This window comes from Paroedura picta, chromosome 18, assembly GCF_049243985.1.
Source record: "Paroedura picta isolate Pp20150507F chromosome 18, Ppicta_v3.0, whole genome shotgun sequence".
Lineage (NCBI taxonomy): Eukaryota > Metazoa > Chordata > Lepidosauria > Squamata > Gekkonidae > Paroedura > Paroedura picta.
Genome location: NC_135386.1, coordinates 13686148 through 13971561, shown reverse-complemented (window position 1 = coordinate 13971561; position 285414 = coordinate 13686148). Strand labels below are relative to the sequence as shown.

The 285414-nt window shown below is 48.5% G+C and overlaps 4 protein-coding genes across 11 annotated transcripts; 3 read left to right on the top strand and 1 right to left on the bottom strand.

Annotated features, from left to right (window-relative positions):
- The first annotated feature begins 6207 nt into the window (after positions 1-6207).
- On the top strand, positions 6208-31103 carry PLEKHO2 (pleckstrin homology domain containing O2). The gene is made up of 6 exons (XM_077317529.1): positions 6208-6382; positions 13714-13866; positions 15834-15950; positions 20808-20912; positions 23351-23449; positions 24926-31103. The coding sequence occupies exons 1-6, from the start codon at positions 6374-6376 to the stop codon at positions 26102-26104; spliced, it is 1662 nt and encodes a 553-aa protein (XP_077173644.1). The 5' UTR covers positions 6208-6373; the 3' UTR covers positions 26105-31103.
- A 4636-nt stretch (positions 31104-35739) lies between these two features.
- Positions 35740-120749, top strand: LOC143827682 (A-kinase anchor protein 13-like). Its single transcript, XM_077317451.1, has 7 exons — positions 35740-35874; positions 74937-75031; positions 86988-87031; positions 98510-98660; positions 111469-111765; positions 118671-118852; positions 120560-120749. Exons 2-7 carry the CDS (start codon positions 75010-75012, stop codon positions 120572-120574), a joined length of 711 nt encoding a protein of 236 aa, XP_077173566.1. The 5' UTR covers positions 35740-35874; positions 74937-75009; the 3' UTR covers positions 120575-120749.
- A 4871-nt stretch (positions 120750-125620) lies between these two features.
- On the top strand, positions 125621-242806 carry AKAP13 (A-kinase anchoring protein 13). Of its 4 annotated transcripts, none has more exons than XM_077317443.1 (33): positions 125621-126835; positions 139098-139174; positions 170404-170485; positions 184374-184510; positions 188805-189166; positions 190208-190261; positions 192660-192722; positions 194213-194405; positions 195809-195917; positions 199731-199856; positions 201782-201833; positions 203985-204117; positions 215888-216053; positions 219856-219923; positions 222089-222149; positions 222627-222762; positions 223384-223496; positions 224236-224382; positions 224521-224771; positions 225466-225591; positions 226327-226444; positions 228676-228924; positions 229914-229990; positions 230221-230402; positions 233351-233433; positions 234103-234282; positions 235240-235401; positions 235596-235666; positions 236706-236750; positions 237372-237419; positions 237672-238115; positions 239380-239689; positions 240935-242806. In XM_077317443.1, exons 1-33 carry the CDS (start codon positions 125851-125853, stop codon positions 240982-240984), a joined length of 5460 nt encoding a protein of 1819 aa, XP_077173558.1. In that variant the 5' UTR covers positions 125621-125850; the 3' UTR covers positions 240985-242806. The 4 variants fall into 4 exon arrangements, with proteins under 4 accessions (XP_077173558.1, XP_077173556.1, XP_077173559.1 ...); XM_077317441.1 differs by having other exon boundaries at positions 237369-237419; XM_077317445.1 differs by lacking the exons at positions 125621-126835; positions 139098-139174 and adding an exon at positions 163756-164089 and having other exon boundaries at positions 237369-237419.
- Positions 242807-245543: 2737 nt separating this feature from the next.
- KLHL25 (kelch like family member 25) lies at positions 245544-278619 on the bottom strand. 5 transcript variants are annotated; one of them, XM_077317447.1, is made up of 4 exons: positions 278421-278619; positions 273097-273235; positions 248171-249984; positions 245544-246044 (listed from the first exon to the last, which is right to left on the bottom strand). In XM_077317447.1, the coding sequence occupies exon 3, from the start codon at positions 249964-249966 to the stop codon at positions 248197-248199; it is 1770 nt and encodes a 589-aa protein (XP_077173562.1). In that variant the 5' UTR covers positions 249967-249984; positions 273097-273235; positions 278421-278619; the 3' UTR covers positions 245544-246044; positions 248171-248196. The 5 variants fall into 5 exon arrangements, with proteins under 5 accessions (XP_077173562.1, XP_077173563.1, XP_077173561.1 ...); XM_077317448.1 differs by lacking the exon at positions 273097-273235 and having other exon boundaries at positions 248171-249980; XM_077317446.1 differs by lacking the exon at positions 273097-273235 and having other exon boundaries at positions 278421-278618.
- Between the last annotated feature and the right edge of the window lie 6795 nt (positions 278620-285414).

Sequence of the window (285414 nt, the reverse complement as noted above, 5' to 3'; positions counted from 1 at the left end):
GGGGATTTGGTGATCTCAGCTCACCGAGCTCCAGGGCTCTTGACCGGGACTCCCTGTTCTGGGGTTTCAGCCTAAAGTTCTTTCACATCAGGCACGGCCTGATCCTTTGTAACTGGAGGTATCAGGAATCGAACCTGGAGCTTCCTGCATGCCAAGCCACTGCTTCACCACCAAGCCATGGCCTCTCTCTTTGCTGCATTCCCTGTCTGTCTCCGAGGCGGGGACCCAAAATAGCTGACGGCAGTTTCCTCTTGTCCGTTTAGAACAACAACAACAACAACAACCCTATAAGAGGCTAGGCTGAGAGTCATCCTGGGTCATGCAGTGAAGAAGAAGAGTTGTTCTTATATGCCGCTTTTCTCTACTCGAAGGAGTCTCAAAGTGGCTTACAGTCGCCTTCCCTTTCCTCTCCCCACAACAGACACAGCTGTGCTGGGTGCGAGTCCATGCACAAATGTGATGGAAGTTGAGTAAAAATCTCATTTTACTGATTTCATCACCATCTCATAGGTCTTCATAAGTGACCCATAAGCAGAAGAAGAGTTGGTTCTTATATGTCGCTTTTTTCTACCCGAAGGAGTCTCAAAGCGGCTTACGGTCACCTTCCCTTTCCTCTCCCCACAACAGACACCCTGTGAGGTGGTGAGACTGAGAGAGCCCTGATATCACTGCCCGGTCACTGCTTTATCAGTGCTGTGGTGAGCCCAAGGTCACCCAGCTGGTTGCATGTGGAGGAGTGCAGAATCGAACCCGGCTTGCCAGATTAGAAGTCCACACTTCTAACCACCACACCAAACCGACTTTTGTGGCAAATCAAACCTCAGGCTCCCGGATGACTGCACCACCTTGGCTGTGTGTGTGTGTGTGTGTGGGGGGGGTCCGTATTTTTTCTTTACATGTGATTGTAAGTAGTCATGTATAGCTTATGCCAGTACAACTCACCTGTTCAGTGTTTGTAGGGCACACTCATGTGGTTTTCTGCTTTGCTGCATGACCTTTGGATATCTACACAAAGTAGGCGTGTGGGGGGAGGGGGGGAAGCTGGGAGGCTGACAGCATTAATACCGGAGGGTTATGGACATGCTAACAAAGTACAGCTTTTTGCATGATGGGAGGGTTTCGGCTACACAAACGCACTGCCTTCGACGAGAAACTTCAGAGCACCCTGCAAAATAACTCAATGCTGAAAAACCACTGATGTAGATAAAGTCACCGGCTTCCTTAGGGGGCGCAGGAAAATACAACTCGTAACTTTGTGGACCAAAATAGACCGCCGTGTTTGTTTGTTTTTTAAGAGGGGGGGAGGGGTTGCACATCGTCTGCATGTTTTCCTCACGGATCCCCCCCAGAATGAGGCCTTGAAATATCGCAGCTGCATCTTCGTCGTATTTGTTATTACTCTGGACAGATCAAGGAAGTCATGTGAGGGATGAGCCACGGAGCACTTCCTCAAATGGAAACTGGCTTGGATTCTGTTTCCGTAAATAAAGTCATGAAAAATTATAAGCGGGGAAAGTGTCTATTCCACCCAACCCAGCTTGGCGTCAGAAGCGTCTCCTCTCACCTGGGGCAGGTTGGGAATCAGTTGGGCGATCCACAGAAAGGTGTCCTCGGTTCACAGGAGGGAGCGGAAGGCCGGGAGGAATGGAGGTTGGTGGGCCAAAAAGAATCTGAGGGTAAAAGTTGGCGGGCGGAGCAGAGGTTGTAAGATGGCCGTGTCAGCAATTCACTAAGGTTGCCAACTCTGGATGGGAGATTTGGGGGGTGGAACCCCAGGGAAGGAGAAGACCCTCGGAGGGGTATAAAGCCATAGAATCCACCCTACAAAGCCGCCATTTTCTTCCGAAGAACCATGCTCCGTGGTCTGGAGATCACAGTTGTAATCCTTGGAGAGCTTTCCACGGTAACTATCCATGCTTTGCCACCATTTGGGGCAACACCGGGCAGAGTATACATGACAGCTCTGGAGTCCCCTCCCCACCCTGTGGGGGGCGTCACACCATCACATGGGTGTTGTGGGTTGTCCCCTATTCCTGTGTGAGCCCCATTGGAATCAGAAGGATCATGATACGCATGGACAAGGGGCTTACCCGCGTACATTTTACTCACTTGAAATAGTCCTGGGGTGTCACTGTTTCGGGAAACACATTGGTCGGTACCATGGCACCTCTTAGACTTGTGTTTGAGCTCACTGACATAATGCCTCAACTTCATGATTTCTTAATAATACCTTCATAATACCTCAAGTTTATTACTTCTTGCAGCTCAGATGGCAGCTGGGGCCATTTCATGAAGCCTTTTGGAAAATCCCTGTAGTTTTTCTTACTGTTAGCTGTGGTAGACAGCTTGGCACAGTGGTGGCCTCTTACCTGGAAAGTCAAGTTTGATTCCCCGCTCTTCCTCCACACGTAGCCACCTGGGTGACCTTGGAGTTTCTGTCAGAGCTCTCTCAGCCCCACCTACCTCGCAGGTTGTCTGTTGTGGGGAGAGGAAGGGAAAGTGACTGGAAGCCACTTTGAGACTCCTTTGGGTAGAGAAAAGTGGCATATAAGAACCAACTCTTCTTCTTCAGTAATCTCAGGGCTCTCTCAACCTCACCCACCTCACAGGGTGTCTGTTGTGGGGAGAGGAAAGGGAAGGGGATTGGAAGCCACTTTGAGATTCCCTCTGGTAAAGTGGCATGTAAGAACCAACTCTTCTTCTTCTAGACAAATGAGGCCATCATGTTAAGAGCTGTGCCAGTGACAAAAGGCAGCAGGCGATTCTTGCAGTGTTTGTCAGCCTCTCAGAGAGACTTTATTTCGACATAAATAATTCCGGCTAGCCCCTGCCGACAAATGAGGAGACGAGGGCCTGGCTTGCATGCATCAGGCCTCCTCCCTCATTCTTCTGAGGAAACAACACGTCACCCTGTGCAGCGGCCCAACACCATCAGAACCATTTCTCAGTTCCGTTCACACCAAATAGAGGGAAGCTGCATGCTTAACACTGGGGTGACGTGTTACCCTCGGCTGTTGCACGTTGGCTAAAAATATTCTCAGCATTAGAACTGATTAATATTTTCCAGGAACGACAATTCTATCAGCCCACACCCTGCCTTTCGTGAGACTTCTGCATTATTTCCTCCAGCTGTGTTGGCTTTTTGAACGGCAGGATTGTGTGTCTGAAATGCTGGGCATGGAGTTTTCACTCGCAGGGAAGGAGCAAGGCGAAGCAATAGCTCAGGCTGGCCCCACCTCATTAGAACTTGGAAGCTAAGCAGCATTGGCCTCGGTTAGGATTTAGAGGAGAGACCACCAAGAAAGACCAGACTCTTGACACAATGCGTGATTAAATTATGGAATGCACCCTCAGAGGAGGCAGCAATGACTCTGAGAATGGTTCGCTTCAACGGGGAGCGCTGCACAAACCCACAGAGAGATCCCTCCCTGGCTTCTAGCCATGTTGACTACATATAACCTCCACATTCAGAGGTGGTTTATCTGAATACCAGTGTTAGGAGGAAATGCTGGGAGAATGCCTCTAAGCCCTCTTTGTAGGTCCTTCAGGGTTAGTTGGTTGGGCATGGTTTGAGACAGGATGCTGGACTAGATGGACCCCTGGTCTGATCCAGCAGGGCTCTTCTTATGTTCTTCTCAGAGGAACTCCTCAGCCTCCTGTTGGCCACTTTGTGAGACAGGATGCTAGACAAGATGGGCCATTGGTCTGATCCAGCAGGGCTCTTTTGATGTTCTTCTGAAGGCCTCAGCCTCTCTGCCCTGTTTGCCCTCCAGAGGAATTGGTTGGCTGCTGTGAGACAGGATGCTGGACTAGATGGACCACTGGTCTGATCCAGCAGGGCTGTTGTCATGTGTGTCCCCCTCCCCCCTGGGCTGGGTTGCCTCTTTGGAAGTTTTAGGAGCAGGAGAAATATTTCAAGAAGGAACCAACTGCCGTGGCAAGGACTATACTCTGTAGGGAACGTGTCATCTGAGGACAGCCCCAACTCTTGGTCTAAAAAGGAGATCGCTATAAGTTAGTGCCTTCTGAGGAATGACCCATCTGGCCTGCATCCCGTTTCCTGCAATGGCCAGGGAACCTCACAAGCAAGGTCTGTTGGCGACAGCCCTTCCTTGCAGGCTGCTCAGTGTCCGGCCATCAAGAGACTATGAACACAAAGGTCCCATTCAGATCCCTGACCTGAAGGGCCCAGGCCAGCCCAATCCCATCGGATCTTAGAAGCTAAGCAGGATCAACCCTGGTTAGTCCTTGTATGGGAGACCACCATGAAAGTCCAGGGTGGCTACACAGGGGAAGGCAAACCACCTCTCTCTGTCGCTACCCTGACGTGGTGGCCCAGGCTAGCTTGACCTCATCCGCTCTTGGAAGCTAAGCCAGGGCTGATGATGTTTAGTGCCTGGATGGGAGACCACCAAGGAGGCCCCCCCTCAGAACCACCCTGCCTTGACAAGCCTGCAGGGTCAACATACACTGGCTGCAACCCGGCAGTACTTTACGGACACCGAAGTCAACGAGACCCACAAGCTGTGGGAAGCAGTGCTTCCTTGGGTCTGCCTTGAATCCGCTGCTCACCTTTATCACAGGGTGACCTTCGGGTTCAACCAGGATGGGAGAGACAGAGAACAGTACAGCTCCATCCACGTTCCCCTGCATGGCGCATCATGTGCGCGCACCCAAACAAAAATGTCCTGGTCTTGCAGGAGAGGCCAAGGGCTCCAGCCCCGTGACAGTTTTTGGTCCCCCCCCCATCATGGGACTGGAGAGCCTTCCCTTGGCCAGACAAACATCTCAAAATCCTCTTATTGTATCAAGCTTCTGGGTCAGCCAGCCAGCCAGCCAGCCTCTCCCCCCCCACCTCCCCAAGAGCCTTTGCACATTGAACTGAGCAGTAGGTGCAATGAGTACATGTCACCTGGAGCATGCAGAGCCCATGTGATGGGGTGGTTAGTGTGCCGTGTGCTGAACGAGGAGCTCACAACAGGTGTGGCTCTCTCCCAGGTGCGGCTGAATAGGTGGGACCAGTCCAAAATCACCCAGAGAGCTTCCATGACCAGATGGAGATTCGAACCTCAGTCTCCTAAATCCTGGTCTGACACTCTAATCCAGCCTTTTCCAACCTTTGGACCACAGAGGAGGCCCAGAAGTGATGTCAGTGGGCCACGCCCCCTGCCAGGGCCATGTCCCTGGAAGTGACATCACCACTTGCATTAACATGTAGGTTTTGAGGAGGGCTGGGGGGGGGGGAAGAAGACAGAAGGCGGTTTAACATGGAGTAGGTGTGCAGGCGCCACCCCCTCCCAGGTGCAGAAACCAGGACAAGGCATTCATGTTCAGAAGAAGGGGAGGGGGAGCAATGGCCAATTCCGTAGCTTGTGGCCGAGTCCATTAAGCAGGAGGGGAAAGGCAGTGGACCACTTTGAAGCCCTCCCCCCCTCTCCCGTGAACCCCTAATGGGGAATCCGTGCTTGAATCGCCGCTCCATTCTTTATGTGTGCCCCTCTGGAACTAGCAGCTGTGCGTACACGGACAATGGAAGCATGCCCACTGGGAGTCTGCCCACTGTGCTATTAATTCCTGCAACAAAGTACCTTATTTGTATGGAGTGCCCTTCAATCATGCCTCAAGAGCTCCTTCCTCCTTCCCTTTCTCTTCACAACAGCCCTGTGAGGTAGGCCAATCCTAGAGCGAGAAAAAGCGACCGGTTTGAGTTAGGGGCAAGCCACCAACTTTCTTGGCTCATCCCCCTTTTCCATTTCACTCCCCTCACAGTCTTGCCCAGGTAGCCTGCAGCACAAGGACAGGCCAGAAAAATATGCCCGCCTCCCAATTAGGTGCCCTCTTTCCCCTTCCATTTTATTCTCACAACAACCCTGCAAGGTCGGGGAGACCAGCGAAAAGGAGCGGCGGTCCAGATCCTCCAGGGCGCTTCAGGCCGTCCCCCTCCCTCTCTTGAACCCCCCGCTGCAGCCTTGAAACGTCCCCCAAACCACCTGGCGCGGCCCCTGTGTGTGTGTTTCGGTGGGTCTGCGTGCTTGTGTGTCTTTGTGTTTGTGTCTGTGTGTGTTTTGTGCCTCCGTCCCTGCGCGAAGCGGTCGCCGGGGCCAAGTTGCGCCGCCTTGGCCGAGCATCCCCGTTGGCGAGGCGGCATCCCGGGCCAGCCCCTGCCGGCCGGCCGCGGGAGGAGAGGAGAGGAGAGGAGAGGGCGGAGCGCAGGCAGGCAGGCAGGCAGGCGGCCGCCCGGAGGCGCTTGACACGGCGAGGGAGGAAGGGAGAAGGGAGGAAGGAAGGAAGGGGGCCAGCCCGCCCGCCCGGCAGCGCCCAAGCCCGCAGCCCCAGACGCAGGGAGCCGGCCGGAGGGGCGCGCCGCCCCGCCATGGAAGAGGTGAGTCTGGGGGCGGCCCAGGAGGGAGCGGCGACCCCAGGGGGACGGAGACCCGCGCCCTCCTCCTCCTCCTCCTCCTCCTCCTCCTCCTGCTGCTGCTGCTGCTGCGAGGCCAGAAAGTTGGCGGAAGAAAGTTGCAAGCGGCGCTTTCCCCGGGAGGGATCGGGGTTTTTTGGGGGGAGGGGGGCAGTTTTGGAAGTCGCCCCCCCCTTCCCTGCCAGGATTGCGCTGCAGTTGCGCAGCGACCCCGCTCCGAAGGGGCCTGGCCCGGAGACCCTCTCGCACGCACACCCCACCCGCTTTAGCTTTGCTGTTTTTGGGGGCAGCCGATGGCATCCGGGGGGAGGGGGAGGGAAGGGGAGCATCGTCTTGGTCGGTTGCCGAAAGGTGAGAGTGGAGAATTTGGTTCAGAGAGAGCCCTTTACTGGGAGTGATTTGTAAGTTTGTCGATTTTAGCTCCCCCCACCCCCCCCAAAAAAAAAGATACCCATCCCATCTCTGGTCCTGCTCCTGAGCCTTTCCCTCCGCAGGTATTCTTGCAGGTAAACCTTTTTGACAGGGCAACTAAGTGCTGGGGGAGAGAAAAGTTCAACTCCCGGACTATCCTGGGGGCAGATCAGGGACCATTTCCCCCAAAAGTGGGCAATGCTGGGAATGACCCGAAAGGCCCCCCTGTGGGCACAGAGAAGGAATTGAGGCTGGCTCTCAGGAGCTTTAGGTTTTATCCTGAATTTTGGCTCTAAAGAGAGAGAGAGAGAGGCAGTTTTGGCAGGATGCAAATAAGGAAGGATTAGCTTGATGTGAACAGAAAGGGGAACCAAGAAAGAGCAGCTGCCTACCTGAAATAGGGTCTCGAACTAACATACGAGGGAGGACGGCACAAGATCTGCAGTTCTGTGCCCTTTCTGGGTCTCAGTGACCCACCTTTAAATTTTCAGGTGGGTAGCCATGCTGCTCTGTAGGAGAAGACGGAGATTCGACTCCAGCACTCCCCTAGAGACAAACAAGGTTTCCAGAGGATAAGATTGGCAAGTCAAAATGGTACTTAACAAAGGGAACTTTGAATCCCGAAAGGTTATATTCTGGACATCTTGTTGATCTGCACCCAGCTAGAGGTCTGATGCTCCTGCAAGCTCAGGGGCCTTGATGTGTTATCCTTCTAAGAAAACCCAAATAATTCAACCTTGGAGGTCAATCTTATAAGTATATTTTCCCCTGCCCTACTACTTAGAGGTGCCTGCTGTTCATTTGTGGGCAAGAACAAAACATCCCATCTAACCTTAAAAAGAAAAGAACAAAGTTTGAATCCAGTGGATCACAGTGGATGAGCGATAGGGTTGTGATCATCCTGCATAATGCAGGGGGTTGGACTAGATGACCCAGGAGGTCCCTTCCAACTCTATGATTCTATGATCACCATTAAGACGGACAAAGTTTAACTTTGGCCTCCCTCTGATGTGGATTCCAGACACTGGCATTCACAGGTTGACTGCCTCTGACTATGGAGGTTCCCTCTACTTGCCTCGGCTAGTAGCCATTGATGGGTCTTTCTTTTGCATCCATAACAGCTTGTCTGTCTTGCGTTATAATGCTGAGGACTCCAGGTTTTCTCAGAGGGACCTGCTTTTCCAGCAGAGGGGCTCTGTAGCCCCTCTGCCGGCAAAAGATTTATCGCAAGCTGTTTCTTACAAGGGTTAAAGTGGTTTCCTTTTAAACAATGCGCTGTGTCGTAACTTGTTAGCATGGCCGTCTATTCTTCTCAGGAAAAGGGTAAATAGCGTTCAATCCGCAGCCCACCCAGACTTCAACCCTGTCCCTGGTTTTTTAAATAGATCTGTCACAACCAGTCTCCTCCAGTGGATGGTGGGAGGGTTGGTTTGCTTGTCTCCACCAAAAGCCTGGTGCAAAAGCTCCTTTTTGCAGGCCCTGCGGAACTGTTTTACCTCCGGCAGGGCCCTGATCTCTTCTGGGCGCTCATTCCACCAGGTGGAGACCAGGACAGCCACTTTGAGCCTCTTCTGGGTAGAGAAAAGCCAGGCCTACAACCCAACTCTTTTTCTTCTAAGTCTGCAAACTCCAGTGGACTTAGAAGCGTGTGATTCCATCTAAGATTGCGCTGGCCTAGCCTGTATATGTTAGTAGGCAGTGATGCCCTTCTACTTAATTCAGATAATTTTGGAGGGTCCCTTTAGCTGGGCTCTCAAGGATGAAGCAAGGAGATATTGTGCAATTGAAGGAGGGCGGTGGTGAATGAGTCTGGATTCTGCAAACTGATCTCTGCTACCAGAGCTGGGTTGACCTCATCGTCTCCTTTAGAAAGCAAGGAATGGAACTGTCACCTCGCTGCTAGCTCAGTTTTCATCAGGGGCTGCAGAGATGCCTCAGGAAGGTGGGAGACCTGGCCTGTTGCAGTTCCCATCACCCGGGATCCAGAGATAAGCTGCTCCTGAATAAGGAGTTTCCATTGATTTGTTTAGAACATGCCCATGCTCTCTCTCCAGAGTTCTTGCTCTAAGCAGCATGCAAAATAGACATAAGCCTACAGGGCTGCTGTAAGTCATCTGTGAACTGAAAAACCTTTTTACCGCCAAGGTGTAAAATCAGTGAGCTGGTTAAAAAGAACCTTGAGACACCTTTTCGCAAAAGCAGATTTTAAAATATAGCGTTGAAAAGTTCAGCTAACTAAAAACCTGGGTTAAAAAGAGCTCTTTTGGTCTGGTATCTTAAAGAGGCGCCAGCCAAGCCTCAAGGGGAAGGGTGTTCCATAGGAGAGGAGCCCCCACCAAAAAGGCCCTGTATCTGCTTAACCACTTTGTTTACCTCTTTCAGTGGGGTGGGATGACATCTTAAATAGTGAGCTGGACAATATGGGACAATAAATCCACCTTTTTAAACCATCTAGGGGTTCCGTCTGGATTTATTTTAGACATAAGTATTTTTCAAATGCAGCGGTATCAAGGGAATTAATGGCATGTGGAAAACTTACCTCTTTTTCTAACTGGAAGAATCAAACTCCCAAATGGCTTTTACTTTTTGGAGGGAAATGTACAGCTGTTGTTATTTGCTCATAATTTAGAAGCTGCTTTTCCTGGTGTGAAAACAGTGGGGGAAGAAAGGGTTAAATGTTTCCTCCTCTCCTTGATAAAGCAATCTTGGTTGACTGCCTTTCCAAAAGAGGAGAAGAGAATTGGGAAATCCTCCTCACTGTGGCTGACCTCTTAGCAAGCAGCCATCCCTGCTTCTTATTTACCTGTCCTCTTACTGTCCCTCTTTCTTGCCTGCACCTTTAGCTCAACTGGTGGCACTTCTTGCTAAATTTAGTTTAATGTATATTGATGTAAATTCACTAGGCTCAGACTTCTGGGATGGAAAGTACAGAATATACCACGTTTCTGCCACGTACCAAAAAGCTAGGATTGAGAACAGAACATAGGCATGCATACATGCAAACTGGATTTATATTCCCCATGGCCTCTGTCACAGAGTTGGAAAAGCAAGCATCCTCAAAATGAATACATTTTAACACTGAAAGGAAGTATACATATATAAATAAAGCTGTCCTCTACCTCTCACTTGCATGTAAGTATAAAGGTAATCCAAATGGATAATTCAACACCTGAAAAGGATATGATCCTAAAATCATTAAATGTTCTATCTCACAAGGTAACAGAATGCTCCTTAATCTTATACATATCTTACCTCTATTAAATAGTTTAAAGCATACACCAGCCTTTGGCTCTGCACTGTAGGGATGCCAGTAATCCAACTGCTCCCAACCACACCCTAATACTCTCATTGTTAACACCTGCCTGGATGTGCCTACAGTTCCTGTTAAAGTGACAGTGAATAATATGCACTTACAAATCTTGCTGAAAGTAGCATATAAGGGAGTGAGCTGAGTTTTGCGAGTTTTGAAGGGAGTTCTTGAGCAGCCCACAATGCTATCCTGTATTTGACTTTTTTGGCTACCCACACATTTTGCAGCATGCATGTGCCAGGTCTCCGGCAGCAGCGTATCCACAGAGGGTGTCAGCCGCAATTTCTGCCATGTAGAGAATGGAGCAGAGTTGTTCTCTCTTGCCCAGGAGGGACGGACCAGAATCGATGGGATGAAATTAATTCAAAAGAAATGCCGTCTAAACATCCAGAAAAAGTTCCTGACAGTGGAACAGGCTTCCTCGGGAGGTGGTGGGTTCTCCATCTTTGGAGATTTTTAAACAGAGGCTGGAGAGCCGTCTGACGGAGAGGCTGATTCTGTGAAGGTTCAAGGGGGTGGCAGGTGACAGTGGATGAGCGAGAGGGTTGTGAGTGTCCAGCATAGTGCAGGGGGTTGGACTAGATCAGTGGTCCCTAACCCGCGGGCCGTGGCTCCTTCTTCCCTCCCCCCCCCCCCCCGAAGCGAGAAGCTCACCAGGCCGCGAGCAAATCGGCCGCCAAAGCGGCCGATTAGCTTGCGGCCCGGCAAGCTTCTTATTTCGGGAGAGGAGGGAAGAGAAGCTTGCCGAGCCGCAAGCTAATTGGCCGCTTTAGCGGCCGCTTTGCTGGAGGCCGGGAGGGGCCGGGAGGGGGAGCCGCGGCCGCCAGCATGGCAGCGGCGCAAACGCACATGCGCGGACTGCCGCGCACATGCGTTTGCGCCCCTGCCGGGCCACCCTCTCCCCCCACTACGCCGCAGCGGTCCGCAGCAGGTGAAAGCTTGCGGACCGCTGGACTAGATGACCCAGGACCCAGCTCTATTATTCTATGATTCTATGATTCTATTCTATGACTAATCCTCTGTGTGCATTTGCACATCTACCGTGCCACCTATAATCAGCATCTGCTGTGGCTGGGAATTCAGAGAGCCTAGTAGATTGTGGCTAGAGATTGTTGTGACCCTATTGAGCTATAGCTCAATTATCGATTTTTAAAAAGCCATCCCAAAAAGCCTTGAGTGGAGCAGAGGGGAAAGTGGCAGCCATGAGGGGGTCATGGGAGGGAAACGATATTGAAACGCACATCGAGATGCAGTTGAAAATGCACACCTTTCCATCCAGGTGGCCTGTTTGTTTACAAAAAGATCATACCAAATCAGGTTTGGGGGGTGGGGGTGGGATTTTTTCATGACTTTGATGGTGAATATTTGGACAGCACCGCAGTAACTGTTTTTAAAAATTCCTGCATGCCATGAAATTCCTTTCAGGTAGCAACCTTGCTGAACCAGATGGGCATGGCTTTCTCCCTGGTGTCCTAGTTTGACTACATGCAGAGAGCTAGTACAAATTTTTACAAACAATCCAGAAATGAAATTCTCCCACATGCAAACCAACAAAGACCTGTCTAGAATTTTATCACCTTGTCCTGTTTGATGCATAATGTGAATTCCTTAATATACATTCCTTAATATGAACGTGCTCTAGTTAGCATGGATATGAAAGGGATGGAGTTAATTTTTCATGTAGATAAAGGTGGGAGAGGTAGATTATCTGTTTTGCTCAGTGGTAGATTATCTGTTTTGCATGCAAAGTACAACCCTTGGCATCTCCAGTTAAAAAGAACCAGGTAGTCACCTTCTGCTTGAGGCTCTGGCCAGTCTGTGTGTTCAATATTGACCTTGAGGTCCTGATTCGGCAACAGGCAGTTTCATGTGCTCATGCAGTGCCCTGACAAAGGGCGTTTACTTAAACTGTGTCGGAGCCTCAGCTTCTAGACCACAGCCCTGCTTCCAGGGTTATCACGCTTTCTCCCAGACCCTCAAACTGTGGTAGCCTTCTGCTAAGAGAGGATCTGGGGTGAACAGGATGACTGATTTCAACAACTCAAAGTATTTTATTTTTGACTAGATTGAAAGCCTGTTGTACGTTTAAATACAACGGGCGCTAGAAAGTGTAGATTTGAGAGTCCTGTTGGTGGCTGGGTGTTTGTGCAAGTGGTATTGTAGGTTATTTTTGATGGTTACACACTCTGTAAATAGCCATTCAGAAATGGGTTGCCTTGTTGGGGAAGAACATGCAGCAGTAGAACGCAAAGCTGTTCTTCTCAGAATTCCGACTGAAGGAAGGTCAGGTTAGAGGGGACGCTTGGGGTCCCAATGCATGTGAGACTCCATTCAGATGTAGTGTGTGGTGGGGTGTGGCTTAACTCCTTCCCCCTGGCATCTCTGAGTTGGGACAGGCCCACAGAGCCGGCCCTGCAAAGAAGCAAGCAGTGTTCAGAAACCCCAGGGGCCACGGGATTGACCCCTGTGCGAAAGAGGTCACAGCTCGATTTATGAAAGATGCACCAGCCAAGCTCCGACTGACTGCGGCCTACAGTCCTCCAAGAGCTGAGCTCTACAGGAAGTGCCCAATTTAGCAAGCCCCCGCTTCCTGGTATCTTCAGAAGACTGCTTTAGGTTTTATTTTTAAGCTGATGAAGAACTCCTCACATCCGTCCCAGAAACGATTTGAATGGACGGAAGCCTAAACCGTGAACTTTTTCAACTCCGCTGAGATGTGGTCGAAGACAGGGGGGGTGGCTTCCTGCAAGTCGCATAAAGACGGCATTTGGAAGGCTGGATTAATGCACCAGGATTTTGTAGCCAGAACAGCCTGAAAGCATTGAAAACTCAGAAGCTAAGGAAGATCAGTCCCGGCTAGTCCTTGCATGGGTTCCTATACTAGGGTTGGGCGCTTCGGCTGCTGAAACGCCCAACCCTAGTTCCTACACAGAAGCAGGCCATGGCGAACCATTTTGGCTCATTCATCTCATGCTGGCATCACTATCAAGGAAGGCCCCTCAAAGCCTGAACAATTATTTCAGGGGCTCCTCCATGGTCCAGAAGGTTGAGAAAGGCCGCTGTAACCACTGTACTTTGAGGTACACTGGCCCTGACATACAGCCATCAAGTGGTTGCTTCTTAAGAGCCTAGGCCAGGGGTAGTCAAACTGCGGCCCACCAGATGTCCATGGACTACAATTCCCAGAAGCCCCCTGCCAGCGAATTGTAGTCCATGGACATCTGGAGGGGCCACAGTTTGACTACCCCTGGCCTAGGGTCCCAAGCAGAGATCCTTCTTGAGAGCTAGATGCTTGCTTGGGCTGCTGGATTTGATATGAACACGTGAAGCTGCCTTTTACCAAATCACATTCTTGGTCTATCAAAGTTGGTATTGTCCCCTCAGACTGCCAGGGTCTCAGGCAGAGCTCCAGGCTGTGCATGTCTGATTTTTCATGGTCCTCCTTGAAGTAGTTCCAGAAGGCTGTGGCCAGCCTAATTCTATTGTCTTTGTGCCGGGCAAAATAAGGCCGGTTTTGTGTCCTGGGCCACCAATGACTAATTTCCGGCTGTCGTTCCTCTTGGCGCTGCTCTAGGGTGCTAAGGAGGAGCTGCCGGAGAAGCCAAAATGCGCTCTGACTGCAGACAAAGTGGGCTGGATCAAAAAGAGCACAGGAGGCATCTTGGGGCTCTGGAAAGAGCGATACATCCTGCTTTGCAAAAGTCAGCTCCTGATGTATGAAGATGAGGTAAGGCAGGGGGGCCAGAGGCTGGGTAATTCCGAGGGAAATGTTATGTTCCCCTTCTCTTTCCCTTGAAATTAGAGGTTTGGGTGAGATCAATTTGAAGGGCGTAGACTGGAGAATCCCTTTTGCTCCCGGACTGTTCTTGACCCGAAAGGAAGACTCATTTATGTCTTCAGTTCTTGAACAGGGAGGCCCAGGTTTGACCCTCTGCTTGGGGGTGAAAGGTTGCTGGATACCCATGGGCCTGTCTGATCCTTCTCTCCTCCTTTGCATCCCAAGGGCCCTGTGAAATAGGCAGGGGCTTGAAAGCCATCTGCGCTTGTGGCCATCCCTGTGTCCCCCTGGCAATGAATTCAACAACTGAGTCATTTTGTTGAGTAACAAAATATTTCCTTTCCTCTGTCTTGAATCTACTGCCCATCAGCTTCATTGGGTGGCCTTGAATTCTAGTATTTTGGGAAAGGGAGAAAAAGCTCTCTCTGCCCACTCTCGACACTATGCTTATTTTACAAGTCTCTGACATCTTTTTGGGTTGCCAACTTCCAGGTGGGGCCTGGAGCTCTCCCAGAGTTGCAACTATTCTCCAGGCTACAAAGATCAGTTCCCAGGGAAGATGTGGCTGTTCCAGAGGCTGGACTCGATGTCACCATTCCCAACTGATGTCCCTCCCCCTCCCAAACTCTCCCTGCATAAAGCTCCACCCCTATATCCCCTTAAGGTACAAAAGACCAAGGTGTAAAAAACCCTACTTTTTCTTTTTCTTCCCCACTGAAAAGCTGCCTTGTCCTCACCCTTTTATCCAGGGAAAGATGCTCCAGACTCTTGAGTTTCCTTGCTGTCCCTTTCCGCACACCCCCTCCTCCCCTGTTCAGCTTTACAATAAGATACTGCAGCCAGTACTGTGTCATCCTATAGCAGGGGTAGTCAAACTGCGGCGCTCCAGATGTCCATGGACTACAATTCCCAGAAGCCCCTGCCAGCGAATGCTGGCAGGGGCTCCTGGGAATTGTAGTCCACGGACATCTGGAGGGCCGCAGTTTGACTACCCCTGTCCTATAGTATTGTAGGAATGGATCTCCAGCTGTTCTTTTTTTTTAATTGCAAATGAACAGCCATGCATCCCACCCCCTTTGAGAAGCAGGACCTCAAAAGACCTCGTAAGGGTTTAGCTCTGTTTAGGATTGCCCTGTGTAGTAGTAAGTTCCGTTTTTATCCTCTCAGCATACTTGTGCATGTGCCGTAATTCCGAGGAGGTGCCAAAAGTTTGTAGAGTGTGGCACTGTATGGAGAACTTGGATTCTTGAAACCTTTGTGTTCATTGTTTAAAAAGAAAAAAATGTTTCTAGTCCTTAAGGCTTCAAACATCGGTAAGAGGCTGGCAATTATACCTTAGGGGGATAATTTGGGGGTGGAGCCTACGAATGGTGGGCTTTGAGGAAGAGTGAGACCTCTGCAAGGTATAATGCCATGCAGTCTACCTTTCAAAGTGGCTATATCTCCAGGGGAACTGATGCCTGGAGACCAGTTGTAATCCAGGAAATCTTCAGGTACCGTCTGGAGGTTGGCAACCGTAATTGGTGACTTCATGGAAACTCAATAGGTCACCCAAAGTTCAGGGGGATGGCTTTCAGTGTCCAGCTGTGCTCTGCCCTCCATACAATGAATGCGTCCTAAACAGCTTTGCCAACTCCAGGCTGGGAAATTCCTGGAGGTTTGCTGATGTAGGCTGGGGAAGGGAGAGACCTCAGTGGGTGGGGGGCTGATGGTTATAATGCCGTAGAGACCAGCCTCGCGAGCAGTGATTTCCTCCAGGGGAACCGATCTCTGTAGCCTGCCAGTTAATTAAAATTCTGGGTGGTCTCCAGGCCCCACCAGGAGGTTGGCAACCCTAAACTTCCACAGACATTCACTCCCGCTGTTCTGCATCGGACAACCAGGTGTGCGTTTCCCCCACCCCCTTGCCCTTGTAGGATGAACAGAGATGCCTGGAAACGGTGGAGCTGGAAAACTACGAGAAATGCCAAGACCTGCGAGCTCTCCTGAACCGGAAGCATCGCTTCATTTTGATTCGCTCCCCGGGTTACAAGGTAAGGGGCGCTCTCTCCTTGTCTGGAACTCCGTCGTCATCCCTGGTTATAAATGGATTTCTTAGCACTGAGTCTCTGTCACAGTCATGAATTGGAAATAAGCTGTGAGGCATGTGTGAGCTTCTTTGCTGATATACTCCGCCATGACCTTCCCCCAACCTTAGACACAGAAAGGCAATGGGAGGCCCCTTGGCCACCTTCTGTTGACTCTCGCTGACCGAGGTGGATCGGGTGCTGAGTGCAGTGAGGCTGACCACATGCCCCCTAGACTCCTGCCCTCCGTGGGATGGATAGGAGGAGAGGAGTCCCCCTCCCGGAGATAATCTCTCCCTCTCGACCGGAGGATTCCTGGAGGGTCTGAAGGAGGGAGTGGTATCTCCACTCCTGTCTCGGATATAGCACTTCTCAGGAAGGTGGTAGAAAGGACAGGCACGGACCAGCTATCAGGATTCCTGAATGAAGCTTCGGTCCTGGATCAGCCCAGTTGGCAACAAACTCATGACCGACCACAACCAGGGCTTTCACTGTCCCGTCTCCCACTTGGGGGAACGAGCTCCCAGATGAGATCAGGGCCCTGCAGGAATGGAAACAGTTCCGCAGGGCCTGCAAAAGGGAGCTCTTCCACCAAGCTGTTGGTTGAGGCTGGCGGAACAACACCGACCCAAAAGCCCCTCCCAATCAGCCGCTTTGCTCAGCAGAGACAACAGGGCAAAAAACACCTGACCGGCCACTGAACTTTGCCCACTGCTAAGGTGCGGCTGATTTCGGAACTGCTCTAAGCCAAAACTGTTGATTTTCTTCTGTATTGTTATGTTCCAAGTGCTGCAAATTCAAACGGTTATTGTGCTCTTGTGTTTTGCTTCTACATACCATGAGCTGCAAACTATAACTCTGCAAGTGACAAATGTTTATTGTAAACCACTCTGAGCCATAAGGGAGGGTGGTATAGAAATGGAGCAAACAAACAAACAAATAATAAAATAAAATACTTGGACCATGAACTGTTCACTGCTGCTCAGCCTGACCTACCTAACAAGGCTCTTGTGAGGGTAGAGGGGTGGATGGGGACAGGTGCAGGCTGCCCTGTGCTCCTTGGAGGAATGGTAGGAGAATATTGCACTGTGATGAGCCAGTGGGGTGTCGTGGTTAGTGTCAGACTAGATTCAGATCTCCGCTCTGCCATGGAAGCTTGCTGGATAATTGGGTTAGTCTCTGTCATCTTAAACCAGGGATTCTCAACCAGGGGTCTGTGTCTGCAGGAGTTCCAGAAGGGGGTCCATGGCTTTTCCTCTCCCAGCTTAATGGATTTGGCCACAAGCCAGGGAACCAGCTGCTTGAGTAAATTCTTTTGAGGTTTCTGCACCTGGAAGGGGGCAGAGCCTTCATGCCGACGCCCACCCTAAACCACCGCCCATCTCCCTCCCCCCAGTCATTCTCAGAAGGTCAGAAGGTTGAAAAAGGCTGGCCTAAGCACTTTCTCAGGGTAAGGAAAAAAACAGAGAAGAGAATGATGTAAGCCATGTTGGGTCCCTGTTATGGAAGGAAGTAGGGTATAACACATGTTACCATGTGTTAATTGTATCCTCCCTGTTTTCTGTAAACCGCCCTGAGCCCTCGGGGAGGACAGTATATAAATATAATAAATAAAATAAATAAATAAGTGAAGTAATTATTATGTCAGATCACTGGTGGTGTTCTCTGTTCTGACCGATTGTGATGTTCCAAGATTTCAAACCGAGACAGTTTTTCATAAGACCTGCCCCAAACATCTTTTAACTGGCGATGCCGGGGATTGAACCGAGGCCTTGCTGCCTGCAATCCTCCAAGTCCTACTGGTAGGCTGGAGCCTTGAGAAGGAAATAAGAGCACTGGCTGGATCTGTTTTCTCCAGGGGAACCAAATTTTCTAATTCAGGGAGTTAGTGCAATCTGAACCTTGTGGGGCCTTGGTTTAAGGTAGGGGTAATCAAACTGCATCCCTCCAGATGTCCATGGACTACAATTCCCATGAGCCCCTGCCAGCAAACGGGCATCTGGAGGGACGCAGTTTGACTACCCCTGCTTTAAGGTGACCAGGTTCAATTGAATGCAAATATCCTCCCCTAGCAGTAATATGTGATATGCACAGGCCCAGGGCATATCGTATCCAAATTCCAACCAATGGTGTGAAATCTCTCAGGCACCAGAATGCTTACTCATGTGCACATGCACACCCGTGATTGAAAGGGGATTAGAAGGTAGAGTTTCCACATCTTACTTTAACCCTCCGGCCCAGGGATCCCCAAACTTTGTGAGCCTGCAGGCCCTTTCGGAATTCTGACACAGGTTGGTGGGCGTGGTCAGAAAATGGCTGCCTGAGGAGGTGGAGCCTCACACACACACCGAGGAAGTGTAAAAGCAGGGGAGAAGAAGGATCATTTTTTTCAACACCCTGGAGAGAGTTGTGAAAGAGAAAAACCAGCAACACCGACATGGGAGATGATGTTTTGGGGGAAGCCCCGTGGAATACGCAGAATGCTGAGCACCTGAAATTTTATTTTAAAGAAATGTGTAGTCCGTACGATGCTGGAGAAAAATTTTTCCAGAGTGGTCTTATTCATTTGCTCATCCCGTGGAAATTTTGCGGGGCGTCAAACCGCTGGGGAAATAATTGGACTACAAGACGGAAAGATGGCTGAAGAGCTTGTTAGCTTGTGTTAAGGCTGCTGGGTCTGGGTGCCAGGCGATATCAGCTCACCCCGATTTGGGCTGACCTCACACGGGATGGCCAATAAGTATGGGTCCGTTCCCATTAAAGACCTTACAGCTACTTGAAGGGCTTGACAGTACTGTCCGCGCCCCCCTACACCCTCCCCAGTTGATTCCCTTTTGTGAAAATGTCCGGCTCTTCCTCCTTTTCAGGCCCTCCTGCCTTTTCAGGCCCGTGATTTGGGAGCTTTCTTTGCAGCAGTCTCTTGGCCGTTGCTGTTCTGCTGTCCTCCTCCCACCTCATTAAGGGACGGAAGGGGAGGGGGCAGCCGAAGGAGCCAAGGGGGGGGGGTGGGAAGGGGGGGAGGGACACTCCTTTGGCTGCAAAGTTGTATGTTCCTCGTGTTCTCCTGTCCCTTTCCTCCGGACATCTGGCGGGCCTGTGGGAAAGCAGATGTTGACAGATGTTCCAACAGGCCTCCATGAGCTGGCCGGGGTACACAACCGTGGCTCCTTTTTGGGCTATTTGAAAATTGCAGTTTGTGGCAGGCGATGTGGGCAAATGTGGGTTTTCCTTTTGTGCTGAATGGGCTGTACCGTGTTCTTCTTCCTTATGCAGCTTTGTGGCTATTTGCCCTGTTTTCTCATGTTTCTAATCCTAGCCCTGGGGCGTTTCTCGCAGCCTCTTGGATTGAATCGTTTTCTGAGTCTTAGCGAGGAAAACGGGCCACAAATGAAATGAATCCATGCAAAGTGAGACCCTTGAACTGAACCCTGTGCATACTTGAGAGTAGCGGAGACTCTTTCTCGAGACACATCCTTAGGGTGAGGTCCCTGTGGGCCAACCTGGCAGGGTGCGTGGGGGAGGGACATTTCTGCGGGGCTGGAGCACCTGTTAAAAGTCCTCACGGGCTCTTGTGTTAGCAGGTTGGGCGTCTGCTTTATTGTTTTAAAAATTAGGTTGCTAATTGCTGGAGCACGAGGGAGGACTGTATTGCGGCTCACGGTGAACGGAGTCCCGGGGAGAGCAGGAAAGGCGCCTGAATTAGCCACGTTCACCACCCCTTCAAATAATGCCCCCTCCCAAGTGGTGTTTCTCCCTGACAATCACAAGGATGAAAGACTCTGTTTGTAATAAAGATTATATCAGAGCAGGGGTAGTCAAACTGCGGCCCTCCAGATGTCCATGGACTACAATTCCCAGGAGCCCCTGCCAGCGTTCGCTGGCAGGGGCTCCTGGGAATTGTAGTCCATGGACATCTGGAGGGCCGCAGTTTGACTACCCCTGTGTCAGAGGGTGGGGAGGACATTGGCTGTGGGAGTCACAGAATACCCACCGGACTACTTATCTGTCTGTTAAATTGTTCTGCTTCTTCTCAGGAAAATGGTTCTCCTCTGTCCTGTTTTAGTTTCACAGCAGCCCTGTGAGGCTAGATTGCAGGGGCTGTTCAGACGGCAAGCAGGGCCCTGCCCCAGATGGTGCAACCCCGCTTGTCCTGAGCGCCTGAGAGCCAGTCGTCTAAGGGTGGGGGCTGACGATCAAAGGCATCCATGCCGTCATCCGCCTGGGTCGCCGGCAAGGACAGGCTGGGGGGCTGGTGGACAAGAGGAGGCCACGGGCGGCCGGGTCGCATCCACTCCTGGCTGCACGGAGGGAGGGTGAGGCTGCATGGAGGAATCGTGTCGGCAGCCTGGGAACGCACCCAAAGGGATCTCTCCTCCTCGCCCCAAAAGCCCAGTGCGGGAGTCCTGGGGGCAGCTCTGGAGGCCTCCCTTCAACAAGGACGTGGACAAAACTGAGAGGCTCTAACTTCTGTGCGCCTGGAGAGCCATTGAGTTTCTGTTGGCAGGCGGGAAGGAAGCAAGCTCCTAGTCCTCAAGGTGAGCTATGGAAGAACATGGTTCAGGCCAGGGGTGGCCAAAATGTGTCTCTCTAGGTGTCCATGGTCTACAGGTGAGGCCAGTCAGTTTGGTCACCCCCTGCTTTAGCCTAACAGTGCAGTATTTACGGAGCAGTAAAAAGGTCTTCTGGTTTGAAATGCAGGGCAATGTGAGGCATTGTTTTTTGAATTCAAAGAGAAAACAAGCTGATTGTGTGAGGCCAAATTGTTTTCCTTGAGATAAAGCACATCCCTCCCTCCTTCCCCCCTTCTTTTCTCTCCCCTCCCAGGTGCAAGATATCAAATTTCAGGCGGGCCGTAAGGAAGAAAAGGAGTCATGGATGAAAGCCCTCAACGAAGGCATCAACCGAGGCAAAAACCGGGTCTTTGATGAGGTAAAAATGTAGAGCTGGTGAGCTCCAGCATTATGTTTAGGATCTCCTCTTGCTGTAAGAACTTTGATGCGGGACCCTCCTCATAACATGGACTGAGCTAGAGGCGGAAGTGATGCCAAGGCGGGAGACGGTCCTAAGGATGCTGGGACACTTCTAGGGATGTGGGCAGGGATGTGGAGGAGTTACATGTGAGTCTGGTTGAGGCCCTCAGCTGGCCTGCTGCACTGGGTTTCAAAGCCCAAGCAAGGCGTGGAGATCTGGAATTATAATTGACCTCCAAGACTACAGATTAGTGGGGAGGAAAACGTCATGACGTTATGCCCTGCTGAAGGAGCTCCCTTCTCTAAATTTCACCCTCCCCATGTCCCGTCCCCAAATCTCCACGAATTTCCCAACCTGGAGGTGATGCGGGGGGGCCTTCCACTGGCTCTGTTGAATTCTTCCCAGGCTGTGCTAGATTTCCCTTTATTTACCAATCGATGCTCTGCTCTCCCACCAGTCAATGGCTCACAAATGCATTGCTTTATTTAGACTCTTTCGACGGGGCTTCCTCTGAGAACTCTGCTGGAGGCGGAAATACACGTGTTCGGTTTAAGTGCGTAGCAGTAGGCTGGGGAGCGCTGAGAGGAAAGAACATATTTTGGCCGGAGTCTGGAATGGAAAAATCCCCTGGCCCTCAGTAGGGCCTGCATCCATAAGTGGAATGTAAACTCTGAATGAACTTCTTGAGTCTGCTCCTCTCTCTCTCTCTCTCTCCCTCCTGCTGAAGCCAAAAAGAGATTTGGGGAAGCAGCGTGGGGCCGGGATATGTACCGCAAAAGGAAGCCGTTTCATAAGCAACTCGAGGGGGTGGGGGTCTTTCCCAACAGCGGACACAGGAAGAGGCGTGGCTTTGCACACACAACACACGCACACACCGTGAAATCAAACTGTTTTTGAATGTCAGATTATTACTCTCCCCCCCCCTCCACCCCATGCAACTCAGCTATGCAAGAGAACAGCAGACCAATTAGTTTGCCTTGCGAATCCAAGCAGGAGGGAGAAGGGGAGGCGGCATTCAAGCCGTTCCCCTCTTCTGTCTCTCAGGCAGAAGAATTTGGGGATGTGATGTCATTCGGGGCAGCCATGGCTGGATCTACGAAGCCCGCGCCAAGAGCAGCTGTGCGTGCCCAGAGCTGGCACGCTGCAAAGGCCGGGCATATTGTTTTTCTCCGGCTGGGCGAGCGAATGTAATGAACTCCATCTGCCCCACACGGACGGGCATCCAGGAGGGACTGCTGCCCAAGCTGAAGAGGGTTGTGAAGCTTTTAACGGGCTTTAAAAAGCACAACACCGCTGCCCGGGAAAAGAACCCGAAAGGGTAGAGGGGGAAACGTCAGGCCAGACTTTCCCTTTTTGGCAAGCTCAGCTTAGCGTTGTGGTTAATTGACCCCAAGAGATCCCTTTGGCCAATGGTTTCATGTTACACCGAACTCGATTTCTGTCCTGGGGGAAAGAGGGTGTTGTAATCTTTGTAATCTCTGCCAAAGGGTGTGCCATTGCAAGGATCGGCCTGTCCATCCATCCTCTGTGCAACGGGACCGTTTCTTGTCTTCTTACGCCAGATGAGGCTCCAGTTAACGTTGGGGCCAAGGGGAGGCAAACCCTCTCACCCACAGACGAGTCCGGCATTGAAAGTGGGGGCCTGACGGTAGGCTTGCCCATCTCCACGTAGGGGCCCTCAGAGCTCCTGGGATGGTCTTCAGATGACCGAGATTAGCCACCCAGGAGAGAATGGCTGCTTTGGGGGGTTGGTAGATAGCTCTTTAAAAGAAAGTAGATGAGTAAGAGGTCAGTGCCCCTCCTCCTCCTCCTCCTTCAAAGGCTGATAACAGGGGAGGGCGATTTCACTTGTTTGGAGAGGGAAGGGGTGAGCCAAGCTTCCCTTCAGTCATATTTTTATCCTGCTCTTCCTCCAGAGACCTCAGGGCCTAGAATCATAGAATCCTAGAGTTGGAAGGGCCCTCTTGGGTCATCTAGTCCAACCTCCTGCACTATGCGGGACACTCACATCCCAATCACTCACCCACTGTCACCTGCCACCCCCTTGAGCCTTCACAGAATCAGCCTCTCTGTCAGATGGCTACCCAGCCTCTGTTTAAACATTTCCAAAGATGGAGAACCCACCACCTCCCGAGGAAACCAAGATGCAGGTGACGTGTGGCAAGCCGTCATTTCAAGCCAAGAGGTGATCAGACATAGTGTTCCCTGCCTAATGGTTGTGACCCTGGGCTTCTTGGGCGGTCTCCCATCCACCCAGGGCCAACCACGCTTAGACAAGACCGGGCTCCCCTGGGCTGTTCTGCAAGTAAACTTTGCAGGTTGAAAAGCCTTGGACCTTCCGTGATCACTGAGCAAAGAAAGTGATCCCCCCCCTTTCTTTTCTCTTCCGCTTAAAGGTGAAAGTAGACAAAAGCCTGTGTTTGGAGCACAAGACCCGGGACAGAGCCAAAATGGGGCAAGGCCGCCGCCCCCCGACCAGAAGCCATCTAAAAGAGGTAATGGTTATAGCCCGGAAACCAGAAGCGCTTTTTGTGTGTGATGCTGCAGCAATCTGGAATAAATGCATGAGAAATATCTATATTTTGCCTTGACTGGCACCTTATTGCTGAGAGGGCACGGAGAGGATGCCTTGCAAAGTAACACAGCTTCTCACGCCATTCTGGCCCCTCCCCAGTGGGTGAAAAAGAAGTAAACTTCTGAGTCACGTGACGTTCATCGAAATGGTGCCTATGCATTTGGCTGCTCTTGGAAGACCCCTGGTCTGATTCAATGGGAGGCAGCTTCATTTATTAGCTTAAAATATTTTTGTCCTGCCATGCCATTCAATAAGGAGCCACCAAGGTGGCAAGCAGACACCATTACAAAAAGAACTTTAAAACCAATAGAGCCCTGTGGGTCGCCGTGTTGGTCTGAAGGAGCACGGCAAAATTGGAGTCCCCTTTAAGACCAGCTAAGAAGTCTTCAAGGCGGGAGCTTCCCTGTGCGGGCGCGCTTCCTCAGACGGTGGGTCGCAAGAGTACAGACATAAGGAGAACGTAAATCAGTAGCAAATTAGCTAATAGCATCGTAAGGCCAAATATTCTTTGCTAGAAAGCTCCCACCTTGAATAAATCTTTGTTGGTCTTAAGGGTGCAATTGGACTCAAATTTTGTTTAAAGATAACACAAATTGTTGTTGTTGTTGTTGTCAGCATTGGGGCCAAGGCTGTCTCTTGTCGTTCAGCACTCTCTGCTGGGACTGAGGGTTTAAGGAAGCAGAATTAAGCCAGCAGTCGGTCTATAATGCTGCTCAACCGTTCAGATTTCCTTATTTTAGTCCCGTAGCTCGTTGGTTCCATGAGCTTTGTTGGTGTTCAGCAATTTCTAGACAGGAGCGAGACTCAAACCACATCTTAAAGTGGGCTTTCTCAGCCAGGGTTTCATGAAACCCTGCTTTGTTTGTTTTTTGACAGACCTGGAACGGTTTCCCGAATGGATGGGACTTGATTAACTTTTTAAATTTGTTAGACATGCGTCTCATGATATGACCTGATATGGTCATGTAGATACGGTCCCCCTCCCCAGATGGCCAACTATTGGCCCAGAGGGGGTGGGAAGGGGAGGGGTCCCAGGTGGGCGTGTCCACCACGATGCTCCCTCACCATATTCTGCAGAATTGCTTCCCTTCTGAGGTTTCTTTAAACCTGAAGAATATTTCAGGGGTTTCTCAAGGGTACAAATGTTGAGACAGTTCGTGGCAGAGAATGGGGCTTTTGTCGCATCACCTCCCCCTTCTTCAGAACATCCCATATCTGAAGGAGTGAGCAGTGACTCACAAAAGCTCCTCGCCTGCCACAAATTGTGTTAGTTTTTAAGGTGCTCCTGGGATTTTGCTCTTTTCTACAAACCGACTAACAAGGCTGCTTCTAGGCTGCTAGTTTGTCATTTGATGGTTCATAGGACTAATGCGACCATCTGTCTCTTTCTGCCTAGGCTGCCGAAACCACCTCTGATGGAATCCTGAGGCTGGACTTGGACGTCCCAGACAGTGGGCCTCCGAACACCACCTTGGTCACAAGTGATGCTGCTAATGCGTCCCCTCCCAAGGAGCCGGTCAAGCCGCCCATGCCCCCGGCTAAACCGCCCACTGAGAAGCCGAATCCAGATTCGACATCCGAGGATCCGGAAGCCAAGAGCCCCCCGATGCCTCCTGCTGAGAACGAGAAAGAAACAGAAGCACCCAGGGACCCTTTGAGCTCTGCAGAGGGTGACGTTCAAGTTGAACACACCGAAGAAACCGAAGTTGGCTCATCTGGGGAGCATTTGGTGGAAGCCACGGAAGATCCTCCCGCAGATCCTGCCCCTCCCCCAAAGCTCCTATTGGCTAAGATGAAGGTATCGTGGGATGATCCAGCCTCTGAATCGCCGGCGCTCAATAACGGGAGCCTGCCTGCCGCCGAGAGCAAAGAGAACCTCCGTGAAGATGCCAAGGAGGAGGTCAGGCCTCCAACGCCTCCCCCTAAAATTCTGTCCAAGAAGTTGAGAGCCAGCATGGATTCCAGTCGGGGCAGCTCCGAGATCGACACTCCCGAAGATGACCCTGGCTCAAATTCCCCGGTGAATGGAATGAACGGGGGAAGAGTGCCTGACCCACCTCCCGAGGAGCCGGTCTTAGAACCCGGGACAAAGGAGCTCCCCTTCCAAGAGCAGCAAGAAAACTCCTCAGCGCAAGGAGCCACGAAAGAGAGCTCAAGCTTTCCAGCTAAGGATCCGGCGCTGTTGTTGGAGTCTGTGGGAAGCCCGTCCTCTCCTAAGACGCGGTCATCTTCTGTGGGGGACCTGCTGACGGAGCCAAGGGGCAAGGCCCCCCTGGGGCAGGGTCTCCAGCGGGGAGGGGCCCTCCACATCGCCCAGATGGAAAAGAAAGTTGCGTATGAGCGAGAGAGAACAGAACGGCTGCTGCAGGAGGTACTAAGGGAGCAGCCCCCCGCGGGCAACGGACCACCGATGAACAGGGAGGCCCTGCTTAGTGAGGCGGTGGAACGGCTCCGGCAAGCCACGCAGGTCTTGCAGGAGAGCAAAGGCTCGGAAGAGCGGAGAAAGGAACCCGGGGGGAAGCCCAAAGGCCTGCCCAAGGACCTCGCGACGCTGTATAGGAGAAGTGCGCCCTGAGCGGGGAAGAGGTTCTCCTCCGGATGGACCTGCACGGTCGCCGCCTAAGACTGTTCCTCTCAGCCCGGGTTCTTACAAAAGGGGGTGGGGGTAGGGAAGGGGGCGCTTTGGTGCATGGCCCCAGTGGAAAGTTACTGCTTGATTTTGCATTGCCCACCGTAGGAGCTTGGCTCGTCGGCCGGGGACCAGATAACCCCAATGGGCTCCACTGCTGGGCGATGCAGAGTGCAGTATTTGTGTGTGTCCACACGGAGGTGTTTTCCCACTCTGGTGCAGACTGCAATGCCCTTTTTCTTGGGAAGAGATGGGGTTGTGCCCAGACTGGGCGCACACCTCCTCCGGGGCCCTTGATGCTGAGAGGTGGTGTAGCTCAGGGGCTAAAACAACAGGCTTCAGGTCAAGCAGTCTCCGGCCTGAATCGCATTTCTGCTATGGGTTCACGGAGTTGTCTCAGAAAAGCCCCTCCTTTCTCGCCAGCCCTGCCTGGTGGTGATAGTGATAGCCAACCTTAAAGGGTTGCTGTGAGGATTGCTAGGCCGTATCTGGGAAGTCCTTTGAGCTACTGAAAGTGTTATACCTCCGCTAAGTATTAACGTTCATTTATCCCGACTTACAGGCTGTCAGAAGCTGCCTTTGCCAAATAAGCCAATGAATTGGATTGGGGGAGTCCTGGGGTGCAGCCTGAGTTTAGGAGGAGAGAGCCTGCTGGGTTTGAAATGCCGGGAAAGCAGCTTCCTGGCCCTGGCCAGATCTGGATGCCTGGTTGCCTGTTCGTATCTGTGGGAACCGAGACCTGCTCCTGAATGTCGAGTTAAGGGACCTGCGCATGTGCCGAAGGGGGGTGGAAGAGCACGAGGCCATGTTGCTAGAATGTGAATGGCCCGTTCAACCTCTGGGATGATGGTTTGCTGTAGCCTTCCTGACTGGTTCCCATCCACGTTCTGACCCTTCCAAGTTCCAACCCTGCTTAGGTTCCAAGAGTGGGGTACACCATGGTGCCTTCCCACCTGTTCCACCTTAGGCCAGTTTGTGTGCTCCTCCTGCAGCCGCAGCTGTTTGAGAATTTCAAAGCTCTGGACTGTTCACGCGGGACCCGCTTTAGAAGCAGCGTGGGTGAGAGGCATGCCCCTCTGTGGCCCCAACACATGCACTGCTGGTTAGCCGTAGGTTAAGCACTGAGCTTGTGGTTCTTCTTGGTTATTGAAGACCGCTCTTCCTAAACTCATGGACGCTGGCACTCCCTCTGTCTTTTTTTTGCCTGGATCTCTCAAGGGCAGAATTATCTACGCAGACGGGCAGCAGCTCTTCAGAGTCTCAAACAGAAGTCTGTCACATTGGAGATTTGAACCTGGGACCTTCTGCATGCCAAGCAGATGCTCCACCCCTGAGCCATGGCCCCTTCCCTGTGATTTTGTACCTGTGGAATGGATGTCCTCTGCTCCCAGGATTCTTAACACTAGAATAGTTCTCTCTCCCCAATCTGATCCCCCTTGGGCAGGCTTTGATTCTGGGGGGGGGGGCAGCCGTGTTGGTCTGAAGCTTGACTCCAGGGGCACCTTGAAGACCCACCAAGTTTAATTCTGGCAAATAAGATTTCGTTCTTTAAATAGCTTGGCCTCTGCTCTTAGCCACCACACCAAGAGTCGCATTCAGTTGGTTTGGTGGGGTAACTGGTCTTCTGGCCCAAGGCCCTCGGGTTGGGGGAGTTGTGTCTCACCTCCTAGAATCATAGAATAATAGAGTTGGAAGGGGCCTCATGGGTCATCTAGTCCAACCCCCTGCACTATCCTCTTCTAGCTTGCTTTGCACAAAGAGTGGAGCACTGTTTAATGCAACCTGCTCTGACAATGGTATGAACGCCAGGCAGAACCTTGAAAACGGCCCCTCTCCTGGTCACCTACGGCAAGTAGGTCTGCAGGCGCTCAAGGAAGGAAGTTTTGTGAAGGGGGAAAAGAGTTAATTCTCCTCCCCGCGTCCATTTGAAGGTGTCAGCATGCTGTGAATGTCTCGTTCAGGTATGTGTATGTAGGTGAGCCGGTCGATGTTCTTATGGGTTCATAATCTTTATGGCCGGGGTGGCCAAACTGTGGCTCTCCAGATGTCCATGGACTATAATTGTAGTCCATGGACATCTGGAGAGCCACAGTGGGGCCAACCATGCTTTATGGATTTATTTTATACAGACTATGGCTTCTTAGATAAGAATTCCTGGTCTTCTGGAGGTCTCAGGGCTTAATACGTGTGAGAAATGTTAGGGAAAGGCAGTGCACTCTCCATAGGTTTCCTGAGGGAGAGATGAACTGTTTTCCTCTTGCGGCCTTCCTGAAGCCCACGTCCTCCTCCATTTCTGCAAACAACCTTGTCCTCCAGGTTGATTCACACATGCCTGTTTTCCACTTCACCCAGGAGCGATTTGTGTATAAACTTGCCATTTGCCTGGTGGTGACAATGTATCCCCTCCCTCCTCTTCTGCCCCCTCAGTGATTTGAGGAGTGGGAGATTAAATTGGGTGGAATGGTGTTAACTGTGAGGCTCTGTGATATCACACCCACCATGCTGCTCTAAGGAATTTCCCCACTCTCTATGGTAGAGAGCATAGAGATGGATGAAATTCCTAGAGCACCACCTGGAAGTGACATCACATTTCCACCCCACACCAATTCTGTCCTACCCCAAATCTCCCAGGGCTTTGTGGCACAGACACCCCATTTGCACAGGTGGACAAGCCAGAAGAGATTACCCCCCCACCCCCATTTGAGCTTTTCTAGTCTTGCACGTTCCCTTCAAGGCCATGTTGTTCAGTTAGCTTGGGCTGCCCATTGCACAGAGCATCCAGGGACAATTTGGTGAGTGCGATGCAGGGGGAGATCCCAGCCTCCAGCTAGAGGAGGACCACTGTTTCCCTGGGGAAATACAGTAGGAATGGTTTTGTGTAAGATAGAATTTGTTCTTGCTGGATGCTCTCTGGCCTGAATGTTTGCTCCATGGTGACTCTTGCGGACCCAATCCAAAACTTTATTTACAGTCATTTCGACTAGTACAATAAATGCTGGGAAGTCATCCTGCGGACCCTGATCTTTTTGCCTTTATCTTTTTCTAAACACTGAATAATCCCTTCCTATCTTCTCAGGTTCCTACCCCCCCTCCCCCAGTTTTGTAAGCATCTGGCATGGTGGGTCACTCTCAGCCATGCTGTTCTGACTGCCAGAGTCGTTGTCAAAGAGTAGATTACCCCTGCCGCTCTCCACACCTGGAGAACGGCTCAATCCAAGTAAGGCTTTTTTCTCATACACATGTGACTTGTTTTGCGCTTGCTGCATAACTAATAGGCATTGATTTTTAGGGTCGCTGCTTATATTCATGGTTTAAAGGTGGATCTCTAAGGTGGATCATGCAGACATTTAAAAAAAAACGCAAGAGAGTGAGAAGGCGCCAAAACTGGGTGTGCAAAAAGGGGGGCAGGTTCACACACGTGTGTCCACTTGCTAAGGCCTGCAGAATCAAGTGGGGACCTGCCTGTATTTAGAGAGCGTGGCAGACCTGAGCATCCCAAACAGAAATCACCCGACAGGCAAAGTTTTATTAGTGGCCTTGAATTTGTACATTCTGCTGCCGGTCATGAAGAATAGAGACACCCAGTCAACACTCCCCTTTTTGTCACCATGTTCAGTGTTAGTGGGCTGCTATTTCCCATCACATCCCCCCCCATTGTACCCCTGGATATCAAAAATGCTGTTGTACTGTAGAGCAAGAAAGAAATGATATATTTGTAAGTTAATTTCTCTTCATTTCTGTCCCAAAGTGACTGACAACATTCTCTCTTCACAACAACCCTGTGAGGTAGTTTAAGCTACCGAGAACACGGGACTGGCCCAAGGCCACCCGGGGCAGAAGAGGTTATTTGAACGTGGCTCACCCCAATGCTAGTCTGACATGGTAACTGTGGTACCACAGTGGCGCTACGATGTCCAATTTCCTTGGAGTTCCCAGCTTTCTTCTGGACAAAGCGAGACTAGCCGTTTTCATTGCAGAGATGCCTAGCGGCATGTTGGGGAGAGGAGCCATGGCGAGGGGTGGACCGAAAGAAAATGGTCCCAGTGCGGGTCAGGCCTTAGAACTGTGCATCTTCCTATCCAGATGGTTTGCTGATGTGCTTGTGCTGTCATTTTTTTCCTGTAAAGTAAAAGAGGGAGAACACAGAAGTCTCCTAGGAAAGACAAAGGTCTTCTTGGAAAGTAGAGGATTATAAGACAACGTCGTTGTATGAATGTTTCCCCAACTCCTGCTGCAGTTTGGAAGCCCAGGCTGGGAGAGAGGGAGCCTGTGGATGAAGGCCAAGTTTTGCATGTGAAAGAGTGAACCCAAAATGTGCAGGCTGGTTTGTGAAAGTCCAATATAGGACAGCTGCCACATCATCCGTGAACTGGCCCTTAGGTGGATTCAAATGGGTAGCCATGTTGGTCTGAAGCAGCACAATAAAATCAGAGTCCAGTAGCACCTTTAAGACCAACAAAGATCAGGCCTTGAATAAATCTTTGTTGGCCTTAAAGGTGCTACTGGACCCTGATTTTTATTGTGGCCCTTAGGTATTTAGCAAAGTGCAGGAGAAAATATCCACCCACATTGCTCTTGGCTTCAATTCGTGTTGTTATTACATTGGTCAGCCCCCTTTCTCTAACCGCTTGCTATAGGAGCCCTAGCAAGGAAGTCCAAGTTGGACATTTCATTGCCGATTTTCAGCTAGAGCTCTCTCTCTCTCTCTCTAATATAACCTAGAGTGCCAGTAACTTAAATATCTTTTCTACTGTGTGTTGTAAAAGAAAAAAAACTTCGTATTTTCCAGCGAGAGCTGGTGAGTCAAGTCACCAGGTGCCAAAGAGTCTGGATTGTTCGTTCGGACAGCTTTGTAAAACCTCTGAGGTTGTTGGCAGAAATGATGCAAATGTGTAGCCCCAGTCCTTAAAATCCTGAGAAACTTTAAAGATTATTTTTAACAAGACCTTCTGTGTGGCTTTCTTCTTTGGCGTGACATTAGAACTTCTGTTTGTCTTTTTTCAAATGACTCCCTTGGGATCCCATGTTCCTGGGCTACGGGTACCCAATGTGACATCCATGGGTACCCTAGAGCCTGTTGACTACTTTCCTGGTGGCCCTCAAATGTTTTTGGAAACCCTGATCTGCAGCCACCTGGGTGACCAACCGATCTTTAGGAGTAAGTTTGTGAGTGGGGTTAAGTGGCTGTGGTTCCCCACTGAGGTTTCTGTCCCCCAAATCTCCAGTCTCCCCCAACCTGCGTCTAGCAACATGATCACCCCATCCCGAACTGGTAGCTGGGGGCAGCCGGGCAGTTCTCCCTGCACAATGCCAGGCTCTGCAGTCCCTGCAGGCTTCACCTGGAGGTTGGCAACTCTGATGTATCTTGCAGGGCCTTCCTCCATTCCCCTCAACTTTGCAAGGCTGCAGACGTCAAACTGCAGGTCTGCTTGGGTCAAAACAGAAATTGAGGCAAGGAAGTGTTACACCTGTCACAAGGGGATTATTATGCCTTTTCAGTGGGGTTCTTTGGACCTCTTCAGCCACTGTAGTCTTGCGGGGGGGGGGGGAGAGACTGTTGTCGACTGTGAGAGTTTTGGTCCTCTGTAGCTTCTTGCTCTCTCCCCCCCTCCCAGTCCCTTTTTTCTCCCTCCCTCCCTCCCTCTCAGTTTCTTTTCCTGAATCATAGAATCATAGAGTTGGAAGGGGCCATACAGGCCATCTAGTCCAACCCCCTGCTCAATGCAGGATCAGCCCTAAGCATCCTGCCCTCCTTCTGTCCTTTCCTCCTTCCTTTGTTTCATTCTTCCTCCTTTCTTTCCGTCTTGTCATGGCCTTGCTCTCCAGATTTAAGTATCCACTAATCTGGCAATGTTAAGAATTAGCTATTTTGTTCTCGAGGTAAGCTGTATCTGCCTCACAGTCCTAAAATGGCAGCTTTCAAATGGGAAGCAAAAGTGTTTGTCTTTCTACCCACCTCCATCACCTCAACGGCTGCAGAACTTCTGGACTCATACTGAAAATTTGCAAGAGGAAGTGAAAACTGACATATGAAAAAGTATTTACAGCACATCTTGTAGACAGCGAGCTTCACGATCCCCTGACTTCCTGTGAGTTTTGTTCTAAAAGAGTTTCCTCTCCCAGTTTTTGCATTTGATAAGAATCGCTCTAAACCGCTCTAAAAAGTGTAAACAGACCCCTCTGGGACAGGAGACCAGGCAGCCAAAGCCCAGGGAGGTCTCAAATCCCCCTCCCACCCTCTGTTGTTATTAAAATAACTTAAAAGCCCATGAATGTGATCCTTCCACTTTGGGTGAGCCTGCCGAGAAACGCTTTCATAGAGGCAGGAAGTGGGTTGTGTATGCACTGCTGTGGAGCACAAATAAAGGCAGATGTGCGTCGGGTCAGCCCAGGATGTGCACATTCATGCCTCCCAGAAATATACGGTAAACAGACAACTGAATTTGCCACCGGCTTCCTCTTCTCTTCCAAAAGTTATTTAAAATGTGAGAAAGACTTGCGGAGGGGATGTCCCCTTTGCAAGTTAAGCAATTTTCTTGGTCCGTACCCATCTGGGATTCCTTGGCCTACAGCGGGCGGAGACCAGGAAGAGGTCTGCCTGTTGGTATAGGGCTGCCAATTGAGAAATCCTGGGAGATTTTCAGGGTGGAGACTGGGGAGTGACATCTGCAGGGTGTAATGTGTTTAGAGTCCCCCCTCCAAAGCAGCCATTTTCTCCTGGGACATGGATCTCTGTCATCTGGAGAGGAACTGGAGAGATCTCCAAGCCCCACCTGGAATTTGGCAATCCTACCTATGCATTTTTGTGGTACACCTGACTGCAACATCCAGTGCTGACTTGCATGTCTGACCAATCCCATAGGGCAAATATGGCCTGGAAATCAGCTCTCCCAGCTGCTTTGGAAGGTGACCATTTATTCATTCATTCATTCATTCATTCATTCATTCATTCATTCATTCATTCATTCATTCATTCAGTTTATACACTGCCCCTCACTGAGTCCCCTCAGTCTGTGGCCTTATATTCTGCTGGGGTCTGCCCTGCTCTCATCAGGACCAGTAATTTTCCATATTTCACCTACCATTTGCAAGGGCACCATTTGCAAGGCCCATACACCTTGGGAGTCCCATGGGAGCTTTTCCAGCAGCAACCTCAACTGGGCTAGGAGCAACGGAAAACAACTCCCTACGACAGCCCTTCAAGTATTTGAAGATGGTTATCATGTCACCTCTTTGTTGCCTTCTCTCCAGGCCTTTGAGCTCCCCCAACCCTTCCTCATTTGACTTGGTCTCCAAACCCCTCACCATCTTCGTAGCCCTCCTCTGGACACGCTCCAGTTTCTCTGCATCTGATCCTTGAGATACCAGGAAAACGAAGCAGATGTTCTATCTAGCCCCCTAGCATTTTCTCCAGGTCAGCTGGACAGCTGCGGTCACAGTGGCCTTCAGACCAAAGAGCCATACTGAAACTGCCTTACACCGAAGGAGACCATTGGTCCATGAAGATCAGTATTCTCTGCCTAGGCTGACGGCAGCTCTCCGGGGTCCCAAGCTGAGATCTTTCATCTCACACTCTACCTGCTCCTTTGAAGGGGAGATGTTCTGCATCCCAAGTGGATGCTCTACCCCTGAGGCACGGCCCCTGGCCCTCCCCTGGCATCATATCTCAACCTGCCTGTGGGAACGGGTGGCCTAGAAATTAAATAATACTAATATTAATAATATCCCTGGCATGTCTAGACAATCAGGCTACCCCTGATTAATGGCCCTCTGAGGTGCAGTTGGGGGTTTGTTGAGCTGATGGGAGGGAAGTGGGTTTGGAGTTTGTTATTTCATTCTCTGGGGGACCTGGGGGGATTGTAAGGGTGAGTTTTAATTGGATATTTGATTTGATAACTGTCTTCAAGTATTTAAAAGGCTGCCATATGGAGGATGGAGCAGAGTTGTTCTTTCTTGTCCTGGAGGGGCAGACCAGAACCAATGGGATGAAATTAATTCCAAAGAAATTCCGTCTCAACATCTGGAAGAAGTTCCTGACAGTCAGAGTGGTTCCTCAGTGGAACAGGCTTCCTCGGGAGGTGGTGGGTTCTCCATCTTTGGAGATTTTTAAACAGAGGCTGGAGAGCCATCTATTGGAGAGGCTGATTCTGTGAAGGTTCAAGGGGGTGGCAGGTGACAGTGGATGAGCGATTGGGATGTGAGTGTCCTACACAGTGCAGGGGGTTGGACTAGATGACCCAGGAGGTCCCCCCAACTCTATTATTCTATGATTCTATAATTGGGATTTTTATGGTGGAGATTTTATCTTGTAACCCGCCACGAGCCAGCTAGCCTAGGAGTGGCAGGAAACACATCAGATCACATTAATCAATCAAATCCATGCGCCCCTCAGTGTAGCATTACCCCCCAATTTCCAAGGCAGCCTCCTGAACCTTAGGGAGTCCGATAACTGAGGCCTGATTTGTGTGGGTGTTTTGCTGACTGATAAAAGATTTTCACTGTCTGCATGCAACATTATTCTGGGCCACGAGAGGGAGATGTGCTGTTGCACAGTGCCCAGAGGACCCAAAGGAGAAGGCAAGAGCAGCCTTGCAGCACCGGTTCTTCTCCCCCTCTGTCCCCGACCTTGGGGGAGAGATTGCAGCCCTTAAAGGGCCTCACCTTGAACCCCCCTATTGGCTAGGCTTTGGGTTAATAACCCCTGGTCAGCCCTGTCGAATGTGCCCTTAGATCTATTGACAGCAGCACTGACCTCCTAGATCCAGCTGCCTCTGGAGACCGTGGCTGGGTCGGAAGCCAGACTGCAATGGATCAACAGCTGAAATTTCCTCCAGAAAACACTTCTGAGAGGCCATTTCACCCCAGTTTGCAAACGGCTGTTGATTCTCTGAACAAAATCAAAGCAATGGGTTGCTAGTGGTGTGGGAAGCTGGAGGCCCCTCCGTCCCTTCACAGGGTGCTGCTGAATTTACAGTGGGTGCCTTGGCTGGGCTCTGCGTGGCTTCTGAAGAAGAAGGAAGAAGAAAGAAGGAAGAAGAAGAGTTGGTTCTTATATGCCACTTTCCTCTACTCAAAGGAGTCTCAAAGTGGCTTACAATCACCTTCTCTTTTCTCTCCCCACAACAGACACCCTGTGAGGTGGGTGAAGCTGAGAGAGCCTTGAGATTCCTGCTCGGTCAGAACAGCTTTCTCAGGGCTGTGGGGAGTCCAAGGTCACCCAGCTGGCTGCAAGTGGAGGAATGGGCACTCAAATTTTTATATATTTCTTTCCTTCACGGTGTTTTCCCCTGGGATTAAACCCAAACCCATGATAGTCTTATAAACTAAGCTTGCTATTCTTGTGTGGTCCTTAAAGGGAAGTGGCCGTCTCCCTGGAGGGCAGGTGGGGAGAGGCCTTAAGCTGCTCCACCGCCCTCCTCCTGCGGTCCAGCAGCCTGCAGGGTGGCCCCGGGCGCCAGACCCGCGTTTCCCCCGCGCGGCCAGCAGGTGGCGACGGAAGACCCGCCCCCCCAGCGAAGCAGCCGGCATCTCTCTCTCTCTCTCTCCCTCCCTCCCCCCCCCGGTGGCTCGACGCAGGCGCACTGGGCCGGAGCGGAGCGCGGCTCGGTCGGTCCCGGAGGGAGGGAGAGAGCCCAGCCCGCCCCAGCCCGCCCCAGTCCCAGCCCAGTCAGCCCAGTCCCAGCGAGCGCGGCGCCGCGGCCATCCCCGCCCGGGAGGTAAGAAGAACTTTGGCCAAGTTTGGGGAAGTTTTCTTTGGGGGGGGGGGGAAGGGGGATCACTTCCAAGGAAACTTTGGCGGATGCACCGGGGTGGGGGCGGGGGCGGGGGCGGGGGCGGGGGCGGGGGCGGGGGCGGGGGAGAGTCGAGAGTGGCGGAAGGCTCTGCTGGTGCGGGAAGGAGTTCGGGGGGGGGGCTACTCACGAGTAAGCGCGGCGAGGCAGGGCGCGACCCCCTCCCCCAAATGCACGGGGGGAGGGAAGCAGGCTCCAGTCCGGGGGGCTCGGGGCAAGGGGGCCTGTTCGCGACTGAGCCGGAGCCGGGCCGTCGGCGCGGGAGGGATCGGGCTCGGCTTCCTCGTGAGTCAGCTGGGACTGGCGCGACTGTCTCCTTCCACGGGATTGACGACTCCAGTTTTTTTTTTGGGGGGGGCTGCCTCTTGGAAAGGCCTCCCTGGGCCTCTCCCTCCCTCCATCCCATCTCGGGGGGGGGGGGGAGCTGCAACGCAGGCTGCTTTTTTTTGGGGGGGTACAAGGCCCCTTTTATGGGAGAAAAGGTGTTGTCAGTGGGGAAGGGGTGCATCCCCCCAAAAAGCGTCCCCTCCCCCCGTGCAGATTCGTGGCCACTGCCTTGCCTTATCCCCGCCGCCCTCCGCTGTAACATCTGGCCCGCAACATTGTTACGGCCGCAGCACAAATGCGGATGGGCTTATGGGGTGGGGGGGGGGGGGGAGGAAAGAAGCACTTTTCACCGTCCTCGACTTTCTTCGTGCAGAGGGATTCGGGGGGAGGTCCTGCCGCCCCCCTCTCTCCCCTCCTTAACATGAGCCATGTAGGGCCAGAGGAGTGGGAGGGGGGTTGCACCTTTCTTTCCTCCCTCCCCCCAGCTTTGTTTCAGGCTGTGGGCATTGGGCAGGTTTCCTTCACCTGCAGTTTCTGACCCAGGTCCTCCTGGGCTTCTTTAACAGGGAGAACCCGCAGACTTTTAATTGGGACTTACAGTGGATTTTGGAGGAGAGAGGCCTTTGAGAAACAAACAAGCAGCATTCCCTGAACAATGTAGGCTTTTTGCAAATCTGTCTAGCAGAAAGTGCGCCTTCCTGGGGGGGGGGGCTTGGGGGTGGGATGAGCACAGTTACCAATATTGGGAGCCAGCCTCTTTTGGGCTTTTCAAAAGTCTTGTTGTTTTGGTTTGCAGCAAACTCTTAAGATCAGTGAACCAGAGCAGGACCCAGCACATGGAGTTCATTGGTGCTGTGGTTTTCTTGGGGTATGTGTGTGTGTCCGTCCCTAGTTGTTAGGAACCCTTTTGTTTCTTCCTTCCTTCTTTGTTGGTTTGCCTCAAGTATATCTCTGTTTTACATTTGTTTGGGATTTAAATTTTTAGAAGCGCATGAATCGCATTTCTGTTTTTAAAAAGCCAGACTTCCACTAAAATTAAAAATGTACTCAGTTGGTGTAGCTCTGTTTGTTTCAGTAGGACTTGCATGTCTGTGACAGTTTGGATAATGGTATATAGCAGGGGTAGTCAAACTGTGGCCCTCCAGATGTCTATGGACTACAATTCCCATGAGCCCCTGCCAGCATTTGCTGGCAGGGGCTCATGGGAATTATAGTCCATGGACATCTGCAGGGCCTCATTTTGACTACCTCTGCTATATAGGGCTGTGGAAGACCAATCTGGTGTTGTGTGGATGGTGAATGTTGTGCCCCATTACCTCTGAAGGATCCTTCCAGAGAGCCAAGAAAGGAATTTGGGTGACCTTGGCAAGAGCTTTCCCATCCCTGTCACTTAGGAGTCTTCCAAGATGATATCTTTCGCATTGTCTCCAAATATTGTATTGATTCCACTGGATTTTTGTATCTCATATTTTCAGGCATACCCAAATGCTGACTTGCTAAACAAGTTTGTGCCACTACGGTGTGAACAATCCTACGCGGAAGTGTATTGTCTGCTTGTAATCCAAGCATAGATTTAAAAAATATTTTTGGGCTTAAGTAATGGAAAGATTTGAAGTTTGTGGTTAATAAATTGTGCCTAGACACTCTTCTCTTTAATTGCTTGGTTGTCTGATGTGCTGGATTTAGAGGTAGTCCTAACTTCCAGAAACCATGATGAATGCGTGGTTACTATTTATGGCTTGTTCTTAGAATGGAAACTGTTCCCTTCACCCGGGGCTTTTAATTTAAGCCTTGTTTAGCCTGGGATATTTGTTTTGTTGTTTACATGAGTCTAGATCCACAGTCAGTAACTAATTTTCCTGGCAGTCCATTTCCCCCCCCAAAAAGTAGTAAATGGTGATTCTTCAACTGTCTTGAAAGCTTCCTTTTCATTTGCTGTACATGCAAGGTTTTTTATGTCTTTTGCCTTTAAATTGGGGAAAAGCAGGCCAGAACCTTTTTCATCGTGGCTCCCACTCTGTAGAATGTGTTTCCTGAAGAGATCATGGAAACAATCTCATTGGAAATCTTCAAGAGATGCCCAAAGCCTCATTTGGATTGCCAGGGCTTTCGAAGGCGGTGAATGGCAGCCATGTGTAAGCATGTGTGTTTTTCTTAATTTTTTAATGATTCCATTGTTACTTGTAAGCCACCTTGAGCCAAGAATTAAGGTGAGAGATAAATATTTCAATAAGTATATAGATCATTACATAAATATTCTGAAAGACTGTAGTCTAAGCGCATTTGTGCGTAGTGTGGGCAAAGAATGTCCACAGTTTTGCAGATCCTGTGTACATCAGTACCATTTTTGTTGCCTAGGTCCTCCTTGACTGCATGGAGACTTTCCCACATTAAAAAAATCAATAATTGTCATAATTAACATAAAAAGGTAAAGGTAAAGGTATCCCCTGTGCAAGCACCGAGTCATGTCTGACCCTTGGGGTGACGCCCTCCAGCGTTTTCATGGCAGACTCAATACGGGGTGGTTTGCCAGTGCCTTCCCCAGTCATTACCATAATTAACATATCACTATACTATTAAGCTATGGCAATGTTGGTATTTGACAAAAGGAGCTTGGGTCTTTGAATCTAGTCATAATGTGTCAATTACCTATCTTAAAGTGCTCCTGACATTTCAGTTACCAAATGTAATTGATTTAAAGGCAGTCATATGGCCTGGAGGGTAGCTGTGGCTTTCAGATTTTTGGTACTTTTGTTTACTGGCTTTTCCTCTTCCCTATATAAAAATGGCTGCTTGTTTTATTCCTTGACCATTCATCTCTGCTGGTTTGGCTGTGTTTGTCATTTGTTGCTTAGGATATAGATATAGATATAGATATAGATATAGATATAGATATAGATATAGATATAGATATAGATATAGATATAGATATAGATATAGATATAGATATAGATATAGATATAGATATAGATATAGATATATATTTTGCTGTCTCGAGAAGCTTCTACTTGTGTGGCAGGCAAACAAGGTCATTTCATAATTCCTGAGCCAGGGCCAGCCGAATGCTTGTACGTTTTGGAATGCTGTCTTAATTTCTCAGTAGTTTATTTGTTTTGTTACCCCCCGGGTGATGCTTGGGGCAGCTGCTTGATCCTGTTTCTTCTTCATCATCTTCAGCAGCATCATGATCATATGGCATGTGTGTAGTATAGCCAGGAAGTTCTAGGATTGTCTGGCAGCCAGGCAAGAGATGTTAGGAGCTGCTTTGCCATTGCCTGCCTCCCCATCATGGCCCTAGGCTTCCTTGGAGATCTCCCATCCAGATTCTAGCCAGGGTTTAGCTTCTGAGATCTGATGATTAGTACTTGGATGGGAGATCACGAAGGAAGTCCGGGGTTACCACCCAGAGGCAGATGACCCCAAAAGTGTTGCCATAAATCAGATGGACCTTGTTGGCTCTTTCAGCCCCCAATGGGATTAGGATGTGTCTTTCGTCTCCCTGGCACCCATACCATCTTCTGGAATTCTCCAAAGGGGCTAATTTTGACAAGGGTGGCAAGCCATTGAGTGGACTCATGGCTCATACAGCTGTGGTAGCCCAAGGTTCTTGCTTGCTGTGCTTAAATAAGTTCACTTCGCCAATATATTTCCTGGCACCAACTTGCCAGGGGTCTTGGAGATAAAACCCAAAAAGTCATAAATGGAACAGTGAAAAAATGGTTACTGGCTTACAGACTGGTGAAGGGCTGAGCTTCTTCTGGATGGGTGTCCTGCCCCCTTGGCCTGGCTGTGCCCACAGACTACATTAAGTCCTGGGACTTTGAAAGTCCTGTGGGCCCTGGAGTAAACGCTCCCCCACTTCAGAACTGAAACTGGGCAGTGTCACCCTGAGTGGAGATCTAGCCTTTCCAATATCTCCTTGGAACAGAACAGAAATTCATTATGGGAAGTTTGTTCGGCTTGAAGCCTTTCAATGTTTTGTGAAACATTCCGACATTTTGTGATTGGCCGTGCCCCTTTGCCAGCCATTTTGTGGCAGTCTCTGCTGCCCTTTCTTGAACTCCCCACAGCACCAGCAGGTTCTTAGTGAGCCATCTATGGCTGTGCCACACGACTGACTTCCATGCTCTGTTCACAGGCAAGGTTTTATTGTGGCTGGGGAAGGAGGACAGTGGTTCACTCCTGGAGAGAATCTGTGTTGACTCTGAAGGGATGTGAACCTGCCAGCCGTTCCGGCATTTCCCTCCTCCGCCTCTGACCTCCTCTGACACCCCCGTTGCTTAGCAGCGTCCTGCTGGAGGGGGGCTTCTCTGAACCAGGTGGGAACAGCTGTCCCAGCTCCTAAGCACCTCTTCCTGTGGCTCTCCGGTCAAGCAGGATTGGAAAGAAAAAGTCACTTACTGCATGGCGTTTATGCTGCCAAAATGCGTTGAGAAAGCAGTGGCATTTCAAGGGCTCAGAAGGTATCTTCTTGTGCTTCTGGGTCTTGGTCTAATTTGGGGGTTGGGGAAAAAACCATGTGGCTCAATAAATCCTGGAAGACTTGTATCCGAGGTTGAAACTAGTTTTGTGGGTCTTCCTCAGTGGTGTGCTAGTTGCTTGTGACCAAAGTAAATTCAGACAGAGCTCAAAGTCTCTTGGGGAACAACAAGAAGTTTAAGGAAATAGATATGTCCCTAGGGTGCCAGTCTTTTATGATTTATTGAGCACTTCTCAATATGTCCTGTGTGCATTTCTACCCCTCCCGTGTGTATTTCCACCTTGCTATCTTGGTTTTCAAGTGTACAGCAGCTCTCTGCAGTGTACAGCAGCTCTCTCTGTGTGTGCAAGCACAACTTTATTTGGGGTGTGTTTGTGTGTGTTGACATCAGGTCTACCCTGTGGGTCTGGGAGTGCGTGGGCCTGCAAAACTAGCGTGGGAACAATCAGGTTTGTACAGGTGGAACCTCCTGCAGATAAATTTATTTTTAACACACCTGCAGTCATGTTTCAACCAGGCTTAAGTTCACAGAAATCATTTAGGTAATAAGTTGGCTGAAACTTAGCAGCAATTCCCGCCAACAAAGCTTTTTATTAGCTTGCCTTCCTGGATGTTTCTGTATCAGTTCTTTGGTGCCTAAAAGGAGGAGGTTTGTGGGCAAGTAGAAAATAATAGTGCAGGGGTAGTCAAACTGCGGCCCTCCAGATGTCCATGGACTACAATTCCCAGGAGCCCCTGCCAGCGAATGCTGGCAGGGGCTCATGGGAATTGTAGTCCATGGACATCTGGAGGGCTGCAGTTTGACTACCCCTGTAATAGAGCTTCTACAGAGCTGAGGTGGTGTAGTGGTTAAAAGCATCTGGACTCTAATCTGGAGAGCCGGGTTTGATTCCCTACTCCTCTTCCTCGTGCAGCAGGTGACCCTGGCCTAATCGCAGTCCTGTTAGAGCTGTTCTTGCAGAGCAGTTCTGTCAGTGATTTCTCAGCCCCACCTACCTCACAGGGCGTCTTTGCAGGGAGTGAAGGGGAAGGTGATTGTAAGCCACATCGAGACTCTTTTGGGCAGTGAAAAGTGGGATATAAAAGCCAATCCTCCTTGTTTGATGCCTTGCCCTGTCATGTGGATATGGCTCTTGCCACTTTTAAAAAGAAATCTACCTATTTCCGACACACAACGGAGGACCAGGGTGGTTTGCGGTACCATCCTCTCCTCACCCAGTGAACTGGTATCACTGGTTGGAGAACTCTCATGCATTAGCCCTAAATTCTCTCCTACACCAGGCTTACCCAACGAATCCCGGATCATTCACTGGTCTGTTGATCTTTCTTCGTTCCGTGTATGAAAGAGTGGCATGCTAATGGTTTCTCAGCTGTAACATTTGGAATTGTGTTTAAAGGACTTGGCGGCAGGTGGGATGTCGAATTTTCAGTTTGGCTTTTGAGGCAGAACACATTTTGCTCCTTTAACATGGAATTCCTTATAAAATAGAACCGGCCAAGGATTACATTCCTCAAGGGATGTAATTTCGTGGTTAGTTTTTTTTCCTGCCCCCTCTCCCTTTTCCTTTTAAGAAAAAGGAAAACCCAGTTGTAATGCTTTAGGTAACACAGGTTGTATAACTAGAAAAACTGGTAACCTCGCTTGGAATTCCCAGTTGCAAGCAGGTGGGGAAAGCCCAGCTGTGGAACAGAGTAAATAGATCAGTGTCAAAAAATCCAGAATAAAATGGGGAGGGGGGGAAATAAGATGGTTTCCTTTACTTTTGCCAACTCCCGTTCCTCAGGCCCCTCGAGGAATTCAAGGAACCCCAGTGGAAAAGTGGAATTTCCCCGTTGTTATGGTATAATATCCCTGATTATTTTCTTCCTCCCAATTTAATGGTTATGCTTTAGCTGATGCTAGCTTTCAGTGTTCAACACCCAGTGGCCGGGGTCACTGTGAGTCAGTTGAAACTCATCTAATCCAGGGAAGATGTCTGCACATTGCTTGGTCTTCAATTCCCAATCTGCTGTAGGATCCCAGCAGATTGGAAAGGATTCTTGTCAGGTTTCCCCAGAGAGCAGGAGGTCTTTTCCTGCTTGTGTTGAGATCTGTCCCTCCAGACTACTGCAGGTGGAGGCTCACATGCTGGAATGTTGCTTGTTTTGAAAAAAAAAAATACTGTACATGTGCCTTTGGGCACGCCCCAATGGAATCCCTCGTGACCAGTCGCTTTGTCCCTAAAACCTCTCCTCCCGAAAGCGAAGAGACAGTTATGGCTTTGTTCTGCCTCAGTGGTAGGAGGTCCTTCGGGAATCACATCCTCTTTGGGTCAGCAGACACCTTGTTCAGAAATGTGTGTCTGTGTCATAAAAGGACATCAACACATGAAGCTGTGTTATGAGGTCTTTCCCATCACTTACTGCCTGATCCGTTGTAACTGGGGGGTGCCGGGGATTGAACCTGGGGCCTTCTTCCGACAGAGCAGAGACTCTGCCACAGAACTCCAGCTCTTCCATTCTGACATGGGACCTTTTCACATTTTTGGCCCAGACTCTTAGGCAGCTGTTTTGTGGGGCTGCTGACCTCTCACCCTTTAAAATTCCCTGAAGCGCTGGTGTGAGGGACTCCTGACTTGGAGTACAGGGGTCTGCTGGAAACCTAAATATACATGCATGATCAAGCCAGTTTTGAGAGAATCCCAGACGATATCGGATTTCCCACTCAACTGTTCTTTCCTCTGGTGGGCAGAAGTCAAACTGTGCCCACTTCTTTAATTTTAGTCCGTACTTTTTGTCCCTAGCAGGAAAAAGCCTCCTTAACAGCCTCTCTGAACTTCAACCTCCGCTCTTTTAAGCAGGACAACGTTAATAAAGTTAATACCTTTTTCACTCTTGGCCGTGCTGCTCCCCTGTGGTTAACCTTTATGTCGCTTTATGGGGCTGTAAAGATCTCACCGGCGTTCCTTAAGTTAGCCATAAGAACGACCCAGGCAGAGTTCCCATGCAAGCGAGTTTGTTAAGGAAAAAGCTAGAGTGGCCTGGGGGACGGAGCTCGCCGCTAAAAACCCGCCCCTCTGAACACCTTTGCTGCATCGGGCAAAACTGAAGCACTGGATCCCTTTGCCAAGCAAACGGTAATAGGAACGGGAACTGCATGAGAAACTGTGTTCATTTTGCCAAGAGCTTCTGGCTAAAGGGCTACATTTACATGAAAGGGAGATGTAAGACATTTTCTCTTTTAAAAAGTTATTCTTGAAAAATTCCCCTCCCACCAATTATTTTACATATGTCTAACTTGTATACAGATTTAAGATACCCCAGTTTTGGGCTGTGTGTATCCTTGCAGGGAACTTTTGAGGGTCTAGTAACCATCTTGGTCCATTCTGCCACGTTGTTAGAGTGTTGGACTAGGATCTGGGGGACCCAGGTTCAAATCCCCCCCCCTTTGTTGTGGAAGGATGCTCTTGAGCTACTCATGTTCCCTTATCCTGACCTACATCACAGGGTTGCTGTGAGGAGAGGAGAACAAAGTTAAGCTCCTTTGGGTCCCCTTTTGGGAAGAAATGAAGTCAATAAATAAATAATAAACAGTTTAACGCTTGCTTCTTTCTCTGACCTCGTTTGTTGGGCTTATCGTCTCTTTCCTCTCTAAATATTTGTGTTTCAAACTGTTTTTGAAATGGTCTGGTGTGACCTGCAGCGGGGTGGGCATTGAACCCCCCCCCAGCTGGGGACCTCTGGTCTGTGCTGAGAAGGAAGAATTCTGCGAGTTGGCCGTGCAAATTCTGCATTCCAGGCAATGGAACCCTGGGACCTGGATTGAAAATGCAGTTGAAAAAGCAGCGAGGCAAGCTCGATCACCTTGTATAAATGCATCTTGCAATATTTATTTATTGTTTGCTATGGAGAAGGGCAGGAGCTATGGCAGGCACTTGACGCATGAGAGCACGAGAGCTGTTATCCGGCAACTCCCCTGGCTCCTGGGGTTTACCAGGCAACACCTGCCTTCATGAGAGCAGGACATTTACTTGATTGTTCAGGAAGCTGGATTCTGCACCCAGGACGTATTTCCCCGGAGTGTCTTTGCAGAGCTGCAATCTCTTTTGGTATTGGTTGTTGTTGGTGAAGGTAAGACAAGCCCTGCCGGATAAGGCCAGCTGTCCATCTGTCCATCTGCTCCAGCATCCTGCCCACGTAGCAGCCGGTGAACAAACTGGGCTGCAACTTGAAGCCACTGTCTCCTATTAGAAGAAGAAGAAGAAGAGTTGGTTCTTATATGCCGCTTTTCCCTACCCGAAGGAGGCTCAAAGCGGCTTACAGTCGCTTTCCCATTCCTCTCCCCACAACAGACACCCTGTGGGGTGGGTGAGGCTGAGAGAGCCCTGATATCACTGCTCGGTCAGAACAGCTTTATCAGTGCTGTGGCGAGCCCAAGGTCACCCAGCTGGTTGCATGTGGGGGAGTGCAGAATCGAACCCGGCATGCCAGATTAGAAGTCTGCACTCCTAACCACTGCACCATACAGACATTATTTATTTATTATTATTATTTCCTGCATTGTGTGTGTGTGGGGGGGGGGTTGGACTAGATGACCCAGGAGGTCCCTTCCAACTCTATGATTCTTTTATTATATTTATATATTATATATATCACTTTCCCTCATGGCTCAGGGTGGTTTATGCTGGAACGATCATGAAAACAGTACAATATAATAGACATCTTATTTTGAATTTGTACCACTTTTGACAATAAGAGCTTGAGTCAGTTTCATTGTCTTCCTGCCCATAGATTAGTCTTTCTCTACGTGGTTTGTTGTTAACATTTTTCTCTATATGCTTTTCCCCCTGAATGGGTTGGCTCTGATCATCTTTTTTGACATCTCCGACTTGTTTAACTTCCTGATTTGGGTGGGTGGAGGAGGTTTCGGTATGTTTGCTATGTATGTAAGCTCGGCTGACTCTTTCTTGGCTGGAGGAACCTTTCATTTATTTGTTTCCTTCTTATATTATTAGTTTTATAGGCCGCTGCTCCCAGGCCAGCTGGGTCGCAGCAGCTTCCATCAAAAGCCCAACGGTAAAGCAGACTAATAACCAATAAAATAGCTGTCCCAATCCCTAACCCCAACCATGCCACAAACCTCACAACTGCTGTGCCTGGAAGATGGCAACGTTGCCCAAGAGTGGGGAGAGAAAGCCCCCTTCCCTACCTGGCCTCACCCAAACTGCTGATTCAGCTCCTGCGGCACCCTCAGCTCTTCCGGGAGCTCATTCCTGCAGGCTGGGGCCAGGACTGAAAAGGCCCTGACCCTGATCGACGCCCTGTGAACCGAATACGGGCCAGGGACCTCCTGGGTTAATAAGGTTTTTCCCCTCCTTGAAGTGGATCCAGGGTTTCTTTTTGTTCTCAAAATGCCTTTCTTCTGATGATGTTGGAAGCCACCAGGTGACTCATTCGGCCCCCCTCTACGCACGCCCAGGTGCCCTTTGCCAAGGTTTTGAGAACAAGCGCCTAGCAACCACCCTTACCTGGGTTAATGTTTACATGAGTTTTCCAGCTGAAGTGGAATCGGCTTGAATGTTGAGAGGCTGTTTCCTCAAGGTCAAAGGACCAAACCTGTTGACATTTGTTCTTGGCCTTTTAATTTACTTTTTTGGTATGTATTTCTTTCTCAAATTTACACCTCACCCTTCCCTGGGGGCTCAGGGACCGTGTACAACAGTTGCGTCTTACAATAGATTACAATCCTGACATTTAAATTTCTAGTTTACATTCAAAACAGTCTAAAATGCAAGATTTGCTGCCATTTCTCCATTCAGAGGGGGAAGAAAATAAAGTGTTTTGGTAGTACATTGAATGAATGCTTGATTGTCTCTAGTTTTATCTGGGTGTTCTTCATTTCTTGTAAGGAGGCCAGCTCATTGGTGGTCCATGTTTAGGCCTCAACCGTAGACCTGGTGGAACAGCTCTGTTTTAGGTCCTGCAGGGTCCTGGTCTTGCCCAGGAGAGTGTTCCATGTGGCCGGGGCCAGGGCAGAGAAGGCCCTGGTTGAGGCCCATTCTATTTTATGTGAGGAGAACCCTGCTGCGTTAAGCCAGGGGTTGACCTTGTCCCTTGAGGCTGCCTTAACCGGAATCCGACTCTTGGTCTGTCCTGGCCAGTATTGTCCGCTCAGGCTGGCAGCGGCTCTCCAGGGTCTCCGTTCCAAGGTCTTGTTACAAGGCTACCTTAAAAGCAGCGAGACCTGGGCTTTGTTCTGTGCATTTCTCAGTTCCTCCATTTTGCATGCGCCTGCATCGTTGGCACCCAGCTCATCTCACACGCACCACGTCTCTGAGCATTTCCCAAACCTGCTGAGTCTTTCTCCCAGCTCCAGTGGCTGCCTCTGCGTTGGAGGTGCAGCTTCTCTTCCAGAACTCCCGGGAGGCAAGAGGCACTGCTGCGGGATGCCAGCTTGTGGGGGGCAAGGCTGGCGGGCCGGCTGGTGGATCAGGCATTGGCATTTCTGTAAATCTGAGGGCATGGGGGCCCTCCCTTTGCTATTTTGTGCTGCTGGTAAGTCACAGACAGGCTAAAACTACTAGGTGTGGGCCGGTGAGAGAGTTTCTCAGCCCCTGCCTTTCACTGGTTTGTGTGTCTGCCTGTGATGCCAGCTGTGGCGAGGCAAAGGCCCTTTAACTTACTGGGAGAGTTCTCAGCAGGCTGTTGCTTACAGCTGTGATGATGATGATGATGATGATGATGATGATAATGATAATAATAATTCTTATATCCCACCCTTCCCTAGTCGGATCAGGGTCATCAGATTTACAACATCAGGTTTAAAACAATAAGTACAAAAATAAAGTTCATCTAGAACAAAATACATTTAAAATTAATTGACAAATTACCTTGTCTCCCAGTTTAAAACTTCACCCAGGGGGGGGCTGGTCAGGGTTGGATGGATGGTTCTCAGGCAGGGAGGCCAGCATCTTCAGAGTGTTATTATAACACTGGCCTACCTTGTTAGATTGTTGTGTAATCGTGTCTTGGAACAGCATGGATCGGAACTGTTTAAAGTGTCGCTTGTTTTTGCTGGCAGGGGCTCATGGGAATTGTAGTCCACGGACATCTGGAGGGCCAGTTTGCCCACCCCAGGTTTAGGGCAACATAAGGGATACTCAAATACTTTGGCCACCTCATGAGAAGGAAGGACTCCCTGGAGAAGAGCCTAATGCTGGGAGCGATCGAGGGCAAAAGAAGAAGGGGACGACAGAGAATGAGGTGGCTGGATGGAGTCACTGAAGCAGTCGGTGCAAACTTAAATGGACTCCGGGGAATGGTAGAGGACAGGAAGGCCTGGAGGATCATTGTCCATGGGGTCGCGATGGGTCGGACACGACTTCGCACATAACAACAACAAGTGATACAAATTATATCTGCTTTCTTTATTATTTATTTGTTTGCTTGTTTGCTCCATTTCTATCCTTCCCTCCCTTACGGCTCAGGGTGGTTTACAACAGACCTTGTTTGCAAAGTTATGGTTTGCAGCTCCCAAAGTTATGGTTTGCAGCAAAGTTATGGTTTGCAGCAGAAAGGAAGCACAAGAGCACAATAACCCTTTGGATTTGTAACACTTTGAACATAACGGCACAGAAGAAAATCAACAGTTTTGGCTTAGAGCAGTTCCGAAATCAACTGCACCAACAGTTGTCAAAGTTCAGTGGCCGGTCAGCCGTTTTTTGCCCGGTTGTCTCTGTTGAGCGTAGCGGCTGATTGGGAGGGGGCTTCTTGGTGGTGGTGTTAATGTATAAATATGTTTAATTATCACTGTGGTTGCTGCAGATAGTCTCATAGGAAAGTCCTTTCTTCAAAACACCTGAGTTTTCTTTCAGCTGGAACTTTTTTATGGGGGGGGGGGACCGGTTGCAAACAAGAACCAGGAAAGCCCTCCAAAGTGCAGGGCATCGTGCGAGAAGGATGCATAATTAAAGCCCACAATGAGAGCAAATCCAGCAGTTGCTAAGTCAGCCAGAGAGAGCCCCAATCGAGCTCTGCGCACTTGCTGTTGAGCGATGCAACCCCCCCCCCCTCCAAGTTGTCAAGGAGTCCTGACTGAAACACGAACACCCCGGCCCTGGCTTATCTGATCTCAAGAGCTGAATGGGTTCAGGGTATGCTTTTGTGGCTGGGTCCCTCTGAGGCAGAAGAGCAGGAGGATGGTGTGGCTGACGGCCCTTCCTGACGCTTGGCCTGCCCACGAAGCGCCTGCCCATGGGTCTGCGTGGAAGCTGTACAGCAGAGCTAGTCAACCTGTGGTCCTCCAGATGTCCATGGACTACAATTCCCATGAGCCCCTGCCAGCAAATGCTGGCAGGGGGCTCCTGGGAATTGTAGTCCATGGACATCTGGAGGACCACAGGTTAACTACCCCTGCTGTACAGGGCCCCACTTCAGACTGACTGCCGGTTTTGCTCACGAATGGGTGTCGTTTCTAATAGGTGCGGCATGTTGTCAGGAGAGCACATGAGTCTGCCTTTTACTGAGTCAGACCATTAAAGTCGATCCTGCTTAGGCAGATGTCTTCCTCCTCACCTGCCACCTGATCCTTTTCAGTGGAGATGCCGGGGATTGAACCTGGAACCTTCTGCACACCAGGCAGAGGCTCTGCCGCTGGACCATGGACTTTTGTGTTCATCTGCGGATTGATACCAATCGGGGCAGCCCCTAGCTTTGTTTTGGAACCTGGGCATTCCACTTCAAAACAATATTACCCTGGCCTCAACCCCCCCCCTCGGGTTCCCAAAGCAGCTTGCCTCTGCTTTGTCCCCACAACAACCCTGTGAGGTAGGTAAGGTGAAGTGTGTTGGACAGGCCTAAAGTTACCCAGCAAGCTTCCACAGCTGATGGGGGATTTGAACCCGCGTCTCTCAGAGCATAGCCACTGTACAGTGTTGTGAGCAACACTTCTGTGCAATAAAATAGCTCTTTGCCGGGGTGTTGGGGGGATGCCAGGGGAGCTGTTCTTTCCTTCTCTTCCAGATCCTAGGCATGGCTACCATTTGGTGTCCCGTTATGACAAACCGTCTGCAAGAGCCAGAGGTGACCCTTGAGTTTCGCTGCTTCCTGTTTGGGATTGCTGGCTGTTACGAGGCATCCCGGTGACCCCCCCCCCTTCCCTGAGTCATCCCTCCTGTTCCCAAATGAATAAGCAGTGTCCTTTTCCTTGAGGCTCCGACTCTGCATTTCCTTCCTGGGAATAAAGACATTTTACCCACCAGTGGATGCGTAATGACTCGGCCTCATGACTACTTTCGATGTAGGGTGTAAATTGTCTGGACTGCGGATTGTAGGGAGTGGAACACCCCCGTGCAAATCACTTGGCTCCTGTCTTTTAAATATCGTGTTTCTGAAGCTGCCTGATACCAAAAAGATAAAACTTCTTGGGCTGTTTTCCTGCTTGAGGCTGGTGGTGGAAAATCCGTGGGACGACAATTGAAGAACGTGCCCTATGTGTGTTTGTGTGTTTGTGTGTGTGTTTGTGGGGGGGTACTGATTTTGAGAAGGAAATGGACCCAGGAGGGGAGGGGAGGGGAAAGGAATTAACTCTGGGCAGGGTGACTCTATGTGGGGCCACAGCGGAGCAGTGCAGCTACCTGCCCACTGGGGTAGTCAACGTGTGGTCCTCCAGATGTTCATGGACTACAATTCCCAAGTACCCCTGCCACCGTTTGATGGCAGGGGATCATGGGAATTGTAGTCCATGAACATCTGGAGGACCACAAGTTGACTACCCCTGGTGTAAGTGATCCAGGGGGATTTGTACATGGCCATTTGACCCGGACGAAGGAGGATGCTGAAGGTCAAGGAAGAGCATGTTCTATAAGCATCAATAATTAGTTTTTGGTAACCAAACTCAATTAGCCTTTTTTTGATACAAGAGAAGACTTCCCTGAAGAGGGGATTTGCAGCTGGGATCTCAGAGGATCCGAATCCACCTGTCTAGCCACTAGGCCACGTCGTCTGTTGATACTTTTATCTCATGTAATCTTGGAAGGCACCCATTAAGTTGATTTGCTGGATCAGACCAGGGGCTGCCCCGTCTGGCTTCCTGTTTCACGTAGCAGCCAACCCATTGCTTTGGAGGGCCACCAAAGAGGCCATGTAGCTTGCTTGCCCTGGGAACCAGAGTTTGGGGCTCTCTGATAAACAGAGGTGCTCCGTTAGATGGTTAAAACTTTTGCCCGGGAGGTTCCAAGAGGCAATCAGGACTAAGCAGAGGGGGAAAGCTTGCCCTGTAAAAAGAAACAGCCATCATTGATTAAGAATAGCAGTCATAACAAACAGATTAACCTTCAGGTAAAGGCAGGTGGATAATCCCTGTAGTGTGCCGATGAGCCATAGGGAAGGGCGGTATAGAAATCTAAAGAAATAATTAATACATTAATCAGCCTCTTTATTGAGGCAGGCAGAAGCTTGGGACAGATTCCTCCCTCCCCTACCCCTGGCAGGAGTATGAATCTGGGCCTCTCAGAAGGATGGATCCTGCCATGTGTTGTGCTCCATGTTGGCTGATTCCTGCCCTACCAGTGGGCTTTTTTGTCTGTGTAAGTCCCATGATTCCCAGCACGGCCTCTTCCATGCTTGAGGGGGGCCCTGTCTCCTCTTTCACCTGGGGGGGGGTCTCCTCTTTCACCCCCAGGGCCTTACTGGCCATTTGAGTTGATGTCCAGATTGTGCAACAGTGGACATTCGAACCCAGGTCTCCCAGTTCATAGGCCAACACTCTGTCATAGCTCCCTTGTTCTCTCTCTGTGTGTTTGAGATCCTCTGTTTTGTTTTTGGAGCCAGTTTTCTGCTGCAATACAAATGGAAACATGATGAATGATCTCTCCCCCCTTCGGTTTTGTGATTGGGTGCTACCAAAGAAAGTCACGCTAGGCTGGCTTGGCCATTTAAAAAGTTAATATTAAAGATCAGTTCACAATGTGGGCCGCATGTGAGCCAGCGCCTTGCTTTGTGCACACGCATGTCCGAGGAACCACCTTATCAGCTCCAGGCTTGATCTGCTTTTAATTAACACAATCGCTAAGTCGCTGAGAGAGTTCTATTTTTCCCACACCTCGGATGAACTCCAGCCTGGCTCAGGTTTTCCCTGTGCCGGTATTCCTGCCACAGAAAACAGAATTCCCTTATCAGCTTGTTATTACCCTGGCTTCTTCGACAGGCAAGGGGTGTGTCGATTGGGATTTGAGTTCCAATTCTGCCACAAATTTGTCAGGTGCCTTCTGAAAACACACACACAAAGGTCTTCATGAAATTATATTTCCAAACAGCATAAATTTGGCTGGCATTCTTTTTCCACACCTGAGTTTTACTTTGTGGCACGCCTTCTGTAAAAGGGCATTTATTTCAGGGCGCCTTCCTGCGTGTTTTGTGCTTTCTTTGGAAAGGGTTTGTGTGGTTGTGTCATCATATACTTTGTCAGCGACAGACTGTGCAGTTTTTGGGCATGTGCAATAACGTCATCGCATCATAACACTGTAACATCACATGGGAAGAGTGTGGATCCTCCTTCATCACCAACCATGAAAATGGCTGGCAATTAGTAAAGTGGATAAACCAATTCAGTAATTATACTTTATCAGCGATGAAACCTCCTTGTTTGGGTTTTTTTTTTTTGCATATTCAGTGATAGCGATGTTATAGCATTGTAACACAGCAAAAAGAAGGTTGGCTGTCATTTCAAAGGTTCTCTGTTTTTTTCTGGCGATCCTGGAACTGGATACATCAATTCAGTAATTATTTAGTCTGGCCTGGCTAAATGTGTCCTGATCAGCTCTGGAACCTCCTTTTTTTTTTTTTTGCAAATGCAGTAATGTTATAACATTGTAGAAAGAAAAGAAAAGAAAACGCACTGGGAGCGATAGGGGCAGAGAAGGGAGAATGAAGAAACAATAGAAGCACAGGGCATCACAACCTGCCCACCAAAAGACAAAAGAAAGGAAAGGAACTTCGTGGATGGGGATTGCACATGAAAAGTCGCTGCCCATTTTGTCCGCATGTTACAACCAGCTTGGTATAGCAGTTAGGAGTGTGGATTTCTAATCTGGTGAACCGGTTTGATTCTCCGCTCCTCCATATGCAACCAGCTGGGTGACCTTGGGCTAGTCACCCCGAGCAGGAATATCAGGGCTCTCTCAGCCTCACCCACCTCACAGGGTATCTGTTGTAGGAAGAGGAAAGGGAGGGCGATTGGAAGCCACTTTGCAACTCCTTCGGGGAGTGAAAATGACATATAAGAACCAACTCTTCTTCCAACTGCAAGATTTATTGAGCCACACTCCCCCCGCCCCACTGCATACATCCTCCCACATTTATTCCCACCCGGAGGACTTCCTTTCTCTCCTTCATAGTTGTTGCTTTTCATAAATAAAATTATTCTATTAATCTTGATGGTGTTCTGCTCATCTTTGTATATTCACACTCTGCCAGCATAGCACTCCTAGCTGTACAAGACCTAAGTGTGGGTACTTGGCTTGTAACCACGCTGTTCTGGTTAGGTCTGGCCGCCGGGGCAAGTGTGGATCAAGGTTGCCTGCTCCAAGTTGGGAAGCCCCTGGAGTGCTTTGGAGCCTGGGCAGGACAGGGACCTTGGTGGGGTCCAATGCCATAGAGTTCTCCCTCCAAAACATCCATTTCCTTCAGGGGAACTGGGGATGAGCTATAAGTTTGGGAAGTCCCCAGGTCCCTCCTGGAGGCTGGCACCCCGAGTTGTGATTGAGATGGTCCAGTGAATGTTGATGTGTGCACCCTGTCTTACCAGCCACCGAGAACAGTTCCCCCCACCATTTAATCCCCACAACAACCCCCCTGTGAGGTGGGCCAGGTTGAGAGAGATTGGGAGAGTCAACTGCTGTATAAAAGGTGTAGATTAAGATGGCTCTGCCTGCAATGCTTGGCATCCAGGCAACACCCAATGGGGTGTTTGTGTGCGTTTCTGTTGAGCCTAGAATACATCCATGCCCACACCCAGAGGGAGGGAGCGGCTATGCTGTGCGTCAGCCCCCTTGTAAACGGTGTCACACAGGCATGGATATTGGAGGCAGCCGGCTGGCTTGCATTGTAATTTGACACACACATGCACACCCCGCCACTGTGCACACCTTGGGAAAAGCCCCATGTTGCTTTTGTTATGGCGCCGATTTCCTGAAAATGCTGAGGAATGGGCAGGTGTGTTTCTGGATCATGCCTTAGTGAGGATCCTGGCAGCTCACTGAGACTCCCGTGTACAGGCTGGACTGGCAGGTGCTTGGAAACCAGGTTGGTCCTCAGGAGGGTGAGCTAATTGCTTTGCTATGTCCCCTGCATGCCTGCTAGTACGTAATAGTTTACTTAATCAGCAGGGGCCAACATGGGTTAATATGTGGGAGTGTAATTGAGGGCTGTGCGGTGCAGGAGTTGGATTGGGATGCAGGCAATCCAGATTCGAAGCCCTTGCTCTGCCCTGAAAGTTTGATGGATGTCCTTGGGCCAGTCCCATACTCTCAGCTTTTCCAACCTCACAGGGTTGTTGTGAGGATGAGCTGGAGGACAGAAGAATGATGCCACAGAATCATAAAGGTAGAAGGGACCTCCAAGGCCATCTAGTCCAACCCTCTGCAGTATGCTGGAAACTCACAACTAAGCAGGGAAGAAATGAAATACATAAGCACTCTTTAAAGTCTCACCCTCGTTGGTTCAGAATCCGGCTGGGATTTATTGTCCTGACGTTTGAGAGAGCTTGACAGATGAGAAGCTCTGGTTACGCCATTTCTGATCAGCCTGCCCCATGGGATACAGGAGCACAGCCTATTTTTATGGGAGCAAATGTATTTAAAAATATTTGTGCTTCCTCCATTTAGGATGGACTCCGGAGTCATTTCTGGACACGAAATAAATCCAGGAGGCCTAGAACGTTTTACAGTGAAAGGGGTCTGATGAAATTTGCAGCTGGTTCGGAATTGGGCAGCTTTCTTGCGGCCTCGTGGGAGGGATGTGTGTGTGTGCTTGTGTGCCCCTATCCACAAATGTGCCCATGCAGCCCTGGCTGGGGCTGGCTCTTTGTGTGCAGCACCAAAGCATTTGTTGTGGTTGTCTTCTTGGGCCGACTGTTAAAAGGGCACTTGTGCGCAGTTGTCTTTTTGCTTCAACCCAGCATCAGGGGGTTGGGTGGAGCCAAAGTCGTGTCTGGAGTGGAGCGCCTGGTGTCTTAGTGCTACAGTTCTTTTTCTCAGTTATGAGGAAATCCTGTTTCCTTCGCCTTCTAACCCTCCCCAGTCTCCTTCCCCATTCTAAACCCCCCGAATCCTTTATGTCTTAAACTCCTGTAACACTCCCTAGCAGTTTTAGATGGAGGTGTTTGGGTGTTTTGGTTTCTCATTTATAATAAATATAATAATAATGTGGAGTTAAAACACCCCAAGTCCATCTGGCTGTACTCAGTTGGAGAGGAGGGGCTTTTCACAGCCCTCCCCTTTTAAAGTGAGTTTCCAGATGGCCAGAGGCATTTCATGTCCCTCCAAAGCTGACAAGTGTTTCCCCAGGCATGTGGTGGGGGATTGCGCATGTGTCCCCTGTAAAATTCCGTTGCCTCAGTTAGTTTGTGAGACTGTGGACAGTAATGCCCGTGAGGCAGCTGATGTGTGCGCTTCTCCGTTCAAAGATGGTATCTGGATTGCTCTGAAATCATCAGCGCTGAATCAGCTTTCAGCCCTGGGACTGCCAGGGTTCTTGCTGTAGCGGGAGGCTTCCTGCCGATTGTTGTCATTGCTCCTCTGAGTGGCCATGGGAGGAATCTGGAGGTGCAATCTGAAAGTGACTGTGGGTAGCTCTAGGAATCCCTTGAAACTTCATGGTGTTACCATAGAGTTTCTGCCGATTCCTAGAGCTACACATTGTCACTTCAGGGTTAGGCCTGGAAGCGACATACTGATGTTGATGATTTCAGCCTCCCATACATCCTCCCCTGTTAACTCTCCTGCTAGTCACAACATATCCTCTTGCATATCCCGAGCCTGGGAACCCCAGGTGCCACTGAGGTCTCAGACAGAATATGGGGAACCCCTTTGGCATTTGATTTTAAGCTAAAACGAACAGCAGTTTTCATGGGAAAGAAGACCCAACTTCTTCAGAAGCAGCAGGGGGACACTCGCTGTGTGCTGGGGTGTTTGAAACAAACAGGGAGGGTCCACCGACACTCTGAAGGGAGTTGATTGAGCCAGTTGGGTTGGAGTCAGGTGCCCTGTGACCCTTTTGTATGATGACCAAAGCCCTACAGAAGTGCATCCCATATGTGCATCCAGATGTCCATGGACTACAATTACCATGAGCCACTGCCAACGTGAAAAACATGCAAGGGATTTCTTGATGTACATTACTTCCTGGCAAGGATGCGTATTGCTGAGGTGTTGTTCCCATGAAATTACATGTTACTGAACCTCGCATGTAGGGTCGTACCCAAAGTGCCTTTGAGCTATGGTAAAAAACAAGTCATGTCATTAGATGCTCAGACAACTGAGAGCACGTGGAGAGAGCTACTGGGGAGAGTTGCTGCTGACCAGGTGAGGCTATTGTGCTGCCTGGGTGAGGTGATTGCTGGGTAATTGTTGGGAGGATTAAAAAGGGCTGCTGCTCGCCAGAGGTGAGAGACAAAGGGCTCTTGGCCTGTGACTCTTAGCCTGGGGTTTTTGGCCGAGCAATTAGAATCAGTAGATTATATCAGTAGATTATATTTCCCTAGTACTTGCACTGCCTAGACATTACAGTGGACCTCCAGGACACTCATCCCATCATCTGCAGTGAGTGTGACATGATTGCTTTCCTCCCAGAAGACAAGATGGACTACAGCTGCCCCAAGTGTAAGCTGGTAAGACTTTTGGAGGAAAAGATTAGGGGATTAAAAAACAGAATTATTACTCTGACCCAAAGTAAGAAAGGGGAGGAGTTCATAGACCAGAGCCCTGCAACTCGGAATAAAGAGAATATAGCCTGTCCTGAAGAGGATAAGGAGATTGACCACAATAGGGAGCCTCTGCAGACAGTTCGGAAAAAGACTCAACGACGAAGAGCGAGACAGTTCTCGGGGCCCTTGCAGAGGAGGTGCAAGGGTCAACAAGGGAAGAGGTCCCAAAACAAAGTCCAAGACAAAGGGAAGAGGCCAAGGGGACAGAAGGAAATGGAGTTGAGAAGAAAAAAAAAGGAGAGTACTGGTAATTGGAGACTCCCTGCTAAGAGGAATGGATCGCCATGTGGCTGGGCCCGACCCCCTAACCCGAGAGGTATGTTGCTTGCCAGGGGTGAAAATTAAAGATGTTTCAGAATGGCTGCCCAAACGCCTCAAATCTACGGATCGCTGCCCATTTGTGATGGTCCATGTGGGAACGAATGACATGCCCCTGAATACCATCGCTCCTGTTAAAAAAGACTATCAAGATCTGGGGAGGAAGCTCAAGCAAATGGGGGCACAAGTGGTATTCTCTTCAATCTTGCCTGTCAAGGGAAGAGGAATGCGTCGGGAGAGGAAGATAATGGAGGTGAATCACTGGCTGCGTAGTTGGTGCCGGCAGGAGAGATTTGGTTTCTGGGACCATGGGATAGGCTTTCTTGAGGAAGGCCTACTAGCACCTGATGGACTGCACTTATCGAAACTGGGGAAGAATGTGTTCGGCAGGAACCTGGGGAGATTCATCAGGAGAGCTTTAAACTAAAGCCACTAGGGGAAGGAGACGATCAACATAGGGAGTGTATGGAAGGAAAACGATCGGACACCTGTTTGTTGCATGTAAGCCGTAGTGGCCTGTGGTTTAGGATGGAGTTCTTTTTCAGGCCTGGTTGAGCAGCACCCTAACACCGTAGACATAATGTTGTTGATCTGGCTTTAAGTGAGGCAGCTTCTTACACCTTTTCAGCAAGAATTTCTCAACAATGTGATGCCCTTGGAGGGCCGTCCACTGTGTCTCTGCATGATATACTGCTCTGTCCTAGTCTCCTTTTCCGCCTGAATACTTCTGTTATGCCCTGGATGTGCTTGGTTCCTTCCCAGAGTGAAAGCAGAAATAGCCATCCTTAGAGGAGGCTGCCCGTTGGATCTCTGTGTGAGCACTAACCTGTGGCCTGTTGCTTTCAAATCGAGAGGCGTGTTTGGTATCTGGGCTTGTCGCAAAAGGAAGAGGTGGTGGAGGTAGTGAATGAGGAGGGCAGAGGTGTTTTGTTCTCATGAAGTCTAAAAAGCATTTTTTGCAGACTAAGAGAAATGTGCTTCTGATTCTAATTTGGACAGAGAGAGCCTTTTGGATCTCGAATGTGGACAAAAACGCTCTTCCCTATCCAGCAAATTCACAGGCCGTTTAGCTTGCAATTGTGGCCAGCTCCGGGAAAGGCCGCTAAGAACCCCACATCTGCCATTCTCATTCCAGCCCTCCTGGCACAGATGCAGGGGCTCTACAAGAAAACGTTTGGTCCCTTATCTCCTGCTTTATTTTTCTAGCTGTAAGGATTCGGTGCAGCCGTCCCTTCCTGCTGAATCCGCCTTAAGGACTTTATCTGCTCTATCGGAAAGCCTTCCTGTGGTCTGAGCAGCCTCGGGGAGGGGAGGGGAGGTCAGTCTCAAAAAGGCCTTTCACTGCCGAAGAGGAAGCAGCGTCAATAGCAGGAGCTTCTGAAAATAGACCCTCTGTGCCAAAAAGAGGCAAAGGGGAGGGTTTGGCCCTGGGGAGGGAGGGGGCCAAAATTGTCTCTGTGAAATGGACTGCCAGAGCGGCTGCAGGCACCCAATGCTCCCGACTGGCCAATGACAAGGAATCTTCCTTCTTGGCCAGCGGATTTCTGGTGAGCTAACTTGATGACACAATAAAGGGTTGCTTAATTTGGAGGGTGTGGTGGTGCTTAAATCTGAAAGGTTTCCGTATCCGTTCCCAAGACATAAATCGAGCGCAGGCACACCCCGTCCCTTCAGATGTATCTCTCGGATGTGCCCACATATTATCACATATGGCGATTTCCAAAGTCTATCCGCGACCGGTGGGTTTTGAATAGAACGCTTAGTGTGCTGTAAGGGGGGAGAAAATCATATAATCATAGAGTTGGAAGGGACCTCCTGGGTCATCTAGTCCAGCCCCCTGAACTATGCAGGACACTCCCAACCCTCTCGCTCCTCCATTGTCACCTGCCACCTTCCTGAACCTTCACAGAATCAGCCTCTCCATCATATGGCTATCCAGCCTCTGTTTAAAAATCTCCAAAGATGGAGAACCCACCACCTCAAGTAAAGGGTGGGTGTATGTACTCATTTGCAAAAGAAAATGACCGTTGTCTCTCTGCATGAGTAAGTACTTTGACTTCGCTTTTGATCCCCTCCACGTTCACACACACAGTGTGGGGGAGCTCTAAGTTGCATTGGGGGTATTTTGAATAATTTACTTTTCCTTTATGCAAAGTAACGGAGGAAACTCCCATCCCTGCCTGTTGTGTCTCTGTGTGAAGCCCTGTACCTTTTACATTCAAGGAGCAGAATGAGAACAAGTACCTGTGTCAGTCAACCACTGGTCTCCTTTTTACTCTTTCACATTTCCAGAACGAACGTTTTCCAGCTCTAGAATTAGGAATGTTTCCAGGCTTCATTCAGGAAAGCACCCAGCGGGTGCTGGTAATTGGGGATTCCCTACTGGGAGGGGTGGAGGCCGAAGTGTGTCGACCGGACCTGTTGTCTCGAGAGGTCTGCGGTCTACCTGGCACGAGAATCAAGAGAGTGGAAAGGCTCATAAAGCCCACGGGTCCTCCTTATCCCTTCCTCCTCATTCATGTGGGAACAAAGGATACCTCCCAGGGCAGCGTGGAGCATGTTAAAAGAGGGAAAAGGTGAAGGGCCTGGGAAGGCAGGTTTGTTTTTGTCAGTTCTTCCTGTTAATGGCCCGGGCTTAGAAAGGGAAATAAAAATAATGCAGATAAATGACTGGCTATGTTGTTGGTGTTATTGTGAAAGGTTTGGCTTACCGCTATCAGGATGAGGGTTTTGTCTCGGGAGATAGTTTGCACTTCACAAAGGCAGGGGAAAACGTGTTTGCAAAGAGTCTTGCAGACCTGGTGAGGAGGGGCTTTAAACTAAATCCAGCGGGAGAGCGAGACATAAATTCAAAACCTAGTTTGATGACAATAACTGTGGATTTACAGAGAACGGCACACAAACAGGGAACCATTAACTTTGAAGTAAATTCAGAAAGCCCTGGGACACCCGAATGAAGATGACAATGTCTCTACACTAATGCACGGAGTATGGGAAACAAGCAGGAAGTACTAGAAGTCCTAATAGAGGAAGGGAGCTATGACCTAATAGGCATTACAGAAACTTGGTGGGATAACACTCACAGTTGGAATATTAGGAATGTGAGACGATATTACCGCTTTACTCTGCTCTGGTTCGGCCTCACTTGGAGTCCTGTGTTCAGTTTTGGGCACCCCAGTTGAAGAGGGATGTCGACAAACCGGAGCGTGTCCCAAGGAGGGCTACGAAGATGGTGAGGGGTTTGAAGACCAAGACGTATGAGGAACGGTTGAGGGAGCTTGGTCTATTTAGCCTAGAGGATGGAGCAGAGTTGTTTTCTGTTGGCAACCCTCAGATGTTACGAGATCTCTCTGGATAGCCATCGGCTTGCTGCTTTGAGCTCTTGCAGTTCCGTGATTAGAAATCTGAGCGGAAGTTCCTCTCATTCAGTTCAGCTCACACCTTGGCCACAAACTCATTGTTTTGAACTGGCAAGCTTTTCCATTTCTTGTACCGATTTGGTAATATGTGCATTAGTGTCGCTGCTTAGACACTGGAGCAAGCTGTGGTTTATAAACTGTAGCTTTACAGTCGTGACCCTCAAATCCAGGTAGCTCAGCCAGCCAGAGGGAGCAACAAAGTGGGGCACAGAAATGTCCATGGGGAAAAAAATTACTTCATTTGCTTCACCTTTCTGCTTATTGAGGACCTAAAGCGGGGTGCATTTTTCTCCTCCCAACAACCCTGTGAGGTAGCTTAGGCTGAGAGTACGTGACCCAGGGTCACCTGGGGCAGAGTGGGGATTAGAACCTGCATTCCCCAGACCCTGGTAGGGGAGCAGTGTTTGCATCCATAACGGTTGAAGGAAATGTCCCTGTGTCTCAGAGTGCTTTCATTGGTTAGGGAAGATGCTATTTGAGCTAACCCACTGCAGAAAAACCAGCTCAGCCCTGCTTTGCCTTTTACGTACACTGGGCGGGGTGTACATCATTAGTACATGTTTGCTCATATTGGATGGAGCTTGATTGTGACATAATGTCCCCTAGGAATCCCCCCAGGAGTGTCCCCTAGGATCTTCTGTTGCATATATGGAACAGTCTTTAGAACATATGTGTTACTTTCTGGTTTTTCCAAGTTCAAAGACTCCAATAAAGACTCCAATAAAAATTGCAGTTCTAGAAGAGAAAGTTCTGAAGGATGTTTTTGGGGAAGTCTCTCTGTGAGCATTTCTTGCGCTTTTGTTTGTGTATGACATACATTTCTTTGCATTTGGGGGAGGCAAAGCAGCTTGTGACATTGTTGTGACATCTTTGATCCACTGTGCCTGATATAGCAGCCGCTCTTGAGAGCTGGGCCCCCTCACTGTTTGGTAGAAGAAGTAATCACCAGCTGATGGCCCTTGGGTGACAGCTGGACCCTTGAAGGATATCATGCTTGGTTTGGAGGCCAAGATGTGTGAGGAAAGGTTGGGGGAGCTTGGTCTGTTTAGCCTGGAGAGGAGATGACTGAGAGGGGATCTGAGAACCATCTTCAAATACTCAAAGGGCTGTCATAGAGAAGATGGAGCAGAGTTGTTTTCTGTTGCCCCAGAAGGTCAGCTCAGAACCAGTGGGTTGAAATTAATTCAAAAGAATTTTCAGCTAGACATCCGAAAGAAGTCCCTGACAGTTAGAGTGGTTCCTCAGTGAAACAGGCTTCCTCGGGAGGTGGTGGGTTCTCCATCTTTGGAGATTTCTAAACAGAGGCCAGATGGCCACCTCACAGAAATGCTGATTTTTATGAACTTGGGCAGATTCTGAGTGGGTGGGCAGAAGGGATGATGTCCATATTTGGCTCTTGTGGCCCTTTCTTGCATGCCCAGGGAAGTGCCAATCGCCACTTTGGGCTAGGCAGGCGAATTTCCTCCAGGTCAGACTGGCCAGGAAGTCTGGTGTTTTTTGGGATGGGGGCATCATCTGTCTATGGAATTGGGGTTACTGTGGGTGGGCAGGTAGTGGTGAATTTCCTGCATTCTGCAGTGGGTTGGACTAGATGACCCCGGAGGTCCCTTCTAGCTCTGTGATTCTATGAGGTTTTCCACCTTAAAGGAAAAGGCCCGGATGGGCAGAGACATGGGCCATGCTTGCGTGCTTTGTGGGGAGGTGGCCCTCCAGTGCGTCTCCCTTCTGCCCTCTCCTGAAATTGTCTTCACACAAAGTGTGTTCCCCAGGGCAAAGGTGTGATGAGACCCAACTCTAGTAGTGACCGTGTGCAGCTGCAGGATACTGAATCGGGCTGAGGAATGAACCTAGGGCCTTTCTGCACTTCCCCACTGAGTCATGCCCCTTTGTTGTAATTTAGCAAGGCTTTGCAGGGCCTCTCCAAACAGGACGGCAGCCGTAGCATCATGTATGCTTTCATAAGAAAGCTCTGGAAAGACTTCTGCTTCCTCTGGAGCCGTTTTTGCTTTGGAAACCTGGAATTTCCCTGCACTTGTTGAGTTCTCGTTGGTCCTCAGCAGTGGCTTGAGTTCTGTCTGTTTGCAGAGCGTGCGTGCACCAGCCTCTCCTCCTTGCACAGGGTAAATATTTTCGAGTCTTCGCTCTGTTATCTCTTCCTTCTTGATACAAAGAGTGTTTGAACTGGTTTCTCACGACAAACGTAAGGAAGGGCATGGAAGTCATGTGAATTGCCAGCATTCGGAAATGGTGTTTGCAAACAATTTATGCTCAAAGATGGAAGGGCCAAAACAGACCGTCAACTGAAGACTGGCTGCTCAAAATCATCTCGTTTATGGGAATGGATACATTATCCACTTGAACGCAAGAACAAGTTCTTTGGTTGTTTGTTTCTAATATGATTTAGGTGGGAGTTGGAAGTTCTTTTTTGTTAGCAGATTACAACATAGGATCAACGGGTCGTTTTTAAACATTGTAACCTAATGAATGCTCTTGTTAATGTATTGTGTTCATATTTGCCCTGCACTCCTCAGCAGAGTTATGCCATTCCAAGTCTGTGGACTTCAGTGGGTTGAGAAGTTTGGAACTCTATTTAGGTTTTAGATCATGTAAGAAGATCATAGTCTGACGAAGGGTGCTTGCACTCGAATGCTCACGCCTTGAATAAATCTTTGTTGGTCTTAAAGATGCTCCTGGACTCTGATTTTATTAGGATTGCACTGTTGACGTTTGAGCAAAGCCTATAAGTACAATGCATACCAAATAGCAATATTAATGAGAAAATCCAATGTGGAGTTTAGCCATTCCCGCTCCACCCCTTCTTTGTATCTATCCGTGCTTTGCTTGCAGTTCAGACCATGGCCTGAACCTTCCCCTTCCTTGACGGGTAACAGGATACGGAAAGTTGAACCGCTTTCAAAGCCAGCAGGGCTGGAGAGAGGCCGCCTTCCCTTTCAGTGCTCATTCATTGGGTTCGCCATCTGTTCTGGCACAGGAGAGTGCCGAGACGTTTCCTCCGTCTGACCCACTTGGCAAAAGAGCTTGAAACAATGCAGGGCCCTCTCGCAGCTTGACGGGGAAAAGCCCCATGGAACATTTTACAAGCTTGCCTGTCTGCAACTACCTGTGAATTATTTTGTGGCACAGGGGGAGCTCTGTGTGTGTGTGTGTGTGTGTGTGTGTGCGTGATCAATCTTCTTTTTTGCCCTTTTCTTGTTTCCTGGTCACCTGGAGGCGGTATGCAAGGGTGGCCAAACTGTGGCTCTCCAGAGGTCCATGGACTACAATTCCCATGAGCCCCTGCTTTGAGACTCCTTTGGGTCGTAAAAAACGGGACACCAAAAGCCAGCTTTCCTCCTCTGGTACAAGGTACAGAAGAACGACTTTCTTCCAGGGGACAAATTTCCACTGCAGGTGCTTCTTGCTTCAGACTCTTAGTTGAGCCCAGCCGCAAAGCAGGTCAAAGGATCATATAATTCCACTGATTCTCTGCTGAGCCTTTCGTTCAGGCATGGCGAGCGTGGGGAATGTGAGCAGGCTGCTCCTGTCAGCCGTGCTTTGAACTCACTGTAATGGGATATGGTCTGGCTTACTGCTTGGCCCAGCTTGCGGAGGGACAAAGAGGGTCTGCTCGGGGTCACAGCCTCTGAGTTATTTATTTATTTATTACATTTGTATGCCACCCTCCCTTGAGGCTCTGAGCGGTTCACGGGGAACGTAAACAAGAACAGTGCATCAAACTCAGTGATTATAACGAATGAAACGGCAAGGGCAGTAATAAGAGCCAGCTTGGTGTCGGGGTCAGGAGTGCGGACTTCCAATCTGGCATGCCGGGTTCGATTCTGTGCTCCGCCACATGCAGCCAGCTGGGTGACCTTGGGCTCATCACAGCACTGATAAAGCTGTTCTGACCGAGCAGGAATATTAGGGCTCTCTCAGCCTCACCCACCCCACAGGGTGTCTGTTGTGGGGAGAGGAAAGGGAAGGCGAATGGAAGCCGCTTTGAGCCTCCTTCGGTTAGGGAAAAGCGGCATATAAGAACCAACTCTTCTTCTTCTTCTTCTAAGAGCCAGCTTGGTGTCGTGGTCAGGAGTGCGGACTTCTAATCTGGCATGCCAGGTTCGATTCTGCGCTCCCCCACATGCAGCCCGCTGGGTGACCTTGGGCTCGCCACGGCACTGATAAAGCTGTTCTGACCAAGCAGTGATATCAGGGCTCTCTCACCCTCACCCACCCCACAGAGTGTCTGTTGTGGGGAGAGGAAAGGGGATGAGATTGTAAGCCGCTTTGAGACTCCTTCGGGTAGAGAAAAGCAGCATAGAAGAATCAACTCTTCTTCTACCTATCACGAAACAGAGACGGTAACATCCTAGCAGAAGATAACAATTCTAGAACTGGGAGTGCTACTGGCAGTCAGAGTAGACAAGGGTGATCCTCAAAAGTCAGCGCTCACCTCATTAAAACACCTACAGGGGTCATTAGGAAACCAGGAGCAACTTGGAATAATTGCAGAATGGATTATCACAAGCTGCGAGATGGTGAAAGGGGGAATCGAAGGTTGCTGCTCCCTGGGAGAATCATCTCAGGATGAATCTGACCTTGCCCCAGCCGACCGGGTGAACGTCAGTGAGACCATGGCCTTGCAAAGTTGGCAGAGCACATTGCAAGAAGCTGCCCCTCTGGGAGCCAAAATAGAAGGCCTACCAGGTTGGAGTGAGTCGAGGGCTGTGGCAACAGATAGGTGAGACTGCATGAGAGAGTGTGCATGTGTGCTTTTCCTGGATTCCTGTGACCTCTCCCAGCCAGCACTCTTTCCCTGGAGCCTTTTGCTCATGCTCAGCGCCTGGCTTGCGTTGGCTCCGCTGGCATTTGGCTGGAACGAGCTGTGCACATCGAGGAATGTGAGGCTCACAGTCCTGCAACAAAGACCAACCAAAGGCTCATCTCCTTGCGACGGACTCCTTTAGAAAGAGGGCTTCCAAAGCTGTTTCTTATTTGGGGTTAGTCCACTGGGTTTTCTTACATTCCTGTAGGGCAGGGGTAGTCAAACTGCGGCCCTCCAGATGTCCATGGACTACAATTCCCAGGAGCCCCTGCCAGCGAATGCTGGCAGGGGCTCCTGGGAATTGTGGTCCATGGACATCTGGAGGGCCACAGTTTGACTACCCCTGCTGTAGGGCCTTGTACTTTTTGGCATTCAAAGATAATCTTCCTAAAAGCTGCTGAGCTCCTTGTCGTAGTCTTGGCTCTTTCTGCTTGTGTGGTTGTGTGTCTAGGCATGTGTGATTCTTGGTCTCAAAGGAAGCAACAGATACCCAGAGCTCATTCACACCCCCCTGCTCTGGCTTGAGAAGGGGGCCTTCCAATCCTTTAGTCAGGCAGAACGACATCCAAGTGATGAGCCAGGCTAACCAGAAAGGGGAGGCAGTCGCAGAACAATAAAACCATTTCTGGACATCATTTATACCCCACTTTCCCCCCTAATGAGGACTAGATCTTTAACTCAGTGTTCTCCCCACATCCAGTCTTATGTACACAATAACCCTGTGAGGTAGGTTAGGCTGAGAGGGAGTGCCTAGCCCAAGGGCATCCAAGAAGCTGCCAAAGCAAGGTGGGGAGTGGAGACAGAATTTTCCAGATCTTAGCTTGACTCTCTGGCCACTTGTCTCCTCTCCCTAATGCTGAAATCCTAGAGTTGGAAGGGATCTCCAGGGTCATCTAGTCCGACCCCCTGCAGAATGCAGGACATTCACAACTCTCTGCCCACCCACAGTGACCCCAATTCCATGCCCAGAGGATACCAGCCCCCCTCAAACCAGAATCCCAGGCCAGCCAATAAATAGTCATTCACGGGGTGTTTTTCAGCACGGACCCTCCGCAGCCTGTCTCTGCTCTGCCAAGCGGGAGGACTTTCCTTACCAGGAGCGTGGGAGCGGAGGCAGCCGTGTGCAGGCAGGTAATTCGGGAGGCAGCCGAGGGCTTCCCCGGCGAACCCTGCGGTTAGGAGGCAACGCTCCCTGGGCTTGTCTTGACACGAGCTCCCGAGTGGCGCTTCCATTTCTGCTCTCTTGTGAGCTCCAGGCGAGGCAGAGCGGTTCAGTGCCGTGGGGAAGAGGGGCCGTGATCTCTCCCAGAAGGTCTTGCCCATTTCTTCCCAGCCCGGCGGTTGCACCTGTTCTGTGGCTTTAACCCAGCGAGCGTTTTGTCCTGACCTGGCTGTGTTGCATAAGCTTGGATCGTGTGTTCTTTCGTCTTGTGGGTTCCACCGTTTAACAGCGGCAGATTTTTCCTTTTCACGTTCTTGTTCATTGCTCCGCCCTTGGTGGCCCTCATTCGGCTGCCTTCTTTCACCCAGTCTGCGCAAATGTGTGTTGGAATGCACACACCCCTTGCTTTTCTCCCCCGCTGTAGCAAGAGGGCTTGCTACATCGCTTTCCTCTGTTCCTTTCCTTGCAGCAACAACCTTGTGAGGTAGGTTAGGCTGAGAGAGAGAGAGAGAGGTGTGTGTGTGGGTTCAGGACCACCCAGAGAAATGCAAGGTGTGTGTATTGAGTGCTGTCAAATCCCTTCTGATTAATGGCAGTCCTGAACAGCCTCACTCTTCTTTCCCACTGAGGACCCTCATGGCTTCCGTGGTCACCCAAGGTCACCCAGCTGGCTGCATGTGGAGGAGCAGGGAATCTGCCAGTGGCACACAGGCCAGGGGTTGCCCCCTCTTTTTTCAAGAGGAGGTTCCTCTCGGAGGGTCTAGCGGCCAGACATATACTAGGAGAAGCTCCCAGCTTTTTTAAAGCCACTCAACAGATGAGTGAGGACCAGATTTTGCAGGAGGAGATGGAAAGTTAATCCCCACCCTACCCCAGTGATACGTCCCTGGAAACCTGTCGTTTGGGGATGTGAAACCAGGATCCGTAATAGCTCTGGGGGCCAATGATAGCTCTAAGGGACCCTTTTAGTTTGAGAATTGGTGCAGGAAGGAAAGTTTTTCACCCTTGTCCAGCATTTCCATCCAGCTATAAGGGGGACTGTGATGGATGTCCTGGGGGCAAGCTGCCATCGCAAAGAGGGATTTCTCCTCACTCATCACAGCTTCAGTTTCTTGCCTAACTCCGTGAACTGGGATTCCCGGCAGGAAATCAAAACGCCTATAAACTGGGTCTGAGGGCAAGGGCCTGGGCCTGGATGTAAATCCACCCAAGTCTGAAACAATTCCTGAGGTAAAACTGACAGCCCCAATACGGCTTCTGTGTAAAATGTAAAGAATAACGTTTTATTTTTTAAACACCCAAACTGAGGGGAATATTAAGTTTGAATCAGGAGATGTATGTTGTTAGGTTTTACTTTGTATTTGCCTCAGGGGAATGCTCTTCCAGGTTGGTTTGCATCATTTCTCTGTAGTACATTGCCCCCACTAAGGGCCAAAGACCCTGCAGTTCTGGGGACCTTTCTGCATTTAAAGAGTGAGTTTCCACCCAGGAAGCCTCAAAACTGCACACTTAAGAGCTCCATTTAAATTGTTATCGTAGTGCAGGAGGAATAAGGAATTCTTCCTTTCCTCACCAATTTTCCAGTCCGAAACAGTGCCAGGGGACCTGTGGACAAATAACTCCTGGGTCTGAAAAAAGATCGCACTTGTTCTCCTTTTGACACTGTGGAGGTCTCCACCAGAATTGGGCCTCTGTGGCACAGCTTAGAGAAGTTCAAGGGAAGGAACTCTTTAAAATGGTCCCTGTCCCCCCTTCTCCCCTCCTGGTGAACTCAGGAATGACTGTCTAATCTAGTTTAGCCCTTAGTGGTCAACAATGGAGACCCAGCAAAATTCTAGAAATCTGCAATGCTTCAGTATTCTTAGTTCCCTTGTCAAGGAAACTCAGCCATAGGTCTGATATCTCCACAGGCTTCTGTTAGAAGATCCAGCCCTCTCAATTCCTGGCAAATAGATGGGGAAGAAATGGAGATAGTGACAGATTTTATTTTCCTGGGCTCCAAGATCACTGCAGATGGGGAATGCAGCAAAGAAATTAAGACGCTTGCTCCTGGGGAGGAAAGCTATGGCAAATCTAGACAGCATCCTAAAAAGCAGAGACATCACCCTGCCAACAAAAGTGCGTTCGGTCAAGTATTCCCAGTTGCAATGTATGGCTGCGAAAGTTGGACCATAAGGAAGGCCGAGCGTCAAAGAATTGAGGCTTTTGAACTCTGATGCTGGAGAAGACTCTTGCGAGTCCCTTGGACTGCAAGGCGAACAAACCGGTCAGTCCTAGAGGAGATCAGCCCAGACTGCTCCTTAGAAGACCAGATCCTGAAGATGAAACTCAAATACTTTGGCCACCTCAGGAGAAGGAAGGACTCCCTGGAGAAGAGCCTAATGCTGGGAGCGATTGAGGGCAAAAGAAGAAGGGGACGACAGAGAATGAGGTGGCTGGATGGAGTCACTGAAGCAGTTGGTGCGATCTTAAATGGCCTCTGGGGAGTGGCAGAGGACAGGAAGGCCTAGAGGATCATTGTCCATGGGGTCGCGATGGGTCGGACACAACTTCGCACTTAACAACAACAACAGGTTAACTGTCCAACCTGAATGCTGTCTCTGGCTGAAAAACTAACCGTTCCTGGTGTTGCTGCTAGTGGTGGGACCTGAGTATAGCTTTGTTCGGGAGCTGGCTGTGGTGCCCATGCGTGCGCACTCTCCGTCACAAGGTGACAGCTCCATTACAGCTCCGGTTCAGAGATAACAAGATTGACTTGCCTGGGAGGGTGGCTGTGAACACTGTGGACATACACGAGTCTGCCCTGAACTTCTCGGAGGAGAGCAGAGATTTAAAAAAATTGCGATGAGTACACTAAAATAATTCAGTGTTCTCTTGCTGTGTGACCTGGTTCAGCCTTCAGGTAATGCCTCAGCAGAGATAAGTGGAAAGAAATGCCTTTTCCCGAAAGAGCATGACTCAATGCAAGCATCAGGTCAGCAGGTATTTGTGAATTCTGGAGGAATGGTTCCAGTGGGAATCTAAAGTGTTTGTGTGTGTGTGTGTCTGTGTTGTGATACTCCTTCCAACAGGGTGGGTTTTACAGCTGATGCCCTGTTATATCTCCAGAAGGGATTTTTTTGGAGTACTGAAAAGACGATAAGGTGGGGGTGGGGATAACATTCCAACCTCTGGTTGCATTTTAAAAATATTTCATGCTGAAGAATGTCTGCCTTTATGACCAGGCCTCAGACTGGCACTAAATAAGCCACTGAAACAATAGTAATGTCCTGTTCGAATCAGTCGCTTGGGCCGTTGCCAGGGGAGGATGGTGGGAGAGGACTGAGCCGGAGGGCTGGGGCTTTGAGCTGGCCAAGGCCAAGGGGAGAATCACAGAATCATAGAGTTGGAAGGGGCCACACAGGCCATCTAGTCCAACCCCCTGCTCAACGCAGGATCAGCCCAAAGCTTCCTAAAGCAGAGCATCATGATCTCTCCCCCTTTCAGTGTGCATGAACCAAACAAGGGCTTAATAATAATAAAAATAGCTATTTATTTTTTAAACTTCAGTTGTACCTCACCTCTCTCTCCCAAGGGGATCCAAAGTGGCTTTGTCAACACAGCAGCCCTGTGAGGTAGGTTAGCTGATGGACTTCTGATAGTGAGCTGCCACTGCCTGTGAGACCTCTCTTCAGAAACTTTTGTTGGGGCCTCTTTCTGCCTCGCTTTAAAACTAGTTTAGGGAAGGTCTAGGTGAAGCGTGCGGATGTGCCCACAGGGTGTATTTTCCCTTCCCTGCATTGTCTTGATCATTCAAATCAAAGACCCCCGTTTTTCCGTTCCAGTGCCAGAAAATTGACCGTGATAAATCTACAGAGAAAGGAATCATAGAAAATTGCAAACCCGTGCAGAATTATTCTAATCTAAGTTCATTAATAAGTAATATCTTAGACATGATTTATTTTCTCTCCCACCTAATTATGATCTTTTATAAAACATTAGGAAGAAGAAGAGTTGGGTTCGATATCTGGCTTTTCACAACCAAAGGAGACTCAAAGTGGCTTACAGTTGCCTTCCCTTTCCTCTCCCCACAACACACACCATGGGAGGTAGCTGGGGCTGAGAGAGCTCTGACAGATCTGCTCTATGAGAACAGCTTCTGTCAGGACTGTGACTGGCTCAAAGTCACCCAGCAGGCTGCCTGTGGAGGAGCGAGGAATCAAACCCGGCTCACAGGATTAGAAGCCACCACTCTTAACCGCTACACCAAGCAAGTTTTGATCAGGACCTCAAAACTTTCTCCTTTATCCTCCCTCCTGTCCACAGTGTCAACATTGTTAGAATCACAATGACAATGGGAAACAGACCAAAATTATTGCAGTGCAGGTGCAGGCTTACTTGGCTCAGCAAACACGGGTTCTTATAACTCCTTTATTCATTTGTGCTCTACTTTCCCCCCTCAATGAAGACCTAAACGGCTTATGTCGTTGCTTTCCTCCTGAGAGGTACGTTAGCCCCAAATCATCTCATGACAAGTGGGGATTCGAACCTGGGATTTCTTAGGGTCCACAGATCCAGGTTGGGAAAATCCTGGAGGTTTGGAAAGAGAGCCTGGGGAGGAAAGGGACCTCAATGAGATGCAATGCCTCCCAAGCAGCCCTTTTCTCCAGGGGAACTGATCTCTGTAGTCTGGAGATAAGCTATAATTCCAGGGAATGGCCAGGCCCCACCGGCTGTCTCGTGCAAAATTCTGTGCTATTTATTAATTTATTAATCCTGAAAACAGTCCTGTGTAAGGCAGTACCATATTGACAACATACTACATTGGTTGGGGGGCCAAGTGGAGGGCAGAACCCAGACCCCAAAGCTGTTCTTGGGGGGGTTTCAAAGGGTGTTTCAAATGGAAAGGAAAAGAAAAGGGGGCAAGGGGAAGCACAGGCCAATCTGAGCTGTGATTTCCTGACTCTTGTCGGCTTAAGGCCTGACTCTATTCGTTTCAAAGGGTTTTGTGTTTCCGTTTCCCGTAGTTTGAGGAACAAGTGGTTGTTGTGAAGAAGTCTTGTTGTTCCCATTAGAAATGTGCTTGCTGTCCAAGTGGGGGTTGGTTTGCAAGTTTAGGGCATGTCCGCCTTCCAGCCCCACACAATGTAGAATTGCATGCTGACTTCAGAATAAGAAAGAGGCTGGCTTGCATGGATCAAAAAGAGGGTTCCTTTGAGCAAGATGGTGGATTCTGTTGTGGTGTGTGTGTGGGCAGGAGCATTTTGTGAAACCATTACAGGGAGAACTGATCTGGACTCACACAATAAAATCAGAGACCAATAGCACCTTTAAGACCAACAAAGATTTATTCAAGGCGTGAGCTTTCGAGTGCAAGCTTGGGAGTGTCTCCTCCCACTTTCTGTAAAAATTTCCACCTTGAATGAAACTTTGTTGTTCTGAACGGTGACGCTGGACTCAAACTCTGCATCAGACCAACATGGCTCCCTCCCTGCATCATTGCAGAATGAGGACAGATGGGCATCAAATCTTTTAATCCTACCTACTCAAGTTTGTTTTTGATTCTGTTGATGTCATAGCCTTAGTTTCTCCCCTTTTCAGTTTCCGGGGGAATTCATGCTCCTGAGTCTCCAGGGAAGGGCAGGGTATAAATGCAAGAATAAATAAATGCCAGTTTCTACACCTCGATCTTGGCAGAAATCCTAAGAGCCGTCCCTTGGCAACAGGTTTGCAGGCACCAAATTGTGTTTGAGGATGGATGCTGAGAATCTAAACAGAAAGGGTGTGTGTATGTGTGTGTTTGGTGACCATGTTTGTTTCTCCTGGCCTCGGAAATCTGTTAGTTGAAACATTCCTTTTTTTAAAAGCTCCTTTCCCTTTTACCCCTCAATAGAAAGCTTGCCTTCCCTCCGCTGTTCCTTTGTGCTTTTTCAGGACTTTCTTCTAATTGTGCAGGACATTTACATGAAAACAGGATCCTTGTTGCTTAGGACTTAATCTTCTCCCGCTGCTTGTTCTCCCTCTGAACTTCCCAAGAGATCGGTTACTTAGGTAGCAGGGACCCATAAAATGGGGGGGGGGGAGTGGCTCACGTGGTGGGTTTGCCCTTTCAGCTGGCTTTGTGTATGTGTGTGTTTGTGTTTGTTCATCTACCTGTTTCTGGACTAATAGGGAGAAAGCATCCGGATCCCTTGTGCCTTTCTGTTGGGTGAGTCGGTGCTCCTTCCCTTTCCAGCAGCAAACAAGGGAAGAAAACGCTCATGATTTTTTAGATTTATTTCTTAACGACATTAAAAAAAAAATCATTGGGAGCTTTAAATACCTCCATGAGCAAACAACGGAAGAAAACGCTCGTAATATTTAAAATCTATTTCTTAACTGTATTAAAAAAAATCATTGGGAGCTTTAAATGCCACCAAGAGCAAACAGTGGAAGAAAAACCTTGTAATTTTTACAATTGATTTCTTAACCTTAAATCTTTAAATGACAATCTGCTGCCTGCAGGATGGGCCCTTTCTTAACACTTGGCTTATGAACCATCTGCTTTGATAAGAAGATGCAGAAAATAGAAAGGTGGGATCCATATATAGGGGTGATGCTGGGTGATATGGATGCTAAAATCTTAATGTGTGGGGGACGTTGGAAAAAGGGCTTCCAGCTGACTCGTAGCCGTTTCCGTCCGCAAAGATGCATGCCATGTGTTTCTTTTTCTCCCCTGTGGTAAGAGGTGCTGTATTGGTCTTTATTTCAACATAGTCCAATCCCTACTGTGATGGAATGTAGGAATGGCCTTTAGAAAAAGAACAGTTGGGTTTTATATGCCGCTTTTCTCTACCTGAAGGAGTCTCAAAGAGGCTTACATTCGCCTTCCCTTTCCTCTCCCCACAACCGACACCCTGTGAGGTGGGTGAGGCTGAGAGAGCCCTGATATTCCTGCTCATTCAGAACAGCTTTATCAGGGCTGTGGCAAGCCCAAGGTCACCCAGCTGGCTGCATGTGGGGGAGGAGTGGGGAATCAAATCCAGCTCACCAGATTAGAAGCCACTGCTCCTAACCACCACACTAACCAGGCTCTATCTTTAGCTTTCAGGAAGCAAAGGCCTCCTTGATAGGGACCCATCTGGGAGATGTGTTGGATGTTGGTAGGACTTGGTAGGCCAGGGATGGGACTGGGAGAGGCAGGGATCACCTTGACCCAGTAGGCGGGCTCAGATGAGGACTTTGTGCCCTTATTAGGGATATGCCCAGGTATTATTCAGGTTTGGCTATATAGAACTTGAATTTGGAGTTTTCTGTTTTGCATTCTGAAGTGTAATGGGATGTGAAGAGATTGGCTTGTCTGTTTGTGTGCAAACGTTTGGCTCTTGTAGAAGGGTAATTAGTTACCCCTGCTACAGGACTGATTCTGTATGGGGCTGTGTGGTGCTGCTGATTCATGGAGGGGCATCAACACAGTGAAGCAGATCTGTTGGTGGTTCCTGGCCTGCAAGAAGTGCAGCTGGCCCCGACCTGGTGGAATGAGCTCCCGGAAGAGCTGAGGGCCCTGATGGAATTTGAGCAGTTCTCTGGGGCCTGCCAGATGGAGCTCTTCCGCCAGGCATTCGGTTTAGGACAGGGCAGAGAAGGTCTGTGGGCCAGGCCATCAGGCTAACACTTATTAACATCCCCCCCCCCCCATGCATTGTGGGCTGTTGAGCTGATGGGAGAGGAGGGGGTCTTAGTTGTTTTCGCTGCTGGGGGACTGTAAGGGTGGGTTTTAATTGCGGTTTTATTGTGGGATTTTTTACTATGCAACCCACCACAAGCCAGCAAGTCAGGGAGAGGCAGGAAACAAATCAAACGATCTATCTATCCATCTGTCCATCCATCCATCTCTCTATCTCTATAGATCTCTATCATAGAACTCTATCATCTATCATCTCTATCTACATAAATATTTGGATATTTACATCCTGCTGTTCTCCCTAGTGGGCGTCAAAGTGGCTTCCTCCTCCCATTTTATCCTCAGGGGTGTGAGGCCCAGCATCTCCTGGTGAACTTTCATGGCAGAGTGGGGATTTCAATCTGGGTTTCCATCTAAGGCTTTAACCCTTTTTCTTTCCTCACTCCATTTCTCTGTTTGGACCTTACTCTTATGCAAACTTAAATGGACTTCGAGGAATGGTAGAGGACAGGAAGGCCTGGAGGATCATTGTCCATGAGGTCGCGATGGGTTGGACACTACTTCACACCTAACAACGACAACTTATGCTCTGCTGGTAACATTTTAAAGGAGACATGGTTCGGTGGAGCTGGTTTCATGGGGGGAGGGAGAAAGCAAGTGGAAGTGACGGGGTTAAGCCCCCTCTGTTTCCGGCGTGGCCTGAGCTAAATTGAGGCTGCCAAAAGCTGCAGTTTGCATTTGATGGATAAACCCTAAAACTTCACCTGGACAGTTTTTTAATCTACCTCCTTGCCCTTGTTTTTTCTTTTTCTCTTTTTCATATGACCGGAATATCTGTCCTTTTATTCCCTCCTAGGTCCAGCAGCAGATACTTATGGTCAGTCTCCATTCCTGATTTCTCAGGATTCTCCTGAAGTTTCTGAGTTTGGATGCTGCTTCATGCACTTACAAGTAAGCTTTTAAGGAAATGTCACAGTCTGGAGGCAGAAAACCCTCCCTATTTGGAGGGGCAGCTTTATTCTTTGAATGGGGTGGGCTTCCAAAGGGGGCCTGCATTGGAATATATCTGATGGGAAAACGGTGAGAAAATGAGAAAATGGTGTCCTTAGTGCTGTTTATTTCTTTGACACGGAGGACCCTGGACAGCTTTGGAAAAATCCTTTTTTTGTCTCAAAAGCAGTTTACTTTGTGATATTGGAATGAAAGATTCCAAACTCAAGAATATATGGAACCGCTGACGTGACCCTTGCCTTATCAAGGCCAGCCCTGTCTCTTCCGAATGGCAGAAACTCTCCAGGGTCTTGGGTTTAAAGAACAGTCTCCTAAACATTGGCCTGGGTTTCCAGGACTGCGCTGGAGATGTGAGGTGGATTTTTTGATGGGCGTTAGGTTTTTTTTTAAATTGCTGCTGTATTTTCCTAGTTCAGTTGTTTGCATTGGAATTCTGCGTGTGTGGCATTTTTATGAGTTGTCTAGGGCGCAGTTAAGAGGTGAAGCACAATTTTTTTCAACAACATGTTAAAATTTAAGCATGTGCAATCCCCACCCCCTCCAATCGTCTGATCTGTGTGTCGTTGCCAATTTTGGTGCAGACGCCTGTTAGTCCGGAAGGGAGACGAGCCTTCAGTATTTTCATTTGATTTCCTTTACAATTGAAATAGGAAACAGAAAAGGGGGGGGGGGAAGAGGGCATGAGTTTGGCCATTTATAGAAATTTGGGGTGGGAAATAAAATCCTTGCTGAAACTAATTTTAAATGAAAGATGTCCTGCTGATGGATCCGTATAAAGACCTGAACAATCTGCTTTTTTGAGAAAAAGGAAGCACTCCCCCCCCCACATAAACATACCAGGCCAACTACTTAATTTTGTTGGATAAATGAAAATATAATTCTTCTGAAAGATGCAACTGTAGGTTTATGATGCAAGGCTGCTTTTCTTTAGAATGCACATTGATGTGGAAATATACCTAAATATCATTTACTTTTCCTCCCCCCTCTCTGGAAAGCCAAAGGGCTCAGTATAGGACAGTTGAGGGTTTGGGGGGTCCCCATCTTGTGCAACAGTCAAAAGTGAGTTTGGGTTTTGATCAGTCCCCTCTTCCATGACCTTGCCACAGTGGGGATTCAAATCTTGGTCTCCCAAGTCCATTTGTGCAATCTACAACACCTGTTATTTCTAAAACTTCCTTATTGACCAAGACATTGGGGTATATCTGACTCCTACCCTACTACTTCATTGAGAAAGGTTTGAGCCTTCCTCTAACTTTAGGACCTCCTGCAGAAGTTGGGGGAAGGTGCTTTGGAGGGTGACTTGGTGGGATGGAGTATTCTGGGCTGGGACACATCCTGCTTCTGGGAGTTTTGCTGGAACGCCCTGCTGCCGTATGTGACTGTCCTTGTTAGCTGATGTGCAAGCGGCTTCCAGCTATTGGTGACTTCAAAACATCCCTTCTGGGGGATGTTTCAGCTCAGTTTGGCCGCCTCGGCAATCATCGAAGCCTGAAGCAGCAGGTAGGAGGCTGCTGCCACCCCTCCTCTCCACCCTGCAGTGCTGGCCACCTCAGGCCGAGGCAGCTGAGCCGAAGTGCACACCCCTAATCCCATCCAAGTGCTAACCACGGCTGACCCTGCTTAGCTTCCAGCTTCTGATAAGATGAGGCTATAAATGCTTTATAATCATGAGGCTGGATCCTATGACTTCCATCCTCTCAGTCAGTTCTTGTGACTTATGTGACAGAGAAAGAATTCTTTCAGAGGAGAATGGCCTTTTCTTTGTTTTTGTTTTTTTCTAAGAACAGATCTGTACATGTTTCTAACAGCTGTTCTGTTGGAAAAAAAGATGTCAGTCCAAGATATAGATATTTTAAGATGGCCGCCAGGCAGTCAAGCTAGGCCGACGGCCCTGACTGAAGCACGACAACCACCACAGCTTAGCTTAGCTTAGTCCCAACATCCGCTAAATTTGGAAGAGAGTCAGAAAGGAAGGAGAAAAACAAAGAGAGGAGTGGTAAGAAAGAGACAGGACCGAGGAGGGAAGGGAAGACAACTTACTTGGGATACAAAAAATCCTAGGTCTAGTTCCCATTGCAGCCAGCCCAACGCTCATCCTCCCTTTCCCTGGTCATGGGGTGGAGATGGCTATGGGGGCCTTCACAGATGACCTCCTGAGACAGTTGGATCTAGGTAGGTTAGCACTGATGTTCCTGCTAGAGTTGACAGCAGCGTTCAACACAGTTGACCATGGGGTACTAGCCCGACACCTAGCCAACATGGGGGATTCAAGGATAAAGTATCTTAAATGCGGCCAGTGCGGGATGGCTAAACTGTGGCTCTCCAGATGTCCGTGGACCACATTACAGTATCTTCATAGACCAGCTGTTTCCCAGTGCCTGCAGTCCACTTCTTCCCAAACTAGAAGGCAGTTCCGTCACAACAGAATTGAACCGTGAGAATCTCAAAGGCAATTCCTTAGCATAGTTATCCCGTGTTTCCACTGTACAATTCATGAAACAATTATTATTACTTCTATAAAACATAGATCATTTTGTTCTCTGTAAAATAAACAACAACCCAGCTTCTTAAAAGTATCTGCATATAGAATTGCACTAGAGGTAAAACTGGGTTCTACGCCATTTACCCATGAGGCTAAATGTTTGAGTCTAGTTGTGGCAAAATTCCCGAACCAACATCTCTTGGTTTCCTCCGGGCATCCCACCAAGCCAGGCTGAGTTTGTTCTTTTGTCAATAAAGGTAGTAAACTCTGACATTCAATAAGTTTCTTCCTTCTGATATTTGGATATTTTGAAACAAATGTCATTGATTTTGTCTGAGATGGGTAATTTTAAAGCTTCCAAAGTGGATATTTTTTAATAACTGGTATAAAAGGAACATTAAATGGAGTATGACTAGTGAAATCCCAATCCTAATCCCATTGTATTTAACCATGGTATCTGAGCTAGATGTTGCATTTAACTAATATCTAAATTGTTAAAATCTGCATTTAGGAACAACTGCTCAGTTTTATGTACATTTAGTTTGTAACCTTTGAATTATCAGTTATTAGTTAATTTCAACTCCTTACAAGGTGAATCTGTCAGAGTTCTAAACCTATGTCATCTCCAAATAAAGCTTATATTCATGTGAATCTATCTTAATTTGTCTTTAAAACAATTGCCAGATGTTGTAGTGGAAAGGCAGAACAATCCTTTTTATTGCTGAAAATACAGGTCAAATCCATAAGCCTTTAGTCAAGCTAAAAGAAATCAGCTTTCCAGCCTGGCAAAGTCTTTTTCAACTCTCCCCCCCCCCCAAAAAAAAATCAAAAGCATTTTAGGAATAGGCAGTATAGAAATTGAATTATCAATAGATAAATGATCAATACGCGTTATTGTCTTTGATTAAATTGAAATTAAATTTCTAATAGTTGCCGAAGCTTTATGACCATTAATAAATCTTTCTTGATCACAATGAATTATACCTAGCAGTAGTTAGTATTTTATAAGTTCTGTGTAAATGCCCAGAGCCTTATGGAAGGGGCAGCATAAAAATCTAAATAAATAAATAAATAAATAAATAAATAAATAAATAAATAAATAAATAAATAAATAAAAGTAACATAGTTGTGTAGTTTCTACTTTTCTATGGGCAAGAATAATCTTACCTCTAAAATAATCTTGTTTATTGTATTACCTAAAGAAACAATCAGTTTCTCTGAAAACATTTTATCACGTCTAGCTACAAAACATTGTCCTGTCCCGTTACCTTCTTTAATTTAAGCATCATAATTCCTTTGGCTGCTTCTCTTTTTCTAATAGGATCATCTAATTTAAACATACCTTTGGGCTCTATTCATGGGAAATGAATTTTTGGTAAGTAAGATTCGGTCTACAGAGTCCGAGTTACACTAATCGCTCACATTTTTTACAAATTCTTGCAATATTTTGTCAGTAGAAGCAGTTAAGGGAGCGTTCTCTTTTGCTCACATGAAATATTTCCTTTTGTTTCCCCCTGGTTGATTCTAGCTTCCAGAAACATCTCTCTGTGTCCCCCAAGGTCAAAATATTTTTTTCTTAATGAACAACATGGTGTGTGTTTTTTTTTAAAATCCTTTAATTATCTACTTGTAGCCTAGCCTATTTTCGTTGATTTATTATATCTTAGTTAAATTTAATCTGCTAGTCAATCCAAAAATCTGATTTTTGCTTTATGTTTAGTTCTGAGTTGGCCTTCCCTCCCCCATACGCAGCTTCACTTCTAAATATTTACTAGCTTCCCAAACTGATAACGGATCATTTGTTTTAAAGAATTCCTCTAAAACTTGCTTGATCATTACTGTTAGTTTCGTATCATGCAGTGAATTGTTGACCAGCCTCCATAGTAGGAACTTCAGCGAGCAGTAATAACAGTATGTTCTCCCCCAGAGGCGTAAGACATCTTTGTAGGTGATTGCTTTAGGGAGGCAATTCTTTCCCCTTCCTCTTTTCTGTAGTGGGCATCTCCAAATCCCCGAGTTTGGGTACTCCAGTAGCTGAAACAATTCCTGCAAACCAACTAAAGAAATCAAAAATAGCTGGTCAACAGGCAAGTCTTAAATCTCAACAAACCAGAGGACAAAGGGAAGAGGAAAAACAAAGTTATACAAGCTGTGTATGTGCACACGAAAGCTCACGCCTTGAATAAATCTTCGTTGGTCGTAACGGTGCCATTGGACTTCAGCGCCATGGCTATCCACTTGACGAAAACGTAGGTGCTATAGGTGGACTTAAAGGCTGCATAGAGGCCTAGATTCAGAACAGGCTACCAGCTGTTATGGCTGTGAACATTATGGATGTGTCCCAGCAGTGTAGGGTGTGGGTTTTTCAGCTTAGGTGATCTTGCAGGGGCTGCAACAGTCTTGGGGTGGGTGTTTCAGAGTCCGAGGAAGAAGGGAGGACAGTTTCCCAAGGGGAAAGAGATGACATAGCGAAAGGGTTCCTGGATGCAGTAGTGTACCTAGTCTGTTTGGCACCCAGGATGGGTGGACAGGGCTTGGTGATGCAGGAGTGGGCAAACCCCACTGAGATCTCCTCCCAATCCCAGGGATGAGTCTCAGAGGAAGCCTACCACCCCACCCTCAGCCGTGCTCTAGTGCAGTGGTCCCCAACCTTTTTATCACCGGGGACCACTCAACGCTTGACAATTTTACTGAGGCTCTGTGGGGGGGGGGGGGTAGTTTACTCCTCTACTCTCAACCACTGCCCTAAAGCTCTCTGATCGCTATGGTAATGTTTAAACATCCCTTCAAAATAAGATACAGACATGCCACAGCGATGAACATAAGGAACATTTTATTTTCATGGAAATTTTAACTCATGACAATGACAAATCAATGGGAACCCTGTTTCTCTGCAACGAGATAGTCCCATCTGGGAGTGATGGGAGACAATGACACCCAAAGTGTGTTGTAAAGGGCCGGGGGGGGGGGGAATGAAGTAAAGGGCTAGGGGGGGGGAGAAGGCGTCCTTGGCGGCCCACCTCCAATTAGTCGAAGGACCACATGTGGTCTGCGGCCCACAGGTTGGGGATTGCTACTCTAGTGGTTTTCTTTGTGGTCCAGGCCTTGTCCCCTCTAGCTGGCACTGAGCGGCAACTTGTCCTGCCCCCCAATTTCATGCTGTTGCGCCGGGGTTGCAGGAGGAAGGGCTGGGTTTGGAGCAACGGCTTCTGACCTGGCAAGCTGGGTTTGATTCCCTGCTCCTCCATATGCAGCCAGCTGGGTGACCTGGGGCTCTCCACAGCCTGATAAACCTTTTATGACTGAGCAGTGATATCAGGGCTCTCTCAGCCTCAATTCCCTCACAGGGAGAGGAAAGGGAAGGGGATTATAAGCTGCTTTGAGACTCCTTCGGGTAGAGAAAAGCGGCCTATAAGAACCAACTCTTCTTCTACATTTGCTGGGTGCTGGAGCTGTGCCATGTAAGCTGCAGAGTCAGGCCAGCAGGGCATGCGCACTGCTCCATCTTCGCCACTCCCTGCCTGCTGCCCTCTTTCTCTCCACCTTCTCCATATGCCATGCCCTTCACAGGGCTCTTTCCCCTCACTGGCTGGGAGGTGCCTGCTTCCTCTGCCCCTCAGGCCTGTCGCCAGACTCGCTTGGCTCCACGGGGAGAAGCAGAGGCTGTCTGACTCACCCTCGACTGGCAAAGTGGCTTGACCAGGGGGATGGCAGGCAGCCCTCTGCCAGGGAGGGGGAGGCCGGCCAGCCAGCCAGTTGCTTGCCTCCCAGGGCTGGTCAAGCTCTCAATGCAGTGGGCTGCCGGGCTGGGCGTGCTCCCTTTCCTCTCTCTCTCTCTAGCCCTGACCTTCGGGCAGAGAGCTGCAGTGGGTGGGGAAGTTTGCGAGCAGTGGCACCCCATCAGGTGGCACCCGGGGCATGATGCCTTGGTTGCCCCCTGGCTAGGACGCGCCACTGCCCGGAGGTCCCCTGGACAACCTCTGAATCGTCTGCTTCTTTGCTTGCCGAGGAGCTGTCGGTGCTCTCTGCAGCCCATCTTGACTGGCCATCACTGTTACAGGAGATTCACAGGCACACGAGTGTGCAGCAGCCTACAGCATCATGACTGGTCTGCTGTATTTAAAGCAGGGAGGATTCCCCACCCCCACCCCCCAAAACCCCCCCGCAGGAAACCTAAAAATAGACATTGAATTGTACTACTGTCGGTAGGGAGCCCCTCTCTGGACAAAATGAGTCATGTTGACGGGGCCTTTGTACATGCCTCCGTTCAGCTCCCTCTGCACATGGCTTTCGTGGCAGAGCGGCCCACACGGCGTTGCTGATTCCGGACCAGGAAAAGAGGCTTATGACGAGGCCGGGATCAGCCTGTATTATTAGAGCCAGCCGAATAATCTTTTTTTTATGCACCTGTTCCCACCTCACCAATACTCCCATTAATACTCCCATTTAGTCGGCACCGAGCACAGCTGGCCGAGGGTGAGCGCTTCGTGGCTCTTGCGTGGCTGGCTGTGGGTTTTTTAAAAGTGTGGGTTTTTGGGGGAGAAGGGGCAGCGGGAGATGGGGGGTCGGTGGGTGGGTGAGGTGAGGATGAGAACAGCCAGAAACCTGGATTGAAGAGGAGGGAGGTTTTGACCATGGTCCATTCCTCCAGTGTGTGTCTGTGTCTTTGTGTGGGTGTGGGTGTGGGTGTGGGTGTGGGTGTGTGTGTGTGGGGAGAAGATGGCATTTCACAACCCCGGTGGCTGTTCTGTCTGCCTCTGGGAGTTTGGTTGAGGACAGCTTAGACCAGGGGTAGTCAAACTGCGGCCCTCCAGATATCCATGAACTACAATTCCCATGAGCCCCTGCCAGCAACCTCTGGCAGGGGCTCATGGGAATTGTAGTCCATGGACATCTGGAGGGCCGCAGTTTGACTATCCCTGGCTTAGGCTGAGGCTCCGTTGCTAACGATTCTGAGAGGGGAAAACGTCAGGAAGAATTCCCGCATTTCTTCCCATAACGACTGGCAAGAACATGACTTGCCCCTGTCCTTGTCGTGGGCTTCTGTGTTGGAGAGAGGGGTGTGTCTGCGTGTGAAGCCGGTTATCTGGTTAAAGTAGGGTGGCCATTCAAGTGGGGCTGAGAGGTCTCCAGGAATCACAGCCAATGGATCTCCAGATAAGAGACAAAAGGACAGCTTGGGAAGGTGGGCTCTGTGGTCTCTTCTCTCTCTGAGGTCCCTCTTCCTCCCCAGATTCTACCCCCCCAAAATCTCCAGGGATTTCCCAATGCAGAGTTGGCAACTCTAGATAAAAGCTATCTTGGTCTACCATTCTGGGGGAAGGAGGGATCTTGGCTCCCATTGTTTATTCATGCCTGTATGTACCTCGCTTTTATTCTTTCTCGTCACAGCTTTTAGATCATTCTCCTCACAACAGTCATGCGAGGTAGGCTAAAGGCAAAGTGTGTGGTTGGCCCAGGGTCATCCAGTGAGTTTCCATGGCACCGAGTGGATTCAAACCTCTCTCTTTCCGTTCCTAGTTCTGACTCTCTCACGCCTTCACGACGCTGGCTAATGTGGTATAGTCCTCTCCCCTGGAATAATCTGGGGACATCAAAGGTGGAAAATTAGCCTCCGTGTGTGTGTGTGCTGTGCTGAATTTTCCCACTGACAAGGAATTATCAACCTGTGGGAATTGTGAGAGGTGTAATCCCTGCACTGCGGTCAAGAGGGGTAAAGTCCCTTCTGCTGCCTTTTCCCATTGCATGTCACGTTGATGATTAATTTCATGTTTTGTCGGTTTTGAAATAATACATTGGCAGAGCAGTTAGTCAAAACATTGACTGGTGTTTTCAAAACTTCCATTTCAAAAGGATCCTTACCTATGTTCCTGCCCTGCCAGCTGGATCTCTTCAGATCTTGGAATCTAAGAAGGGTCAGGCTGGGTCAGTTCTTGGACGGGAGGTCATCAGGGCAGCCTGGTGTTGCTGCACAGGGGCTGCAAGAGCAAACCCCCTCTGCGGGTCCCTTTCTTTGGGTTTGCCATAAGTCAGCTGCCTCATGATAGCCCTTCCTGTACCTCCTGCGAAATGTTCCCTCAAGTTCAAGTGAACCTTGTTTGTAGTTAGAGGCATCCCTAGAGAAACTTGGAGTTCAGATAATAATCTTTCTTTTTGCCCAGGCAATTTCCCTTTGTGCCCATGTCAGTGGGAGCAGAGCGTGGGCTGGAGAGGTAGGGCCCTACCCCAGGCATCTGTCTTTGATATAAATAAAAATAAAGTCTAAATACGAATCAAGCCACGCCCGGCCTGAAGGAGTCCCTCCGAGAGCTGCTGTGCTGCTCATGCCCTTGGGGCGGCACGTGGTTCCCTCTGCCTCAGACAGGATGTAGCTGGGAAGCAAATCTCGGTGCTGTGCCGGAAGCCCTTTCCTACCCGGCCTGTCACACAGAAAGCTGGCAAGCAGAAGCAGAGCTTGCCTCCTGAAAGGCACAGACCAGGCCTTGGTGTGCTTGCAGGGCTGCCGATTTTCTAAAAGCTTGCCCCCTCTGAATTCTATCCTGTTTTAGTTGCTTTATTTATTACTAGTTTCAAAGCCCACCCACCCCCTCCCTCTCCCAGAGCCCCCCCCCCGAAAAGCGGCGCCGCGGTCCTCCTTCCAAAGGCGAGACAGAACCCCAGGTACACTCACCGGCTTCACGCTGGTCCTGGGTGTTAACGGCGTGGGCGTGGCCGAGGAGGCTGGGCAGCATGGAGGAGATGCGGGCAGGACAGGCGCCTGCTGGCCAGCCCCCACCCCGAGGCTTGTCTGCAGCTGTTGGCTGGCTCGGGGGGCGTTGCTGCTGCTGCTGCTGCTCGTGGGTCCGGCTGCGGGAAGGCAGCTCGGACTCCGTCGCTGGGGTCCGCTCGGTGCGCCGTGGGTGGAGGCAGAGGACCGTGGGCGAGGAGGCCGGGCATGACAGAGGAGACACGGCCCCGGAGAGGCGCCTGCTGGGCAGCACCTTCCCCGACGCTTCTCTGCTGGTTTTCTTCCGCAATGGCCTGCCTTGGGGGACGCGGCTGCTGCTGGGGCTCGGGGGCTCGGGCATCCTGCTGCGGGAAGGGCGCGAGGCACTTCCTGTTTCGTGAGTCTCCGTCGGGCGGCGGGGCCTTCCCCGGGCAGCAGTTCTTTTTCGGCGGCTCTGTGAGGCGGTGGCCTGATGCGGTGAGAGGCGCTTTGCGCCTCTCGCCACATCAGGCTGCCAGGCAGGGAGCCCCTGGCAGCCGCGCTCCGTGTGGCTGCAGGGGGCTCCCTTGCAGGCAGCCTGACGCATCGGAGGCGCTTTGCGCCTCCGACGCGTGAGGCCAGCGGCAAAGGAGCAACCACAGTGGAGGACCACAGTTTGACTACCCCTGGCCAGTAGGGTGGGAGTTTGGCTGACCCCCTTTGGCAGGCCTTCCCATAAGAATGGAGAGGGCAGGTGGATGGATGGGCCAGGTGCTGATTTCACCCATCTCCAGGTTGGCACCCACAGAAGCCCCAGCCGACGTAAATGAAATTGAGTTTCATTTAAACTGCCCTTTCCACTACCTTTCCCAGAAATGCCAGATGTGAAACTGGGCGGTAGCTGGCAGGGTCCTGTGTTGGCGAGAGGCCGCATGAACATACGAGAGGGCCTCCTAGATGCAGCCACTTGTCCATCTGCTGTCTGGGGCCATCCCAAGAACTGCATTTCCTTAGGAGAGCAAATGAGGAACAAACCGGTTCAAATTGGTGCTGCAGGTTTGCTGTTCAGTAGGGCTGTCAACCTCCAGGTGGCATCTGGAGATCTGCCACTATTACAGTCAATCTCCAGGTGACTAAGATCAGTTCCCCTGGAGGAAACAGGTGCTCTGGAGGTTGGCAACCTCACTGTTTGACTAGAAAGAGGGCCTGTTTCCCTTATTTTCCGCCCTTCGGCTTGAAAGGGGAAACCAATGGGCATGGCCATGTAACCTTTTCTAAAAATACCCTTTAAGACACTTGATGGAATGCTTTTTAGAATTCTCACTGCCCTGTCGCTTCGCCGAAATCTGTGTATCTTGTTTCTGTAGAAAAAGATGTTGTCTTGGGAGTAAAGAATTTGTCTTGTTAAACGGACCAGGAGCCCATTGCCTGCGGAGACTCTCTGGCAGAGGGAAACGAGAGAATCGTATCGTAAGCAACCGTATAACTCAGGAATACGAATGCCATACATGGACAAGTTCAATCAGATTTTGAAAACATTCAAAGAACAGTTAATAATGGAGTTCTCACAAACTGGGAACCAAGTACGGCTGTGCTGTCAAACTTTAAGGCGTCTCTGTGGCGGGCAGACTTTTAAGGTATCAACTAAGTTTAGCATTAGTCGTATCAAAAGCGTGACCGGTTTTTGATGCCACACGTTGCATTTTTTCTTTTCAACCATTAGCAGGAAGTAAGAACAAATAACTCAACCAGGGGAGTCCAAAATAAAGTTTAGAAACAAACAGACACCATCTTGCCAGTTGAACCAAATAAAACCACACAACATCCCTACAAGAAAGTTTAGGCTAAGAGGCTTCCGGTTTGGTGTAGCGGTTAGGAGTGCAGACTTCTAATCTGGCGAGCTGGGTTTGAATTTGCACTCCCCCACATGCAATCAGCTGGGTGACCTTGGGCTCGCCACGGCACTGATAAAACTGCTCTGACCGAGCAGGGATATCTGGGCTCTCTCAGCCTCACCCACCTCACAGGGTGTCTGTTGTGGGGAGAGGAAAGGGAAGGCGACTGTAAGCCATTCTGAGATTCCTTTGGGCAGAGAAAAGTGGCATATAAGAGCCAACTCTTCTTCTTCTTCTTCTTCTTCTTCTTCTTCATCATCATCATCATCATCATCATCTCTAGTTCAAAGGACCAGCTAGTGGGTGATGGAAAAGACCTCTGTCTTGGTGGGAGAGCCGCTGCTTGGTATGGAGAAGATCTCAAATTCAGTCTCTGGCATCTACAACTAAAAATATAAGCATAAAAAAAAAGATTCAGTCTGAGACCTTGGAGAGCTGCTGACAGCCTGAGTAGACAATAGTCACCTTGATGGAGCAGGAGTCTGATTCAATAGAAGGCAATGTCGTGTATTCATGTTGGGTTCATCTCTTGAAACTTCAGCGCTTTGCAAACAATGACATTTTGGGGGAGAAGTTTTGTTGACTTGCTGCAGTGTGTTTTGGTGTCGCAGAACAGAATAAATAACGCTTATTTCAAAGGCTCAGTGCACAACCATGAATGATGCTGTGGATACTTATGAATGTTGTCCCCCACCCCTCTGTGAAAAGTAAATTGCTTGTTCTGCTTTGTATATTGGACAGTGCTCCAATGATAATTAGACAACTCCCCCCCAGTGTAGTTAACATGGTGTCCAAAGCAACCCATTCTAACGATAACTTTCTTTTCTGTTCCAGCATTCTGGGTCATGAAACTAAATCCCCAGCAAGCTCCGTTGTATGTGAGTAAAATCATTTTTCCCATTTCCCCCCAAAAGGTGTGCTTTTAAAAAACTAAATTTTGAGTTCTTAGAAATAACACATTATTACTATTACTATTACTATTACTATTACCAGTCAGTCAGTAACCTTTTATTGGCATAAAATATGTATAAGACATATAAAAATAGGGTTTAAAATTTCAACAAAATAATGAAATAGGCCATTACTATTACTATTACTATTACTATTACTATTACTATTACTATTACTATTACTATTACTATTACTATTACTATTACTATTACTATTACTATTACTATTACTATTACTATTACTATTACTATTACTATTACCACCAATATGCTCTGGACCTGTTTGTATTGTTGCACTGTTGTATTGTTTATATTGTTATACTGTTACATTGTTATATGGTTACAACTATTAGTTATTATTGTAAGGTTATTAAAGTTTATAGACTGTTTTATGTATTGTTCTTTGTTCTTATGTAAACTGCCCTGAGCTTCCAGGGAGGGCGGTATATAAATATAATAAATAAACAAACATTACTATTACTATTACTATTACTATTACTATTACTATTACTATTACTATTACTATTACTATTACTATTACTATTACTATTACTATTACTATTACTATTGTCTTCATTAATAACAACAACAACAACAACAACAATAATAATACAACAGCCATAGTTTTATAGACCTGCCTTCCCCTCAAGCAGGGCCGGGGCGGTTCACATTGCCTAGCATATGTACTGTTGAAATTACTGTTAAAACATGGTAGTGCTCCGATTTTCCCTTTGAGTTTATCTTTCCGTTTGTGTGGGGGGGGGTACCCTGGAGAGGAATGGAGGGGGGCCTGTAGATTTTATTGTCTATATTGGCTTGCTCTGGGAAAGTGACATTTTACAGGGCCTGTGGCATCACTACTCACATTTCATTTGGCAGCTTGTTCTCCTGGGCTGGGGCCATGGCTGTAAAAGCCAGGCAAACGTCTTCCAGGCCAGGAACTGCCGACATGTTGGTATTTGAAGATCTTAAGGTTCTTCTGGGGAGAGGCAGTGAGTTCAGTAACATATAGCCAATGATTGAATAATTAAGCTGTTAGCATTAGTTTGACATCTTGGTCAGCAGCATCTGATTCAGAGCTGCAAGCCATGTGAAGTCTCTGTCCTTGTGCCGTGGGTCTGTCCTTGCATTGCGGATCCACTGAACGTAAGAATACAGAACAGGAATAGTTCTGCAGTTCCCCAAAACAGAGGACTCAAATGTGTACCATAAAATGATCAGTGTACATAGACATTACAGAGAGCTGAACTTCAAATCAGATGCTGTGGTTGCTAATAAGTTCTGACCAAGAGATTCTTCTTTTAAATAATTGAGATGTAAAGTTAATCTTCTACAGGTAGTTGGAGGACTGTAGACAGGGATATTTGGGGAGAGGTGGAATAACACTGGCTGTAATGTCAGGACACTGACAATGAAAGCAGAAAGTTGCTCTAGGAATCATTGGAAAACTCTCTGGTTTTACCATAGAATTTCTGGTGAATCCTAGAATTACCATACGTCACTTGTGGTTTTTTTCTGTTTTTTACCAGATGTGATATGATAATGCAGCCATAGCTTGGTTTTATTTTTCAAATTTTCTCCTGCCCTTGGAGTGGGATCAGGCTGCTGGCGTATTCCAGTCCCTGAAATTAAAACCGACTTTGTATTTTAGAAAAAAAGTTGAGCAGGTTTGAGCCCAGATTCTGTGTTCAGCCACACAACTAACTTATCGAATGACCTTGTACCAGCCTTACTCACTTGTCCTAGCCTACCTTACAGGATTGTTGTGAGGATTCGGCAGAGGAGAGCCCCTTCCCTGCTCCCACCAGTCTCTCAGGTCGTCTCTAGGAAAGAATTCCCTGAGCCTATATTGTTGTTTTGTTGTATGTGCCCTTGCATTCATAGTACTTTATTAAAGGGATCCTTCAGCTAGGGCAGGGGTAGTCAACCTGTGGTCCTCCAGATGTTCATGGACTACAATTCCCATGAGCCCCTGCCAGAAAATGCTGACTGGGGCTCATGGGAATTGTAGTCCATGAACATCTGGAGGACCACAGGTCGACTACCCCTGAGCTAGGGTGTTCTTTTATATGGGATTGTCCTTGTGGTGAGGCAGAAGCCTGTGGTCATCTCGGTTCAGAGCAGATTGCCTTTTCATGTGGTCCTAGTATTGAAATGTGGTTGGGGAACATGTTTACACACCCGTCCCTGGATGCTGTCCCAGAGTTCCCCAGGCAGCCTCACGCTTTTCACTCTGTACTTTGATCCAGGTATTTGCAGCCCTTTTACATTGAAAGAGACCTGTTTTTAAAAAGAGGTGTGATAAATTGTTCGTAGTGTGCTGGGCAGAAACCAGCAAACAAAAAGAGCTGTTGGGATTACGTTACTGGTCAAACAAGCTTATTTTTGGGGGGGGTGCCTGCCAGCTCACAGCTTTTGTGCAAACCATTTGGAGAGATTAGTCTGAGTCGGATGGCGGGGGGGGGGGGGGAGAATGTGGGCAGGAACAGAAGAGAAGAGGAAAAGGATTTCGGGATGGATCTGCATCACCTAGAACAGGGGGAGTCAAACTGCGGCCCTCCAGATGTCCATGGACTACAATTCCCATGAGCCCCTGCCAGCGAAGGGTGCTTGCACTTGAAAGCTCACACCTTGAATAAATCTTTGTTGGTCTTAAAGGTGCTACTAGACTCTGATTCTATACAAATGACTTCAGTATCTATACCCAGATACTGCGGGGGAGGGACATTCTGGGGTAGAGAAGAAGGCAGAAGATGGGAAGGTGGAGGGAAGCATGGGGGTTTCGGGGGGGGGGCTGGAGAAAATATCCAAGTGGTGAGTTGAGTGGCAAACTGGGAATGAAAGAGGAGACATGAGGTTAGACACGAGGGAAGGGAGGGCTCCTGTGTTTCCTATGTGGGTTCTTACAGGTCTCCAGCTTGTTCGTAATATTCATTTTTGCTGTACAGGGAAATATGGGGGCCCCTGTGGGGCACAATTGATCGGTGCAGCATTGTGGTGAGAACCGGCAGGGTACAAAAGGAAGCATGCAGCCTGCCGCTTTCTCCGGGTCCCTTTCTGGAGGTCAGCATTGGGGAGAGATCCCAAAGTTAAAAAACTTGACAACCAAGCGGTGAAAGTACCGAGGCGAGGCCACTGAAGGACCCCCCTCCCCCTGCGCCTTCTTCCCGCGTGGTTAACATGGCGTCCCAAAGCAACCTGTTCTGAAAGCCGGCTGTGTGTCCCCTTCGTGTTCCTTCTTCTCTTTGTACGGCCCCTATCCGGAAGCCAGGTTTTGCTGGGCAGCCTGGTGCCACCTGGTGGCTGCACTTGAGCCTACAACTCATCTTCCGATGATTTTCCTCTCCCTCTGAAAAGGGGAGTCTTTTTCCTTCTTTGCGTGGGCAAACATTTCTTGCAAGAAACAAAACATGCGTGTTGCTTTTGACGAGGCGACATCATAACATAGCAAATATGAGCTCCGCACCGTTCTCATGTAGCCGCAGTTGCCACTGCTTCCGGAATGACAGGCTGGGAATAAACTATGGGATGGCAGGTTTCTCCCTGCCGCCTCTAGTTTCCTTCAATGCAGGTATAAAGAGAAACCTGCGGATGAGCAAGATTTGAATGTGGTAGCACCTTAAAGAGTACGGACTTTCCAGAATCAAGGCCCCCTCCACGCATTTGTCACACTGCGCATGGTTTGTGCCACATTCATTGAAACTTACAGGACTTAATGAGAGAAAGACATGCCACAAGAACAATAAACAGGCGAAATAAAAACAGTTTACAAGACTGGAGACCAGTACAGTGAAGCATTTTATTATACCCTGTACAATCCTTGGTACTGTGCATGCTTGATTCTTCTTTATATGCCACTGGAGCAGCAGAAGAAGAAGATTTGGTTCTTATATGCCGCTTTTCTCTACCCAAAGGAGTCTCAAAGGGGCTGACATTCACCCTCCCTTTCCTCTCCCCACAACAGACACCCTGTGGGGTGGGTGAGGCTGAGAGAGCCCTGATATCACTGCTCGGTCAGAACAGTTTTATCAGTGCCATGGCGAGCCCAAGGTCACCCAGCTGGCTGCATGTGGGGGAATGGGGAATCAAACCCAGCTTGCCAGATTAGAAGTCTGCACCCCTAACCACAACACCATGCTGGCCGTTAACACATTTAAACCTTAGCCTCCCATTTTAGCCAGGTACTTGTCCCGGGGTCATTTGTCAAGTGAACGTGCATTGCTTGTTCCTCTCAAACACGTATCAGCCATGTGTCCAGGCAGGGTCTACATATGTTCACTATAACTTGTGAACAGGGCTGCTAATAAAGTGAGTCAACAAAATTATGGGACAATGCGCAAAAAAAAAAGGCGCAATGTACACTAACTTGTGTTCCGCACACACTAATGATAACCCTGATTACTTTATTAAAAGGCACAGTATTCATGCTCGTGGTATCAGCCAGAAAACTCTTCATGGTTCTGTCCCAGATTCCCACTTAGTGTCTCAGAGTACTTCAGCCAAACCCCTTTTCCCACCGAATAAACCAGAATGCTTGTTGTATTCACACATAACGTTTACTGGAGAATACTTAAAAAACAAAACAAAATGGTCTCTGGAATTACCAGTGGGTGAACAATATAGGTAAACAATATAACTTGTGTATGTGTGTGCATACATGCACACACACACACACACACACACACAAATGCACAAGCAGACATGTATTAAACTTTGGGAAAGGTTGGCAGCTGATTCCCAATTGTACAGCTGACCACCTGTTAGATTTCTGTCTCCCATTCTAAATAGCTCTGTGAGCTGGAATGATGATGGGAAAAAATAATGCAGCTGTTATCAAATAATGATAAATGTCTATAACTTATTGCCTCCGTTTTGCTGCAACGGCAAAGGAAATTAGATCTCCGCTCCTCCAGGAAGCTGTTGGTGGTAGCTTAAATATAGGCAGGCTGGAGTCCCCTTGTCTGTTTGTTAAACCATTTATATAAACTAATTTTATGACTCTTGTAATGACCGGTAAAATCCTGTTCTTGTGCTCTGGCGTATTTGTGCCAACGTACTTGAACAAATAAACTTGATGGATAGAAAATTGGACAGTAAAAACTATTCCCCCGCTGTATGCCACAGAAAGGCTTTTAGTGGCCTGGATCCTACCCCTCTGTGCAGGGAATGCCTCCCTCCCTGTTCCTGCAGCTCTTTTCAGTCTTCTGGACGCAGAATTTTCAGTCTCTTGGGACCCTTGTGGAGGAATATCTCTATGGGTGGGGATCAGTAGAGCTGCAGGGAGGTAGGAGAAGGGGTTTTATAATCATAGAGGCCATCTAGTCCAACCTCCCGCAGGATCAGCCTGAAGAATCCATGCCAAGTAGCTTTCCAGCCTGTTAAAGACCACCAATGAGGGGGAGCCCACTGCTTCCTCAGGCAGCTGATTCCACTGCTGAAATGCTCAGGCTGTGAAATTTCCCCCCTGATATGTAGCCAGTACATTCTGCGTGTTGTTTAAACCCATGACTATGGGTCCTCTCCTCTGCTGCCCACAGGAACCTTTCCCTTCCCTCCTCTAAGTGAAAACCTTTCAAATACCTAAAGAGAGCAATCCTGTCTCCTCTCAACCTCCTCTTCTCCAGGCTGAACATTCCTGAGTCCCTCAGCCTTTCCTCATTGGGCTTCGTCCCCAGGCCCTGGATCATCCTCATCGCTCTCCTCTGACCCCTCTCCATTTTGTCCACGTCTTTTTTGAAGTGAGGCTTCCAGAACTGCAGACAGGACTCCAGGTGGGGTCTGACCAATCTGGTACGCAGCAGAACTGTGACATCTTGTGATTTTGATGTGATGCCTCTGTTGATACACCCAAAGATTGCATTTGCCTTCTTTACTTTCGTATCACACTGTCTACTATTTAGCTTACAGTCCCCAAGTACCCCAAGATCTTGTTCATACACACACTGCTCCCCAAAAGCAGATCTCCCATCCGGTATGCCTGCTTCTCATTATTGTGACCCAGATGTAGAACTTTGCACTTCTCCTTACTAAATTGCATCTGGTTCTCATTTGCCACTTTTCCCGGGTATTCCGATCTCAGTGAACTCTGTCTCTGTCTTCTGCGGTGTTTGCTACCCCACCCAGTTTGGTGTCATCCACAGATTTAATGAGTCCCTCCACCCCCTCATCCAGATCAATGATAAAAATGTTGAAAAGTACCAGACCCAGCAATGGGCACCCCACTGCTCACCTCCCTCCACTCTGTTGAAATAACGTTGGCCACCACTCCTTGGGTGCCGTTCTCCAGCCAATTCCTTATCCACCAAACCCCCTGAAATTCCAGGCTGCAGTCCCCCAGTTCACCTGTAAGAACTTCAAGGGGAACCTCCGTGAAATCTTCCACCATGGCCACTCTGCTTAGGAAAAGAGTTGCTTCATCTCATTGTCCTTTCCCCCTCCAGGCAATCTATCAGCTCTTCTGTTATGGATCCCGCCACCCTGTAAGTTATTTTTGGTTGGAAGAGGTGAAGGAGCAGAGAGCAACACTGGATTACGCTGCGTGCAGTAGCACCCCCTGAGGTGGGGCAGCTGCCATGGCCCAGGGCTTCTAGCATAGCTCACTGATACCCCCCTACATATTTGCTGGTGCTCCACCATGTTCACAGCTATATGCATTGCCCAGTGCCCCTAAGGAAAGGGCTACGGGTGGTGGTGAGTGTAGGTTGGGGAAAGACTTAGGTAAGGCAGCTGGGAGGCATGCTAGAGGGTGGGAGGGAAAGAGGGCATGCGCAGGGGCCTGGTGGGGGAAGGGGGGGAGACGGGGGACTCTGCCAAGTGCCCCTTTAAACCTGAAACCCGTCCTGTCTTCTGCACCCAGTGTTCAGAATGTTCTGGAAGCTGGCATGATCTCTTGGCCCTACGGGATGAAAAACAGCCCCCTCCTCCCTCCCCTTTCTCCTTCCCCTTAAACATGACATTTTCCATCACCACTTATTTCTGAAATGTTTTCGCTCAGAGGCATTATCTGTAGAAAGCTGTAACACAGCCAGCAAATGACATGGGTCTTTCTCCCCTGCGTGCCTGACCCAGGTCACTGCTTGTTACAGGGGCCTGCTTTTTAGGTTTTTTTTCATTGCACACACCGGTGGTATCTCTGACGCTTCAGAGCACACTGTGTAACATGAGCGCACCTTATTGGAATGAGTACTTCTTGGCCAGAGTATTTTTTGATACATTAGTGGTTTGTTTTGCCGGAGTTGCTTGCTGGCCAGGGATGGAAGACAAGCCTTGTTGCACCTGGCAAAGCACCTCAGGAACATGACCAGATCCCTGGTCCATCTAGTCCGGCATCCTCTCTCACACAGTGGCCAACCAGCTCCTCTGGAGGCGCAGAGGATCCAAGCTACCCGCAACCCCATCAACATCATCTAAAAGGATAAAATAAACTTTGGATATGCATGTAATGCAATCATTGAATGTGAGCCCAAAGCCATCCATGTGAGCTTTGCAATAGAATCAGGAGTCGATTTCCTTGTGTCTGAGAAGAATAGCCATTTTTTCCTCCCCTTATTCAAGTGGTTAAGTATATAGAGAACTTTTCAAAATTGCTCGCAGCTGTATTTATTTACTTCATTTATACCCTGCTGTTCTCTCCAGTGGTGACCCGAAGCTGCTTACAACATCCTCCTCTCCATCCTCACAGCAGCCTGGTGAGGTAGTTTAGAAGCTTCTTGTGGCAAACTGGAGACTTGCACCTGGGTCTCCCACCTCAGCACTCAGCACCTGGGTCTCCCACCCCAGCCTTTCTCCACTTTTTTACTCTTGAGAAACCCCTGAAACATTCTTCAGGCTTCGAGAAACCCCAGAAGCGGCGAGATTGAGCAGATTATGGTTGGGAAGCAGAGCTGTTGACCCACCTACCTGTGGCCCCTCCCCTTCCCACCCCTCCAGGTCCATCATTGGCCATTCTAGGAGGGGAGGGCGGGTCAGCATGCCCATATATGGTCCTATCACCTGACAAATGCTTAAGACATTTAATGCTTAAGACATACATACAAATTAACTCCCCCTCCATTCAGGAAACCCTCCTAGGGCCATCAGGAAACCCCAGGGATTCACGCCATCCTGGTTTAGAAAACCTGCTCTAACCACTGCACTGTTCTGCCTCCAAGGGGCAGGTAAAATAATTGCAAATTGACCCTGGAGCCATGTTTTGCCACGTTGCTCCGTTTGCTGCAAAGAGCCAGACCCGTTAATGGGGCGCATTTTTCTCGCTCACCTAATCTACGGGGCATTTTAATAAAGTGGCGAGTGCTTTTCCCTTTGCAACATAACGCGACGAAAGGCCTTTTCAGCTCTCAGTCTCTTGGGGAAATCATCGCTGGCCATCTGTGGCTGTGGTTTTGTGCTCCATCCTGCCCTATAAGACTCGATGCAAACTGTCACCAGATGCCGTTTGGGCCCTCCGTGGAGCTAATCTTGTGCTAGCACACTGAAGGGACGTGTTATTAGCACGTGTTGACGGGGCCCGGTTCCATTTGGCATTTGTTCTGCTTTTAATAAGAGCACTGCCCTTCAGTTCTGCTCTGTTGGGGGGGAGGGGGATCCTATTGTGTTTGACCTCAGGCGGCTCCTTCGCTCGAGGCAGAGCTTCAGAGTGGCGCAAGCTCTGAGCTGTGTGGCTCTCCAAAAAGGCTTGTAGTGTGGGGGTGCTGCTTTTCGGGAAAGGTGATGGGAGAGAGACAACTTTCTCCCCTGAAAAAGGTCACGTTCAGCATATCGGGCTGCTTCCCCATTGACTTTTTGCTCCAGTTTTGTCTCTCTGACCCATTCTGCACCGGCGGGGCTGGTGTTTGGGCTGGAGCAGATTGCCCCACCTCTTCCTGCGTCCAGATGGAGGAGCATTTTCCCAGCTGCACCCGGTCCGTCCTAGAATTTTGCCTCCAGATGAGGTAGCTGGGGTGGCGGGGGCCTGTTTTTTGTTTGTTTGAAGAACGTGGCATTGTGTAACCACACAATACCATGTTCTCCAAACAAACAAAATGCCCCAGACGGCTCCGGGATGCCGTAGCTGTGGCCGCTGGTGGGGAGGAGCCGGACCAGGGTGGCCCGACTCTTCCCTTCCCGATGGCCCAGGACCGACATAGGCCCCGTCGTCTCCTGGGGCAAACAAGTGCCTGAGTCAGGACTGGCCCAGCCACACTGTCATGTGGAACTGGGAATTTACCCTGCTGCCGGACAAGCGGTTTGGGGACGATTCCCAGTGCAGAAAAGATCTCAGTTGGCTCCCCCACCCCTCCGGTGCACCTGTTTCTGCTCTTAGCTAACTGGAGGCGTTTTTTTGAGCTTTGAGCAGAAAAAAAGACCCATTAGCTCTAAGGTGGCCAAACTATGGCTCTCCTGATGTCCATGGACTACAATTCCCATGAAACCCTGCCATAAGCTGGCAGGGTTTCATGGAATTGTAGTCCATGGACATCTGGAGAGCCACTGTTTGGCCATCCCTGCATTATGTTAAAATTGGTAATAGAACAATTATTGCAGCCTAACGCTAGACTGATACCAGTTGCTGTTTTTACGACACGGCCTGCAAAAGCCCTTCTGTGATCGGCAGCCCTGAGAAGATGACTGTGGGGGGAACTCCAAGGCTGCCCTCCACATCTCTAGGGAAGCAATAGAAAGCACACAGGAAACCACTGGCGTACGGGCACGGCTTAAGAGGAGGAGCTGCCCTCCTTCCGAGTAACTTACCCAGTATGCGTCTTCACAAATTCCCAGTCTCGGAAGAAAAAGAAGAGCTGTTTTTTTGTCCCCTGCTTTTCACTGCCCGAAGGAATCTCAAAGCGGTTGCCCTTCCTCTCCCTACGACTGTGAGGTTAGTGGGGTTGAGAGAGCTGTGAGGTTAAGATCCCCATCCTGTCCCTGAAACTCAGTGGTCATCCTGGACAATCCCACGCTTTCAGCCAAACCTACAGCCCACAGGAATAAAGTTGGAGGCCAGTGGCACCTTTAACCAGAACCAACGGTTTATTCCAGGTTTATTCCAGGTGTAAGCTTTTGTGTGAGAGCACCTTTGTTGGTCTTAAAGACACTCAGACTTTGCTGGGTTGCTTCAGACCAACATAGCCACCCACCTGAATCTACCTCACAGGGCTGTTGTGAACAGAGGAGGGGAGAATGTTGTAAGCTCCCCTGCTCTGGGGAAGAGTGGGGGCTGACCTTGGTTGTGTAGCCCGGAGGCATTCAGCACCCCTCTGAGAGGTTCGTCACTTGAAAGTAAAGGTGACTCTTTTTTCGTTTTGTCCCGAACGAAGGGAAATGGCATGCTTTCACTGGCAGCAGGGCTGGCAGCCAAGTAAGCATGGCTCAGTCCCAGCTAGGCACGAAATTAAGCCATCCTGCATTTGCCTGCTCGTCCCAGGTCAGGGCTTTGATCTTGCGTGGCTCTCCCTGTACGGGCCATTGGGCTTTCCATTTCTGCACTGCTTAAAGCGAAGGGGGTTATAATAAGCGCCCTGGGTGGTGGTGATCTCAAACAGATGACAGTATTTAGGCAATAATACGCGGCGAAAGGTAAACACACTTGGATTAAAACGTCTCTCCAGGAGGACGGAGAGCCGGCAAGGAGGCTGCTGGGAAGGCCTCGCTGTCCTAGGATTCAGGGACTCGTTTGTGTTAATTCTGGGATTGTTTAAAGACGAGCCACAATTGTGAATATAGATTACAGGCAGGGTTTATTTTGTGTGGGTGAATTGAATGAAAGGCTTGAATGCTGTATCTACTTAGGCCCCCCCGCAGGGCTCTCCGATCTGTGGGTAGGAATCTGCTGGTTGTCCTGGGCCTCCGGGAAGTGCACCTGGCCTCGACCAGGGCCAGGGCTTTTTTGGCCCTGGCCCTGACCTGATGGAATGAGCTCCTGTAAGAGCCAAGGGCCCTGTGGGTTCCCAGGGCCTGCAAGATGGAGCTCTTCTGCCAGGCATTCGGATGAGGCCGGGATGGGGAGACTGAGGAGTAAGATTGGGTGCCTCCCTTCCTCTCTTCCCTGCCTCCCTGCCTCCCTCCCTGCCTCCCTGCCTCCCTCTGTCCCCTCCCTCCCTCCCTCTGTCCCCTCCTTCCCTCCCTCCGTCCTCTTCCTCCTTCCTTTCCTCCCTCCCTCCCTCAGTCTCCTTCCTTCCTCCCTCCCTCCCTCCCTCCCTCCCTCCCTCCCTCCCTCCCTCCCTCCCTCCCTCCATCTCCTTCCTTCCTTCCTTCCTTCCTTCCTTCCTTCCTTCCTTCCTTCCGGCTAACATCGGCAGGTTCATCCAGGAGGACACAACGACTGTGAAGGGGTCTGGGGGTCAGGGGTCTGCAGGGCAGTTAGTTGACTGTCGCTGCCATCAGTTGTATTGTTTCAAGTGTACTGAAGTCATCTGCTGTCTTCTCTTCTAGGGAGACTGCTTGATCTCTGTATTGCTGACCCAAGACGACAACGTGGAAGGCGAGGATGTAGTTTTTTATCTCGTGTTTACTGGGTCTGCTGTCCAGCACTGCACAAGCACCAGGAAGGTCACTTCAGGGACATTAGAGACAATTGCTCCTGGTAAGTATGTTTGTCCTCACCACTGAGCATTTGGCTATAAGCCAGGAGCATGCACATTTTTGTTAGCTCACCTGGTTCCTCTCCCAAGACAGACAGGTGGGCTCCTATCAGTCCTGCTCCCTGTGTTTTGAAGCCAAGCTGCACACCTCTGTTTTGCAGTGCAATGGCTAAAGCTCCCCTCTTCCTGCCCAAGTGTTGGAGATGCTCTCAAAGTAGAAAGAAGTGCCTCTGTTCTTGTTGGCTTGCTGAGGTTGAGTGATCTTTTGCCAAAGTTCTACCCATGTGTGGAACCCCTGCGGTAAACTTGATATAGGAGCCAGGTGCTACCATTTCCTTCCGTCATTTTATTCTGTGCTGTGGGTTCTGATTTGTTTTATGCCCGCCTCAATTTCCGCAGGCAGTGATGGATGCGGAATATGTATGAAGTGGCTTGGGAAGGGGGCAGCTGGCCAGGTTTGTGAGGATCGACAGTGGACTGCCTGATGCTACCCAGATGGACCAGATGAGTGTTCAGAGTCCAGCTCCGGGCTCTGTCCATGCCTAATACAGGGGGCTGTACATCTTCCGTGGGACTCTCTTGGACTCTCCAGTCATGGTCTGCTGAGGATGCCTTTCAATGCCTGAATTGAGGCTCATCTTTCTCACAGCTGCATCCAATTTCCTGCTTGAAAGAAGTTGATAAAGTTGCCAATTCCAGGTTTGGAAATTCCTGGAGATTTGAGTGTCGAGGCTATAATGCTTAGAAATCCACTCTTCAAAGCTGCCATTTTCTTGAGGGCGACTCAACTTTGTCATCTGGAGATTACTTGGAGTTCCTGGAGGTTGGCAACCCTGGCTGTTGAGGGCTTTCCCCCTCCCACCCCTACTAGTTCCATGGGAACGAACGTCTTAGATTCTGGTTTTGTAGCTGTGTCGAACCTGGTTTCCTCTTCATAATAGTGCTCATATAAAAATGTTAAGCCCTATTCTGATAAAGAAGACGGGATTCTCTGGTCTTCATAAGGTTTCCTTCCTTTTGAATCGTACCAATTCTGAAACAATAGAAAGTGTGTCTAAATTATTGCAAGGTGACATGAAGTTGCATCAGGATAATTGTGAGGGACAACTTGGTGTATGCTGATTACTTTGGGTTCTCGATTCCAGGGGTAGTCAACCTGTGGTCCTCCAGATGTCCATGGACTACAATTCCCATGAGCCCCTGCCAGCGAATGCTGGCAGGGGCTCATGGGAATTGTAGTCCATGGACATCTGGAGGACCACAGGTTGACTACCCCTGCTCTATTCTGTCATTTTATCCAATTTTCTCTTTGGTGTCTATTTACCCTAATTTTTATTCTGGTACGGTTTTATATGCCTGTGGAAGGATTTCTGATGCTTAATAGTGTTGTGGTTTTGCAATGTGTAGGCAACTCTGTTAGAAATATTCCGACTGTGATCTGCTCGGTAGATTCCAGTTTCGTAGAGTGTAGCTGTCCAATTATATCAAATGCAATGCTTGCCTGGATGTTGTTCCATTTTTAGGCTGTTTCCTTTGCTTCTGGTTCGGGTTGTGCTTGGATGTCTGGTGTTTCCTCTTCCTCTCCCCTTTTAAAATATTGTTTCCATTGTGATAGATTGCATTGGTGTGTCTTTTTTTTATATACCATCTCAAGATTCCTCTATTTGTGAGGTGGTGCCAACATGATTTAAACAAATAAATGGAGAAACATTCCGTTGTAGGGCCATAGGTATATGTGGGCGTAGAGAAAATCTCAATCCTGCTGCCAGTTTGGTGTAGCGGTTAGGAGTGTGGACTTCTAATCTGGCATGCCGGGTTCGATTCTGCACTCCCCCACATGTAGCCAGCTGGGTGACCTTGGGCTCGCCATGGCACTGATAAAACTGTTCTGACCGAGCAGTGATATCAGGGCTCTCTCAGCCTCATCCGCCTCACAGGGTATCTGTTGTGGGGAGAGGAAAGGAAAGGTGACTGTAAACCACTTTGAGACTCCTTTGGGTAGAGAAAAGTGGCATATAAGAACCAACTCTTCTTCTTCTTCTTCTTCTTCTTCTTCTTCTTCTTCTTCTTCTTCTTCTTCTTCTTCTTCTTCTTCTTCTTTAGTATGCATTCTGCTGGTCTGGTTTCTGAGACTTAATCATTCTATACTCTTATCTGTGGATCCTTAAGGACTAGAAACTTGTCTCTTCAAAACCCAAACAAACAAAAAGGTTGAGATTTTTCTAGAGTTGAGTTCTGCAGCCATGTTCTGGTTGGAGTCTGCTACAGTGTTTCATGGTGGGAAAGATTTCAGCTTGCAGAACTCAGCATTTTAACTTCCGCAGACCATTCTAGCCCCAGATGCTCCCTAAAGTGCTGTTCATGGGGACCGGGAACCCTGTTTGGGCTGCAGCAGGAGGGTTGCGGGACATACAGGTCTGAATTGTGCCTCAACAGGGCTATGAACGTGAAGTGTTATTGCTAGGACGGTGGTGGTGAAGGTGCTAGTTCTAGATTGCGGCTCTGAATAGTCCTGGACGCGGCTGTTCTCAAAACACAGCAGGAAAACACTTTTCTTTCGGCCGGCCCTGGGAGACTCTTGCATAAGAACAGCTGTGCATCTTGGCTTTTCTGTCACAAGCAACCGCTGGAAGCAGTTCTCTGAAGAAAGGGAACTTGGGTGGGGTCGCAGGCAAGGGATTGCCTCATGAAATACATGAATTACTGTTGGCCTGCTCTCCCGGGGGTGTCCTGTCCTGTCTAAAATGGTTATCTGTAAGGCTTGTCTGCTTGGGACGGCTCATTCTCCCCTATGGACGAGGGGTTCTCGGACCATAACGCATTGGTTCTTTTGACCGTGTTTCTTGCAATAGACGTGGTGTCTAGGCAGTATTAATAGTTGGGCCTAGATCCAGGAATGCATTCTGTCGGCCCCCCCTACCCAATTTCCAGTGCATGCTTTATTTAAACCAGGGGTAGTCAAAGTGCGGCCCTCCAGATGTCCATGGACTACAATTCCCATGAGCTCAAAACGGCAGGCAGACAGCTATCCAGAGAGATCTCGTAACATCTGAGGGTTGCCAACAGAAAACAACTCTGCTCCATCCTCTACTTTAGGGGTAGTCAAACTGTGGCCCTCCAGATGTCCATGGATTACAATTCCCATGAGCCCCTGCCAGCAAATGCGTTCGCTGGCAGGGGCTCATGGGAATTGTAGTCCATGGACATCTGGAGGGCCGCAGTTTGACTGCCCCCGATTTAAACCATTTGTACCCCAGAATTCTCTATCAAAATTAGCTTTTAGAGCATTAAAAAAAACAGCCCTAAAACATTTATATTTGATTGGTTTAACTCCAGAATACATGAAGCTGCCTTATATACTATCTGACCCCTCAGAGGGGAAGTGGCTGTCCAGGGTCTCAGGCTGAGGTCTTTCCCATCACCTTGGAATGGTACCACCTGAAACATCTCTCTCTCTCTCTCTCTCTCTCTCTCTCTCTCTCTCTCTCTCTCTCTCTCTCTCTCTCTCTCTCTCTCTCTCTCTCTCTCTCTCTCTGTCTGTCTGTCTGTCTGTCTGTCTGTCTGTCTGTCTGTCTGTCTGTCTGTCTGTCTGTCTATCTATCTATCTATTCAGATTTATTGAATTCTCTCCAGGTCAGGCTGAATTCTGGAGATTTTTTGGTGGGAAGGGGGGTCACTGTGGGTGCACAGGTAGTTGTGAGTTCCTGCCTTGTGCTGGCGGTTGGCCTAGATGACCCTGGAGGTCCCTTCCAACTGTGTGATTCTGTGATTCTATGCTTTTATTTTACTGATGATCCTGCCATTTAACCTTTCAAAGGAGGCTTCAGCCATGTTGCTTTGCAGAAGATCAGTTAGATTCAAGTTAGAAGCCAACCTTTCATGATACCCCGAAATTCTTGTTGGTCTTTAAGATTCTCCTGTACTCAAATCTAACTTCCTAAGGCAGCAAACACCCCCTTGCAGAAGTCTGCTTCCTTTTTGCTCTGCTTTTGCCACGCAGAGAACACTTGTATGCCCCTTGGATACAGCAAGCCTGTGTCCTGTAAATAAAGGCTTGGTTGCCGGTTAAAGGCTGTGTCTTCTCCTCCCCTTGTTCTGGCTTTATCTCCGTTGGCCCGGCTCTGTCCTCTTGGGCTCTCGCTCTGCGCCATGTACATTAATTGTGTGTTTAAGTTGTATACTGAACCAGTTTCCTTGGAAATAATGACAGTGACTCAGAGGCAATGTTATTTGACGGCTGCAGGATTAATAATGGGCAAGAGACAGGCTGGAACAGAGGCCGGGAGTCAGGGGGAGAACCAAAAAGTGTGCAGGGAGGGGGAGGAAATGAAAGGGAGTGGTTCTCTGCTAGGATCTTAGTCCTGTTGTGGCTCTCTCCACTGTACCATCTGTTCCCGTGCACATTTGTGGCCTTGGCCAGTTCCAGAATATTTATTTATTCACTCGATTAACAGCCCACCTTTCCCATTGAGATCCAAGGTGGATTACAGTGCAAAGCAATCCAGTCCCATAGCATGACAGGTCTAGGGCTGCTGGGCCTCCCACTCTTGTGGAAACTCAGTGGTCTTGCTTTGGTTTCCTGCAGTTCCTAGAGCCACCCTATATCACTTCTGGGTTGCCCTGTCTGATGCTCTTAACTCCTACATCACTTTGGGGCCAACAGGGTGCTTCACGTATGGCTTGACTGGCAGAAATTCATGCCCCAGAGGCAATGGGTCCAGGAAGCGTTTTATCTGTGGTGTCGAGAGCAGAGTGGTGCAGTGGTCCTCCCAACCTAGCCTATCTCGCAGGATCGTTGTGGCAATCAAAGTGGAGGAGGGGAGAATGCTGTAAACCAGTGGTCCCCAACCTTTTTTAGGCTGGGGACCGGCAGGGCATCGGGCCGCGCCCGCAGGGACCGCACCCGCGCGGGCCACGCCCACGCTTCGGGCCGCGCCCGCCGGCCGCGCCCGGCCGCGCCCGCCGGCCGCACCCGGCCGCGCCCGCCGGCCGCACCCGCGAGCCGCGCCCGGCCGCGCCCGCCGGCCGCACCCGCGAGCCGCGCCCGGCCGCACCCGCGGCCGCACCCGCGAGCCGCGCCCGGCCGCGCCCGCAGATCGGGCCGCACCCGTGGGCCGCGCCCGCGGATCGGGCCGAGCCGGCGCGGCCTGCACGGGCGCGGCCCGGCCCTGATTCCTTCTCCCCGCAATCCCACAGTAAGTAGCTTCCCGGGCCGCAAGCTTGCGGCCTGGGAAGTTTTTTACTGCGGGGGGGGGGGCGGGGAGAGGGAGCCGCGGCCCGGCGCCATGGCCTTCACGGCCCGGCACCGGGCCGCGGCCCGCAGGTTGGGGACCACTGCTGTAAACGGTTCTGGATTCCTATTGAACAGGGGTAGTCAAACTGCGGCCCTCCAGATGTCCATGGACTACAATTCCCAGGAGCCCCCTGCCAGCGAATGCTGGCAGGGGCTTCTGGGAATTGTAGTCCATGGACATCTGGAGGACCGCAGTTTGACTACCCCTGCTATTGAGGATAAAGGCAAGGAATAGTCCGTCTGTTAGTCTAGCACTGTGCCCCATCTCTGGATAATTTATATGCTGCTAGTTTGCTTTTTGCAGGGTCTTTCCCCTGCTCTTATGTTCCAGCTCAGCCTGCCCCCTTCCCGGTTAGTCTCCCAGCAAATACAGATCTGCTGAAAATGTTCATCTTTTTTGCTCTTTGCCTGGTATGTAAATAGATATTTTTTTGGCTTTGTGGTTGTTTTGCCGTTCATGTTGTACAGCCCACCACAGTTCCCTCAAATTTACTTTCTGGTGAGCTTGTGGGGCTTGGGATATAAAGGGCAATTTTTCCCCCATTTGTGAAAATATTCTTTGCCCAGGAAGTCCAGAAGAATAAACAAGTTGTGTAAGAAGTGATCATATGGGTTTGTTTTTAAACTAGACTGGATTAGGATGATTATGAAACAGCCCCCCTCCTACCCCAAATAGTACCCTAAAGCAGGGGTAGTCAACCTGTGGTCCTCCAGATGTTCATGGACTACAATTCCCATGAGCCCCTGCCAGCATTTGCTGGCAGGGGCTCATGGGAATTGTAGTCCATGAACATCTGGAGGACCACAGGTTGACTACCCCTGCCCTAAAGGAGTATTCTAAAGCTGTGATCCTCCACTTGCTTTCTGCAGGGAAATCTGAGATGAGGGATTGTGGGAGGCCGCCAGCATCACCTTAAAAGACACCACTCACCTTGCTAGAGGATTAAAATAACTTGCAGTTTCGCTGGGGATTCAGTAAGGAAGTCTTCAGGGGCCTGTTTTTCTCAAGGAACTGCTTTTCTTTAAAGATCCTTAATCTGTTTTATCCTTGCGATAACCCAGTGGAGTGGGCTAATGGAAAAAATACCTACCCCCTTTACATGGATCCTTCTTTTATGAACCCAGACATTTTAACCCTGGGTTATTATTTTTAACAAGGACAACTGGCAATGAAGTGCTGGTGAGAGTGTATTCATTCATTCATTCATTCATTCATTCATTCATTCATTCATTCATTCATTCATTCATTCATTCATTCATTCATTCATTCAATCGGCTCAGGGCAGTTTACATTAGAACTTTCATAGTACAATGCAATACACTAAACACCTTGGCTTAGGTAATATAATCACACCTTTAACAACAGGAATGTGTATCGAACAGCACAATATGTAATTTAATATTTAAGATTAAAATTGCAAATATGTGTTCACTGAGACATTCTGGCCAGATTTTGGTGGGAACATACATGCTCTCCGAAAAGTTACGGAATCTGATGTAGTGATGTCGTTATCAACTTCCACCGGAATTATTTAAAAAAATAACACAAATCGGAAAGAACAGATGACTTCAGTGGAAGTTCTTGTTAGGTACATTAAATATATTAGCTGTGCTGTGAAATCCTATGCCCAGGATGCTTTTAAGAATTCCCCTCTGCTATTTGCACATATAAAATGCTTTGCATAAAGCCACTGTAGTCGGCTCTGCCCGTTTTTGAAACGTACTTGGCAGGTACCAAGAAAGAAATTAGCGGGCACCATGGTCCCCACAGTGCTTGAAGGATACTAGGATCTCTTGGTAGGATACTTAAAGTTCAGCTGTTGCATCTTTTGCCCTCTTGCTTTTGGGTAAGCAAGTCTACCTTCCGGAAACCTGTGTCGGCACTCCTGGACGTTGGTCTACCCTCCATCCCGGTGAACTGAGGGCCAGAATTCATACAATTATTCTCAGCCAGCTGCATGGGGCCGTGGTGGAGATGGCGGCAGTGGTGGTTCTCTGGAGACTTAAAATAGCTGTTGACGCTGGCCTTCTATTGTCTGCTGCACGAGAACCCGAATTCCCCAAACAGGCCGCTCAGACAGGGTTGGCTGCCATTCCTGCTTGGACAGGATATTAAGTCATGTGTGAGTGAGGCTTCCAGCGGGCTTGTTTAGCTGCAACCCTGTTTGGCCTCTGTGTGCCCCCGCCCAGCGATCAGGAGCCAGCCTCTCTGGCTTGTCCTCACCTGTTTTGCCCACAGCTGGGGGAGATAGGAGCTGCGGGCTGCAGGTTTTATTTGCTGCTTTAGAGTTTATGATAACTTCTCTCAAGGACAGGCCAGGGTGTTCCGGCGGCTGCCCTCGGACGGAGCTGGTGGGTGGGGAAGTCTTGGGTTCAAGCAGCTGATAAGCCGTGAAAGCGGAGTGCGTTTCACCTGCAAGCAGGGGTGTGTCCCTGAGGCACAGGTAGAACATGACTGAAGGCACAGGTGTTTGTGGCACAGCTGGACAGCAGAGAGAAATGGGCGCTGTGCCAAGGCGAAACGAAAAGGAAACAAATGGGGGCTGTATAAAGTTGTTTTCGTTTTCGTCATCCTTCCAGCCTGGTTGTCCTCCCCCCCCCCCAGTTGGCAGACAGTAGAACAAGTGAAATAATGCAGGGCAGGGTCCCCAACAGGGTTGCCCCTTATTGGCTGGCATCCAGTGGGATGAGGTGTGGACATGGGGCGTGGCGTGGTGCAAACAGTGCAATGTCACCTCCAGCCAGCAGCAGGAGTGGTTTAAGGATTTGTGGGGCCCGAAGCACCAGTTTAAAGATTTGCAGGGCTCTAGCCGAGTCCAATGGTGGCGGGAGTAGCCAGAGGAGCCTCCCACAATGGAAAGAGTTGCCCCTCCAAGTGCTCTGAAGGAGGAAAAGAGGGGGGAGCAAAGAGGCTACGGCCCTGATCCATGGGGGGAGGCATCTTTTGAGGTCCCTGGTCAAAGCTCTAAGGCAGGGGTAGTCAAACTGCGGCCCTCCAGATGTCCATGGACTACAATTCCCATGAGCCCCTGCCAGCAAATGCTTGACCTCAACCAGGGCTAGAGCTTTCTCCATTCTGGCCCCTACCTGGTGGAACAAGCAAATGCTGGCAGGGGCTCATGGGAATTGTAGTCCATGGACATCTGGAGGGCCGCAGTTTGACTACCCCTGCTCTAAGGCGAAATGGGGAGTTATGTCCAAATCCTAGAGTGTTGCCAATGTAACATCACGGCTGGATTTTTGCTGGGAATGACATTGCACTGCTGGCCTTATGTCGGCTTTCCTGGGTTCCCCCTTCCTCTCTGAGTGGGGGCAGGCAAGAAAGAGGGAGGCGGAGAGGTCTCCCACCTCTGTGTGAGGCCTGGCCTTCCTGGGTCCAGATGTTGTGCGATCTGGGTGAGCCTGGCTTGAGGACGTCTCGGTGTCCGGCTTGCCCTTGGGGATGCACAGACAAGCATGTGGGGCGCATAATAGATTTTGCCAGGCTTTTATGCTGTTAACGTCCCGTGCCTCTTGAAACCCTTTCTTCTAATGAATTAGATTTTTTTTTTAAAGAGCAGAGTCTGTGTGCCATGTGTGGCCGATGTGTGGCTTGTGTGCCATGTGTGACTTGTGAGTTGTTGCGCTGTCCTTTTAAAACAAAACAGGCTTAAAAAGCTCGTTATGCTTCTAGCTTTATTTCCTGACACCTGGGAAATTCTAAGCAGCTCCAAGAGGCTGCCATCGGCCAATGTTCAAGGCCTGACATATCAAAAGCACCAACTGGGGCTGGGCGGGGTGGGGGGAGTTGAGTAATTTAAGTCTCTGCCATGCTCATTACTGAACAGCTTGCTTTGCTTTTGATCTAATTGCCAAAGTCAAAATTTTGTCTGCTCCGTTCAGATTTTTTTGCCAGTTCCAAGGGATGGAGAACACCAGAAGCTTATGAAAACCAGGGAATGCGTTGCCCTGGAGGAACAACCTGCACCCTCTTGCTTCAACTGGACATTTGATTTAAATCTAAATTGTTGCTCTTTAATTCCTGGATCTCCTCTACGATTTCATGAATGGGAACTGGAGCATTTGTTACGAGACAAGTATCTCGGCTTGCGTTAATCTATTTTGTTATATAAGAACCAACTCTTCTTCTTCTTCTTCTTCTTCTTCTCCTCCTCCTCCTCCTCCTCCTCCAGATATTTACATTCTTGTTTTCTCCACAGTGGGGGTGCAAAATGGCTTACACCATCATTCTCATCTTCTGCATTTCTCCTCGCAACAACTATCCTGTTAGATAGATTTGGGCCAAATTCCAGCAGAGGAGTAGGGATGTGAATGGGGGTCTCCTAGATTCTCTGGTTGGGAAATGCTTGCTTAATAGCAGCTGACTTATGGTGACCCTGTAAGGATTTCAAGGCAGTAAGGGAGCAGAGGTGTTTTGCCTTTGACCACCTCTGCAGAGCAACCCTGAACTGTTTTGGTGGTCTTTTATCTGTGTACTAACCAGGGCTGACCCAACTTCTGAGATCAGATGCGATCTGGCTAGCTACTAGCCTAACCCCCATGCAGACTTTCCCTCTCATATTACAGAGGTTGCTTTTCTGACGTTCTGTAAGGGGTGATATAATAGCTGTGTTAAATTAAGTGAAAGGTTGAAGAGGGGCCAACTTGTTACTGCAACTTTAGAGACAAGGACTGGGAGCCATGGGTTCAAATTGTGAATATGAATCAAATTGTAGTTGTGAATTTCCTGTAGTCTGCAGGGGGTTGGACTAGATGACCCTCGAGTTCACCTCTAACTCTATGATTCTGTGAAATTATGGGAAAGGGGGTTCCACTTAAATATTGGAATGCATTTCATAGAATCATAGAATCACAGGCCATCTAGTCCAAGAATCACAGGCCATCTAGTCCAACCCCCTGCTCAACGCAGGATTAGCCCTTTCCTGATGGCGAAAGCTGTTGTCTCGGAGGGTGGTGGACTTTCCTTCATTGGAAGTTTTTAGGAGGAGATTGGATGAGTACCTGTCAGGAATATGTGTCCTCTTCCAACTCTATGGTTCTATGCTTCCAGTTTTAATCCCCAAGAAGGTGGGGGGCTGGACTGGATGGTCCTTTGTGGTCTCTTCCTGCTTTTCTGATTCTGAATTCTGACTGCTGTGCTGTTCATGAGCACTGAACCAGTTAGTTTTGCACAGATTTTAAAAGTAGCCCTAGCCAAAGAATTTCGTTCTTTAAAATGATTACCCTCTTCCATCAAATTTCAGGAATTGACCAAGATGGGCTTCCGTTATTTTCTGAAGTTTCATTTTTATCTGTATTTGGGTACATGTGCCACAGAATGTGACAACTTGGGACCAAAGAAGTTGCTTAGCATTTTATTAAATAAAATATATATGGGCAGTGCTGCTCTAATTCCATTGCCCCAACTGGTTTTATGTGCCGAGGTCTGAAATTTTATTTTTTTTTCTCCTCTTTGGGTGGTTTCTACACTGTTGGAAAAGGACTTCCATGCTTCCCACTTACCAGAGAATACTTGGAAGTTTTCGAGCCTGTCTGCTTGGTAGGGGAAAGAAAAGAATCCCTTTACACGAGAAAAGTCAATTAAAAGAGAGAGGGCGAGGGTTGATTCATGCAGAATGAGGTAATGGGCAGAACAGCAGTTTCCAGTAATTAGTGAATAGCCTGTGCCGTGACATCACTGCAGCCATGAGACACGCGCGGGAAAGGCATAGAGAGAACTTGAAACGCCAACCTGATTATTAAAGGAGCTCGGTTTGGGAATTGCAAAACAATGCCCAGGCTGGAAGGACGCAAACTCCCACCTCTGAAATTGTCCCTGGAGTTCATTTTCTGGGCCTGGTGATGGTCACGCATTGCTTGGTCCTGCAAAGCAAAATATATGTAGCTGCAAAAAATTGGCTTAAGTCTGGCTACTGGGATTTTAAATAAATCTATGGCCCAAAGATTTTGCCTGGACTTGGTACCCCACCCAAAATTGTATCTCCACTGTGGAATCTTGCCCAACTGGAGTCAAGGCTTATTGCTTCTCGGGGCTTCTAAACGGATCTCCCTGTTTTTTTGGAGGCTGGGGATTCATCTTGAACTTTGTCCTGAGTGCTACTGGACTGGTTTTTTTGTCTCGAGCAATGGAGCATTCGGAAGGAACACAATAAGACTTTTCAGGGCTTTTCAAGTGCTCTCCGAATCTAGCATGAGATCAGAGGGACCATTATGTCTATCTCTTGCAGATAGCTTTATTTATTCATTATATTTCTATACCACCCTCCCCTGAGGCTCAGAGTGGTTTACACAAAACATTTCATAACATCCTAACCTCAGACACAATGATAACAGCGGATACCAGAACTGAAGACAAGAATGACTACATTTCACAATAACAACATTAACTTCTATTGCTGTGTATTGTTGTTTATTGTTGTGTTGTTGGGGGGTATGTTGTATTTTATCGTATTGTATTGTACTCTTTTGTTCTTTTACTGTAAACTGTCTCGAGCTGGACTGGTTACGGGAGTGGTGGGGATAAATCTAAATAAATACAAATTAATAAACATGATCCGTAGGATAGATGATGGATGGATGGATGGATGGATGGATGGATGGATGGATGGATGGATGGATGGATGGATGGATGGATGGATGGATGGATGGATGGATGGGTGGGTGGTTGGATGGTTGGATGGTTGGATGGTTTGATGGTTTGATGGGTGGATGGATGCTGAGGGTAATTGAGACCCTGACATTTCACTCCATCTGTCTCCTCTCAGTCATGTAGGCAACCTTACAGCATCTTCTTCTTTGAAGCTAAGTGAACGGCTATGTAGAATTATCTCCCCTGTCTCCAGACCAGAGACATACATTCCAAGCTACCATTCCAAATCACATTACATTCTACTATTCATTATGTTACATTACAATCAACTATTCAAATCTATCTATTAAAAATAAAATAAAATGGTCATAGGGCTCTTCTGGAGTGTTGTTAAGAATGCAAATGTAAAGACTGAATGAGGTTAGCATATGTAGTGAGATAAGAAACCAATATTCCCATTAGGTCCCGGGGGTTCCATTGTTTTGAGCTTTGTAATAACCTGCAACTCGGCAATTACCCTTTCCAGTCTGTTCTTGAAGTTGCCTTGTAATAAAAGTACTACTTTGAAGTTACCTCTTGAATGTCATGAAAAGTGGTTCTGCTGCTTCAGAGCAACACGATGATCCACCTGAGCCATTCACTGGGTGAAATAGAAAAGAGGATACGAATTCAAAATCCTCTGTCAGTCTTGATTTCTAAATGTATGAATGCAGCTACCTCAATGCAAAGAAGTCTCGATATCAGGAAAACATTTTTTAACAGAGTAGTTCAGCAGTGGAATCGGCTGCCTAAGAGATCGTGAGCTTCCCTCACTTGCGGTCTACAAGCAGCGGCTGGTTTAAGTGGTCATGGTTATAGAACAAAGGTGTTACAGATCTGTGCAAATACACCCCCTCAATTGCTTCCCTGTCTATTCTTGTTTTCGCAGGCCACGATTGCTGTGAGACCGTGAAAGTCTCCCTGTGTGCTGCCAAACAAGGCTTCCCTGTTCTGGTGGTGGCCGAAGGCAGCTTCCAGTTTGTTCAGGATGAAGCCTACGATGCTGCTCAGTTCTTAGCCACCTGTGCGGGCAACCAGCAAGCACTGAACTTCACAAGGTTCCTGGACCGGTCCAGGCCCCCCGCTGGAGATGTAGAATTCCTCGACAAGAAGGTGGCGTTGGCTTTCCGTCACCTGAAGCTGCCGACGGGATGGAATGTCCTGGGGGCAGATCATAAGCTAAATGGTAAGAATCATAGAATCATAGAGTTGGAAGGGGCCATACAGGCCATCTAGTCCAGCCCCCTGCTCAACGCAAGATTTGGTTGCTAGGCCAGTGTCTATTGATCATTGTTGTTGTTAGGTGCGAAGTCGTGTCCGACCCATCGCGACCCCATGGACAATGATCCTCCAGGCCTTCCTGTCCTCTACCATTCCCCGGAGTCCATTTAAGTTTGCACTGACTGCTTCAGGGACTCCATCCATCCACCTCATTCTCTGTCGTTCCCTTCTTCTTTTGCCCTCAATCGCTCCCAGCATTTGGCTTTTCTCCAGGGAGTCCTTCCTTCTCCTGAGGTGGCCAAAGTATTTGAGTTTCATCTTCAGGATCTGGCCTTCTAAGGAGCAGTCAGGGATGATCTCCTCTAGGACTGACCGGTTTGTTCACCTTGCAGTCCAAGGGACTCGCAAGAGTCTTCTCCAGCACCAGAGTTCAAAAGCCTCAATTCTTTGACGCTCGGCCTTCCTTATGGTCCAACTTTCACAGCCATACATTGCAACACCATAGCCTTGACTAGACGCACTTTTGTTGGCAGGGTGATGTCTCTGCTTTTTAGGATGCTGTCTAGATTTGCCATAGCTTTCCTCCCCAGGAGCAAGCGTCTTTTAATTTCTTTGCTGATCATAGTAGATGCTATTTAGCCTCATGTTTTATGGAGAGGGTAGCTTAATCAGTCTGGTGTAGCGGTAGAAAAGAGTGTGAATCCAGTAGCACCTTAAAGACTTACAAAATTGGGGGAAGGGTAAGAGATTTTGTATGTCACCTTGTTACAAAATGTGTTAGTCTTTAAGGGGCTACTGGACTCTCCCTCTTTTCTATTGCTGCAGACATCTTGGATCAGTCTTGTACATTAACCTTAAAAACTAGTAATATGTTTTACCATAACCTTTTGTGAACGAGCACTGTCATGCTCAGGGACTTGGATGCCCTCGTTCACGATTGGTGTCAGCAAGACTCACCCTTTATGGATATTGGTGTGTTCTACTTATTGTTTCTCCCGCTGCTTCTTCACGGATGTAGATCTGATTGTATGTTTACCCTGTCCTTTCCACCTCTGTACTTTGAACAGCGTGCAGTTCTCTTTGATGGGCTGTTGCTTATAGCTGACCTCTTTTTGTAAGCTGTTCCACCGTTTCTGTTGCTTATACCTTTAAGTTTGACGATTTCTTCCGTGGATGTCCACTCAGTGCATCTGCTGAAACGGGCTCTGACTGTTCAAAACTGAGGCTGGGAAGCCTTAAAGGTTCTCCTACGCTTCTTAGTTACGCTTCTTAGATGAACTTCCTACTGGTGTTGGAGTTTTTTGAAACCTTCCGTTGCTCTTAGTTATTTTCCATGGGATTAATGTGGCCTTATAGTTGTGTTTGTGTGGGACATTTCAAGACACTTTTAAAGATTTTGGATCGAATAAATTTGCTTTTTTTGGGCACTGCAAAAGTCTTAACCCAGATGAATATTTTGAGCTTCTGGCTCACAGGCTGTTGGGTAACACACACACACCACCCCCCACCATGTATTCCTTCTGTAAACAAGGAAATTGGGAAGCATCTTTTTTACTGAGTGGTCACAATACTGTGTGCATTTGGCAGTTTTGCGAACTGTGCTCTCATTGTCTGGCTTGTGCAAACTTTGTGGCTCCCAGAAAACTCCCAGTTGCTCCATCTGCCCAAGATGCACATGTGTCATGGGACCTCTGTGATCTGCAGAGCAGTGGTCCCCAACCTGCGGGCCGCGGCCCGGCGCCGGGCCGCAAAGGCCATGGCGCCGGGCCGCGGCTCCCTCTCCCCGCCCCCCCCCCCCGCAATAAAAAACTTCCCAGGCCGCAAGCTTGCGGCCCGGGAAGCTACTTACTGCGGGAGGGCGGGGAGAGGGAATCAGGGCCAGGCCGCGCCCGCGCGGCCCGCAGGTGCGGCCCGATCCACGGGTGCGGCCTGCGGGCGCGGCCGAGCGCGGCCGGGCGCGGCTCGCGGGCGCGGCCCGATCCGCGGGTGCGGCCCGCGGGCGCGGCCCGATTCGCGGGTGCGGCCCGTGGGCGCGGCCGGGCGCGGCCTGATCCGCGGGCGCGGCCGGGCGCGGCTCGTGGGCGTGGCCCGCGCGGTCCCTGTGGGCGCGGCCCGATGCCCTGCCGGTCCCCAGCCTAATAAAGGTTGGGGACCACTGCTGCAGAGGACTCTGGCATATGTCCTAGGGCAGTGGTCCCCAACCCACGGGCCGCGGCCCGGTGCCGGGCTGCGAAGGCCTTGGCGCCGGGCCGCAGCTCCCTCTTCCCGCCCCCCCCCCCCCGAAGTGAGAAGCTCGCCAGGCCGCAAGCAAATCAGCCGCCGAAGCAGCCGATTAGCTCGCGGCCTGGCAAGCTTCTTGTTTTGGGAGGGGGGTGAAGAGAAGCTTGCCGAGCCGCAAGCTAATTGGCCGCTTTGGCGGCCAATTTGCTGGCAGCCCGGAGGGGCCGGGAGAGGGAGCCGCAGCCGCCGACATGGCGGCGGCGCAAACGCGCGTGCGCAGCAGTCCGTGCATGCGCATTTGCGCTGGGGCTGCCGTGCGTGTGCAGGGCCCCGGGCCGCCCTCTCCCCTCACTCTGGAGCAGTGGTCCGTGGCAGCCAGAAGGTTGCGGACCACTGTCCTAGGGCAAACGGTGGCTCTCCAGATGTCCATGGACTACAATTACCATGATCTCCTGGGGCTCTTGGTAATTGTAGTCCATAGTCATCTGGAAGGCCACAATTTGGCCACCCCTGCTCTAGGGGAACATATTCAGTTCAGGTGAGGCACAGCCAGGCTTCTGGGGTCAATTATATGTACCCAGCCATCTGCAAGCAGAAATCTTCCCACATTCTACTTCATTCTTGCGGCCCCTTCCAGCTCCCAGAAAGGTTATTCCTGGGGTTGTAAAAGGCAATGCAGTGTGTCATCTGCTTGGGCTGGAGTAAGGAGGGATGGGGGATTAATAATTATTTTCTCAGCAGAGCTACCTTTGCAGAAGTAGGAGGAACAATTTCACCTCCTTGTTCCTCACTACAGCCCCCAACCAACATGGTCTTTCCTCCATGCAGGTCCTCCTTTAGTAGTATAGTATATTGTCTCCAAGAAAGGTAATTAGATCTTCATTAGCCGAAAGTGGACAAATGGTTTAATCTCTGACTCCTTTAGTTACAAATTACCATAGAAGTAATTATAGTAGTGCAGGAGGAATATCTTTCCCCCTGCAAGAAAGGACACAACTGATCATGGAAGAAATTTGCTTGTAATGACCCCCTTCTGTCTTCAGTGATCCTAGTCCTGCCTGCTTCTTGGAATCATTCCATTCTCTGTATCTTCCCTGATTACTGATGTTCAAATTAACATTACTGATGGTGTTGGAGAAGGCTTCCGCAGGTTCTGTGGACAGCAAAAGTCACAAACAAGGAAATCCTACAGCGCGTGAAGTCTGATCTATCACTGGTAGGGAAAATCACGAAACTCCGGCTCGCTTACTTAGACCGTATCATGCGATCCGACTCAATTGTGCTAGGATTAGTCAGCGGTAAAAGGAAACCAGGCTGACAAAGAACGGGGTGGTTAGACACGATCAAGGTGGACGCTGGCCAGAACACTGGCGGTGCGGAATTGGGGTTCATGACGACAGCTGAGCCATGGGATCGCCAAGAGTTGGCCTCGACTGAATGGTCAACAACAACAACCATGTTCAAATAATGTTCAAACAGATAAAAAAAATGTGATTCGAAATGTTCCCAGTTGTGACTCAGGCTTCTTTTTCACTGATAAGCATGTATTTGGGCCACACTATAGCCAGAAAAATCACATGCCTATTTACTTTAGATATTTATAGCTCAATTTCTCACAATAGGGACCTAAAGTGGCTTACAACGTAACTCTCCGCTCTTCCATTTTCTTCTCACAATTGTCATCCTGCGAGGGAGAGTGACTAGCTCAGGTCTTCCTGGTGCCCCATAACAGAGTGGGGATTTGAACCTGGGTCACCCAGATCCTAGTCCTAGACTTTAATCTCTTTTTTGCGGGGGGTTTTATGGGTATTGTTGTTTTATCATTTTACTGTAAACCGCCGCGAGTCTTTGAGAGCAGCGGTATATAAATTAAATAATAAATAAAATTGCACGCACAACTCTTAAAACATTATCAGGGCACAGTCCTTACAAGAGGTTGACTGTCGCGGCCCTGGGAGTGCAGTCCAAGGATTCCCTCAGAACCAACACACAGGAGACCCGGCCACTGGGCTGAAACGGAAGTCAGTCCTCATTGAAGGAAAGTAGGAGGCATCCCAAAGGGGAGCGTAGGAGGACAATCCTGTTGAAGACAATATTTCCCAGGAAGACCAGAGTGATTATTTATTTATTGTATTTATATACCACCTACCCCGGGTGGCTTACATGAAACAAGAAACAGTACAGGTAACTCCATTTGTAACTCCATAACGAGATGATAACAACAATAACATTAAAGAACGGTGGATACTGCAAAGAGCATCAGCTCAACTCATACTGAGGCCCAGTGGCTTGGGGGCCAGTGGGAAGCGATGGTTTAGGTTGACCTCAACCAAATGCCTGGCAGAGGAGCTCCCTTGTGCAGGCCCTGCAGAACTGTTCAAGTTCCGTCAGGGTCCTGATCACCTCTGGGAGCTTGTTCCATCAGGTGAGGGCCAAAATCAAGGTCTACCTTCGTACCCCATGCCTCCCCAATCACCATAATTTGGGCCAGAGTATTATTCCATCTATTAGATCGGTAACAGTGTAAAAAACAAGAGACGGTGTGTCTGAGCAACATGCAGGCATTGAAGCCGTGCAGAGGTTGTGTTTGCATTCTAGCCAGGAACACAGAGATAAGGCATTGGCATAACAGAAATCATCCCTAGCTGAAATCAAATGCACTTCAGAGGGCCAGAGAATAGCCAGAGACACTCGGAAGGGAGGGCCACCATCCAGGAGTACAACTCAAGCCCGGGAGAAAACAACCCAATTGGCCAGGCATGGCACATGACACTGATGAAGACTGCTAACTGTTGAGATGCAGGCCTTGGGAAGGATGACTCACTCCCTTGGAGTCTGCAGTCCTTGGGAAGTGGCCAAAGGACACATGGAGTAAGGGCCAAGTTAACATCAAGGGCCAGGCGTTAAGCTTGATGGCTTTGGAAAAGCTTCAGGAGGTGATTGGCTCTTAACTTATCAAGAAAATGAAGAAAATGGCCAGGATTATGTTGGAATGTACCACAGAGGCGGAGAAAGGACTGTAGAAAAGGATCTGTTATGGCTCCTGAGATTTAGAAAGGATTTCAGAAGTTAATCTGGAATTGAATGTCACCAGGAAGCAGATTCTTTCCCTGCAGAGTTCTTGCAATCCTGTAATCTAAAGCAGTGGTAGTCAACCTGTGGTCCTCCAGATGTCCATGGTGTTTGCTGGCAGGGGCTCATGGGAATTGTAGTCCATGAACATCTGGAGGACCACAGGTTGACTACCCCTGAAAGGGCCCACATGCATGTGGAAAGGTGTCCTTCCTGGTTTCAGTGGGTAAAATAAACCCAGGTCTGCTGATAGAGCATGAGGCATGATATGGCAGAGAAGAATGGCGATCTAGCAGCTTGCATTTTTCAAGCAAGGCTCTCCTTTCTCCCTCCCATGGGGATCTGCAGTACGTTTCCAGTATTCAAATGCTGAATGCAAGAAACAGGCCCGTTGATGAATGGGCTTCATTTGATTTCAGCTAGGGATGATTTTGGAATGTGATGCTGAATCCACAAAGTGAAACATAGGCTCATAGAGTTGGAAGGGGCCAGACAGGCCATTTAGTCCAACCTAAAGCATCAATATTCTGAGAGCTAAAGGGTCTTCACTGCCAGGGTGCCACAGAAATCTAGCAGTAGGGTTGCCATGCTACAGCTGGCAATCCCCAGGATAAATGGGGTGTGTGGCTCAGTGCACTGACATTGCTTTTGTTAAAAACAGGAAGTGACATCTTTGGACACTCCGGCATTTACAAAAACTGAGATCGTTTTACCATAGAGATGTTGGTAGATGCTAGAGCATCCACTATGTCAATTTTTTTGGTTTTGTTTTTGTTTTTAAATACTAGAAATGGTGTGCATTGACACACATACTCCACCTCTCCTCCCCCCAAAAAGAAAAGAGAACTGGTATGTCAGGAGGTTCCCCATTATAGCAGGAGGCCTGGCTTCCCTGGCCATCAGCCAGCCTCCAAAATCTAACAGACTTTTGGAAAGAGCCAATGCTGCCGGGCACTTTGATCTGTGTCCAGCTTTCTGGCCATTTCTGCTTTTACACTTTGTCAGTTCAGAATTTTAAAGCTCTCTCGCCAATAAAATCATTATTTATGGGCACTATTTATTTATTTTTGATATTATCATATTATTATCCCCCCCCCCCCCCGGCAAAGATGTCTTTACGTGGAAATCTGCTTGGTTCCATAAACTACTCCCACCCTCAACATGCTATCAGAAATAGCTACAGTCCAGACTTGGGGTCAGGATCTAGGTGTGAAGTTCATAGAATCATAGAATCATAGAGTTGGAAGGGACCTCATGGGTCATCTAGTCCAACCCCCCCATGTAGGCTTTTGAGCATTGATTAGCTAGCTTCCAGGGTGTGTGTTTGAGGATCTCCCAGAATTCCAGCTGATCTCCAAGTGACAGAGACCAAACCTGGATCTTGCAACCCTCCATAAAGAACAAGAGTGACAGGTATACTTTCTGAGGCTGAACTACCATGTGCTGGTTATGCATTCTTATTTTCTGGCAGGGGTCGTCTTGGTTCTTGGCTTTTGACACACCAGGTGTGTGACCAAGGAAGTTCCTAGCTATCATATTGGCCTCGACCTGAGGTTCTTACCTTTTTTCTTCCCAGAGAACGTTCCCCGGGAGACGTTGATGCATTTCGCAGTGAGGCTGGGCCTTCTGCATTTGACGTGGTTCCTCTTGCAGCAGCCTGGCGGGAGAGGAGCTGTCAGTGTCCCCAACAGCGAAGGAGTCACCCCTGTCAGCCTGGCCTTGGAGAGGGGCTACCACAAGCTACATCAGCTGCTGACACAGTAAGGATGGGCTGGGTATACGGATGGGGCTGTTCACGCCTGAATTCACTCTGACCTTTGGCTTTAGCTGCAGTTAAGGGTGATTCTGCATTGAACCTAACCTGAGCTTCTTAAGGGGAGATGCTGAGGACTGAACCTGGAGCCTTCCGCATGCCAAACATGGAGGGTCCGCTGAGCCACAGCCTGTTGCTAAAGGAAGCTGCTTTCTAAAGACCACCATCAAAGCCAGCATGGTGTATAGTGGTTATAGCAGGGAATAGGGAGAACAGTAGGGTATAAATGAAAATAAGCAATAATAAATTCAGAATTGATCTATTTCTGTATTTATTTGCATATTTCTATATCACCACTATAAAAAAAGTCTCACGGCCGTTTACAACAATCCAATACAACCATAACCCCCCCTAAAAACACCCCTTAATACATTAGTCAGATGGCGGTGGATAAGAGTCCCAGCCTCTCACCCCCCCCCACCCCCCGTTCAGCCCATGGGTCAAAAGCTCACTCTCACTGGGAGTGAGGGTCCTGATCTAACCACACATGGAGGGATCCTCCAGGGGCAACACCAAGACCCCTCCCTGGCCTCAGCCATATGCCTGGCGGAAGAGCTCTGTCTTGCAGGCCCTGTGGAAAGCAGGCAACTCCGGCAGGGCCAGGCCCCGTGGCCAGGACAGCAGCCCAGCTGATATGGATCGGATGTCAGGAGCTGGTCCACGCAGCCCTTTCAATTAACTTTCCCAGAAACACATGATGCAAGACTGGGCTGTAGCTGGCCAAGTCCCGTGGATCCAGTGATGTCTTTTCATTAGGGGATGAACCACGGCCCCCTTCAACACCTCTGGGAACCGCCCCAGAGACAGGGGGAGGGAGACAGGGCTGCAGCCCAGCCATAAGTAAGCCCCTGGGAGCATCCCTTACCTCCCAGGCAAGCAACACGCTTCCTTCGCCTCTCTCTCTGTTGTGCCGGAAAATTAGCCTGCCAAATACTGTCTCCGTAAGCTGCTTACACTGCTTAGTTTAAGTGCTTGTAATCTCTTTGCATCTAATCTTGACCCTAGCAGCTTTAGGGAAATGCTCTGGGATAAATGGGTCCGTAAGGAATACTTTCTCCCCCACTTTATCTCCCCCCCCCCGCCCCCCTGTCTCCATATTCAAGAGCTATAGATCAGCTCACGGCAGGGCAAGTTCCAGCCGTGTGTTGTGTGAGAGACAGAACATGGCTGCCAAGCTCATCCAGTAAACAAAAGAGGAAAATTTCGATTCCATTAGACCCGTGGTGGTCTGGCAGTGGGATGGATTCTCTGGCTGTCAGCCACTGTCAGTATTGCCTGGTCTTCAGCATGTTCTTCTCTACAAGTGTGTGTTTGTGTGTGTGTGTGTGTGTGTGTGTGTGTGAAGCCACAAAACGCCCTGCATGCGGAAATCTAGCAGGTCACGATGCCACGCCAAGCCATTTCCCTTACATGCTGTTTTTCTGCTTGCATGTTTTGTTTTCTCACTTCTTACCCCATGGGGAAAAAACCACACCCACCCACCCTGCAGTCGCTTCAAGATTTCCAAAAACCGTACATTCTTTCTCCCCGCCCCTGGCCTGGTTCCAACCCCGCATGCATTTATAAACATTTCAGAGAAGGCACTTGTGAGACGTGAGCCCAGAGAGTTGAAACACACTTCAGACCTGTGATTCCCTCCCCCCTCTTCTTTCAGAGAAGGAGCCAGTGAGCCGGATTCTTGGAGCACCTTATCTCACACAGTGCATTCTGGGGAGTACTCCGTGAAGTACCACCGGGGCCTGAACGTTTACACCCTGACAGCCGAAGCAAAAGGTGGACCTGAGTCTGGCATGGAGAGCAACATTACCTGTCTCCAGAACTTTATCCAGAGCTGCCAACACACGGTGAGGGAAGAGGTTGTCTCCATGTGCCGTTTGCCTGTGATTGTTTGTTTCTCCCAACACACCTTGACTTTTTTTTTTTTTGCAGCAGGGTGGGTTTGAGACTAGAGGCCGTGAAGGATGTGGTGAGCCCAGTGAACACTTAGAACGTGGACTCTGCGGTTGGACCCAGGGTGGGATATGTTGGTGGACCAAGAGGGGGCAAGCCCAGTCTTGAATCTCAGTGGCGTCATTAATGTCAATGGGAATTTTCCTGTCCTCTTTGACACCTACGGAGGGGGAGGGTTGAGTTAGAGGCTCTAAACTTTTGGTGTAGCTCCAGGAACCTCTTCTCTAAAGACACCTCCCCCCCCCCAAGTTTCAAGAAGATTGGACCAGGGAGAGCTCCGAAATGATTCGGTCAGCCCCGAATCCAAAACAGCTGTTTCGGATGAGTTTTAAACAGTCTGAAATGGGGTCCCTCCTGACCCTGAAACAGCCTGAATTTTTTTTGGGGGGGGGTACACATGCATAGTGCAGGGGGTTGGACTAGATGACCCCGGAGGGACCTTCCAACTATGAATCAATGATTCTGTTGATTTGGGTTGCTTGAGGGGCCCTATAAAAATACTCCAAAAGCAGAGAGGACCTGTATATGTGGAGGTGGAAAATTGGAGACCATCAGGCATGTCCTTTTCAGATTTTGACTTTATGTGGACATTCAAAATAAAATCATCAACCCCCCCTTCTTTGTCCCAGACTCCCGGTGACCCTGAGGAAGGGAAAATTGAGAGCCTCCTTCCTGGGTCACCAAACAAATATCCAAATGCTGTGTCATGGCATGCAAAGTACGACAAAACTGTGTTTACTGGAAGTTTGCCATAGGTAATTGTGACACGTCTTTATAGTTTTATAATGTTTTAAGTGTTTTTATTGTTGGACAATTTTCGTACATTGCCATGATTAGCTGGATTATGGTTTTGTAAGTCGTGTGGATTTTGAAGCTGGTTTGGAGCCATATTTCAATAAATCTAATCTATCTATTGACCCTCAGTCCATCAAGGTTCATATTGTCAGACTGGTGGTAGCTCTCCGAAGTCTTGGACAGAGGGCTTTCCCAGTCGTTTCAGCTGGAGATGGCGGGGATTGAACCGGGGACCTTCTGCATGCCAAGCAGCTGCTCTACCACTGAGCCCCAGGCCCTCCTCCAGACATTTAAATTCACCCCCATCCTTAGGGTGGAATCGGATGTCGCTCTAGTGAGGACGTATGGATGCAGATAGACAATCTATCTACATTGCCCTCGTAGACCACTTGTGTTTGTGCGTGAATGGGATTAAAATATGGGTGACTAGAAACTGGAAGATCAGCAGATCAGCTTGTGCTTTGGTGTGCCCCCCCCCCTTCAGCATCCCTCACCCTTGCCCTCAAAGTGGCTCCTATTTCAGCAGGTGCTTGGGTCCCACTTCCTAAAGCAGCGTCAGAGATATCGATGGGTGTGCATTTAATTATTTCAATCCATTTGCAAAAATCGCTTGGCACTCCAACCGGCTGTCAGTTGTTGGTAAAACATGGTCTCTCTCTCTCTCTTTCTCTCTCTCTGCAGCCCTTGTTATTGATAGCACAAACCCCGAACGGGTACAGCGAAAGTGCTCTGTTCAGATGACCCTCACTGGAGGCCTGGTTTGCTTCACATCTAATCAGATTTGAATGTGGACCCTGGCCTTGCAATTACTTTAATTTCAGTTCATATAGGGTCAGTGAAGAGGCTGTCGGCTTCCTCTGGAAGGGGGCCTGTTCTTTGGAGCCTCTGGCTGCCAAGAGTCTTCACCGAAAGGGTGGAGAGAGGTCCATTCTCTCTCTCTCTCTCTCTCTCTCTCTCTCTCTCTGCTGTTGTCTCCCCCCCTCCCCATTTCTGAAACACTTGCTTGTTCCAGAACAAGTGTCCCTTCTGTCTGCGTCTGCTTTCCCTGCTGGCTGGGAGCCAGCCCAAGTCTCTCTCTGTCTCTGTGCTCTTTGCTGCTCCGTTATCAGGCAGCTGGGGCTCCATTGGAATGGGCCCACTTGTGCAAGTATTTGAGGAAAGACACAACTCATCCCTGAAAAGAAGCCAGGACAGATTTTCAAAGTCATAGAATCATAGACATGGAAGAGACCTCCGGGGTCATCTAGTCCAACCCCCTGCACTATGCAGGACACTCACATCCCTGTCGCTCATCCACTGTAACCTGCCACCCCCTTGAACCTCCACAGAATCAGCCTCTCTGTCAGATGGCTATCTAGCCTCTGCTTAAAAATCTCCAAAGATGGAGAACCCACCACCTCCTGAGGAAGCCTGTTCCACTGAGAAGCCGCTCTTACTGTCAGGAACTTCTTCCAGATGTTAGAGTCAGTGGTCTCTGTGGGAGCATGCCAAGTGTACCTCAAACACAGGATGGAGGAGCTGAATGTAAATTCAGCATCCTGAGAATCATGGAATCATAGAATTATCAGAGTTGGAAGGGAACTCCACGGCCATCTAGTCCACCCCCCCCTGCAGAATGCAGGAAATTCACAACTACTTGCCCAATTCCCCTGGGGAATGCTGCAAGCAAGGTGCTAAGGGACCTGCCCTCTTCTGCAAGGTGCTAAGGGACCTGCCCTCTTCTGATAGCCCTCCGTAGGTGCTGAACCTTCAGAGTCACGCTGCCCCTGGAGATGGACTTTTCTGCTTAGCTACCGAGGCGAGCATTTGTTGGTGGACCTAGAAGTCTTTCCCCATTTATAGCATTCCAAAGATTAAATAAGGAAAGTGCATTTCGATATCCATTAAACGATCATTCCCCTGATATTACGGCCTGGATTCCTGAATTTTTAGTTGAAGTACTTCTAGCCCCAAGTCAGGTCTTTGAGTGTATTGCTGTTTTATCGGTTTTGCTGTTGTCAATCTATATTTTTCCTTGCTCAGGCTGTTTGCCGTGGCCCTTCCTGCACACGCACTGCCTAGTGGCCTCGGGGGTCAGGCAGGGGGACTTCTCCTGCCCTAGGTGTTGAGGGCATCCTGAGTATGGATTCAAGATCTTTCACAGCCTGGCCTCAACCAAATGTCTTGCTGGATGAATAAAACCAGACTGCTTTTAAGAAACCAGTTGCTGTTGGCCCACCTCGTTGCCTAGCCTACCTCACAGGGTTGTTGTGAAAAATGGAATGTTGTGAGCCATTCTGGGTCCATTAGGGAATAAACTGGGAAGTGTGTGTGGATTATCTTAAACAATATCCAGCCTTTTATTGCTGGTTGGCTTTTTCTGTCTCTTGACCTAAGTATTGTAGGATTTTTTTTAAGCATTATCTGCAAACGTGTGTGCCTGCAGAGTGTGACACATCGCAAAATAAACTTAACCTCTCTCTACCTTTTGCTTCTTCCAGTGTGCGAGCGGACACCCACATCCTCTGCCAAAGGGCGTTTTCAAAGGCTGCTGTTCAAACACCAAGTCAGGAGGCCCCGAAGCCGCTCCAAACCAGGAGACCGAAGACGGAAACAGGGCAGGCCCATCTGCCTTGCCGAATCTCGATGCGATGCCAACCTTGCTCCCTGCCTGCCCCCGAGAGGAGGGCTGTGGGGAACCGGAGGAGCACCTGAGCACGCTGCAAGGTTTGGGCAGCCCGCTGTGTGCAGAAGAACCGGAATCTCTTCCCCACAATCAAAACAAAGCCGGCTTGCTTCAGAAAGAGGAAGAGGAGGAGCCCTCCTGTGCTGTAAATACTGGAGTAATACCGGATACCAGTGACAGCGAGCTCGGCTCAGGGGCCAGGCTCGAGGGTACTGTGGATCTCCCGTGTGCCGGAGAGGAGCAAAAGGGAACTGGGATGAACTCCCCTGATCCGGGGCTGGGCAAAGGCGACCTGGGTGAAGAGAGTCATTTTCGCCAGGAAGTAGAAGCGGTCGAAGGAAGAACCATTGGACGGAGCTGTGAGCTGCCCACTTCCTGTGATGCAGGTATGGGGCAAACTGAATGCAAGAGCTGCACGGGGACTACGGACAGCTCTGCCGCGATCCAGCAGGGTGTGGAGGACAGAGAGAGGGACAGGAATCCCTGTGAATCGCAAGCTGCGGACGTAGCCACAGCCATGCGGACGGACCTCGCTGCAGCCTGCCATGCCGATGTCTGCAGAGATGGGGAGGATGTACTGGAGCAGCCAGGGGCCCCTCAAAACGACGGGGACTCAGGAATGGACACAAACGCTGGCCCCATTGGGTCTGGACGTTGCGGGCCAGTGGCTGCAGGCCTTCAGACCGATGGCCCAGCATTTCTGGAGGCTCCCAAGCTCCCAGCGGAGGAAGCGCAGAACTCGGCTCCAAGTCCGGAAACAGAAGCCGTGGCAATGAACGTCGCCCCCAAATGCGGCCGTCTTTTGGAGACAGATGCCAAGGAGCAGCCAGCGGCGATTAGGGATGCTGGGATGGCCGTCGCGGATTTGAGGACCGGTGTGCAGAACGAGAATCCGAGTGCCGATGTGGATGCCAGCAGGAATGACGGGGAGGCTGGTTGTGCCAGCAGCAATAGGGCAGAAGAGTCTCAGGGTAGCTGGCAAGGCGAGCAGATAACCTTCAAGAGAGCAGCTGCAGGAAGCGAAACTCCCGGCCGTGGCTCTGGAGGAAGTGCTGATCTGGCCAGCCTCCATCAGCACACACACAAAAAAGAGGAATCCGGTCGGTCTTTTGAATTGATGACCAGCCCTGCATTTGTACGTGAGCTAGTTCCAACCCGTCCGAGCCCCGCAGCGTCTTCCCCTCCCAAAGAAGAGCCCCCTAAAAGCCTAGAGCTCGAGCGGGACGGGCCTAGCCAAAGCCCGGACGCAATCCTGGCCGTGGCCTCTGCCTTGCTGGAGGAGGTGATCCTACAAGCTCAGCGGATCGTCGCTCAGGTTGTTGATGCCACAGCGGCCCCTGCTGGCCAGGAGGCATCTCCACGCCCAGAGGCCCCGGCCCTACCTTTGTGCAGCGAGGGCACGGAGCGTGTGCAGGATAATTTCATGGGCACACCCTCTGCTATTCATCATGAAGAACCTAAACAAAACCAGGAAGTTGCCGCAGAGGCAGCCACGCAGCTGACGGCAGACGCCGAACAGGGGAGCCCTCTGCCTGATGAGCTGCCAGCAGGGACGTGCCTGCCTGCGGACCCCCCCGGGAAAGGACAAGGACGACGGCTCTTCCTCGCAGCCGACTTCTAGCAAACTGGGGCAGGAGCTGCCTGGCGAGGAGGAGTGTTTTCCCCAGGCCCCGGCATTGGAGGCTCTTGCACAATCTCCTCCCCGTGATCCGAGCGAGGAGCTCCGACCGAGCCCTGGTAACACCGAGCCTGGATTAGAGGGGGGAACCTGCGGCCCGGAGGCGGATGAGAATGTAAAAGCGGGTGCCGCCGCGGGTGGCTTGCAAGGGCCTGCACTGCTGGAGGGCACCTCTGCGGGTGCCGATGGGGCTCCTTGTCCTCCTGTCCCCATGCTGAGCCAAGAGCCAGATCCCGGCCCCGACCTGAAGGCCAGCTCTCCACTTGGTGGAAGTTCCTTCTTCATAGACACCCCTCTGGTCATCGGTGAGCTCTCTCCACCGGCTGAGTTTCCTCGCACCGGGGAAGAGGTGGGGAATGTGTCCCCCAGGCTGTTGCTTCAGCCAATCGCCGAAGAGCCCCAGGGGGACTGTGACTCCGGCCCCGAAGGGGTCTTTGGGGCCTGCGAGGAGGTTCTTTGGCCTGAAACTGCCCCGCTAGAAGGGACGGCTCAGCCCATCGAGAGCAAAAAGGAGGCTGAGCAGGAATCCCACCTTCCGCCACTGTCAGCTTCGACCCCCGTGGAAAAAGCAGGGGCGAAAGACTCTGTCCAGGCTGGGAATGTTGCCTTTCTTGGCAAGATGGCAGGAAGCCCCAGTCAAGTGACGTTGCCACAGGATTCCTTGGGACCTGGAACTGGAAAGCCCATAGGAACTCCCCTTCTTGTGGAATCCGGGTCTGGTGAGCAGCACACAACGGATGCTGACCCCCTCTCTCATGGGGAAATGGATTTAAGTTCACACGCTGGTGGATTGATGGAGAAGACTGCAGACCTGGAGGAAGCAAGACCCTCTCCTGGTAGGGGTAAGTAAACGAGTTCTGTGCCAGACAGGCCTGCCTGCCTTCCTTCCTTCCTTCCTTCCTTCCTTCCTTCCTTCCTTCCTTCCTTCCTTCCTTCCTTCCTTCCTTCCTTCCTTCCTTCCTTCCTTCCTTCCCTCCCTCCCTTCCCCCTCCCTCCCTCCCTCCCTCCCTCCCTCCCTCCCTCCCTCCCTCTCTCTCTCTCTTTCTTTCTTTCTTTCTTTCTTTCTTTCTTTCTTTCTTTCTTTCTTTCTTTCTTTCTTTCTTTCTTTCTTTCTTTCTTTCTTTCTTTCTTTCTTTCTTTCTTTCTTTCTTTCTTTCTTTCTTTGGTTTTCTGGACCAATCAAGGGGGTATATGCTTTGCTTTGCTTCCCTAAGCAAATTCATGCAGGGTAAGTGTGCCAAGGGCCAAAACAAGGCCTCTTTGCCCAAGTGACAATTTGGGGACGTGTGGGATGTGTTGGGGAGACAGGAGCTTGCTTGTTGACCCCAGGCCAGGCTGAATTCTGGAGATTTTTGGTGGGGGTGGGATCACTTGGGGATGAAATTGGGGTCACTGTGAGTGGCAGGTAGTTGTGAGTGTCCTGCATAGTGCAGGGGTTTGGACTAGATGACCCCATAGTTCCCTTCCAGCTCTACGATTCTATGATTCTGGGCCTTGTTTATGGGCATTAGGCTGGCTCAGCGTGGTCGGCTCCAGCAGCCGCATATGTGAGACCGGCTCCTTGGAGAGGCTGACGCCATTTCCTTTTTAAAGCTGCATTCCCTCCCCCTTCCCCAACCGTGTCCATTCATTGGCCTCTTTGGAGGACGCTGAGCCAAGGGACATTGTAAACTCAGCGCTGTGGAAGAGGCTTAAGTTTCTAGAACGCTTGTTTTTGGTGGCTTTTGTCCTGCAACAGGTGCTCGGACCAGCTCATGAGTCAGCCGGGCTGCTTTCTCGGCCGCTCGCTTGGGACGGTGGAGAACACAGCCGGGCAGTGTCTAAACCTCCCCCCTACCCCCTCCCACCCGCACGCATCAGCTGCCCAAGTTCTAAAAGCGTCCTTCCAAAATGAGCCAGCCCGGTTCCAAAGCCGTGCTTTTAGGTCATTCACATGGAGAACGAGAAGGGGAGAGCTCTTCCCCCACCCGCCCCCTGTTTGCATTTCCAAAGTCCTAACGCTGAGCAGAGGGGCAACTTTCTCCGGAAAGAACTCAAAGCGCTTGCTGAGATCTGGGCCTTCCTCTCTGACTTGGCAAAACCGAGGGGTGGGGAGACGGGATTTCGGCTGCGGAGCTGAGCTGATGGGAGAGGACTTGACAGCATCAGGACGGACCGGTTGGACGCCTTTATTAAACCATTTTTTGCACCTCCTTCTGCCGGAGGTTGTCGAACGCATTATGATTACCTTTTAACATTATTATTTGAAAGGTTATGAGTGGGGGGGGGGGCGAAGGAGAGAGAGGAGGTTTCTTTCCAATCTAGCTGACCCTTAATGGTAGCTTGAGGCCGGCTTTGTACACTTTGTACGGGCCCCACCTGTTCAGACTGGCTATTAAAATGTAAACAGCAAATCTCAATCCCTTTCTCTCTCTCCCCTGCTGCTATTAAGTCTTTGGACCTCAGAGACATCGATGGTGTGGCAGGTTCTCCTCCCTTCCCCCATAATCTCGGGACAGCCCCTCTCCCTCTGCACACACCAGACTGGCAGCAAAATTTAAAACTTCGGGATGCTTTTTATGCGTGTGTGCACAAAAACCTGAGAGTCCCTCGTCCCACCCCCCCGCTGCCTGAACAGGGGAAAGAGGCAAGGGGGCTGACTTGTCTGAGTAATTGCTTGGGGTCTGACGGCCTTGTTTGCCTCTGTCCAGGCGCAGGATTGGAAAGGGCTCCACTCAGCCCGGACAGCTTGCTTGGCTGCGGTGGCTGGACTCGCCTCGAAATGAATCAGCATTTAACGAACTCCATTTTAGCTTTGTGCTATATTGTGGTTTGATATTTCAGTAGCCTGGGAGTGGCTGTCGGGCCTGTTGGTCCCCCACTGCTTCGCTGTGCTTTCTTTTAAAGATCAAGACTTCCACCCCACCCCACCCATTTCCCTGTGGGGGGTGGAGGAAGGTGCCACAGATGAACAGCAGCTGGTGACGGAAAGAAATGACGTCCCAGGGCTTTGGATGTAATTAAAATCTGGCTTGTCAGGCTGTGTGCAGAGATCAGTGAGAGGGTCACAGTGTCCCGGGTTTTGAAGCTCTGGCTCCTTTGAGGGACCCACGGATTGGGGGCTTTACCCACGTGGTAGGGCTGTATTGGAAGCAGAACAGAGAGGAAGAATTTCGGCGCAAAAGGACAGCTTCTTTGTGGGACGGTCGGTTACAAAGTGCAGGAAGCCGTGAGCGAAAACAGCCCGGCACAGAACCTGTAATTAGATGTACTTCCTGGAGAGTACCTGCCATACGTTTGATGCTGGAGCTAAAAACAGGGGGACGTTTTGAATCAGGTTTGGTTCCTTTGAATTGTGGGCTGCAAACCACAGGTGACTTTTGGGCTGCTACCGGTCAGAACACAGATGAGGCATGTTCGTTGCTAGAAAGGTCAGTTCGTGGGCGGGGGGACATGGGAGGTGGTCAGTAGCAGGTGTCCCTGGGGGGGGGGAGCAAGTGTGGTTTGCAGGCAAAAGACACCTGGAATGGAGGCAAAAGACAGCTGGAATGGAGACAGCTTTGCATTTATACATCGCTTTCCCTACTTGGAACGTTGCACGAGGGATATCTAGCCTGTATCGTTGTACTTGTAGTTTAAACCCATTACTGCGTGTCCTCTCCTCTGCAGCCAACGGAAACAGCATCCTGCCCTCCTCCAAGTGACAACCTTTCAAATACTTAAAGAGGCCTATCATGTCCCCTCTCAACCTCCTTTTCTCCAGGCTGAACATTCCCAAGTCCCTCAACCTATCTTCATAGGGCTTGGTCCTTTGGCCCCAGATCATCTTCGTCGCTCTCCTCTGTACCCTTTCAATTTTATCTACGTCCTTCTTGAAGTGAGGCCTCCAGAACTGCACACAGTACTCCAGGTGTGGTCTGACCAGTGCCGTATACAATGGGACTATGACATCTTGTGATTTTGATGTGATGCCCCTGTTGATACAGCTTAAAATGGCCTTTGAGAATATAATGTGGGAGATCTTCCACAACTACTTGACCACAAATACAATATCGTTGGTCCTTCGGTGTCTGGTTATACCAGCCTAACTGAACTGTCCTTTAGCAGGGTTGAGCAACTGCGGCCCTCCAGATGTTCATGAACTACAATTCCCATGAGCCCCTGCCAGCTTGCCTTGGGCTTGCCACAGCACTGATACAGCTGTTCTGACCGAGCAGTAATCTCAGGGCTCTCTCAGTCTCCCCTCCCTCACAGGGTGTCTGTTGTGGGGAGAGGAAGGGAAGGCAATTGGAAGCCGCTTTGAGACTCCTTCGGGTAGAGAAAAGCGGCATATAAGAACCAAGTCCTCCTCCTCCTCAGTTCTTTTTTCTTTTTTCGTCCTAGGAAAGGTGCTCTGTCCTCTTGATCACACCTGTTTCAATATAAATGGCAGGGCCTTTTGTAAAGGTGGAATAAATGGCATTTCCCCATCTTTTCCCACCTTTTGAAGTTTTGCTCATACCCCCCCCCCCCCCGGAAAAAAAACAAACCTGGTATGAGATCCGTGTGGCTTCTGTGTGTGTCTTTGTGGTCAGCACCTCTTGCCAAGCACGTTTGGGTTGTTTGTTCTGAGCTAGAGCCGAGGGTGTCCTTGTATGCCAAGGCATGCTTTGTGCCTCCCCCCCCCCCCCAAGTTTTGTGTCTGCAAAGGAGCAACCGCTGGGCGGCAAAAACAAACACAGAACCCTCTTCTGGCAGCTCTTTTGCCACACGAGAGAGGATTTGTGGTCACCTCCAGTCCTTCTGTGAAGCCTTTGCAACTGTTGCTTTGCCTGACAACATTTTGGGCGGTGCAATGGGAAACAGGCTTCTTGGGGTTACCAACCTCCAGGTGTGGTCTGCGATCTCACTGTGCCTAGTAACCTGCCGATGCTCTTCTTTAGAGGTCTGTCCTTCTCTCCATTTCTTGAACATTTCCTTTTTCTTCCTTAACTCCTCCTGAAGTTCTCTGTTTATCCAAATAGGCTTCTTGGATCCCTTACCATGTTTGCGTCTTGCTGGAATAGTCATGGCTTGACCGTGCAATAGCTCTTGTTTAAGGAGAGACTTGCTCCTTTCACTTCCAGCATTCTGGTCCAAGGGATGACTCCCATCATGTCTCTGAGTTTATTAAAGTCCCCGCTACAAATGTTTAACATGTACATCTGGCTATGAACTTCCTTGGACCCCCATCTCAAAAGGAATGCTAGGAGGACATGGTCATTTCCCCTGGTCTTTCACCCCATCCAACACGTCCTACCTGTTGGTCAACCTGTTGGTGAGCCGGGTTTGATTCCCCACTCCTCCACATACAGCCAGCTGAGTGACCTTGGGCTCGTCACAGTCCTGATAAAGCTATTTTGACCAAGCAATAATATCAGGGCTCTCTCAGCCTCAGGGAAGGTGACTGTAAGCCACTTTGAGACTCCTTCAGGTAGAGAAAAGTGGCATGTAAGAACCAACTCTTCTTCTTCTTCAGTAATCTCATGGCTCTCTCAGCCTCGCCCACCTCACAGGGTGTCTGTTGTGGGGAGAGGAAAGGGAAGGTGACTGTAAGCCACTTTGAGACTCCTTCAGGTAGAGAAAAGTGGCATGTAAGAACCAACTCTTCTTCTTCAGTAATATTAGGGCTCTCTCAGCCTCACCCACCTCACAGGGTATCCATTGTGGGGAGAGGAAAGGGAAGGCAACTGTAAGCCGCTTTGAGACTCCTTTGGGTACAGAAAAGTGGCATCTAAGAACCAACTCTTCTTCTTCTTCAGTAATCTCATGGTTCTCTCAGCCTCACCCACCTCACAGGGTGTCTGTTGTGGGGAGAGGAAAGGGAAGGTGACTGAAAGCCACTTTGAAGCTCCTTCAGGTAGAGAAAAGCGGCATGTAAGAACCAACTCTTCTTCTTCTTCAGTAATCTCATGGCTCTCTCAGCCTCACCCACCTCACAGGGTGTCTGTTGTGGGGAGAGGAAAGGGAAGGTGACTGTAAGCCACTTTGAGACTCCTTCAGGTAGAGAAAAGCGGCATGTAAGAACCAACTCTTCTTCTTCTACTATGAAGTAATTAAATCAGAGGTATTAGTGTTCTTGGTTAAAACAATTCTCCATGTAAAATTCATGTTGAGGGTCATAAAAGGCACAGTAAAAGGTCATGTGAACTAAGGACTCGCTAAACCCCCATGGAGATAGTCTACCTTCAGGGGTCATCCCTTGAAATCTTCCTTCCAGGAGTACAGATGGCATTACATTAAACTTTGCTGGTGGAATGACTCTACAGAGATTTGGGTTAGTTAGGATGCTGATGTACGGGGCCATTTAGCTCGGATGGGGGAGGATGCCGAAGGTCAAAGGAGAGCATGTTTTATAAGCATCAATAATTTGTGGTATTCTGGGGACAATTTTTGGAACCTAATTAAGCATGTATACTCAAAGCAAGAGGCAAGAATCTTGGTTAATGGAATGTTAACTAAAGACCCTATCCAAATTGGGAAGGGAACCAGACAAGGATGTCCGCTATCCCCCCTACTATTTAACCTGGTATTGGAGTCACTAGCTAGTAAAATTTGAGCAAACGCAAAGCTCTCGGGACTTACGATTGCGGGAGAAGAATTTAAATTTAAAAGCTATGCTGATGATGTTGTTTGTGTATTAACTAATCCAAGCACCACCTTAGAATTGTTGTTCGAAGAGATAAACACTTTTGGGAAACACTCTGGATACAAGATAAATCTCTCTAAAACCAAGGTTATGCTACTTGGCATGTCAGACTTGAATATAGAGATAATCAAAAGGGCACTAAGGTGTGAGATTAACCCTAAAAAGGTCAAATATCTAGGAGTCCAAATTGGAAATCGCTCTGATACCTTGTTTGCTAACAACTACGGGGAGCTCTGGTCACAAATCCAACAGGACATTAAGAAGTGGAACAGCTTGAACCTTTCGTGGTCAGCAAGAATGGCCAAAGTAAAAATGTCAATATTACCAAAATTTAACTTCCTCTTTCAAACTCTGCCAATAGATATTAACGACTCTGTGGTAAATAAATGGCAGTCTGAAATAAATAAGTTCATTTGGAACTATAAGAGGCCAAGAATTGCCTTTAAAATCCTACAAGATGACAAGAAGAGAGGGGGACAGGGCGTCCCAAATCTAAAATTATACCTACATGCGGCAACACTGACAGCAGTGGCAGACTGGATAATTGATCCAATGACAAGAGATTTGGTGCTGGAAAAGGTAGATAGTAAGCAAAGCCTCCATGAAATGCTCTGGCCCTCTTTGAAAACAAAAGGAAAGGAAAAACCTAAGGTCAACTTCTGGACAAGATCCCTTCTAAAGATCTGGAATAAATACAAAACAAGACTTTGCTCCTCATCATATATACTGAAATCGCCAATAGAGGCGTATTTTTCCAGACAGCAGCAAAAAAGAATAACATGCCCAATGTACAAGGATTTGTTAACGAGAACAGGTGAGCTCAAGAGTCTGCAAGAATTAAACAAAGAAGGATATGAGCTACGATGGATGGAGTATAACCAACTGAAAGTTAGATTAAAAACAGACTTTGAGATTCGAGTGGACAAAAACTCGCCTCTTAGTGATTTTGAAAACATGTTATTGCTCAAAAAACCACACCTACAGGGCCAGATCTATAAACTTCTTTTGAAATATGAGACTGAGTTAGAACAAGTAAAGAATTGTATGATTAAATGGATGCAAAACCTGGGCTCCATAATTGATATGGAGGAATGGGAATGAGTTTGGATCAAAATTCCTAAACAAACCAACTGCCAAATTTTAAGGGAAAACTGGTATAAGATGTTTTATAGATGGTATATTACTCCAAAGGTCATTGCAAAAATCTCAGATAGGTTTGATAATAAATGTTGGAAATGTCATAAAGCAGTAGGTTCTTTTTATCACATGTGGTGGAATTGTGAGAAAGCAAAAAAGTATTGGGTTAAAATACATATGGTGTTACAGGAAATATTTAAAATGCGATACCCAATGAAGCCTGAATCTATGTTGCTAAGCTTCCACCCAAGTGCTTTACCAACTTCCTCTAGAATCCTCTTCTTCCATGCAACTACGGCGGCACGGTTGGTGTGGGCGAAGCACTGGAAGACGACTGAGACTCCAACTATTTCTACATGGCTTGATAAATTAGCGGACTTAGCAAAAATGGCAAGACTCACTAACATGGTTAAGAAGAGATCTCCGGAAGAATATGATGAGCAGTGGAGTGATTATTTGGACTTTCTTAAGAAAGACAGCAGTAACTGTTAGATTAGGACCAATATGTAATGGGAACTGACTATATATCTCTTGAGATAATATCAGACTACATTAAGTATGATATACGTGTATTGATGATACTTATCAGCTGGTCGCTTTTTTGTTTTTTATTTTTCTGTAAATGCTTTTTATAAGAACAAATAACAATTAAAAAATTGATTAAAAAAACAATTTGTGGTATTCTAGTTTGATTAGCCTTTTTTAAATACAGGGATGAGCACACTATCCTTAACACGCCCGCGGCGCCGCGGACTAAATAATGCACTAAGGGCTTGGTGGGAGGTGTTAGGGCAGGCTTTGTCCGTGATGAGGAAGGGGCCTGATTGGCCCCTTCCTCTGGACAGACCATCGGCCAGGCCAATCGGCAGGCGAGAAGCACGAAGCGAAACACCTGCTGATTGGCCTGGCCGATTCCTGCCCTGCTGACAAGGAAGCAACTGCGAGCCACGCGGAGCGCGCTCGCAGTTGCTCCCTTGCCGGCGGGCCTGACACGGCAGGAGGCGTGAAGTGCCTCCGACGTGTCAGGCCTCCGGCAACGGAGCCCCTAGCAGCTCTGCGCGGCTGCCGGGGGCTCCCTGCCCGGCGCCCTGACGTGGGGAGAGGCGCAAAGCGCCTCTCGCCGTGTCAGGCCGCCGGCCGAGGGAGCCCCCCGGCAGCGGCGCGGAGCGCGACTGCCGGGGGCTCCCTTGCCTAGCGCCCGCGGTTTTTTAATTACAGCGGGCTTGATTACTAGTATTATTATATCATCCTAGCAAACAAATAATCATCAGGTTACAGTAGATGAGCAATTGGGATGTGAGTGTCCTGCATAGTGCAGAGGGTTGGACTAGATGACCCAGGAGGTCCCTTCCAACTCTATGATTCTATGATTCCAGGTTAGACAGGAGAGATGGTCCAAATGGAGAGTCCTCACCTTCTGAGTGAGGCTGGATAAATAATAAAACAGCAGAAACTTAAAGAGATCTTCTTGGAAGAGGCATCCGTTTGGTTGCCAGGCAGAGGACTTTCCGCAATCCGAGCTGTCGCAACAAGGTGTTGGCTCATTGCCAGAGCACCTGCCTTGCACGTACAAGGTCCCAGGTTCGTTTGCCAACATCCCCAGGTGAAAGGCCTCAGGGTCCATGAACGTTGGAGAGCAAGGGTCCGCCACAGGCTAAGATGACTTTATGCATTCTATGAGGCCCCCATCTTTGATATTGAATCATGTATTTTTGAAAAATAATTTGTCCCGGATCCAAAGCAGCTTACAAACATTAAATGCAGACAAAAAACACACATCAGCATTAGATAGAGAGATAAAGAGAGAGAGAGAGAGAGAGAGAGAGAGAGAGAGAGAGATCGTAATCTAGCTTGATTAGGCTTTTTAAAACCGAGATCTGCACACTATTATTATTATTATTATTATTATTATTATTATTATTATTATTATTATTATTATTATTATTATTATTATTATTATTATTATTATTTCGCTAAGATTTATATGTACTATTTTTATATGTATTATTGTATCATCCTAGCAAGCAAATAATCAGCAGGCTGGGCAGGAGAGATAGCCCAAGTGCTTGGTAAAATATTGCTCTTGTACAAAGTCATTGTTAAAACCATAGGTTTTTAATTAATTAAAAATTAATTAAATCATAGGTTTTATTTAATTGGTGGCACTTGTCAACACACACACATCCTTTGCTGGAATTAATTTAAACTGATGCTAAGTAAACTTTTAAAGCATCAAATTAGCACTACTCTCTTATCGGTTCAATCTTATCTAAATACAGCCTGCGATTAGTTTTGTTGAATTGTGCTGTCCCTTTCTTGTCAAGTGCTTGTTAACTGCGTGTGTGTTTGAGATCATTTGCCTTAACCTGGGCAACCCCAGGAAGGGAGCATGAACTTTGCCCATATCTCAAACGACCATCTCTCTACTTTAGGACAGAGCTGTCCCTGCTGATAACTCAACAGTAGTATTTAACTAGTTGATCATTGTGTACGGCTGAAAATTAGGATATGTCAGCAGCTGGAAAAAATAGATAACTTCTTCTGATCATAGAATCATAGAGTTGGAAGGGACCTCATGGGTCATCTAGTCCAACGCCCCGCACTATGCAGGACACTCACATCCCAATCACTTATCTACTGTAACTTGCCCCCCCTTTCCCTTCACAGAATCAGCCTCTCCATCAGATGGCTCTCCAGCCTCTGTTGAAAAATCTCCAAAGATGGAGAACCCACCACCTCCTGAGGAAGCCTGTTCCACTGAGAAACGGCTCAAACTATCAGGAACTTCTTCCGGATGTTTAGATGGAATGTATGAACACTAGAGCTATCATTTTGCAGGCACTAGATCCAAATTTCAGTCCCCAAGCTCTCCAGTTTCGAGGACTGGGTAATTGGTGATGTGAAATATGTTGACCAAAGGCATTGTAGATCTGCTGCCAGTCACAGTAAGCTGCGCTGAACTTGCTAGGTCACTGGTATAAAGTGGTTTCCTGTATTCTTTCCAAAATTCCCTTTCTGTGACTCCACTATGGAAGCAAAGCCAGTGGCTTGGAGATAGCCTTGGAATGCTTGACCACTGATTATCCTGCTTTGCACCCTGTGGACTTCTTTAGGCCCTCTGGGGTCTGATACATGTCTTCAGAGAAGTTGCAGCTCTGATTTCCTCATGCGGAAGCAAAAAACACACACCGTTCTGTGATCTTTGAAAGATTTATTCTTTCTTCCTGCAACAGGCTAACTTAAATACTCCACTGGAATTTGTATCCATGGGAGAATCCTTGCTCAGGTTGCCTTATTCCATCAGACTAGTGCAGAATTGTGCAAATTTTAAGTGGTCTTTTAACTTTCACATACCACAAAACCAGGAAATATGGTAGTGCCTACCTCACTATCACTAAACATTATAAAGTTGAAGTTGCGTGAAGACAACTTGCTCCTTACGTGATTGGCCCTCTGTGGGAGTGTGCCAAGAGGGAGGGAGGACTCTTCCAATGAGAGCCAATCATGGGGCTTATCTGTCCTCTTCTTCCTTTGATCTGCTGCTTGCCAGGTGGAAGAGGTGCTGGCCTCTCTGGAAGGCCCTCATGCTGGTAAAGTGCCCCATCCTCAACCTCTTCCCACCCTCCATCTCCCCCAGGCAAGGGAGGGAAGCCAGCTGCACTGCTTCCTTTGCCTCCTGTGTGGGTCTCAGGTTTCAGCTCTCTGCTGGAAGGAAATGCAGACAAGCTGGCAGAGAGAATCAGTGTTTCAAAAACAAAATGCCAAGGGACAGACAGAATGCAATGACTGTCTTAGCCCAGACTACTGAGTCAAGGGCTTGTTCAGGCAGTCCAAGGGCATCAGCAGAAGGAGCAGTTCACTACTCAGGTCTCCCAGCCTCAAGTTAATATAGGTTGTCAGCAGCCTTGCAGTCCTCACTCTGATGACTCACAGTCTTCTGCAGTCAGCAACTGTCTTGCTAAAATGGTGTGGTGTATTTTAGACTAGAGCTCTTTTCCAGCACATAGCTGGCATTGCTTAATTGGCTCAGATGAGCCAGGTGGGCTGACAAGGCAAGGAGCTGTAGCTGGAAGTTGGGCAGAGGAATGAGGAGCTCCTGCAACAACTTTGAAAGCTTAATCCTTGTTTGTCTGTAGCTCTATTCCCTCCTGCTGGCTAGAGTTCTCTGCCTGTTGAGCATCCAGCTGGGCTAAGTTTTCATCCAGCTGAGGCTTGGGAGAAGCCAGGAGCTCCCAACAAGGTTTTTCCTCTGAAGAGTCATCTTCAACAAGACCTGAGCTCCCTGAGCCTTCGGGGAGGGCGGCATATAAATCTAAATAAATAAATAAATAAATAAATAAACACCTTCCCATAGCCCTGCAGCTGACCATCAGAGTGCTCTTTGTTTTCCCTCATCCTCCCTTTCCTCAGGGGCCTGGGGGGATCCAGCAGCCTTCCCCACCCAGCCTGGCCCTTTTGAGATGTGGGGGGATGAGAAGGAGACAGCCCCCCCCCCACAGCCTTATCTGTCCAGCCTGTCCTTTGGGAGATGAGGGATGGGAAGGATGCAACCCCCCATAACCTTCCCTGCCTGGCCTAGCCATTGGAAGATGTGGTGGGCAGGAAGGTAGCAGTCCATCTCTCTATGACCATTCTGGCCTGGCTTTTGGAAGATGTGGGGTTTGATGGGAAGGTGAGGACAGTGGTTTGGGGGTGAGGGTGCTCCTCCAGTGCTCCTCCAAAGTAGCTGTTTTCTCCAGAAAACCAGAAAACTCAGCAGAACCTACCTCGCAGGACTGTTGTGGGGATTGAATGGAGAAAGGCGAGCCACTTTGGGTCTCTGTTAGGGAAAAAAGGTTAAGAATTGACGAATAAAGGAATAGTTGTTGTTGGGTGTGTTTTTTTACTGCACTTCCAATCTGATGAAGATTTCTGGTGAATGTGAAACATACTGTCTTGTGGTGTTTTGGCAGTCATAACAAAAGGTATCATGTGACTTTTGCTCATGGATGGGAAACACAGGAGTTCCCACATTCTAGTAAGGCCACAGGTTGGGGCAGTTTGCATCTTACCTGGAATCTCCTTGTCATCCCCTGGCGTTTCTCTACTTTTCTTCTGGAGGGAAGAAAACGAGGATGTCATAAAAATAAAACAAACCAGCTGTGTTGCGGGGATTGATCCCAGCTGTATGTTGAGGCAGGGGGGAGTGGGGAAAGCTTGTCGGATTACTGGCGGACAAAAAAATCCACCCCGTTTTGATGGACAAAGATGCCTCAGCAACATCAGGCAGGAGGCAAAATTTGTTCACCACCACATGACTGTTTCTCCTCCTGTTTCTGCAGACTCTCCGGAGGTGAAAGCTGAAGAGGAGATGGATTTGTTGCGAGGCCTGGCAGAGAACGCCACTTCGGAAGCCACTGTAAGTTCTTCCCGACTATTTTTCATGGTTTTTGAAAGGCATGTGACTCGCTGAGGTCATGGATGTCTTCCTCCTTTGTTAGGAGGGGGGAAAACTTCTGTTTTTGTTCTCTTCTCTCGTTCCTGATGCTCCTTTCTCAAAGCAAGCCCCCTTGGGCTCCAGGCTGGTTAATTCACTGCTGTATGGGAGCAGAGCTTCTAACAGAGATCCGGGTGCCCCGACCACATGAGCAGGACTGAAAATGAGCATTTCCCAACAGAGGTCAATGGAAAATGGCCAGAGTCGGCCCCGACTTGACTCACAGTCAAGCTCTTACTGTGCAACATAACAAGTTATTTCCATAGGTTTTCATTTCCTTTGCAAAGTCCATCGGGGATCGGCGGCTGGTAGCTTAAAGGCTCCTTCTGGCCTGCCCGATCTGCCTCTCTGGTTCAAGGGATAGGTGTGTGGTCGGAGGGGTCTCTCCGTTACGGACTCAGCCCTTGGGTTTGTAGATCATACCTGGAGGAAGCGTGAGGTCTTGTTGCATTCAGATCCGCGGGTGATACCAGAGTTTATCTCTGACATTCTTTGAGGAAGTTCTGGAATGGTGCCAGGCTCGTGTTACCTCAGTGAGGCATCTGGCATCTATGCCAGTGTGGTGTGTGGTGAGACTAAGATCCCGAAGACCCTGCTCTGCCATGGAGGCTCACTTAAGTCAACCTCACAGGGTCGTTGTGAGGATCAAAAAGGAGGCGAGGAGAATGGCGGGGGCCGCCTTGCATCCCCGTTGGGAGAAAGGACTGAGGGAATAAATGAAGCAGGCAAATAAATTGTCGATTCTTGTCGAGTCATTTGCAGGGCAGCAAAAGGAGCTGTACTGATTTAAGGGCGGGGACCAATTCTGTACCTGCAAGTAAGATCATTGGCCCCTCTAGCTCGCTCTTGTGATGGGCAGCTGCTCTCTAGAATCCAAGGAAGATGCTTTTGAATAGCAGAAATCCTTTAACTGAAGTGTCCAGGGATTGTGCATTTGAAGCAGGTCCTCTCTTCTGCGTTGTAGTCATTCTGATTGCATGTTCAGTTCTGCTGCAAAGGATTCTGGGTGCTGTTAGCAGGCTGTCTTCCTATCTGCCTCTCCCCCCTTTAAGTGACTCTCAGCTGCCTTTGTGCCGCACGATCACTGCAGGGTTTTTTTTCATTTCCTTTGTAAATTAATCATCGTCTCGTTTTCCTGCATACCTGCGGGGTTGCCCTAACGAACCTGCCACTGTTTTGCTGCTCTTGTGATTATCAGCAGCACCCAGCCAGTTTCCAGTCATAGCAGGGGGCCGTGGCCCCTGCCAGCACCTTCCCTCTTGCCTGCCCAGTGTTTTTAGGAAGGGGAGGGGCCAGGTCAGTATTTTTGCCCAGCAAGGCTTCCCACTGGCCACTGCTGGTTTGATGGGCAGTGCAGGGTTTCTAAAATGTTGCTTTTTAAAGTTCACCCAGCTGGCTGCATGTGGAGGAGGAGCAGGGAATCAAACTCCGCTCACCAGATTAGAAGCTGCCGCTCTTAACCACTACTCCACACAGGGACAGCGTAGTTCAGCCGTGGAATGGGCTGCCTGAGGAGGTGGGGAGCTCCCCCTCATTTGTGGTATTTAAGCAGCAGTTGGACAGATGTTTATCCTGGATGCTTTAGACTGATCCTGCATTGAGCAGGGGATTGGACTACATGGCCTGGATGGTCTCTCCTCTCCTCTCCTCTCCTCTCCTCTCCTCTCCTCTCCTCTCCTCTCCTCTCCTCTCCTCTCCTCTCCTCTCCTCTCCTCTCCTCTCCTCTCCTCTCCTCTCCTCTCCTCTCCTCTCCTCTCCTCTCCTCTCCTCTCCTCTCCTCTCCTCTCCTCTCCTCTCCTCTCCTCTGCTCTGCTCTGCTCTGCTCTCCTCTCCTTTCCTCTCCTCTCCTCTCCTCTCCTCTCCTCTCCTCTCCTCTCCTCTCCTCTCCTCTCCTCTCCTCTCCTCTCCTCTCCTCTCCTCTCCTCTCCTACACCATGCTGACCTTGACAGGTCCCTGTTTTGACTTGGGGCAAGGTAGCTTAATGTGTTTACATGAGCTAACCCTGAGGATTGTTTACTAACCTACCTTCTGGCCAATATTCATGATCTCTTCTTTATTGGGACACTGAGCCTGTCGAAGTGCTCCCTCCTTGTGATTACGGGTAACACCTGTGACTAATCCTTGGGTGTTTGCCACACCTATAAAGGCCGTCAGTGGGAGAACTCCTGCGGAACACGCCCCACGTTTAATTTTGTCTTTCAGGCAGCCTGATAGGAAGCCGGGGCTGAATTGTATTTGTTCAAGTTCGCCTTGGAAAAGAAGGGGAAATGCTGCGCTTGCAGAATGAACTGCAAGATTGCTCTTCTCCTGCTTTCTCTGCTGGGGGAAGCGAGCGGGTGCCAATTATTTTCTCTTCCTTCCCCCCCCCCCTGCACTCCTTTCTAATCTGACTATCCTGGCATGGGATTTAGGAGTGCCAAAGCGAACAGAAAGTTTGCCGCAGGAGGGATGACCGCGGTTTCCTGTTGCTAAGTTTGATGGAAACAAAATATAGAAACGGCCGTGTATTCCAGCCACTTAAAATGTACTGAAGCTTTTTAAGAAACCCTCCTACGCACTCGGCTGTATAATTGACCCCAAGCGGGTAAAGAAACCCCATAAATGACCTCCTATTGAAGTTTCCCTAAGAGGCAGAGGCAGCACAGGCCGTCCAAGGTACTGAAGGGTCTAAACCAGGGGGAGTCAAACTGCGGCCCTCCAGATGTCCATGGACTACAATTCCCATGAGCCCCTGCCAGCATTCGCTGGCAGGGGCTCATGGGAATTGTAGTCCATGGGCATCTGGAGGGCCGCAGTTTGACTATCCCTGGTCTAAACAATCCCAACAAGGTGAAAACTCCCACAGCCACACCCGCTGCCTCATGCGGATGCTGAGTTGTTCCATCCTGAGAACATCTTCCTCAGAGGAAGCATTTCTGAATAGACCTGCACGGGGGTGTCCTTGTGGCCGTTGCAGGCATGCCACGGCCATTTCAAAGCGGTTTCAACAAGGGCCCGATCCTGACTTGGTCTGCAATGCAGCAGCTGCAGCTCTCTTGACTCCCCCCCCGCCCCAAATGCTGGAGGATTGGGGGGAGGGGTGGGTTTGGTTGTGATAGGGCTCTTGTGGCATTTTTAAGTCACTTTAACAGGGGACCATTTCCTGTGTAGCTGCCACTTGGATGCTACCTGCGGGGATGTCCAAATTGTGGCTTTCCAGATGTCCATGGACTACAATTCCCATGAGCCCCTGCCAACTTGGGAATCATAGTGCATAGACATCTGGAGGGCCCAAGATTAGCTACCCATACATGCTACCTAGTTTTGCCCCAGGCTAGGAGTCATAAATTGTTCGGTTGTGTTTTCTAACTGGGGCCCTTCAGGACATTCTGAGTTGTAGAAAATGCATATGAGGGCCTGCCAACCTCCAGCTGGAGCCTGGAGTTCTGCCAAAATTATAAGTGATCTCCAGACCACAAAGGTCAGATCCCTCGGTGAACTTCATAGCATTACGTCCCTGATTCCCATCTCTGCCCTCCATAGGCACTGGCCCCAGATCTCCAGGAATCTCTCAAGTCAGGGTTGGCAACTGCATTCCACAGGAATTATCCCTGGAGGAATCATTCTACACCTTTGTTCTGTGAATGTCAATCTTTCATATGCTTCCATTTTTAAAAATTACATTATGCTGCTGTTGGTTGTCTGTCGGACCCAATACTCAGTGAGTAAAGGGTTTTAAAAGTTGCTCGCATAGATTGAGACAGAGAGCTTGTCTAGTGACAACTGCTGACCTGGAAGGATGTTCTTTAGCGTCTCTCCGTCCTTCTTTGGTTTCACTCCGCAAGTTTAGGCTTTTCTTGGTTGGTTTCGATCACAGATGCTTTTGCCAGCTTTGCTCGTGGTGAATTAGCTGTGTGGTTTGTTGGCTGGTTTGTTCCAGTTCTTATCAGAACCTCATTTCTAATATTAGTCCGAAACAAAGCTGACGGGTGCTGTGAACTTTTGGACACCATGTTTCGAGTACTGGTGTGTTCCATCATTTCCCTTGTCCTCTTCCGTTATCTTCTGCTTCATAGCAGGGGAGAAAAAGTTTTTAGTCACTCTTGCTCCTGAGTTACTTCTCCATGTCCTTGCCTACCTGGTGCATAACAACTGACATATAAAAAGTAGTTATTATTCATCAGACACCCCAATGTAATTTTCTGAGGATTTCAGATTTTTCTGCAAACTTGAGAGATCCCCCAAGTTTGCAGAAGTTTCTGCCTTCTTTCTATGTGGCCCCAAACTGTGGAATTAGATATCCGCAGAAGGGGGCCGCACATGGCAGTACATGCACATCTCACTTTTTGGACCAGAAGAGGCCTAGAAGACGTTCGCTCCTCCATTTGTTTCCACAGCAGACGCCCCACAAAGCAGGTTAGGCTGAGAGTGACCGCACTGGGCTGCCTCCTCTTGTTTGAGTCGGGGCAGGTTACATGGGGGAGCATTTGGCCATTGTGCCTCATCTGCCCCAGATTGTTGGTTCCACATGGCAGCCAGGGCTGCAAGATTTTGCTGTGCTGCATGGTATTGGTGACCCTTTTAGTTGTTAAGTATGTGGTATTGGATGAGTTCAAATCCCCTGGTCCAGATGAAATGCACCCGAGAGTACTCAAAGAACTTTCCAGAGAACTTGCACAACCCTTGTCCATCATCTTCGGAACCTCTTTAAGGACTGGAGATGTCCCGGAGGACTGGAAAAGAGCAAACGTTATTCCGATCTTCAAAAAAGGGAGGAAGGATGACCCGGGAAACTACAGACCAGTGAGTCTGACCTCTGTTCTGGGGAAGATAATGGAGCAGATATTAAAGGGAGCGATCTGCAAACATCTGGAGGACAATTTGGTGATCCAAGGAAGTCAGCATGGATTTGTCTCCAACAGGTCCTGCCAGACCAACCTAGTTTCCTTTTTTGACCAAGTAACAGGTTTGCTGGATCGGGGAAATTCGGTTGATGTCATTTACTTGGATTTTAGTAAAGCTTTTGACAAGGTTCCCCATGATGTTCTGATGGATAAGTTGAAGGACTGCAATCTGGATTTTCAGATCGTTAGGTGGATAGGGAATTGGTTAGAGAACCGCACTCAAAGAGTTGTTGTCAATGGTGTTTCATCAGACTGGAGAGAGGTGAGTAGCGGGGTACCTCAGGGTTCGGTGCTCGGCCCGCTACTTTTTAACATATTTATTAATGATCTAGATGAGGGGGTGGAGGGACTACTCATCAAGTTTGCAGATGACACCAAATTGGGAGGACTGGCAAATACTCCGGAAGATAGAGACAGAGTTCAACGAGATCTGAACACAATGGAAAAATGGGCAAATGAGAACAAGATGCAATTTAATAAAGATAAGTGTAAAGTTCTGCATCTGGGTCAGAAAAATGAAAAGCATGCCTACTGGATGGGGGATACGCTTCTAGGTAGCACTGTGTGTGAACGAGACCTTGGGGTACTTGTGGATTGTAAACTAAACATGAGCAGGCAGTGTGATGCAGCGGTAAAAAAGGCAAATGCCATTTTGGGCTGTATCAACAGAGGCATCACATCAAAATCACAAGATGTCATAGTCCCATTGTATACGGCACTGGTCAGACCACACCTGGAGTACTGTGTGCAGTTCTGGAGGCCTCACTTCAAGAAGGACGTAGATAAAATTGAAAGGGTACAGAGGAGAGCGACGAAGATGATCTGGGGCCAAGGGACCAAGCCCTATGAAGATAGGTTGAGGGACTTGGGAATGTTCAGCCTGGAGAAAAGGAGGTTGAGAGGGGACATGATAGCCCTCTTTAAGTATTTGAAAGGTTGTCACTTGGAGGAGGGCAGGATGCTGTTTCTGCTGGCTGCAGAGGAGAGGACACACAGTAATGGGTTTAAACTTCAAGTACAACGATATAGGCTAGATATCAGGAAAAAGTTTTTCATAGTCAGAGTAGTTCAGCAGTGGAATAGGCTGCCTAAGGAGGTGGTGAGCGCCCCCTCACTGGAAGTCTTCAAGCAAAGGTTGGATACACACTTTTCTTGGATGCTTTAGGATGCTTAGGGCTAATCCTGCGTTGAGCAGGGGGTTGGACTAGATGGCCTGTATGGCCCCTTCCAACTCTATGATTCTATGATTCTATGTATTGCCTACCAACACAATACCATGTTCTTAAACCATAAATGCCCCGGGTGAGCCACCAGGGGAATTTTTTGTCCCTTGACTCCGTACCCAGGCGAGGGTGAGGAGGAGCAGGGCCAGGACGGTACAGCTGTTTCCTTCTGGACAGCTCTGGTGCAACATGGGGCAAAAAAGGGAATGCAGATATATCCTGCTGCAGGGCAAATGAGAGCCTGAGTTGGGTCAGATCTGGGCTGTCATCAGGCTGGCACTGACGTCATGCAGAACTGGGAATTTGCGCTGTCCTGCCACCGAACGAGTGGTGAGTCGGGGCAAATTGCTGGTGCGGAAAAGGTCAGCATCTTACTGGCCCCTCAGGCTATCCCGTGAGCTTTCACGACAGAGTAGGGATTCAAACCTGAGTCTCCTAGATCCTAGTTAACCACTCTGATCTCTGCACCCTGCTGGCTCTGGGGGCATGCTGGCGATCTCAGTGGAACATATCTGGCTTGCAGCATGTATGTTGCCCCCACCCGCCATTCTCAAGGCACTGAAGCAGAAACTCATTGTAAGAGAAGAAAGGCCATTCTTCTTGCTGCTGTCCCTCTTTTGCTTCGTGCAGAAAATCCATATATTCCAGGAAGGGATGACTTTACAGTCCCTTGAATAATTCAGTCATCGCTTAGCCTTTCTCACACCCACAAGCATCCTCTTTGGGATGGGGACATTGAGAGAGCAATGGATTATATGCACTTGGGTGACCTTTCTCTATTTTCCCAGCTTGGGAAATTTCTGATGGAAACACAGAATCTACCCCCTTTGGTGACTATTTCCCCACCTCATTTTGTCTCCTGCATGAAACTGCATAGCCCGGTGCCCTGTGAATGAATGAATGAATGCATGCATGCATGCATGCTCCAGCCAGGCATTCCAAAATGACTAGCACAGTTCCCAATGAAATCCCTGGCTTTTCTCTGGGGTATCTCAGGTTTTGCAGTTCTCAGTCCTTAACCTCATCAATGCATGGAAAAATGAACATTAAAACGACAACTCTGTGTATTGGACAATGGCTGTCCGATGGAGCTGAAGTCTCCATTTAGTTGAGAGCTAAATTAGTGTCGTGCAGGGGTGGCCAAACTGTGGCTCTCCAGATGTCCGTGGACTGCAATTCCCATGAGCCCCTGCCAGCACATGCTGCAGGTCATGGACATCTGGAGAGCCACAGTTTGGCCACCTCTGGGGTGGCGACTAGAGCATGTTTTCTCAACCAGGTTTCCGTGAAACCCAGAAGGGGCAAATATGGTTGGGAAGTACAACCGTGCAGAATGTGGTTGGGAAGTACAGCTTTGTATATGGCCACCCGAGCCCCCTCCCCTTCCCAACCTTGGCCATTTGGGGGGGGGGATCAATCACGCCCCACCCACCCAGGGCTGGTGTTAGCACCTGGGCGTTGCCAGCTAAGCCCCCTCTCCTCCCCGATAGTGGATATTAATCTTGGGTGCGGGGCTTGTGTTATTTCACCTGTTCGCTGTGTATTTTTTAAAAATATATTGCACCAGTATGTCCTTCTAATGGGGTTTTTAATGAGGACTTTGTGACACCCTGCCCAGGGAGAGCTGGGACTTTGGAAGCAATGGGTGACTTCTTTTCATTCTTGCAGTCCACCAGCCACAGAAATACGGAGTCCCCCTAACAATCACAGCGTGAAGCCCCCTAACCGGACAGCACCGCAGGGCCCCTGTGCTACTAGCATAAACGGCTTCTGGGTGAAGCTCAGAGGTGCCAGCCACTCACGACCCTGGCGACTGGCAGCACGGGGGAGGGGGGCGGATGTGCTTCGGCCCACTGTCACCACCTGAGCTGTCAGCCGTCTGAGGCGCTGGCAGTGCTGTTCGGGCTTGGCTTGGTCCCAGGGTGTCTGGCCCTGGCCTCTTCTTCTCTCCCCTCTCCTCTTGTCTGCAGTGTGCCAGCACCTTCACAAGTAAGCATGGCAGCAGGGCTTTTGCCAGCACTGGCCCCACTGCAACCGTAGCATATTCAGAAATGTCAAGACAGCTGCTGATACCTTATCCTCTAGGCCTGGCTCCCCCCTTTGCCAAGACCTGTGTGTTATTTGCTGCAAAGTCACTTCCGACTTACAGCGACCCTGTGAATTCAGGACCTCCAGAATATCCTGCCATTGACAGCCGTGCTCAGATCCTGCAAGCTGAAGGTTGTGGCTTCTGTGATGGAGACAACCCATCTCATGTTGGATCATCCTCATTTCCTTGCCTTATTGTCTTTTCCAGGGACGCTTGTCTTGTCATTGTGTGACTCAGATAAAATAGCTTTAGCTTCTTGGGAGAATTCAGGCTCAGTTTTATCTAGAGCAGGGGTAGTCAACCTGTGGTCCTCCAGATGTCCATGGACTACAATTCCCATGAGCCCCTGATAGCAAATGCTATCTCTTATTTGTCTCTTTGGCAGTCCACAGGATCCAGTTTCAACTGAATCAGTTTTCCTCCAGTTGGTATTGAAGGTGCTACTGGATTCTAAATTTGCGGACGTTGTCTCTGAGGAAGCATGCGTGCACATGGAAGCTCATGCCTTGAATAAAACTTGGCTGGTCTTAAAGGTGTCACGGGACTCTACATTTGTTAAGGTCAATTGTTGTCAGTGTTGTTTTCTTGTAGCAATGGAAACTCTGAAGTTCACATTGATGTTATGAGGAAGATGGAGACGAAGGACTGTAATAGCTGCAGCCACAGTCAAGCTCCTCTTCATGCAATCTCTGCTTGTTCTCCTGCCTCCAGAGGCAAGGTAGATTGCCACCTAATAATATTGAAATATTAGGTGCCACCTAATAATATTAGGTAGCACCTAATATTTGGAATATAAGAGCCTCTTGTGGCGCAGGGTGGTAAGGCAGCAGAAATGCTGTCTGAAGCTGTCTGCCCATGAGGCTGGGAGTTCAATCCCGGCAGCCGGCTCAAGGTTGACTCAGCCTTCCATCCTTCTGAGGTCGGTAAAATGAGTACCCAGCTTGCTGGGGGGTAAAGCTGTAATGACTGGGGAAGGCGCTGGCAAACCACCCCATATTGAGTCGGCCATGAAAACGCTGGAGGGCGTCACCCCAAGGGTCAGACATGACTCGGTGCTTGCACAGGGGATACCGTTACCGTTAATATTTGGAATGCCCTCCCATTTGCGGCACCTTAATTTTCTTTAGCCACCCAATGTAACATTTATTCTATCAGTTATATCCTCTTTCAGTTGTTTATAATTGTTTACAAATTTTATTAGTGTTCAGTATATTTTTCACGCTCTGTCTTCTATGTACTCCGCCCTGAGATGTCAAATGAGGGGTGGCATAAAAATCGAATGAATGCATGGATTTTTATTCACCCAGGGTTTGATTTAATTATTTTATTTATTTATTCATATTACATGCCACCCTCCCCTTGCGGCTCAGGGCTGTTTACAGAGAACGTAACAGTCATAAGATACATACCTTATGGTTCAATAACTGCATCAATTAATAATAAACAGTGGTAACAGCAATAACATCATTAATAACTAATAACTTAACTGTTGACATCTTGACTGCAACCCCACAGATTAGTCAGTGCAAATTTGCCCCATGGTGTGCTTGGTGGGCATATTTTTTTTGGGGGGGGAGGGTGTTCTGGGGCCAGCAGTTGCTGTCGAGTCAGTTGGCCTCAACCAAGTAGCACCGTTTTATGGTCTGCTCCTCCCCTTTTTTGTGGCAACATAATTGTCCACTATGTTTGTTTCATGTTTTTTGTTGCCCTGGCTTGTTTTTATTGTCTTGTCTTGTTGTTTTGACTTGTGAGCCGCTTCATCATGTCTGAGGAGACATTTCCTCAGTACATACGTAATCTCCTTGTTTTGGGCACGATCCGGCCTCTGCCCCACCGGAGGCTCCTTTGCCTTTCTGCACCCAGGGTGCTGTTCTTAGAGATGAGCATCTGGCAGGGGCACAGTGATGAATCAAGGCAGGTGCCACCAGCGCTGGGGGGTGCTTAGTCACTTCTTCCTTCTTGTTCTCTTTCTGTATTTGGCCTTGCACTCTTGGGCTTCTGCAACATAGGGGAGCTCCACTCTGTCTTGACTCTGTCTTTGCTTTAGGATGCTTTGGGCTGATCCTGTGTTGAGCAGAGGGTTGGACTCGGCCTGTATGGCCCCTTCCAACTCTATGATTCTGTGACTCAATCTAACCAATCAGGACATGAGCTCACAATGGCTCCTGGCTCACAACGGCTTATGTCTCACCTTTAAACTGAGCGCCTGAAGGAGGTATTCTTTGGAAGGGGCCATTGTGCCCAAAATTTAATGCCAATAATCTTACACGATGCACAAATTGCTGACAGTCAATGACTGCCACCGATTTTTCTTTTCCAATTGGTGTGTTTTTTTACAAGTTCGTCACCCCTAGGTGTTATAAAGTCCTCATATAGCAACTTTGATGGTGTGGGGTATACGTTCATCCAAGCAGATGCAGGTCCTGCAAAAAGCCATAGATACACTCTTGGGCTTGCAAGAGCGGGTCTCCTGTTTCGTGTAGGGCAGCAGCCAAAAATTGATGTTACATCCCGTTAATTCAACATGCAGCCTTAATATCCTATCAAAACAATTTGGCAGAACATTTAATTCCAAACAGTTTTCTGACCCTAATACTGCAGCTGACCTGGAGGCTGGCACCCTGTTGTCACTATTAGAAGCTGAAAACCTTTTCCAGTTTTCCTGGGTAATCCTGGGAAAGGCTAGGTAATTTTTTTTTTACTACATCTTCATTTTTAAAAGTGCTCTTCTTTGGCTAGAAAATTAAGGGACAAGTTTCTTTCTGTGCTCAGATGTTGTGCCGGAATTACCCCCTTCCCCCTTGAGCATCTGCCTTAAATAAGTTTCTTTAACAAAACTTGATCCGCTTACAAAATCAAGGAATACTGTCTGCATATGGGATTTGTTAATGTTTTTAAGCAGAACTTTGCAATTTTTTTCGCTGATTTCAGTAACAACAGAGTAATATGGAATAATAGGGTTGCTGCAGTGGTATACGTCAGGAGGGAGTTGCCAAGTGGATTAATTAAGTATCCCTAAACCAGAAGGATTTGCAGAATAATCTCCTGTGATCCTTGTTAAATCTGCAAATCATTGATTTCACTGGAATCTACTTTTGCAGATTACCCTCAGCCTTTCTTGCTGCAGTCTTGACAAAGCAATGCAGCGTTTCACTCTCTAAGGAAAATTTTCTGTATCTTTGTATTAAGTCTCCAGGTAGTTCCATTTGATTTTCAGAGCCTTAAACAACTTAACAGCCAGGTTTCCAGAATAAACACCTTTGTCATTTTTGATCGAAGCTGTACTTCAGATATGAAATTCTGCAGAGGGCTCCCGGGCCTTCTCAGGGGTGGCACCTGCTTTGTTGAATGTTTTAGCTAGGGGAAGGCTTTTCTGGTTTGGGAAGAGAGGCAGGACAAAGACATAACTAGGTAGGATAGTGGCACAACCCATTTTGGCTTGGTGGATTGGACACATTTATGGAGAACATGAGAAGCCATGTTGGATCAGGCCAGTGGCCCATCTAGTCCAACGCTCTGTATCACACGGTGGCCCAAACCCCGGTGCCATCAGAAGGTCCATTAGCAGGACCAGAACTCTAGGAGCTCTCCCATGTTACCCCCAAGCACCAGGAATACAGATGAACACTGCTCCAGACATAATACGAACATAAGCACCAGGCATACAGAGCAGCACTGGCCAGACATAAGAGAATCCATGTTGAATCAGACGTGTGGCCCATCCAGTCGAACACTCTGTGTCACGCAGTGGTCAAAACCCAGGTACCAGCTTGGTTACAAGTCTACCTCAAGGCTGAGGGCATTGCTGCCCTAAAATATGAGCCATTACTACCATTTTCATGGAATTGGTGTGTTATTGTTTCGGCGTATCTGCTGGGAAAGTATTTCTCAAAGCAGATTTCTCTAAATACAGATTTCTCATAAACCAGCTTGGGTGATCTTTGTTTTTACTCAAAATTTCACAGGCACTTGCCTTTCTATTTCACACACAAGCAGCTATTCTCCTTCCAAGCTCCTCCACAATTAAAAATATCCTTTTTTAATGGAAGTTGTATCTCCTTCCCTGTACCAAACTTCTGCCTGAAGAAACCAAAATATCTTCCAGCCCCTTGATCAGGCGAGCTCTTTTTGGGCACTTAATCCCTTTCAGTGGACTTTAGTTTAGTTCCAGATAAGGGCCTGCATTAACATGGCTTATGTCTTTTTCAAACAAAAATCACTTCGGTGCTGGAAGCAAATGCATTTTGGATGCAGAGGTAGTTTAAAGTCTCCCTTATGCATGTTCGGTGGGGATAGCCTCAATTAAACAAATTACCGACAAAGATGTCTGTGGGCTTCAGAAGCTGCAAAACTTACCTCTGGGCAACAAACCTGATGCCTTTGCACTAGCTACCTTAAGAACACCTTGTAGCTGAGGGGACGGTTTAAAGTTAAAAACAAACCTGGTTTCCCAGATTTGTAAGAGGCTGTGGGCCCCTTCAGTTGGAAGAAAAAGGTTCTCGTGGAGTACGCTGCAGCGTGTCAAGGAGTGAGGCTATGCCTGATCCTTCGACATTTCTGGCCTGTGCAGAAGATCCCTGTGCTGTGGCATCAGCTGCTGCTGGAAGTAGTTTTGAATATCAGAAATCTTGCTGGCCAAAAAACCCTCCTGTTGCTAAGAAAGATGCTGGCAGATTGGGGTCCCCTAAACAACTGCCTGGCATTTCCTGCCTTTACTGTTCATACTTTAATGCTTTATTTCTAATGAATTCACATAATCCTCTTTTTCTCCCCACTGGGGACCCTAAGGCAGCTTACAACATCCTCTATTTTACCTTTCCAACAACATCCCTGTGAGGCAGGCTCTGCTGAGAGAGGTGGTCTTACACTGAGTAGACCATTAGCTTCCAAAGGTCTGTACTCTCTCACTGAAAACAGTTTTGTAGATCCTTAAGTATTCCGTTTATGATGGATGCTAAGGAGGGGACCTGGAACCTTCTGCGTGCAAAACAGATGTTCTGTCACTGACCCACGACCCCTCCAAAGTTCATCTAGTTAGCTTTCGTGGTGGAGTAGGGATCCAAAGCTGGATCTCCCAATCCAACAAACCACTGACCATCATGCAAGACAGGAGAATACCTTGGAGCAAACAAGGGATGGCCGCTCTCCTTGGTCCACAGAGGGAGCAGTGACTACCACAGATGACAGCTGGCTTCTCAGCAGAATCAATATTTGTGGCCTTCCTGTATGACTGTAGAGGAAACACATTTTCAGTGGAACTCTAGGAATCTCCAGGAAGGCTATGGTTTTACCACAGAGTTTCCAGTCACTCCTAGAGCTACCATCATCACCACTGGGTTTTCCGTGGAAGTGATGTCATCAGGCGTCCACCCCCAAAGCCACCACATCCCTGTCCCCGGCCCTTCTGCCCGATGACCATAATGGGGATATGTGATGTGCGAAGTAATTGTGAACATGCTGAAGATTTTCGCACTAATGCTGGATAAGAATTTCCCCGCTCCCCCGCCTTTTTCTTCCTTTAATTTTGTCCGTTCCTCTCAAGAGCAGCCCAGCACAGAGTATTAATTTGCAGCCGTATTTCTGCAGATTGCATCATCCTTCAGGGTTTCATAACAACAGGGCAAGCGTAATGTGGAACAGATATCAAAGAGGTTCTCTGTCATATATATTTTTACAATCTTTTTTTTTTGGTGTGACCATCATTTCCTCATCCACAGAAAGGTCAGCAAATAGAAGAGTGTGGAGGGCCACCTTCTGCACAATTTCAGCTGGAAAAAGGGGGTCTTTTGCCCTCTTTTAAACTGCAGCATTAGACATGAAATGACAGGTTAACTTTGGGGGGGGGAGAGACCTCTGAAAAGTACAGTGTTCTGTGGGATTTCCAGATGTTTTTAATAACGTGGATTAGAGCTGTCTCTCTAACGGCGGCCAGAAGGCCCAAGCTGCAGTTTTTCTTCTCTCTCTGTTTTGGGTCCTACTTATGAACTTTGTTCTTTTTAGACCTGGGTTTCCCAAAGGCACGTGTCTATTTTATTTGAATTCAGGGGGAGAGTCTGTATTCGAATCCCGGCTCTGCCATGGATCTTGGGCTAGTCCCACACACTTAGCACAGTCTACCTCACAGGGGTGTTGTAAGGATAAGACAGAGGAGAGCAGAATGACGTGAGCTGTTTTGGATCTCTGTTGTGGGGAAAGGCATGGCATAGATGAAGCAACCAAATAAAGTGTTCATTCAAGAGATTTCCGCACCACCTCTCTACCACAAGTTCCCAAGATGGGACACGAAGACAATAATTAAGCCAAACATAGTATACAGAAACAATCCAGATGGGCTAAAAACAGTTTTAATCATCTTGTCAATGCTGGAAGAAAAATGACTTAAATAACATAGAAAGTGTGCATGGAAGCATATACCTTGAATAAAACTTTGCTGGTCTTAAAGCCAACCTGGTGCCAGTGTGTAGGGGTTACAGTGTTGTCCTGGGACCTGGGGGACCCATGTCTCAATCCTTACTGTGCCATGGGTGGCCAGGGGTCAGTCACATAAGGGAGCTGTGGTTTCCAGCCTTTGAAGACCCAGAATCCGCTGGGCAATGGGGCCTATGGCGGTTTAAGCTCATGTGTCAGAAGCAGTGGCATCTCCTCCTGGTGCTGAGGCATGGACCCAAAGAGGCAGGTTGGAAGAGGCGGCCACAGGAAACACCAGCCAGTTTCAAGGAGGCATACGGTAATGAGGAGCAGACCAGGGAAGCGTCTTCTCCATCCATGAGTGACCTGCCTGGCCATATTCCTACTCTTGTAGACACAGGCAGGAGGGATAGCATCTGTGCTGCCTGTGCACGTCGGCTGGCAGCTGATTGTCCCAGAAATCTGCACAAAAAAGGGTTTTGTTTTAGGATCTTATGACCCACTTGAGGGCCCTGCCTCATGGGTTGAGACCTCTGCTATAGAAATTGGGTCCTGTAGCAAACTGGGAGGCGCTGTGATAAATGAGGCCTGGAGTCCACTTTCAACTAGCCGTTTCCAGCCTGTTTGGAGCTCCCAGGCTGTCCTCAGGAGCACTTTGCTGATGTGCACTTCCCCCTTCCTTCTGAAAAGGTTTATTTCTGTTATTGTGTTTCTGCATGAGTCACTGATCTGGGTGTTTCTCTAGGCTAGAAAGAGATGGGTAAATGGGAGTGACTCATGAAGAGTTGCAACAGGCAGCTTCATCTGAAGGGGGGTCATTCAGAGTTTGGATCATGTCTTATGCATGAGTGCAGCAGAAATACACATATGGGAACTCAAGAGTGGCAAAGCCAGAGTGAGAAATCATGCAGGGAGACAGAGCATGTACCCCTTTTTGTTGTTGTTTTGGGTTGTTTGCTTTGGTTACAGCTTGGTGTCATGGTTAAGAGTGGTGGGATATAATCTAGAGCAGTGGTCCCCAACCTTTCCGAGGCTGGGGACCGGCAGGGCATCGGGCCGCGCCCCCGCGGACCGCGCCCGTGCGGGCCACGCCCGCGGATCGGGCCGCGCCCATGGGCCGCGCCCGCGGATCGGGCCGAGCGGGCGTGGCCCGCACAGGCGCGGCACGGCCCTGATTCCCTCTCCCCGCCTCCCGCAGTAAGAAGCTTCCCGGGCCGCAAGCTTGCGGCCTGGGAAGTTTTTTACTGCGGGGGCGGGGCGGGGAGAGGGAGCCGCGGCCCGGTGTCATGGCCTTTGCGGCCCGGCACCGGGCCGCGGCCCGCAGGTTGGGGACCACTGATCTAGAGAGCTGGTTTGATTTCCCACTCCTCGATATGCAACCAGCTGGGGTGATCTTGGCCTAATCACAGTCCTGTTAGAGCTGTTCTCTCTCGACCTCACCTACCTCACAGGGTGTCTGTTGTGGGGAAAGGAAGGGAAGGCGATTTGAGACCCCTTTGGGTAGTGAAAAGCGGGGTATAAAAGCCAACTCTTCCACTGAGAACTTATTTTAGTGGGTTCTCTCCCCCCATGTGGCATACTAGCTGCCGATTCATGCTATGCCAGCATGCCCCAGCTGAGGGTTTTGGCCTTGCTGCCGCCCATCTGTTTGCTTGTTGTGCGGCTTTGTGCCTGTTCAAGGCAGCGATCTGTACCGAGTTAAGTGAAATATAAATACCTGCATGCCAAACACGACAGCCCCTCGCCCTCGCTTTTTGAGCACGCACATGTTAACGTCCTCGCTTCTCTTTCCTCCGTGTGCAACTGTAAAGAGTCTGGATTGTGTCTGAAATTTGAGAACGGCAAGCGGTGGGCGACTGGAGGGGAGATTTCATCCGAATGCAAGGGAAGAATGCAACCGTCTCTTTCCCAGCGAGTGCCTAGTTCTTACCGCAGCTGTTTACAGCATAAAATCTGAGGCCAGCCAAATCCCAGAATGAGGAGTGGAAGGAACTGCTGTTGGTTACCATAATCGGCCAGGGCCTTGGAGAAACAGAAGCAGATGGTCTTAAAAGCAAGGAAAGCACAATCTGTGCAAAAGGCTGGCTTTCTCCTTGTGCCTGTGGAAGGATGTCCCTGGTTATGGCTTGAGGCAGCAAATGAAGAACTTCTTGGTGTTCAGCAAATTCTTCTGTGGGCCTAGAAAGCTCATCTGAGGTGGAAAGCATGAGGCATTATCCCATGAATACTCAGTATTTCCCCCTACCCTTTCTCCGGAGAGTTCAAGGCAATGTACATCACCCTCCTCTTCCCCCATGTCATCACAACATGTGAGGTAGGTTATGCTGAGAGAGTGTTAGTGGCCCATAAGTTTCATGTCAGGATGGGAATTTGAACATGAGTCATTCAGAGTCCAATCTTTTGTATTCTAGCCACGATATCACATTGAGATCTCTGCGCTGTGAATGGGTTGCTGGAAACACACACACACCAACTATCCAGATTTCCCAAGTATTTTTAGGCCCCCAGTATCCCAAACAGTTCCTTGGTGGTTGGTTCGTCAGACTGGGATGAAGTCTCTTGGTTGCCCAGTGATAAAAAGGAATTTTTTATTGGGGAGGTAGCAGCAAACTCGAAAGGACTACTTCAAATTTATAGCACTATAAATATATAGCACTAGTGTCCGATGGCACTTTTAAGACCTTTAAGCTCTGTGTATGCATTCTGTGCATGCACTCGAACGCTCCCACCTTGAATAAATCTTTGTTGGTCTTAAAGGTGCCATTGGACTCTAGTTTTGTTGTGCTACTTCAGACCAACACGGCTACTCATTTAAATTTATAGAAGCATTTTGAGCCATAAGTTAAAAAGTACAAGTACGTGATACAGTGGCAGAGTGTTGAATGTTAATATGAAGACTTTGAAGGATTTAGTACTTCCGTTTAATTAAAAATATTTGGGCTTCCTTCCTAAGACCCACCTGTCTTTGGTGCAGGTTTGTAGGTCAGCTGATTGATGTATTTCCCCCTACTTTAGCTGTGGTTCAGATATTCACTGGCCAGATGGTCTCTCCTCAGTTTGATCCTGTGTTCTTTCGTTTTCACAAGATGCCCGGCTCTCTCTTTAGGATCTTTCCCAAAAGTGGCATTGATAACAACAGCAGTAGAGAATCCCGCACGAAAGCACACCCTACCTTCCGGAAGAGTAGGTTATGTGTGTGTGTGCTTGTTTGCTTGCTTGAAAGATGTCTAACATTTGTTGCTTTTCCAGCCATAACTAAATCTCCTCAGCTTTCCGCTTGCCGACAGCTTGCTTTAATATAATCCACACATCACAAAATCCTTGTGGCTCCTTGAATCCACATACATACAAAGAGCCCATGTGGCATAGTTGTTAAACAATCAGACTAGGATTTGAGAACCCAGGTTTGAATCCACAGCTGGCTAGAAATTCTCCATCCAACCTTAGGTTTAAGAAGAAGAAGAAGAGTTGGTTCTTATATGCCACTTTTCCCTACCCGAAGGAGGCTCAAAGCGGCTTACAGTCGCCTTCCCATTCCTCTCCCCACAACAGACACTCTGTGAGGTGGGTGAGGCTGAGAGATCCCTGATATCACTGCCCGGTCAGAACAGTTTTATCAGTGCCGTGGCGAGCCCAAGTTCACCCAGCTGGTTGCATGTGGGGGAGCGCATGCCAGATTAGAAGTCCGCACTCCTAACCACTACACCAAACTGGCGCTCTAACCTACCTCACAAAGTGGAATCTGGGAGGATAAACTGGAGGTGAGGGGAGCTTTATTTATTTGATTCATTTGTACCCTGTCTTTCCCCCTAATGGGGACCCAAAGCATCTGGCATTCTCCTCAAAACAACCATGCAAGGTAGGTTATGGCTTAGACCATTGATCTAAGGTCGCCCAGAGAGCTTCCTTGGCATGAGTAGCTATGTGAACAATTCCGGGGTCCCCAGTCTTTCTGAGCCTGTGGGCACCTCTGGAACCGTGACACAACACCGTGGGCGCAACAGCAAAATGGCTGCCGCAAAATGGCTGCTGCGGTTGGCAGAAGTGGATCGCCTAAGCTTAACTTCAGTTACACTGTGTAGATCTGCCAAGATATTGTTTTGGATTCCGGGGGCCAGGAAATAAATAAATGAATTGTAATTGAATGTTTTTGATGTTACCCACCCTGAGCCAGCCAGGGAAGGGCAAGATATTTTTTTAAAAATTGCAATAATAATAAAAATGGTAATTGTTCTCCTCCTCCTCCTCCTCCTTTTCGTGCTGTGTTGGTCAAAGCAGCATTTTTAAAAATCTGCAGAGCCAATCAAATCTCAGATAGTCAGCCAAAAGCTCAGAAGCACTTGGTGGACATCACGGTGGGCAACCCGGCCCTAGACCAACACACTTGATGACTAGAACACACTGAAGTGGACGTCCGCCTGGTGGAACAAGCTCCACGGAGAGATCCGGGCCCTGCCTGACTTCCTACAGTTCCGCAGGGCCTGCAAGAGGGAGCTCTTCCGCCAGGCATTTGGTTGAGGCCGACCGATGCAACAACATCTGCTTGGGCCCCCAGAAAACCCCTCCCCGCAATCAGAACCCCAAACTAGCCAACCTGTGCAGGGCTCACTCGTTGTCTTCAGTTATGGAATCCACTGTTGTGATTGTTTACCTGATGTTATGAATTTTGCTGCAGTATCCCTAGGTTGTGTGTAAACCACCCTGAGCCACAAGGGAGGGCAGCATAGAAACATAAGAAATAAGCAAGTTGTAGGCTGATTGTGACCTTCCCAGAGTGAAAAGCAGGTGACAATAAATTATCTACATAAAATAACAAAATTCAAACGAAAAGGTAGTGAAAAAAGTCTGATGCTGCTTGAAACAGCCCTCTGCATCCCATGGCATGTTCAGCCATGCTGTTCAAAGTTGTCCCAGTTCTTTCCAGTGGCAAGTGATAGAGACCTTCACTTGCAAATGGGGCATTTTGTAGGGTTCTGGGTTTCCCCGGCCTTTTGCACTGACGGTACTGAGGAATTGGAAGTCCTTTTACGAGATGCATCGGATATAGACCGAGGTGGGTGCATGCAGGAATTCACTTGGTGACACTGCAGTTTTAGGACCCTCTTCCCCAGTTGGGTCATTTGCAAGACATGATCTCATATGGAAAGGAGAAGCATCTCGGTGAACGCTGGTTAACACTTCCAGACCTGGCCTTCTGATTCAGTGACATTGAGCAATGTTGGAGGATCACTGTCATTACACTAAAGGTGGGAATTGCCCACAGCTCTGGAGAGGGTGGAATGTGAAGTATCGGTCATCGACTCCCCCCATACTTAGGCTTTTGACTAATCTTTTATAGCCCAAGGCAAAGCCTCAAGTCATTCTGGATTCTATTGCACTGGGTGGTTTCGCTGTCTCTTCTCTCTTCTGGTTCAGAACTAGCCTTAGAGGAACCAACAGATTTTTGTGCTTGTGTGGAGTAAAAAGTGAGAAATCTGTGGGGCCAGACCCAGCAGCTGGGCTCAGCAAAGACTCCACTTTCACAACACCCCCCTCATTTTTCGTTTTGCGGAGATGTTCTGAAGCAGTGTGAGAGAGCTCTCAGGTTGCATGCTCTCCTTCCTAGTGGAGGTGGCCAGCCGGAGATTATATCTGAGCAGCAGAATATCCCTAATAATTGTTGCAAGCAGCACTGATGCTTAGTCACTCAGACGTTGTTAAAATGCCTGGTTTGAAAGTTCCCTGGTTGCATGGTCCCCATGCACCAAGGTGACTAGAAGCTCCCTTGATGCATCTCGGGAGGAAATGGATGCTGAGTCATTCCTGACATCACGTAAGGGTTGATCCTAAGAAATCTATTGATCCTACTGTTATCTTTCCTCTGTGGTCATAGAAACCTTCCAGTTACGCCACATCAGTGCCATGAGTCTGAGCCCTAGGGCAGTCAGGTCAAGAGAGAGACCACTGCTTGAGAAATCTGGTCATGGGGATGCTCTGACATCATGGGGAGATGGTGGTCCTTAGGACCCACTTAGGTTGGAAAGCTGAGTGCTCCTGCGGAAGGCCTCAGATTAATTTGGTGATAGCCTGGTCTGTGAACTTGAACGGAATGCTCTTTTCCAGAAATGCTGAACAAAATTACCCAAAGGTGCGAGAGAACTGTCTGGTTGCATGCTCTTAGTTTCCGAGAGATTGGGGGAACCAGCTTGGCATTCATTGGTGGACCCTTTGCACCCTTTGCCTTCCACCTTACTCACCTTTTCAAGTTTGGCATGGTCCACCTTCGACTTGCAATAGAATGCCCAAACGATTATATTTCTGTATCTTACAGACTTCCGTATGACTGGAGCTATCGTGTAAAGCATGGTTGGTCATCAGATGGCCACTGTCTTTTCTTCCCCCCAACCCGGTAGTCTTTATAGGTCTTTATCCAGCCAAGAGCTGCTACCAACAGGTTCCAGACTTAATTTTCCACTGGCAGATGGATCTTTCTTGCCCCCGACCCAAGCATCCTACTGATACCTCTTCATGTTGCTCGTGGGGGCTAGAAGGTCCCAAGGAATACATTCAGGGAGGTTTACAGCAGGAAGGGCGGGGGGGAACCGATGGGAATTGCGGGTTGAATCTGGATCTAGGCTAATGTGAGGCCTTCTGCTTTGTTTCCAGCAAAGGCCTCTGAGAGGGCATCAGCGGGGTTCCAATTAATTCTGTCTGCTCAGTTTAACTATCGGCTGTAGCCCTGCTAACTGGGCCACGTCTGGAGCATCTAGGTTTTGCGGGGCTTACTGTATCAGATGTGGCCCCTGCCTGAGCCCCTTCAGAGGGACGGTGGGTCAGATGTTAAATTTCAGTTGTGCCATGGGAAATGGCCAATAAACGCACAGTGGCGATCCTGCGTGCCAGCACTGGTCTTGCGGCTGCATATTACTCAGCCGCCTGAGATGCCATCTTGCCTTTCAACCCCTTTCCTTATCTTAAAGGAAACTTTAATGAGATCATGTCTGCACCTGCCTCATTCGCTGGCCTTGGTAAGATGCCTCTGAGCTCTTTTATCTTCTCACCTCTTTCACAATCCCTGCGGGGTGGACTTCTAAAGTTGTGTCGCCAGCTAGGTGCACAATTTTGACATTGCTGTCTCTTCCTTCTGCAGCCCTGAATAATCCATCTTCTATATTATTTATAGCTGGTCTTTGGGACAGGGAGTTTGCATGGTCTTATGGCTTTATCATGCTGGTCCTGTTGCATTGCGTGTTGGCCATCCTGTGTTGCAAAAGGCTCGCATATTGGCTAGCGTTCATGACGTCCCTTATGTATCCATTTCCCACCTCCAAGAGGCCTGGAGCACTTAGGGCAAGAGGTCCCCCTACCCTGCGGCCATCTGGGTGGGTGAAGGGGGCAGGCTCTGTTGACCTGTGCTGGACTGGTGAGTTAGGAGGGAGCAGAATGGGTCACACTGCCAGGAGATAAAAGCCTAGAATCATAGAGTTGGAAGGGGCCTCCTGGGTCATCTAGTCCAACCCCCCACACAATGCAGGACACTCACAACCCTACCGCTCCTCCACTCTAACCTGCCACCCCCTTGACCCTTCATAGATTCAGATGCATAATTGTAATTTTACCTACGTTTTATTGGGGTTTTAAACCGCCACGAGCCGACTTGGCTCAGAAGTGGTCGATAAATCATAAATAAAAAGAGTCATCTTATGCCTACATTTAAGGCGTTTCCAGCTTGGGGCTGACTAAGGTGGTGGGTTATATATTACTTTAAAGCTTGCCTGTAGAATTATGGGAGGAGCCCACTGGACCATCGACCATGGGAGGTGAACAACCTCCTGTTCAAGACATGACTTCTCTCCTTAACCTTAAGATCCTGTTGGGGTGGGAAGTGCTATCAAATTGAAGCCCACTTATGGCGGCCCCCCTTCATGGGCTTTTCAAGGCAAGAGATGTTCAGAGGTTTTCCTTAGAGGTTGCCCATCCAAGTACTAATCAGGGCCAGCCCTGGTTACCATCCAAGATCTGGCAGGATTTGGCTAGGCAGAGCTAGAGGTGCCAGTCCCCAGGCGGGGCCTGGAGATACCCTGCAGTTATCGCTCATCTGTGGACTGTGGAGAGCCAGTTTGGTGTAGTGGTTAGGAGTGCAGACTTCTAATCTGGCATGCCGGGTTCAATTCTGCACTCCCCCACATGCAGCCAGCCGGGTGACCTTGGGCTCGCCACAGCACTGATAAAACTGTTCTGACCGAGCAGTGATATCAGGGCTCTCTCAGCCTCACCCACCCCACAGGGTGTCTGTTGTGGGGAGAGGAATGGGAAGGCGACTGTAAGCCACTTTGAGCCTCCTTCAGGTAGGGAAAAGCGGCATATAAGAACCAACTCTTCTTTTTCTTCTTCTTCTAAAGAGATTCGTTCCCCTGGAGGAAATGACTGTGATGAGAGTGGACTCCATAGAATTGTACTCCCCTGAGGTCCTTCCTTGCCCCAAATCTTGCCCTCTCCTGGCTCTACCCCCAACCTCCCCGGGGATTTCCCAACCCAGAGGTGGCAGCTGGAGCTGGAACTTAACCTGGTCTTGTTGAATACTTGCTTTTCCAACGTTGTATACTGGAGACACAACGCCAGAATGTGTTTTTTCCTGCAACTGAACAATAACAAGGCCTCATTAATTGGCCCTGTCTCTACTTTTTATTTACATCTTCCCTCCCCTGCACATGTCCTTTTCTTTTCCTCCTGAGCATAGAGGTTTAAAAACGAAAAACTGCAGAAAGAGTTCCTCCCTCCACCATGTGGTCTTGGGAGGGGCAAGGTGGAAATTAAAGGGGACTTTTTTAAGACTCAGGTTTGGAAAACAGGAAACGGTATGGCAACCTGTATTCTGGGCTAGGCTGATGTGAATAAGCCATTGAGAGGGGTGGAGAAAGGCTCTTTTAAGCCCCCTTTGGCATAGTTCAGCCCCAGAGGAGAATCCATGTCTTCCTTTTTTTATTAACGTGGCTCGCTTCCCTTTCTGTGCCGAGCTCTTTGTTTTCCTTCGTTTTTTTGGAATCACCGTTCTCTCTTCCTGTTTGTGAGTTGGGAAACTCAGCCTTAAAAGAGTTTCCCTTTCTAAATTGGGCAGCAGTGGTGACCTGAGTAGGAAAGTCCTGGAGGCTTCAGGCCCTCTCTCCTTGCATGTGGGATTTTCTCAATCCCCTCTCCCCCTCTGCGTGGGAGGTTGGTGGTGGGTGAGGCTTGCAAACGTCCCTTCACTCCGTCACTCTCCAGATAGTTGAGTCACAGTTCCCACCATGGCAGTCCATGAGCACCCAGTGACTTAGCTGGGAAGGTTTTAACTGTCCCCCAACCCCAAGCAACCTTCAGCTGTCATTTGAATCTTGGACATCCTTGCAAGCAGGATTCAATGCTAAATGGCCATGGCTGCAAAGAACACCGAAGAGGAAGAAGTAGCTTATTTTGTGTAGGAATCTAATGCTTTAAAACCTTGGTCGTCTTCCCCCATCTCAATTCAGCCTGAAGCAACAGTTTCTTTGAGTTTTGCCGTTCCACGACTTTGGAATTGGACCCATAAGACGTTTAGTCTAGCCTAGATCGCTCATTTTTCTTTCCTTTTTAGTGTCCCCCCCCCTTCAGCTGGGGGTTGTTATAAAAGTTCCTGTTTTACACATCTGGCTTTTGTTCATTCCACATTCCCCCTCCCCCCCCCCCCCCGATCTCACACCCCCTTCTTTCCTGGATGTGAAGCTGCTTCTGCCCTTTAAGAAACCGACAGAGAAACTTTTTGGGTAGTGGCAGAAAGTGAAAAGATTCAGCATAGCTCCCCCCCCTCCTCCCATTTTTTTTTTTAAGGTGGAAAAAATGTCCCGCTGCCTTGCCAATCCTCCCCTTTCTGCGTATCCATCCTGGGAGCCGCATGCAACTCTTCCATACAAGCAGCTCTGTGTTCCAAGACGACTTTTTTTCTAAATCAAGCAGTCACAGTTGTGAGATTTTTTTTTTCCTGCTTCCTGTTGAGAGCTGGCTGGAGCGATCTGATTCAGAGAGTGCTGGATCTGCTGTGAACACAGCTTCCTAGACCTCTCCTTTCTTTTTGGTCCTTGCTTCACCAACCCTGGCGTTAATGACCCTGGCGTTAATGACTGGCTTCATTCCACATCGGCTTATATCTCGGGCAGCATGTACGAACGGCACAAGCGACGGTATAGCCTGTGTGACATTTCCAAGGTGGACCGGGCCGTTGACGTTGTGTTGCTTAAGGTATGGGTTTGTTTTGTTGTCTCCGTGCTCTTCGAAGTCCGTAATAGGTGCCGGACAATGCACGTGCTTGATCACTTTTCCATTTGGCTTCTTGCAGTAGGGAAGACATGAATCTTCTTGCTTCCATGTGCATGAAATTGTGGGTGACAAATGACTGAATGGAGTAAAGCATGGATGGCAGGCATTTTCCCCCGGAGTGCTGTGAGTCCGCCTTCAGCTGTCCTGTGACGGTGGAAATTTGCCTCTTCTAGAGGGCATAAGTTGTTCCCGAAAGAGGCTTTTCACTGCAGGTTAACAGTTGTAGTGCAGCTAAAACAAGAAAGATGAACACGGTTACGTACTAGTAGACAAAACCAGCACTGAGCAAGCATCTTGACAGCTAGCTTGTTGTTAACTTTTGTAGTCATCTGTATTATTTCTGATTTGTTCCCCCCCCCTACATTTTGATAAGGATTTCATGCATCTGTTAATTGCATCCCAGCAGATGGTTCTTTTGCAAGCTGTCCCAGGGTATATCTGTTTTATTGTCATCAAATTAATACTTTCAGAAAAGGATCCCATTAAATTTGCCAGGGTAGCCAATGCCCTTGGAAGCATGCTCGAAATAAATTACTTATGTTTGCTAGTGCAGGACCTTAATCTTGCCTAACACATTTTGTTTCCTTGAGTTGTGATTGTGTATGCCAATAGAAGTTTTCTGAGTTTGGGTGCTTGGCGAAGGAACTAAAAGAAAACATGCACACAAACGTAGTAGTCAAAGTGGTCTTTTGAATTTCACTCCCCCCCCCTCCGTTACCCATGGATAGAAACCCATAAACCCTTTCTGCAGACCAACTTAAGTCTTTTCCTTTCCAGTTTCTTCTTCTTCTCTTCCCACACTGGACGTGAGTCCTCCTAGCCTGGTTTGTAGATCTTGCAGGAAGGATCAGGCTGCATAACTTGTCTCTCTCCTGCCCCTAAAGTTAAGCTCTCAGGGCCACAACCCAAATGATCCTTCCAAAGTTGAATTTAATGCCCCCCTTTCATTGCTCCTCTGCCCTTATTGGGATCAGGACTTAAGTTTTCCTTTGAAATGGGGTGTGGAGGCAGGAGCTGCAAATATCTCCCTTTGGCTAACGGTCCTTCGCATTCTTCCCTTCCCCCCCTCCGAAAATCTAAAATTAGCAACCGCTCCGCCAAGCAGCAAAGGTGGTAGTCTGGGAATGTTTTGTCACTGAGAGAGCTTTATTTTCCTGGCAGAGGAAATTGGCTGAAGGGAGGCAGCCAATCTTTACTTATGAATGGCATTCTGCTCCAAGCGCATGAAACCTGGGAAGGAAGGACCTCTCTGCAATAGAGGCCAAGAGGCTTTTGCAAGCACATTTCTCTGGTCTTGCTTGGATGCGGGTTCAAACAGGGGTTATTTCGTTTCATTGGTTTTTAGGGTGGTAAATGGAGGGGGCCAGAAATGCGGGAGGTCCAAGCTGTTTTGGCCATACCTGGATTCTGCTAAACTAGTCTGCACCAGAGCAATCCGAACTTGGCACCGAATTTCCAGAACTTCATACTTTGTGCAAAAGTGATTCAAAATTATGTGAGCAAGTGTAATTTGGAGAACTGATTGTAGAGTGGTTGATTTGGAGGTGTACTTAATTGTGGTTTGCCACTCCTTGGATGATGGAGCCTTCATCTCTGCTTTCTGAGGTTTCAGCAGAAATTGTTGAAATCTTTGAAGCTATAACGATCTGAGCATATCAGTGCCAGTAGTAATGGCTAGAAATTTGGGTTTAAAAGATGAATTTGAACTCTGCCCTACAGTTTTTCTTTACTTCTGCAGAACGGTATCAACATTTCTAATTATCACACATGTAGATACTTAAATCATGGATATCTTTCTATAAATCTGAGAAAAAAACTGAGGTTTGCAGAAAAAGCTGGGGGGAGGGACATATCTGGAGGGGTTCACCTCTCCCCATGTTAGAAGCAGTGTCTTCATCTTTAGGAAATAAATGCACTCAGTGGTAACCACAACAGTTTTGCTACTGGGTGACCTCAGGCCAGCTGGTTGTTGTGAGGATAAAACAGAGAAGAAGAAAGCTGCTATGGGGGAGGCAGGCAGGGTGGGAAACTAGGAGGAAGGGGCTTATAAAAGGAAGGCCTGGGCCACCCAGTGTGGAAATGAATCCTTCAGCCTGAGAGTACAGTGGTTGGTCAAGGAGGAAGAAGGTGGAGCAACCCCCTCTTCTCCTTACCTGGTGAGGGAAGGGACACGTGGGGAGTCTAACCCCATGTGCAACTTATGCGCTGTCACTGTGTGTGAACTGGTGCTTTCCATAAATGTGATGGTTGGGAAAGGTCTCTGGTGGGTGCAAATTGCCTAATGTCATTTCAGTGGCATTGTGCAAACCAGTATTGCCCCAGCTTTGGCCTGAATCTCCCTCCAATTGAGTTCTCAGGAGAAGATTAAAAATAACGTATAATTCCCCCCACCAAAAAGAAAGAATGCACGCACACGCACACACATACAGACACCTCTCAAATCAAGTATAATTGCATTTTCCATGGCAATAACTCAAAGCTTGCTCACCTTTTGAAAATTGAGGGGGCAGGGGGGCTGGGCAGACTCCCTGCCCCACATTCGCAGCTGACGGATGGTCGGACTGGTTGATCCAGTGTTGGTGAGTTCTGCTAATAAACGGAGGGAAGGTGCTGAGTTCTTAGAAATGAGTCTTGCCTCTACCTCGAAGGGTGTGCTGGAAAGGCGCCAGTGGAAATCGGGATGGCTTGGGTGACTGTGCGAGTCTTAACACAATAATTGCCCCTGCTGTTTGGTCACCTGGTAGTTTTCTTGCTTGCCTCTTGTGGCACAGAGTGGTAAGGCAGCAGACATGCAGTCTGAAAGCTCTGCCCATGAGGCTGGGAGTTCGATCCCAGCAGCCGGCTCAAGGTTGACTCAGCCTTCCATCCTTCCGAGGTCGGTAAAATGAGTACCCAGCTTGCTGGGGGGTAAACGGTGATGACTGGGGAAGGCACTGGCAAACCACCCCGTATTGAGTCTGCCATGAAAACGCTAGAGGGCGTCATCCCAAGGGTCAGACATGACCCGGTGCTTGCACGCACAGGGGATACCTTTACCTTTAGTTTTCTTGCTTACTGGCGGCGTGGTTGGTTACCGGGAGGCAGAGTCGAAATAATAATCCGCCATACACACCTTTGCTGCCAGGCTGAGTGTGCAGCGCTCTTGTCCACCTGAGCAGATTTTGTGGCCCTTCATGTGGGCTCTTGTGTGGGGGAAGCCATATGACATTCATGCTCCAAAACCAGGTTTGTGGGCTGGGAGCCATATCAAAACAGCCCCCTAGTTCTCTCCCATGCAGCGATCTGCCCTGTCTGCCCAGCCACATTCTAGCTTTGTTTTAAAATGTTCTTATTCTATGCATTATATATAACAGGGGTAGTCAACCTGTGGTCCTCCAGATGTTCATGGACTACAATTCCCATGAGCCCCTGCCAGCATTTGCTGGCAGAGGCTCATGGGAATTGTAGTCCATGAACATCTGGAGGACCACAGGTTGACTTCCCCTGATATATAACATCTTAATCTATTTAATCAAGAATGTATAGCTCTTGCATTAATATGTTTTCCGCCTGTGTTTGTTCGTATTATTTTATAGGACCTGGCGTTATGCTGTATTTAAATTTTAAAAAATCAATCAACTGACCAACTGAACCGGTGAAAGACCCTCTGTCATGTATGATGTCATTAATTGCTAGACAGTTTGACCTTTGTCAAGGGAAAGAAAAAGAAATCATGGAATCCGTTCCTCTGTGTGTGCTTGAATTAATGCATCCAAGGGCAAAAAATGAATGCACGTGCTTCTCTAGGTTGAATGTTCTCGAAATCTGTCTTATGCATGTATAAGGCAGTGGCTCCCAACCTTCCTAATGCCGCGGCCCTTTAATACAGTCCCGCCCAACCATAACATCATGCAAGGGTTCTTTCACAGAAATTAAACCGAAACCGACAATGGTGTGAAGATCCATTGTTCATGATGGTATATAATTTTTTTTCGTAGGGTTTCTCAGTTCAGTTCCGCCTCTTGTCCCACCATGCCAATCTCGCTCTTTTCCGCTGCTCCAGACAGATGAACACTCTGTCTCAATCTACCCCACAAGGCTGTTGTGTAGATGGCGTCCTGGCCAAGCTACTAGCCCTGCTGCGACCCCTGAGAAAGGGTTGTTTGGCCCCCAGGTTGAGAACCACTGGTATAAGGCAAAGTACATTGAGTATAGTTAACTCACTCTTAGCTTAGGCCTTTTATAGCCTAGCTAATTGTGTAAGCAGCCAGCCTACTGCAGGGGGGGCTAGAATCTGGGAAGAGCTCCTCAACGGGCCATGACCAAAAAGGTCAAGAAAGGCTGTTCTAGATCTTTGAAACAGGAGCTCAGCCAAAAGAGTTCTGCAGAGAGCATTCTAGGGTTGCCAAGAGCTTGCAAGACTGTGGAGGGGAGAGTCAAATGAGGGTGTCATGCCATTCTGTCTAACCTCCTAAGCAGCTCTTGTCCTCTGGGGTGTGGAGAACTGGGGAAGCGCAGGGGCCTGCTCTAGGCTGGTAGCCCTACAAATGTCTTGTAGAGTAGGGATGTAAAGGTACAGCTCTTGTTTACAAAAAATATATACCCAGTACTCAAATAGCTAGAAGCCATGTATCCTGTTCTTCACCAACTGAATAAGAAGAAATCTAATGCATGACATGGAGATCAAAAGTGCTCCAAACAAGAAAAAAAAGTGCTTTATGTTTAGGAGGTTTAAAGCCCAATTAAAATGTTGTTGAAGGAAACAGCAGCCCTGGGGTTTTGCAAGGAAATGACAGCTAAAAATAATCTGCTTTTCCCTCTTGAGTGGCATCCAGTGGGATCCTAAATAGAATTACGGCCATTCTGGATCCATTAAAGACAATAGGTTTAGAAAGGGGGCTGCTCTGTTTGGGAATGCATTGTTTACTTCTGATTTATAAGCTCCACGTACGGCAGAATCTTGCAACATGTTTATACTTGTGGAAGTTTTTCCTGTGCCGGAAGAAGCTCAAACGGCACGGGTCTGATCTTGCATCTGCAGCCTGATGTTGCATGACCTGCCCTCGGCTTCACTTGCACCTCAGTCCCCTGCATGTGTGAATTGGGTCTGAGTATAGATTCAGGTGGATGGAGTCAATGAAGCAGCCGGTGCGAGCTTAAATGGACTCTGGGGAATGCTAGACGACAGGAAGGCCTGGAGGATCATCGTCCATGGGGTCGCGATGGGTCGGACACGACTTTGCACCTAACAACAACAATAAATTCAGGCATGCAGCCCGGTTGGTCTGAGCAGCAGAGCAAAGTTTGAGTCCAGTGGCAACTTTAAGACCAACCAAGTTTTATTCAAGCTACTAGGGGCCAAGCCCGTTGCATTCAGGAATACAACAGGTGCTAGATTGTGTGTGTGTGTGTGTGTGTGTGTGTGTGTGTGTGTGTGTATGTGGGTGGAAGAACTCTGTGGATGGCTTCCCCCCAGGACCTGGAAAGACTGCAGGCTGGAGGCCCCCAGGCAAGGAACTCACTAGCAAGGGCAGCTCTCATGCCGCAGGGATCTGCAGCCTCCAAGCCTCAGAAGGAAGTGGGTGAGAGCAGAATCAAACCTGGCATGCCAGATTAGAGGTCCGCACTCCTAACCACTACACCAAGCTGGCGATCAACTGACTGGTGTTGGGGAGGAATGGGGCTCCGCCATCTGCTGGAAATTTTAGAGTGTTTTTGCATTTTACTGGGGATTAATTGAAGTTTTTTTAATGGCAATTGCACTTTATTCTTTGATCTGATGTAAACCGCCCTGGGACGACTACGTTGGGAGGGGCGGAATATTAATAAACAAACAAACAAACAAATGAACAAACAAACACATAAATAAATAAATAAATAAATAAATAAATAAATAAATAAATAAATAAATAAATAAATAAATAGATTGTCATAACAAATCACATAGATCAAGAGAGACATTACTATTTTTTTAAAAATAGTTATTCCATTCACTTCTCCCTTCTGAGTTAACAAATGACTGTTTATTCTCAACACATTCCCAAGGACAACAGCAGTTTTAACAAGTTTTGTGGTATCCTTCTCACTAAATACCATTTATTGAAATATTTATGGGTCCATTTCTGTACCCAGGACTTCACTATTCCCATTTCTGCTAATCCGCCTTGAAATCCCAAGAAATGCTTTAAAACCCAGATCGATAAGTACGACCTTGAAATATTCCCATATTAATTTGTCACCATTTTACTTTATCGTAGATTAATCGGGAAAGCTGGTGCCCCAGTGAACCTTCCTCAAAGCCTTCGTTGCTGGAACCAAAACATGCTTGTAATTCAGCAGGTAAGTGCAGCATTTTGCTATTCCTTTTCTTAGGTCATCTTGTCTGGGGTGGTTAGTTTTCAGGCTCTGTTCAAAACATCGGCTTGAGCCCCTGTTGAACTTTGGTGCAGAACCCCTTTCTCAGTTTTCTCTATACACGGACCCTGAGTCATAAGAGGCGAAGGGCTTTGCTCTCTCTTTGTCTTTCCTGCAGCTTACCTGCTGCTGGAGGCTGGAAGGGGAAAGGCAAGGACCAGGTGGGAAGTGAGGTTGAGACTCCGTCTGAGCTACTGGAAGAACAGCTGTCAGTGAAAGGAGATAATACTGATCTTGATAGGAGAGGAAAGGTCTAACATAAATTGGGAGGAGTAGCAAACACTTCGGGAGATAGAGGTCAAACGAGATCTGAACACACTGGGAAAGGGAGCACATGAGAACAAGATGCAATTCAGGAAGGAGAAGTGCAGAGTTCTACATCTGGGTCACAAAAGTGAGAAGCAGCCATACTGGATGGGAGAGACCCTTCTGGGCAGTGGTGTGTATGAAAGTGATCTTGGGGTACTTGTGGACTATAAGCCAAATATTAGCAGCCAGTGTGATGTGGCGGTAAAGAAGGCCAATGCAGTCTTGGGCTGTATCAATAGAGGCAGCGCATCAAAATCACAAGATGTCCTAGACCTGATGTAATCTGCATTGGTCAAACGACACCTGGAGTCCTGTGCAGTTCTGGAGGCCTCACTTCAAAAAGGATGAGGATGATAGAATCATAGAATCATAGAATCACAGAGTTGGAAGGGGCCATACAGGCCATCTAGTCCAACCCCCTGCTCAACGCAGGATCAGCCCTAAGCATCCTAAAGCATCCAAGAAAAGTGTGTATCCAACCTTTGCTTGAAGACTGCCAGTGAGGGGGAGCTCACCACCTCCTGAGGCAGCCTATTCCACTGCTGAACTACTCTGACTGTGAAAATTTTTTTCCTGATATCTAGCCTATATCGTTGTACTTGAAGTTTAAACCCATTACTGCGTGTCCTCTCCTCTGCAGCCAACAGAAACAGCATCCTGCCCTCCTCCAAGTGACAACCTTTCAAATACTTAAAGAGGGCTATCATGTCCCCTCTCAACCTCCTTTTCTCCAGGCTGAACATTCCCAAGTCCCTCAACCTATCTTCATAGGGCTTGGTCCCTTGGCCCCAGATCATCTTCGTCGCTCTCCTCTGTACCCTTTCAATTTTATCTACGTCCTTCTTGAAGTGAGGCCTCCAGAACTGCACACAGTACTCCAGGTGTGGTCTGACCAGTGCCGTATACAATGGGACTATGACATCTTGTGATTTTGATGTGATGCCCCTGTTGATACAGCCCAAAATGGCGTTTGCCTTTTTTACCGCTGCATCACACTGCCTGCTCATGTTTAGTTTACAATCCACAAGTACACCAAGGTCTCGTTCACACACAGTGTTACCTAGAAGCGTATCCCCCATCCAGTAGGCATGCTTTTCATTTTTCTGACCTAGATGCAGAACTTTACATTTATCTTTATTAAATTGCATCTTGTTCTCATTTGCCCATTTTTCCATTGTGTTCAGATCTTGTTGAACTCTGTCACTATTTTCCGGAGTATTTGCCAGTCCTCCCAATTTGGTGTCATCTGCAAACTTGATGAGTAGTCCCTCCACCCCCTCATCTAGATCATTAATAAATATGTTAAAAAGTACCGGGCCGAGCACCGAGCCCTGAGGTACCCCGCTACTCACCTCTCTCCAGTCTGATGAAACACCATTGACAACAACTCTTTGAGTGCGGTTCTCTAACCAATTCCCTATCCACTTAACTATCTGAAAATCCAGATTGCAGTCCTTCAACTTATCCATCAGAACATCATGGGGAACCTTGTCCAAAAACTTTACTAAGTAAACGACATCAACCGAATTTCCCTGATCCAGCAAACCAGTTACTTGGTCAAAAAAGGAAACCAGGTTGGTCTGGCAGGACCTGTTGGAGACAAATCCATGCTGACTTCCTTGGATCACCAGATTGTCCTCCAGATGTTTGCAGATCGCTCCCTTTAATATCTGCTCCATTATCTTCCCCACAACAGAGGTCAGACTCACTGGTCTGTAGTTTCCCGGGTCATCCTTCCTCCCTTTTTTGAAGATTGGAATAACGTTTGCTCTCTTCCAGTCCTCCGGGACATCTCCAGTCCTTAAAGAGGTCCCGAAGATGATGGACAAGGGCTGTGCAAGTTCTCTGGAAAGTTCTTTGAGCACTCTCGGGTGCATTTCATCCGGACCAGGGGATTTGAACTCATCCAGTGCAGCTAAATGCCTCTCGACAACCTCTCCATCCATGTTAATCTGCCACCCAGACACTATCCTTTGGCTACGGCCATCTCTAGATATGCCTAAACACTTTGACCTGTGGGAAAAAACAGATGTAAAATAGGCACTAAGCCTTTCTGCTTTCTCTGCATCCTCCGTTAGAGTTTGTCCATCCGCACCCAACAGTGGGCCTATTGCCTCCTTTACTTTACGTTTGCTCCTCACATAACTGAAAAATCTTTTCTTGTTACAATGGGCTTCCCTGGCCAATCTTAGCTCACTCTCAGCTTTGGCCTTTCTGATGATTGATCTAAAGTGCCTAGTAACCTGTAGGTACTCTTCTTTAGAGCTCTTTCCTTCCCTCCATTTCCTGAACATTTTCCTTTTCTTTCTTAGTTCCTCTTGAAGTTCTCTGTTCATCCAAATAGGCTTCTTAGAGCTCCTGCAGTGTTTTCGTCTTTCTGGGATAGTCATTGATTGAGTATGCAATAGCTCTTGTTTGAGTAGCGCCCACCCTTCACGTGCTCCCTTCCCTTCCAGCATTCTCGTCCATGGTATGACACTCATCATGTCTCTGAGTTTATTAAAGTTTGCCCTACGAAAATCCAACATCCGTGTCTGCCTACAAGCTTCCTTGGCTCCCCATCTCAAAAGGAATTCTATGAGGACATGGTCACTTCCCCCTAGGGTCCCCACCTCCTTCACCTCATCCACCAACTCTTGCCTGTTGGTCAGTATTAAGTCCAGTATGGCTGAACCTCTTGTGGGTTCATCTACCATTTGATAAATGAAATTGTCAGCCAGGCAGGTCAGAAAGTTGCATGACTGAGGACGCTTCTCAGAGTTTGTTTCCCAGCACACATCTGGGAAATTGAAGTCACCCATGATGACAAGGTCCTGCCGTTTGGATATTTTCTCAAGCTGCTCACAAAGTGCAGCATCCACATCCTCTCGTTGGTCAGGCGGTCGGTAGCAGACACCAACCACCACACTGTTTGTTTTCCCCTCGCTTATTTTCACCCATGATCTGGGGCCTGAGGATCAAGTCCTCTGAGGAAAGGCTGAAGGACTTGAGAATGTTCAGCCTGGAGGAGAGGAGGTTGAAAGGGGACGGGATGGCTGTCTTGAAGTATTTGAAAGATTGTCACTTAGAGGACGGCAGGGAAATGGCCCTGTTGACAGCAGAGGAGAGGACCCGCAGTAATGGGTTTAAACTATGTTGAGAATGTTATCTGCTAGATATCGGGAAAACAATTTCACAGTCAGAATAGTTCAGCAGTGGAATCAGCTACCTCAGGAGGTAGGAAGCTCCCCCTTGCTGATAGTCCAAGCAGCATCTGGACTAGATTATCCTAGATGCTTAAGGCTGATCCTGCATTGAGCAGGGAGTTGGACTAAGTGGCCTGCATGGCCTCTTCCAACTCTATGATTCTAACAGCACATGTTGCAAGGATTCATGGGAATTGTAGTCCATGGACATCTGGGGAGCCACAGGCTGGCCACCCCTGGTCTAACACAAGGGACAGCAGCTTTGTGCACTCATGAAACTAGGAAGAAGTTCTTTTGTGCATTAATGTTTTACCTTGTTTCCTGGCTAAATCATTACGTTGTATTTCCCAGTTCTTGTTAGAAGTTAAATGTCTTGGGTGATATCATACCTCCAGAAAATTACTGTTTAACAGTTTCCTAATACTCTTATTGGATTGTGATCTGATTTAGCATTTTACTTCATTTCTCCACGATGGGGACTCAAGCAGCTTGCACTGTTCTCTTCCCCTCTGTTTTATGACAACCCTGTGAGGTAGGTTAGGGTCAGAATGTACCACTGGGCTAAAGCCACCTAGCCCCACTCCATAGCAGAGGGGGATTCTGATCTGGAAATTCCAGATTCAAATCTGACACTCTTTCCCACTCTACCAGTTTTCATATTTAGTAACCAGAACTTTATAAAAAAAAGCTCCCTGTGCTAATCTTATTTGCCTCGACAGCCACAACTGAAATATTGGATTGGGGTGGAGGGCGGATTCAATAGAGCAAAACTCCATGTGGTTTGAATGTTATGGTCAAAGAAAGTGGTGTGCCTGTGATGCTTCAGCAAGGAAGGCATGCTGACTTTGGCGCAGACGGCGTACTGAGGGTGATGGTTTACTGGGGCTGGTTTGCCTCCTTCAACAGTGTTAGACTCTTTCTCTGGAGGCTGCCTCTCTGATGCCAAAGCAGACCAAGGCACCGAGCAACGAATCCCGTGGTGCAGTGATTCGAGTGTCAGATTAGGATCTGGGAGACCCAGGTTCGAATTCTATTCTGCCATGGAAGCTTGCTTGGATGACCTTGGGCCAGCCTCTGTCTTTCCCAGAGTGGTGGTTTTAAGGATAAATGGAGGGGAGGGGAGCACAATGGAAGCCTGGCAGAGTCAGGAGAAAAGCTTATAAATAAACCCCATCTTCCCAGATCGAGCAGCACGGTGCTGATAGGACTTCCCAAATTCTCATATTGTGCACAGCATATGGACATCTAAGCTCGACTCTTTCTCCTTCAGCTGCTAATACTGGCAGGGAAGTTTTGTATGAGGGAGTGTTAAAAATGTAGTCATCAGTCCCCTTCCCACTCACACACACACAGCCTGAATTGGGCCAGTCCATTCTATTTCCAGGGTTTGAGTATTTAATTTGGATGCATGTGCAGGCAAGCCCTTACTTCAGGCGTCATGTGGAAGATGTGCATTTTGTGGCGCATCCCTGTTAAAAAAAAAAGGAAGACAAAAATACCTCTGTATAATTAGAAAGTGGGCAAACAAAGCTAGAAGGTTAGATTCAAGTGGGTCGCCATGTTGGTCTGAAGTAGCACAACAAAAATAGCACCTTTTAGCACAACAAAAGTAGCACAACAAAAATAGCATGAACTCTGTGCATGCACTCAAAAGCTCCCACCTTGAATAAATCTGTGTTGGTCTTAAAGGTGCTAATGGACTCTAAAGCTAGAAGGTGTATACCTTTTCCTTCCTAGTTTGTTGCACTGTAAATTTAAAACCATTTCAGAAGGTTTGGACACCATTGCTACACCATCTGTCACGTGAAGGTTGCATAACTGCTTTTTCTTTTAGCTGCGATGGAATCACTGTAGCCACGGCTTGATTAATTCAAGATTGATATGCGAGGAATTGCCTCTGGTTCTTTGTTTTACATTTCTGCTGATCTGGTGGATGCTGAAATAAGAGTAGGGTTGCCAGACTCCTGGTGGGGCCTGGAGACCTCCTAGAATCCTCTCCTCTCCAGAGTAGAGTTGATCAGTGTCCCTGGAACACTTGGCAGCTCGAGAGCACAGACTCTATGGTATACCATAGAGGAAAAATAGAAGTCCTAGAGTGACTCTGTATCACTGCTGAGCTCCCTTTGCTCCCAAATTCCCCGTCCCCAGCCTCCAACTCCCAAATCTCCAGGAATTTCCCAAGCCATAAATTGGCAGCCTTAAATAAGGCTTGGGGGAGAAGAATGGCGCAACATGATGCCAAGTTAGCTTCCTGCAGGATTCTGATGCATGTGACTTTTTCAGTGCTGCCTGGTGCTCACCTTACCGTTGTTGTTAGAGATGGGTGGAGAGAGTCTGAGCAGTAAATCACAGGCGTTTGGCTCAGCCGTGTGCTGAGAACTTGTTATCCTTCCAACGGGCGGGTTTGTGACAGTGCTGTTGTTTCCTGTGGCTTATCTGGCCATCAGCAGAGGTGGAGGAGTGCTCAGATTGTGCAAGGGCTGCGCATTTGGAAGCAAAAAGAAACAAAAACACATCAAAAGAAATGATTTTATTCCCTCTGAAAATCGGAAGTGACCCTTCCTCCAAGATAGCCCTTGGCTGTTTCACCGGAGAAATCAGGGGGTCAACAGACTTCAGGCCCCCTTTCCTTTTGCTCCATATTTAAGGGTCCTGCCTAGAACCCACAGCTGTTGGTAGAGCTTTAATATGCAAAGAGAGCTGTGCAGCAGGCTGCTTAAAGAACAAAATATTTTTTTATTTATAAAGAGGAACGGCTAAGTATAGAAAGAGAGAGCTAGAGACTGGCAGTCTTCAAGCAAAGTTTGGATACACACTTTTCTTGGATGCTTTGGGCTGATCCTGCGTTGAGCAGGGGGTTGGACTAGATGGCCTGTATGGCACTTTCCAACTCTATGATTCTATGATTCTAACTATTCTCCCTGTTGTATGCAGTCATTTTTCAGTTCATCCACTGTTGTTTTCTAGGCAAGCATGGAGCAAGTGTGCTCAAAAAGGAATTGGTTTTATACCCCTGCTTTTCACTACCTGAAGGAGTCTCAAAGTGGCTTACCATTGCCTTCCCTTCTTCTCCCCACATCAGACGCCCTGTGAGGTTGGTGGGGCTGAGTGAGCTCTGTCAGGACTGCTCTGTGAGAACAGCACTATCAGGACTGTGATTAGCCCAAGGTCACCCAGCTGGCACATGGAGGAGTGGGGAATCAAACCCAGATATCCCGATCAGAAGCCGCCGCTCTTAACCACCACACCAAGCTGGAAGTTGAGCTAGTCAGGACACTGCAAGAGATAATTTGAAAGTTTCTCTCCTGTCTGTGCTAAATATACATTTCCTTCAGTGCCCCCTGCAGGGCATCCTTTATATTCTGCTCAGTTATGCATACTGCAGATCTTGCATATCCCAATCCACCTTCAGCTTAGGAGATTCTTGGAGCTCTAGGAGCAAACAAGCAAACAAGACTAGGACATCAGCAGAATTCAGTGCCATCGCCTCCACCCTCCAAAGCAGCTCTTTCCCCCAGCGGAATTGATCTGTGTAGTCTGGAAATCAGCTGCAATTCCAGGAGACTTCCAAGGCCAACTTCCATCCAACCCCCAAGGAGAGATGTAAAAAGTGTACTAAGGGTGTATGTCGAGTGACTAAGTGGCCACCTGGGTCTGAAGGGAAAACCCCAGGAATACAATCCATGTAATACCTTTTTTTAGGGCCAGCCCAATGACCCAGAACCGTGTGGAAGCATTTCAGTTCCTCATCGCATTTTGGCCGGGCAAATGCTTATCTGATTGCCTTTGGCTTTTATGGCCCCTGGCCTGCAGCAGCCTGAACTTTTGCCTGCCAGAATTTCCACCACATGCTAGCATGAAAGAGTCTTAAGATCACGAGGACCTGGGAAGGGGGGAATCAGGGTTTTTTTTTTTTATTTGGCTCTATCTGGTCTGATGAAGAGTTCTGGGGAACCTGGAAGCTTGCATGCTGTCACGCATCATTGGGTTTGTCCTAATAAAAGTATGACGTGGATGAATTCAGTCAGCAGGCTGATGCATCGAATGAGCAATGGGGTAGCACTAGGATTTGCAGACATTTGAACCAAGCATGAACATTAAACATGACATGTCGAACAAGGCATGATATGGAAATGTTTGATAGAAACACAGAGCATTTTCCTGGACCAGACTGTTACGATGTCATCTTATTTCCTTTGCAGATATGCCCTCCACAGCTATACTGTTATCCATGACAGGATCATGGGAGCCTTCCTGACCTCCTTGGAAGGCAAACTATTCCATGGGGAGCAGCCACTACAGAGAAGGCATACGCACAGGCAGTTGTTGATCTTGTTTGCCCTGCAAAGGCCCTGCTCCGGGGAGCCAAGTTGTCTTGGCGGGTCATAGCTAGAGAGGGAGTCTTGCTGAGATAAGGGACCAAGGCCATGAAGGGCTTTGTACTTGAGAGCCACCACTTGGAATTGAGCTTTGGAACTGCAGAATAGGTGTACAGTGCTTGCTACCCCTAGCTCCTGATAACAACCAAGCTGTGACACGGTGTAAGAACTGCTGGATCCGATGGCAGTCATCTCCTCTCACGCTGTTGCTGCATGAGGGATTTGGCCCGATTCACAGCTCATTGTGGATCGGGCCAAATTCCTCCTGCCGCACAATGCCGGCACTGGTCCAGAGCGGTCCCGGGTCTGGCGAGACTCAGGCGCTGAGTTGGCTCTTAGCAAGGGATCGCGGATAAATCTGTGACCTCTTCTTTGCTGCGGGGACCTGTGTTGGGGACCTGTGTTGGGCCTGGGCAGAAGAATTGGTCTGTCCTGGCCTGGCACCTCCTTGCCTGTGCGTTTGTACGGCATCCTGAAGGGGGGGAGATGCCCCAGGCAGCTCTACCGTGCTGTGCGGTGTATCAGAGTCATCTGGGGTGTTTTTAAAAAAAGAACACAGCATTGCGTTGTTCTTAAAAAATAATTTAAAGGCCACCATGCAGCGGAGCCTCACTGTGTCAGCTGCCATGTGGGAGCACACATCTGGGCGGACGGGGTGCAGTGGGCCAAATGCTCCCCCATGCAGAGCCGGGAAGAGGTGGAGCAACCTGCCCCGAGCCAAAAATCGGCCAGCAGCGCAGTCCAATGTCTCCCGTGCAGTAAACATCTCACTGTGCATCTGGCATGGATCTAGGCAGTCACATTGGATCGTTCAAGATAGGAACCATTGTCTGAGCTAAACTGAATTGGAAGAATGTGTTTTTTACAGCTGTGTTCACTTGCCTCTCTCGCAGTCCTGCTGGGTCCATTATATCAGGGGTAGTCAACCTGTGGTCCTCCAGATGTCCATGGACTACAATTTCCATGAGCCCCTGCCAGCCAATGCTGGCAGGGGCTCATGGGAATTGTAGTCCATGGACATCTGGAGGACCACAGGTTGACTACCCCTGCATTATATAACCCCCGGGCTCATAACCAAGTCATCAGAGGTCAACAAAACTCCATCAAAGGTGGGAAGCACAGTGTCCTTCAAGACTTCCGGCTTCCTAAGCAGCATCCCTTCCAACTTGTCTGGGTTCAGTTTCAAACCATTCACTTTGAGCCATTTAACTACCGCCGTCGTGCAACGGTTCAGAATCCCTAGAGGTGAAATTGAGGCCAAATTGTGGCTCTCCGGATGCCCATGGATTACAATGACCATGAGCCCCTGCCAGGGGAGGTGGTTAGAGACATACAGAGCTGGGTGTCATCACCTGACTGATCCCACTCCTAAAAGCTTTACACCAAGTCGGATTAACACTTGGGGAATGAGTAGAATGCCCCAAGTCAACTCCTGGGCTGTTTAGCTGATCACAAATGTCAACCATTTGAGTCCGATCCGAAAAAGATAGCATGTTCTCCTGTATCAAAGGCTGCTGATAACCCCCGCCAAACCCTCCAGGAGACCTTTGGCTATGATCCAATGGGAAGTCATCAACTAAAGCCATCCCATAGCCCAACCTGAAGGCCGACAGAATAGAGTCCAGAGCAGATGAGTTATACAGAAGCCCTGAATTTGGTCCCCTGTTCTCTGTATCACGTTGGCCAGGTCGGGACAGGGGTTGAGACTAGGGGTGGTTTTTCACTGGGGATTTTTTTTAATGTCGTGGACATATAATGGGAAGTGAATGCAGGTAGAGAGCTGGTTGGCCTGTTGGTCCATCCCCATCTCTGTGTGTCTGTTTTAGTTTGAGGCCTACACTTCAAAGTTCATTTGTTTATAATATAATTGAATTTCTATATTCCCGTCTCAGTATTACCAGCTGGGGGCGGTTCGGAGCATTTCTTAAAACTAGAATACTAAATCAGTCATCTAAAAAGGATTAAACCAGTTGAATTCACACCTGGAAGGTGCCTACCTGCAGGCATTCTGGAATTGCAAACTACAGAGATCTGTTTCCGTGAAGAAATTGATTACTTCCGAGGAGGACTCTGGGGCATGAGAAGTTTGTTTGTTTGCTGGTTTGCTTGTTTGTTTCTTTCTGCTACCCGTCCTCAAGGGCTCAGGGTGGCTTACAATAGGGGTAGTCAACCTGTGGTCCTTCAGATGTCCATGGACTACAATTCCCATGAGCCAGCGAATGCTGGCAGGGGCTCATGGGAATTGTAGTCCATGGACATCTGGAGGACCACAGGTTGACTACCCCTGGCTTACAACGTATCAATAGGACTAAAACGTTTAAATATTAAAATCTGGTGTACATTAAAACCGCAGGGCTCACAGCCTCCCCTCCTCTCTGCAAACCCCACCCTCCCCAGACTGTACCCCCCCCCATCTCCAGCAATTTCCCAACCTTTGGCAACCTTAAAACCACGGAAAATTTGAGTTGAAAGGGAAAGTGCCTGAATTTGGTCTCTGGAGTTGGACGGACCCCATTGGGGATCATTACAGCGTCTGCTTTTATAGACTGCACCTCCATAAACAAAAATCCATAGTACAGTTTGACATTTTTTCCTGATTAGAGTCCGTGTTGATTTTGTTTGCTCGATTTGGCCTATGCTTGGAATCCCTTTTGGCTCCTGTAGCTGGTTAAGTCCAGAGGCAAAAGGATTTCTCTTGTCTTTAAACCTTCCTTTCTTCCCCGAACCCTGATGTCCTTTTGCCGACCCTGTTGCACCTTTCAGCACGGGAGCTGATAAACTTCTTTGGGCAAAGTATCTGTCCAGGCGCAGATCTGAAACTTCCTTCTCTCCCGCCCCCCCTCCCCACCCCCAATTTTCCATCCGAACTTTTCTGTGGAGCTGCTTTGGTTTCAGGCTGGAATGTGGACATGCTCTGATAAGCTGCCAAGGCAGCTGGGTGGGAGGGAATTGCTGGCTTGCAAATTTGTTATGGGCTTTCCCTCCTCCTCTTCTTCTCTCCCTCCCTCCCTCCCTCCCTCCCTCCCCCTTTTCCTTCCCTCCTTATGGAAAAGAAATCCAGACTTTCCAAGTTGGTTGAAAGCAGAGAAGGTGCAGGGAAGGGAACCGCACCTGACACAACAAGAACCGGCCCTTCTGTGGCGTGGCAGCTCTTCTTGGGCGGGTTTTCCAAGCCTCACTTTTTTTGCAAGTCAGGTGACTCCATCTCTGGGACTCACTTATTGTAGTGATGGAGAACTAGCTGAAAAATTGGCTTCGATTTCATTGCCCCAAACTTATTAGGCAGCTTTAGGCAAATGCCCTGTCTCTCGGCCCTAATTTGCTCCCCGTAATACACGTGTGGGGATACCAACTGGCCTTGAGGGAGCAAAGAGGAAAGATAATGTGCCACTCGAGGCAGAATCCAGCTTTTTGCAGAGCACAGCATCCATCCATGAAGACAAATGAGGCAATCAATCAATCAATCAAATTATGATTATGCCAATAAAGGGATTTGATTGATTTGACTGATAAACTAGAATCATAGAATCATAGAGTTGGAAGGGGCCATACAGGCCATCTAGTCCAACCCCCTGCTCAACGCAGGATCAGCCCTAAGCATCCTAAAGCATCCAAGAAAAGTGTGTATCCAACCTTTGCTTGAAGACTTCCAGTGAGGGGGAGCTCACCACCTCCTTAGGCAGCCTATTCCACTGCTGAACTACTCTGACTGTGAAAAACTTTTTCCTGATATCTAGCCTATATCGTTGTACTTGAAGTTTAAACCCATTACTGCGTGTCCTCTTCTCTGCGGCCAGCAGAAACAGCATCCTGCCCTCCTCCAAGTGACAACCTTTCAAATACTTAAAGAGGGCTATCATGTCCCCTCTCAACCTCCTTTTCTCCAGGCTGAACATTCCCAAGTCCCTCAACCTATCTTCATAGGGCTTGGTCCCTTGGCCCCAGATCATCTTCGTCGCTCTCCTCTGTACCCTTTCAATTTTATCTACGTCCTTCTTGAAGTGAGGCCTCCAGAACTGCACACAGTACTCCAGGTGTGGTCTGACCAGTGCCGTATACAATGGGACTATGACATCTTGTGATTTTGATGTGATGCCTCTGTTGATACAGCCCAAAATGGCATTTGCCTTTTTTACCGCTGCATCACACTGCCTGCTCATGTTTAGTTTACAATCCACAAGTACCCCAAGGTCTCGTTCACACACAGTGCTACCTAGAAGCGTATCCCCCATCCAGTAGGCATGCTTTTCATTTTTCTGACCCAGATGCAGAACTTTACACTTATCTTTATTGAATTGCATCTTGTTCTCATTTGCCCATTTTTCCATTGTGTTCAGATCTCGTTGAACTCTGTCTCTATCTTCCGGAGTATTTGCCAGTCCTCCCAATTTGGTGTCATCTGCAAACTTGATGAGTAGTCCCTCCACCCCCTCATCTAGATCATTAATAAATATGTTAAAAAGTACCGGGCCGAGCACCGAGCCCTGAGGTACCCCGCTACTCACCTCTCTCCAGTCTGATGAAACACCATTGACAACAACTCTTTGAGTGCGGTTCTCTAACCAATTCCCTATCCACCTAACTATCTGAAAATCCAGATTGCAGTCCTTCAACTTATCCTTCAACTTATCCAAACTAATGTCCTAGTCCTTGTGACTGTGAGGCTGGGGGCAAGGCTGCATGTATTTCACATGCCAGAGATGAGAGGCTAATTCTGTGAAGGTTCAAGGGGGTGGCAGGTGACAGCGGATGAGCAATAGGGTTGTGAGTGTCCTGCAGAGTGCAGGGGGTTGGACTAGATGACCCAGGAGGTCCCTTATGATTCTGTGATTCTAGGAGAACAATATAAGCTGTTTTGGGGCTTCAGTGTAGAGAAAGGTGCAGATGAAGCAAATAAATGGAACTGTTAGGCTTTATTTCTGACTTTCCCCAAGGGTGGTCCCTATTTACAAGAGCTATATTCTCATGTATTTATTTATTTGCTCCTCACCTTGCCCTGGCTTGGATGGCTAGCCCAGCCTCATCAGATCTTGGAAGCTACGCGGGGTCATCTCTGTTTAGTGCTTTCTTGGGAGACCACCAAGGAAGACCAGAGGCAGGCAATGGGAAAGCACCTCTGTTTGTCTCTTGCCTTGAAAGCCCGACAGCAGGGGTGGCCAAACTGTGGCTCTCAGTGTCCATGAACATCTGGAGAGCCACAGTTTGGCTTCCACTGGGGCTGCCATGTTGGCCCCCACCACCATCTCCCCTAGCCATGAAGCAATGTCATTTCCCTGAGTCAGCTAGCGGCATAAACCATCAGTCCACGCACTAAAAGCCAAGAACAGCACTGCCGGAAAATTAGCATGAAAACAATCCGACTTAAGTGAAAACAGCCTCAGCATGGAAAGAGAATAGGACCCAAACAGACAAAATAAAAATTGGTAGCAAGAAGCTCAAAAGCGGCCCTTGAAAAATCCAGAAAGGCTAGAGGACAACAACAACAACAAATTAGCAAAGGCAGTATGGAATAGAAGGCAAATGTGCCTTTCCAGAATCCCAGTAGGTCTTTGTGTGTGTAATTATTTTGCTCCTGGTGACGGAGGGGCTTCCTGCTAGCGAGAGGGGCTCTTGGAATTTTGTGGCCCGTCCAAGTGCTTCAAGTGGTCCGTTCAGTTTGCTTGCTGCAGTTTTGACACAGAAGTGGTTAAGGGGCAGTAAGACGTCCCTGACCCCTTATTACAGATTGTGGGGGAAGGCCCTGAGAGCGAATAGATGACCTAACGCAGCCTAGTGAGCTAGGGTCAAAGGCCTGGTCCTTACTTGAGGCTTCCTGATTCGTAGCAGTGCCTCCTAGTTGCTGATTTGCACCGCATCTCAAGTTGGAATCTGTAAGTTTGATGGATGGTCTCAAAAGCAGAGGCTAAGTTACTGTTCTTGCTGCTGTTTCTCCCCCTGCAGAAAGCGGTAGCTTCCTAGAAGGCGAGCTAAGTGGGGATTGCACCTTGACGCCAGATCTCCTGAAAAGGGAATCCGGGAGCAAGCCCGACTTCTTCCCTCTGCCAAGTGATGGGATGGACGAAATCGACTTTGGGAAGGTAAGGCCGAGCTTGGTTGCTGGTCCCAATTTCTTTCCCCCCCTGCAGATCAGTGGGATTCAGTTGAGCCATCCAGGAATCTGGGGCTTCCTCTCCATATTGGCAGAGTTTGTTCAGGTTAGGCTTGTCAACTTCCAGTTGAGACATGGAGATCTCCCAGAATTACAAGTGATCTCCAGATGCCAGAGATCTGTTCCCCTGTTGCTTTGGGGCTGTACTGAATGCTAGTTATACCTTGCAGGGGTCCTTCTCCCTAAACTGTGTCCTTCCCTGGAGCTGTCCCCAGTCTCCAGGAATATCACAACCTGAAATTGGAGACATATTAATTCAAGTTAAGTTTAGAATTATGCTAAACCTGTGAATTTTGGGGGAATACAGAGGGAGTGCTGGAGGCAGACAGACAATGCCTCTTGGAGAAAAAACAGCCCCCCAAATAAGATGAGTTTGGCGAGCTCCCAGGCATGGTGGTTTTATTTGCTCCCTCACTGTGTGTCTCCCCCACATGCAACCAGCTGGGTGACCTTGGGCTCCCCACAGCACTGATCTCCCCATAAGCTGTTCTGACTGAGCAGTGATATCAGGGCTCTCTCAGCCTCACCTCCATCACAGGGTGTCTGTTGTGGGGAGAGGAAAGGGAAGGAGAACGTAAGCTGCTTTGAGATTCCTTTGGTTAGAGAAAAGTGGAACCAACTCTTCTTCTTCTTCTTCTTCTTCTTCTTCTTCTTCTTCTTCTTCTTCTTCTTCTTCTTCTTCTTCTTCTTCTTCTTCTTCTTCTTCTTCTGACAATGTGCAGGATACTTAAGTAAAAGAGTATATTAGAATTAAATTCTTATTCCAAAGGTATTTAAAAGGGCTAAACCCACCTTAAATAGCCGGCAAAACTATCAACCTATCCGAAAGAGAGTCATATTTTAAGCCACAGAGCTCCCCACCTCTAAACTTAGCCCTCACACACGAATAACAAAGAGCATGCAAGGCCATAAGGCCACAACGAGTAGACAGATCAAACTAATTAATTCAAACAAAGTGATTGTTTAGGGTGGGCCCTGTAGTGAAGTCCACGCTGCGTTCTGGGCTGAGATCTTTTGGCTCTCGTCCTTCGTCCAAATGAACATTTCAGGGTAGTGGACAGACATTGCGACATTCTCCGTCTCAGTGAGTCATGCTGTCGAATGTCATTTCCTGAAGTCATCTCTCGTAAGCCCTGCTTCGCATCACCCCCGCCCACCCCTCCATCCCCTGGTAGAATGAGACTCATCTAATGACTCAAGTCTTGAAGCTACTGCCGTCTTTCCAGAATTGTCCTACAGCAAGAAGACCAGAGCAGACCGCCGGCGTGCATTAAGGGCCAGCTTTGGTGGCGCTTCGTTTCTGAGGGGGCCACTGGAGTTGCAGCCCACAGCTGGGCGTGAAACAGGGAAAATAAAAGGAGTCCTTTTTGGCCTGGCTTATGAACCCTGGGGCCTCACGCGCAAACCAGGGAGTGGCGTAGGAAAGGGTGAGGCATGGGGATGAATAGTAATTTTCATCGAAGAAGTTCTGGCTTTGGTTTCTGGAAAGGAGAACCGAATAAATCAAGCTGATTTCTTTCTTGCTTTTTTTTCTTTTTTGCGACAAAAAAGGGTCTCCTCTAATAATTGGCCACGTCACAGCAGTGTTCAGTTCTACTCTTCTCTCTCAAAAGGACTTTTTACATACATCTGGGTGGTTTCTCACCAAATAATTAAAGTAAAGGAATTTATCACTTTCAGAGGGCTTGTATTGAAACCAGATAAGGCCACGTTTCCTCTCTGTCTCTCTTTTTAAAAAAAGTTTACATCACCTTTTGCTGCATTTTCTGTGCCAGTGATATCCCGAAAGCATCTTGTGAAGGGGTTGGGTGTGAACATTAAGCCCTTGTGCTGGGTGCATTCTAGGCCTGTCATTGGAGGGGCAGCTCAAGAAATTTCCAGCCTTCCTTTCTCAGCCTCTGCCTCCCGACAGAGACAGTGCTGGGATGTAGTGAGAACCCCAGAAGCATTACAATCAGAATCATAGAGTTGGAAGGGACCTCTGGGGTCAGCTAGTCCAACCCCTGCGGAATGCAGGAACTCACAATTACCTGCCCACCCACAGTGACCCCAGCTGATGCCCCCCCCAAACAAAAACTCAGAATCCCTGGTCAGTCGGGCTGGGAAGAAATTCACCTCCTGACCCTAGAGTGGTGATCAGCATTTCCCTGGGCATGCAAGAAAGGGCCAGAAGAAGAAGAAGAAGAGTTGGTTCTTATATGCCGCTTTTCCCTACCCGAAGGAGGCTCAAAGCGGCTTACAGTCGCCTTCCCATTCCTCTCCCCACAACAGACACCCTGTGGGGTGGGTTAGGCTGAGAGAGTGCTGATATCACTGCTCGGTCAGAACCGTTTTATCAGTGCCGTGGCGAGCCCAAGGTCATCCAGCTGGCTGCATGTGGGGGAGTGCAGAATCGAACCGGGCATGCCAGATTAGAAGTCCGCACTCCTAACCACTACACCAAACAGAAAAGCCAAGCACCAATACTATTCTTTCTGTCCACCCACTTAAAATCTGCCTCACCGAATCAGCATTTCAGCCAGATGGCTGTCTAGCCTCTGTTTAAAAACTTCCAAAGATGGAGAACCCACCACCTCCCGAGGAAGCCTGTTCTACTGAGGAACTGCTCTAACGGTCAGGAACTTCTTCCGGATGTTTAGACGGAATTTCCGGATATTTAGCTGAATATTCTTTTATTTAATTTCAACCCATTTATTCTGGTCTGACCTTCAATCTGGGGCAACATAAAACAACTCTGCTCCATCCTCTACGTGGCAGCCCTTCAAGTACTTGACGATGGCTATCATCTGACCTCTTAGTCAGTTCTCTTCAGGCTAAACAGACCAATATCCCGCTTGCCTTTATAGCCACCGAGTCACACGGCTGACTCATGTTCAGTGTTTGGTCTACTAAGACCCCAAATCCCTTTTGCACATACTACTGCCAAAACGGGTCTCCCCCATCCTATAATGATCCCATAAGGATTAACACTGTCTAGCTTTGCCATGTGACTGTTGGCACTCCATCGGAGAAGGGGAGAGGCTTTTTTAAAGCGACTGGAAACACCTAGAAGGGACGGCATGCCTCTCTAGGAATCGCCAGAAGCTCTATGATGAAAACAAGTGCATTTTTCTGTCAATTCCTGAGAGCTGATGGCCACGCCCCCTGCCACACCCCCAGAAGTGACATCACTACCCACATCCTTAGCCTTCCTTTTGCTCCCTCCCCTTGCCTTTATTTCTGCGGTGGTGGCTCTGCCTCATGTAGGACAGAAAAAAGAGTAGGAGCTGAAAAAATAGACCGCCCCCTCCATATCACGTCACTTCATAGCTCCCGCGGACCCCTGGTTGGGAATCCCTGCCTTAGAAAGAACAACCACATCCCTGAGTCCTTAATGAAGCCTGATGGCACCAGGAGGAAGGGCTGCTCTTCCACTTTTGCAGAGTTGTATGTAGCCTGGCCATCTGCAGCTTCCCTCATTGTTCTGGGAGCTGACTGGCAGAGGGAAGAGTGCCCTCGGCGATCATGGCATTGCACGGCATCTTGCCACATGGCCTGGGGAAGGTGTACTTACCTTTCCCATTCCTCTGCATTGCTTGCCGCTCTTTCTGACCCTTGCAGGGATAAATCCCAGAGTTGTGAAGCCCATGCAGGCACCCAGCTAGTGTGGGCTGCTGTTATTTGGTGGGGGAGGGGGACTGAAGTGAAGGGGTTGAAGTCTCAGCCTATCCTGCCTCACAGGGTTGTAGTGAGGATAAAATGGAAGAGAGGAGAACTGCGAGCCATTTTGGGGTCCCCTGGGGAGCGAGGCAGAGTCTAAATGAAGTAAGTAAGGCAAGCATGACTCCTTCCCCTTCTGCAGGTGTTCTTAAAAGCACTGCCGGGGGGGGGGGTGTCCGTCACTCCCTGTCTCCCAGAATGAATGTGGCAGAGAAATAAGGACAACCAAGCTAAGGGATGCATCTTAGGAGAACTTCTGCCCAAGCCTTCACGGCAGACCTGTGAGGGAAAGATTAACGAGTCCTGGTGTCTTGCCTGGGAGAACCTGCAAAAGCTCTCCTCGGGTCTTCCTGGTATTAGGGCTGCAGGTGGGAGCACACTGTCCTCTGAGCCTCCACTTGCCTCTCCATGTTGAGTCAGAGTGGTCTTACGGCCTTCTGCAAAGGGACTCTGGAAGTCTAATCTGTCAAACTAGTTTCCTTCCATCGTTCTCATTGCTTGTTCTTCTGCCCCTTCTGCCACAGCATGAAGAGGAACAATTGGCTGGAGACAGTACCAGTTCCAGTTCTTCAGCGGACGACACAATATCCCTGGAAAGGAACTCTTCCGTGGGGAGCGACATTTCCCTCTCCCCGGCAGTGAACCCCCACAGGCCCGAGGACCGGAATGGTCTGGATGACGGCGGCTGCAGAGCGGCCGGTGGCGAGGGACCGAGCGGTGAATTTGCGGCCTCCGGAGAACTGGAGGAAGAACTCGACAGAATCACAGAAGTGCCCTCTGCCTCTAACATCCTGAGGAACTCCATGAGACCATTGTCCCCTTTCCGCCGGCACAGCTGGGGCCCTGGAAAGAACGCCAGCAGCGACGCAGAAGTCAACCACAGGAGGTGAGCCGAAGGGCCCTCGGGAGCAGAGGGCCACCATTGCTGAGGTCTAGAAATGTCCCTTTTATCATTTTAATCTTTGAAATCCGAACTCCCAAGAATCCAGAGGTGGCAGGTCCCAGACTAGAAACACCAAGCTTGGGGACAATTGGGGACAAGTGCATGTGTGTCCTCTTGTAACATAATCTGAATCGTTCTCAGGACTCATATTATTGCAGGATGGGGTGCGTGGCTGACAGTGGATACAGGTGCAAAGCACTTCACTTTGAATCTGGGTTTCAGGGTTATCTAAGTTCTGCCAGGGATGGTTTCCTTATGCATTTCAGGCAACGATCCTGGATTTCACACACACACACACACAATATCGTTGCATCTGTTGAGGCAGTGCCAATGAACCTTTCCTGCAGTTTCTGCCCATTCAGGCTGGAGGTGAAGGAGCTGTGTGATGAAATGGGAGAATTCCCCCCTCCCCCATCCTGCTTAGAATGCTAAGGAAAAATTATACAGAATCTTTCTCCCTGAGATGCTGTTTTTCTGCTTGCATGGAGGTTATATATATATATTCCTGAGAAGTGGGGGGGCCTGGACTCGATGGCCCTTTTAGTCTCTTCCAGCTCTATGTGATTCTGATTCTAAGGTAGAGATCTTCCCCATCACCTGCTACCTGGTCCTTTTCACTGAAAGTATCAGAGATGGGGCGTGGGACCTTCTGCTTGCAGGGACGATGCTTTCCTTACTGGACCCTCTTCTAAACCGGGAACCCTGGTACTTATTTCTAGGAAAGATTTCACTGCTGGGTTCTTCTGAGTGTATGAATTGGACACGCTCTCTGTAGACTGAAAAAGCTGTCTGAATCATACCAAGAGATGCCTTTGGGTAAGCCCTAGCAATACCCGCTTTCTCAAACCCTAAACAAATGGATCTTCTTGCCCTCGTGTTCCTTCTCTGCTCTGCACGTGCCCTCAAACAAAATCCAGGGATTTACCATTTGTTCACCCCATCCCCTTCTCATTGCTGACTGTTTTGTCCGTGATTCATTTTCAGTTCAATGCGAGTGCTGGCAGATATTGCAAGGAAGCCCCCCACCCACAGGAGAAGGTACAGCAGCCACTGATGCTGACTAACCATGTTGCACACAAGCAGCTACTAACCTCCTGCTTTCCTGTGAATTGCCCTTTTGGGTTTGACTCTAGACTGCTTTCCCCTGGCCCAGTTGGCCAGCAGTTCCCCCGTTGTGCTCAGGAGCGCCACAAAACCTTCCTGAAATAGTTTTCTTGTAGGGTGGGATTTGCCTCTTGCAGTAGGGGGAAGAGGCCTGTTTTTATCTTTTCTGGTCGTTCTATTCAGTTTCACTTGTAGGATTGTTCGATGCTGCGTTGCAGTCAATTTCTCTGCTGCTTTCCCACCATCCGGTTCTTAATGCAGTTTGCAAAACAAAAGAAGTTCCCCAATCCCAATTCTCCATGAGTTGGAGCCTTCCTGGGCTTGCCGTGACCACAGAGCAGGCCAGCCGAGGGCTGTGGGAAACTTGTAGGAACGAAATGACCGTGAAAACGAATCCCTCAATTTTTAGAAGAGGCAGATCGGAAGGGAAAGGGACGGCTTAACCAAACGCCCAAGCTGTTGTTGTTGTTATCTTTGTTTATATCCCGCCTTTCTCACTGAGACTCAAGGCAAATTGTAAGATACGAATCACAGACAGCAAAAGCCTCCAGTAAATAATTCAGTCGGATTAGGATAATAGAACTGGAAAACAATGCAGGTGGACAGCTGTCTAAAGCAGGGCTCACGGGGCTTAAAAACTTCACTGTGGCACCTGGTCTTTATTCCCCAGGCATCCTACTGGCTCTCAGTGGAAACTCAAAAGCTTATTTAGGTGAGGGATAACATCCAGGTGGTGATGGCAGCCTAGGTCACCCCTAAATTTTTTAATGTGCTAGAACACTTTTGTTATAGCTTTTCAAAAAACAGCCAGAAACTGTAAAGAGTTTAGGATTGCATTTTGGGGTAGCAATTATTAGAAAGCATTTTCACTAAAATGTAAAATGCTGAAGGCTAGGGAACAAGATCTGGCTGGCAGTGGGGGGTGGGGTGGAAGGTTGACATAACAATACATGGTCACGTCACCCAATAAACAATTAATACATTTAAAAACCCTTGCAAAGCCATCAAGCTGCTTTAGGCAGATATGGGAAGATTTTGGTTAGAAAACTCATCTTTGCTTTTGCTGTTTAGTCTGTTTAATGCTTTGGTGAGCTTGAGAAAGGGGGAAATCAATGTGAACGTATGTAGAATGGAAATAAATAGGAAATATTGGGGAGCGGGATGCTAATTTAAGACCCAGTTAACAGATTGGTGTCAAAATGACATTGGAAGTCAAAGTTTCTGGACGCTGTGATGAAAATGATATTTTAATACCTTCCACCCATGGCTCCTGAGCTACTCCAGATGAATTGCTTAGTCCTTCCTTTGGTTGCCACCAATATCCACTTCCTGCTGTTCATAATCTTACTGGAGATTTTTCATCCTTTCTTCCCTCTCCATCCATTCATGAAAGCCACACCTTAGCCATGCCCCAGGCTTCCCTTAATTGCCCCCGTGCTCCTCAGTTATGCTGCGTTGCCTTCTGGGCTGCCTGGTCATTGGTGCTCTTCCTCTTCTTCTGGCTGTCATGAGTTTTTTGGCCTCGGGGCCTAGCCTCGTCCCCTTCTTCCTGCCAACCACACCACGTCGCTGTCTGTGATCAGGCAACACAAGGTTTAAGTTCTGGCCAAACTTGGTGTTGGCTTTGTTCAAGAATGTGACACTCGTAGTGAACAGACTGATGCATCTGGCTGGATATGGGCCCTCCAAGGTGTTTCTGTGAGGGCCCTCGCAGCTGGATTTTGTACCAGTTGCAATTTCCGGGTCAGCACAAGTTTATTTATCGCTTTCAACATTCGTACCGTGCCTTTCTGCTCTCACCAGGGCCACCAAGGCAGCTAACAGATTAGAAACATCCATAACAGAAATGCAAGTTAATAAAGACCATTAAAACCAAACAAATACATATTGAAAACCAAGCGAAAATGCAAAAAACATAAGAACAACAATTAAAATGAGGGCAGGAGAGAGGGAATGCCAGGCAAAACAAACCAGTCTTCTCTACTGGAGGAAGATTGCTAAAGGAAGAGACAGAGAGTTACAGAAGGGAGAATGTTCCGGAGTTTGGGGGCCATGACCAAGAAGACCCTCTTCCGGGTCGCCACCCACTTAATCTCAGAACGTGGAGGCACCTGAAGCAGGGCCTCGGAAGGTTCCTATAGTGGTTGGGTAGGGTTGTAAAGGAGCTGGTCATTGTGTGTTTATTGAAATGCTGATACCATACCTTTCCTCTTGGCTTAAGGCAGCTTTATACACACACCTGCCCAGTTTGAAGGGGAAGCTGCCTTTATTAACATCTGCTTCCCTGACAGCCCATTAACGACAGGCCTCCTGTTTTCTTTGCCCTTCCCAGTTTGAGCTGGTGTCCCTCTAGTGTCCAGTGCAATGCCATGGGTGAGGACTTAACAGGTCGAAGGTAGAGTATCAGTTAATGGGCTGAAGCAGAAGGGGCTTGCAAACCTGGCTTTGGTCCGCTTCTTGTGTGGTGTTTGTGGTGTCTGCTACACATCTGCTGGTTTGGGCCTGGCATTATCTCTGTTTGTCCAGTTGTTGTCTGCGAAGTTTGAAGACCGTCATGCAAAGATGTCACCCGAATGACTTTACTGGCAAAAAAAATACTTACTAGCTCATGCCCATGCATCACCCACCCTTAGTTTGTTTTGTAGCATATTTTCTGGATACAAGTAAGGTTGCCAGCTCTGGGTTCAGAAATACCTGGAGACTTTGGAGTTTGGACCCGGGAGTGGGCGGGTTTTCGGTTGGGGAAGGACTTCAGGGGAGCACAAGCCTATGGGGTCCCCCCCTCCATAGCAGCCCTTTTCTCCAGGGGAATTGATCTCTTTAGTCTGGAGATGAACAATAATTCCAGGGGATCCCCAGGTCCCACCTGGAGACTGGCATCTGTAGATTTATTTATTTTTTTTAAATTTCTATAACGCCAGCTCCCGGACCAGGTGGCTTATCACAGTTCACAACAGGATAAAAACATCCGGAAGAGGTTCCTGACAGTTAGAGCGGTTTCTCAGTGGAACAGGCTTCCTGGGGAGGTGGTGGGTTCTCCATCTTTGGAGATTTTTAAGCAGAGGCTGGATCTCCATCTGACGGAGAGGCTGATTCTGTGAAGGCTCAAGGGGGTGGGCAGGTGACAGTGGATGAGCGACAGGGATGTGAGTGTCCTGCATAGTGCAGGGGGTTGGACTAGATGACTCACAAGGTCCCTTCCAACTAGGATTCTATGATAAGATGGCAAGATTACCATCTTGCCGATTAAAATACAGTACCGTAACCCAGTGGTCCCCAACCTGCGGGCCGCAGGGGCTCCCCCCCTGCCCCCCCCCCCGCAGTAAAAAACTTCACAGGCCGCAAGCTTGCGGCCCAGGAAGCTTCTTACTGCGGGAGGGCGGGGAGAGGGAATCAGGGCCGGGCCGCGCATCGGCCGCGCATGTCGCATTTGCGCATGGGCAATGCGTGGGTGCAGCCCGCGGGTCCCCAGCCTCAGATGCCCTGCCAGTCCCCAGCCTCAGAAAGGTTGGGGACCACTGCCGTAACCAGTTTAGGAAAAGTCACCGGTTACCTGGCTGCAAGTCTTTATTCGCCATAGGTGAATAGCTGTAGGGCAGCCTATGTAGCTACCCCCTTTGCAGTTTGTCACTGCAGCTTGAGGGGCAGCTGGTCTTGGCTAGAAGATGAAGCTTTGTTTCCTCTAAGCTTATGCAGACGTCGCTGGGTCAAGTGTGTGCAGAGAGGTCATTGTTGCTAGCTGCACTAATGCTGGGTTGTGTTCACTAACCAGGGTAAGCTCAGGAATGTAAAACATCCCGACGGAACCATTTCCGCCAGCAAGCCTGCATGTCAGTCTCTCCTAAGCGTCTGCAGAGCCCCTGATCCCTGCCAATTTGTCTTCAGTTACAGCTTGGAAGGCCTCACAGGAGAGGCTGGTCATATTAAGAAGCCTTCCTCGGGTCTCGAGGCAGCATCGCTGAACGCCAAAAGCCTCCAACACAGCCCCCTGGCCAACGATGAGCGGGGGTCATTGGTCTCCCTGACCGAAGAGGAGCTGGAATCTGAGCAAGGAGAAGCGAGGGGTTTTGACCTCCAGGTAAACGTGGTTCTGGGGCATTTGCGGTTTTTCGTACAACTTGAAGGGTGATAATTGAAGGACTCTTGGGCAGAAACAATAACTCTGCAGCAGTGTTGGTTCGTAATCTGCTAAGGGGGAAGGGAGAAACTAAACAGGTTGCCTGTCGCCTAAGTTTGGATCCAGCACGGACTGGCTAGTGACCGTGTGGTGTTGGACTTTGTTTCCACTGCAGCACATGGCTGGGCTGGCTGGCTTGAATCCAAGGAGATGTTTTGTCTTGCAAGCACCTGTGTCGGCCTGATGCTTGTGTCACAACTCTGTTGGAGGGCGTATGTCCAATGGGAACTGGTGGGAGGGCCAGGGCTGGGGTTGGTTCCAGAGATCTGTACAGTCAAACATGACAGAACGGTGCAAAGAGCACGCAAATCATTTGGAGGCACAAGTCATGGGAAAGCCAGCCAGAGCATGAGGCAGAATAAAACGATTCGTGTAAAAATGCCCAAGGTCCAATGCACATGGAAGCCTGGAGTTGGGTAAAGACAAGTGTTTTGGCCTGGCACCTAGAGGAGAACTGGGTTGGCTTCCACTTCAGTGGCATCCCTGAATACACCCCTCTGACAGTCCCTGATAGTTGTCAATCTCCTGTTGGGTGTCAGTGAGGGGATTCTGTGGTGGGGAGGACAGAAAATAACCTTCCTCCGCATGCAGCCAATTGGGTGAGCTTCGGCCAGTCACAGTTCTCTCTGAGCTCTCTCAGCCTCATCCATCTCACAGGTCATTTGTTGTGAGGAGAGGAAGGGAAATAGACTGGATGCCACTTTGAGACTCCTTCAGAACGCAAATCTTCTTTTTCTCAGTGGGTTTGGGCTGTTAGATTGCCTCAGGTTCCCCTCCCCACTTCCAATTGCTTTGTGCTCAACTGGGGTGTGGGAGAGAGGGTAAAATGTTCTCCTGTCCATCCCAGATGCTGAAACTCATTGTTGATAAATCCTTCAAAATCATGGGAAAAATGACCATAGATTGGAAGGGTCCTCCAGGATCATCTAGTCCAACCCCCAGCACAATGCAGGAACTAACAACTACCTACTCACCCACAGTAACCCCAATTTTATGGCCGTGACCCCCCCCCCCACACACACACACCACCACCACCACCAAAATTCTCCAGACTCCAGCCTGGTCTGGCGGAAATTCACCTACCATCCCACAGTGGCAATTAGCAGTCCCCTGGGTGTGCAAGGAAAGGCCATGAGAAAGAAACCATCATGGCTGCAGTATTTTTGGCAGGATGTTCTAGGGAGTGGCTGTTATACAATGTCCCCAACCTATTCTACCTGGTAGTCTGTATGCAACTCAGGGCTGAAAGAAGCTCCGTGGCTCCCTGCCCCTCTTGGAGTGAATAACGGTCTTGTGTTCCACAGAGGTGCAAAAGATCCCAGCCTCGTGCCTTCAGCTTCTGTACGCATCCCGTGGATCCTCCGCTGACCAAGTCCACGTCCTTAATGGCCATCAGCCAGGCCGGACCAGAAAGTGAGTACACACAAGTCTTTCTTTCTCTCTGTGTGTTGACGGTTGAGTGCATCTTGGGCACCCCAGCATCACCACCTTCTTTCCTGTGCCACTGTTGCTCGACACCACCTCGACCCTCCCAGCCATCTTGGAAGGGTTGAGCTCCAGGGGACTCTGCTTGAGCCGGTCTGTCACCGCTTCCAAACGTCTGGCAAATGTTTCTGGGGTGAGTTGGGAGAACCGTCCTTTATGAGGTGGATCAGGGTTTCATCAACATATTGACGTCACCACAGTCCAAGGCTCCAGGCCACCTGGGTCAGAGGGCACATGTAGATGTTAAAGCAGGCATTTGCTGGCAGGGGCTCATGGGAATCGTAGTCCATGAACATCTGGAGGACCACAGGTTGACTACCCCTGTGTTAAAGGGTGTGGGGCAGAGCACCGCGCCCTGGGGCACACAGCACGGAAGTTGGTAATAGTGTACCTGGTTCTCCCCCACTGCTACCCCCTGCCTGCAGTTCTGGAGGAGAGAGATCAGCCACTGTAAGGCTGTCCCTCAGACTCCTGCTCCAGGGAGGCCATGGGCAAGCAACTTGTGGTCGGCAACGTCAAATGCTGCCAACAGGTCTAATAACACGAGAAGTGCTGACCTGCCTCTATCCATCTCGGACCGGAAATCAGAGCGACCAGCACCGTCTCCACCCCATGGTCAGGATGGAAGCCAGGCTGAAATGAGTCAGGAGCCAAAGTTTCCTCCAAGAATGCTAGAAGCCTTCCCCAGAAACACAAGATGCAAGACGGGGCGGTAACTGGCCGGGTCCCGTGGATCCAGCAATGGCCTTCAGTAGGACCCCTTTAGTCTCCTTTAGTCCCTCTAGGAACTTCCCAGTGGAAAGGGAGAGGTTGGTGATCTCCATAAGATGTCCTTGTATCCTCTGGTCATTTTGTCCACGTCCTTTTTGAAGGGAGGCCCCAGAGCTGCACACAAGACTCCAGGTGGGCTCTGACCAATGTGAGTCAATTTGAGTAGTAGTGACCTTCCAATTTTGACCCAGCCCCCCAAATAGCTTTATGAATGTTGATGACAAGAGAGGAAATAGTTTTAAAAAACAAAAGAAACACAGAACAGAGGAGACTTCCACTCTTGGTTTTTTTATTCTGCTCCAGGAAGGACTTCCAAAAGAAAGAACCGTTCTTTTTTTTTCTTTTTTTTAATTGACTTCTCCAGCCTTGTGACTAATAAGACTGTTGACTGGAAGTTGCCTGTCCCCTAGTGACAGTAACCAAAACACTCCTCTGCCCGTCCATTAAAACAGCGGAATCCGGTTCTGGGCCGTATTGCAGCTCTTTTCCTGCCCTTTCCGAAGCCCTGGCAGCAAATCACCAAAACAAAAACAGAACAAGCAACAAGTAAACCTCTTGCAAACCAATAATTCCCCATCCGCCATTAGAACAGAAATTTCCTTCCAGCAAACTACTCACACAAGTCCCTCTCTGCCTGTTCCCCCCTCCCCCCCCCCAAAAAAAGAAGAAGCTTGGGTCAGCATGAACAGTTGACCAAATGAAAACTTGGGTTCCCTTGGCTCACACGTTCCTCCAAGAAGTTCAACCACCACTGAAACCAGCCCCACATCCTGCGGTCGTCTCGGCAGCCCTACAAAACATGGGGTGGCCATTCACCGTGCGAGTTATTAATTCCTCTGGAGTTTGTAGAATGGAGGGGATGCAGGAGCCTCGTGCCTTGAACGTTCAGAGCGAAGGGAAGAAGAAGAGCTGGCATTTTGGACCTCGCTTCTTGCCGAAGTTCAGAGCCGCTCAGCTGGCTGTGTGTGGAAGGGCGGGGAATCAAACCCGGTTCTCTGGATCAGAAGCCTTTAACCCCCACACCAAGCGGGTGGTTTTGGAGCAAGCACTGGGAAAGCCAACATGCCAAATGCTGGAGTTCCTTCATGGAGGAAGGACCAGACTGCTCCCCGCTGCTGTACTTGTCGGGGCTGCTGTTTGGCACGCTCCCTTGAAAGCATCAGGCTTTTAGCAGGTCAGCCGATGCGAAACGTTTTGGTCGATCTGAGATCCAAGCTACAGGCCTATTTGGCCACCGCTGCTCTAACTGGCGCAGGAGAGCCAGCTGGGGCAGAGGAGAAATGTTGCAAGAATCTTGAGGGAAGGACTTCAGTAAAGATTTCCAGCAGGAGAGGGGTAGAGAGGTGTTCCCCACCTCTGTTCCAGGCGGAAATGCAACAGGGAACATAGCAGAAACATGGATGGAGGTAAACTGACGGTCGTGGGGACCGCTCAGACAATTGATAGGGGAAGCAAAAGAATATGAGTACTTACATGATCCCTCCTTCCCCCTGGTGGTTTCCTTGTTCTGAATTATACCATCAGGCAGCTGGTGTGGATCGGTTCCTTTCCTGTGTTGCTTTGCCTCTTTGTGTGTGTTAAGAGATTTTAAACATTGAGTGTCTTCCGAGTCCTGCACTGTCAAGCATGCCTCTACTCTGTATTCGCACCCCAGTGTTAAAGGCATAGAGCTGGGGCCAGTTTTGTGGGGTAGCAGGCAGGAGGAGTCCACAGAGCTCCCATAAAAAGGAACAGACAAGAGGTTACTGTGAATCCTTAACTGCACTCCTGCAGATACATTGCTCAGGCCTTGCCTCACCTTTTGATTAGCTTGGTTTGCAGAGTTGGGCCATCCTGCTGTGCTTTTGCATGAGGGGCAAGCCTGTCCTTCAGTCTTTCCCAATTCAGCAGGTTCAGCTCACTTCCTGTTCTCTCTCTGGCTGAGTCATGTCTGGGGAGATGCCCGAGAAAGGGAGTTAATTCTGAAGGGGTAAGGATTTAGTCTGTTGGGGCAATGGCGAACCCAGTTGGTTCCTGCAGCAGCTTTTTTGTGAGTCAGACCTCACTTTGAGGGATGCAGCGAAGTCAGAGTCGGTTTATTTTACGTGGACAATTTCTGTGCCACTTCCAAAGAGAACCTGCAGGGTGAAAATTGTGAAACAGAATAAAACTTTTGTGAGCTGGCCCAAGACAGTTGTGCGGATAGGGGTGGTCTGGAAATGTAATAATAAATAAATAATAATCAGTAATTTAAAAACAACCACAAAACTATTATAAAAATTCTGCCAGAGCATCAAAACGGCACAAAGAATCCCGCAGCTGGCAGGGCAGACGATGTGCCTCTTCTTGCCCCCAGTGGCACCTCTTGACAGGAGAAGATGCCCCTGGGGGTGGGCTGCAGCTGAAATGGGAGGAAAGTCCCCTGAATTCCCCCGGCTGGTAGGAAGACGTCCTCCCCTACCTCATGCACACATACAGGCGGTAATGATGCGGTACGTGCCTGAAGCCAAAATGGGATGGAAGCAGGCTGAGGTTGTAAGGACACTTTCTTGGGTGTAAGCTCCATCGAGCCAAATAGGATTCACTTCTGAGTAGGCTTGCTCCCCGAAATACGCTTCAGATCAGTGGAGGGAGCGCTTCCACTCAAGCTTCTGGGCTTCTGGAGCATCTGCGGGGCTCTCTTCTCTCCCCCACCAGCCACTGAAGTAAAGGGGGCTGTTGTTCTTTTGAGCCAGATTGGGATTCCTGCATGCCTGCAGAATGAATGGCCGGCTGTTCGTCCACGGGCCACTCAAGAAAACTTGTATGCACGTCCCGTATGGCCATTGCAGCACTGCTAGTAAACTGCAGGAGCCCCGAGCCTGCAGTTGAGGCCTTTTCGGAGAACACCGAGTTGCTGTTTGCCTGGCTCTTGGCTGCTCTTGTTCCTTTTCTTTATGATGGAAGATAAAGATGCCTGCCTCTAACGTTGACTGTTAACCCCCTTCCCAGCCCAGGGACGGATTCGGCCATCCAGACGCATCTCCTTCTCCTTCAGCATCTCTCCGCTCATTCCTAAGTCTAAAACTGTCTTTTCTATTGGCTCTTCTTCCAGTGAAGAGGAGGAGGAGCTGGCTAGTAAGTAGTCTGTCTGGGCAAGCTGCAGCCCACGCAGGGGCTTGCCACCCAGCATGGCTTTCTTCCTTTCCTTGGGCCATTCGTTGCTGAATTCCTACCGTTCTCCCTTCCGGATCCTCATGAGCTTCACTTGGCCGTGGACACTTGGCCGTTGCAGTCGCTCTTGTTTTGCAGCCTCTTTGTTAGATGTCTCAATGCACGGACTTCCTTGGCTCTGGACCACAATGGGAAAGGAGATGCATTTGCTGAGAACTGACCCTCGGGTTTATTGCCAGCCTTGTGAATTTGGCACTTTGCTGGGTTTTTCCGGGGGGAAGGGGCCTGTGCAATCAGACATCAGACTCACCATGTACATAAAGCCCATTTGCTGGGTCAAGAATGGTGCATGTGATCTTTATTTGGGGGAGGGTGTTTTGCACATGATGCTTCCTCCAAAAGATTTCGGGGTGTGGACAGGACGGAGCTCTGTGCACAATCGTTCGGAATCGCTTCCATCTGCATGTGATAGCGCTGGGGCACCTTGTGGAGTTGGGGAAAGGACTAGTGGGGGGGGGAAAGCTTATTTTGCTTACAAAATGGAAATAAAAGGAAAATGTTCACAAGCATCACCCACAGGCCTTAGTCAGCACAACCCCATGCTTCAGCAGGAAGCTTGCAAGGTGCCCTGAGCTGCACTACCGCAGAATTGCCTGCTGCCATCTTGTTCTGTATCATGTTGCTTCACACTCCTCTCTCCGCCATGCTTCCCTCTGTCCTTATGCACTGCATCACTCATTGTGCAAGTGGTGATACTGGTTTGGAGGGGGGACGACCTTTTTTCCATTTGATCAGCACAACAACGACCCGGGAAGGGAGGTGATGCCGACAGCGTGTAGGTCCAAGATTCCGTGGCAGAGTGTGGGTCCAAGCCTGAGTGTGGGACCCTGTCTCTGGCCACTGTTTCCTCCCATGAAACTGGCAAGGAATGGTATCCACACTCTGTCTGGAGGCTGGTTAATGTCAGGGCCTGTTCTGGTTGTTATCCATGACGTCACTGTTGTTATCCAATCTGGACCTACGGTGACTTGTTTCACTTTCCATGCCGTGTTCTCTTTTCCCAGCATAAAACATTTTACTGGGTAACCATGATGGTCTAAACCAGGGGTAGTCAAACTGCGGCCCTCCAGATGTCCATGGACTACAATTCCCATGAGCCCCTGCCAGCATTTGGCAGGGGCTCATGGGAATTGTAGTCCATGGACATCTGGAGGGCCGCAGTTTGACTACCCCTGGTCTGAACAGAAGGTCTTAACTTCTGGTTTTTGCCGTGTTTGTATTATATGAACTGACCCACCCCCATGAATTCTGGCCATGGATGCTGCAGATCATGTCTTTTGGGGCAGTTCATGTCTGTTAGAAGTAGAACTTGCCAAACTCCAGGTAGCACCAAGATCATCACTTCCCTGGGGGGACAGAGACTCAACTCATTGGCATTAGACCCTGCAGAGGTCCTTTCCCTCCCCAAACCACGCTCTGCTTCCAAAATCTTCAGGGATTTCCCAACCCGCAGCTGTCAACCCTGGTTGGAAACATTCCATGTGAACAGTTGGTCAGCCTGCAGGAGAGAAGGGCGGGAAGGGAGCCCCAAATGACAGCTTTTATTAAATGTTCTAACTGTATTTGCAAAATTCATTTGTCAAAATATAGTTAGCAGCCCTGAGAGCACAGGGGAACCATGTCCCGTCACAGCTCAGAAGCTAAGCAGGGTTAGCCACGCTAACATTAACAGGATGGGAGATGAAGAAAGTCCCGTCCCAGGGTCGCTGTTGGGTAGTCTGTGATTTGACGGCACCCACCTTGTTCTCAAATAAATTAGTCCTCCCCCCCCCCCCACATACTCTGAGCTCTGATTTGCAGTATATAATTCTTGTATTCTCTTTTTCCAGGCAGTCGTCCTTCTGGAGGAGTCGGTATTGGCAGCAACGTGGTCCCTCAGAGGTAAACTATTATTCCCTGTGCTGGGAGAGCCAGTGGGATGTGGTAGTCAAGAATGGCGGCCTCTGGCCCGGAGAGCCGGGTTCGGTTCCCCACTCATCCTCCATGTGCAGCCAGATGGGTGACCTTGGGCCACTCACAGTTCTCTCAGCCTCACTCACCTCACAGGGTGACAACAACATGGGGACAGGAAGGGTTGGCGACTGTAAGCTGCTTTGAGACTCCTTTGGGTGGTGAAAAGCAGGTTACAAAAACCCAGATCTCAGCTCGCTCTGTTGTACTTTCCTTCCACACACAAGCCTCCAGTCCTCCAAGAGCCAGCTTGGTGTAGTGGTGAGGAGTGCAGACTTCTAATCTGGTGAGCTGGGTTTGATTCCCGGCTTCTCCCCCCCACATGCAGCCAGCTGGGTGACCTTGGGTTTACCACGGCACTGATAAAGCTGGTCTGACAGAGCAGGAATATCAGGGCTCTCTCAGCCTCACCCACCTCACAGGGTGTCTGTTGTGGGGAGAGGAAGGGAAGGCAAATGTACATAAGCCACTTTGACACTCCTTTGGGTAGAGAAACGTGGCATCTAAGAACCAACTCTTCTTCTTCTTCAGTAATCTCAGGGCTCTCTCAGCGTCTCCTCCCTCACAGGGTGTCTGTTGTGGGGAGAGGAAAGGGAATGTAACTGTAAGCCCCTTTGAGACTCCTTCGGGTAGAGAAAAGCGGCATATAAGAACCAACTCTTCTTCTTCTTCAGTCATATCAGGGCTCTCTCAGCCTCCCCTCCCTCACAGGGTGTCTGTTGTGGGGAGAGGAAAGGGAAGGCGATTGTAAGTTGGTCTGAAGGAGCAAAACCAAGATTGAATCCAGTGTTACTTTTGAGACCCTGCAGGCCAAATCTTATTCCAGGAATAGAACTTGTTTGGTCTTAAAGGCACCACTGGACTCTTAACTGTGTTTTGTCTGTTTTCAGTTAAGCACGTGGTCTTTCTTATATTTTGGTCTCTTGCTCTGAATCCTGACCCGGCTTGGCTCCTTAAATCGCACCAGGCTCTCCTCAACCAGGCTACTTAAGTGAGCAGAGGGGCCAAAGTGAAGCTCTACTACTCTCCACTCCCCCCTCTTGCATTCAGGCACCAGCCAGCAATTGTTGCCAAGGTCTTCTGTCTAGCCTGGATTTCCCCAGAAGCTGTACTGACAGTTCCGAGCAGCAGAGGGCACTGCAGGGTATTGTAAATGTGCTTTCAATACAACCAGGCAAGGCACATTTTGAGGGACTCCTTTTGACTGGGTCTGAAAGACTTGATTGCTGGAATAAGGATTGTTTGCCACCATCCGTTCTTTGTCCTCATCTTCCCTGGATGCTGCATTTTGTTGTCATGAATGTGTTGCCCTGTAGGAGCAGTGTGGTGGGGATGAATTCAGTTTGGGAAGCTTTGCCCAAGGGTAAAGCCCTGAATCTCTGATGGGGTAAAGTTTCTTGCGGAAATTACTGGCCACCTGGTTGCGGAAGGCACAGGAACCCTGGCAAGGAGAAAAGGCAAATGATCCGCAGTATGCAATTCAGTCCGCATCAGAGTCGTGCATGATAAGTCTCATTTTAACTAACGACCTACTGCAGATCTGGTTGCCACCGTATCCCTGCCAGGGTTATTCTGTCTCTTATTCTGCCTTACTGCAAAGGACTGTCGGAAAGTGGTTCTTTTTGGAGCTTGGAAGGAACTTCAGTCCCTTAATTTCTGCTGCCAAAAGCAAAGGGCCTCCTGACCTGGTGGATGGCCCAGGTGAACCAGATCTCACCTGATCTCGGAAGCTAAGCTGGTTAGTTCTTAGACAGGACTAAGGGTCACCATACAGAGGCTGGGGATGGCCACCCACCTTTGCTCATCTCTTGGCTTGAAAACCCCATGAGGACTCGCCCTAAATTCTCCACCTTGACACCGCTGACAGCAGAAGAACTACGCTACCCAAATTTAAGAAATTGGCCACCTGAGCTGTCAGCAGCTAAACCTGGTTTCATAACAGTGGGCCCCTGAAAGGCATCATTGGACTGGGATTCTAATATAGTAGAATGGTGTGGCCGGGGGGGGGGGGCAAGTTGTGTTCGGGCTGCAAGGGAAGAGGGTTCTGCCTGCTCTCTGAAAGGCATCTCTCTTGGCTTCCAGCATTTGTGAGGAGAGCTGCAGTTTCCTGCCTCCGAGCCCCTCCAGGAAAGACTTGGAAGGCAAAAGTGGGACCAAAGTGAGCCGGACTTTCAGCTACCTGAAGAATAAAATGTCCAGTGGTAAGAAGAGCAAAGTAAGTGGCTCGATATACAGGGTGAATTTTGCATCGATTGATGGGAATGGGGGCGCTGCGCATGCACTGACCTGGCTCTCAGAGCACTGGCTGCCAGATTCTGGTGTGGACTCCCTCCCCCCACCGGAGGTGGCTGCAGGTGGACAGGGTGAGCAGAAGAAGGTTCCAGGAGCAGATGCAGCTGGAGGGAGGTCTGGGTAATCTTGAGGAGGTGGTCCGAGAGGCCTCTCCTTGTAGTCTAGCACTAGAGCTTCTGGGGGCAGATCCTTTGTGAGCATCTGTCTCCCAGGGGAAATTTGCTAGTGGGTTGGGAGTTGCTTGAAGGAATTCGGGACTCCAGACAGATGAACGCTCTATCTTGATCTACCTTGCAAGGCTGTTGTATGGATGGCACCCCCCTGGCCAAGCTGCTTGCCCTGCTGCAACCACTGTGAAAGGGTCGTTCGACCCCCAAAGGGATCCCGACCCCCAGGTTGAGAACCACGGCTTTAGACAGATAGTCCAAGATGGCAGTGGTGGGGCACGTTAAGAGCTTGGGCCTGGGGGCGCATTGTGTGCTGAGGAGGATGGGGCTCTGTGCGTACGAAGCAGCTGATGCAAAATTGCAGCCGGGATTCTGTTTAAGCTGAAGTTCTTCAGTAGGGCGAAATGCGAGGGTGTCAGAGTCAGAGAGTACCTTGAATGGCGCCAAGTGCCAGGGCCTCCTTCGTTCAGTGTAAGAACAACATTAAGTAACTTTGGGACAGCTGGAGGTGCGCATTTGTTTTCTTCTTAAAAGGCTCCGTTAGAAAAGCTCTAAGCTGCTTCACCGGCAGGCGTTGCCGTCTGTTCTGAAGATTACAACACCCCTAAGCGGTTGTGCAAGAGAAACCAGTTTCCTTTTGCAGGCCTGGTGTGTCTTTCCCTTGCGCATACAGAGACTGTGGTCTCGGAGACCTCTGAATTGCCTCTCTCGGGAGACAGCCCAGGAGACTGACCTTCCCTCTGCCCCTTTCTGTTGTTGTCGTTCCCCCAAGCGCCCCACCACTGCTTCCTTTGAAGTTTGGAGTTCCCTTGCGTTATGCAAGTTACGGCTTTGAGAGAATTCCAGCGAGCATTAATGTTGCTGTACGCCAGTCAAAGAAATCCTCCACGGAGGGTTTTACTGCAGCCGTGTCGCATACCCAGAAAACATGCTAGTAGAACTTTTAAAAAAATGCCCACAACTTAAATGGCATTTTATCCTGATAGGTTGAGGGACTTGGGAATGTTCAGCCTGGAGAAAAGGAGGTTGAGAGGGGACATGATAGCCCTCTTTAAGTATTTGAAAGGTTGTCCCTTGGAGCAGTGGTCCCCAACCAGCGGGCCGCGGCCCGGCGCCGGGCCGCAAAGGCCATGGCGCCGGGCCGCAGCTCCCTCTCCCCGCCCCTCCTTGCGGCCCGGGAAGCTTCTTACTGCGGGAGGGCGGGAAGAGGGAATCAGGGCCGGGCTGCGCTCGTGCAGGCCGCGCCTGCGCGGCCCAATCCGCGGGCGCGGCTTGCGGGCGCGGCCCGATCCGCGGGCGCGGCTTGCGGGCGCGGCCCGATCCGCGGGCGTGGCTTCCGGGCGCGGCCCGATCCGCGGGCGCGGCCCGATCCGCGGGCGCGGCCAGAAGCGTGGGCGTGGCCCATGCTGGCGCGGTCCCCGCGGGCGCGGCCCGATGCCCTGCCGGTCCCCAGCCTAATTAAGGTTGGGGACCACTGCCTTGGAGGAGGGCAGGATGCTGTTCCCATTGGCTGCAGAGGACAGGACGTGTAGTAATGGGTTTAAACTTCAAGTACAACGATATAGGCTAGATATCAGGAAAAAGTTTTTCACAGTCAGAGTAGTTCAGCAGTGGAATAGGCTGCCTAAGGAGGTGGTGAGCTCCCCCTCACTGGCAGTCTTCAAGCAAAGGTTGGATGCACACTTTTCTTGGATGCTTTAGGATGCTTTGGGCTGATCCTGCGTTGAGCAGGGGGTTGGACTAGATGGCCTGTATGTCCCCTTCCAACTCTATGAATCTATGATTCTAAATGTTATTTGTTTTTTAACCAGTGTGTTTAACCAAATAATTAAACATAGTAAGGATCCTGCTTCTCCAACAGCTGGGGTTTCTAGACTATTGATAGGGATGCCAACCTCCAGGTGGCACCTGAGGATCTCCCACTGTTCTACCTGACCTCTACACAAAATGGCTGCTGCGGAAGGTGAACTGGATGACGTTTTATCCTGATGAGAGCCCTCCCTGCCCCCAAATCCCACCCACTCCTGGCTCCACCCCCAAAGTCTTCAGGTGTTTCTCAAGCCAGAGCTGGCAACCCTAGCTACTGAGGAGTATAGATGCATGGGTCGCATGCATGGTTGCTAGATTTTGGGGCTGCCATTGCAGAAATACAGAACCGTTCTAAAGCAAGCGCTGAAATCCTTTTATTATGTAGGTAGATTTCCATTAATGGCTTAAGCATAAACTCTCAATGGCTGCTGAAGACCACTGGCTTGAATGAGCCCTTACAGAAGATATAGGGATACTTGGAAAGATTTTGGCTGATTCTCTGGACGGAATGCCCTCTAGGGGCAGAATTTCATGTTAAAGGAATGCTAGTGGATTCATTCAGATGCCAACTTTGTTTTGGATCCCTTGTAGATCCTCTGTAGTGGGTATCACAGCTGCCCCCCAGGTCTTGATGGCCTTCAATGCTAGGGTTGCTAGCCCTCAGGTGGGAGCTTTCGGAATCACTGCTGATATCCAGATTTCAAAAATCATTTATCGATTAATTATTTATTTAAAATATTCATTCTACTTCTCCTGCTTTGGAAGGTGGCGTGCACGACATCATACCCTACCGAGGGACCTCCATTCCATGAACTCACCCTCACTCTTCTAGACCTGGAGTTGACAGGGCTATTTGATGTCTCCCCCATCTTGGGCTGCCATAAGGGGATGAGGGAATGCTAGGAAGATTTAGGAAGAGGCAACTTATTACGACTGCCATTTTCAGCCCGACAGCTTGATGTTCCTGATCTTTATCTAAATGCTTATATCCCCCACCACTTCTGGCTCCCTCCCACGCGACAACATTGCCTGGTGCTAGAAGGAATACACCCCCTCGTGATGCTTCAGAAGAGTCAGCTTGGTATTTATCGGTTGATTTGATTTATATACCGCTCTCCCAGCAGACTGGCTCAGGGCCCTGCCCATTGTATTGTCTGAACATCGACCAAGTTAAAACAGTTTTAAAATATGAAATAGGCAAAATTTGAAAACGATTGGCAAATATCAGAACGTCAAATATCAGAACAGCAGCATCAACGATTCCAGTTGTATTGTGCGCTGGCCATTTTCTGTGTGGTTCATTTAAAAATGCTGTAGTTTTCAAGATGGTACTGAGTAGTACTTTGCTAGTTTAAGCACCTCTGTTTTTTCTTGGCTTAGTAATCTTTTTTTGAGTCCAATGAACATGCGCACAAGGAGCTCTCTCTATGGTGAATTACGGCAAACTGTTGCCATTTCTTGGGTGCGCTAGAGTGATTTTTTCTGGTGGTGCTTTAAAAAAAAACCTGAAAGAGGAAGTGAAACCGTAAGTCTCTGGGCACTGTTCTTCTGATATAGCTGCTGGTCACTACCGTTGTCTTAAAGCCGTAATAGTTTATCTGGACAGCTGTGCTTTCGGTGGAAATTGAGTTTTGGAGGACGTCCCTCCCATGCAACGCAAAACACTTAGACTCCGTTCTAGTTGGCAACTGGAAATTAGGGATGATAACGTCAGCTCCCAAGAAAGGTACTTTTGAAGCTTTGCCGTTCTTCTGTCCCTCATACTGCCAGAACCGTCTTTTTTCGTAACTTGTAAGCTTCCGCCGAGGATGACATCTCCAGCACCAGAACGGTTAACACCATCTTCGAGGAAGCTCTCACGAAACAGCCCTTCCTCCTCCCCCCTCCCCTCTGCCCTTTCCTTGCTCAACTTGTTTCTGACTTCCTCTCCCCCAGTCCTCCTTTTATGACGGCTGCCTCAGCAGCGAGGTTTTGGTCCCAGCGTTATGGCATGATAAGGCGCCAGTATCCAGAAAGCATGTCGTTAAAGTGGCACCGGTTCTCTGAGGTGCCGTACATAACAGTGAGGCTGGCTGGACGGTCACAGCAGGAGGTAAGCAAGCTGCCGTCTTGTTGTGGACATCGGTGCTGGCTGGCGTGTTGTTAGGCGAGGAAAACTGCCGGGGTTTTCGGACTTGACCGAACACCGTATGGTTTGATGTGCCGCAGCGAGCTGGTAAAGCTCTTGTGCTCACGTGCTGGAAATTGGGGTTTCACCATCAACTCAAGTCCTGTCCTCTGGGTGCATTTTTGGATTTGGTAAGGCAGGAATATTTGTATCCTCTCTGCAAGAAGATTCAATTCTGCCACCTTAGCTGGAAGCGGTGGGTGATTTTTGAAAACAAGTTCCATGTTTCTTTTTAAAAAAACACCCTTTTCAGTTGTTGAAGTTGCTGAACACCATTTCCTGTTTTCTTACCAAACTCAATCTCTCTCTGTCTCTCTGTTTCTCTGTCTCTCTCTTTCTCCCAATGATTAAAGACTGTTCCTTAAAACAACCAGGGGCACTTTGCCTTAGAGGGAGTCTGTGTGTCTTGAGAGATTTTGGCCTTGGAGGCTACTTTGCTTTCATGGGTCAGGGAATAATGCTACCAAGGGATGCCCTTTGATGCCCAAGAGTGCTTAAAAGTACAGGATGTGAGAGCAAAGTTAAAGAATCTCGCGACACACCCAGCTGTCGGTTGAAGCCGAGGGTGTGCTATAGAAGCAAGTAGAATGTGTTAGAATGTCCAACTAACAACCTTGCAAGGCAGGCCACTAGTATTAACCTGCTGCACCCTGACTGCACCAGGCAACTGAGTATGATCATTTTTCTTGCTGGCTTGTGTATTTAGCCAGGGCGCTTAGTATGTGCTGCCAGCTAGAACGATGGCTTTTCAGGTCTTCCTAAGCCTGCCCTTTTTGACCATGGAGGAGCCCCTGTCATATTTCCCAAGCTTCAAGACCCCCCGGATGTGGTGAGGTGCCCCTTCAGAGAAGTGGTTGCTGAAGTAAGATGTAGGAGCCCAGCCAATCAATCATTTACGGTTCCCATGGTGGGGAAAGAGGCCAGGCCTGTAGAGCAACAGGGGAAGTGGGCTCCAGTGACGTCTAGTGATGTCAGCGGCCATCCGAACTTCTGGGAAAGGCCGTGCAACCCTTGGGGAGCTCTCTTGTAACCCCAGGGATCCCCTGAACCCTGGTTGGGCATCCCCATTCTAAGCATTTTTCAGGATAGAAAGCCTGTACTAGGTTGCCCCATATCATGCTTTGGGGAGGTTTTGGTGGCAGCTCACATGACTTTCCATACCCTCCCCAAACTCTCCATTCAGGAAACCAGCACATCAAGGGAAAGGGGCCTGGCTGACTTCTCCATGTCTTGTTTTCTAGATGTAGAGTTTTCTTAGGGTCCAGGGAACCCTTCTTTATAGTTCGATTTCGTGCAGTCAAGGTACAAGGTGATCATCTCAGGCAGACAGAAGTGACTGCTTGGGGATGAGCACAGGGTTTCTTGAGTAGATTTATGAGACCATTTCTGCACTGGGAAATTCACTGCCCTGGCTCCCGTGCGGGAGCAGGAAGAGATGGGGCAACCTGCTCTGGCTCAAACTCCAGCTTGCAGGTCAGCATGAAACCTCCAGTGTGGAAATGGTTGGAATTTAGCATCCACAGAGAATGAGGTATGGAAGAGGCAGGCGATTGCATGCGGACAGGCTGCAACCATAGTTAAACTTTGTTCCATTTGGATATCATGTCCAACATTTTTTGCCAATTTTATCATGTTTCTTTCAAAGATACTTCCTCTGTGTCATAGAGGCCTTGGTAAAATCCGGGCAAATGCTTTTGCTCTACGGCTAGAACTCAGGCTGGCCTTGTGTACCTTCAGATCTTGAAAATGCCAGTGTTGCTTTTCTTAAAAAGCAAACGTCTAGTTCTCATGACGGCCAGAAAAACAGATGTCCAGAATTTAGTGGGGGTGTTTTGCAGAAGAATTTGGTCCTTCCACTCAGCCAGGAAGCTCGCCACGTTGGTTGAACATTTGCATCTCTGATAGGAACACTGCTCCAGTGGTTTCAACAACGACTGCAGAGTTCAGCAGAAGCTTTTTTGCTCTGATGGGCCACACTGGGACGGCTCTTCCACTGGCACCAGAGGGCCTTTCTTGAGGAGCTCTCTTCTTAGGACTGGTATGAAAAGCTTGGAGGAGGGGACAGTTCAGTAAAATCATGATGGGTGCAACTCAGTACTTCTTAAGTTGTCTAGAAAACAGCCTTCTGGAATTCCAGAAGGCTTTCTCCCCAGGAATGATGTTCCGCTGGGTTACAGCCGTGATTGGAGCAGAAGTTGAGATTCGTTTCTCCGTCTTGGAATGCGACCCTCCAAAGAAGGCTAGCGAGAATGCCCTGCAGGGTTGAAGGCAGGATCGTAGATATCTGTAATGAGCTTGTAAGACTGAGTGCAGGGAGAGGAGACGTTGCGCAGGCTTCTGCCAGAATGTGGTTGTGTCATCCATGGGGCTAGGACCTTTTCATCATGACGATTGCAGATCTTGGCAGCTGTCTCTCTCCTGTCCCATCCCCACAAGCTGTAGTTATCCATTTCATTGTCCCAGGACCAGAGTTGTCCCAGAGTTGGTGGATGAGGTGAAGGAGGTGGGGACCCTAGGGGGAAGTGACCATGTCCTCATAGAATTCCTTTTGAGATGGGGAGCCAAGGAAGCTTGTAGCCAGACGCGGATGTTGGATTTTCGTAGGGCAAACTTTAATAAACTCAGAGACATGATGAGTGTCATACCATGGACGAGAATGCTGGAAGGGAAGGGAGCATGTGAAGGGTGGGCGCTACTCAAACAAGAGCTATTGCATGCTCAATCAATGACTATTCCAGAAATACGAAAACACTGCAGGAGCTCTAAGAAGCCTATTTGGATGAACAGAGAACTTCAAGAGGAACTAAGAAAGAAAAGGAAAATGTTCAGGAAATGGAGGGAAGGACAGAGCTCTAAAGAAGAGTACCTACAGGTTACTAGGCACTGTAGATCAATCATCAGAAAGGCCAAATCTGAGAGTGAGCTAAGATTGGCCAGGGAAGCCCACTGTAACAAGAAAAGATTTTTCAGTTACGTGAGGAGCAAACGTAAAATAAAGGAGGCAATAGGCCCGCTGTTGGGTGCGGATGGACAAACTCTAACGAAAGATGCAGAGAAAGCAGAAAGGCTTAGTGCCTATTTTACATCTGTTTTTTCCCACAGGTCAAAGTGTTTAGGCACATCTAGAGATGGCTGCAGCCAAAGGATAGTGTCTGGGTGGCAGGTTAACATGGATAGAGAGGTTGTCGAGAGGCATTTAGCTGCACTGGATGAGTTCAAATCCCCTGGTCCAGATGAAATGCACCCGAGAGTACTCAAAGAACTTTCCAGAGAACTTGCACAGCCCTTGTCCATCATCTTCGGAACCTCTTTAAGGACTGGAGATGTCCCGGAGGACTGGAAAAGAGCAAACGTTATTCCGATCTTCAAAAAAGGGAGGAAGGATGACCCGGGAAACTACAGACCAGTGAGTCTGACCTCCGTTGTGGGGAAGATAATGGAACAGATATTAAAGGGAGTGATCTGCAAACATCTGGTGGATAATTTGGTGATCCAAGGAAGTCAGCATGGATTTGTCTCCAACAGGTCCTGCCAGACCAACCTAGTTTCCTTTTTTGACCAAGTAACAGGTTTGCTGGATCGAGGAAATTCGGTTGATGTCGTTTACTTGGATTTTAGTAAAGCTTTTGACAAGGTTCCCCATGATGTTCTGATGGATAAGTTGAAGGACTGCAATCTGGATTTTCAGATAGTTAGGTGGATAGGGAATTGGTTAGAGAACCGCACTCAAAGAGTTGTTGTCAATGGTGTTTCATCAGACTGGAGAGAGGTGAGTAGCGGGGTACCTCAGGGCTCGGTGCTCGGCCCGGTACTTTTTAACATATTTATTAATGATCTAGATGAGGGGGTGGAGGGACTACTCATCAAGTTTGCAGATGACACCAAATTGGGAGGACTGGCAAATACTCCGGAAGATAGAGACAGAGTTCAACGAGATCTGAACACAATGGAAAAATGGGCAAATGAGAACAAGATGCAATTTAATAAAGATAAGTGTAAAGTTCTGCATCTGGGTCAGAAAAATGAAAAGCATGCCTACTGGATGGGGGATACGCTTCTAGGTAGCACTGTGTGTGAACGAGACCTTGGGGTACTTGTGGATTGTAAACTAAACATGAGCAGGCAGTGTGATGCAGCGGTAAAAAAGGCAAATGCCATTTTGGGCTGTATCAACAGAGGCATCACATCAAAATCACAAGATGTCATAGTCCCATTGTATACGGCACTGGTCAGACCACACCTGGAGTACTGTGTGCAGTTCTGGAGGCCTCACTTCAAGGACATCGATAAAATTGAAAGGGTACAGAGGAGAGCGACGAAGATGATCTGGGGCCAAGGGACCAAGCCCTATGAAGATAGGTTGAGGGACTTGGGAATGTTCAGCCTGGAGAAAAGGAGGTTGAGAGGGGACATGATAGCCCTCTTTAAGTATTTGAAAGGTTGTCACTTGGAGGAGGGCAGGATGCTGTTTCTGCTGGCTGCAGAGGAAAGGACACGCAGTAATGGGTTTAAACTTCAAGTACAACGATATAGGCTAGATATCAGGAAAAAGTTTTTCACAGTCAGAGTAGTTCAGCAGTGGAATAGGCTGCCTAAGGAGGTGGTGAGCGCCCCCTCACTGGAAGTCTTCAAGCAAAGGTTGGATACACACTTTTCTTGGATGCTTTAGGATGCTTAGGGCTAATCCTGCGTTGAGCAGGGGGTTGGACTAGATGGCCTGTATGGCCCCTTCCAACTCTATGATTCTATGATTCTATGACCATTATCTTAATACACAGGCTTACAGTGTTGTGTTCCTCCCCCAAAAAACAATTAATTATTAGTAATAACGTGTATATACTGCAAAGCTTCATGCACAGTATTTTGTAGAATCATAGCAAACATGCAGGTCTCTGCCTTAAGTAATGGGAGAGCCAGCTTGGTGTAGTGGTTAGGAGCGCAGACTTCTAATCTGGAGAGTCAGGTTTGATTCCCCCAGTCCTCTTCTACATGCAGCCAGCTGGGTGACCTTGGGCTAGTCACAGTCCTGTTAGAGCTGTTCTTGCAGCACAGCTCTCAGAGCTCTCTCAGCCCTACCTGTCTCACAGGGTGTCTGCTGTGGGGAGAGGAAGGGCAGGCGATTGTAAGCAGCTTTGAGACTCCTTCAGGGAGCGAAAAGTAGAATATAAAAACCAACTCTTTTTTTTCTACAATGTTAGGTGTAACTAGGATGTTCTAATTCTGTGCCAGAACTTAGGGACAACAGTGAAGTTGGTGGGCAACAGATTCATGACAGGCCAAAGGAAATACCAGTCCGGGAAAATGAATCATCAAATTATGTAATTTGCTGCTTGTGAAAGTATTGACGTTACTGAGCAATGGTGGATTGAGCAGGGAATTAGCTTCGTGATATACCTGGTTGCTTGGCTTATCAGGAGCAGAGATTTGGACTAATATTTGGGAAGGCTGCATTTGAACCCCCACATCTGAATCCCCCCTCTGCAGTGGAAGCTTGCAGAGTGGCCACACTCCCCTCACTCTCAGAACTGTGGTGAGGTTAAATGAAGGTGAGCTTCTTTGGACCTTGGTTGGCGAGAAAGAAGGGGCATAAATGAAGTTTATAATACAACTAATGACATGGAGAAGAAGCCCATCAATGTCTCCTATCCGTGGCCACTAAAGGACACAAAGGCAGTAGACCTCTGGATATTAGTTTCGGGAAGCTACCTTGGTTTATATGCTCCACCTTTGGTCCTCCAGGGCAGTGAAGTGACTATTGTGTGAAATGGAATGCTGGACTCTATGATCCATCTCTCTGTACAAAAAATAGCATAAGATCACCTCTAGGTTGCTTCTTACATTCCGTTCGATCGGGGAAGATGGAGATGTGGGGTCAGTCAAAGGGTGGTCCTGAGCTTTGTTGTGGTGCGGATGTGGCAAAAGGCAAACAGCCCTGAGGAGTTCTTATAATGTTGGGTCCAGCATGCTGGTGGAAGGTATATGTTGTAGCCACTTTGCTGAAGCAAAGCAGGTTATGGGCCCGGATGGGAGACCTCCTGCAAAACCTGGTTTGCGTCAGCGCCATGAAAGATCAGGAGGGTTATAAGCAAATTATAAAAAATCAAGAATTTCAAATCAGTCACCAGGAAAATATATTTATTTATTTATATTTATTTATATTTATTTATATTTAATATAAATAAATATATAATAAATATGTGTGTATATATATATATATATATATATATACATATTTCACTGTATGCAGTGAAGGTCTAGCAGGCCACACTGAGATGGACATTCAAGAACCTGTGTTGAAAACAAATGCTGCTCTGACCCTAGAGCTAGGGTCTAATTCAATTCTATACCGAAGAGAGAGAGGGATGCTTTATGATCTGTTGTAAAACTCACCCAGTTTTCTGGGCCGTAGGCACTTTAGGACATGCACTTTGATATGCCCCAAGGAGCAGTGTTCATTAAGGGACCCAGATAAGCTTCTGAGGAGTCCTGAGGGCATGCAGGGAGTTGTGAGGGCTGGCTGGTCCTTCAGGTCTAGACAGAGCACTCTTAGAAGTGCCCTTCTGTTCTCTCCAAACTCTGTGATCAGGGCACCGATGTTATTAGCCAGTGACACTTGCATCATTAAGAAGTACGAGAGGAAGAGGGGAACGTTAATCAGACCTGGCTCCTTAAATCGATCTTTGTGGAACCATTTGCCTGAGACAAGAGATGATGGGCGATTAGGTAGTTCCAAAAGCAATTTCTAGGTTATGATTCTTTTTACTGGACAAAAAATATATTGACGTACAACACAGACAGGAGAGGGAATGGATGGCTGTGATTTTCTGACATAAGGGCCATTGTGTTGGCGTGTTCCTGGATTTTGGAGTGGTGGTGATCACTTAAGAGAGGACATATGGCAACCCCTCCACCATCCCTAAATTCCTGTGACTCTCTTAATTACACAAGCAAAGGCATTCGTGTCTCATGTTGATGTGTGCTCAGTCACCAGGCATGCGTGAAGACAAAGCATGTTGGCTGCCATTATGCAATCAACCTTATCAGCACAAAAGTGAAGAAGAATAGGGGAGAAAGATTGGGCAGGCAAGAAACCTGCACAGGATAAGATTCTGGAGCATTCCCTAAAAGTAGGTGCTAGTGTTATTACAAATTTGCATTGTAACATGATCATGTTAAATTTTTAAAAAATACGGAGAGGAGAGGGGCTCAGGCGGGAGGAGAGGCTGGTAGTAGAGTTGTGACAGCACTATTGGAGGTGAGGATGAAGGCAGACCTCGCTGGATGACCGCAAATTGCCATCCAGAGGAGGAGGGAGGAAATTGCAGTATCCGGAAATTCACAAACTGGAATTGCATTCAGATCTACTCCTTAAATGCCAGATTTTTGTGTAATTCTTTTGTTAATCCCAGGGATTTTAAGAATACCAGAATGCTATTTTACTCGAAAAGATCTGCGCGGCGGCAAAAATAAGAAGTCCGAATCGAAAGCCATGTCACTCATTCAGCCGGCTGATTTTTCCCTCCTGTTTCCCCCCCCCCCTTCTTTTTAAGGAAAAAGAGAGAGACAAAGAGAAGACGAAAGAGAGAGATTCCAAGGAGAAGGACAAGGACAAGAAAACACTCAATGGACATGCCTTCAGCACGATCCGAATGGTGGGACCCATCGTCTGCTACCATTGCTCCAAGACTTTCAACAAGGATTCCTTTGCATGTGCAAGTAAGTTGGCTGTTGGCTTTGTGCGGCATATAATGATGGATTTACGCAGGGATCGTCTTAATCAAAATGTTGACGTTGGTGAAGTGAACTGGAATGGAGGTCATTTTGGCCTCAGGGAGAGACTTGCTAGGGTACAAAAAGGCTCAGGTGACATGACCTTTTTCTGGCTGAAAAGTAGCAACGGAGACCTACATGACATTTTGGCGTGAGGTGATGAAATAAGCCTCAGGTTATATGTGCATATAATTGTGCTTTTGCATATCCTCTAATACTTGTTTATTAAACCTGTACAAGGGTGTCAGAGAGAGGGGTTCTAGCACAGCCCACTCCTTGCTGGTGCTCTGCTTTGCACAAGGCTTGTGATTGTAAGAGAGCATTTGGAGCATACACTGAACTTGAGTTAGCAGTGTGACTTGTGGCTAAAAAGGCAGATGGGATTTTGGCCTGTATCGAAAGTACTATAGTGTCCATGACTGTTTACGCCCTGGGAACTTCACTGCCCCAGCTCCCATGCAGGAGTACAAATCGGGGGCGGATGAGGTGCACCAGGCCAAATGCTCCCCCTTGTGGGTGCAGGAAGAGGTGGGGCAATCTGCCATGACTAAAACTCCAGGCTACAGCCCGCATGAAACCTCCAGTGCGTAAACTGTCCATATTGTGTGAGGTGATGTTACCATTTTACTCTGGTCTTGTTCGACCTCTCTTAGAAAACAGTGTTCAGTTTGGGTCACCACAATTGAAGAGGGATGTAGAGAAACTGGAGTGTGTCCAGAGGAGGGCTATAAAGATGGTGAAGAGTGTGGAGACCAAGCCGTATGAGGAAAGGTTGAGGTGATATGATAGCCAAATTCAAGTACTCAAAGGGCTGTCACATAGAGGATGGAGCAGAGTTGTTTTCTGTTGCTCAATGGGTTGAAAATAATTTTTGCCTTAACATCTGGAAGAAGTTCTTGACAGTTAGAGCAGTTCCTCATTAGAACAAGCTTCATTGGGAGGTGGTGGGTTCTCCTTCCATGGAAGTTTTTAAGCAGAGGCTAGATCTAACAGATTGCTGAGTCGTTAAAGTTAGGCAGATTGTGAATGGGTGGGCAGAAGGGATTGTGTTGGTGCTTGGCTCTTGTGGCCCTTTCTTGCATGCCTAGGGAAATGCTGCTCACCACTTTGGGATCGGGAGGCAAAATTCCTGAGTCATATACAAAAACAAAGTTCCACCCCCCCCCCATTCTTTTTCCATTAGTCCCAAAAGGAATGTCTAATAGTATCATATTAATCTTTAGTATCTTCCGGATTAGTGCATGTATTTGTAGTCAAAAAAACTTGCCTTCTAACATGTCCAACAAAGATGAAAAATGTCCCTTCATGTTGTTCACATGTCCATCAAATATTATGCATGTTTTTATACATTTTAGATAGCCTTTCTTTTGTCTAATACCAATGATATGTCATCTTATAAAAGTTCTCCCTAAGGTTAGAACTCAGTGTAAATTTAATACCCTCAATCCACATATTTTTCCATTGTTCCATTTGGATATCATGTCCAACATTTTTTGGCAATTTTATCATGCATTCTTTCACAGATGCTTCCTTTGTCTCAAATTTTAATAAAACGTTATGCATTTTAGCAATCACATGTTCATCATTTGTTCATAGTTTGATCTCAAAGGCAGCTTTAGTTTGATCAAAACTTTTTAATCTGCTTTAAATTGTTCCAATAATTGGACATAAAAGCACCATTGTCAGGAATAGCCTTCTGTTATCATTTTACACGTCCCCTGTGAAAAATCCTTTATCACGATATATCATCCACATATCTTTAAGTATCATTTCTTGCCTGTAAACCACTTATTGGGCTGAAATCCATAAAGGTGTTTTCTGTCATAATCTAAATGCATATTTATTCCATATTCTTAAAATGGCACACACTCTCGTTGCACTTGGCAACTGTATGAAATGGCAAAATCCATGGGCAAATAGCAGCTGAATTGAACTGAAACTGCATTATTTAACATTTGTTAAATCTTTGGTCTGCTGAGTCTGCTGAGTGTCAACCGCAGCATTGGCCTCCTCTACATAACTCTGCTAGAAGTCTTTTTTCATTTTCCTTTTTTTTTTTAGGAGGAGGGAGCAAAAATATTGGAGCAGTAGGGTCACCGACTTGGCCCGTTAAAACAAAAAAGAAATAGAATTCTAATGGCCCTATAAAGGCTAACCACATTTATTCCCATATGAGCATTAGTGAGACAGATCTCACTTCTTCTGATATAATGGGAAGAAAGAAGCACTTCTACCTCATTATTACAGCAAATTGCAGAAGGAGGGAGAGGGAAAAGGGAGGAGTTAATCAGAGAAGCCTGGAATAATCAATTAAGTGAGAGCCACCTAGTCCAGCTCACTAACCACTGTGCCATTCCATCTCTGAGAGAGGCAGTAGTTTACTGGGAAGATAGTCCTGGGATATGAAGTTTAGAGAAAGACAGCTTCCAGGTCTGAGGATACAAATAGTCATACTTGCATTGTATGTTTAAAAAGCAGTTTAAATATGGGATTTCTCTCATCCCCCTGCCTTGAGAAAGAGGGATTTTAGAACTCACCTGCATAGCCTGCCATCTATATTAATTATAGGGTTCAAGTGAGGCTTGAAAAGGAGAAAGGTGGATGCTGATTCACACCAGCTGTGTGTCTAGAGCAGAGGTAGTCAAACTGCGGCCCTCCAGATTTGCATGGACAACAATTCCCAGAAGCCCCTGCCAGCATTCGCTGGCAGGGGCTTCTGGGAATTGTAGTCCATGGACATCTGGAGGGCCGCAGTTTGACTACCCCTGGTCTAGAGGGAGGAGAGGTGCGCCTGACTCACAGACAATGATGCAATTGGGTACTTCCCTCCCCGTCACATTACGTTTAGAAAGGCAAAAGTGATTCCTGTTACCTGAAGGAGGAATTTCCTGCCTTTGCCTCTTTGTTGCTGTTCACTCAGGTCATCTAGAGAGGCTGCCCAGTAAAGATCCTCTAAAGCCATTTGCTTCCCTTCCCCACACCCACCCCAATAAAAATGGTAAATAGCTGGAGAAAGAATGGGGCACGATTCTTGGTCCTATTCAGTTGTCTGAAGGCTTTATTTAGTCCATGTTCCTTAGATATTTATATCCCACTTTTCTCCCCAATGGGAAGCCAACACCCTCCTCTTCTCTGCCACTCTATCCCACAACAACCTTGCGAAGTAGCTTAGGCTGAGTGACTAGCCCGTGGCCATGCAGTGAGCTTCTGTGGCCAGGTAGGTTTGCCAGTCCTTGTCAAACACTCTACCCACTATGCCGCACTGCTTTGTATTATGGGAATCTTGGAATGGAAAGGATGAGTGACTTACATTTGTTTTTTTATCTTCCAAATACTGTTTTCCGTCACTGTTGGTTTCTACGGGCTTCGAGGAAATGTTTTGGGTTCGCTCTCCCCCAGTCCTCAGCGCGTGCCACTGCCCCGTATTCTTAAACTTGTTTTCATCCCCGAGGCCACCTGCTCCCACGGACTGTTTTCAAACACAAATCTCCGCACAAATCCACTCTTGTTGAGAACTGACTGGAGTCGATGTACCTTTGCGTGCTGCTGGCGTTCTCTTTAAAAGCCCCGGGAATTTTCACGAAAGGTCGCAAACGCCGGTGGTCCCCAGAGCTGCTGCTGTGTGCGGAAAGAAGCCGAGATTGTCGAATTTCAAAGGCCTTTTTGAAAACTTCAAGAGGGGACTGCAACGGCGGCCTGCTCTTCTGATCAGGTCCATGTTCACCTCTGTTGTTCTTCCTTTCTACAGATTGTGATATCATTGTCCATAAAAGCTGCATGGAGACTGTCATCGCTTGTGGCAAGGCCAGGCTGAAGGTAAGAGTTCTCTTGTTCTTTGGCGTGCAGATGAGGGTGAATAGACGAGGGCGTGGCAGAAGCCGTAGGGTTTGAACTGCTGTATCTTTGGAAGTGAGATGACTTTCTCAAGCTCTGCAGATCTCTGGTTATTTGGTCAGCTCCTGAAGCTGACAAAGATATTTCCACGGATCCTCTGCAGCAGTGGTTCTCACCCTTCCTATTGCCACGACCCTTTAATACAGTTCCTCATGTTGTGGGGACCCCCAACCATAAAATTATGCAAGGGTTCTTTCATAGAACTTAAACCAAAACTGACCCATGGCGTGAAGATCCATTGCTCATGACTGTATAGAAATTGTTTTTTTTCTGGGGTTTCTCAGTTCAGTTCTGCCTCTTGTCCCGCCATTCCAGACAGACGCATGCTCTATCTCGATCTACCCCGCAAGGCTGTTGTGTGGATGGTGCCCCCTAGGACAAGCTGCTTGCCCTACCGTGACCCCTGTGAAAGGGTCATCCGACCCCCAAAGAGGGCCCAACCCCCAGATTGAGAACCACTGCTCTACAGGGTAGACCAGGCTTTCACAGCCAGGGTTTCATGATGGCCCTGGAAGGGTTTCCTGAATGGGGTGGGAGTTAATGTTTAATATATTTTTAACTTTTGTTAAACATTTATCAGGTGATATGACCCTGTATGGTCATGTCGACCCCCCCCTCCCCCATGGCCTATGATGGGCCTGGAGGGGGGTAGCAAGGGGAAGGGTCCCGGTGGGCATGTACACAGCTATTCTGCATGACCGTACCGCTTCTGGGGTTATGGCGAAACACTGAGAGAGATCAAAAAGAGGGAAGTCAAACTTGGTAAAATTAACACAAAGTTTCAAGCTCCATTCTAACCCTTGGATATCCCCCCACCCCTCCTGCAAGTCTTTCTCCATATGTAAAATGTCTGTTTCTAGCAGTTGCTGCATTTATGCTAGGTCAACTGAATGCTTGGCCTGCAGTGAATTTGCCAGTCCTCTCTTCTGGGGGCCTCTGTTGTGACTCATGTTTTATTGTTCTGTGGCCTTTCCATTGCGAAAACTTTGGATTTCCCTCATTTTGAGCAAGTAACAACTTGTCTTTGAACTGGCAGTAGTTTCCTTTTAGGCACAACTCCTGTGGTTACACAATCTCTGACTGGATTCTTGTCTATACCTTGGAGACACTGTCCTTTTAAGTAAGAATGTGACAATCTTGCGATTTTGCTAGTGGAATTGTTATAGATATCTCAACTTTTAATTGTATTGTATGACCTCTGGTCAAAGGAGCTTCCTGTTAATAAAGGAACGTTTCTAGATGTTTTGGTCTTGGAAGCTAGAAGCTCCATGTATGGTTTACAGAGTGTCAGAATAGTTTCAGAGTCTGTCCATGCAGCAGCTGTTGGAATATTGGCCTGGATTGGCCAAATTGCATTTGCGATTTCTTTTTGTTTTTTTTAAAACACCAAGAAAACGCTTCTGATGTTTTCCATTTTGTGGGAGAATTTGATATTGGGACACTTTAAAACAATGCCGCCTCTGTGTTGTGAGGTGACAGATTTGCAAATTTGTGCAGAAGACTACACTGCAGGACTTCCTGAATATCACTAATGGTGTTTCCTCTTAAGCAAGGCTGCTAGGATTAGGTCGAAACTGCCTTTGAAGGGCCTGCATGTTTGCATGGAGGGCCAGCTTTGAGTTGCTGTACAGCTGTGTGGAGTGATCTGAAATTCAGGGTAGGACTAGGGAGACCAAGGTTCGAATCCACCCTTGGACATAAATAAAGTGGGGCCAGTTGCTCCTTCTAACCTACCTCAGAGGGTTGTTGTAAGGGTAAAACAGCTGAGTGCTATGTATGGTGCCTTAGAGGAAGGGTCGAATCTGTGTATTACATTAAAAAAAATCAGATCCTTTCTTCAAGAGGTCAAGGTGGCATTCATGGTTCTCCCCTCCTTATTTTACTCTCACAACAACCCTGTCAGGTAGGTTTGACCAGAGGTCATGTGGTAATTAGCGTGGCTGAGGGGAGTTTGCAACGGGATCGTCCAGATTTCCTTCCAGCACCATTCCACACTGAAATAGAACCATAAGGGCTAGACACATGTTTCAATACACTATTTCTAATCCGAGGTGGACATTCACCTGGTCTTTTTCTTTCCTCTTCAGAAAGGTGGCCTTCAGACGCATGATACATCCTCGTTACCTACAGTCATTATGAGAAATAAGAGTGAGTACCATTTCCCGCATTGCAGCTTCCCCAAATCTCGTAGTTTTGCATCGAAGCAGTCTCGGGTCATTGTGGCAGTAAAGGATGCTGGCTTGGCCTGCTTGTAAAGTGGGGGCCCTTGGCAGGCTCAGAGGAGGTTGCAATTCCAGAAAACTCCAGAGACACACACCAAATTGTGCTGTACACGCCATTGGCCCATTCTACACCTGCCCGGGGATGTTCGTTCTGCTTCCCTTGAAACTGGGGAGGCTTCCTTTCTCTCCCCCCCCCTCCAAAAAAATACAAATCACTGCCTGTTGTTGTGAACTGCCTGTTGCCCTTCAAAAGCTACTAAACAGCTCTTGATAAGCTGCATTTATTTTCTGGCTGCATCTGTACATTATGAACCTTCTTTGCATGGGCTTTCTCCCCCCCCCCCCCCGAAATTCCAGATATTGGTTTTAACGTCGTGCTCATCCTTCCGCGATCCCCTTGTAGGTTCCCAGCCAAAGGAGAGACCTCGCTCTGCGATTCTGGCCCCAGACGAGACCTCTGCTCCCCCCGTCTTCAACAGCAGGAGATCCCAGCAGAACATGTCCCTTTCCAAAAGCGTCTCCATTCAGAACATCGCCGGGTAAGTCTCTGCATTCCACACCAAGACATGCACAGTCAAAGGTGGTGGAGATCCTTCTTCGGTGGGAGACCTCCTGCCAGCAGCCCTCTCTGCCTGCCACTGCGCCAAGCAGAAGCAAGAGAACCAACTCACAAAATTGGCCTAGAGTTTCCAGGGATGCCTGGAACGGGTGTGATGGTGTACAGGATATCTTGTCCCTGGCCCATGCAGGCAACCGTAGAAAATTAGTCAAGGGGCCCTTAGTAGAATGTTTAGAGGCATGCTTTGCACGAAGCATGCCCCATTAAAGGATTTTGGGTAGCAGGGCAGTAGGCAGCGAGGATGCTCTTTGCTGGCCAGATGGAACAGCGGCCTGAATTTTGCGTGTTTTTTTGGAAACATGCACACAGCACTCCCATGTTTTGTACATAAACGACAAGGCAAGGCTAGTGTATTAGAGTTGTCCTTTCCGATTTCTTATTTGCTGCTGCTTGGGAATTCTAACCACGGTTCTGTCAAAACGGCACTCTGGGGAAAAGATCCGTGGAGGCACAGGGGCTGGGGAGGGAAAAAGCAATGGACGAGGTTAAGCCTTCCTTTGCATAGTTGCTTTTCCTCTGAGAGTTGTCCTTTGTCCTCCAGAGTGGGAAACGATGAGAACATGCTACACACGTGGAAGTTTCTTTCTCAGTCTACGGACTCGTTGAATAAGATCAGCCGCGTGAACGAATCCATGGAGTCATTAACGGATGAAGGTAAAGTGCTGGGGAGACGGTGAGGCTGGAGAAATGATAAATGGTAGGCAGAGGAATGAGCTTCCACAAGCAGAATGTACAGGGTGATGTCAATGGATACAACCAAGGAAGGAATTCAAGTGTCCCCCTCTAAACTAAAGGCCCTGCTGCCTTTCTCTGCCTTTTTACTGACAGAAACCAAAGCTTGAAACTGTCAATACTGTTGTGGTTGCTTAGCAACAGCCAGCGATGGCATTCGTTTCTTAAAGCTGCAGCCTTATTTAGGGGGATTTTATCTGGAGGGAAATATATATATTTCTATTTCAGATTTTTTTCTGTAAACCTGGGCCTTTCTCCCATCTCTGGATTTAAGTATTTATGGATTTGTTCATGTTGAGAATTAAACATATTGACCTAAGAAGAGCAGTCTGCAACATGCCATGGCACCACCAGCATGTTTTAAATGGGAGAGAATAAAAATACCCAGGGAGCTTCAGGCACATCTGCCAGCATAGGCACACCTCTTGATGAGATTCCCAAGGAATATCCTGGTTTGGGGCAATCATGGGAGAAGTCTCTGGTATCCTGAGGCTCAGTCATAACTTCCACATGAATCACAACATGAACCTGAACAGCAATAAATTTGGGGTATGGATTGAAAGGGGAGAATAGCTGAAGGGTTAATAGTTGAAGTGCCAATTGTGCAAATAGTTGAAGTGCAAATAGCTGAAATATCAATAATCGAAGTGCTTATTTCCAGGTGCAGACATGAATGAAGACCAGCTCATGGGAGATTTCGAAATGGACTCAAAACAGCTGGAAGCAGAGTCCTGGAGCCTGGTGGTAGACAGCAAGTTTATGCGGCAGCTGAAGGAGGATGTCGTAAAGCGGCAAGATGTCATTTACGGTGGGCATTTGGGTTTTCTTTTAGGGGGGAGCAGAATTGGGAAGGGCCTTTAAAGAAACCCTCAGGCAGCCGGACTCTTGTGACCGATTAGAACAAACGAGCCCTGAGGACGGCATCTTCTTTCCTTGGCCTCTGCAGAACTGATGCAAACGGAGATGCACCACGTCCGCACCTTGAAGATCATGAGCGACGTCTACAGCCGGGGGATGGTGCATGAACTCCAGTTTGAGCAGCAGATGGTGGAGAAGGTCTTTCCGTGTCTCGAAGACCTGCTCGTCATCCACAGCCAGTTCTTCCAGCGGATCCTGGAGAGGAAGAAAGAGTCCCTCGCGGACAGAAGCGACAAAAACTTTGTCATCAAGAGAATCGGGGACATCCTGGTGCATCAGGTAAGGGCAGAAGGTGTCGGTGCAGGCCCCAGAGCAGCAGTGAGCACAAAATATGATGTGAAAAAGGCATCATGTTGCAACAGGCAGAAGTTTCACAGGCTGCTTGTTTTGCATGATATGTTCTCACTGTGAAGAGGGGTGATGCGTATATATGTGTGTTGTCCAGTTGCAGCTGACTTAGAGCAATTCCAGCAAGGGGCTTGCAAGGCAAGTGAGACTTAGAAATGCGTTCCTCTCTCTGCAGTGACTTCCTTGACAGTCACCTTTACAGGTACTCACGATGGTTAGCTTTTAAGATCTGACAGCATCGTGTTACAACATGCCGCCTTCCCTTCCAGCAATGAGCAACACACCACCATATAACACCCCCGTACTATGTACACATACCATCCCCACTCTTAACTTCTTCAGCGTCTCATAGACCCCACAATTCCTATTGGCGTGCTTCCCAGAGGTATGAAAATAACAGCGTTACCTGGTTAATATCTCCTTGCCTTAGCTGATGCACCTGCAAAAAAAAATACCTATTAGGATTCTGCTAGCAAAGGGGCTGTTTAGAACCTCACATTCCTTGGGTGGGCGCTGCTGAGAGCTCCCGTGTGTTGCTGGCTCGAAGACGGTCTCTTCCAGTCCTGCATTAAGTTGGAAGGGTGTCCATCCCCCACTCGGAGACCTCACGGTTCCCATCTCCCAGTTTTCAGGTGAGAGCGCGGAGCGCATGAAGAAGACTTACGGCAAGTTCTGCGGGCACCAGAACGAGGCGGTGAATTACTTCAAGGAACTGTATTCGAAAGAGAAACGGTTTCAGGCCTTCATGAAGGTAGGTGTGTGTCACCTGCAATTGTACAGTTATGCAGCTGCGGGGAAAAGGAAAGGGGGCACATGTGTGCAGTAGGGGTGACTGTTCGGACCTACCCAAGCTGTAAATATACCTGGAAAATATTAATATTTTGGGGTACATTTTGGCTTCCCAAATGTATTTCTGAGGTGGGGGGATGGGGGGAATCCCAAGAAAATCCTGGGTATTTTCCAGGAATTAGTGGCAGACCTCAAAATAGTGGAGAAGCAGAAGCAGTATGCAGCCCGAGGATCAGCTGTGACGGGAGCAAATTGTTTCTGCAGCTCAGCTTGGGCCTGGCTTCTCTTACAGCCGAACGGCAGGAGAAGCCAGCCCCGGAAATTGCTGTAGTCTGCTAGCTGCGGCACAGCAGATCCTGGCTTCTCCTGCAACAAGGCTTAAACCATGCTGCAAGAGAAGCCATCCCAGCCAAGTCTTCATGTGGCAGGGAGAGACCTCCCCACATCATGTAGAGCCTGGGGCCAGCCTCTCCCCAGCCAAGCCTATGAGGAGAGTTCTCCCTGCAGGATCGGCGCCTGGGTGGGCTTTGTTGGGCAGTCTGGTCCAAACTGGGCTGCCCAGCAGACCCCTAGCTGAGCCTGTGAGGCTAATTAGCATGGAATAGCCTCTCCATAACCAAACCAGCCTGGTCATCTAGCCAGGATGAGGATCTTCCTTTCCCTCTCCTTACCAGGTGTTTTCATGTCATTCTTCTAGAAAAAAATGAGCAGCTCTCTCGTGAGGCGACTGGGCATCCCAGAGTGCATCTTGCTTGTGACGCAGAGAATCACCAAATATCCCGTTCTGCTTCAAAGGATACTGCGGTACACCAAAGGTACCTCCTTCTCTGACTCTTGTTCTTTTCGGGCGGGGAAGTCATTTCCCTCCACTGTCCTGCCAGAGCCCTCATGAGCTGCGATGCCTTCAGACCTCCTCCCACCTAATACTTTTTTTAAAGAATACTAATACTTTTTTTCTGTTGCCGAGTGTAAACAACCTTGAAATAATAGCATTAGTCAGGCGTGACTCATTGTAGTTCTGCATGCGTCCCAGCAGATGTTTTCGCATCCTCTAGCGTTTGCTTATCAAGAGTAATTGCAGCCACCCTTTTTGCACTAGCGCCCTTCCTGTGGAGTGTGTCCATCTGTTGAAATTGCCGTTTCAGATGTGGTTACTAAAAACTCAGCACTTTGACGGTGGGGTTGCCTGGCTGAATGGGCGAGGGTGTGTTTGCAGGGGTCTGCCAATGTATGGGGCTCCTTCTGCCATGAGCATTGGATAGTTCTAGCCAAGCATGCATGCGCCATCTGCAGAGGCAAAGGGTTTGCCTCTTCCCAATGCAGAGGTTCTGCCCTCTCTAGGATGCTGGCATTATCCAAGGGTGCCGTCTGGAGTGGTGAAGCCACTATAGCTTAATCTGTTCTCCCCACCAGAGTCCACTCCCAGTTTTTTCCTCCCCTAAAACAAGGATGATCAATTACTATTTTTTCCTTCAGTCCTTATTGTTCTCCCCATAAACAGTCCAAGGCAGAATTCTTTCCCTTGTGGGAAGATCAGACTTCCTTTAAAAAGCTGGCATGATTTAGTGGGAAGGGCTTTGCATGATGTGGGAAGGGCTAAGTATGATGCAAGCTAGCTCGGGAGATACGTCATGGACTTGGGGTATGCCTGTGCATGATCCAAGCTGGAAAAATACCTTGTTGAAAAATTCAACTGGATTTATTTTCTTCCTTTTTTGCTATTTTTCTGGCTAGCAAAAAAGGCTGAGCCCAAAAAATCCCAAAAAGTATTCTGGATTTTTCGGGACCATCAGCTAGCCAAAGTTAAGGCATTTAAAGGTACCAAGATCCCTTTAACAGACTTTTCTACTCCAAGCTTGGAGTGAAATTTGACTCTGTGGCATTTAAAGGGATCTCGGTCCTTTTAAATGGCTTTGACTCATGGAAAGAAGGATTGGACCCAGTGAAATATACAGGATCGTAAGTAAAACAGAGCACACTGGGACACCCATATGGTAATACAAGTTCCTCAAGTCCAGCGTAGCAAGTAGATACATCAGGAGTCTTCAGTCTTCAAAATACAATTTCTTTAATGATTCCCATCGTGTTTCACTAAACAGCGCTTTAGCAAACCTTGCAGGCATGTTGCTGCTTTTGGAAATATTTTAGGCTGTAAACTAATACATATCAAATTTTGGAACCCCTTGATAAAGTGCTGCTCAGCGAAATGCATTGGGAATCATTCAAGAAACTGTATTTTTAAGATTGAAGACTTCTTCCATATCTACATGATATACTGGATTGAGTATAGTGCAGGGGGTTGAACTAGATGATCCAGGAGGTTCCTTCCAACTCTATGATTCTATGAGGGATCTTGTATTACTATATAGGTGCCCCAATATAGGTTGACTTACTTGAACTCATGGAGACAGAACAATTCAGCTCTCCCAAATAGTTACCGAATCCAAATGCCATACTGGTATTGGGATTCGGGAATATTGGGAAATGTTGATATTTGTACCTGAACCTGAATGTACCTGAACCTGAAAATTACTGGAGTTTTGTTGTTATTGATGTTTCCCCACTCCCCTAATTGTATACTTGGGGGTGGAGGAAGTTAAGGAATTAAAGTTCAAAGTCAAAAGGTCAGATATTGATGTGATAGTCTGTATAATGTTCCATGTGAGTTATATAATGTTCAGTGTAAACCGTCCAGAGCTGCAAAGAAATGGGCGGTATAGAAATCTAAATAAATAAATAAAAATAAAAAATAAGTAGCAGCCCTGCACCATTACAAGTTGTACAACAGAAAACTGCTTGGCAACCTTGTTGAAGTGACATGCTCTTCTTTGTAAATGAAATCAGGCTGCAGCCCACTTGAGTAGCACGTGTGAAAGGTTTGGGCCAATGGCAACCAGCTGGCCACTTTTCCAGATGAGCTTTGGCTCCTGGAAGTATCTGAAGCAAAGCCGGGAGGGGGGGGGTGCCAAGTGAGGAGCTGGGTTTGCAAAAAGAGCCTTTGCAGAACAAAGAGGAACTGGAAGTCAACTCTCCTTTTGCTCTGAAGAAAACGACAAGGAACAGGAAGATCTGGTGCAGTCGCTGAACCTGGTGAAGGAAGTCATCGTTTCAGTCAACAGCAAAGTGAGCAAGTATGAGAAGAAGATGCGCCTGAATGAGATCTACACCCGGACGGACAGCAAGTCCATCATGAGGATGAAGAGCGGCCAGATGTTCGCCCGGGAGGATTTGAGGCGGAGGAAATTCGTCCGGGACGGGCCGGTCTCCCTGAAGAATGCAGCTGGGAGACTGAAAGGTGAGAGAGCCTGGCGGTCAGAATTCAGTTCCCTGCCTGTGATGTATAATAAACCAACCATCAACATTTTCCATGCAGGTCATAGAATCAGAGGGGTCTCCAAGGTCATTTAGTCCAACCCTCTGCACAATGCAGGAACTCACAATTCACACTACCTGCCCACCCACACTGACCCCAATTTCATGCCCAAGTGATCCCCCCCAAGCAAAAATCTCCAGAATCCAGCCTGGCCTGGAGGGAATTCACCTACCATCCTTCAGAGGTGATCAGCAATTCCCTGGGTCTGCAAGGAAGGGCCACAAGAGACAAACACTGCACATTCCTTCCTGCCCAGCCACTCACCTTATGCCTAAATTCATAAAATCCGTATCTATTTAGACTCTGCTTAAAAACTGCCAAAGGAGAACCCACCACCTCCTGAGGAAGCCTGTTCCACTGAGGAACTGCTCTAACTGTCAGGAGCTTCTTCCGGCTATTTAGCTGAAAATTCTTTTGAATTAATTTCAGCACATTAGTTCTACTCTGACCCTCTGAGCAGAAATCACCTCCCTGCAGACCAGGGGAAAACAGGTCACAAAGATTTTGACAATCCATTGAAAATATGTTTATCTCTTTCTGTCTACCCGCAGACATGTGGCACAGGAAGTTTTGTGTATGTTGCTTTAAAGGCACCAGGCAGGTCAAGAAGGGAGGGGGCTGGGCTTTGGACTGGGCCCTGGGAGCACTGGGGGGCTGATCCCCACCCACCACCTGTTTTGCTTCTGCTGCTCCGTTGAGTGACAATAGAAACCCAGAGGTTTGGGGTGGAAGGGGCCACCTTAGCAGGCAGGCCTGCAGCCTTGAAGGAAGTCTGTAAATTCTAAACGTGGGAGGGATTTTTGTCAGGGAAATAATGCCTTTTGACCTAAAAAGGGAAAGGAACCACTGACCGATGCTGTTGAGTATATTCAGATATGCGTTACAACCTTGGTGTTTCCTTCTTTTGCCAGAGGTCCAGGCTGTTCTTCTCTCGGACGTTCTGATATTCCTCCAGGAAAAGGACCAGAAATACGTATTTGCATCTCTGGTAAGTTGGTTGCTGCATTTCCTTCCTTCCTTTCGATGATGCTTATTATATTTACCGTGGGAGGATGAGGGAGATGTGTGTATGCTGTTCTTGGGGAAGCTGCCCGGGGAAAGGGAGGGGGGATCTCTATCCAGGTTGACTTTTTTACTGCTTTCCTCTTGTACAGAAGAGATTTAGGTGGGGCCCTCCGAGGAAATAACCCTGCCTTGTTTGCTTCCCTCTCACCCAAGGACCAGAAGTCCACTGTGGTCTCTCTAAAGAAGCTGATTGTCCGAGAAGTGGCCCACGAGGAGAAGGGTTTGTTCCTGATCAGCATGGGAGTGAAGGACCCAGAGATGGTGGAAGTCCATGCCAGCTCCAAGGAGGAACGCAACGGCTGGATCCAGACCATCCAGGACACCATTAACACAATGTAAGGAGCTCACACGGAAGGGCCGCTAGCCTTGTGCTGAATGCTTTTGGGATGCCGTCTTGCGTAAGCTGGGCCGTTTCAAGTTTCACTGGAACTGACGTGTGGCAGGACGCTGTTTATTTAAGGAATTTCCATCCTGCCTCTCCGGAGACCTGCTTGAGAGGCCTCGCGTGTTAAAAGCAGGGCTGTCAAGACAAAAATGTAGATTAGCAACGTTAAAAACAAGCCAGGGGCGTAAAAACACAGTAGAGTGTAAACATTCTTCAGACTGGAAGTGGAGCACAGAAACAGCTAAGAATCCAAAGCAAAGATGGAAACTCTCGGTTTAAAACCTGGGTTCAGTACAAAACCGAAAAAAGTTTGGGCCTGACACTTAAAAAGGAGTAAGGGAGGGGAGGCACTTGCACCAGAAGCGACCTGTCTCTGGGGTCACCAGTTGCATGATGCGGGGTGGGTGGGGGGCCTAGACAGCAGGAATTGACGAAGATGATGGTGATGATGTATTTGTATCCCACCCTCCCCTGGCTGGCTTAGGGCCAGGTAACCACAGGAGCTGAACTGGTGGGCTGGACTGTCCAGGGGTTGAATAGAGGGCTGTGTAACTTACTGATGTGAATTTTATTTGTGTATTTATTTATTTATTACATTTATATACCGCCCTCCCCCCGAGGCTCAGGACGGTTTACATAGAACTTATTGAACTGGGAACAGTACAGGTAACGTAATAGTTGTAAACAGTAACAATAAAGTGAGGACAATAGAATATGCTGGAACAGTAGAACAATGGTGAGAACAGTAATTTAATTACAGCGTCCTGATGGCCCCGTGGGTTGGACTGATGGGCAGTGGTTAAACTCTTTCAAAATGATACAGTCCTGGTTCCGGACTGTGTGGAGAATTTCTAAGACCAGCCGGTAACGGCTGGTGCTGTTCTAAAGAAGTACGATACGATAACATTTATTGTATGTAGCCAAAGGCCATTACAAAACACAATTAAAACAATATGGCACAAATATAAGAAGAAGAAGAAGAAGTTGGTTCTTATATGCCGCTTTTCCCTGCCCGAAGGAGGCTCAAAGCGGCTTACAGTCGCCTTCCCATTCCTCTCCCCACAACAGACACCCTGTGGGGTGGGTGAGGCTGAGAGAGCCCTGATATCACTGCTTAGTCAGAACAGCTTTATCAGTGCTGTGGTGAGCCCAAGGTCACCCAGCTGGTTGCATGTGGGGGAGTGCAGAATCGAACCTGGCATGCCAGATTAGAAGTCCGCACTCCTAACCACTACACCAAACTGGCTCTCTTATTTATAAATAAATAAATAAAACAATATTTCTCCAATATTGTGTACCTAAAAATGTAAACATGGACAACTAAGTTACAATAAAATGGTGTATCAAGTTGGAGGCTCCTGTAAAAATGCATTAGCTTGAATCTTCCTGGCAGCCAGAGCAAAAAGTGGCACCCTATATGAGATATAGGGGTCGACATCTGATAACAGATAGGTGGCTTTGTTAAAATCAGAAATAGGGTGAGAGTTTGGTAATAACTTGGCAAGGAATTTGCCCCTGGGTTTGGAGTACAGGGGACAAGCCAAAACATAGTGGGGCCGGTCCTCCACAGATGGAGTTCCACATATGCACAGGCGTTGGGCTGTGGGTATTCGGAGATATCACCCAGAGAACATGGCTGATGGCATCATTTCAAACCGCAAAGATGTTAGGGCCATTCTAAGATTACGTGTTGTTATATTTACTAAATATGATGCTCTAGAATGGTCTTTTTAAATTGTTTTATACCATGGGGCTGCTTGTGATAGCTGTATTGAAGAGTGGTCAATCAGTGAGTTAGCTTTGAACACCCAATCACGTAAATCAGAAATATTGGCTGATGTATGCAGTAAGTCATCTGGTATGGTATAGCGTGAAAGAATGGAGCTAAAAAAATGAGACCGAGTCCTGTCTTTGCTCAATGCTTAAAATTTTGATGGCTTAAAGCAGTGGTCCCCAACCCGCGGCCCGCAGCCCGGAAGGCCATGGCGCCGGGCTGCGGCTCCCTCTCCCCGCCCCCCCCCCCCCGCAGTAAAAAACTTCCCAGGCCGAAATCACGCATGCGCGGCACTTTTGCGCATGCACGAAGTGCCGCACATGCGCTATTTCGGCCGCGCATGGTGCATGTGCGCATGCTAGGCACGGCCACGCGGGCGCGCATGCATGTCATGCGCGTGCGGGCAGTTGCCCAGCCGGTCCCCAGCCTCAAAAAGGTTGGGGACCACTGGCTTAAAGAATCTAATTTGGTTGTGATGTCTTTCTTCCAAGATTTCAGAATAGCTGAGTGGGCACGGGCTTTGAGTGAGGGAAAACCAAGCTCTGCCCTCATCAGGGCTGCAGGGGACCCTTTTGGAAGAGCCAGGATACGTCTGAAGAAAAAGTTCTGAATGGGCTCCAAGCTATTGATTGTTTGTTCTTTCCAGCCCCAGATGTCAGTGCCATAGAGTAGGTGAGGAATGACCTTGGCTGCAAAGAGCTTTAGAGCTGGGGCTAAAGAAGTAGATTTTGTGCCGGATTTGGTGGGCTCTGCCTTCGGGGTCAGGAGTTGAGGAGGCTCAGCCCAGCACAGGAGGTGCTCAACACTACTGGAGGACTACTGGAAGTCTGGGTCTTTGACCCAATAAAAGAGTATAGCCAAGAACAGGACAAAGTGGGACATAGTACAACTAATAAAATCGAGGTAAACGATTTTTAATCTTGCTGGCTCCTGTTTGCTGTCTTGAGAATGCATTGATTAGGTGAATGGATGGATGGATGTGTATGTTGCATATTTAAGGATTTTTTGACATCTTTAACTTAGCAATTTCCATTTTTTTCCCTTTTAAACATCAACCAACACCTCCTTCAGGCTTCTCTGCTCCTCAGCCTGCCCCATCAAAAGGTCTCCTTTTCTCCCTACAGGGACAAGGATGAGGACGAAGGCGTCCCCAGTGAATCGGAGGAGGAGAAGCGAGTGCTGGACATCAAGGCCAGGGAACTGAGAGGTGAGAGGAAGAGGGTGCTGCGACTGGAGCCTGGAATCAACTCTGCCTACCCAGGCTATGTGGAAAACCTCGCAGCTGAGCAAGGTTTCAATCCAGGTCCCTACTGCTCAGGCCCCAGATCTTGACTCAGTGATGCCCTGAGTTGGCAGCACAAGCCCTGCTGCACCACCTGGCCTTTCCTGCAGTCCTTAGGGGGTAGCATGAGAAGTGGCAACCAGAGGAGGGCAGCTCTGTGGTGGAAAGAAGCCACAGGGCAGGCTACTCTTGAGGTGCCCAGGGGCAACTTCAGCTCCCAGCATAACAGGATCAAGGTTTTGGGAGGTGCAGCAATTCCTGTAAGGAGAGAGTGCTTTTGCGCTGTGCTTTCACAGTGTGGATTTCTGACCTCGCTGTCTGAGAGTAACGTGGAAACCCGAAATGAATCAAACTACAATTACGGCATTTCTTACTTCTGTATCACACTTTCTTCCTTGACCCACCTTGTCCTCTAAAACGGGAGGATTAATTTTTCTCTAGAGCTACTTGTGAGCAGACCTTTCTGCAGGCCCTTGCAGTTCTCAAACTCCCCAGAAGGTGGGGGCAGAGTCTCAGGGATGACCTGGGCTCCTCTGGGTGAGCCGCCTTGGAGGTACTGTAGAAGTTCTAACTCCAGATTCCCCACCCCAACAGAACAACTTGTGCAGAAAGATCAGCAGATCATAACGCTGCTGGAGGAGAAAGAGAAGATCTTCCGCTGCATGACTGACTGCGGTGGGCAGGAGGAAGGCTCCGGGGCCAGAACGTTGTTCCGGGCCAGCACGGAGGAGGCGCCCAAGGGGGAATGCATTATGAAGAATGTGATCAATGAAGGTAAGTTAGAATCATAGAGTTGGAAGGGTTCTCTTGGGTCGTCTAGTCCAACACCCCCACTCTGCAACACACACAAACAACCCTATCGCTCATCCACTGTCACCTGCCACCCCCTTGAGCCTTCACAGAATCAGCCTCTCCGTCAGATGGCCATCCGGCCTCTGTTTAAACATTTCCAAAGATGGAGAACCCACCACCTCCCGAGGAAGCCTGTTCCACTGAGAAACCGCTCTGTCAGGAACTTCTTCCGGATGTTGAGACGGAATTTCTTTTGCATTAATTTCATCCTTCTGGTCTGCCCCTTGGGGGCAAGAATTTCCTGGGACCCCCACTGAGGACCCCTGCACTCAGATTAAAGGTCCTCTGGCCTCAGGGGTGGGAAAATCTGTCTCTGCTTCTGCCCAAGACCACAGTCAACTCCAAACTGGATGGTCTGACTCGTTATTTCCTTTCTTCAGTATGCTTTTGCCCCCTGCCTTCCCCTCAGGCATTTTGGGTGGTGTACGTCATTCTCCCCCGTTTTTCATGGCCTTGGTCACTTTCCCCCGTGGTGGAAACCAAGATGGTAAACACCATGGATAAAAACATGTCCCTTTAGTGCAGAACCCTCTTTGACCATTTACGCACTGGGAACTTCACTGCCCCAGCTCCCATGCAGGAGCACAAATCAGGGGGTGGATGAGGCACACCAGACCAAATGCTCCCCCATGTGGTTGCAAGAAGAGGAGGGGCAACCTGCCACGACTTAAACTCCAGCCTGCAGCCCGGCATGAAACCTCCAGTGCGTAGACAGTCTTTTCTTACTGGAAAAAGAGCCCCAAGCTGCTAAAACTCCACTATAGAGATGTGCTTGCAACCGGGATTCCTGTGAATGTTTGCATAAATGGAAGTAGATCCTTCGAGATGGAAGCTGGCCTTACTGTACGCTCATTTGTCTGTTCCTCTTGACCCTTTCAGTCGAGTTACTGCAAAGGCTGGTGAGCAGAAGTTTGGGGAATGCTCTCGGGCAGCAGATCTGTCACCTCACCTCAGAAGAAGAGAGCGTTGGGCCTGTCTCACTCCCCAGGAGAGCAGAGACCTTCGGAGGATTCGACAGCCACCAAATGAATGTGTGCAAAGGTGAGTGTTATTTTGCCCTCTTCCCCAGGGCCCAGTGCAATCCCTAAATATGACACTGTCTTCCATCCAGCATTTGTTCAGCCTCTGGGTAGAGGAGTTGCCAAGAGGGGCAGAATTAAAGGAGGAAGAGGTATACTTGGCTGTGCTTCTGCTGTACCAGAGGTCCAATAATGATGCTGAGTTCTCTTTTCCAGGTGGGGACAGGGATGAAGGAGAAGATGCCCAAGATCTTCGGAGGACAGAATCAGACAGTGTTTTGAAGAAGGTACAGGGTTGTTGTTGTTGTTTTTTTTTGGGGGGGGGCAGGGGAAGCTCACAATTTGGAGGGAATGCATGTTCTTTGCATGCAGGGGGTCCCAAGTTCAGTTGGCAGAATCTTCAACCACCAAGGCTCTCTGAAACACCTTTCCATAGCTATACAATGTCTTTCTTGAGAAATGAACATATTTACCTTGTAATGGAGTGCACAGTTACAGGCTCTAGTTGCAGGCCATTTGTATGGAAATAGATACCAAAAATTGGTCTGATTCTACATTCCTCTGAATGCTGGGACCAAGTGAGACCTTGATTCCATTCTGAACAGGCTATGAGTTTTCAAAAAAAATCTACTGATAAAAGATTCTTGGCCCTTATGTGGATCATCCACATAAGGGGTAAGAATCCTTGTCCCCTGCCTACTCCCCACTTATCTATCGCAGCCTCATCCCTTGTCCCCTCTCAGAAACACACACACAGACTCTCCCCCCCCCTCCCCATTCCCTTTCTCTTTTTACCTCTGGGTCTCCTGCTGCACCATGGTTGGCCAGCCTCCAGGGGCCTCCAGGGGCCTTCACGGCTGGCCCAGCCTCTGTGGGTGCTGCCTCTGTGGCTTGGGTGGATTGTACCACAGCGGCTGCCCTGGCCTCCTCACCTGGGCTCCACACTGAGGCCTTCTTGCCGCTGCAGCCTCTGCCAGTCTTCTGAGGCTGCTCCTGCTCTCTGGAGAGTGGGAGCAGCCTTGGGAGAATGGTGGCAGCAGCAGCACCAGAGCAACAAGCAGGCATTGCTGGGCCCCGCTGTTCTGGTGCCACCACCACTGCACGCCCTCTACTGTTGCACTCCCTGAGGTGGGACAAAGGACATCATGTCTGTTATCATTACCATTATGGGGACCATGCCAGTAGATATTCCACATTTTAAAAAACCTGCAAAATGACACTAGGATTTGATGTTGGGTTCATCCCAGTTATCAGTTCCTGTTTATTGGTTGCTCTGCTCTTGTGGTCCTTCTTTTGCTGCTAATATGACTGTCTGTTGCTTTCTAGGCCGGCACAGCTAATTTGATGCTTGTACTGAAAAGGAACAATGAGGTAAGAACCTGTCAGTTGTTTGTGAGGGTTTCCTTGCCCCTCCAGGTGTTGCGGATTCCCAGTGAAATGTTCACTTATTATGTTAGAGCTTGTGACTTAATTAGCTGGCTTGGTGCTTTTTCTTGGGGTGCTTACTCAATTTATTGGAAGCTTTCTATTCGATACCTCTTCTGTTCAGGCATACGTATTGTGTCATAAGGTCAGGGATCTGCTCCCTAAAGCTGCTGGGACACTGCTTTGGTATCTTGGTTGTTTCCCCATGTGGATAAATCACTTTTCAATATGGCAGCACAGCATACAATAAGGTTCAAAGAACCAGTGCATTTGGAAAGGGGCCAGGCGTAATCCACAAGGTAAGCAGCTGCATAGGAAATCTGCCCCTTGGATCTGCTGCAGCTACTGAGATCCACCTGAATTTAGCAATTGGTCTACCAGCTTGTCTCAGTCCTCCTGTTGCTGTGCCCTGATACTGAATTGCCCCTGCTGTGAGGCCAGGGTGGCAAAGTCATTCATAAAAAGCATAAGATAAGCATTTAAACAGGGATTTGTAAAAAGTTATAAAGAAGCATTCCTAAAAAGCTAACAGCAGTTTTTCTGCTTCTGTTTGTTCCTCTGCAGCAGGTCCTCCAGAGCATCACCCACCTGCACAGTTTACTTGGCACGTTGCAGGTAAGTTGCTGGAGGGAAGTACTGCTGGTGGACAGGGGAAGGGCTGTTCTCCAGCCACCTTTCTGTGTCAGAATTGCTAAGGGGCCTGCAGGCTCAAAAAAGTTGAGGGACCCTGGCTTTGGAGCTGTCAAGGAGAGTTTTGGTGGGAGGACACTCACACAGGGCCTTGTTGGAATAGGTTCCTCTTGGGAGCCCTCTGGCGAGCTTTCTCCGAGAGAAGCCAGGGAGCAACCCCCATTGCCTTTTTTCCAGGCGGTTGTCGTGCAGCAGGACACCTACATCGAGGACCAGAAACTGCTCCTGACTGAACGGACCCTGAGCCGCGGCTCCTTCCGGCCCAACTCCCTGATTGAGCAGGAGAAGCAGCGCAGCCTGGAGAAGCAGCGCCAGGAGCTGGCCAACCTGCAGAGGCAGCAGGCCCAGCACCAGGAGGAGAAACGGAGGACAGAGAGGAAGTGGGAGGCCCGGGAGAAGGAGCTGGTGGACAGGGAGGCCCGGCTGGCCCAGCAAGAGGAGCAGCTTCAGAAAGCCCAACAAAGCCTGGAGAAGGAACGTGAGGAGCTGCAGCAGAAGAAGACCTCCTACCAGCTGGACCTGGAACACCTCCGGGCAGCACAGAAGCAGCTGGAGAAGGATCAGGAGCAGCTCAAGAGAGAAACAGAGCGGGTGGCCCAGATGGAGCCCAGCCTCAGTCTGGTAAGTGATCCTGGAGCATTTCCTTCCACTTGACCATCAGGCTTGGTGTTGCCTATTCTGACCAGCAGCAGCTCTGCAGGGTTCCACGTGGAGAGCCATCCTGGTGTCGTGTTTAAAGAGCAGCAGCCTCTGGTAGTGGTTAAGATTGGTGGACTCTAATCTGGCAAGCCTGGCTTGAGTCCCCACTCCTCCCCCACACGCAGCCAGCTGGGTGGCCTTGGGCTAGTCACAGTCCTTTTAGAGCTGTTCTTGCAGAGCCGTTCTCTTAAAGCTCTCAACCCTACCTACCTTACAGGGTGTTTGTTGTGGTGAGAGGAAGGGAAGGCAATTGCGGTAAGCTGCTTTGAGATTCCTTTGGGCAGTGAAAGGCAGGGTATTAAGAACCAACTGTTTGTCTTCTTTTTACTGGGATGTTGTGACTTGCTCTTGGGACCTTCTGCTTGCAACCAGATGTTTTAAAACCACTGAGCTTGACCCAGGTGGACTTACCTTCCGCTAAGGAAGCCCTTCCTGTCTTGTTTAAGAAACAGCTGGAGTACTGCCTGGTGGTGCTTATTTCTGCCAACAGTATTGCACTGTTTGCACTGTTTGCACAGTTACAATGATCAGTTATTAGTATGATTGTTATGGTTATTTATATGTTATGGGTTGTTTCATGTGTTTATACATTTGATGTAAACTCCCCTGAGCCTCTGGGGAGGGTGGTATCCTTATCCATGGTTCCTCTATATATTTGTGAAACAGCCTGTGGGGTGGAACGTGTCCGGCTGTCCAAGTTGGAATAGGACCAATCAGAGTGCAGCCAGCAACGCTGACTGCACCTTGATTGGCCCTGCCCCTACAGCTCCCGCCCTCTGCCCCTGGACTCTAGCATCTTTGCTCTCAGACGCACCTAAAGGCCTGGAGCCAGCAGCAAGTAAAGGGAGACGGCCCTGGGCACAGAGTTGCGGTGGAGGACCTCTTGACCTGCTAAGCAGGGCCTGCTAATGAGGGCCTCTTGGCCTGCTAGGCTGGGCCTGCTAACAAGGGCCTCCCGGCCTGCTGACTGTGCTAAGGAGCTCTGCCCTGGGCCTGCTAACGAGCTGGCCAGCCCCTGTCCACCCCACTTGATCCAGCTGCGAACTGCGGCCCAAAACCACCCTAAGCTGCCTGGCTGCGGGCCAGGGGAGGGGACCCTTTCAAGGCCTGTTTTTAGGAACGGGCTTTGAAGCTAGCATAAATATAATAAATAAATAAATCTTCTCTTTTGCCCCTTTCTAACCAGCATGCCAAGATGATCAGGACTCCTTCCCTGTCGGCGTCCGAGGACTCGCTCTCCAAACCGAAAGGCTCTTCCCTCCCCAGGCAAAGCCACTTGGACTCAGAGATCTCCATCGCGCCCAAAAGGAGCAGCATCACAAGGACACACAAAGAGAAGAGCACTTTCCACCTGTTGGGCACGATAGCCTCCCACCAAACCAACAAGCCCGCCGAGGAGCACGGCCAGGCGCCCAACCGTCTCTTCGGCTTGGCCAAGACCAAGGACAAGAAGGAGAAGAAGAAGAAGGGCAAAGGACACCGCTCCCAGCCCCCTGGTAATCAAAGGGCTCTTTTAGGACCATCGCCAGCGTGAAAAGTTTAGCATTCATGTGGTGCCATGATTCAGTCCTAAAGAAGTTTCCATCTTTTTTCCCCTTGGAGGGCTATAAAGATGTAAGGCATTCCGTTTCAGTCACTGAAGCCATACAAGGATGAGACAAATTAGCCTCCCTCTTTCTATTCCCTGTTCCCGTGACCCCAATCCAATGCTTCATCTGTTCCACATAATAAGATTTCTGCTAAGGCCTTGGAGGAGGAGCTGGTCTCATGGCTTACGTGCCACTCAGTGCTTGACACCCACTCAGGGGGGCTGTCCTGCCCAAGTGCCTCCTCTAACTGGATTTCCTGTCTGTCCAGTGGCCAGCCAATCACCTTCCATCCCCCACCCCTGACCACCCCCTCCTTCTTCCACTTCCCTCCGAGGCTCGGAGGCTGCAGATCCCTGCTGTGTGAGAGCTGCGCCTGCCGGTGAGTTCCCTGCCCGGCGGCCTCCAGCCGGCAGCCTTTCCAGGTCCTGGGAGGAGGAAGAGGCCATCCACAAAGTTCTTTCACCCCCACCCCCCACCTAGCACCTGTTGTATTCCAGAATGCAACGGGCTTGACCCCTATTGTGAATCTAATTCATGTTCAAAAGACCCTGGATGGAGATCCAACCTTGGATCCCTCTGAGCCCCTATACTCATCTGGATCTTCTCAGGAGAGTTTTTCATTGGGCTTCTCTTTATTAAAATGTCTTAGAGCCAGGGGGGTAAAATACTTCCCTCCTCCAGAAGGAGTCTCAAAGCAGCTTACAATCACCTACCCCTCCTCTCTTCACAGCACAAACCCTGTGAGGCAGGTGAGGCTGAGAGAGCTCTGAGAGAACTGTCACTAGCCCAAGGCAGGCTGCATAAGAAGAAGTGGGGAATCTAGCCTTGTTCGCCAAATTAGAGACCACCACTCTTAACCATGACACCACCTGAGCTAGATAGACCAGTGGGTTGACGCGCACAATAGCCGTGCAAGAGAGGAGCGTGTCTCGTTGTGGTAGAGGGTGTACCCAGAGGGGACCCTAATGACCAGGGAACAAAACAGGGTAAACCAGGAAGTCTGGTCATGAGTGGGAAGCAAATGTTCTGCTCAGAAGACTTGCTTTGTTTCCCACACTGCAGAGCCCTTTCAGAGACCCAGAGATATGGGAATGGCCTTAAAAAATGATATTGGCATGATTTTATTGTTGCTGCTTTTCTCTCTTCTACTAGATGCTCACTCACCAGAAGGAGCACCAGAGGGTGAGGAGATCTTCTGTTGACCAACTCTTCCCCCCATCCCTCCTGCTTGGATCTACTTCATCTAGGGAGGTCATGCAAGGAAGAACCTTGGCAGCTTTCTCTTGAACAGTGCTGGGCTTTTGAACATCTGGACACCCACCCACCTCCAGCCTCCAATCTCTTTCTTTGAACCTCCTTTCCTGAACACGGTGACCTTATTTTTTTTTTAAGTGCCAAAAGGGCATCTGGAAACAGTTGCTGGGGGACCTTCTGAAGGTGGCTGGTTCAGGCGGGCTCCGTTCCAGCCGCACTTCTTCGGTCAACAGCCCCCATCCCGTCTGCGATGTTCCATGTTGAGTGGCATTGCTGCCTCTTCTGCCATCTTCAAAGTTGGGGGAAATGTCCCCTGAGGCTGCCTGGCTGCTCTTCTCTTGGGGAACACCAACAATAACCAACCAACCAACTAATCCAGCCTGTACAGCCAAATGCTGGGGCCAGAGAAACGGTGTTTTAACACTGGCGTGTGCAGAGAGAGACAGAGTGAGACAGAGAGAGAATAATGTATATATAAACACTATAAATATATAAATAAAATTATTGCTGCAGCATATCCTTGAGCAGATTTGTACAGAAAAGGGGGAATGAGCTTAGCTCTTCTCCAAAAGTTCACCTGAACTTTTCAGAGACTGTGTGGATATTAAAGAGCTCTTTTCTGTCAAGCCGGTTTGTGCTCTGCCGTTAGTGCATTTGCATTTTGGGAATAGACTCAGGAGCAGGTGGCAGCAGAGTGGGGTTGGCCCATTCACCAAACAGAGGGGAGCAGTGGGCAGAGAATGGAAGGATCCATTTGCGGGTGGAATGGTTGAGGCGGTGGGAGTCCTGCACATGTGCATTCTGGGATTCACAGAGGCTTGCTGGCAACGGGCACAGTTCCAGGAATGGCTTAAAACCTTCTTCTTGGTGGGGGCAGGGGGGGAGTGTACGTGATTTGAAACTGCGAAGGGCCCCGATGCCAGTCGAAATATCAAAGGGCAAGTTTTGGCAATGGAAGCAGGTCGGTGGAGGAGATTATGGGCCACAGTGACAACCGGGAGGCATTTAAATTGCAACACTTCTTTTAACAGAAACCTGGAGTATACCCAGACACAAGACCTCTTCCCAGAATGCTGGTCTTCCAACCAGACATTAAAGATTGCTTTTTTTCTTCTAGAAAGCTGCTAGCTGACATCAACAGTCCCAAGGGATGGTGCCAATAGTTTTTCAGTTTAAAAAAACTCCTCCCTTTCTGGACCTTCAAACTATTAAAAAAAAAACGGATAAATCTATAAGCATTACAAGCTCCACCTGACAGACCCTTTTTTCTGTGTGTCCTGGAGGCTGGCACAGAAATAATAGACCAGTTTTGATTAACTTATGATTAAAATTCAACAGTAAGAGCAGCAATGTTTGCATTCAGGTTTGGTCTGAAAAGATTCATGTAATTAGTAGGTGATGCAGAAACATTCTGTGACCCTGTTTGTGGTTGTTGTTGTTTTTTATGGCTTGTACAGAGGTACCTGTTGTTTCTTGGACAAAAATTATATATAAAAACTGTCCAATAGTAGAGAAGTTTTTTTAAAAAAAAAAAGAATTCTAAAGATCTGTATGTTAATTTGTAAGTATGTAAAAAGTCCAGCTTGGTTATTGACTGTAAAATTTTATGCTTTCCTTCCCTGTTGTAATTTGCAAAACAACCCCCCATCCGATTTTTGTACCTTGCTTTTATTTATCTGCCTTCCTAGTTACCACCAGAAGCAACCCCTTGTAAAGTCAATTTTTCCTTCCCTCTAAAAAAAAATAAATTTTGATTTTAACTTTAGCAAAGTCTGGCTTTTATTTCAGCGCACACACAAACAGGAAAGCAAAACAGGCACCTAATATTTGGGATGGAATTCAGGGTATTCTTGGGAAGGAAGGGGATGGGGAACATGTTTTATCTTCCCCCTTGGCTTTGTAATATCTTCCTTTCTGTTGCGAACACAGAAGAGTTTCTTCTGGCCAGATCTTCATCTGAGAAGAACGGGTTTTATCCCCCACTTTTCACTACCTGAAGGAGTCTCAAAGCAGCTTGCCACCACCTTCCCTTTGTCCCCACAGCAGTCACCATGTGAGGTAGGTGGGTCTGAGAAAGCTCTGACAGAAGTTCTCTATGAGCTTAGCATTATCAGGACTGTGACGAGCCCAACCCAGCTGGCTGCACAGTGGAGTGGGGAATCAAACCCGTTCCTCCAGATTAGAAGCCACCACTCTTAACCACTACACCAAGCTGGCTCTCCCCCTTTCAAATAGCACCCTGGGCTGCCACCAGAGGTAACCCTTAGGCTTGTTTCTTGTCAATACTGTGGCAACTTCACATGGGTCTGTGCTTGGTGGTTTTTCTCAGCACCCCTTACTGTAGGAGAAAAGGCGTATCCAGAGCCTCCTGCTGTCATGTGGCATAAACCAGATTAGCGAAGAGGAATTTAAGTCCTTGCAAAAGAATCAAATGTGGACACTAAGTAAATTACCTCTGGATAGAAAAATTATTGGTTGCAAATGGCTGTTCAAATAAAATGCTGAAGGAAATATAGACTAATACAAAGCCCGTTTCGTAGCAAAAGGTTTTCCCTAGCAACCTGGGACTGATTTTTCTGAAACCTTTGCAGACACTGTTAAATACACCACCATTAGGACTCGTCTAAGGAAAATGCTTGTTGAACACATGGATATGAAAACCATTCCTTGATGAAGAGATGGATTTCAAAAGAAAGGAAAACAGAATCTTGTATGCAAACTGGAAAAGAGTATTTATGGGTTTAAACAACCAGCAAGAATGAAAAATTAGCTGTGCTACTAAAACTTTCAACAAGAGAAGGCAAATATCTGCCTTTATACAAGACTGAAAGATACATTCTACTTTATCTGAGAGATACATTCTAGTTTATGTGGATGATCTGCTTCTGAAGAACATACACGAGATTGCTGAGAACCTGAACAAAGAGATAGAAGTTAAACATCTGGGAGACTGGAGTCATAGAATCAGAGTTGGAAGGGGCCATACAGGCCATCCAGTCCAACCCCCTGCTCAACGCAGGATCAGCCCTAAGCATCCTAAAGCATCCAAGAAAAGTGTGTATCCAACCTTTGCTTGAAGACTGCCAGTGAGGGGGAGCTCACCACCTCCTTAGGCAGCCTATTCCACTGCTGAACTACTCTGACTGTGAAAATGTTTTTCCTTATATCTAGCCTATATCGTTGTACTTGAAGTTTAAACCCAAGTCGTTATCAAGGAATACAAACTGAGAGAACTGAAAATGGAAATTTCCTCTTAAACCAGAAAAATAAAATCATGGACCTTATTGAACCTATAAGCATGCAAAATACTGAGGGAGTAAACACTCCACTTGGTCCAGTTTGCCTCAACCTTCAGAATGGGACATTGCTAAAAACAATTGACAATACAGTGAAGCAATTGGAAAACTTCTCTTTTTAAACACAGCCTCTAGACCTGACATTTCAGTGGCTGTGGGGATTCTGAGCAGAAACACAAATTCACCAGACCATCTTGACTGGAGCGCAGTAAAGAGATAACTAGATACCTAATTAAATCAGCTGACTTGAAACTGGATATATCAGTTTGTGACAACTCAAAACTGATTAGTTAGGGAGAGGCCATGGCTCAGCAGTAGACGATCTGCTTGGCATGCAATAGGTCCCACGTTCAATCCCCAGCATCTCCCATGAAAAGCAACAGGCAGCAACTGATGGGGAAAACCTCCAACCTGCGACCCTGGAGAGATGCTGCAGGTGGGTGAAGGATCCTGTTCGGTATAAGGCAGCTTCATGAGTTCTGCTGTAAGGCGGAGGCCTTCCCCTTGTGCCCTTGGCCTCCTGCTTGTGTCACTGAGCACAATCGTAACACTGGCCTTGCTCTAAGATAAAACAGAAGACCCCCCAAGAAGAATAACATTTGATGAGCAAAATGCCTTTCCTATGCTTAAAATGCTGCTGCAGGGTTTCTTCCCTTCTTTGAAGGGGCCGCCAAAATGGTTTCGCTTTTGCTGCAGGGAGGGCTTAGGCTGGGTTTTGTCAGGAGGTGGGCCAGTTTGCTGGCTCCCTCCTGTGTTAAGAAAACTTCAAACCAGCAGGGGGGAATACATCTGGAGAGAGGGGGTTGTACTGGAACACCCAAATCACATAAGGTGCTTGGTTAGCCAACTGTATGTAATTATGCAAGAACTCTCCCAAATGTATTATTTCCATACTTGGAGAGGAAAGCAGAAATATACAGGAGGGTTAGAATTGTGAAATCACCCCAGGGTGTTTTCTCTAATGGAAGAATTTATCCTGGCCCTTGTCTCCAAGCCCTGCAGCAATCTCTGTTCCAGGGAACTGAGTTTTCCCTCCAATGGATCCTAGGAATAATTTTGGGAACATCCAAGGTGTCAACTGTGGCGGTGCTTTTTTAAAGTTTTGCAGAGCGTCCCAGCTCGAGACCCAAACAATATATTTGTGATTACCACTTCATCAGCTGTGCTATTACCCTCTGTCAGGTGTGCTTCCAAAAAAGAAAACTCAGGCGGCCTCTTGAACAATTTTATTAAAACTAACAGATGCCATAGGACATCGAAGTACAAAATGAGAGCTTTTTTGGAACCGATTCCACGCAGTTCTAGCCCTTGTGGCTGTGTGCTTAATACCATTCACGTAGCAGCTCAGAGAGCTTTCAAGTCATGGAAGACATTTGCAATGATGGGGATGCTTGGAAGCTCCTTCCAGAATTCGGCATGCCCTCTTCCTAGCCCAACTTGTAACCAAGATGGTGCTCTTGTAAGGAGGTGATTACCCACAAGGGCATTCTGGTGCTTAATTCTCCTTCCCCTCTTGGAGTGTACCAAGAGGCCTGCTAGATTGTCTCACCTGTCCTATCAGTGTTTTCTAAATGTTTGCTGAATCAGCCTCATGCATCTCCCCACTTGGGTGCAGTGGAAGAACGAACCTTGTAAGGACGGTGGAGAGCAAAGCAGCTGATCGACTGCAGCCTTCAGCACCCATCGGGATGTGATGAATTAGACGCTGGTATCTGGAAAAGAGAGAGCTCGTTCAGACCCCAACTGCTCAGTGAGGTTGCATCTCCATTGAAGAACTGGCAACAGGCTTAGTGGTTGAAGTGCTAGACCAAGATCCGAGCGATCAAGGTTCAGGTTCCCTACTCTGTCATGAGCCCTGACCTGGACAGCCCAGGCATGGCCAATCTTGGAAGCCAAGCAGTGTTGGCCTTAGTTGGTATTGGGATGGGAGCCCTCCAAGGAACACATGTGCCTCTGTTAACATCTCCCTGCTAGTAGAAGGGGCTGACCTCTTTGCTATGGGATTTAGCGTTGGGGGACAAACTATTTTAAGCCTTTGGAGTTCTTGTTTTATTTGAGCTTGGCTAAGAGGTTGATGTTGGACTCTGCTGAATGTGTTCTTATTTTGCTCCCTTAAAAAAAAAACACACAACCGTAGTACAGCCTTCAATAAAAGAGAGCTTGTTACAAGCTGACGGAACAATTGAATCTGCCCACACATAAACCATCGTTCTAAGGAAAATAATAATCCTTTATTTTAGCCAACGCCAACGGGCACCATGGCTGCAAATGTGTTCCTTCCCATGTAGAAGACAGCAAATGCCTCTTCTAAGAGCATTCAAATCCACCTATCGATCTTTTCGTAATTGCATTAAAAATTAAGCAATATAAACATCTGTTATTGGGAGCCAAAGGAGCTAAAGCTAAAACACTGCAAGTCTGTCATAATAGCACAAGTGTTTGCTGGTTTTTGGCATGTGGAATGCTGGCTGCCTGTAGAAAGAGGGATGGCAGATCTTGTGAATGTGGAGTTACACATGTGGCACCCTGGAGGGGGTAGAGCAGTGGTCCCCAACCTTTTTATCACCGGGGACCACTCAACACCTTTTACTGAGGCCCGGTGTGGGGGGGTAGTTTACTCCTCTACTCTCAACCACTGCCCTAACGCTCTCTGATCGCTATGGTAATGTTTAAACATCCCTTCAAAATAAGATACAGACACGCCACAACAATGAACATAAGGAACATTTTATTTTCATGGAAATTTTAACTCATGACTGACAAATCAATCGGAACCCTGAGCTTGTTTCTCTGCAACAAGATAGTCCCATCTGGGAGTGATGGGAGACAATGACACCCGAAGTGTGTTGTAAAGGGGGGGGGAGAGAAGGTGTCCTTGGCGGCCCACCTCCAATTAGTCGACAGACCACATGTGGTCTGCGGCCCACAGGTTGGGGATCGCTAGGGTAGAAATGCCACGCATTTAATGTGTGGCAAAGCACTTATTCCAAGGCTGCTAGAAGGGAAAGAACATCTTGTCAGTCTGAAGCCACAGAGCAAAGTTTTGGGTCTTATGGCAGCTTTCAGACAACCAAGTTCCATTCCAGGGACAAACTTTTGCGTGCACTAAAATGTGAGTGCAGATGGAAGCTTATGACAGCCAGTTTGGTGTAGTGGTTAGGAGTGCGGACTTCTAATCTGGCATGCCGGGTTCGATTCTGGGCTCCCCCACATGCAGCCAGCTGGGTGACCTTGGGCTCCCCACGGCACTGATAAAACTGTTCTGACCGAGCAGTGATATAGGGCTCTCTTAGCCTCACCCACCCCACAGGGTGTCTGTTGTGGGGAGAGGAAAGGGAAGGTGACTATAAGCCGCTTTGAGCCTCCTTCGGGTAGAGAAAAGCAGCATATAAGAAACAACTCTTCTTCTTCATAACCTGAACTGAACTCTGTGAGGTTAAAGGCTGCCCTGGACTCAAACTTTGCTCTGTGGCTTCAAAACAGCAACCTACCTGAATCATCGGAGTCCCTTTGTCCTTGATGTACAATAAAATCAGAGTCCAGTCACACCTTTAAGACCAACGAAGATTTATTCAGGGTGCGCTCACAGCCTCTAGACCTGACAGGGTGCTCACACCCTGAATAAATCTTTGTTGGTCTTAAAGGTGTGACTGGACTCTGATTTTATTACGGCACATAAACTCCAGCACTGAATATTAAAAACAGAGCACGAATCAATGCACATAGCCTCAGAAACCTGAGCAATCTGTATGCCCTCTCTCCTGTAAACAGACCCCTTGTGCTGCTCATGAGAGTGATAGGAAAGAGTCAGGAGAAAACCTCCTGTAAGTAGTCTTACCTCCTTAATTGGACACGTAGACTTCCTCAGGCCGGCAAGTGTTTCCATGTGCTCACAAAAGCCGTAGGGATCAGGGAGTAAGGCACTGTGGTGATACAGTTCCATGTGTCAGAGGTAGGGTCGTAACAATCCAGCGTTTTGCACCGCTGCGTCCCAAAATAGCCCCCCACCACGTAGAGTTTGTTCCCTGAGGCCAGAGCATGGCAGGACATCCGCTTGGCCGTCATGTCTCCAATCCGCGTCCACTGGTCCGTCTCGCAATCAAAACGGTAGGCGGACGCCGCGGTGAACTCGGTGTCCCCACCCATGATGAAAATTTGGCTGCCGAGGACAGCGGCGGCCGTGTAGCGCCAGGGCTGGGGGCATTGTGCTTTGATCGTCCATCGGTTCTCTGCTGGGTCATAGTGCTGGACTTTGGACACCATGTCTCGATGGATGCTGGTCCCACCAAAGACATAGAGCTTCAGCCTAGCGCTTACCACGGCTGCATTGCTGACCCCGTCCCTCAAAGGGGCAACCATGGTCCATTTGTTGGCAATCGGATCATACTTCTCTACCTGCTTCAGAGAAACAGACGGGGAAGCGGGGAAAACGCCAGCCACTGCTGTGTGGCCACCAACAACATAAAGGCAGTTTTCTAGCTCTGCTGAGCCATGTCCAAAGCGAGCTATAAGCATCGGGGCAGCTTTGGACCACTCCTGGTTAACTGTGTCATAGACCCAGACATCCTTTGACACACCATTTTCTGACCCTCTCCCACCAGTAATGTAGACTTTGCAGCCAATGGCACAAGCACTGAACTCCTTCCTTGGACTCGGAAGGTCCGCCTTCGGAATGATCTCTTTGGCCTTGTGATCTACCTGGTAGACCTTGTCACACATGAACGTCTGGCCACCCAAGATGAGCAATGTGTGGCCAGCTTTGCGGGGCCTGGCACAAGGGCTGGTGACCACCCCGTCATTCTGCAAGATCTTCTTCTTGCACTGAAGGGCCTCATCCATTATTTGCTTGTTCTGTTCCTCGGCAGTGATTAGCTCCTCGTAGGTCATGGCCTCCTTAAGGCAATCGGAAGGCAGCAAGGCCAGGCGCACGTTCTTGAGAAGTTCCGGGAGGAAAGTCTTCCGCTTGTCCAAGTCGTATTTCACCCACTGGATGACAGCTCTGAAGACCTTCTCCTCCTCCTCGGTCTCTAGTTCATCGCTGGAGATCAAGTCCAGCAACGTGTCCTTGGAGAGGGAGTTGAAGTCTTCACTCCCATGGACCATCTCAAAGTTGGACAGACACATCCGGCAAGAAAGCTCGTAGAGCCTCCTGCACTGGTGGGCGTCCGAGAGCATCATCATGCCCAAGCAGTTGGAGGGGTACAAGTTCTTCTCGAGGAATTCCGCGGCCGCATCGCGGACGTCGTGGAACTGCAGCATGTCGCCAGCTTCCAGGAGGGATTCGGCATTCTCCTCATTGATGATGACCTTGGAGGAGTAAGCATAGTCCAGGAGCAGCTCCAACACCTCTGGGTGCAAGCTATCGTGGAAGTTCACCTCGTCATCAAGGCTCTCACGGAGGCCGTTGCTGAACATTGCTTCAAAATACCTGCTAGAGGCAGCCAAGACTGCACGGTGGCACGGAAACGACTTGTTTCCAGCCCAGAGGGTGACGTCAGTAAACATGCAGTGCTTCCTCATGGTGTTTAGGTGAGACAGGATGCAGTCCGGGTGGGACGCCTTGTGGAACAGCAAGATATTCATTGAACCAGTGCTGGTTCGGGATTTACGGTTCTCGTGGACGCTCACCGACATTGTTTATAGGAGTGCTAGCTGCGGAGAAGTGGACAGAAGAAACAAGAAAAGAGGTTCAACTTTAGCAGATAAAGACTGAACATTTACTTCTTGTTTTTTAAGCCCCCAAATTAGCAAAGGGAATAGAGTGGGAATCTATCTCTTGTCCAGCTAAGCAAAATGCTGGCTAGCAATCACTCCATCATATGGCAGGATACAACTGTGGAGGAAAAGGGTGATGAACAACTATCATTGCACTTAGGCAAAGAGTGGCCCATCTAGTCCCATATCCTGTTTCACCCCAATTGCTCCAAAGGGTCAGCAAGCAGGGCTACCTTCCGGAATAAGGACTCAGAGGTTTACGTTCTCGGCATGAGATTCTTCTTAAGTTACTGTCTGGCCACTGTCTCTTCCCTCTCCTCCATAAACCTGTCAAAACCACTTTAAAACAATCTATGAACCACATCCAGTGGCAGAAAATCCCACCCCTTTAAAGTTGGTCTCATGGTTCAGAATTCATATGCTTCCAAGGACTCTGAGAGTCATCAAGAAGGGATGGCTTGCTTCATTTTGAGTTTTTCATTTTGACTTCCCAGTCAGCAAGTAGATAGGTAATTGCATCATTGACCATCTACCAAGCCTGAACAGCCCCACGGCCGGAGGAACCTGGAGCTTGCTGAGAACAGCCAGGGAGAGCCGACCAGCAGATCCACTGGAGCGGCCTGTCAGCGTCGCTGCGGGAAACGGCCTGCTGCAGAGGGACCCTCCTGCAGCCGCCCAAGCAGAGCCGGACTTCAGCCACAGCTGACCGCTGCTACTGTGCCACGCCCACCATCAGCACCGCGGCCACCACGTGAACGGGGCCGGACCCTCTGCTGCGGCTGTTCCACCGCCGAAGGTCGACAGGACGCCATTACCACGCTTCGCCTTCCATTCAAGCCCACAGCTGCCGCCCGATCAGAGCCAGGACCCCGCAGGAACGGAGCCTGGACCTCTACTGATTCCGCCTCGCCATAGCTGCGCCGTGTCCACCACCCGTGCCCAACCACCACCAAACAAAGCCTGACCCTCTGCTGCTGCTGCCTGCCCATCGCCGACCCTGCACTACAGCCGAGCGACAAGGAAAAGAAGCAAACAGAAAAGAAAGAAGAAGGAAAGGAAAAGGAACACTCACCTGCAGAACAATAAAGAAAGAGAAGTACCAAGCCCTGGGGGGGGGGGGGAACGGGACTTGCCATAACTAAACGGAGGGGAGGGGGAGAATAAGGGGAAAACTTCAAACAAACTAAGAGAAGAATCAAGTGGAAACATTGTGGTGTGCACAGAAAAGGGGAGGGGAAAAAAGAGGGGGGGAGGGAAAGAGCAGGGGTGGGGGGGGGAATAGAAAAAGGAGAAAAATTTTTAAAAGGGAGGGAAAGAGACAACAATCTATGCACAGGAATTATAAAAAAGGGAGAAGAATTAACCCCCAACCCTCAACCTAACAACCCATCTGACCATTGACTGACCCCAAATTAAATTAACACCTTACCCATCTACCCATCCGAACAATTATCATCAACTGATCTACCACAACCCCACCATCAATTTAACTATCCCAAACCCACCCAAAACAATTAATTCCACCAATTAATCAACTAAATCCTAAAATTGAACTACCCAAACCCACCCCAAAACAATCAATTCTACCAAACAATCAATTCTATCAACTAATTGAACTACCCAACTATCGCCTGAACTACCCAAGCCACCCCAAATCAATCAACTCCACCAACCAATTGAACTACCCAACTACCAACTGAACCACCCAAACCCACCCCAATCAACCAATTCTAACAACTAATTAATTCAGACCATACCTAACAACCCACCCTCCACTTGCCAAACAACGCTAACTGTCCAACCCAATTCCACCCAACCCACAAACATCCAGTCCCAAATCACAACATGAAATAACACAGAGGCCACACATACACCACACACCCTGGACTGGGCAACCCTTAGGTGCCGCAACAGGCGATCGGGGCTACCCCTCCAGATACACATCCTACACATAGCACATAACTGTCACAATTGGAACTGGGAAGTCCTGAGAGGCTATAAATAGCGATCGGGACCAACCTTCCACAGATACACAAAACCCTACACCTACATTAGAAACCAGCAATAAGCACAGAACCAGGGTGGGCAACAACCCTAGCTAAACCGCAAAACCAAGAACTAAAACCAACAGTGTCCATGGAGCCCATCATATTTGAAAGAACGGAGGAAGGGGAGAAAGCGGGGGCCCTGAAAGGGTCAGGGATCCCAACAATAAGGGGCAGAGGCAGAGACAGCGGATGGCGGCGACCAAGGGACCCGGAAATCAACCATACACGGGCCCCCTCCAGACTCCGCCCCATCCCTCGCGACACTAGGGTGGAGGCAAAGGTGAATAACCCGCCTCTGACACTGGTGCTGTGCAACGCCAGGTCAATAAACAACAAAACCTCTACCCTGCAAAACTATTTTGCAGAGCAAAGAGTGGACCTGGCGTTCGTGACAGAAACCTGGACCAGGAAAGGCGAAACAGTCGCCCTCAAAGATCTAGCCCCTGCCGGGTTTTCTGTCCTCCACCAGTCCCGGACAGCGGGGCGGGGAGGAGGGGTGGCAATCCTGATCCGAGAGGCTTTCTCCTTCAGGGCCCTTCCTGCGCCATCAATACCAGGCATTGAATGTGTTGGCCTCGGATGGGGATCAACCGAGAGCGTGGCCATTTGGTTAGTGTACCGCGCGCCCAATGCACCACCAGATGCCCTGCCTGCCCTGCTAGAGGCGGTGGCGGCCTGGACGCTACAGTTTCCCAGTCTATTAGTCCTGGGGGACTTTAACGTCCATGCTGAGCTGCCGTCTTCTAGAACTGGGCAGGACCTAGTGTCAACCATGGCGACACTAGGGCTCTCGCAGTTTGTTGTTGGCCCCACCCACCAAGCAGGTCACACCCTGGATCTTATTTTCGGCGTAGGTCTGAATGTGGATCTGGTCACGGCAACTGCCGTGCCATGGTCAGACCACTATGCCCTGAAGGCTCGGCTATGGCTACCACTCCCACCTCAGTTGGGCGCCGAGCAAATTTTAGCTCGCCCGCGGAGACTTATGGATCCAATTGGATTCCTGAATGCTCTGCGGGAGCCAATGCCTCCTGGCACTTCTCTCAATGGCCTGGTCAGCGACTGGCATGACAGACTGCTGGCTGCCATTGATGAGATAGCCCCCCGACGCCCTCTCCGGCCCCGTCTCAAGCGGGCCCCTTGGTACACCGAGGAGCTTCGCAACAAGAAACGGGAACTGAGACGGCTAGAGCGAGTTTGGAGGAAGACTCGTGACGAAGCCTCGAGAACATCTTATAGAATGCAGATGAAGGCCTATGAGATGGCGGTGAAGTCAGTGAAACGCAATTTTTACTCGGCTACCATCGCATCCGCAGACTCACGCCCGGCTCAATTGTTTAAGGTAGTTCGGTCTCTTACTGCCCTGGCTGAAGGGCAACAAAACAGTAGCAAATTGGATATCAGCTGTGAGGCATTTGCGAGTCATTTTGCGGATAAAATCTCGACACTCCGCCATGACCTCCCTCCAACCTTAGATACAGAAAGTGAACTAGAGGCCCCTTGGCCGTCTTTGGAGAATACCTTGAGTAACTTCAGACGACTCACGCTGACCGAAGTGGACAGGATACTAGCAACAGCAAGGCCAACCACATGCCCACTAGACCCTTGCCCATCCTGGCTCCTAAGAACAGCGGACATAAGGATAAAGGGCCCCCTCCGGGAGATAATCAATCTATCTCTCACAACGGGAGAATTCCCGGAGGGACTGAAAGAGGCTGTGGTACGCCCACTGCTGAAAAAAACATCCTTAGACCCGCGAGAGCCCAACAACTATCGACCCGTCTCGCATTTAGCGTTTCTGGGGAAGATGATTGAAAGGGCTGTCGCAAACCAACTAACAGAGTACCTGGAAGAAGCTTCGGTCCTAGACCCATCCCAGTCAGGCTTCCGGCCTGGCCATGGGGTAGAGACAGCGCTAGTCGCCCTGACGGATGACCTCCGTCGCCAGTTGGACCGAGGCGGGTCGGCACTGCTGATATTACTAGACCTCTCAGCAGCGTTCGACACAGTCGATCATGAGCTTCTAGCTCGCCGCCTCACCGATGCCGGAATACGAGAGACAGCCCTCCAATGGCTGATCTCCTTCCTCCGGGATCGTGGACAGAGGGTTGCAATTGGAGACAAAACATCAGACCGTCGTCAACTTACTTGTGGAGTCCCACAAGGAGCGGTCCTCTCTCCTATCCTATTCAATATCTTTATGCGCCCTCTCGCACAACTGGTACGGAGGTTTGGGCTGGGTTGTCATCAATATGCCGATGACACCCAGCTCTTCCTCCTGATGGATGGCCGCCCTGACTCCCCCCCAGAAGCATTAGCCAGCTGCCTGGAAGCAGTGACGAGATGGCTGAAGCAGAGTCGTCTGAAGCTCAATCCTTCAAAGACGGAGGTCCTGTGGCTGGGTAGGAAGGGCCCATGCGAGGAAGCGTGCCTGCCTGCCCTGGATGGAGTACAGCTCTCTACGGCTCACTCCGCCAGGAACCTAGGCGTGATTCTGGATACTTCCCTTACAATGGAAGCCCAGATCACAAAGGTAGCGCGGCTGGCATTTTACCATCTCCGCCAAGCCAAACTACTAGCGCCCTACCTGGCCCCGGAACACCTAGCCACAGTGATCCATGCGACGGTCACCTCTAGACTGGACTTCTGTAACTCGCTCTACGCAGGCCTGCCCTTAGCCTTGACCCGGAAACTACAGCTGGTCCAAAACGCAGCGGCCAGGATCCTCACAGCAACACCGTGGAGGTCCCACATCCGGCCCATTCTCCACCAACTGCAGTGGTTGCCAGTTGAATTCCGGATCAGACTAAAGGTTCTGGTAATTACCTTCAAGGCCATTCACAGTCAGGGCCCAGTGTACCTGAGGGACCGCCTCCCTGCCTATGCCCCTAAAAGAGCTCTGCGCTCCACCGCCACCAACCGGCTAATGGTCCCTGGCCCTAAAGAAGTCCGCCTGGTCTCGACCAGGGCCAGAGCATTCTCTGTACTGGCCCCCACCTGGTGGAATGAGCTCCCGGAGGAGATCAGGGCCCTGACGGAGCTTAAACAGTTCCGCAGGGCCTGCAAAAAGGAGCTCCTCCGCCAGGCATTTGGTTGAGACCAGGCACAACCAACAGCGAATGAAGGGCCCCCGCTCCCCCCCTCCCCCCATCTCCCCCCTTCCTCCCAGAACTCCACCAGAGCGCTCTGGACCTGTTGTGGTATTGCACCGTTCCATCGTTATATTATTTTATTATACTGTTATACTGTTACATTATTCTGTTATATGGTTACAACCACTGTTATTATTTACTGTATGTTTTAACGAAGACTGTTTCATGTATCGTTGATTAGTTTTAATGTAAACCGCCCTGAGCCTTCGGGGAGGGCGGTATATAAATCTAAATAAATAAATAAAATAAATAAATAATAAAAATATATTACAATGAGCTTGCAAATTCCGTGTAATATGCCTCGTGAGATTAGCATGCAAAAGACTCCTCCAGAAGATTATGAGCAATCATGTCACTCTTACCTAAGAGATGGGGCAGATTCATTCTGAAGAAGGTAAACAGATGATTCTGCCCCTTGTAATAGACTTTGTGAAGTCAACAGGTAGTTTATAAGAGAGAAGACATTAGGAGGAATACACAATAATTGGCATAACCAAGCATTGTAATCCATGGACATCTGGAGGACCACAGGTTGACTACCCCTGCTCTAAAAGCAGAGCTCTGGGTATTGTTTAATTTTACACAATTTCTCACCAGTGCAAATGCTGCATGAAAACCCAACTCCTTTCCAGGTTAAGGAAAAGATCCAGAAGTTTCTCAAAGACAACTATGACTTGATGGATAGTCTAAATCAGGGGTAGTCAACCTGTGGTCCTCCAGATGTCCATGGACTACAATTCCCATGAGCCCCTGCCAGCATTTGCTGGCAGGGGATCATGGGAATTGTAGTCCATGGACATCTGGAGGACCACAGGTTGACTACCCCTGGTCTAAATGTCTGTGATCGTCCTTGCCTCAAGGGAAGGTCGGCCCAATTCTGAACGGAGAGCCACACTGGCAAGGGAGGTTTAATAATGCTTGCAGAAAATATGAAGATGTGTCCATGTTTTCATTTATCAAGACAACCCTTATAGCTGTTCTGGAAAGGATAATAGGGATGGTTTTCAGGTTCAAGAAAGATTCAAATGTGTAGCCATGTTGGTCTGAAGTAGAATGATAAAATCAAGGTGTGAGCTTTCGAGCGCTTTGTTGGTCTTAAAGATGCTACTGGACATTGATTTTATGTTAAAGAAAGACTGGCTCCAATTCGAGTATTAAAAATCACCCGCTAGGAGTGAACTTTGGGGAAGTTGCTTTTAATTTTACTGAATATTTCACCCAACAAGGCCCAGATATCATTCAATTTGTCAAGCTGCAGGTGGCATATATATGATGATGGGTTCTCCATCTTTGGAAATTTTTAAACAGAGGCTAGATAGCCATCTGATGGAGAGGGGGTTGGACTAGATGACCCATGAGGTCCCTTCCAACTCTATTATTCTATGATTCTATGAATGAAATTATCAAACGAAGCTTCAATGTTGACTTAATTACTAAAATGCTTTAGGATGCTTAGGGCTGATCCTGCGTTGAGCAGGGGGTTGGACTAGATGGGCTGTATGGCCCCTTCCAACTCTATGATTCTATGATTCTATGAAAATGAAATCCTATGCCAAAATCATTTTAGATTCATGGATGAACGATGCCATAGAGATTAGACATGCTAGCTCTACTTGAGAAAGGCTAAAAGGGGCTTTTGATGAACTCTGAAAGAAAGCTAAATAGCAGGAAGAAATTTCCTGGATAAATACCATATCAAAAGGGGATAAGAATGCCTTGGTGTCCTCACAGGTAACCTTTGTCATTCTTAGTAATCAGCTTCAACTTTTCTTTTAGATTCTCTAGCCTGTAATTGATATTAGTTTTCTTAGTGTGCAATAGGGTTGGAGTCTGCCCTATGCCATGGCACATCATTTAATACATCAGAAACTGTGGGAGAGCTTTTTTTTAAAGATTCACAAGCAATTCCTCATTATTTATGACCGAATTCCTAGTTGTTTGGATCACGGTTGGACACAAATGCTTTCTTACTGGGGAAAGATCAATTAAAAGTCGTGTGCCATGCTGTGGGGTGGTTTTATTCCCCTTGGTTGGTTGTAGGAGATTTTGCTGCAGGTTTTTTAAAGTCGGGTTTCATGGGGGAAAGTGGTACTGGTACAGAAGAATGGAAACATCCTTTAGGGGTAATTCCATGTGGGTGGATCACCACTGTTTAGTATTAATCAAAGCTGGAAAATGGGAGGGAACAGAATGTAAATGTTCACCAGTTTTCAGGAAAGACCTCACAAAATTGCAGATCGACATCTCTGGGAGAGCAATCAATACGATAAGCCAAATGCTCCTTAATGCGCCATTTCCCTGTCTACTCAATAATTCTCCCTTGAAAGGGGCATATAAACAATTATATTTTACAAGTTTCTACCGTCAGAGAGCTGCCTGAAGGCTTCCTAGGTGGTATTTCACAGCCTCTTTGTGAATTGTTTTGAGTGCAGAGGAAAGTTCCAGACAGAACCTGAGATAAAAGTATGACCCTCCCTACCCCCAGTTTAACAGAAAAGAGTTGGGACAAGGCACTGATTATCTTGCAAAGGCGAAACACAATTGCCAGTTGTTGTTTTTTTAATAGAAGGTATTTAGCTTAGTTGTTAGTGGGAAGCCTACAAAAGCCAGAGGGTCAATTACTTTTCCTAGATATAATACAACAAAAAGAGATCTAGCCTGTTATCTAAGATTTACTCCCCACCGCTTGGAAGAGAAAGGGAAACTCCATTACAATTAGCACGAAAACAGCTAAGTTCCTTAATCAGCAGCAGGCAGAGGGAGGCTGAATAGATAGCGAAGTTGCAAATTGATAATTAAGTCTGATAGTAACCTAGCTAAGTGTTGCTAATTAATACCGACCAGCAGGAAAGTGGTTTAAGCAATTAGATAAATAATAATTCTAAAACAGAAAATGAAAGCATGGCGCGCATGACTCGCATAGAATGCAAAAACAGGCAAACACAAAGGCTGAGAAAAACCAGATGAACCAATATTTTCATGGGTTCACTTCAAGAAGGACGTAGATAAAATTGAAAGGGTACAGAGGAGAGCGACGAGGATGATCTGGGGCCAAGGGACCAAGCCCTATGAAGATAGGTTGAGGGACTTGGGAATGTTCAGCCTGGAGAAAAGGAGGTTGAGAGGGGACATGATAGCCCTCTTTAAGTATTTGAAAGGTTGTCACTTGGAGGAGGGCAGGATGCTGTTTCCGTTGGCTGCAAAGGACGTGTAGTAATGGGTTTAAACTACAAGCACAATGATATAGGCTAGATATCAGGAAAAAAACCTTCACAGTCAGAGTAGTTCAGCAGTGGAATAGGCTGCCTAAGGAGGTGGTGAGCTCCCCCTCACTGGCAGTCTTCAAGCAAAGGTTGGATACACACTTTTCTTGGATGCTTTAGGATGCTTTGGGCTGGGGGTTGGATTAGATGGCCGGTATGGCTCCTTCCAACTCTATGATTCTATGGGCATATGCCATACACTCAGAGCTCCCATAGGAGGAAGATGTCAGAGCGTGAGAAATAAGGAATGATAAGGCAAGGAAAACAACCGGTATGAGAAAGCCTTTGAACTGGTTTTTCCAACCACTCCTACTTTGCCCATCCCTCACAGGGGAGAGAACAGAGACTTCCTCAACTGAACCTACAAAACAGAGAGAAAAGTAAACAACAAGCAACAATAAAAGCCAAAAAGAACAAAAATAAAAGTGGAACGGGAGAACTAGAATAAATGGATATAACACAAGCAGATAAAAGCTAAACAAAATCAGAGTCCAGGGGCACCTTTAAGATCAACCAAGATTTATTCAAGGCGTGAGCTTTCGAGGGCAAGCACTCTTCCTCAGACTAATAAACTACCATCATAACATCTGATTTAAATAAAAGACAAAGAGAAGGCCGAGGGACACAGGGCTACCTCATAATGTCATGCAATCATGCTCTGGAAACAGAAGATTTCTTGTTTTAAAGGCTATTTATTTCTCTGTGGTAAAGTGAGCAGAGCCCTCAGAGAGTACTTGAGCCATGTTTGGCTTCGTTGGCTCGCGTGGGCTTTTGGCACAAAGATGACTGCAACTTCCAAAAATGCGACCGACTAGGCTTTTTTATATAAAATTGCTGGCTAAGAGACTCTTCTGTTGTTCACTCTTCTGACTGACCTACTTTCTTTGCGAAATGGGCTCCCAGCACAGGACAGGACTCCAGAGCGTAGAGGCCGTCCGATGCCTGCTGGATGTCCACCCCAATCACGGCTTAGCAAACAACTATTTTATCTGAGCATGTTCGGGTGAGCAGGGGAATGCCTGCTGCTTGCTCACAGCTACGTCTAGCAGAAGGAGCGTCAAAAGCTGGCTAGAGGAAAACACATTGCGTTCACAGGATCCTATGAAGCACCGTGTCCAGGTGTCCCCATCTGAAACCAACCTAAGTCCCCCTTTTTCTGTCCCTTGCCAAGACCCCATATAGGAAGGGAGCATTCCCTGAAGGGCCACTACTTTGAACCCCTGGCATTTCCAACTGAGGGTCACCAGGGAAGGGGAAAGAGGATCCTCCATGCCCAGTCAACCACATATTGATTTGGAAGGCACTGCACAGAAGGAGATCCTATCTAGCCTCTGCTCAAAGACGCCTTCCAGTTGAGAGTAGCCCCACAAGTCTCCTCCCATGTGTCATTAATTTGCTCACAAATGAAAATCTGTTGGTGCCACACTACAGTTCCCTGGTTTCCCCATGGCCAAGTTTCAACCTTCAACTCAGTTTACCTCATAGGGCTGAAATCCTTCCCAAGGAGCTCTTAACTAAGCTACCTCCTTCAGACATCAGGTTGGTAGATCCCTCAGGGAAAAGGGGTCCCTTAAAGACCATCATTTACTGAGGAAGAACCTGTCTGAAGGAATGGGCCTTCCTTGGCCGCCCTTTCATAAGGTCTGGCTGTGCTTGAAGGCGTTTTATTCAGCCGTGCATTATTTCCTGTCGCATTTATTTAAACTGTATTCTGCCTTCTCCTCTTCAAGCAGGGGTGTCCAAACTGTGGCTCTCAAGATGTCCATGGACTACAATTACCATGGGTCCCTGCCAGCATGGATATCTTATCTGGAGAGCCACAATTTGGACACCCTTGCCTTAGAGTCGAGGCGGATCACCAGGGAGCCACAAGAAGACAAAAACATGACATTATTTAAGACTTCATTTGGCTAATTTATCTTATTTACCAACAGCCCAAATGGTGGTCTGGTGTTTGTGTGTATATGTTTCATTTACACTACGAGCCACTTTGAGTCACACAAGGTAGTGAGATGACTTAGAAATGGTTTAAATAACTGAAACAAATTCATTATTAAAGATAAAAACAAGCTGGAATAAATTTAAAACCAAGGATTTCCTGACTGAGGAATTGTATCTTTGAATGCATCGGCAATAAGATTCTGAGATCTAGGTCAGGGGTAGTCAACCTGTGGTCCTCCAGATGTCCATGAACTACAATTCCCATGAATCCTGCATGGGAATTGTAGTCCATGAACATCTGGAGGACCACAGGTTGACTACCCCTGCTCGAGGTAACAACTGGATTTGAGTTTTTAACGTCTAGTTGATGAGATTTGTTTTTAAAACCCTTGCAGAGCCCTTGGGGAGGTTAGGATGAAAACATTTAAAATATTCATAGATAAACACTGCCAAACTAACTTGTTTACCAGGCTTCTCTACAGGCCTGTACCCCTGTTGGTGCACAAAAATTGCACACGCCCTGCCCTCCGGCTTCCAGCCTCCCCGAAGAAAACAACCAGCAATGGAAGAAGTGAAGAAGTGAATCGCAAACAGTTTGAGACAGGCAGATCGTCCCTTTCATTTCATTAAGATTTAATATCCCATAATAAGCCATACATCCAAAAGTTCAAGATTTAAATTTTTTTTTAGTAAAATCGAGGTTTGCCACATCAACAACCGTTCTTACACAAACTGCTCAAAAGCAACCGTGATTTTACAATTTAAGGAAAGCATGGTTGTCATGCTACGACTGATTCACGGTGACCCACCCAGAACCACTGGAGTTTCCAGAGTAGAGATGGGGAGAAGGGGTTTGCTGTTGATGTCCTCTGCTCAGCAGCCCTCAACTTTCCTGGTGGTCTTCCACTCAAATATTGACGTCGACCAACTTTGGAAAGCTTCCAAGCTCTGACAAGGTATAAATACCTACACAAGTAATATTTAATGAGTTTAAGACCTTGCTCCTACATATGGAGGGGAAAGGCCAGATCATGCCCAAGTTTAAAGACAAATTGTGAATATTTGGGACAGGATGATTGGCCCTTGCTGGAGTTCAAGAGGAGCAGCCCCTTAGGAAGAGCATATCTGAAGCCTACCAAATTGAATTCAGACTAGGTAGCCAAGTCCACTGTCTGGGTGGGATCCCCTGTTTTCTGGACACCCCTTGCCCCCTCCAACTTCCCCGAATTGGAAGAGTACAATGTCACCCAGAAGTGGCAATACATGCTTTAGCCAGCTGTGATGACCTATTTAAAACCAGACCACAAAATGGGTTGTCCAGGCACTATAAAAGTCACAGTACTTTGTTGGTCAATCAGATCAGCTCTGTCTCTCTCTCTCACTCCACAGAATCATAGAATCACAGAGTTGGAAGGGACCTCCTGGATCATCTAGTCCAACCCCCTGCACTGCGCAGGACACTCACAAACCTATTGCTCACCCACGGTAACCTGCCACCCCCTTGAACCTTCACAGAATCAGAATCATCTCTACAGTGACTCATTTGGCTTCCAAACCCCTTCCATTTGCTGCCACAAGATCTTGCCAAAGCAATTACCCCAACGGGACTTTCAGTCCCCATCTGGTAAAATTTTGTTGTGAATTGCCTGTGTTGCTCACCAATTCCCACCAACTGGAATGTAGCTGGAGGCTACAGATTTTTAAAATTATTTTTTGGGTGAAACTTGCAAGAAGATGAGAAAGGGGAGTCTTGGAGGAATAACTGAAGGATGTTTTCTTTTGCTCTGATGCCTATTGTTGATACACATTCCCAGAAAGAGAGGCCTGGAGGTTTGAAAACCTTAAACTTGGTTGGAATGAAAACAGGTATGCCGCTCCTGGGCAGTCTTCGAACATCAACAAGGAAGGTTTAAAATATTCAACTGCAGTCACCACATAAAACATGTCAAGCAAACAGAACCAATACTTCTAGACCAAAACATAATAAGCAATTAATACAACATAAAGCATCATAAGAGACATAGATAAGTAACTCCCAATACAAACAACATGGCAAGAACCTGTGAAGGAGAGAACAGGATCTTGGTGGAAATCATACACAGAATTTAAGAATTGCTACCATTGTTTGGAGAGCCTCTTGTGGCGCAGAGTGGTAAGGCAGCAGACATGCAGTCTGAAAGCTCTGCCCATGAGGCTGGGAGTTCAATCCCAGCAGCCGGCTCAAGGTTGACTCAGCCTTCCATCCTTCCGAGGTCGGTAAAATGAGTACCTAGCATGCTGCTGGGGGGTAAAACAGTAATGACTGGGGAAGGCACTGGCAAACCACCCCATATTGAGTCTGCCATGAAAATGCTGGAGGGCATCACCCCAAGGGTCAGACATGACTCGGTGCTTGCACAGGGAATACCTTTACCTTTACCATTGTTTGATGCTCTTATCCATTCTACCAAAGCCCCTGCTAGTCCTCAAACATTTTACTAATCCTCCTTGCTCATTCATACATCTGCTTGTGGAACATGGCTCCAGATGAGAAAGAGACACCCCTTGTTAGAAAGATGCCCCCTTTCTGGTTATCTAGCGGCAACCGATTCATCCCAGCCCTGAGGGGCTTTTTACTAAGCGGTCCTACTCACTCACACATTGCCAAGTTGATGTTTGGTTTTTGGCAAGCCAGATGCTCAAGTCATTTCAGGGATAGCAAGAGGAACAGCCCTGGTTTTAGAAGGACTGGATCGGAGAGTTAAAATGCAGCCCAAATACAACAGAGGTCCCATCAATACCTTTCCCATCAAATGTTTTGAGAAAGTGAAGGTGGCCAGATGCCTAGCAAGGTCCCTGAATGGCTACTGGAGATTTGATTATCTGTGCAGATTTGTTAAAAGCTTGCAGTGGATCTTGACTGTAGCATCTCTTGCATGGTCAGATGCGCCTCCTTTACAACAGCTATCTTGTGGTTGCGCCATAATTCCGAAGGTGCTCGCAGGCTCAGAAAGGTTGGGGATAGAATCATAGAATCATAGAGTTGGAAGGGGCCATACAGGCCATGTAGTCCAACTCCCTGCTCAACGCAGGATCAGCCCTAAGCATCCTAAAGCATCCAAGAAAAGTGTGTATCCAAACTTTGCTTGAAGACTGCCAGTGAGGGGGAGCTCACCACCTCCTTAGGCAGCCTATTCCACTGCTAAACTACTCTATGAAAATTTTTTTCCTGATATCTAGCCTATATCGTTGTACTTGAAGTTTAAACCCATTACTGCGTGTCCTCTCCTCTGCAGCCAACAGAAACAACATCCTGCCCTCCTCCAAGTGACAACATTTCAAATACTTAAAGACGGCTATCATGTCCCCTCTCAACCTCCTTTTCTCCAGGCTGAACATTCCCAAGTCCCTCAACCTATCTTCATAGGGCTTGGTCCCTTGGCCCCAGATCATCTTCGTCGCTCTCCTCTGAACCCTTTCAATTTTAACTACATCCGTCTTAAAGTGAGGCCTCCAGAACTGCACACAGTACTCCAGGTGTGGTCTGACCAGTGCCGTATACAATGGGACTATGACATCTTGTGATTTTGATGTGATGCCTCTGTTGATACAGCCCAAAATGGCATTTGCATTTTTTACCGCTGCATCACACTGCCTGCTCATGTTTAGTTTACAATCCACAAGTACCCCGAGGTCTCGTTCACACACAGTGTTACCGAGAAGCATATCCCCCATCCAGTAGGCATGCTTTTCATTTTTCTGACCCAGATGCAGAACTTTACACTTATCTTTATTAAATTGCATCTTGTTCTCATTTGCCCATTTTTCCATTGTGTTCAGATCTCGTTGAACTCTGTCTCTATCTTCCGGAGTATTTGCCAGTCCTCCCAATTTGGTGTCATCTGCAAACTTGATGAGTAGTCCCTCCACCCCCTCATCTAGATCATTAATAAATATGTTAAAAAGTACCGGGCCAAGCACCGAGCCCTGAGGTACCCCGCTACTCACCTCTCTCCAGTCTGATGAAACACCATTGACAACAACTCTTTGAGTGCGGTTCTCTAACCAATTCCCTATCCACCTAACTATCTGAAAATCCAGATTGCAGTCCTTCAACTTATCCATCAGAACATCATGGGGAACCTTGTCAAAAGCTTTGCTAAAATCCAAGTAAATGACATCAACCGAATTTCCCCGATCCAGCAAACCTGTTACTTGGTCAAAAAAGAAAACTAGGTTGGTCTGGCAGGACCTATTGGAGACAAATCCATGCTGACTTCCATGGATCACCAAATTGTCCTCCAGGTGTTTGCAGATCGCTCCTTTTAATATCTGCTCCATTATCTTCCCCACAACAGAGGTCAGACTCACTGGTCTGTAGTTTCCCGGGTCACCCTTCCTCCCTTTTTTGAAGATTGGAATAACGTTTGCTCTCTTCCAGTCCTCCAGGACATCTCCAGTACTTAAAGAGGTTCCGAAGATGATGGACAAGGGCTGTGCAAGTTCTCTGGAAAGTTCTTTGAGTACTCTCGGGTGCATTTCATCCGGACCAGGGGATTTGAGCTCATCCAGTGCAGCTAAATGCCTCTCGACAACTTCTCTATTCATGTTAACCTGCCACCCAGACACTATCCTTTGGCTACGGCCATCTCTAGATGTGCCTAAACACTTTGACCTGTGGGAAAAAGCAGATGTAAAATAGGCACTAAGCCTTTCTGCTTTCTCTGCATCTTCCGTTAGAGTTTGTCCATCCGCACCCAACAGTGGGCCTATTGCCTCCTTTACTTTAAGTTTGCTCCTCACATAACTGAAAAATCTTTTCTTGTTACAATGGGCTTTCCTGGCCAATCTTAGCTCACTCTCAGCTTTGGATCCCTGGTGTAAAGCTATATCTCTTGAAACAGACTTTGAGACCAGCCCCAGTTTTCGAGAATGAAAGCAGTTAGACCAAAGTTATACCACCAAGCAACAGAAAATGAAATATTTATGAGTTAACTAAAAGGTTCTGTCTCCTGTTCCAAGCAGCCTCCACAAGAACTCGAATTGTCCAATAAGTACCTGGCCTGCCCAGGGACCTGGGTTAAGCACTGATTTCATTTATGCTGTCCCCCAGGGGAAAGCACCCACTTAAGATGCTTCTAACCTCCACTCACCAAACCCTGAGAGCTCAGGACAACAATTCAGAAATCACCCAACATCTAGGGTTTAAAATGGCGTTCATAGGGACAGTTCCCCATTTCACCTCAATTCTGAGGTACAATGGCTGCTGGCAAAGCGGGGGGCTACCCCCAAGCCCACCCCACCCCAATGCCAGTTCTCCTCCCTCAAGGCAAAGAATCCCTGCCACCTCTCAGGGCTCTCTCAGCCTCACCCACCTCACAGGGTGTCTGATGTGGGGAGAGGAAAGGGGAAGTGACTGTAAGCTGCTTTGAGACTCCTTCAGGGAGAGAAAAGCAGCATATAAGGACCAATTCTTTTTTTTTCTTCTTCACCTACTTAGAAAGCTGACAGAGTCTCATTTTCACATCATCTGGAAGTCTTGGAGGATGGCTTACTTTCTCACTTGATAAAAGACATACCCCCCCTTCCATGACCCACAGACACCACCATTTCAGAAACTTGTATTTAGCTAGTGTTCACCTAACATTCCTCCTCGATTTTAAGTTGAGTCCAGCTTTTGGCCGTTTGTTGGTGAGCTGGTGACATATCTTGTGCAAATTCCTGTTGAGATGCAGCAGGCCAAGTGTGAGGATCTTCATAGGCCAAAGAAAGCAAACCTTTATCTAGTAAACGTTTTGTTTATTAAGCCAAGCAAGTACACTCATAGAATCATAGAATCATAGAGTTGGAAGGGGCCATACAGGCCATCTAGTCCAACCCCCTGCTCAACGCAGGATTAGCCCTAAGCATCCTAAAGCATCCAAGAAAAGTGTGTATCCAACCTTTGCTTGAAGACTTCCAGTGAGGGGGAGCTCACCACTTCCTTAGGCAGCCTATTCCACTGCTGAACTACTCTGACTGTGAAAAACTTTTTCCTGATATCTAGCCTATATCGTTGTACTTGAAGTTTAAACCCATTACTGCGTGTCCTCTCCTCTGCAGCCAACGGAAACAGCATCCTGCCCTCCTCCAAGTGACAACCTTTCAAATACTTAAAGAGGGCTATCATGTCCCCTCTCAACCTCCTTTTCTCCAGGCTGAACATTTCCAGGTCCCTCAACCTATCTTCATAGGGCTTGGTCTCTTGGCCCCAGATCATCTTCGTCGCTCTCCTCTGTACCCTTTCAATTTTATCTACGTCCTTCTTGAAGTGAGGCCTCCAGAACTGCACACAGTACTCCAGGTGTGGTCTGACCAGTGCCGTATACAATGGGACTATGACATCTTGTGATTTTGATGTGATCAAAGGCATTGATAGAACTGAGTTTTAGGATACAGGGCCTCGCATATCCTTCTGGGACTCCCCCCCTCCCCTCCCTTCTGGGACTCCCTCAACAGTTTAATGTAGGCATCTGTCCATTAATCATTAATCTTGACATTATTTCCTTTACAATGTTTCTTTCATCCAGTTGATCCCAAGTAAAAGATGACCTTATAAAGCCTTATATATCAGGCAAACCTCCTCATTATAGTTTGTACTAATCCATGATTAACCAATTGACTCCACAGCAGGTAATAAAACAGCCCCTCATCCCATAATTGTTTTGTGTCTCAGAGTCCAGGGATCCTTTACTTTCCATGGGAATAGATAGATGCCTGGTAAAACTTCTCCTCCACAGGGGGTAGGCGCCTATCAAGAAGAAGAAGTGTCAGATTACCCATCTGGTAATAACTATAAGTATTCTATTTCCTTAACGACAGGCGTTTCCAGAAGCTAAGATGTTTGTCATCATATGATTACTGCATGGGCGGCAAGGAGGCACCCTGGTAATCCCTGGTTTTCGATGACAGCCAAAGCAACTGATGCAGCCTCCTGGCCATTTTTGTGAGAAAGAGGCGGAGCCACAAGTAGAGGATGTGATGAATCCATGAACTCCCACTGGAGATTAGGAAGCAGAGGCGGTGGGTGGAAGGCGGCTGGGATCAGGAACAATGGCAGGCAACCATGAGCAAGGTTGGGGAGCAAAGGGCAAACCTTACTGAGCAAACCAAAAGGCAGAGGACACAAACAGATGAAAGGAGGCAATAAAGTTTTCCATCAGCACCACCCTTGACAATTCAGTGCCAGTCCGTGGGCGTAAAGATGTATTTATACAGATGCACTCCCAGTAGGTCCACATTTCTGGATGCTACTGGAAATCCCCTTAAAGCAGGGGTAGTCAAACTGCGGCCCTCCAGATGTCCATGGACTACAATTCCCAGGAGCCCCCTGCCAGCGAATGCTGGCAGGGGGCTCCTGGGAATTGTAGTCCATGGACATCTGGAGGGCCGCAGTTTGACTACCCCTGCCTTAAAGCTATTCTTAAAGTGCATAACTAGGTATTTATAGTACATGTAGATGACTGATTGTCTGTCAAGCTAGTGTGGAAATGACGCAACCTTTTTGGAATTTATTTCAGATTCAAAGTCATGGTGTGGACCTTTAAAGCCCTAAACCATCTGGGACTGGCATATCTGCAGGACTGCTTTTATGTCCCTCAAAGAATACTACAGTCAGAGGACCAAAATCTCCTCAGGGTCCCTGGCCAGGTGGAACTAGGGCCAGGTGGAATGCTCTACCAAGATCAGGACCCTGTGGGACCTTAATCAGTTCTGCAGGGCTGCCTGCCAGCCCTACAGTTGAGACCAAGAATTCAACACTTAATAACATCCAATTGACTGGGTTCCCCAGAAAAGATCACAGAAAGCTGTGTGGATATCCCTCCTTCACAGCTACCTTCCAAAATTAAAGGAAAGTGAATGGATGCTGATTTAGCTCAGCCTTGTTCTTCAGATCAAAATCTGACGTTTCCTCCCAAGCAGGTTTTTCTAGCAAGCTTCCCCTGTCAAAGTCAGTGGAGACTACTCAAGGCATTTTGAATGTAACAGCCTTCCCATGGACTTCTGCCTCCCTGCCTGAGACAAGGACAGAAGCAACGGGGGAAAGAACTTAAAGAGGTTATGAAATAATATTATGACTTAGGACGTTTTGTGAAACTAGGAACAGCGAAGATGATTTTGAATCTTGGCTGGACTGCGTAAGACAGATCCCACTTGAGTGGTCTTGCTCAGATGTAAGGGAGAGTTTTAGGAAGCTTGAAGTCTCCAGCTGTGATCACTTGAAAATCTCTTAAGGACAAGTGTGGCACTATTGACACTGGAGACATTTTAAACAAAATCCCTTGATTTTCTTTTGCTTCTAGGCAAGTTATTGATGACGGTGAAAGTGAGCAAAGGAAGAGAAGCCATCTGGGTGACAGTGAAGCTGGAGAAGGCATCTCCGAAGAACTGCAGGAGCACCCACCAAGAAGCCCAAGATGGCATCTCTCTCCCCTTTATCCCTCAGAACTCCCTTCATTTCCTCAGAATGCCCCTGCAAGAGGGCCAGACAAAGTGGGTTACACTAAATCATGTGCCCAAGCACTATAGAAACTTGTAGTCTCTAAGTGGACGTTCCCATTAAGCCAGTTCAAGAAACCACATTCCCTGCTGGCCTGCAAGAAGAACATCAAATTGAATACCTTCCACAGAGTTTTCCGTGCAGGGACACATTCCCTCCCTGTGCCACCACTGAAGCTGGCTGGTCCTAAAAAGGTACGTTTGTTACTAATTAGCCCTTCCAGTAAACAATGCTTGGAAAAGAAGTAAAAATAGAAACACATACTTAGCATGTTGACAGCAAAGTTCCTGAAGCCTCCATTTTTAAGTTGTAGATCAGTGACAACCGCTTGCAAAAGAGAAAGGACTGCATGCGCAACCAAGTCCTTGGGTAAACAGAGTCTTACTAGTCAGGGCGTTTCCCCATTCATAATTTAAGAAACACAAAACTGGGTGTGGGCCTCTCTGCCTTCATTTGGAGCTACGCAGAACTTCTGAAGAATTTTTTGAGCACCAGAAGAGTTGGTCGCCTTTGCCACATACATCAAGGAGTCTGATAAACTGCAGTTGTTGTAGTATTTTAGATCAGTGGTTCTCAACCTTTCTAATAGCCACGACCCTTCAATACAGTTCCTCATGTTGTGGTGTCCCCCAACCATAAAATTATGCAAGTGTTCTTTCACAAAAATTAAATCGAAACTGGCCAATGGCGTGAAGATCCATTGTTCGTGATTGTATATAAATTGTTTTTTTCCCGGCGTTTCTTAGTTCAGTTCTGCCTCTTGTCCCACCATGTCGATCTCGCTCTTTTCCGCTGCTCCAGACAGACAAACACTCTATCTCGATCTACCCCATGAGACTGTTGTGTGGATGCCCCCCAGCCAAGCTGCTTGCCCTGCCATGACCCCTGTGAAAGGGTCGTTCGACCCCCAGGTTGAGAACTACTGGTTTAGATGAACATACAATATTGTCAACATGGGAGGAAATAAAATTGAGCTGCAAAGGCACACTGAAATTGCATTATCCAACATTTGCAGAAGGAGTCCGGTAGTGATCTCTAATGTGGCTGCACACCAATGTGTTGACCATGTTTCTTCCCTAAAGCAAAGAGCCAGTCCTGGATTTCCTTCAATGCATTTGTGGCAGGAGATGGGTCAGAAGAATCCAAGAGGAATCAAGTGAGTGTCTGCAGGAAACACCTGTCTCTGGGATAAGAGGATGTCTAGCTTGCAACTTCCAAACATCCTGTGGTCCACCCCAGCACATAAGGGTAACCATTTTGCGGAGACACAAAAGCAGCATGGGAGATGAACAATTCCAGATTCTTGCATGGAAATTTATGATGCCAAGTTGGCCCCAAAGAGATAACCACTTATATAAGATGCGGTGTCAACACACACTAATGCTTGGGGTAGAAGCCAAAAGAATAATACACACACCTTGTCGTTCTGCCATCAGAAAACTTGAATGATGTCCAACAAGCATACTCTCATCAATATGCTTAACACCCCCCCCCCCGGGTTTATTCCATTACTGGGTTGATTCCCAACTAGAAACACCATGCCAAAAAAACATACTGCAATGCAGGTCTAACCCTTTAAAGCTTTGGCTTTATTGAATGCCAAAGAAATATCATTGCTGCTTTTTAAAAAACCTATCTGAAACAGAACAGGAGCCAGCAGTAGCTGAAATGCCACCCAATGAAAAAAATCTCAACATAATCCATCATATCAGTTTGAATCAGTTAAATTTGTGAATGAAGAGAACCAGTTTGAAGAATGTCAACAAACTTTGCACAAGTATGTACTGCATCCACTTCTACAGAAAGGGCACAAACCAGAAGGGAGAATGCACTTTTATAGGTGTTGTGTTATTTCTGTTATTTTTAAGAATCTGTATTTTTGGTTCAATTGGTTCACTTCTGGTTCACTTGGTAGTCGGGACTCATGGACTTATTTCTGTTTCATCGAACATGGCAGAAGATGTGTTCCACATCAACAATCACGTGCCCCCCCCACATGCCCATGAGTTTTGTGACAGGCCTAAGTTATGGACCCACAAACAAAGTGCCCTTGGAAAGGTGCTTTTCTGGGAGATGTCAGGTGTGGGATCAGGTGTGGGCAGAGTAGAACCTGGGCCAGATAGAGATTTCAAACTTGGGGTGCCCCTCGCTGGGATGCCTCCCAAGGTGTCCACCAAGTGATGTGAGGATTGGATTTGGGGGGCCAAGATACAGAGTGCCATTGGGAAGAGGCTTTTGGGGTGCAAATGCCCTTTCAGCCTGTAATCTCTGGGATCCATCCATTAAACTATAACCTTACTGGGGGCAGGAGAACAGGGGAGTTTAAATGCATCCCAGACATTGCAGGTTGACAGGATCTCTGTGATCTATCCATTACACTCCTCCATCACTTTCCCAGAGCCTGGATATTCCAGATTGCTGTTAACCCTTTGAGCAGGCCATTAACTTCCTGCCACCGACTTGATTTGGGGATTTTTCCCATTTGGGGAAATGCCAAGGTTATTCCCCCTCCCCTGCTGCCACCGCCAAAATTCCTTCAGCTACATACCCTTATACACGGCTGCCTTGAACTATGAGGAAAGGCAGCACAGAAATGTTTTAATAAATAAATAAAACATAAGGGAGGGGGTGCTGTCTAGACATGCAACCAAACCTGAGATAAAAGCAAAATAGAGCTGTTAAAATCACTTGCAGTTCTCACAATGATGAACAGCTTGCCTAAACTTGGGCTACAGAAAACTATTTCCCCCGAGGCTAACACAGGAAAGTGGAACAGGGCAAGAAAATAAAGGCCTCAATGAACTAGAGCTAGTGGTCCTTCACCTATGTTTCCTTGGTCCAGATACTGGATCTAATCAGCAAACCTAATTTTCCTTGCATGAGGACTCACTTTCCAACCCAGGGCAACTGCCTTTCTAACTAACTCCAAGAAATGCTCAGGGACCTTTGAGGAATGGGGTTTTATAAATTCTCCCAGGGGTCCTGTCGCCTTATTCAGGACTGGTTACAGTTTTCCCTCCCAAATAGGCAAGGGCCAATCCTGAATTTCCCCTGAAAGCCCTAGGCAAGAAGAGAAGGCCTGGACCCTCCCTCCCCATACAAATTTTTAATCAAGCACACGGTGCTTAAGTGCAAAACAAGGGTCACCTGAAGGCCAAGGAAGACCACAGCAGGCCCAAAGCCTGACAAGACAAAGGAGATGGGTTCCTAAAGGACCCATGGTCCAAAATTTATCACAGCATACCAGATAAGTATCTGGGAGTATAGGGTATGAATACTCTTTTGCCATGGAGGCTTGCTAAGTGACTTTGGGCCTTTCACAGACTAACTTATCTCCCAGGATGGCCATTGGGAAGTTAAAATGGAGGCAGCGTGAGAGGTGTTTTGGTTCCCCATTGGGAAGAAAAGTGGGGTATACATATCTCAATAATTAAATAAACATATGGGCATCGCTCCATTGGGGGTATTTTTTTTGGGGGGGGGGCTATCCCTTTTATTTATTTAATAAAATAATGTGAATTATTTTCCAAGCCTGCTCAAGGCACTCAACAATCCCCCCCCCAAATCCAAGCATACATTTTACAAAATCATATTAAAAAATCATAAAACATGAAATCGATTAACAAGACCTTACCAATTAAAAAATCATCACAAAAAGCAAGCCAAAGCCTACAAACCACATAAAAATAAATCTATCAAATCCCCCTATTAAGAGGCTCTGTCCAATGGAATTCACTGCCAGTGGCTGAAGTGATGTTCACAACTGCTTTATAAGCAGATTAGATGGATTCATGGAAGAGAAGTCAGCCTGTCAATGGTTACAGTATGATTAAAGAGAACCTCCATATGCAAACGCAGTAAGCCTTCAAAATGCAATGCTAGGTGGTAGACCGGTGGCCTCTATGCCACATTGCTGGACCTCCAGAGAAACTGGTTGGCTACTGTATGAGACCAGGTGCTGGACTAGGTGGTCCACATAAGTGATCCCAGCAGTGCCTTTCTTAGGTCCCTATACCAAAATGGGGGGGGGGGGGAGCAATAAAAAGGTACAATAATGAAAACAACCTGACAAACCTTACGGACTTCATCAGGGGGAACTGGTAGAATATTTGGTAGTCAGACCACACCTGAAATACCGTGTGCAGTTCTGGAGGCCTCGCTTCCAAAGGGATGTGGATAAAATGGAGAGGTCAGAGGAGAGCGACGAGAATGATCCAGGGACTGGGGACCAAGCCCTGTGAGGTAAGGCTGAGTAGAATGTTCAGCCTGGAGAAAAGGAGATTGAGAGGGAACAAGATTGCTGTCTTGAAGTATTTGAAAGGTTGTCACTTGGAGGAGGGCAGGATGCTGTTTCTGTTGGCTGCAGAGGAGAGGACACGCAGTAATGGGTTTAAACTACAAGTACAACGATATAGGCTGGATATCAGGAAAAACATTTTCACATTCAGAGTAGTTCAGCAGTGGAATAGGCTGCCTAAGGAGGTGGTGAACTCCCCCTCACTGGCAGTCTTCAAGCAAAGGTTGGATACATACTTTTCTTGGATGCTTTGGGCTGATCCTGTATTGAGCAGGGGGCTGGACTAGATGGCCTATATGGTCCCTTCCAGCTCTAGGATTCTACGAATAATGCTGCCAGAACCATCTCGCAGCTTTGAAGCTCGAGGTCGGAATTGTCAAGTAGAATAAACTAGTTTTTCCACTCCGCCAATTGTTTGTTTGTTTCATCTGATTCTGGTTATGGCTGTGACCCCCCACCCCGGCCCTCTTATATATTGATAAACCAACGCACATTTAAATACAGTTATGATGCCATCCTATTCTTGGCCATTGTGCTGCAACAGCCAGGAATATTTATTAGAAAAGAATGACTTGTGAATAAGCTCTTGGCAAAATAAAGCATCAGCATAGCTCAAATTTCAGGGCATAACTCTTCTCACACAGGCTATTAGGTCTGGATTCAAGCCCCAGGTCTCCTCCTGATGGTTCCCTCTGACCTCAGGGGGGCCCTGAGGAATAAATCTAGGGCCTCTGAAGCTGATGAGATGCAGCAGCCAAGGCAGGCCGAGTTCAGCCGACAGCCCCTGCAGTTTGCAAACAGGGAGGGCTCTGAATCTCACAAAGGGGCAAGCGAGAGACTCAAAGCAGGAGGGCCCCAGCACAACTCCAGCGGTGCTAACAGCCACCATGGGAATGTAAAGTTGATGAGCAAGGACACATCAACGTGATTGGGGGTTAAAGGTCACCGTGGAGTGATTGATTGCTAAATGGGTCGGAGCAGACATTCTAGGCAGAGAGTATTCAGTGTAGCTAGGATGAAAGCAGCAACTGGATATATATTCTTCAAGGGGTGCAGTTAACCTCGGATAAGCCCTAAGTTAGTACTTCTAAAGGGCCGGCCTCCTTCACAGTCCACAAATTACTAGTTCTCCCTGGTAGCCGACACATTCAGGCTTCAGTCTTTTGGCCTGAAGTCTTCTCAACAAATCTGCTCTCCTGCCAACTCTCTCCAGGGCCTGTATTTTTGGCTGGCGAGAATTTCGTGTGCTCCAGCAAAACAATCAATTGAAATTTCAGCCGCAGCGGATCCAGCATTGCAATTAACAATGGTCCATTATTCGTTCAAATCTCTAGCCCTTAGGATCATGAAAACAAGCATGCACGTTTAGTAGGGATGCTGTGAAATTCCTGGGCATTAGTAAAAGTCCAGGACTTTTGGCAGTCATAAAAGAGAGAAATTTGGTGCGCTGCAGACGTGAGACAACTGAAGCTACTTTCTACAGAGTCTACAAAGGTGACTATCGTCTACTCCACCTGCCAGCTCTCTACAGTCTCAGAATGAGGTCTTTCTCATTACCTGCATGCTGGGCACCGAACACAGAACAATCTGTGTATGAAGTAGATCTTCTACCACTGAACCATGTCCTTCTCTTTCCATTGGACAGTGAAAAGCTAAATGAGTGAGACTTGATTCCTAGATGCCTCCAGCCATTCTCAATGTCTTTTTTTGTTTGTTTATTTGATATTCAGACTGAAGTTCTCAGTGCAAAATGTGGTGTTCTGGATCAGGTGCAATGTTCTGGTAATGACCTTTAAGGCCCTACGTTATCTGGGTTCTGTGTACTTGAGGGGCCACCTCTCCCAATATGTTCCCCGGAGGGTTTTGCACTCTGCTAATAGCGACCTGACCCCAAAGGCGTTCGCCTGACCTTGACTACAGCCAGGACCTTTTTGGTCCTGGCTCCAGCCATGGGGAACAAACTGCCTGCGGAAATCAGGACCCTGGCAGGGCTGTCAAAGTTCAGCTGGGTCTGCAAAATAGCACCCTTCCGCCCGGCTTATGGCTGAGACCCGGGAACACAAGGGCTTTACCACCTTGTGAATAGTTGTTATTTCCTGCATTTTGCAGGAGGTTGGACTAGATGACCCTGGAGATCCCTTGCAACTCTATAATTCTATGAGTCTTCCCCTTGGCTCCCCCTCCCCCCCGGTCTATGATTCTTCCAATCCAGTTAACCTGGAGGAGGGCAACTAAGAAGGTGCGTGGAGGAGTGGATATTGGTTTAATTGTATTGTTATTTATTGTAAACCGCCTCTATCCTTCTTGCAGGAAGGTGTTGTGTAGAAACTGAGGAAGTAAACAAATAAAATCCAGAATTTGCGATGTTCAAACAGTAAGCTTGCATGGTACGGCAACTCTTTCATAATCGTAGCTGCGCCACTTCCACTTGTGCATTTCGCTCATCTGGGTGCGTCCTGCTCCTAAACCTACGTGTTGCTCAAGAACTTGATGAGCCAGCAACCCACTCCTGAATTAGGGAGATGAGTCTGCCAAACTGTGTTCTTCCTGGATCTGCCATTCTCAACTTTGCTACCATTGAAACACCACTGAAGCACTCTTCAGGCCTCAAGATACCCCAGAAGTGGTGCAATCGTGCAGAACAGGGTGGGGCATCATAGCTGTGGACACACCCACCTGGGGCCCCTCCCTTTCCCACCCCCTCTAGGCACATCAGAGGGCACATACACACCCACATTTAACTCCCACCTAGGGACTATAATTCCCATGAGCCTGCCCCATTGGGAAGAAAGGCGAGATATCAATAAGGAAATGGCTGTGAAAGACCTGCTTGGCAGGCTAGGGAGCCACATGCTTTGTGAAATTTAGGACCTGGCAGGGTTGTCGAAGATGATTCTCACTGGGGCAAGCCTGCATTTACCCAGACTAGCAACCAAATTCAGGAACCCAGGTGGCATCTTAAAGCCTAGCACATTTATTCCGGTGTGAACTAGGCTGGTCAAAATAATAAACAGTTTTACAGATTCAGAACAATCTCTGCAAGCTAAGGGCACAAATACGGATTGGCAAATTCTTCAGGCATTGTTCAGATTCTTCCTACCCTCTGGAAACAAGAAGAGGTAGAAGATAGAAAAATTAAGAGGTCTAACTTTTTTCTTCTTCTCCTGGACATCTGTTCCAGAAACGTGGGTCTTATTTTTGTAAACGGGGAGCACAGATACAGAAAAAAGCAGTATCTGGATGACAGACGCCATTGTAAGCCTAGGATTGGGGGGGGGGGCTACAGAGAGGGAGGCATTCAACGGAGGACAAAGGCGGCAATCTAAAATTATGCAGGATTGATCAAGGTATCTTGGTAACATGATGTGTAAGCAGAAGCCAAATGAAAAAGATCAGGGTGTTGGATGTCCACCCTGCTGAGCCAGCAATTGATTTCCTTCTTGAAATCATTATGGCTGAGGGGGAGGGGGGAAAAATCAAAGAAGGAAGGTTGGCAGGGGAAAACAGAGCCACAAAGAGGATAAACCCTAAATATTAGCAAGTAGTTTCTTTCCAGCCTGGACATTCAAACCAGCCCTTTTGCACTCAAGGTCTTCTTTTGATCACACTTTTATAAGAGCTTATTTATTTACAACATTGTAATGCTGCTTTCCCACCCAAGTAGGGTCCTCGAGGTGGCAAATATGACAGCATTTCAGATAATATGTAACATCATTAAATTAAAACATAAATGCAAAACACCAAAACCAGAGAGGAAGGCCAAATAGCTGTTCTTGTGGGATTTTGGGTCAGGTCCAGTGACCCGCTGGAGTTTGGCTAGCAAAGGCAGCCTTTGATGCTCACGCTAAAAGCAGATGGGCTTTTGTTTTTTTTAGAACCCACGGAGATAATGGAGAGTTTGGGAAATGCTTTTCTTTGTAGGATGGAAGGAAAAAGGGCTTTATGCACTAAAGTATCTTGTCTCCCAGATTTTGGAAATATATTTCAGCACAATCCATCTGGCAAACTCAGGCACCAATTATCCAGGTTTTTCTCCAAACAAATTAGGAAATTAAAAAGAGAGAGAGAGAGGAAGATGATGTGGGTTTTAAAAGCTTTTTGTGATCGCTGTGGACAAAGCGAGGAAGACTCCAGGGCCCCATTTACAAAGACGCATAGGAGAAATGGGTTTTTACTACTGGAGAGTAACATTAATTAGGTTTCTGCTGAGCATTCAAATATCCTCCTGGGAGCAGGCCAAGGCTATAAAAGGACTTCATCTTCTCCACCCATCCTGCAAATAACCCCCAAACACACACACACACCAGCCACACAGTAAGAACACACCTAAAATAGCCAGGGCATGCCTTTGATGCTAATAAGCACCCCACCTGATTATCTGTGCTAACCCAAAAAGCTCGCCTGCCTTGGAGAATCTTCCATGAGCCTGAACAAAAGGCTATTTCTCTGACAACCCCCCCCCCCAAAAGAGAGAGAGAGAATTGAACTTGTTCCTCAGTCAGTTTGGAAGGTGTGTGTGTGGGGGGGGGGGGTCCCATCCGGAGTCCTTGGATGCCCTTTGTAGAACAGCGTGAGGAGGCCAGCCCTTGAACAGGATCCCCGCAGCCCCTAGTCCTTAACAGCCCAAAGAGATGCCGATTTGGTACTTAGGAAAGTCAAATCTCTACAATGACACGTTTGCCACCCCCCTGATCCTAATCCTATTCAGTTGCATGTGCTTTATCCTTGCTGTATCCCAATAAAGGTATTATTATTTTCATGTTCTTTGTTCTTATATAAACCACCCTGAGCCTCCAGGGAGGGCGGTATATAAATATAATAAATAAATAAATAAAATAAATGAATAATAATAATATTATAATAATATCTTACAACAAGCCTTTAATAGCATATAAAAGTACAATAATAATAATTATTATTATTATTCTCCTCCACTCTCTTCTCCCTTTCCCACAACGAGTTGCAATTGACATGCAGCCCTAACCTCCAAACAGCAAGCAGCAGCAATTCCGAAATTGACATGCCGGTTCGTTTGGGGAGCCGAAGCCATCTGTCCTGGCAAAGGGACCCTTCCCGGCGCGATCCCACCGCCTCTGCTGGCGGCCAGGTGTGCGCCTCCTCCCCCCGCCCGCCCAGGTGCGGCCAGGTACTCACCCCTGCAGGCGGCCGCCTCCTGCGCCCCAGCGGCGCCCCGCGCATGCGCCCTCCCGCTTCTTCCCCGGGGCCGTGAGGCCACAATGTTTCCGGGGACCGCTTCAAAGGAGTCGCCCCGCGCGGACGACGCGGCTTCCGCGGCCAGGCAGCCAATCCGGAGGCGGCGCATTGTGAGGAGTCCCGCGGGCGCAGCAGCCGAGGGTGGCTTGTGGGCGGGGCGGGGGCAGCGGCCTCCGAGGGAAACGCACCAATCAGAGGCTCGCGGGCAGGGCTAAGGGGTTGGCCTGGAAGGCGGGGCGCCCAGGCGGCCGCTTAAAGGGCCAGGCGCCTCCCGCTCGCGTTGACACCTGGAGGTAGTTGAAGGTGGTGCACGCCTGCAGTGTGGGGCCGTCAGTCGCAGCAATGGAGGGGAGTGGGGAAAAGAAACGTTCCCTGAGCTTATTTCTGATTTTTATATCCTGGACAATGGATGGATCAATGGATTAATGACAAAATCAGGGTCCAGGAGCACCTTTAAGACCAACCAAGATTTATTCAAGGTGTGAGCTTTCGAGTGCAAGCACTCGAAAGCTCACGCCTTGAATAAATCTTGGTTGGTCTTAAAGGTGCTCCTGGACCCTGATTTTATTTATATTTACTTTATTATTTAATAATTTTGTATCCCATCGTTCTCCCCCATGGACCCCCAAGCTGTCTTACCTAATTCTCTTCTCTCTTTTATCCTCTGAGGTGGGTTAGGTTGGGACAGTGTGATCGGGCCAAGGTTGCCCAGGGAGCTCCCGTGGCATGCACAGGGATTCGAACCTGGGCCTTCCTGATTGTCCTACCCTCTTAATCACTTCACCGTGCTGGCTCTCCACACTGGGTCACATCTAGTATTTTATTATACAGTCCAAGTCCATCAGAACAAATATAGAATATAATGAATCAGATAAAAGCACATGAATAAAATAAAAAAAAACCTCATACATACTGGCAGATATTTTTAGCTATCAGTCTCTTCAGATCCTGGGAGCTAATTCAGGTCAGCCTTCTTTAGTATTTGGATGGGAGACCACCAAGGAAGTTAAAAGTCTGAGGAAGAGTGCTTCCACTCAAATGCTCACACCTTGAATAAATCTTTGTTGGTCTTAAAGGTGCTACTGGACTCTATTTTTGTTTTGCTGTGCTGCTTCAGACCAACACAGCTACCCTCTTGAATCTATCCTGAAAATCTGAGAGAGAGTTGGGGTGAACGATGGCAGCAAGTCTTCCAAGGGTCTGGCAAACGACATCCAGATTTAAAATCCAGGTGTTTTGTTCCCCCTTCCAGCTGAGGCCAGCCTGCAACTTAATTCGGAGAGCGGTTCTACATGGCTGCCGCTTGAGCAACCCCGCTGCCACAAACTCTCCGTGACCTGGCCTGCCGTTCTCATCTTGCTGTTCCTCGAAATGAAAGCCAGGGGAAAGAGGAAATTTATAGCCGCTGTCTGGCAAGAAGAGCTTCTGAAAGGAAAGAGCTGTAAACCTTTTCAGCAGAGCACCAATTTGGGAAGGGGCTTTCCCTGAAGTTCGTCCCTGCACAATCCTAAGAAGTAATGCCTTTAAAAATCCGTTGGCTTAAAAAAAGTGCAACTCTGCACAGGATTGCTCTGTAATTCTGCCGTAGATTTATACTGGCAAAGCGCTCTCATTTCTGATATTATTGCCCTTGTTTTCGATCAAGAACATTAAGCTGAAGATCATGTCTCTTCCATTTGCTTAATAAAGAACGATTTGAGCAGCATCCGCTCTGAATGGCCACTCAGTTGAAGCACTTGCAAAAAGACTCTGTGTCTGATTGTAATTGAAACTCTGCTGAGTGCCTGTGAGATGTTTTTGGCCCTAAGGGCCTGCTTGTTCATGGGAAAAGGCCCCCCAAGGGCATTCTCCAGAAAGCAGTTTGACCCACTCGGCAACAAATTGTGCATTCAAGGGCTGCCAGTTTTGCTACACACAAAATATCCCGTCTCACAGTGAACGCGACGACCTGATGCTGCTCTCATAAATGCTGGCGGGCAAGACCATCAACACGCTTGGCCGCAAGACCATCTCCTACTAAGAGGTGATCTCAGATCTTGGAAGCGAAGCAGAAGCATAGAGTCATGGAACCATAGAGTGGGAAGGGGCATCCAGGAGGTGCTTGAAGACCACCAGTGAGGGGGAGCTCCCCACCTCCTGAGGAAGCCCATTCCACCGCTGAACTAGACTCCTAGAATCCTAGAGTGGGAAGGGGCCACACAGGCCATCTAGTCCCACTCCTTGTTCTATACAGGATCATCCTCAAGCATCCAGGAGAAGGATCTCTCTATCCTCTGCGTGAAGACCACCAGTGAGGGGGAGCTCCCCACCGCCCTAGGCAGCCCATTCCACTGCTGAACTACTCTGACTAATTTTTCCTCCCTGATATCTGATATTGTTCTTCACATAGTTTGAAGCCATTACTGTGGGCTCTATCCTCTGTTGCCAACAGGAACCTTTCCCTGCCCTCTTCTGACAACCTTTCAAGACAGCAATCCTGTCCCTTCTCAACCTCCTCTTCTCAAGGCTGAACATTCCCCTCAAGCCTTTCCTCACAGAGCTTGGTCCCCAGGCCTCAGATCATTTTTGTCTCTCTCCTCTGCATCCTCTCCATTTTGTCCACGTCCTTTTTGGAGTGAGGCCTCCAGAACTGCACAGGACTCCAGGTGGGTTCTGACCAATGCAGTATACATTGGGACTAAGATATCTTGCGATGTTGATGTGATGACCCTGTTGATACAGCCCAAGACTGGAGTCACCTTCTTTATTGCCACATCACTCTACCTGCTCTTATTTAGCTTACAGTCCACAAGAAGCTAAGCACCTTGACGGGAGGACATCAAGGCACACCTGGTACCCCACAGAGGCAGACAGAGGCACACCACCTCTGCTCATCTCTCACCTCGAAAACTGAAATGGCTGCAGCTTGACAGTGCTTTCCATCACCAAGGTAGCAAACCTGAGGGTGGCTATATCAGATGGGTGTGGATTAGGCTTCCCAACCTCCAGGTGTTGGCTGGAGATAGCCTGGGCTCTCCATTGTATAGAGATCATCTCACCTGGAGAAAATGGCTGAAGAAGAAGAAGAAGAAGAAGAAGAAGAAGAAGAAGAAGAAGAAGAAGAAGAGTTGGTTTTCATACCTCACTTTTTTTTTACTACTTGAAGGAGTCTCAAAGTGGCCTTCCCCTCCTCTCCCTACAACAGACACCCTTATAGGACAGTGACTAGCCAAAGGTCACCCAGCTGGCTACACATGGAAGAACAGGGAATCAAATCCAGTTCTCCAGATGAAAGGCTGCCACTCTTTGGAAGGTAGACTCTATGGTGGGGATTCTCCAACACGGTTTTGTGAGGACCATGGAAGGGTTTCCTGAACTGAATTAATTGTTTAATATATTTTTAAAATTTGTTAAACATTTATCAGGAAATTTGACCATATATGGTCATATTGACCTGTTCCCCCCTCCCAAAATGGCCTGTAGGGGGTGGGAAGAGGAGAGGCCCCAGGTGGGCATGTCCACAGCTCTGCTTCCCAACCGTATTCTGCACGATTGCATCACTTCTGGGGTCTCTCAATGCCTGAAGAATGTTCTAGGGGTTTCTCAATGGTAAAATTGTTAAGAAAGGCTGCTCCGTGGCATTACAGCCTATTGAAGTCCCTCACCAGATGTTTCCCAACCTGGCGCCAAGTGAGGAAGGATGGCTGGACCACTTCAGGGTATCACCGGATGCTTCTCCATCCAATCCTCCCTCCTACAGAAAACAAAACGTCAAGTGGAAGGACTCCAGGTTAGCTCTCTCCCTGCCGTGCTAGCTTTCTGCTTGTGGGAACACAAATAGCATCTTTATGCCTCTTGTATCGGGGCCGAACAAAGCCCTAAGCGGCCAGATTTTAAGACGGCTTTCTCCTTTTTTGGCAAACTGCTGCTTTAAAGACAGACTTTCCCGCGGAGACGAGGGCACAGAAAATGCCCCAGAACAGCAGGGTCGCGTCTGCCCTCGGTGAGAAATGCTAATAGGAGCTAATTAGGCATTCAGGCCCCGTTTCTCTTCCTCTTTGGGACAATGGCCGCATTGATGAGATCCGTGCCAGGGCTGGAGAAACTGTGCATCGGAGATGTTGAAAGCAATCAAAGATTTGTCTTGAGTTTTGACCAAATTAAGGCGAGCGGAAGGCTCACAATGAAATGCCTCCAGGTTTCCCATGAGAGGCTGAGGTTTATTTTGTTCTTGGGGAGGAGGGGAGAGGCAGCGAAGGAATCCCCCCTTTCCCATTGCAGGTGTCACATGGACCCCTCTGCGATCGCACACTTGCTCCCACGGCCCCCTTTTAGCAGGGATGGTCCCAGTTTCCTGGTTTGTGTCTCACATAAAGTTTTTGTGCGTTTAAATTGTTTGGGGGTTCTTTGTTTTTTTTTTGCTCTGTTGAAGGCTGCTCTTTGCATTTTCACGACTATGTCACTATTTTCTTGTTCCAATAATAACCTAGTGGATGTTTTCGTCTATTGTATAATTTGGTATAGATGATCAATCATTGTATGTTTTATAAACGATTGTCAAAACTGATGTTTTACTTATATTCTCCTGTAAAATTTTCCCTTTTGTAAAGGTAAAGGTATCCCCTGTGCAAGCACCGGGTCATGTCTGACCCTTGGGGTGACGCCCTCCAGCGATTTCATGGCAGACTCAATACAGGGTGGTTTGCCAGTGCCTTCCCCAGTCATGACCGTTTACCCCCCAGCAAGCTGGGTACTCATTTTACCAACCTCGGAAGGATGGAAGGTTGAGTCAACCTTGAGCTGGCTGCTGGGATCGAACTCCCAGCCTCATGGGCAGAGGTTTCAGACTGCATGTCTGCTGCCTTACCACTCTGCGCCCCTTTTGTATATGTGGCTAATTTGTATAGTTTGTTAATAGACTTACCAAGCTGAACTGAAGAAGGTACACACGGAAACGTTTTCAGTTCTTTTTTCTTCAAGCCAGTTCTGCTATCAATTAAACAATTTAATTGAAAGAAGAAACTGTGACAAGTTTGTTATTTGACGTTTATTGTAATTAGTAATCTCTGCCACATAATGTTTTTCTTTGTTTCACTCCTACGCTGCGTCAGTTTTAGAATTTACTTTTGCACCAGATTTCAAGTCAGGTGGTTACTGGAGATGGAGGGGGGGGGACTTTGCAACTATGCTTGTATAGATGTATTTTTGCAAATTGTGCCTTGCAAGCAACTCTTCACTAAGAGCTTTTTCTCCTGCAGGGAGCCCTCTAGTGAATAAAACCGTTCCACAATTCAATTGTCATTTTTGCATCGGGTTTGCTGAGCTCCAAGTCATGCTTTTGTGTTATTGTTTTTGTAAAGCTTGTGACTATGTTGACAAGGGGGAACAGAGGCCCGGATTTCCCTTCCCCAACCAGCCTGGCTGTCATGTGACACAGCCCTGAGTGGAAAGGAGCAGTCACTGAAAATCGGTGTTGTTGTTTTTACCTCCCAATAAACTGCTTTGAGGTCACATTGCAAGTATTAACTGGGAAAAGATCAAAGAAATGGAATAAGAGAACAAGACATCACATTGAGACATCATATATCCCTTTGTCCCACTTATATCCTACCTATATACCAAGAGCTAGCTTGGTATAGTGGTTAGGAGTGTGGACTTCCAATCTGGCAAGCTGGGTTTGATTCCCCGCTCCCCCACATGCAGCCAACTGGGTGACCTTGGGCTCACTATGGCACTGATAAAACTGTTCTGACCGAGCAGGAATATCAGGGCTCTCTCAGCCTCACCCACCTCACAGGGTGTCTGTTGTGGGGAGAGGAAAGGGAAGGTGACTGTAAGCTGCTTTGAGACTCCTTCGGGTAGAGAAAAGTGGCATATAAGAACCGACTCTTCTTCTTCTTTCCATTGTGGAGCTCAAAGCACCTCACATCCAATGCAAAGACAGTTTCTCAGCAAAAAACTGACCAAACCTGGACTCAGCCACAGCAAAAACGTCCAGTGCTACCCTGGGATGCCTGGATGACTGTATTTAGAAGAAGAAGAAGAAGAGTTGGTTCTTATATGCCGCTTTTCCCTACCCGAAGGAGGCTCAAAGCGGCTTACAGTCGCCTTCCCATTCCTCTCCCCACAACAGACACCCTGTGGGGTGGGTGAGGCTGAGAGAGCCCTGATATCACTGCTCGGTCAGAACAGTTTTATCAGTGCCGTGGGGAGCCCAAGGTCACCCAGCTGGTTGCTTGTGGGGGAGCGCAGAATCGAACCCGGCATGCCAGATTAGAAGTCCACACTCCTAACCACTACACCAAACTGGCTCTCTTTAGGTTGCTAGCACTGGATTCGGAAAAACCGGGAGATTGGCGGTGAGGCCAGGAGTGGGTGGGATTTGGGTCAGGGAGGGACCTCACAGGAGTGTAATGCTATGGGCTCCACCCCCTAAAGCAGCCATTTTCTCCAGGGAAACTGATCCCTGTAGTCTGCAGTTGAGCTATAATATCGGGGGATCCCCAAATAGCAAACTAGCTGCCCTCTTTGAGCATGGTGAACCAAGCTTAACTACCACTACAATATCTTGGTTTTTGCTTTTCTTAAAGCTTCATGATTGGATTTTGCCCTTTGAGCTTTTGTTAATTTTTAACTGGTTTGCCTTACACGTTGACTGAATTGCAATGATCTTGGTTTTGTCTTTCAAGGAGGCTGGGTGGCGATGTTTTGTGTGACTCGCTGCTGCTATCGCTGCTGAAGGCCTTTGTGTTGAACAATGTTTGATAGGAACGTGTTTCTTTTTGAGGCCAGGACGTTCTTGTTATGATTGAGCGACGATGCAGTGCAAAGTCTTTTCACAAAGATCATTTCACAGCCAAGGTTAAATGATAATCCATGTGTTTGAAACCAGATGTCCCCTTCTTGTATTGACACATGACGAGCAGAGGCTTGTAAACGCATGAAGATCTCTGCC

What these genes read in the sequence shown, in the direction of transcription:
- PLEKHO2 (XM_077317529.1), top strand. An exon ending in TCCTGATGTATGAAGATGAG is followed by an intron (nt 13,867 to 15,833) that starts GTAAGGCAGGGG and finishes TTGCCCTTGTAG; the next exon opens with GATGAACAGAGATGCCTGGA. An exon ending in TTCGCTCCCCGGGTTACAAG is followed by an intron (nt 15,951 to 20,807) that starts GTAAGGGGCGCT and finishes CTCCCCTCCCAG; the next exon opens with GTGCAAGATATCAAATTTCA.
- LOC143827682 (XM_077317451.1), top strand. Translation starts at nt 75,010, where the DNA reads ATGCTGCTTCATGCACTTACAA. An exon ending in CCCAGCAAGCTCCGTTGTAT is followed by an intron (nt 87,032 to 98,509) that starts GTGAGTAAAATC and finishes CTTCTCTTCTAG; the next exon opens with GGAGACTGCTTGATCTCTGT. An exon ending in ATTAGAGACAATTGCTCCTG is followed by an intron (nt 98,661 to 111,468) that starts GTAAGTATGTTT and finishes TTGTTTTCGCAG; the next exon opens with GCCACGATTGCTGTGAGACC.
- AKAP13 (XM_077317441.1), top strand. Translation starts at nt 125,851, where the DNA reads ATGAGCTGCCAGCAGGGACGTGCCTGCCTGCGGACCCCCCCGGGAAAG. An exon ending in GTGGCAAGGCCAGGCTGAAG is followed by an intron (nt 219,924 to 222,088) that starts GTAAGAGTTCTC and finishes TTTCCTCTTCAG; the next exon opens with AAAGGTGGCCTTCAGACGCA. An exon ending in GGAGTCATTAACGGATGAAG is followed by an intron (nt 223,497 to 224,235) that starts GTAAAGTGCTGG and finishes GCTTATTTCCAG; the next exon opens with GTGCAGACATGAATGAAGAC.
- KLHL25 (XM_077317447.1), bottom strand. Translation starts at nt 249,966, where the DNA reads ATGTCGGTGAGCGTCCACGAGAACCGTAAATCCCGAACCAGCACTGGT.